Raw genomic sequence first — 288,358 nt, forward strand, 5'->3', positions numbered from 1 at the left:
TGTTTTTGTTTTTGTTTAATTTTCTTTGAGTAAATTGATTTATTTTGTAACAAGTCCCTAAGACATAAGCCTGTAATTTACATTTTATAGAGGCATAGTGCAATTATGAATGCTATAATCATTGTACATACATCTCTCTCTCTATATATATATGGCAGCATCTTTGTTGGCTTTGTAATCGTTACTTTTTTTTGGCAGATTGAATGTGCGGTATTGGAAATATGTATCTATGTAATTGTATTGTATGTCTAATGGCTAATTCATTTTTTGGAAGAAAAAATATGTTATTTACATCTTTGTTTTCGTTTCTTTTTTTGAGAGGAGAATGTAAATTTTGTGTTTTGCTGGTTTTATTTCCCTTCTGAGGATCCTGTTTCAGAACTCAAATACTATAAAAAGGAGCATTGGCGCCCAACAACAGATTGATGATGAGTATGCCAGTACTTACAGTAGCTGTTTTGTTAAATTAACTTTTGTATGAAAAACTGCAAACTAAATCCAAACTACAGGGCTAATTGTATTAGTGTAGTTCTTACCTAGCTTCAGGAATAGAGCACTTGTCATATATAGTCCTTTCCTCTGCATTTCATTTAAGCACATAATAGAGCTTCTCAGTAAGCATTCATTAACTTTGAGAGACAATATAAATGGGCCTAGCGCACACCTTCCAGCACGTCACTTCTCTCACAAAACCCCCTCGTACTTTGGACCGATACAGCCAGTAGGCAATATGTTCAAATATTACTAGGTGGTCAGGTAAATTGTTACATCTGAACATGAAACCTACAGTTAACAAAGGGATGTGATTAGTTTAAACATGAAATTATTTGCCCTAAATTGGGGATATGGCGTGATCCTCCATCGTTGCTTAAATTAACTTCCTCCTATGGTAGAGTAATGTATGGCTTTGTCATACCAGTATTTAAAGTGCTCTCCAAATTCAGTTCACCAGATTCAGTCAGAGTTAAGTGTTGCAGAATCAGTGATTAAGCAGTGCATGCGTGCACACAGGCTTGCAAAAAAATGTATCAAGTCAATCATGTTACCTACTGAGGACGGTACACCAACATCTGTGTTAACTCAGTTCTAACTTGATGGGCACAAATCATTACAATGTACAGGGTTATTTCAGATTTTGTTTATGAAAGTACAGCATAGGAAAAAAAAACAAAAAAAAAACAATTGACCTGTACATATTACCTTACTGAATAAGCTGTGCCTCTCGAGTCCCCACAGCAGGCACCTAACTTTATATGTGGAGGTTACCATACGATTTGGGCTGGTGGTCGCGCCTGGTTATGAAGTAATAGAACAAGCACTGTATGACATTGAAAGCACAATATGGGTGCATTGTAATGTAATAAGATCCTTTGGTTTCGGTTTAGACCTCAGTTAAAAAACACTTTCATATCAGACTCACAATATGTTAAAATGCATTATAATGACTTTGATTTTCTGATATGCATACGACTAAACAGTAGCATACATAAACTTGTTAAATGGTAATGTGCTTATGAGGTCTCATAATCTAGCTGCAAAATTATCTCCAGCCATCAAACCGAATCTCCATGCCAAACTTTGGCTGTGGCTGATGTGGTTGGTGGATGCCAGCCACTTTGACGGAAACCATTTTCTAGAACTCTAGCTGGTTCAGAAATTAGCAAAAGTACAGTAGATGGTGGATTTTGGGAAGCCCCAGTCACAGTTTCCGGTGTTCAAAAACCGGTGTCTGTTCTACCCATAAAAGCACTCGAAGTTAAATCTTTTCCCAACGCCAGGCTACATGCTGGTCTTACAATAACTACCTACCAACAGCAGGGCTAAACAATGTTATTTAGGGCTGACTCTTACTACATCTCACTGAACATCAGACAAGCTAGTTTTAAAGCAGGGCTACAGGCTCAAGTTATCAGGTTTACGATAATGGCATAGACAGGACAGCTTTGTCTCAGAGGGAAATTTGTACACACTGTAAGTGGTCTGGGTAAAAAATTATGGAGGTGCAAAATTGAGCTTGGCCTCATTGTAATCAGAGTGGTTATGAACCATAACCTGATGTAACAATTATATACCAGTCATGTCACTGAATCCTTATTTGCTGCCAGTGCAACAGCACTGAAATTTGTCTTAAGACACTCTTGACTCTTATTTCTGGCTTTGTAAAAGACTTGTCAGCTTCTGCAAAGCAAGATTTAAGTATGATCGTAGGAACAACCTGTGATTTTTCATCGGAGGTGGATTATCTGTTGTGGAGAATTTGTACAGATAAGAGCTGATTAACGGACACATTTTACTGGAAACCTCTACTCTTGTTTAACCCATAAGGAGTAATGTTCAAGAGCAGCGCAATGTTACAGAGTTGTTAGACACACATTTGTTGGGCAGAACTATGGGACCACGGTGGGAAGATTACTTCCTAAACCTGTTAACTGTTAAACGTCATCATCAGGAGCATAATCCGCTGTTAATCCTACACATAATCCACACAGAAATATAATCTAATTGCTTTCAAACAACCCACTTTTGGATTTCTTTGCCAACAAATCCCATTCAACATGTAGTTAAAAGACTTTGAAGTAGTTTATTCCAACTATAACCGTGTTACATGATGCTTGTGTTTGTAAAGGCATAGGTTCAAAGTCTTACTTCTTCAAACATGTTTCTGAATAATTCGAGCAAGTTTCCTTTGAAAAAATCTGGATTTTTTTTCTGTAACCTGTAACATTACATCTGCCAGTTATTTTTTCCTGTCACACTGAACCCTGGTGAGAGTCTGTGATTGTCATCACACCATGACAAGGACATAACTGAAACTGTAAATCAACTAATTTTTGGCCCATCTGTGCTACACCACCTCTGTCAAGCACTGAAAATGCACTTCTCTAAAAGTTGTTTGAAAAAGTTTAACCTGGTTTGTTTGTGAAGAGAGAGCATAAAATGTAAATCAATCTCAAACATTTTGTGGGTGCTTTACTTACTCAGCATGTCCCCAAGCACATTTCCATGTGATCGGAGTGGGTTTAAGTTGCACCTCAATTGTGCATTTGGGCGCACTCGTTCTATCTTATTTCAAATGAACGGCATTAAAGGAGGAACACAGCCTAAAACGGAATTCGGTAATGATTACATTAAGTACATGTAATAAGTGTTAGTAAAAAGGTAATAATGCCCTTATACGTCCTTATAAAATGCTTATTAACTAAGACTTATTACATTCACTTAATGTAAAGCGTTACCCAGAGTTCAAATGTATGCTCCTTCTTATCTTGAGTAGTCTGGTCTAGATGAGCAAGTCTCTGCCACAGGTTTGTATACATGAGCAAGTCTCTGCCACAGGGTTGTGTACATGAGCAAGTCTCTGCCACAACCGATAAAAAGAGACAAGACCCAGACCTCAGGTGACATTTTGGAGATGCTCAATTGATAGTGAATAAGATGATGACATTGTGGGCGCTTTGACAATGACCAGACTCATTTCGAGGTGATACAGATTTTTTTTTTCTCTTCCTGGTTCAGACCTGTATGCCACTGTCTGTAGTCGTCTTGTGCAAAAGTTTCCACAAACTTTTACTGAGTCCACACTGTCAGGTTGTCATCGATTTTGAGCGGGGCAGCTCCAAGTTTGATCTCTTGGTGACAGCACTGATCAGAGTCCTGCTTTCACCGGTTTGCTGCTTTGGGTGAGTTTTACCATATTTGCAAATATCCCTTGAAATATTCAGGATCATGAGAATCGCCGTGAACTTTGTTTTATGATGGAGAAGCTTGGCCATAACTTAGAAGGTCAACTTCCTGTTAGTGTATTAACTCGATCATAGCAGCCAACAGGTGACCCCCGATGAGCCCCATAGAAAACTGAGCTCATAATTCTTTGTACCCCCCCCCCAACGATAACCTGTTTAGTTCTGTTGTTGTAAATGTTCTTATTGCAAAGCAATCATGATGACGCTGAGTAGACTGGACTTCTCAAAAACGTACGTGTTGAGAGAACCCTGAACAAAAGGATGTCAGTGTGGATAAAACGAGACGAAACTGCACAAACAGCGCCAGGTCTGCTTGTGTTTATTTCATTAGATGATTAGTGCTCCTGTTTTTAATGTGGTTTGACACCCTCTTTCAAACACACACACACACACACACACACACACACACACACACACACACACACACACACACACACACACACACACACACACACACACACACACACACTTGCTTACTGGTTGTCCATCGTATCCGATCATCTTCTCCTATTTGTGAGCCCATTGGTGGCTGAATAGTCCAATCCTGGATGCACAGTTGCGGTTGCAGTGTTGTGGTTACACCGCCCCGAGCTGCCTCCCCGGCACGTTCAAGCCACTCCCCCAGCTCGGACGTGCCGGAAACATCCGAGCGCTCGGCTCGCGCTCTGAGGAGACGAGCGCTGCACTGCACCAGGTGTCTGCCATCACCCATCAGGCGCACCTGCGGCAATCAGGCAGCCCTCTACAAGAAGTCTCCCAGAACACCACTCCGTGCTTCGACGTACTGAACCCTGCGGTAAAGTTCTGACAAGCCCTCCAGCGGTCCTTGCATTCTGTTTATTCCCGTGTCTTATCTTCGTGTCTCTGTTTCCTCCCAAGACTCTCCCTCCGCGACTTCCACGGCTCCAGCGACCTTCACGTTTTTCCCCGGACCTCTCCTGCGATCACCCCCCTTGTCCCTCTACCTGGACCCCTCCTTTCGAACTCGACTTCCCGGATCTCGGACCCGGACTTTCTCGGACAACCCCTCTCCTCCATGACGGAGCACAGAGTGGGAGGATTGATGTTGTTTTTGATGTCTATCACCAGACTTCGATCAAAGATGCTGAACGACTGAACCGGGGTGGAGACATCACTCTCCAGTACAAGAATCTTGCAGGGGGACACCACGTCCAGCAGTGGAGAATTTCTGTGCAGTTCCTCCAACAAGACCAGTCTCATCAAGTTTCTGGTGGAAGAGTGGAAACTCCCACGATACAGAGCTATGCTGCATGGCAAGGTGTTGTACATGACCTGTTAGGAAACCTGCTACAAGTTGACAGAAGATGGGTGTGAGGAAGCAGCAGAACTGCACTCCACACATGAAGAAGCTGACACCCGTCTGCTCCTGCATGCAGCAAATGCGGGCTCAAAGTCAGTTATCACAGCTGAGGACACTGATGTCATGGTGCTTTGTCTTGGCTTCCAGAAGGACATCACCTGTCCCATCTACCAGAAGTGTGGGACTCAGAACCGCACACGGTTTGTCGACATCACCAAACTGGCAAGTTCACTTGGAGACAGCATCTGTGACAGCCTAATTGGCTTACATGCCTTCACAGGCTGCAACACTGTCGGTGCATTCGCTGGTCGAGGGAAGCTGAATGCCCTGAAGATAGTGAGAAAGCACACTTCCTGCCAAGAGACTTTTAGTCAATTGGGACAGACATGGAATGTGAGTGATGAGCTGTTCCAGAAAATTGAGCAGTTCACCTGTCGGATGTATGTTGCTAATAGCAGCACTGCTGAGGTGAACAAACTGCGTTACCAGCTCTTCTGCACCAAAAGGGGAGAGGTTGAGTCCAGCCAGCTGCCACCATGTAGAGACTGTCTCTTTATGCATGTTCAACGAGCCAACTATCAGGCAGCAATATGGAAGTGCTGTCTGCAGGCTAACCCTGTGGCGCCAAGCCCTACTGAGTATGGATGGACAGACGATGAAGGCAAGCTGGCCATTTACTGGATGCGCTCCCCACCCGCACCAGATGTGGTCTTGGAAATGCTAACATGCAAGTGTGTGCATTCATGCAAAATGCCAAGCTGCATGTGCCTGTCAAATGGACCTCCATGCACAGACATGTGCAGGTTACAGACCTGCAGTAACCAAAAACAGCAGGATGGTCCAGAACTGGACTTTGAACTTGGGGAGTCAGATGATGAGAGAAACGAGCAGTTTGATGAATGACAGTGTGATGATTCTGATGGTATTACTGTGGTAGTAGTCTATTGATGCACAGGATGTTGATTCTGGACTTGGTTACCCAGAGCTTGATAACAATAATGTAACCATATTCACATATACCCATTACCATTACATATACCCACTAATGATATGGGATTACATGTATCATTGACTAAGTATATGTAAATGTCAATGTTTAAAATAGTTCATTACCTCACTATGGTATTCCTTTTTATCATGTATTTTGATTGTGTATTTAAACAAATGTATAGAGACCAGTTTGTGACCTAACTGGCTTTGGTCTAGTTCTCATTTAAGGCTCACAATGAAATAGTATGGGTATATTATACATTTTCTGAATCTTTACAGTCCTGTGAGTATTCCAGTTTTTGTGTTTTGTGTCCCTGATATTCCTAGAGGCCACAGGGCTAAAAGAAAGTATATAGTTTAGGCAAAAATTGCAGAAAGATGTGTGTTATTGACGGGTTGAAGAGCTCAAGTGACCTCTATTTGTGAGAAATATCCACAACAGGGCTTGAATGAAAGCTAAGAAGGTCCCCTTTAAAATGATACCAAAGACAATATTATAGAACATTGAAAAATGTCCTGACCATGAGGCTAAACCAGGATATGCACCAGCGTCTAAAATGCAATTTAGTTTAGCGGGTGGTTAACTTCATGAGCTGATAACTGTGATACAGCTGCCACTCAGGAATGGTTATCATACCAAAATATCATCTACAGACATGGATCTTTTCAAAAATTATAAGTAAGTTTTGCCACCTTGAGTGTACCGAAATATCGTCTGGCCGATGGACTATAGTGAGGGGTGTCCTAGTGAGCCTGACGACCCTTCCTCAGCCCCAGCCCAAGAAGGAGCACAACCAGCTTTTTCCGGTCACTCACCTGGGGTAACGACTCACTGTCTATTGGTGCACTCCTGGATTCGGGGGCGGACGAGTGTTTGATGGACAGCTCGCTGGCCCGGCAGGCCGGCATTCCACTCGTCCCCGTAGACACACCCCTCACAGCCCAAGCCCTAGATGGTCGTTCACTTGGTAAGATCACACAGTGCACTTTCCCTCCCCCCTCACCGTCCCTATGATTGTGCCATAGATCTCTTTCCCGGGGCCGCCCTTCCCACCTGTCGGTTGTATAACCTCTCCGTCCCGGAGAAGGGGGCTATGCGCAATTATATCAGAGTCCCTGGCCTCAGGAATCATAAGGCCCTCGTCTTCCCCGGTGGCAGCGGGCTTTTTTGTGGCAAAGGAGGAGGGCAGCCTGAGGCCTTGCATAGATTATCGAATGCTAAATGACATCACGGTGAAAAATAAATATCCACTCCCCCTTATGAGTTCCACGTTCGAGCCACTCACTCACGCCACGGTGTTCACGAAGGTGGACCTGCGCAGCGCGTACCACCTGGTGCGCATCCGGGAAGGGGATGAATGGAAGACGGCCTTCAACACCCACCTAGGGCATTTCGAGTACCTCGTTATGCCCTTCGGCCTCACCAACGCCCCGGCCGTCTTCCAGGCGTTGGTCAACGACGTGCTCCGGGACATGCTGAACACGTTCGCGGGGGTGTACCTGGATGACATCCTCGTGTTCTCCAGGACTGAGGAGGAACACCACCAGCATGTCCGCCTGGTCCTCCAACGGCTGCTGGAGAACAGGCTCTTCGTGAAAGCCGAGAAGTGCGTATTCCACTCCGCCTCCGTGGAGTTCCTTGGCCACATCGTGGAGAAGGGGCTCGTCCGCACCGACCCCAGGAAGACCCGAGCGGTGGAGGAGTGGGCACGGCCCACTAACAGGACGCAACTCCAGCGCTTCCTGGGGTTTGCAAACTTCTACCGGCGCTTCATCAGGGGGTTCAGCCGTGTGGCCGCTCACCTCCAACCTCCGCCCCTTCTCCTGGACCTCGGAGGCAGAAGCCGCCTTCTTGGCCCTGAAGAGGCTGTTAACAACGGCTCCGGTGTTCGCCCACCCGGACCCGTGCAGGCAGTTCATCGTGGAGGTGGACGCATCGGACACGGGCATCGGAGCCGTCCTCCCCCGGCGGTCGGCGGAGGACCAGAAGATCCACCCGTGCGCCTTCTCCCGGCGTTTCAGTCCTGCGGAGAAGAACTACGACATCGGCAACAGGGAGTTGCTGGCCGCCCTAGAGGAGTGGAGACACTGGCTGGAGGGAGCAGGGCAGCCGTTCATCGTATGGTCCGATCACAAAAACCTGACCTACGTGCGGACGGCTAAGAGGCTCAACCCCAGGCAGGCGCGCTGGGCTCTCTTCTTCAGCCGGTTCGACTTCACCCTCACCTACCGCCCGGGCACCAAGAACATCAGGGCAGACGCCCTCTCCCGTCTGTTTCCCGAGGGGTCCCCTGACGCCCCAGACACCATCCTTCCCCTGGCCCGGGTGGTGGGTGTCGTCACCTGGGCCATCGAATCGGTGGTGAGAAGGGCCCAGCCCGACCCAGGCAATGGACCCCGGAACCGGCTATTTGTGCCTCCCTCTGTCCGGCCCCAGGTGCTGGAGTGGGGCCACTCCAGCCGTCTTGCCTGCCACCCCGGTGTCTACCGAACGGCGGCCTTCATCCGCAGGGGTTTCTGGTGGCCCACCATGGAGGCAGACACCAGAGAGTTCGTGGCGGCCTGCGCCCGCAGCAAGGCTCTCCATCGCCCTCCAGCAGGTCTCCTGCGCCCCCTTCCTGTCCCCGGCCGACCTTGGTCCCACATTGCCTTGGACTTTGTAACTGGCCTCCCCGTGTCCCAAGGCAATGACACCATTCTGACCATTGTCGACCGGTTTTCCAAGGCCGTCCACTTTGTTGCCCTCACCAAACTCCCCTCTGCAGCCGAGACGGCGGACCTTCTCGTTTCCCACGTCGTCCGACCCCATGGGATTCCCCTGGACATTGTCTCTGACCGTGGTCCCCAGTTAACTTCTAAGGTATGGCAGGCCTTCTGTAAGGGGATTGGGGCCACGGTCAGCCTCCTCCGGGTATCACCCCCAGACCAATGGGCAGGCAGAGCGGGCCAATCAAGCCCTGGAGGTGGCTTTGCGTTGCGTTACCACCAGCAACCCCGCATCCTGGAGCAAGTACCTGCCCTGGGTGGAGTACTCCCTCAACTCCATGGAGAGTTCGGCTACCGGTTTGTCCCCCTTCGAGTGTTCCCTTGGCTATCAACCCCCTCTGTTCCCCCATCAGGAGTTGGAGGTGGCGGTCCCGTCCACGAGGGCCGATGTCGGCGCGTTTGGAAGACTGCCCGGGCCGCTATGTTGCGAGCTACAGAGCGGGCCCGGCGCAGCGCCAACCGGCGGAGAGTGCCGGCCCCAGCTTATCGACCTGGCCAGAGGATATGGCTCCTGGCCCGGGACCTGCTCCCCGCTACGTCGGTCCCTACACCATCGACCGCATCGTCAACCCTTCGGCGGTGCGTCTCCATCTTCCTACCTCACTCAAGATCCATCCCGTCTTCCATGTCTCGCGCCTCAAACCGGTAGCCACCAGCCCCCTGTCCAAGCTCCTCCACCCCCCAGGGTCCTCGACGGTGGTGACACGGTCTGGGATGTCGACCGGCTGCTCGCCGGGGGCGTGGGTACCAATACCTGGTGGACTGGGTTGGCTATGGGCCCGAGGACCGCAGCTGGGTTCCCCGGTCCTACCTGGCCGACCCCGCACTCCTGGAGGAGTTCTATCGGGCCAACGCCATCGGACGGTCGCCCGGTGTCTCCCGTAGGAGGGGGGGGGGGTCCTGTTGTGGTTACACCGCCCCAAGCTGCCTCCCCGGCACGTTCAAGCCACTCCCCCAGCTCGGACGTGCCGGAAACATCCGAGCGCTCGGCTCGCGCTCTGAGGAGACGAGCGCTGCACTGCACCAGGTGTCTGCCATCACCTATCAGGCGCACCTGCGGCAATCAGGCAGCCCTCTACAAGAAGTCTCCCAGAACACCACTCCGTGCTTCGACGTACTGAACCCTGCGGTAAAGTTCTGACAAGCCCTCCAGCGTTCCTTGCATTCTGTTTATTCCCCAGTGTCTTATCTTCGTGTCTGTTTCCTCCCAAGACTCTCCCTCGTCCCCAGCGACCTTCACGTTTCTCTCCTGCGATTCCCCGCCCCCCTTGTCCCTCTACCTGGACCCCTGCTTTCGGACTCGACTTCTCGGACCCGGACTTTCTCGGACAACCCCTCTTGGATCACGGACTGGACTTTCTTGCCAGGTGCACGCACATTATTTCAACACATCCTGGTCATTTACATACCGCACCACACATAGGCTAAAAACACTCACACATAGTTATACACGCAAACCACGGGACACCACACATAGTTTATTCACACATCCCACTAACAGAACGTTTTTTGCACCATACATTCCCCTCCCACAATAAAACCACTCTTTGTGGATTTTGAAGTCATCCTGTGTCTGTCTGTCTTGGGTTTCGCCACACGGGTCGGGTTCTGGTGCGCGAGCATAACATGCAGACCGCGCATGTAAAAGTGGTGCTGGGGGGCGGGCGGGGGTGTAGCTTTGCGAGCATGCCTCTTCGCACGCTTTGCTACACGGTGCTGTGTGCGCTGGTTTTCCATATACTTCACTCCCTGTGAGACGTGAGAGCGCCAGATGGTGCGGCATGAGGCAAGTTCCTCCAAAGAAGAGGGGTTGATCTGGTATCTTTTCAGTGTGGTCTTCATTTGGCCTTTGAACCACCATGCAACAGGAGGAGGACCCGCGCGAGCCCGGTCGGGATTGAGGTCCAGACTAGAAAAGAGGCTTACATACACACCGCCTATGTTTGGGCTGATTAAGATCCCAGTATGTGGTTTTTTTCCCCATGTAAATCTGATGTATAGTATGTTCAGATCACTAAATAACGAGCTTGTTATCAATTTTCAATGGACAAATTCAAAGCATTAAAGTTGGGATTTGGGAATGATTGCGTGTCTCAAATATGACTGAATTTTGGTGGTGGGGCTACCTTTTTAATTAGCCTATATTTGGATTGAATAGTGTGTGAGAGGAGAGCTCTTTTGCCGTGCGCAAATGGAACAAGCGTTGTGCGCGCGTTTTGGCCAGTCAGCGATCTGTGCGCGATTGGGATGGGGGGGGGGGGGGCTTTGAAGAGCACCTTTGTTGCAAGTGTAGGTGCATATAAATAACAGACAGAGTCGGGCTGTGTCTCTTAGTAACGTGTATTCACCGGCTGTGCCCATAACGCAACTGAGGCATGTTACACAAGGCAAGTATACATCAATCAGTGCCCCCAGGGGAGCTGTTGGCTGCATAACATTACCCTACAACATCTCCCTTTCGTAGAATACAATACCAAATAATATAATGGATAGTATTAGCCATTAGAACATTAGTGCTCATATCCCAATATTAAAATAGTGCATCAAGAAGGAACAGCAAGTCAATATCAACCAAAACCTTTGCAGAACAATAACAAAATGGTAGCATCAGAACATCCACAAGACCACTAAGATAAGAACATTAGAAGTGAACGTCACAGTTTTGTTTCGTTTTTTTTTTTAATGTCCACAGTCCAGTGTGTGTGTGTGTGTGTGTGTGTGTGTGTGTGTGTGTGTGTGTGTGTGTGTGTGTCAATCTCAGTACAGTGTATGACCTAGAGGTCAAGTCTTTCTGGAGGCTTAATCTGCCTCCCGCTCCGGGAGAAGGCCCGGCCCTGTAACTCACGGCATGGCGTGGTCACAGCCTGTGGGGGAGATGGCGGCGACCTCGGGGCTGACGACCTTGGATACATTACAAGGCTGCTGACGATTTCCTCCATGCTGCCCCCGCTCACATGGCCCCCTTCAGCTGCACACGCGCCCACAGGCTGCTCCGGTGGCCGTTCTGTGTGGGCTGACGGCTGTGGAGGGGCAACCTCTGCTGGTCGGAGATCAACCCTGTTGCGACGGTACGTGGTTCCCTCCACGTTGACGAGATAGGACCGCGGTCCCACCTGCTGCAGGCATACACCTCTCCTCCATCGGCCTGTCCTGTCACCCGGGATTGGTTTGATCCTGACAGGCTGGCCGACGTTTAGCTCTGGCAGATCCCTCGCAGTTCTGTCATATGTCAGCTTCGCTGCCTGATGCTTCACCCTCAGCTTGTCTGTGACCCCAGCGATGATCTGAGGTGCTAGTAGCTGGTCGGCCACAGGGAGAAGAGTTCTCAGCCTCCGTGATATCAGCCGTTGTGCTGGGCTGCAGCACATGCCCTCAGTGGGCGTGTTTCTCCAGTGTAGAAAAGCCTTCCAGGGGTCCTCGTCAGCCCGGTCTGCTTTTCTGCATAGGCCTTTCACAATCTTCACTGCAGACTCTGCTTTGCCGTTAGCTTTTGGGTGTCTCGGGGAGGACATGACATGTTCGAAGCCCCACTCCCTCGCAAACGCCCGAAACTCTCCACAATCAAACTGACCTCCGCAGTCGGAAATGACCCGGTCAGGGATATCGTACCGTGCAAACTGCGCCTTGCACCTTCGAGTGGTCGTTTCTGCCGACAGGTCTGGGAGTAGATAAATCTCCCAGAAGTCTGAATAGTGATCCACCATGAGCAGGAAGTCCTGCCTTGTGTAGCTGAACAAGTCCATGCTCACCAGCTGCCAGGGACGTGTGGGGAGCGGGTGTGACATCATAGTCTCTTTCTGTTGCTCGTGTGCATACTCGTTAAACACTGAGCACTGCTGCACATAGTCTTTTATTTCCCCCTGCATATTTGGCCAGCAGAGAGTATCCCGGGCCTGTCTATAACAAGCCTCACCCCCCATGTGGTTGTAGTGGATCCGTTTCAGCATCTCAGGACGCATAGCTTTCGGAACGATGACACGCTGGCTCCTAAAAAGCACACTGTCCTGTGCACTTATTTCATCTCTGATGGCCCAGTATTCTCTGACGGCTATGGGGCTCTCCTCTTTGCGTTCTGGCCATCCCTCCAGCACGACCGACTTGAGTGTTTGAAGACACACATCCTCCTCTGTGTGTTTTCGAATCTGTGCGAGGCGTTGGCTGGTGACGTTTAGATAGTCTGCCTGCTGAATGGCTGCCGTGTCATACTGTACCTGCTGCATGCTGCAGACCATTTCACGTCTGTACTGAGTGTCCGTTCTCTGTGGCGGGGTGGTGGCTCTGCTGAGCGTGTCACTTATATACATTTCAGGGCCTGGCTTGTACATCACTGTGAGGCAGTAGTTCTGAAGTGTGAGGAGCATGCTTTGAAGGCACTTTGGTGCACTGAGAAGGGGCTTAGTGAAGATTGACACCAGCGGGCGGTGGTCGGTCTCTGCAGTCACATCACCCCTCCCATATAGGTAGTAGTGGAAGCGTTGACAAGCGAATACGATGCTCAGGCACTCCTTCTCAATCTGTGCGTAGTTTTGCTCCGTCTGGTTCAGCGCGCGGGACGCGAACGCGATCAGCTGTCCCCCCTGAAGCAAGCAGCAGCCCAAACCGGTCTGACTGGAGTCGCTCTGTATGGTGACTGGCTTGCTGACATCATAGTAACATAGTACTGGCACCGCCGTGACCAGCGTCTTGATTTCCTTCATAGCAGCATCATGTTTGGGCAACCAGTGCCACAGCACATCTTTGTCCAGCAACCTTCTCAGCGGTTCACACACCTCTGACAAGCGGGGCATGAACCTCGATAAATAGTTAACGAAGCCGACACACCGCTGAACGCCTTTTGCATCCGTGGGGTTTGGCATGTCCAGGACTGCCCTGACCTTCTCAGGATCAGGCCCTCTTTGAGGCCCTCCGCCGATAGTATGTGGCCGTGGAAGCGGACCTCCCTCACACGAAACTGTAGCTTTTTTATGCTCAGCCTCAGCTTCACTTCCCTGCATCTGTCCATCAGAGCAATGAGGTTTGCGTCGTGGTTGCGAACAGCCTCCTCCTCCGTGTCCCCACAGCCGACTATGAGGATGTCATCGGCTATGGGCTCAATTCCTTTCAAACCAGCCAGCAGCTCATGTTGTTTCCTCTGGTACAGCTCTGATGCGACTGACACGCCGAAAGGGAGCTTCAGCCATCGCTTTCTACCCCACAGTGTCCAGAACGTTGTCATCAGGCTGCTCTCCTCATCAAGGCGACACTGCAAGAATGCGTCGCGCGCATCCACCAGGGTGAAGATACGTGCCTTAGGCAGCTTGTACAGCACGTCATCTAAAGTGGGCATGAGGTAATGGGACCTTTTCAGGGCTCGGTTAAGTGGCTTGGGGTCGATGCAAAGCCTCAATTTGTCCGGCTTCTTCACTATGACCAGATTGCTAATCCAGTCTGTGGGCTGAGTGACTGTGGTTAAGTGTCCATCCTTTTCATATTGGTCCAGCTGCGCCTTAACAGCTGCCTTGAGGGCCACCGGGACATTTCTTGGTGGGCACTGGACAGGGGCCACAGTGCTATCCAACTCGAAGTGAACATCACCCAGCAGTGACTCGACTGGGCTGGTGAAAACGTCATTGTAAGTGTTAATGAGACAGCCTTTGGTTAGCTCACCTGTCTTGCAGTGCTCCACTTTATTCAGCTCTTCGGGAATGGTGAAGCGTATCAAGCCAAGTCTCTCGCATGTCTCTCCTGAAAGCAAGGGCTTCTGGCTGGTGCGCACGACCTCAAAGTCCAGTCTGTGCGTCTTGCCCCTGATGACACACTGTGTGCTGTACACGCCCATTGAGCTCATCCACTCACTGTTGTAGAGTCTCAGCCTGGTGAGACTTTTCTGAAGAGGCACTCTAGGCGCCAGTCTCATTTTGTCTTTCAAGCTCATCACGTTGCAGGTGGCTCCAGAGTCAAGCTGGCACCTTTGGACCCCTCTGTGCAGTGGCAGGTTTACAAACCACTTTTTCCTTTGAGTGTTCACAGCCCCCATGCTCTCAGCCGTGTACACATCCCTCTCATCGCGGTCGCTGTCCTCCGGGTCCCCTAGCGGCGGGTCATCCACAGCGTTCAACTGACGTGCTTGCTGGCCTCTTTTCATGCATACTTTGGCAAAGTGATTAGCAGTGCCACACAAGCGACATGACTTTCCAAATGCGGGGCACAGGTCTCGCCCCCGTCTGTGCGGTGTGCCACAGTACTTGCATTCACCTGTGCCTCTCTGTGGCTGTGCAGATGTGTTGGTGGGCTCGGATGGCATGCTGGTAGGTCTCCGTCCTGGTCGCTGTCCATGTGCTACATTGATGCTCTCCCCAGGCACAGAGCTGCTAAGTGACATGGATTTTAACTTATTGTCCAACACCTCCGCTGCACGGCAAATGTCAATAGCTCCCTCCAACTTAAGCTCCTTTTCTCTTAGCATGCGTCGTCTGGCGCCCTCATCAGTTGTTCCAAGAACAAGCCTGTCCCTTATAAGCTCGTCTCTTATAGCTCCATATTCACATGTGGCAGCCTTTTCTCTCAGTCTTGTGACAAAAGCATCCACAGGTTCTCCTTCCTCTTGTTTAAGGTTGCCAAAAACATACCTCTCAAAGATGACGTTTTTGGTAGGTGTGAAGTATTCCCCCAGTTTGTGGAGTATCGCTCCGCCGTCTTTCTGCTCTTCCGCTGTGAGTCCCAGGTTGTGCACGTAAACATGGAGGCATTCCTTCCCCATTAGCCTCCGGAGCGTCGCTGCCTGCACCGGCTTCTCTGCCTTGTCGATCCCGGTCGCAAGCAAATAATCCTCAAACTCTGATCGAAAGCTAGCCCAGTTGCTGTGAAGATCCCCAGTCATCTTCATGGGCTCCGGCGGCGGAATATTGGAAGCCATCGTCTTGGCTCGATGCTAATGCTAGCAGGCTAACTAAAACGTCTAGCTACGCTTAGTAAAAAACATAAACGCACGCTGTTCAAGCAACAGGCAACGTAAGACTCACTTTGGGTTCCAATACAGCTTCTGACACCATGTTGCAAGTGTAGGTGCATATAAATAACAGACAGAGTCGGGCTGTGTCTCTTAGTAACGTGTATTCACCGGCTGTGCCCATAACGCAACTGAGGCATGTTACACAAGGCAAGTTATACATCAATCAGTGCCCCCAGGGGGAGCTGTTGGCTGCATAACATTACCCTACAACAACCTTGTCCTGGGCGCGAGCAAGACACACTTGAACATAAGCACACAGCACACAACACACACACTACTGTGCGTAAACACATTGAACGTGCTCATGTTTTTGGTGAGCGGTAAACTGAACCTATCCGTTTGCAACTAATGAACATGAGCGACACCTCATGCACTGTATTGTAGCAAATTCGGGGGACAACGCAACCACAGGAACTGCCGCGGCCGGGGAGCGAACTCGTATCGCCCGCACCGCAGGTGACATTGCTAGCCGCTCGACTAAAGGGCCAGACCCACCAACCAGCGGCCAGCGTGTCTTCTTATCCATGCACGTTACAGTATTTTACGGCACGCGGCATGTACAACTGGCAATTCACACGCAACTTCCGGTACTGCTGAAGCCAGTTCATGTAAATATTTGAAGGAGTTTCATGAATAGATCAGTATAGATTCCAATGGAAAAAAAAGTCGCATTTTTATGCAAATTATGCCCGCCAGGTCTGGAAAAAAAGCCCGAACGTCAGCCACGTCGGCAGCGAATTTGAATGACACAGCAAGTTGAAGCATCCGACCATCAGAGTAGCTCATTTACAAAAAAAACAAAAAAAAACGTAGGAAATGAACGAGAACTAGTTCATTTTTTTGGCACTGTGAACTAGTTCAAAATTTATCCAAAGGAACCATGACCTGGATGAATGAGAACATTCACAGACAGTTCAAAATTTAAAATTGTTAACTATGAACGTGAACTACTTCATTTTGATTTGTGTGAATTGACCTTTGACCCAGCTTGCACAACACTGCACACACACTTGCTTGTTGGTTGTCTTCTCCTATTTGTGAGTCCTTTGGTACCTGAATAGTCAAAGCATGGATGCACAGTTGCGGTTGCAGACCGGGCATGTGAAAGTGGTGCTGGGAGGGGGTGGTTAGCTTTGCGAGCATGCCTTTTCGCACGCTTTGCTACACGGTGTTGTGTGCACTGGTTTTCCCTATACTTCACTCCCTGTGAGACGTGAGAGTGGCAGGTCGTGCGGCAGGAAGCAAGTTCCTCCAAAGAAGAGGGGTTGATCTGGTATCTTTTCAGTGTGGTCTTCATTTGGTCTTTGAACCGCTTCTTCTACCCACCAGCAGTGTGTTGACCAAGGTGTAGTTGGCCATAGAGGACTTTATGTGGGAGTCGTTGTTGTCTGGGCATGCGAATGACATGCCCAAGCCACCTGAGTTGATGATGGTTTAGGGTAGACTCCACGCTGCAGCTGCCTGCCCGCTCCAACACCTCTGTGTGTGGCACTCTGTCCTCCCAAGTAATGCCGAGGATCCTCTGGAGACATTTCACATGGATGGCCTCCAGGCTTCTGAGATGGTGGCTGTAGATGGTCCATGCCTCACATCCATAGAGTAGTGTGGAGATGCACACTGCTCTGTAAACAAGCACTTTGGTGTGGAGACTGAGGTTGCTGTTTTGGAAAATCTTTCTCCTTAGACGACCAAAAGATGTTGAGGCTTGTTTGAGGCGGTGCTGAATCTCACCGTCCATTGTGCAGGTGTCAGATAGTATGCTTCCCAGATATTTGAAGGCAGGAACAGTGGCCAGTTGTTGCCCTTCTGCTGTGTAGGTTGTTGGGTGGCTTGGGAGACCGGCAGTCATCTGACAGATTACCTCTGTCTTTTGGGTGTTGACAATCAGTCCCATTCTCCTGTATGCAGTTACAACTGCCGACAGAGTGTTTTGTAGGTCTTCTGGTGTGTGGGCTACCAGGGCACAATCATTGGCATACTGTAGCTCAATGATGTTCTCAGAGGTTAACTTGGTGGTTGCCTGAAACCTCCTGATGTTGAATAGGTTACCATCAAGCCTGAAGTCAATGGTGACTCCAGCCTGCTTCTCCATCCTCCTTCGTAACGGTGTTGTAACAGAGACTAAGAAGATATTGAACAGGACTGGGGAAGCACACAACCTTGTCTGACTCCAGTCTGCACACCAAAGGGCTCAGAACTGTGGTTCCCCACTACCACTCGGGCCATCATTCCTGAGTGAAACTGTCCAAGGATGGTGAGAAACTTGGGTGGACATCCAAATTTCTTCAGGACTTGCCAGAGCAGGGCCTGGTTAACTGTATCAAATGTCTTTGAGAGGTCTATGCATGCTATATATAAATCCTTGTGCTGTTCTCGGCATTTCTCCTGGAGCTGGTGTGTGACAAAGATCATGTCAACGGTCCCTCTACACTTTCGGAAGCCACATTGTTACTCTGGTATGACCCGTTTGGCTATTGCGAGTGTTAGTGTGCGGAGCATGATCTTGACTAGATCCTTTCCAGTAATGGCCAGTAGTGAAATACCCCTACTGTTGGAACGGATGGATTTGTCCCCTTTTTATAAATGGTCACAATGTTGGCGTCTTTCCACTGTTGGGGGGCACACACGCGACTCCACACCTCAAGGATATAGAGATACAGTGTCCTTGTACAGAGGTAGCCTCCTTCCTTGAGGAGTTCAGCTGGAATGTTATCAGGGCCAGGGGTTTTGTTGTTTTTTAGGGTCTTGACTGCATGTAGGATTTCTTTGAAAGATGGTGGGAGGTCTAGGTCTTGCAAGGTAGGCTGTTCAGGGAGCCCTGCCAGTACAGTTGAGTCCACTGGGGTGGACTGGTTGAGCAGGGTGTTAAAATGCTCGGCCCACCGCTCCACTAACAGAACGGGTGCCAGGGAGCAGTTTCTGGGGCCATAGATGGCCTTAACTGCATCATAGAAACCATGCATGTCGTTCCTGTCTGCATGAGCCTGGATTTCGTTGGCTTTCAAAATCCAGCACTCATTTTGCAGATTCCGCAGAGTTGCTTGGGCCTCAGAGGGGAGGTCTTGCCATTTTTCCTTGAGAAGTTGGGATAGTGAGTTGCTGAGGGCAGCTCTGTGTGCCTTATGCATGTTGTCCAGGAGGGTGGAGATCGTTCCAGCATTGTCATCAGACTAGTCCTGATGTTTCTTGGTTTTGAAGCCAATGGATTGGGCTGCATTGTCAAAGAGGGTGGTGTGATGTTCAGACTTTAACAGAGAATACCTCTTTAAGAGAAGCAAGGGGTTATGGGGCGAGTACAGAAGTAGGAAGGAGAACGAGCATGTATGCGGGACACACAACATGGATGTATGAACGACAGAACGAGAGTGATAAAATAAAGCCCCAGTTATTCGCTCACACAGTCGTCCCGTGTATTTGTGGACATTACAATGGCGACAAGGACTTTGTGGATTAAAAGGACCTACATTGCCACGGACCGAAATGATTGTTGAGTAGTCAATAGTGATCCGTGATCGCTGCTAACTTATGCTTAGCATCCCGGCGCGTAAACGGATTAGCTCACAGCTCAGATCAGAACGTAGACTACACCGCATCTAACCATCACCCACATGCTCTCTGCTACAGCTGATTCATTCTCCGTTTTTGACGTTCACGGTGGAGCACCTGGATCATTAGGATCAAGATGGGAAAGATGGATGGCTCGTTTTGAAAATTTCCTGCGCGCCATGGACATCAAGGAGGACACTCGAAAACGTGCCATGTTACTTCACTATGCTGTGAACAGGTATACGACATTTTTGTCACACTTCCTGATAGAGGAGAGGATAAGGACTTTAATAACGCCAAACAGGCTTTATTAAAGCTACTTATTTCTCACCAAAGAAAAATGAGGACTTCGAAGTTTACAAATTCAGACAATCTACTCAATCCGAAAATGAAACAGTTGGGGAATACTACGTTCGCCTATGCTCACTTGCTGCATCCTGTGAGTTCCCTGCTGTTGATGCAGAAATCAGACGTCACATCGTACAAAGCTGCAGATCACACAAGCTGAGAAGGCAAGCTCTCACCGATCCCACAATGACACTGTCAAAACTCCTTAAAATAGCCAGGCTGAATGAAACATCGGAACAACAAGCACTTGAAATGGAAAAACAAACTGACACAAGTTTAGATTGTGTTTTAGCATTGCGCCATCAAGAGCGAAAGAGCCAGCAGCGAGCCCGGCAACTGGCATCAACAGCCCGAAATGCACGCGCACGCGAGTGATTCAATTGCGGTGGACCATTCCCTCATTAAGGCGAGTGCCCAGCATATGGACATGCATTTCGCAACTGTGGTAAAAGAAATCCCTTTTCAAACGTGTGCCGGTCACAACCGAGACAAAATGTGAACTCTCTCTTGTCGGATGGCCCCTCAAACTCTGCCTACTCACCTCATCCCAATGAAGACGGGCCAGGCTCCTCCTCCGTTTACCTCTTCACACTGGGGGACCCAGCCGTCGCAGCGCCAAAACAAACCATTCAGGTAAATGGGTCCTCACTTGAAGTGCTTGTGGATACTGGAGCCTCTGTCAATGTAATGGGTTTTTGCACTTTTCAGTCACTACCAAACCCTCCCGTATTGCAGAGCACGTCAGTTAGGATTTTTGCATATGGTTCACACACACCTTTGCCAATGTGTGGGCAATTCCGCTCACAGCTCAGCTTCTGAGACAGGGTGATCTCAGAGACATTCTATGTGGTTGACAAGTCAGCGATTCCTGTTTTGAGTTGTCAGACTGCGATTGCCCTCGACCTAGTCCGCTTGGTCAACAGTGTAGACATGCCACTTAAGCCTCAGGAGAGGTACTCTGAAGTTTCCCAATGCATTGGGAAACTCAAGAACCACCAGGTAAAGATCCACATCGACACGACTGTACAACCAGTAGCTCAGCCACACAGACACATTCCGTTAACTAACTCTGATTGTAGACTACACACACTTGCCTATGCCAGCAAAACGTTGTCACTTGTGGAACAGAAATACTCACAGACTGAGAGGGAGGCCGGAGCTGTGATTTGGGGTTGCCTTCACTTCCAACTCTATCTACTTGGATGCACTTTCACAGTTGATACAGACCACAAGCTGCTCGTGCCCATGTTCAACAAGCCATCATCCTCCCCTCCTCCCAGAATCAAATGCTGGTTGCTGAAACTGCAAAACTTCAGCTTCTCTGTGGTCTACAGGGCAGGTGCCGGTAACCCAGCAGACTATTTCTCCAGGCACTCTGTTTCCACACCTGAGTCCGAGGACACACATGCCACTGAGCTGGCTGAAGCCCATGTGTGCTTCATTGTCAACCACAATGTGCCCCATGCCATGACACTACAGGAAATTCATGCTGCCACACAATCTGACCCGTGCCTCCAAAGGGTTATGACTGCTGTCAGGACTGGACAGTGGCACACTCTTCTGGAACAGACAGAGGACATGTCTCCAGCCCAGCAATCAGTTCTCCAGTGTTTTCATGCAAAGAAATCAGAGCTAATGGTGTCTGCATCTGATCTGCTGCTGAGAGGGAATAAACTTGTAATACCTTCCTCACTGGTGAAAACAAAGAAACTACTCTGGGAGAAAGTGTGGTTCCTAGGAATCGACCAAAAGGCAGAGGACTGCATCAAAACCTGTCTTGCCTGCTAGGCAGTAACAAACACGACACAGTCTCACACACCGCTTCAGATGACTCCTCTGTCAGCTGCACCTTGGACTGAAGTGAGTATTGACTTTTGCTCCTTGCCAAATGGAGAGTACCTACTTGTAGTGATGGATGATTACTCAACGTTCCCTGAGGTGGAGCCAGTATCCACCACATCTGCCAAAGCTGTAATGCCAAAGTTAGACAAAATCTTCTCAGCATATGGCATTCCAGAAGTCGTCAAGAACGACAATGGTCCACTGTTCAACTCTGAAGAGTTCTCCAGGTTTTCTACATACCTGGGATTCCACCACGGAAAGATAACTCCATACTGGCCCCAAGCAAATGGCGAAGTGGAAAGATTCATGAAGACCCTGAAAAAAACACTCAGGATTGCAACACCGGGGCACAAAAACACTCGACAAGAACTGAATCACTTCCTGAGAGCATATAGAACAACACCACACTGCTCGACTGGGACTCCCCCTGCCACAGCAATGTTCGGTAGGCAAGTGCGCACAACACTGCCCAGTGTGCAGTCCACAGTCCCGAACGAGCTCATGAGAGCCAAAGACACACAAGCAAAAGAGAAGTTGAAAGGGCACCACGACAAACGCTTCTGTCGTCCCTCCTCTGCTCTGAAAGTGGGAGATCATGTGTTGGTCAAAAGACTGTGACCAGACAACACGTTCCAATCCCCTTTCCATCCTGATCCGTTCCAAGTCACTGCAGTCAAAGGAACAATGGTCACTGCACAACGTGAGCAGCAAGTGGTGACAAGGAACACATCACATTTCATGCAAGTGCCCACCTCACTAGCTTGACCTACGCATCTGGTGACATAGTCACCATATGATGTTTTTGAGCCTAAAATGTTAAAGTAACCTTTATTTTGGGCACCCGGGTAGTGTAGCAGTCTATACCATTGCCTACCAACACAGGGATCCCGGTTCGAATCCCGGTGTTGCCTCCAGCTTGGTCGGGCGTCCCTAGAGACACTATTGGCTGTGTCTGCGGGTGGGAAGCCGGATGTGGGTATATGTGCCTTGGTTGCTTCACTAGCACCTCCTCTGGTCGGTCGAGGCGGGAATAGCGTGATCCTCCCATGTGCTACATCCTCCTGATGGAACTCCTCACTGTCAGGTGAAAAGAAGAGGCTGGCGACTCCACATGTATCGGAGGAGGCATGTGGTAGTCTGCAGCCCTCCTCAGGTAGGCAGAGGAGGTGGAGCAGCGACCAGGACAGCTCGGAAGAGTGGGGTAATTGGCCAAGTGCAATTGGGGAGAAAAAAAGGGGGTAACCTTTATTTAGTGATCCTTCTATCTTTTAGTAAAGATTGACTGTGCATGGCCATAGACGCATATCAATAGCTCCAATAACGACGGGCGCAGCCATAACATCGGTACACAAAAGAGCCACTCATATCCATAGACGCATATCAATAGCTCCAATAACGACGGGCGCAGCCATAACATCGGTACACAAAAGAGCCACTCATATCTATGGCTCAGTTAGCGACGGGCATTGGTAAACATCGGATCACAAAGAGCCACGCATATCAATAGCTCCGACAACGACTCCTAGAGGATAAATTCTGAGTCTCATCACCAGCCAGTCAGACTAGCTTGGTCTAGTCAGAAAGGCACGAACTGAGGAAGCCTCTTGGATGAGAGGTGAAACGTCTTCACGGATATATACCAAGTCCAGCTGCACTTGATTCAACTCCTTTGGATAACCATGACCTGGATGAATGAGAACATTCACAGACATGGCCATAGACGGCCAGTACGGGGGGGGGGGGTCCATGCCAAGACCCACCTCTGGAGATATCTTTTGGCTTGGGGCCAGAATTCTCCACCTCTGGACTCTATAGTTCTGCTGGGGGACTTCAACACTCACGTGGGCAACGATGGAGAAACCTGGAGGGGCATGATTGGGAGGTACGGCCTCCCCGATATGAACCCGAGTGATGCCTTGTTATTGGACTTCTGTGCGAGTCATGGATTGGCAATAACAAACACCATTTTCGAACATAAGGTAGTTCATAAGTGTATTTGGTACCAGAACAACTTAGGCCGAAGATCAATAATAGACTTTGTGGTCATATCATCAGATCTACGGCCGTATGTTTTGGACACTCGGGTAAAGAGAGGAGAAGAGCTGTCAACTGATCACCCCCTAGTGGTGAGTTGGATCAGATGGCGGGAAGGCTGCTGGACAGACCTGGCAAACCCAAACGTGTAGTGAGGGTGAACTGGGAATGTCTGGCGGAGGCCCCTGTCCGTGGGGTCTTCAACTCCCACCTCTGGAAGAAGTTTTCGTGTATCCCAAGGGAGGCTGGGGACATGGAGTCTGAGTGGGCCATGTTCAAAGCCTCTATTGTAGATGCGGCAGGCAGGAGATGTGGTCAAAAGGTCATCGGTGCCTGTCGAGGCGGCAACCTAAGAACCCGCTGATGGACACTGATGGTGAGGGAAGCCGTCAGGCTGAAGAAGGAGGCCTTTCGGACTTTGTTGGCCCAGGGGTCTCCTGAAGCAGAAGACAGGTACTGGGAGGCCAGAAGGGCTGCTGCTTCGGCGGTCGCAAAAGCAAAAACTCAGGTGTGGAAGGAGTTCACTGAGGCTATGGAGGAGGACTTTTGGTTGGCCTCAAGGAAGTTCTGGCAAATCATCCGGCGTCTCAGAAAGGGGAAGCAGGGCTTGGCTCAGGCTGTGTTCAGCCGGGGAGGGGAACTGTTGACTCGGACTGGGGATGTTGTCGAGCGGTGGAAAGAACACTTTGAGGAGCTCCTGAACCCGACTAACACGTCCTCAGTGGAGGAGGTAGAGTCTGAAGACTCAGGGGAAGTCCCACCCATATCCCTGGCAGAGGTCTATGAGGTAGTTAAAAAGTTCCTCGGTGGCAAGGTGCCGGGTGTGGATGAGATTCGCCCTGAGATGCTGAAGGCTCTGGACATTGTTGGGCTGTCTTGGTTGACAGGGCTCTTCAGTGTCGCGTGGAGGTCGGGGACAGTACCTGTGGAGTGGCAGACTGGGGTGGTGGTGCCCATATTCAAAAAGGGGGACCGGAGGGTGTGCTCCAATTATCGGGGCATCACATTGCTCAGCCTCCCTGGGAAAGTCTACTCTAGGGTGCTCGAAAAGAGGCTCTGACCGATTGTCAAACCTTAGATCCAGGAGGAACAATGCGGATTCCGTCCTGGCCGTGGAACAACAGACCAACTCTTTACCCTTGTGGAAGTGCTGAGGGGGGCATGGGAGTTTGACCAGCCAGTCTACGTGTATTTTGTGGACTTGGAGAACGCTTATGACCGTGTACGCTGGGGCACTCTGTGGGGGGTACTGCAGGAGTATGGGGTACCGGGGCAGTTGCTACAAGCCATCCGGTCCTTGTATAACCAAAGTGAGAGCTGTGTCCGCATTCTTGGCACAAAGTCAAACACGTTTTCAGTGGGTGTCGGACTCCGCCAAGGTTGTCCCTTGTCTCTGATCTGTTTGTGATATCCATGGACAGGATCTCAAGGCGCAGCCAAGGTGAGGAGTGTGTCCGTTTTGGGAACCTCAGAATTGCATCTCTGCTCTTCGCAGATGATGTGGTTTTGTTGGCTTCATCAGAATGCACACACTGGGGCGGTTTGCAGCTGAGTGTGAAATGGCTGGGATGAGAGTCAGCACCTCCAAGTGTGAGGCCATGGTTCTCTACTGGAAAATGGGGGATTGCTCCCTCCGGGTTGGGGATGAGTTGTTGCCTCAAGTGACGGAGTTCAAGTATCTCGGGGTCTTGTTCACAAGTGAGGGTAGGATGGAGCGGGAGATTGACAGGCAGATTGGTGCAGCATCAGCAGTAATGCGGATGTTGTACCGGACCGTTGTGGCGAAGAAGTAGCTGAGTCGGGAGGCAAAGCTCTCAATTTACCACTCAATCTTCGTTCCAATCCTCACTTATGGTCATGAGCTTTGGGTAGTGACCGAAAGTGTGAGATCGCGGATACAAGCGGCTGAAATGAGTGTCTTCCGTAGGGTGTCTGGGCTCAGCCTTAGAGATAGTGTGAAGAGCTCAGACATCCGGAGGGAGCTTGGAGTAGAGCCGCTGCTCTTTCCCCTTGAAAGGAGCCGGTTGAGATGGTTCGGGCATCTGATTAGGATGCCTCCTGGCCGCCTTTCTTTGGAGGTTTACCGGGCACGGCCAACTGGGAGGAGACCCCGGGGTAGACCCAGAACTCGCTGGAGGGGCTACATGTCCAGTCTGGCCTGGGAACGGCTTGGGATCCCCCAGGAGGAGCTGGAGGGCGTTGCTGGGGAGAGGGACGTCTGGAGTGCCCTACTTAGCTTGCTGCCACCGCGACCCGACCCCGGAAAAGCGTTTGAAGATGAGATGAGATGATGAGACTACTTTCGGCTGCTCCCGTTAGGGGTCGCCACAGCGGATCATCCGTTTCCATTTATGCCGCATATAATTCTGGCTTGGGGCCAGAATTCTGTGCGGTATAAAATAGGCGCTAAATTCTCTATCTGTAAAAAAAAGAAAAGAAAAAAGCGAGATAATTACCAATCCTAATCGATACTGTTCAGTGCTTATCAATGCAGAGGGGTCTGTCTGTTCCCCTTTTCATCAGACAGTCGAGGCACGTCAACACTGAAAAATATTTTAGTGACATTTTGGAATACAGTTTGGAACACATTCCATTGTTTTCGTGGACTTCGAAAATTATGAAATTAAATGTTTGTTTTCTTTCTTTTCACTCGAATAAAAAAACGTATATTTGATGAATAAAGCAGGAAATAAATGTTCCAATTTTTCTCTTGTTCTCCCACCTGGACCCCTGCCGCTTTTGGGGTAAGAAAAAAAGACAAAGAAACACCCGTTTGATTAGACTGACGAAAGCCCGGTCGTACACCCCCCCCATATATATATATATATATATATATATATATATATATATATATATATATATATATATATATATATATATACACTACTGTTCAAAAGTTTGGGATCACATTGAAATGTCCATATTTTTGAAGGAAAAGCACTGTACTTTTCAATGAAGATAACTTTAAACTAGTCTTAACTTTAAAGAAATACACTCTATACATTGCTAATCCGGTAAATGACTATTCTAGCTGCAAATGTCTGGTTTTTGGTGCAATATCTACATAGGTGTATAGAGGCCCATTTCAAGCAACTATCACTCCAGTGTTCTAATGGTACAATGTGTTTGCTCATTGGCTCAGAAGGCTAATTGATGATTAGAAAACCCTTGTGCAATCATGTTCACACATCTGAAAACAGTTTAGCTTGTTACAGAAGCTACAAAACTGACCTTCCTTTGAGCAGATTGAGTTTCTGGAGCATCACATTTGTGGGGTCAATTAAACGCTCAAAATGGCCAGAAAAAGAGAACTTTCATCTGAAACTCGACAGTCTATTCTTGTTCTTAGAAATGAAGGCTATTCCATGCGAGAAATTGCTAAGAAATTGAAGATTTCCTACACCGGTGTGTACTACTCCCTTCAGAGGACAGCACAAACAGGCTCTAACCAGAGTAGAAAAAGAAGTGGGAGGCCGCGTTGCACAACTGTGCAAGAAGATAAGTACATTAGAGTCTCTAGTTTGAGAAACAGACGCCTCACAGGTCCCCAACTGGCATCTTCATTAAATAGTACCCGCAAAACACCAGTGTCAACATCTACAGTGAAGAGGCGGCTGCGGGATTCTGGGCTTCAGGGCAGAGTGGCAAAGAAAAAGCCATATCTGAGACTGACCAATAAAAGAAAAAGATTAAGATGGGCAAAACAACACAGACATTGGACAGAGGAAGACTGGAAAAAAGTGTTGTGGACGGATGAATCCAAGTTTGAGGTGTTTGGATCACAAAGAAGAACGTTTGTGAGACGCAGAACAAATGAAAAGATGCTGGAAGAATGCCTGACGCCATCTGTTAAGCATGGTGGAGGTAATGTGATGGTCTGGGGTTGCTTTGGTGCTGGTAAGGTGGGAGATTTGTACAGGGTAAAAGGGATTCTGAATAAGGAAGGCTATCACTCCATTTTGCAACGCCATGCCATACCCAGTGGACAGCGCTTGATTGGAGCTAATTTCATCCTACAACAGGACAATGACCCTAAACACACCTCCAAATTGTGCAAGAACTATTTAGAGCAGAAGCAGGCAGCTGGTATTCTATCGGTAATGGAGTGGCCAGCGCAGTCACCAGATCTGAACCCCATTGAGCTGTTGTGGGAGCAGCTTGACCGTATGGTACGCAAGAAGTGCCCATCCAACCAATCCAACTTGTGGGAGCTGCTTCTGGAAGCGTGGGGTGCAATTTCTCCAGATTACCTCAACAAATTAACAGCTAGAATGCCAAAGGTCTGCAATGCTGTAATTGCTGCAAATGGAGGATTCTTTGACGAAAGCAAAGTTTGATGTAAAAAAAATCTTATTTCAAATACAAATCATTATTTCTAACCTTGTCAATGTCTTGACTCTATTTTCTATTCATTTCACAACATATGGTGGTGAATAAGTGTGACTTTTCATGGAAAACACAAAATTGTTTGGGTGATCCCAAACTTTTGAACGGTAGTATATATATATATATATATATATATATATATATATATATATATATATATATATATATATATATATATGACTTTTGAGGCGTCTACAGTGAGCGACATGTGAACTCCTCTTTTCCGTTTGTCGGTCTCTCTGCTGGTTGAGCTGCGCTCCGCCCCGCAGAGGCAGCGGCATAGATTTTATGAAGCGTCTTTAACGCGTCAAACCGGCAACTGACCGATGCCTTCACAGGTTCATTTCCCGGGCAAAAAAAAAAAGGAAAAGAAAAGAAAAGTTCATGCTGGGGGTTTTCTCTACTATTTAAGCCAAGGGTGGCGTCGATAAGTACGATTTAAACAACATCAACCACTCAACAATCACTTTCAAAGATGCGCAACCGTCACTCCGGTTGAGACGAAGGGACGAAGAACGGTGTCCACCACACCCCCTCCATTTTCTTGCTGAGAGACAGGAGGGAGCGCTGGATACGGAGATTCATTAGAAAGTTTTTTTTTCAACAAAAGATGGCTGGATGCTGTGTATCAGCCGAAGAGAAAGAGAACCAGAGGATCAACGAGGAGATTGAGAAACAGCTTCGCAAAGACAAGAAGGACTCGCGTAAGGAGCTGAAGCTGCTGCTGTTAGGTGAGCCCGACCGCCGGACACACCTCAACCACACAGGCGGGCAGGGGGCGAGGGAGCCTGACCTGGTAACCTAAAATACATTTGCATCTTATTCATTAACGCAGTGGGGTTACTTCACACCTCGTTGAGCAGTATTCCTGCGGAAGGTGTCAGGAAACACACGAGAGCTTATAATTAGATATGCTCTCAATCAGCTGGGCATGAAAGTTCCGCGCCACCATGCTTGCAATAGCTACAACTCTTGCAATAGCTACAACTCTCTCTCTCTCTCTCTCTCTCTCTCTCTCTCTCGTTTTGGTAACTTTGACGTTTGGAAAGATATGGAGGTTTTTACAAGAACCTTTTTGCCAATTACCAATTTTACAAGAACTTGGGGATTTTTTTCCTTTCCTTTTTTTTCGTTACCAATTTAGAATCGCTTCCTATGATGCCATCCATGCCTTAGCGCGCTGGTTTAAAACGTGACATTTTTCATATCTCATAAAAACAAGACGTTTCCTTTTTGTCTATTTTCCAGCACCATCTCCGGATGCATTGCAATGCACACTATACCCCTCCCCCCCGCATTTATACACCCATGTGTATAAATTTATACATCCAGCTATGGGTGTGCCATGGATTTTAAGCACTAAAAAAAAAAACTAGAGAATTTTGTGCAAATAAGATGAAATAAATGTCTGTGAATGTTCTCATTCATCCAGGTCATAGTTATCCAAAGGAATTGAATCAAGTGCAACTGGACATATATAACTGGATATACAGTGCATCCAGAAAGTATTCACACCCCTTCACTTTCCCCACATTTTGCTATGTTACAGCCTTATTCCAAAATGGATTAAATTCCTTTTTTCTCATCAATCTACACACAATACCCCATAATGACAAAGTGAAAAAGGTTGTGTAGAAATGTTTGCAAATTTATTAAAAATAAAAAACTGAAATATTGCATGTACATAAGTATTCACACCCTTTGCTATGACACTCAAAATTGAGCTCAGGTTCATCCTGTTTCCAATGATCATCCTTGAGATGTTTATACATCTTGGTTGGAGTCCACCTGTAGTTAATTCAATTGAGTGGACATGATTTGGAAAGGCACACACCTGTCTATATAAGGTCCCACTGTTGACAGTGCATGTCAGAGCAGAAACCAAGCCATGAAGTCAAAGGAATTGGCTGTGGACCTCCGAGACAGGATTGTATCGAGGCACAGATCTGGCGAAGGGTACAAAAAAAATGTCTACAGCTTTGAAGGTCCCGAAGAGCACAGTGGTCTCCATCATTCATAAATGGAAGAAGTTTGGATTCACCAGGACTCTTCCTAGAGCTGGCCGCCCAGCCAAACTGAGCAATCGGGGGAGAAGGGCCTTGGTCAGGGAGGTGACCAAGAACCCGATGGTCACTCTGACAGAGCTCCAGCGTTCCTCTGTGGGGATGGGAGAACCTTCCAGAAGGACAACCATCTCTGCAGCACTCCACCAATCAGGCCTTTATGGTAGAGTGGCCAGATGGAAGCCTCTGCTCAGTAAAAGGCACATGACAGCCTGCTTGGAGTTTGCCAGAAAGCACCTAAAGGACTCTCAGACCATGAGAAACAAGATTCTCTGGTCTGATGAAACCAAGATTGAACTCTTTGGCCTGAACGTCAAATGTCACATCTGGAGGAAACCAGGCACCTCTCATCACCTTGCTAATACCATCCCTACAGTGAAGCATGGTGGTGGCAGCATCATGCTGTAGGGATGTTTTTCAGCAGCAGGAACTGGGAGACTAGTCAGGATTGAGGGAAAGATGAATGGAGCAAAGTACAGAGAGATCCTTGATGAAAACCTGCTCCAGAGCACTCAGGACCTCAGACTGGGGCGAAGGTTTACCTTTCAACACGACCATGACCCTACGCACACAGCCAAGACAACGAAGGAGTGGCTTCGGGACAAGTCTGTGAATGTCCTTGAGTGGCCCAGCCAGAGCCCAGACTTGAACCCCATTGAACATCTCTGGAAAGACCTGAAAATAGCTGTGCAGCGACGCTCCCCATCTAACCTTACAGAGGTCGAGAGGATCTGCAGAGAAGAATGGGTTAAATACCCCAAATATAGGTGTGCCAAGCTTGTAGCTTCATACCCTAGAAGACTTGAGGTTGTAATCACTGCCAACGGTGCCTCAACCAAGTACTGAGTAAAGGGTATGAATACTTCTGTACATGCAATATTTCAGTTTTATTATTTTTAATAAATTTGCAAAAATTTCTACAAAACCTTTTCCGCTTTGTCATTATGGGGTATTGTGTGTAGATTGGTGAAAAAAAAAGGAATTTAATCCATTTTGGAATAAGGCTGTAACATAACAAAATGTGGGGAAAGTGAAGGGGTGTGAATACTTTCCGGATGCACTGTATATAACGAAGTCCAGTTGCACTTGATTAAATTCCTTCGGATAAGATGAAATAAAGTGACATTCTTTGATTTCTGCCCCCCCCCCAAAAAAGGTGGCTTTTCAGCAATGTCAAGTTGGACCAATAGACTCCTCTCTCTTGTCAGTTATTAATCAATATGGCACACATAGAATAGGATAAGTTAGAGAGTGCAGGGTGTGAAGATGCATGGTCAAATATTTTAACTAGATCTTAACTTGATTAACATGCATACACATTCATTTTCAAGTCAAGAAAATAATGCAATTTTCCATTTTAGTTTAAAGTCGTAGACAACATTTTTTTAAAAAGATATATTATCTATGAGCAGGTATTAACAGTTATTGGTGACTTTGGAAACAGTCCAGTAGCATGGAAACACCCCCACTGTGAGGACACAACACACTGTCAGCTCCCTGGTCAGCGGTGTGTTTGAAAAGCCACATTTCATGCAAAGCTCATGCAAATCCTGCACCAGAAGACTGTCAGCAGTGGCTCTCCTCGAAAGGGCTTCTTCCACACACAGACATGACATGGTTATAGTAGCTTCTGAGCCCTTTTACTATTCTAAAAAGAACAACTACAGCTAAGCAAACAAACAAACAAACAAACAAACAAACAAACAAACAGTCAGCTGGTTTAAAATTGCACTGTTGAGGTTGGTATAAGCCAACATCAAATAGCCATAAGCCTCAAAATTTATGTTACAAAAGCAAATGACCATAATCAGGAAGTGTATAATGAATTAAACATTTGGTCTTTGAAATTAGGCGATTACAGAGGAATGTGATTTTGACATTGTAAACACAAAGTAGCTGACATGACTTGAAGCGATGCCCAGTCATCATCACAGATGTCTTGAACTGAAATGTTGGAGTGTAATGGAGTATGATTTACAAGTGCAACACTTCACCCCCCAGTTTTGGCTTCAACTGGAAGTAAAGCTGGTTGTCAGAGTCCATAGCCCAATTGGGTGCAAATAATGGCTCACTGGTGTGGCTAAGTGATATGTAATCATTTAAAGATTGAAAGTACAACTGCAATGATAAGTAAGGAATCCAGCTGACCAAGAGGACATTACAACTAACCTTCTCAACCTTGGCAGTGAGGTCAACAGGTCCTAGTGGGTTTCATTAGGTTGGTCACTCTGAAACCCCAGAATCCCTGGGGGCAGAAAGTGGGAGGAGGAAAAGTCTCTGTCTCTGCTTACTGCTTCACGGCCTTAGACTTGACCTGGGATTGCTCTACTTTCCCTTTCAGGAACCATGCATTGATATCAGCTGTGCTCTATAAGACAGTACTCAGTTACAGGATATAATTTAAAACAATAATCCTTGGACAATGCAGATACAAAAGAAGAAAAAAAACTCCCAATAAATAAAAATAATAGGTTATGCCCCAAAAATAAATAAACAAATAAAAATCAACCATATATGTTGACATACAAACCAAATACATTATACAAGATAAAGCCACAAGTTATATAATGCATGCAAACTAAACAACAACCTAAATAGGTGTGTGTGGGGGGGGGGGTCAATTCATTGTAAAATGATATTAAGCATATTGATGTTATATAAATGTGTAAAACATGGGAGTTAAAATAAATACATTTTGTTGCTCATTTTCTTAGGATTATTGCAGTTTTTGCCTTTAAGTGTATATAAAAAGGGATGGCTCTTTAAAAATCACAACATCAATTTGATAATGTGATATTCAAAAAATCGCAACAATGTATGTCAAAATGTCGAATATAGTATGTGCCAATTCCTAGATAACATACTAGCAGAAAGACAGAGCAACTAACAATAAAGTTCCTGCACACAAGAAGGTTCAAAAACATGTATTTCTTTGTTGCAAAGAGCAACCTTTCATTGTCAAAGAATAACATTACAGCACTGCAGTTTGTCATTGGAATGCATCATGTATTGGCAATGATTTTCACTAAAAACGTACAGAATAGTATGGAAATGTGAGCTATCAGTGCTACGTTAGTTTGTGGAGGTGTGACTGAAGGTGGTGTAATCACTTAGCCAATTACTTCCATACAGGTTTCAGGGGTGGACAATCTTATCCAGAAAGGGCCAGTGTGGGTGTAGGTTTTTGTTCCAACTAAGCATTACACACCTGTGTCTCCTAATCAAGTTCCTCAGCAAAGACTCTACTGGTTGATTAGTGGGAGCAGGTGTGTAATTGCTTGGTTGGAACAAAAACCTGCACTCACACTGGCCCTTCTGGATAAGATTGCCCACCCCTGGGTTTGTTTGTTTGTGTGTGTGTGTGTTTTTACATTTCTACATGTGTGGATGCTTTAGCATGTACATATGGTCTGTGTGTGTGTGTGTGTGTGTGTGTGTGTGTGTGTGTGTGTGTGTGTGTGTGTATTAGTGTTGGGGTGGGGCACTTGATTCACTGCAAAATTGCAACTGTAATCCGTGACAGGTTTAATAATTAACCAGATGCTTTACAGAGTCAAGTCAAGTCAATTTATTTGTATAGCCCAATATCACAAATTACAACTTTGCCTCAAAGGGGCTTTATGAGGTTTGATGTAATGATTGCTACATCTCTAAATGTATGAATTTGAATTGTTTGAATGTTTATTTGGGGAAGCATGTTTTAAGCATGTTGTAACATGGGCCTTAAAACAAATGCATTTCATTGAATGTTGTCTGTGGATTATTGCAGTTTTTATATTTTACCGTAGATAAGAGGGGATGCCTCAAAACAATTAATAACAATAATAATAATAATGATAATAAATTAGACTTATATAGCGCTTTTGTAACCCTCAAAGTCACTTTACAATAAACAGGGTGAAACACGACAACAGATAAACATAACAGACATACAGGGGATGATGGGAAGGGGTGCAGCCACACGACGCCAGCAGTACTCTCCCACTTGAACAGACACAAATGGGCAAGAAAAACAAACATCTTAAATCACATAAATCACAGATGAAGTCTGAGGAGGTGAGTTCTGACTAATGACTTGGAGGTGGGCAGATTGCAGCAGTGTCTGATTTGCTTGGGGAGGGAGTTCCAAGAGGATGGAGCAGCAGGTCGAGTGCTCGGTCCACCTCAGACTAGGGGTGGATGAGAGGACGGGGGGCGAGGGCACGAGAAGGCATTGGGGAAGAGGTGTGTCTCAAGACGGGATTGGAAGAGTGGGAGGGATTCTGAGTCTCTAATGATTTGGGGGAGTGAGTTCCAGAGCCTGGGAGCTGCCCCGGAGAAGGCTCAGTCACCAAGCCGCGGAGGTTGGACCTGGGGGTGGAGAGAGGGAGGCTGAGGTGGATCTGAGGGACCGAGAGGGTTGGTAGGGGGAGAGGAGGTGGTTGAGATATGGAGGAGCCAGTTTGTGAAGGGCTTAATATGTAAGAACCAGGATTTTGTAATTGATCCGGTGGGAGATGGGTAGCCAGTGGATGTCTTTTAGGACCGGTGTTGATGTGGTGCCAGGATTTGGTGAAATTGTAATATTGCTTACCAACACGAGGATCGCCAGTTTGAATCCCCGTGTTACCTCCGGCTTGGTCGGGTGTCCCTACAGACACAAGTGGCTGTGTCTGCGGGTGGGACGCCGGATGTGTGTATGTGTCCTGCACTAGTGCTTCCTCTGGTCAGCCAGGGCACCTGTTCGGGGGGAGGGGGAACTGGGGAGAATAGCATGATCCTCCCACGCGCTACATCCCCCTGGCGAAACTCCTCACTGTCAGGTGAGAAGAAGAGGCTGGCGACTCCACATGAATCGGAGGAGGCATTTGGTAGTCTGCAGCTCTCCCCAGATCGGCAGAGGGGGCAGAGCGATGACCGGGACGGCTCGGAAGAGTGGGGTTATTGGCCAAGTACAATTGGGGAGAAAAGGGGAAAACAAAAAAAACAAAAAAAAACAAAACCCAACAATTGTTATATCAAATCCCAATATTGATCAATATTGATAACATTGTGATCTATAAAAAAGGACAATAGGTATCGAATCAGCACTAAAATATCAATGAAATGTTGAACTGGGTGGTACCTGCCAATTCCCGGCCCTAGTGTGTCTGCATGAGTGGTCAGCATTCATGCCCACAGCAACGGTACATATGTTAAAATGCGGTGATGTAACAACAACTCAGCAGTACCACCACACACACACACACGCACGCACACGGGTTTATAGAAACATGCATGCGTGCCCAGAATCAGACTCTAGATCAGTAGTTTATTAACTATAAGTCGGTACCCACACATTTTGTTTGGAGACAGGGGGGGGGGGCATTTCTCCTTTTTTTGTGATGTCTGTTATTTATTTAAGTGAAAAGAAAGGAAATGAAACTTGGTTCATATTTTCAGTGTCAATGAAAACAATGCAGTGATTTAATTGTATTCCAAATGATCACTAACATAATGGTTAATGTTGCCATGACATTAGATTATTAGCAGGCCATGACTAAAGAATGAATAAGGGGATTCTACACTGATATACACTGATCAGGATTCAAGAACTTTATTCAAGATAAAGCGCAACAAAATTGCATTTGTGTCAACCTCAAAATGGCGCATAGGGGTGGGACGATTCACAAATCTCACAGTCTGATACTTCTCATGATTCAGGGCTCACGATTTCGATCCAATACGATACAGTGGATGCCTTGGAAAGCGAGAGACAAAACACCACTGCAGTTCTCTATTTTTAATTTGTTTCAAGAATTAGGGCCAACATGTTGGCATTATCAAGGCACGTATTCAAACGTAATGCAAGTGCAAAAGTTCTAACAAAATTGTGTGCCATCTTTTCTTGTTGTGTAACAATTGCTTTACTTTAAAACGTTAAACTTTAAAAACTACTAGGCGACCAAGGCGGCCATTTTGATCGTTTTGGATTTTCAAAGGTTGATAACTTCGCGAAAAACATAAAAATAAAATACAGACCTGCCGCTCCCTGAATGCTCCTAAAATTGCATATATTTGCATTAAAACGAGTTTTAGATAAATTGCACAAAAAGTTATGAGATCTACTTGTTTCCATGAGCTGTGAAAATGACCGCGCATAATTTGCGCGTCATCGTGCGCGTCTCGTCACTATTTATGACGTATGTTGTTCGCGTTATTTCCTTCGTAACGTTTGTAATGATCTGTGCCCTCTGGCTATGTTAACTTATAACATTAATAAAGCAAGGACGACTTCTCTCGTGCTGGGTGTTTATTCACCGACCGGATTCCGACTGACGTTGTTACGTACATCACGTGACTTTGTTGTGGCGCTACGGAAAGCCGTAAGGGACATTAGCGAATCAAATATTACTAGCAAATAGTACATCTCCCTTTTACTGAAAAGTGCTGCTCTCTCTGCAGAGATACAGACCACGTTGAGCACGTTTATAAGCGAATACAAATTTAATAAGAAAGAATATGAAAGTGGAACTCTTATATAACTGGACTGCAACAAAGTAGTGTAAAACATTTCCTTCACTGTCTAAATGTGACACCGTAATAACATTTCATCTTTTTTTTTCATTTCATTACTGGTAACTGCAAACAGCAGGTAGGTACACAAGGTAAGTGAACGCTGTAAATATTTCTTTTCAAAACATAGCAGGTATAGTACAGGTTGGTGTACAATTCTCTCTTTTTCTTACATTCATAAGTCAAGGATTTGTCTTGGTTTGATCGTGCGACCTGACCTCGTGGTGTAACCAGGCTGTGTGTCTGGTTGTCGCTGATTGTTCGTGTCTGGAGGTTCAGCATGCTCTTGCTGATGGGCTTGTGTGTTGTTGTTAGCGCTGGTAACAGTCTGCTGTGAAGTGTGTGTAGTGTGAGTGTTCACTCTGCTTTGTCGCAGGTGTTGACGGTTGCGTTGGTAGATCTGACCTTCTTTGGTTTGAGTGTGGTAGCTCCTGTCTGTGTTCGCTGGTCTTTCCACAGTTGCAGGTCTCCAGGATCCATCCTCCTGCCGGAAGCGGATTGGTGTGCCTGCGGGCAGGTGGGGCAGAGGTTTGGCTGTTCGGTTGTAGTATGCCTGCTGGCGCTGTTGACATACCTCTCTCCTTTTGTGAACATCCTCCTGACTGGCGATCTGTGGCTGCAGGTGTTTTGCTGTTGATGGGAGAATGGACCACAGCCTCCGACTCATCAGTAGCTGTGCCGGTGATTTCAGGTTGTCCACCGGTGTGTTGCGATACTCCAGCAAGCTCATGTAGGGGTCTTTGTTCTCAGCGTTGGCTTTGTCCAGGATGCGTTTGGCCGTCTGGACAGTCTTCTCGGAGAGGCCGTTGCTCTGTGGGTAGTGGGGGCTTGTGGTGGTGTGTGAGAAACCCCATGTCTGTGAGAAGTTGCGGAACTCACCAGAGCTGTAGCACGGACCGTTGTCACTGATGATAGTCTCGGGGATTCCGTGTCGAGCCATTGCTGCTTTCAGCTTCATGATGACGGCAGATGAGGTGCAGCTGTAAAGTCTCTCTAGCTCGAAGAATCTGGAGTACTAGTCCACAGTGACTATGAAGTCCTGTGAGTTCCATGTGAATAGGTCTGTGCCTATCACTTGCCACGGCCGCTCGGGTATGGCGTGTGACATCATTGGTTCCTTTGCATTTGCGCTGCGCCGTTCTTGGCATATGCTGCAGTCTGCTACTGCATCCTCGATCTGTTTCCCCATGCCAGGCCAGAACAGTAAGTCTCTTGCTCGGCATTTGCTTTTTTCCACGCCAAGGTGGCTGGCATGGATGCGCTGTATCATGTCCTTGCGAAGCTTTTGGGGGACAATGATTCTCTCACCTTTGAACAGGATACCGTCCATTTCTGAGATTTCTGCTCTGTGGTTCCAGTATTCCTGGATGCTGGGCGGGCACTTTTTCTTTGTGTCTGGCCAGCCAGTGAGTGTGGCTCGTCTGAGTGCGGTGAGCTGTGGATCTTGCGCTGTTTCCTGCTTGATTTCTGTGAGTCTTGTGTCGCTCACAGGGATGTTGCTGAGGACTGTGTGCACTTGGGCCTCCATCCCTTCCTGTAGGTCACTGTCGTGGTGTTCTATTGACTTGCGTGACAGTGTGTCGGCCACCGGTATGTCCCTACTGGGGCGGTGGATGATTTGGATGTCGTATTTTTGGAGCGCCAGGATCATCCGTTGCAGCCGGGGTGGTGCTGCTGCCAGTGGCTTTTTTAGTATTGCCTCCAGAGGCTTGTGGTCTGACTCCACAATCACTTTTCGTCCGTACATGTACTCGTGGAACCTCTTGCAGCCGAAGACCACAGCGTAGAGCTCCTTCTCTATCTGTGCGTAGTTTTCTTCAGTGCTGTTGAGTGACTTGGACGCATAGGCAATTGGTTTGCCATCTTGGAGCATGACAGCCCCAAGGCCACTTTTGGATGCATCCACTTGGAGTCGCAGCTCTTTCTGCGGGTCGAAATATGAGAGTACTGGACCTGGGCGCTGTGTAATGAGAGTCTTCATCTCTTGGAACGCCTTGTCGTGGACTGCATCCCACACAAACTCACTGTCCTGTTTCAGAAGCTGTCTGAGGGGTGAGTTTATCTGTGAGAGGTGTGGAGCGAATCTGGCGAGGTAGTTGATCATGCCGAGGACTGTCTCCAGCTCTGCTTTGTTCTGTGGGGGTTGCATGTCCTTGACCGCCTTCACCTTGTGTGGGTCTGGTTTGATGACTTCGTGTGAGAGCGTGTGGCCGAAGTAGCGTACCTCGGACACGCATATGTGACACTTGTCGGGGTTGAGCCTCACCCCTCGCTCCCTTGTGCGCTTCAGCATCGCTCTGAGACGCTGGTCATGTTCCTCTTTAGTCTTGCCGAACACTAGTATGTTGTCCACTATGGCCGTCACACCGTCCAATCCTTCATATGTTTCATCCACGCGTCTCTGGAACTCGTCTTGAGCGGACACGATGTGTCAGTGTTAAATGTCGTCAACATTGAGGATTCAGTGCTCAGTTTGATGGCCCAATAGCCTGACCGCGCGTCTAACACGCTAAAGTACTCAGCTCCAGCGAGCTTTGTGGTGGCGTCCTCCAGCGTGGGGAGGGGGTAGTGAGGTCGTTGTATCACTTTGTGAAGAGCTCTGGGGTCTAAACACACTCTAAGTTTGCCTGTCTTTGGCTTCTCAACAATAACGAGTGCGTTCACCCATTCTGTGGGTTCTGTTACCTTACAGATTATGCCGCCTTTCTCCATGCTATCAAGCTCGTCCCTCAGTTTGCTGCGTAGGGCGATGGGGATTCTGTGTGGCGGGCAGACGACCGGCGTTGCATCTGGTGTGACGCGGAAGGTGCACTTGCCTGGGAACTCTCCTATTCCCTGGAAAACATCTGCATACTCATCCATTATGTTCTGTGATGTGACATTGTTTTCCTCGCTCACAGCCATCACTATTTTTACCAAGTTTAGGTCACGGCATGTTTTCATTGCCATGACTGGTGGGGCGTTTGTGTCAATGACGTAAAAGTCCAGCATCATTGCATTGTCTCTGTCCTTACATTTGAGTTTGCATGTGCCTTTCACGCTCAGCGCGCCTCCTCCATATTCAGTGAGTCTGTGTATTGCTGGTTTCAGTGTCACATTTTTGAACAGCGCCTGGAACAGGTTGGTGGGAATAGTATTGTCCTGTGCCCCAGTGTCTAGTTTAAACTTTACCTTCTGTGGAGGTGTGCCAATTCGAACCTCTACGTAAGCCTGCTCGTTGCTTTTTCCGTTGTTCTCTATTGAGATGCAGTCTATGTACAGCTCTGTCTGTTCTCCCACAGCGGTGCTCTCCACTGTAATGTTGTCGAAGTAAAGTTCTTCCTGCTCTCTGTCAGTGGTGTACTCTTCTGGGTTCTCTCCGACGGCATGTACTGTGCCGCGGTAGTACTTTGTCTGTCCCTGGGAGCTAGACTTGCATACTTTAGCAAAATGATTGAGCTTCTTGCATTTAATGCATTGTTTACCCTTAGCTGGGCAAGTGGCTTTAGCGCCGTGTAGCCCTCCACAATAGCCACACGCCCTGGCGGCGGTGCTAACGTTACCCTCCCTTTGTCTGAAGTTAGCGTTAGCTGCTTTGGGTGCGTTCGGTTTGTAAGTCTTTCTGCCTATTGCGTGCACCGTTTCATGTGTGCTGCCCTGGCCCATAGACTTTAGCTGTTGCTTTGTTAGCTCGTGTGAGCGGGCTACATCTATGGCTTTTTTAGCGTTAGCTCAGCTCCCTGGCTAAGTAGCTTTTCTCTCACTCTGGGTGAGTTGGTGGCAAACACGATGCGGTCCCTGACCATCTCGTCGGCATTTGGGTAGCCAGTCTTTGACTAGGAGCTTTAGCTCAGTTACAAATCGTTCGAAGGATTCACTCTCTCCCTGCATCTTTTCATAAAATTTATATCTGGCATAAATCGGGTTTGCTTTGGGGGTGATGTACTCAGTGTACTTATCGTAGTACGTTTCTAGCTTCTTGGCTTGTTCTCCGCTGAGTGTCCAAGTGTTGTGCACATCGCGCCCTTTTTCCCCTATCCAGAGCAGGAGGTAGCTGCATTTCTCCTCTTCGTTCTTCCCGCGCAGGGGGCCCTTGAACATTAGCTCCGTTGTTTGTCGAAATCGTCTCCATGCTTCAGGTAAGTTCGCCGATTCCCAGTCCATCCGTGGAGCTGGAACGCCGTACGAATCCATATTGGGTATTTAAACTCCGCTACTCTGACACCATGTAATGATCTGTGCCCTCTGGCTATGTTAACTTATAACATTAATAAAGCAATGACGACTTCTCTCGTGCTGGGTGTTTATTCACCGACCGGATTCCGACTGACGTTGTTACGTACATCACGTGACTTTGTTGTGGCGCTACGAAAAGCCGTAAGGGACATTAGCAAATCAAATATTACTAGCAAATATTACAACGTTCAGTTCTTTTTTTTACATTTTACATTTTATAGGCCTTGTTACGTTTGTTAGATTAGCAGTATGTGCTTTCTGTTTTGTTTTTTCAGGTATTATTGCCAACATGTCTGGTTACAGCTGCCGTTTCAGACGCACCATGACTACCACCGACGCGTTGCAGTATTTACAGGCGTTGGACAGCGGTGATTTTAAATTGTTTGAAAAATAGTATTGTAACTGTAATATTTGGTAAAGGTAAAGTAAAGGTAAAGTTTAAACTAGACACTGGGGCACAGGCCAATACTATTCCCACCAACCTGTTCCAGGCGCTGTTCAAAAATGTGACACTGAAACCAGCAATACACAGACTCACTGAATATGGAGGAGGCGCGCTGAGCGTGAAAGGCACATGCAAACTCAAATGTAAGGACAGAGACAATGCAATGATGCTGGACTTTAACGTCATTGACACAAACGCCCCACCTGTCATGGCAATGAAAACATGCCGTGACCTAAACTTGGTAAAAATAGAGATGGCTGTGAGCGAGGAAAACAATGTCACATCACAGAGCATAATGGATGAGTATGCAGATGTTTTCCAGGGAATAGGAGAGTTCCCAGGCAAGTGCACCTTCCGTGTGACACCAGATGCAACGCCGGTCGTCTGCCCGCCACGCAGAATCCCCATCGCCCTACGCAGCAAACTGAGGGACGAGCTTGACAGCATGGAGAAAGGCGGCATAATCTGTAAGGTAACAGAACCCACAGAATGGGTGAACGCACTCGTCATTGTTGAGAAGCCAAAGACAGGCAAACTTAGAGTGTGTTTAGACCCCAGAGCTCTTAACAAAGTGATACAACGACCTCACTACCCCCTCCCCACGCTGGAGGACGCCACCACAAAGCTCGCTGGAGCTGAGTGCTTTAGCGTGTTAGACGCGCGGTCAGGCTATTGGGCCATCAAACTGAGCACTGAATCCTCAATGTTGACGACATTTAACACAGTGTTTGGCAGGTATCTTTTCCTCAGACTGCCATTCGGAATCGTGTCCGCTCAAGACGAGTTCCAGAGACGCGTGGATGAAACATATGAAGGATTGGACGGTGTGACGGCCATAGTGGACGACATACTAGTGTTCGGCAAGACTAAAGAGGAACATGACCAGCGTCTCAGAGCGATGCTGAAGCGCACAAGGGAGCGAGGGGTGAGGCTCAACCCTGACAAGTGTCACATATGCGTGTCCGAGGTACGCTACTTCGGCCACACGCTCTCACATGAAGTCATCAAACCAGACCCACACAAGGTGAAGGCGGTCAAGGACATGCAACCCCCACAGAACAAAGCAGAGCTGGAGACAGTCCTCGGCATGATCAACTACCTCGCCAGATTCGCTCCACACCTCTCACAGATAAACTCACCCCTCAGACAGCTTCTGAAACAGGACAGTGAGTTTGTGTGGGATGCAGTCCACGACAAGGCGTTCCAAGAGATGAAGAATCTCATTACACAGCACCCAGGTCCAGTACTCTCATATTTCGACCCGCAGAAAGAGCTGCGACTCCAAGTGGATGCATCCAAAAGTGGCCTTGGGGCTGTCATGCTCCAAGATGGCAAACCAATTGCCTATGCGTCCAAGTCACTCAACAGCACTGAAGAAAACTACGCACAGATAGAGAAGGAGCTCTACGCTGTGGTCTTCAGCTGCAAGAGGTTCCACGAGTACATGTACGGACGAAAAGTGATTGTGGAGTCAGACCACAAGCCTCTGGAGGCAATACTAAAAAAGCCACTGGCAGCAGCACCACCCCGGCTGCAACGGATGATCCTGGCGCTCCAAAAATGCGACATCCAAATCATCCACCGCCCCGGTAAGGACATACCGGTGGCCGACACACTATCACGCAAGTCAATAGAACACCACGACAGTGACCTACAGGAAGGGATGGAGGCCCAAGTGCACACAGTCCTCAGCAACATCCCTGTGAGCGACACAAGACTCACAGAAATCAAGCAGGAAACAGCGCAAGATCCACAGCTCACCGCACTCAGACGAGCCACACTCACTGGCTGGCCAGACATTAAGAAAAAGTGCCCGCCCAGCATCCAGGAATACTGGAACCACAGAGCAGAAATCTCAGAAATGGACGGTATCCTGTTCAAAGGTGAGAGAATCATTGTCCCCCAAAAGCTTCGCAAGGACATGATACAGCGCATCCATGCCAGCCACCTTGGCGTGGAAAAAAGCAAATGCCGAGCAAGAGACTTACTGTTCTGGCCTGGCATGGGGAAACAGATCGAGGATGCGGTAGCAGACTGCAGCATATGCCAAGAACGGCGCAGCGCAAATGCAAAGGAACCAATGATGTCACACGCCATACCCGAGCGGCCGTGGCAAGTGATAGGCACAGATCTATTCACATGGAACTCACAGGACTTCATAGTCACTGTGGACTAGTACTCCAGATTCTTCGAGCTAGAGAGACTTTACAGCTGCACCTCATCTGCCATCATCATGAAGCTGAAAGCAGCAATGGCTCGACACGGAATCCCCGAGACTATCATCAGCGACAACGGTCCGTGCTACAGCTCTGGTGAGTTCCGCAACTTCTCACAGACATGGGGTTTCTCACACACCACCACAAGCCCCCACTACCCACAGAGCAACGGCCTCTCCGAGAAGACTGTCCAGACGGCCAAACGCATCCTGGACAAAGCCAACGCTGAGAACAAAGACCCCTACATGAGCTTGCTGGAGTATCGCAACACACCGGTGGACAACCTGAAATCACCGGCACAGCTACTGATGAGTCGGAGGCTGCGGTCCATTCTCCCATCAACAGCAAAACACCTGCAGCCACAGATCGCCAGTCAGGAGGATGTTCACAAAAGGAGAGAGGTATGTCAACAGCGCCAGCAGGCGTACTACAATCGAACAGCCAAACCTGCCCGCAGGCACACCAATCCGCTTCCGGCAGGAGGATGGATCCTGGAGACCTGCAACTGTGGAAAGACCAGCGAACACAGACAGGAGCTACCACATCCAAACCAAAGAAGGTCAGATCTACCAACGCAACCGTCAACACCTGCGACAAAGCAGAGTGAACACTCACACTACACACACACACACTTCACAGCAGACTGTTACCAGCGCTAACAACAACACACAAGCCCATCAGCAAGAGCATGCTGAACCTCCAGACACGAACAATCAGCGACAACCAGACACACAGCCTGGTTACGCCACGAGGTCAGGTCGCACGATCAAACCAAGACAAATCCTTGACTTATGAATGTAAAAAAAAGAGAGAATTGTACACCAACCTGTACTATACCTGCTATGTTTTGAAAAGAAATATTTACAGCGTTCACTTACCTTGTGTACCTACCTGCTGTTTGCAGTTACCAGTAATGAAATGAAAAAAAAAGATGAAATGTTATTACGGTGTCACATTTAGACAGTGAAGGAAATGTTTTACACTACTTTGTTGCAGTCCAGTTATATAAGAGTTCCACTTTCATATTCTTTCTTATTAAGATTGTATTCGCTTATAAACGTGCTCAACGTGGTCTGTATCTCTGCAGAGAGAGCAGCACTTTTCAGAAAAAGGGAGATGTACTATTTGCTAGTAACATTTGATTCGCTAATGTCCCTTACGGCTTTCCGTAGCGCCACAACAAAATCACGTGATGAACGTAACAATGTGAGTGGGAATCCGGTCGGTGAATAAACACCCAGCACGAGAGAAGTCGTCCTTGCTTTATTAATGTTATAAGTTAACATAGCCAGAGGGCACAGATCATTACAGTAACGATCACGAATGTGTAGATTCACTAGCCCGTTGGCGAATGGGTCGGATCTTTTAGTCGGCTGGTTAGCGCAGTCGCCCGTGGTACGGGAGACCCGGGTTCGCGTCCCGGCTGCCTCCTGAATTCGCTACCGTATTAAAGTTGTTAAAATGTTAATTTTGGTGTCAGTCGTTTCCTATCAGACACACTAACATATGCAATGCATTCATATCTCAGTTGGGTATTTATCTTGACAGAATAGGGAGTTTAAAAACCGGCGGTCATTTTGACCGCCCATGATCGTTTTAGGTAGGAGTGAAATCCCGGTCGTTAATAACACACGATCTCGCGAAATGGGGAGCGTCTCAAACCGTGAAGACCGTATCGAACGATTTGGAATTCGATCTAGCATCTTCCCACCCCTAGTGCGTGCATAAAAGAGATAAGAAAATATAAAATATCAGCAATAAAAAGTACAGCGTCTAAACAATATAAACAGTATAAGGTATAAAATACAATACAGTTAATGATAAAATACAACTTATGAGGTGCAATAACATCAGCAAAAATGCAGTAAAGGTGTGGTGGACAGCTATGAAGTGGCTTGAAGTGACATGTGAGTAAATATATGCAAATATATCGCGTGCCCAATGGTGGCAGCACATCAGTTACGTCGGACTGAGGAGATGTCTGAGGTCATTAGTGCCACAGCTTTTGCAAAGAAACTGTTTTTCAGTCTCTTTGTGCATGTGCGGATTGTTCTGAAGCGCCTACCTGATGGGAGGGAGTGAAACAGATGGTGTCCAGAGTGTGCAAATATCTTTTATGATGTTCTTAGCCCTCCTCACACAGCGAGTGCTGTGAAGATGTTCTAGTGAAGGCAGCTCAATGCCAAAAATGTCCTGTGCTGTTTCCACAACATGCTGGAGGGCTTTTTTTGTCAGCTTTGGTGCAGCTGCTGCGCCAGGCTGTCATGCAGTTTGTTAGGATGCTCTCGATGGAACATCTATAAAAGTTGACAAGCAGCTTTTGGGGGAGGTTGGCTGTTCTTAGTCGCAGAAAATAAAGGTGTTGTTGAGCCTTTCTCACCACTGCTGAGGTGTTGTCGGCCCAGGAGAGGTCCTCTGTGATGGTGACTCCCAGGAACCTGGAGCTGGGGACTCTTTCCACAGTTTCTGTGTTGGTGTGGACAGGACTGTGCGTGATCTTCTTAGAGGTCCTAAAGCCCATGATAATCACCTTGATGTTTAAGATCAGGTTGTTGTTAGCACACCATGTTGTCAGGTTGTGAACCTCCTCCCTGTATGTAACTTCGTCGTTGTCTGATTTGAGCCTGATGACTGTCATATCATCTGCAAATTTAACAATAATGTGAGTTGTGGATGGCAGTCATGTGTGAACAGTGCATAAAGGAGGGGGTTCAGCACACAACCCTGGGGTATGCTGGTGCTCAGGATGAGGGTGGAGGATGTACGCTTGCCCAGTGTTACAGTCTGGGGTCTGGGGGCAGTTGGTGAGGAAGTCCAGTATCCAATTGCATATGGAGGGAGTTAGTCCCAGTTTGTGGAGTTTGTTGACCAGCTTTTTTGGTATGATGGCGTTAAACGCCGAGCTGTAATCAACAAAGAGCATCCTGACATAGGTGTTGGGTCTTTCCAGGTGTGAGAGGGCTGTATTTAGAGCCACACAGATGGCGTCCTTAGTTGATCTGTTTGCCCGGTAGGCAAACTGGTGATGGTCTAGATCAGCTGAGACAGTGTCTTTGATGTGGGTGAGTACCAGTCGTTCAAAGCATTCTGAAATGACAGGGGTGAGAGTGACTGGCTGATAGTCATTGGAGCAGGTTACCACAGGTTTTTTGGGAACGGGCACGATGGTGCTGGATTTGAGGCATGTGGGAACTGTGCATAAGGACAGAGAGAGGTTGAAAATGTGTATGAATACCTCTGCTAGCTGGTCAGTAAAAGCCTAGAGCCCTTGTACACCACCAGGCCCTGCTGCTTTCCATGTGTTGATGCTGCGGAGGGTCCGCCGTACCTCTGGAGTGTGTAGAACAAGGGTCTGTGGGTCTCCCAACAGTTTGAAGCTGACTGGGGTTTGGTTATTGTCTTTGTCAAACCAAGCAAAGACGTTGTTAAGTTCCACAGCTAGGTTGGCAGCGTTGTTGGTTGGTGTATGCTGTGTGTTAATTACCCTTTTGTAATCTGTGATGGCCTGGGTGCCTTTCCACATCCTCCATGGGTTGGAGTTACTGTTGAAGCCCTCCTCTATTTGAAGTTTGTAGTTGTGTTTTGCAAATCTGATACCTCTCTTAAGGTTCGCTCCGGCGACGCTGTAGGCTGAAGTGTCTCCTGATTTTAAAAGCTATGTCTCTTGCCCTGAGCAGCCGTTTGACTTCGCTGTTCATCCATGGTTTCTCATTTGGGTACACTTGGATCTTTTTGCTAACAGTGACTTTGTCCATGCAGTAGTTAATGTATGACAATACAGATGAAGTGTACCCCTCCAGGTCTATCTGAAGGGCAAATATACTCCATTCAGGATTGTTAATTATCTTGCTTTTTGACAGGTAAAGAGAATTTATTGCTTATTTTAACATGCAAAATACTTGGTGGATCCCAATGTACAATGTGTCTCCACAGATGGGTCAAAACATGAAAAAGTTTTGGAACGCCTGCAGAAGGCAAAAATATAGAAGAATGTGGGTGCACATTTGTAGGTCAAATTAAAGTACTGTTCATAAGATTTGAATGATTATAAACAGTGTTTTTACAACATGGTTGTCTTCATCAGCTGCATCCACACAATGAACTAATAGCATAATGAACTAATAATGATATCTTTAATGATGAAATTATGTGTGTTATTGTCTAAATTTCTCCATAATTTTACTCTGGAGGTGTGTATGGGCACCTCTGTGTTTGCGCCACAGGCTGCATTTACACAGAAACCTTCATGGGGTTTCATTCTGTTTATGCAGCCATGAAAAAAAAATTGTGTCACAAAAAGATATAATAAAAACTGATTTTAAAGTGTTTACATACTATGTCATGTTAAAATACTACGCTCATTGACAGTTTTATATGAATAATCTTATGGAGACATTTTCTTAATTACTATAGTCGAATTCCAGTTCTATTTAAATTCATTGTGAAGTCTCATGAACAACAAACAGTATTATTCAGTCCACGAACATACTGTGCTGCCATGAGAGGTCCTTCTGATGGCTAAACACCACATCAGCGGCCAAGTAGATGAATAAGGAACAGGAATCAGGAACACTTCATTTGTCATTTCATTTCATGTATTTCCGCACATGAAATGAAACAAAATATCGTTTCCCCCAACCCACAGCAGTGCAACACAAAGACAAAAACACATATCCAAAAACTACAAGAACTTCAAGAACACACATATCCAAACTAACTCATATATCAAAAAAAAAAAAAAAATCACTGTCCAAGGGAGCAAACGCCAGCCAGGATGACTGTCGGAACTGCCAGTCTGCATGGGCTAGCAGTTAGCTTAGCCTGCCCTGCTTCCGTGTCCTGTTCAGACTGCCCTTGGTGCTTCCTCCTCGGTTGCAGCTCCAGGCAGGGGCCATGGTCCTCAGGCCCACCGGACCCAGCAGACCAGGCTCCCTCAGCCAATCCAATGCCAGCTCTCACAGCTAGACAACCTTGACACACCTCCTCGCACTCCACACGACGACACCAAAAACACCATAGTCAACGCCAGGCAAGGCCACCGCCAGACCAACCTCGGTGTTATCAGAACTGCCGGTCTGCATGAGCTAGTAGTTAGCTTAGCCTGCCCCGCTTCTGCATCCTGTCAGACCGCCCTCGGCATCACCTCTTCGGGCACAACTCCAGGCAGGGCTGTGGTCCCTGGGCCCACAGGACGCAGCAGACCAAGCTCTCCCAGCCAATCCAGCGCCAGCTCTCCCAGCCATCAAATGAAGACAAAACTTAAACGCAGATGTGGACAAAGACACGGCATGGATGGTATTGGGTGAGGTTGCTGCAAACGTGAATTTGTGCCGCCATCTTCCCACACCGGTACTGGGTGAGGCTGCTGCAAACGTGAATTCACACCACCATCATGAAAGAATTAGTCCTAGCATCCAGCCTAATAACACCAGTCTTAAAGAATAGTATATAACATATTTATGCTTTGCATAATGTTACATTGTTAAACCCACTTAGAGAGGGGTGGGCATCGTTTTAAGAGAGAAGTAGGAAGACCTATGTTTCTTCACACCCCAGCAGTTGGAGATAGCTCAGTTCAAGCTAAACTTACTTACCTCAAGGCCAAGTGAAATCGTCACCAAAGAACAGGGTGATGAGTTACCTCTTACACAATATTTACCTGTCCATCTTACCAACTCTCCTTTCATCTCCCAGAAACTTGACTTGTAAACAAGGTGCATTCAAATGAGGTTGCTTTGTCTAAAGTTTTTTTGTTTGCCAGGGATCAAGCCAAAGTATTCACAACAGCATGCAAAACTCTTGAGGAAATGGCAAAAAGTGATGGCATCACAAACAGGCTCAGACTCAAATTAATATGGCTAGGGTTTTACCCACTTTTACACAGAATACAAATAGATTTCCGAAAACATACAGAAATATACATGCAGGTATGTGTGCATTTGTTCACACACAGGCACACACACTCACACACACATACACATGCATGCACACATGCACACATCAACTTCTTCAAAAAAATACTGTAAGCAAACACCTTCATTTGTTAAACAAATGTCTTTAGTTGGCAATGCATGAGTTGTATCAGAAAATTAAGAGCTTTTTCCATCTGAACTCGGGATAGAATGAGCATGTGTGTATATCAGTACCCACCTCTGCCACTCTGAATAAGTAACAATTTGACTTTAGGATATGAAAAACACAAGTTAAGGCACACATTATCTGTTATTTCTGTCAGCAACTATAGTGCTGTAAAACTGGTGTGTACTTTGCAGTTGGCTTTGTGTGTAGCAGAGTAAATAGCTAATAAATGTGTCCAAACATGCAAACCACGGACACTCCACAGAGTCCTCAATCAAGTACACGCTCACAGACACTGAAATAGAAAAACATTGGCACCCTCCTTATTTTTGGTTTGTCACCTTGTTTCGCTCTGTTCAGTGTCCCATCTAATTCTGTGTGTATGAATGTGTGCATTCGTGTAGATGGGCGTGCACGGACACACCAACCCATGTAGGCACATACATGGTTTCACATACACATAAAAATAGAAATACCCTGGCCTTCCGTCCATTCCAGGTATGAAGGTTTTTGTAAATAGATGATGATGGAGGATATTTTGGTCCCACACAGTACCAGCCACATTAATCTCCTAGGCATGTTTTGGAAAAGCGTGGCTCTCTTGTTAGTTTCCTTGCAGCATGTCAGTGATAAGACCACCATGGGCCCTTTGCAAGTCAACACATAGAGAAGGTTATTGAGGATTGATTTGCGTCAGCACCAAAGATTTGATTTAAAATTTTGAGGCAGTCGTTTGGTATATTCTCATCTCAGTCATCAGAAAGATACCACGCTGACTCTTCACTTCAGTTTTCTTGTTTATCATTCTTGACAATACTTCATCAATGGAACAAAGAGTTGAATACACCAATCTGATGTTATATAAAGAAATGCAGGGGCGTCCGGGTAGCGTAGCGGTCTATTCTGTTGCCTACCAATGTGGGGCTCACCGGTTCGAATCCCCATGTTACCTCCGGCCTCGTCGGGCATCCCTACAGAAACAGTTGGTCATGTCTGTGTCCTGGTAGCTGCACTAGCGCCTCCTTTGGTAGGTCGGGGCGCCTGTTCAGGGGTGAGGGCAAACAGGGGAATAGCATGATCCTCCCACACGCTACATCCCCCTGGTGAAACTCCTCACTGTCAGGTGAAAGGAAACGGCTGGTGACTCCACATGTATCAGAGGAGGCATGTGGTAGTCTGCAGCCCTCTCCGGATCGGCAGAGGGGGTGGAACAATGACTGGGACAGCTCAGAAGAGTGGGGTAATTGGCCAAGTGCAATTGGGGAGAAAAGCGGAATAATATTAAAAATAATAATAATAAAAAAGAAATGCAGACCCTGGAAGGATGCCTCGGGGAAATCTGACTGTTGGGCAGCAATGAGCAGACTATATTTGCACAGTTGTCTTGACCCACAGTGGCTTACAATAGTAAGAAAGGCAAGGATTGTACCTTTATTGCCACAAAAACAGTATTTTGCAGCATGAAAACAACTGATTTAACAACTGAACATCTTTACCCACGTAACTGAAACCTGAATGCTGATTGTTAAATTTGAAAGTTTAACAACAACTTTGTTAATTTTTCCGTTCTGTTTTCTTTCAATGGAATCTAATATGTGATTCTAATGCGCTTTGCTAAAGAGCTGTTTTTGTCATTTATTAATATATCTATATGATGTCATCAGCATATCTCATACATAACATCTATTCAAAATCAAAATCAAATCAATTTGTATAGCCCCATATTTATTGTTTTACCAAAAATTTTCAATGAAAGGTTTTCCCAAATGCACATGACCGGATTTAATAAACAACTTGCTCCACCCTCAATCTGTGACATGTTCAGCTGCAGCAGCAGTTAGACAAACCAAAGTCACCTGATGCCCAAGAGAGGTTTAAGTGCCTCAGCTTTTCAAGCACAGCGAGATGACCAGAATGTTAGTCATTCGTTTTCCCCACCCAGTAATTGAAATACATAATTTTGGAAGTCAAATACACATTCAAATCTTTCAGAATTTGCATGCATATTCCAGCACCCATGTCAGCAAGCAGAGTTACCAGAGTTAGCAACGTGACTTATAATTAATTTGTTTATGAATCATTATGGTTAATTGACTCTCAACACAACTTAGATGCATGTAACTGAACAATTCACTCATGTGCACATATAGGGCAAGCCGTTTTATGATTTTATAATTTCTTACACAGTGCTCTTTCATACTTTGTCTGTCACAGAGTAGTATCTGCATAGACTCCAGGGTACCAACTTTTGTAACAAATCATCCGGACTGTGGTACACTGCTTTAGTCTTGGAGTATAATCATTTTCCCAAAAATGAAAAAAAAAGTAGAGCTGTCACCTTTTGATAGCGGTAAAAATGGAGACAGTTTCAAACGTGACCTTGACACACAGACAAAATGAATCCCATTTTGGTGTGAAAGCTTCATCATTCAGTGAGTCCACAATGTCAGAGGATAGTTACCATTGTGTCTCTAAGTCATTGTCAGTGGAGTGGCTTTAAATTTTAGCTCATTATGACAGATCAGATTAGTGCCGTCATAACCTGCAAATAATTACTGAAACCCTTCACCGTAGCACACTTGTTTGTTTTACAGTCCTTTTGATTCACATCTCTCAGCAGCCTTTGGGCACAGTAAAAGTACATTGTATAAACAGTCTATTAATCTTTTTTATTATTTTGTACATCTTCTCTTGTCTGTACGTCATTCAGGTACCGGGGAGAGTGGGAAAAGCACCTTCATCAAACAGATGAGAATTATCCATGGCGGCGGCTACACAGAGGAGGACAAGAAAGGTTACGCCAAACTGGTCTACCAGAACATCTTCACATCCATGCAGTCCATGAGCCGGGCCATGGAGACACTCAACATATTCTTTTCTGATTCTCAGAACCAGGTACACAGTTTGTTTACAACTCATTCAGTCTCAGAAGCAGTCTTGAAATCTATGCGTACCTCTACTTGAATCTTGAAGTCTATTGTCAAGCGTTGTGAATTCAAATAAAGCAAAACAATTCAAAGTAAGCAAGTCAAACAAATGCAAACAGAAAGGTAGTGGCTATACTGCACAGTTACTGACATCTGCCATTACCAAATGCCTTCAGATGAGATTTTTCACTATGATAGCCACATGGGTTGCCGAGGACTGCGAGTGAGAGCCAGGGCTGGACTCGGACAAAAAAATCGGCTCTGGCATTTTTAGCCTAGACCGCCCCCCCCACAATCAGTTGAACACCACCCACCAGTACACCATCCTTGTGGTCCCCTTATGTGTACTGTACTTTCCCCCCAAACCACTACAAAGCTGAATAGTAAGTGCTGTGGACAAGTATACTCACTCACTCATGGCTACATGTTGGCCTATGTTACCCTACAGATAGTAATAACAGCACCATACCATATATACCATAATGGTTACCACATAACTTAAAATAAACATGGGACAACTTTCATTTTTCTTCTCGTTACTAGGCTAACACATAAGCAGAAATACATGTTAACAGAGCAGAGCTACAGATGTAACCTGTTATACAGCCTTTTTGCACATCTTTATCAAGGGAACCCTTAGCCTAATAATTTTAATATTATGATACGATATGGACTTAGTCACTGACTGCTTACCCAATGCTAATGTTAGCTAGCTAATGTTAGAATAGTCAGCTGAAGTTGAATTAGGGAACTATGCTAGTCTACAAAAACAATGCCAAATAGCTTATGCTAAACTAGTTGGCATTAACTGACTGAGTGAACTCTAGCAGCAGCTGACACTCACTTTATGATATCATTATGATTAAGTTATCTCATTATCATCATCATTAATTGAATTAATCGTCATTCATCATCGTCATCGTGGCACACACACTACCTCCCTGGGCCCTCCCTGAGAATCCCTGTTTTCCTGCATGCTACTCCCTGCTTACCACTTCAGCTACACTCTCTTCCTGCTCACTCTGTTCCTTGGTTTCTCTGTCACATGGCTGCTCCTCTGCCTGCTCCTCTGTCTGGCAGTGGCCATGGCCAGCTACCTCTCCTCCTTCCCCCTGTTGCTGCATGGCAGGTGCTGCTGTCACCATAGATGTTGAAGCTACTGCTGCCGCCCCTGCAGAAATATACCTGTGATTTTTGCACATTTTGTGGCATTCATCTAGATTCTTCGTTTTTGGCCGGCAACTTCTCTATATCGGCCCCAAACTGTGTCGACCCACCAGGAAAATGCCCAGTATACCAGATTACCAGTCCAGCCATGGTGAGAGCTGAGGCTTATGGCAGCGTCAAACAACTACAAAAACAATTAAGTCAGACTGACTCCTATGTTTTCAAAAACCGAAATCTGGGAAGTGGGGGTTGGATGGGTGTGGAGGTGAGTCGTTCACTTTGTTTCAACCCCTGCTGATGTTTGCTAGCCTCTTTATGCTTCTGGTAAACCAAAATATTACACATGGCACCTTTATAAATAAAGTCAAAAATTGTGGGTAAGGTTATTCTACCTAATCCCAATGAAGTATCACATCTTTTAGTGACACTCTAGAGAACAAGGTAAAATAAATCAGATATCCCTAACAGTTAAGAAACAAAGCATTACATTTACAATGGGAACAAGGGAACTTATGTCACCGCATTAGCAAAGTGGTTTCAGGATTAAAGATGCAATACTTGATTAAATGATTGCTAGGTTTTTTTTACAGTGTATTATTAAATCTGATTTAGATCTGATAAACTGACTCCAATCTGTCCCAAATCCTGAAAAAAGTTTGCCTGAAATCAAACTGGGCCCCAAGTTAATACATTCTTTTGATCTTGAACAAGACCAAAGACAGATTTTGTGCTTTTAATGAAGTCTCTGCCAATGTTTTGAATTAAAACAATCAGGAGAGAACTCATGGATCAGAGCATGGATATAAAACTCTACTACAAATGAATGGCAGAACCCTGCCCCCATCTAGTCCCGGACTGCTGAATTATTCATTCAAAGCTAAGTGAAGCCATGAAATACCATGAGCTTCAGGAGACCTCTCTGCTGAACTGATATTGAGAAAAAATATGTAACATGTTCAGCACATATGCATCTAGATAAATACAGGGATAGTTGTCTTCCAATATTAGCAGCTCGGGCGAGTCAAACAGCACTAATGCATCTAGCTATAAATTCTGTGACTGAAATCAGACCAGGTTTGTTGAAAAGTAGTTCCTTGACACGGACAAAAAATATTACCTGCTTTATTCTTTTTTGAAGATTTAAAAAAAAAAGTAATTGAATGTTGGTGACAAAATGTCTTCAGCGGCTTGAGGTATAGAGGTATGTACACCAAAAAGATCAAAATGACCGACTAAAGTAAAATATTACTTGAGCTAAAACCTGGGTCCCTTTTGCCTTTTTATCGTTTTTTGGTTCGTATCTATCCAAAAAGTACTGGGCCAGGAGAGACAAGAGGTCGTTTTGGTTTTGGTGACCTTTCTACTCATTTCAATGAGGTGTGTGCGTGTGTGTGCGTGTATGTGTGTGCGTGTGCGTGTGTGTGTGTGTGTGTGTGCATTTTTCCGTAGACCTATGCAAACTTATTGCTGGAGGTGGAAGTGGATAAGGTGGATCAGTTAAAGGACAGCATGGTGATGGCCATCCGGAGTCTTTGGGATGACACAGGAATGCAGGAGTGTTATGATCGACGCAGAGAGTACCAGCTCTCAGACTCCACCAAATAGTGAGCCTCTGTGATTGCTACTGTGGAGCTACCACAATAGCTTTATCAAATACCAAATGCTTTAGCTTAATGAAACGCTAACTAGAGAATGATGGATGAACTTGGTTTTTCAGACAACCAAATAACAGTCATCTGTAAATAATGGCCAGTAGTCAAGTCAATTTTATTTGTATAGCCCAATATCACAAGTTACAAAATTGCCTCAAGGGGCTTTACAGCAATACAACATCCTGTCCCTAGACCCTCCCATCAGATAACGTACAACTCCCTAAAAAACAAAACAAAACCTTTAACAGGGACAAAAAATAGGAGGAAACCTCAGGGAGGACAACAGATGAGGGACTCCCACCCCCATCACTGACAGATAGGCAATTGATATTGTGTGTACACAATTTTACAGAATGCAAAGAGTTGATTGTAATGGTTTTATAAGATATATAAAGAATGGGATGAGGAGGACACCAAGCAGTGTCCAGATGCCAATGGGACAGCCTAGGACCTGAGCCATGCAACCACCATCACCATGTAGACTTGGCATAAGGGAAGACTACACATGCACATGGGGAAGACTTGCATCACACCATTCACATACATGGGAGAAGAGACAAGAAAAGACATTAGTCACACATAGAAGAGAAAGAAGGATACAACACTGAAACAGGATAACAAAATTGTAATGGATTTATAAGATATATAAAGAATGTGATGAGGAGGATGCCAAGCAGTGTCCAGGTGGCAACCACCATCACCATGGGAACCTGGCAGGAAGACAGACTACACGTGCACAAAGGGGAGACTCACATCACACCATTCACATATATGGAAGAAGAGAAAGGAAAAGACATTATTTACATAGGAGAGGGAGAAGGATAAAGACATCATTCAGAGAGTGAGACAGACTTGAGAGAGAAGAGAACAGCTGCAATAATCTATACTGTATATTCTCATCGGCAAGACAGTGCTGGGTAAATGAATGGAGACAGAAACCGACCGACCACAGGTTGTGAAGTACTCAATTTAAAGGCAACTAATTATAGGTTAAGACAAAAAGATGAATTTTAAGTTTGGATTTAAAGAACTCAACAGACTCCGATTGTCTGATGTCAACAGGGAGGTTATTCCTGTTGACTGATAGGAAAAGGTCCTGCTCCCTGCTGATTTCTTTTTAACTTTGGGTACAAATAGGAGGACTGTATTTTGAGAGTGGTGAGCTTGAGATGGAATATACGGTTTAAGGAGATCAGACAGGTATGATGGGGCAAGCCCATTTAGGAAGTCTGATCTAACATGGACAGGAAGTCAGTGAAGGGAGGCAAGAGTTGGTGTAATATGGTCAAATTGTCCTGTTTTAGTTAGGATTCTAGCTGCAGCATTTTGAACCATCGGAAGACTTTTAGTACTACCATGTGGCAGACCTGAAAACAGAACATTACAGTAATCAAGCGTGGATGAAACAAATGCATGTATTAGAGTCTCTGCGTCAGCTATTGACAGGAAAGAACAAAATTTAGCTGTTACGTAAATTTAAAAAAGGCAGTCTTGATGAATTCTTTAATGTGCTTATCAAAGGAAAGGCTGGGATGAAATGTCAATATTTTTGGATGTCACACTGTGAAATCACAGAGTTGTGAGCATTACTGTTACTTGATCAAATTGGTGTCTGTGTCTAGCAGGGCCAATGACCAGCATCTCATTTTTATCCAAGTTCAAATGCAGGAAATTTAGTGACATCCAATTTTTCACAGCAGCCAAACAGGCCTCTAAATTAATAATTTGAGTATGATCATCAGCCCAGCTGAGTATCATCCACATAGCAATAGAAATTTATTCCGTGACTGTGCTTAATTTGGTCAAGAGGCGAAATGTAAAGAGAGAAATATAGGGGGCCAATTATCAAGTACTGAGGTACGCCATATTTAACATCAGCGAATTTCGATGTAATATTACTATAGAAGAAACACTGTGTTCTTTCAGTTAAGTAGGTCTTAAGCCAAGAGAGAGCTTGGCCAGAGACACCAAAATTGCAATTTATTCTTTCTAATAGTATACTGTGATCAATGTTGTCAAAGGCTGCACTGGGGTCCAGTAATAGAATCACAGAGGTGGAATCGGAATCCATAACAAGTAGAAGATCATTTACCATTCTGGTTATTGCAGTTTCAGTAAAGTGACAGGCCCTGAAAGCAAATTGAAAAAGTTCATATTGATAGTTTTCTTCTATAAGGGTTGAAAGTTGTTGATACACAACTCTCTCTAGTACTTAGAAAAGAATGGAAGGCTCTATTTGTGACTCATTGTATAAACATGAATTTCTTAAGACAGGATCTGCAGGAATAGCTGGAGTTGAAGAACTAATTTTGTTTCTGATCTCATCAACCTTATTGCAGAATAAGGTTATGGCAAAAACTCTCCCGCCATTTTTGTGAGTACAGAGTGTAACCTCCAATGTCACTGTGCTAGTTACAGTATCGCAAATAGACATTTTGGTCAGCAACATGTTCTCCTCTAATATTTTCCTTTCCCGATTTTTTTATCTCCTTGATATAAATACTTCACAGGCAAATAATGTGATAGCAGTTTCCTTATTGATTAGATCCTTACTGATTTGCATCTAGAGGTATTCTGTCTAATATTAACTCCTATAAAGTGCACAATACACCTTTCTGTGGCTGTCTGATCTGAGAAAATAACCAAAACTTATCTAATTTTGGTTTTCATGTGGTTCTTTCATATTTACAGTCATGAGACCAAACTCTTCCTAATGATAGCTTTTCTTCCTTTTCTCTCTCTGCCTATCTTGTCTATATTTCTCAGTTATCTTACTGATCTGGACCGAATTGCAGATCCCTCCTATGTGCCCAACCTGCAGGATATCCTCAGAGTCCGAGTACCTACTACTGGTATCATAGAATATCCCTTTTACATGGAAAATGTTATTTTCAGGTGAGATAAAGGTTATTTATTCCATTCCATTCCATTATCCAAACCGTTTATCCTGCTCTCAGGGTCATGGGGATGCTGGAGCCTATCCCAGCAGTCACTGGGCGGCAGGCGGGGCGACACCCTGGACAGGCCGCCAGGCCATCACAGGTCCAACACACACACACACACACACACACACACACACACACACACACACACACACACACACACACACACACACACACACACACACATTCACACCTAGGGACAATTTAGTATGGCTGATTCACCTGACCTACATGTCTTTGGACTGTGGAAGGAAACTGGAGCACCTGGAGGGAATCCACGCAGGCATGGGGAGAACATGCAAACTCCACACAGAGGACATGATATAATTAATGCTATTTAGATACTTGAGCATAAAACATACTACTGTATATTAGTATCAGTTTTATACAGGCATCATAGAGAAAACCCTTTAGAATGAGCAAAGCCATTTTCAGGTGAACAGCACAGTACATCATTTATGTTAGTACTGTGCTGTAGATACTGTAGCATAAGCATGAAGATCACATGGACTCGGTGTCAAAGTCTGTTATTAACTTTTTTTTAAGAAATATGTACTATTTTACCCTATTATTACATATTAATAATCTAATATTACCCTATTTTCTGAGCTGTCCTGGTTGCTGCTCCACTCCCTCTGAAAAAGGGGCAGGCTGCAGACTACTACATGCCTCCTCTGATACATGTGGAGTCACCAGCCGCTTCTTTTCACTTGACAGTGAGGAGTTTGGCCAGGGGGACATAGCGTGTCCCAGCAGTAGCCTTGATACTCCCATTGCACACAGAAATAGGGGTATAATTTCTGTACCCAAAGGTACATTTGTCAGAAAAATACCCTCCAAGATATGGAATTGGTCCTTAAGGTGATAACTGTGGACCTTCGTTTAATTTTAAAGGTAACAAATTATTGCTGACAGCAAAAGGTACATAATTGTACATTTAACAAGCTTAAGGTACAGGCAAATGATGCAGCAAATCAGTGATCACAAAATCTTGATTTAGAGTTGGGTTTATTGAAATAAAATAGGCTTCTAGTACATTTCCATTCAATTCTTGGTCTGTGTGGCCTGGGGATCATTTTACAAGCTTTATTAATAACTTAGCTGGGTGTGCATCTTAATGGTTTCAGCTAGCCTTTACATTGCATTGTTACTATGCATATGATAATTGAATAGTTTTAAATAATGTTGAAATATTAGGGTGCCATGGTGCCGCAGTGGTTAGCACGGTCGCCTCAAAGCAGGAGGGTTCTGGGTCCAAGCCCTGGGGTAGTCCAACCTTGGGGGTCGTCCCAGGTCATCCTCTGTGTGGAGTTTGCACGTTCTCCCCGTGTCTGTGTGGGTTTCCTCCGGGTGCTCCGGTTTCCTCCCACAGTCCAAAGACATGTAGGTCAGGTGAATCGGTTGTATTAAACTGTCTCTAGGTGTGAATGTGTGTGTGTGTTGGCCCTGTGATGGACTGGGGGCCTCTACAGGGTGTCTCCCCGCCTGCTGCCCAGTGACTGCTGGGATAAACTCCAGCATGCCCGCGACCCTGAGTGGGGTAAGTGGTTTGGATAATGGATCAATATGTACTATTGTGAATGTAGCCTTAATGGGTTAAAATTAGATTCCATGTGGTTTGCTCAAATTTGGAAAGCCAGGAAAAAAATCAGGACTGTTTTTTCCAAAAGCCTGTTGGTATGGGCTGGGTCCTTGTTAAATGTTCAAAGATGACTTAAGAGGAAGATGCTCCATGGGAAACAATTCCTGATTAAACATTTATGCTGCATGAATGCAACCTAAGTAATATCAAATGAATGGTGTTTGAATGTGGCTGTTGTCGTGTCAGAATGGTGGATGTGGGGGGTCAGAGGTCAGAGAGAAGGAAATGGATCCACTGCTTTGAGAACGTCACCTCCATTATCTTCCTGGTGGCACTCAGTGAGTACGACCAAGTCCTGGCCGAGTGTGGCAACGAGGTGAGAATCAACACGTCATTGTCTGAGACCAGGAATGCAAATCAAAAAGGGCAAAATGTTTACACTGCCGTTTATCCAGTATATGCTTAATATATATGTGATAGTAATTGGACCTCCCGGTACTACATGTCCCCGACAGAACCGCATGGAGGAGAGCAAGGCCCTTTTCAAGACCATTATCACCTACCCCTGGTTCCAACGCTCCTCTGTCATCCTGTTCCTCAACAAGACTGACATCCTAGAGGAGAAGATTGTGTACTCCCACTTAGCCAACTACTTCCCCAATTTTACAGGTGTGTGTGTGTGTATGAGAGAGAGTGAGAGAGAGCAAGATGTGAAGACTATCTGTAAGTTTATGTTAATACATTTCTGATGCAGGAGAAGATCCCCTACTCACTCCTTGTCAATTATGCCCCTGAGTTCCAAGGTTTGTGTGCATATGTATGCGTGAGTGAGGCCTGGCCAATGGGTAAAGTAGGAGCTTTACCTTGCACTCATGTTAAAAGCCTCATGAGTGACAAAAGCAGTTGGCATCCATTCATTTTCTAAGCGTTTCGGTGACGAGGAGCAGCCTTCCTGTGGCAAAAAGAAGCAGTGTGATGCCTGCGCCAAGAGTGATGATTTGAAGTTGAGCTGAGGTTAACTTTATGCAGATGACCAAAAGCAGCAACCAACTGCAGACAGAGATTTCCTCTCACTTTAACATCCCTACTACATATCTGATAAGTGATTGGGCACAGCCAAACGTGGCATCTGCAGCTCAGATTGAACAACCTGCCCTCCTGGCGATGACTGCTAGAGAGCAGCTAGCCCCCAGAAAAACTGCTAAGATCATGATGCACTTTGGTGTGAGAACAGGTTATATTTTTATAATGTGTGTGATCAGCCTTTGGGAAAAATAGTGCACCATTTGAATATTAGCTGTACTAATCTCATCAGGTGATTTTCTTTTAAGATGTGTGTGGGTATATGCCAAAACAGATGTTGCTATTTGTGCGCATTCATTTGGATCCATTTTAAAAACTAGATTAATATTTGCATAAAAAATCGGATTCTTTATTTTGGGCATCAAATTTTTGACTGGGGTCTGATTTTTTTGGTACTATGATTTGTGTTAATAGTCCTCATTCACTGAAAAATTTCTTGCAATTCATCTTCAATTTCATCTTAAAAACTTTTCTGTGATTGTGGGTGTGCTTGGTCCTCATCCGTCTCAGGGACTCATGTCCTCCAGATCCTCAAGGATAATTTTCTGACTACATTGCTGCTGTCTTCAATTCCTACATCATCTGAAAGATCGGTCTATACTTATGGGACCATGCTACACAGTGTCTGGTTCAGGCCTTAGCTGGTCTCCGTGCATTCCAACCACTGCTAAGTATCCACAACAGTGCTGCATGCTTAGTTTTCAACCTGCCAAGATGCACTCACACACCACCTCTCTTTGTGTCCTTACACTGGCTCCCAGTTGCTACTGGCATATATTTCAAGACCCTGCTTTTGGCATTCCGGACAGTTCAGGGAACTGCACCTATTTAAATGTAATCCCATATTAACATTTACACGCCTGCTCACCCTCTTGGTTCTTCATCTGGAAGGCTACGGTCTACTGTATGCTCACTTATGAAGGGCTGAGCTCTAGGTCCAGACGTTTGTCTCACCTGGATCCAAAATGGTGGACTTAACTCCTGTCAGTAACAGCTATGGACTCACTCCCATTATTCGAGAAAAGACATAAAAACCTTCCTTTTCAAGGTCTAATTAATTGATAGATGGCCCTGAGGTATGAGTGTGATAGTGATTTTTTTTTTTTGGCCTTGTCCAGCTAATTTGTAATGGAATCTTCTTGTTCACCAAACTATTGATGATCTACCACTGTCCACTTATAGCCTACTAAATGCACTTGACATGACATGCATATCTGTAGGTTGACACAAATCTATCTGCTAAATGCTGACACTTGTGTAAGTTGCTTTGGGGTCTGGTAAATGAGAAAATTAAATGAAAATACTGTTGTCAAGACAAAAATCTGATCTGTGCTTCATGTAGAACAAGGTGTGCACAAGTGATTACAAATGATCAGAGGACTGACCTTTCTCACTTCACCTATATTTACACTGATTGAAAAAGAACAAAGTGATTTGATGCCAGCCTTATATTGCAGGACCACAGCAGGATGCTAAAGCAGCCCAAGAGTTCATCCTGAAGATGTACCAGGAACAAAACCCAGACAAGGAGAAGACGGTCTATCCCCACTTTACCTGTGCCACGGACACCGAAAACATCCGCTTCGTCTTTGTGGCCGTCAAAGATACCATTCTCAGGCACAACCTGAAAGAGTTCAACCTGGTGTAATGAGGAATGTGGAGATGAAGTGAGGACAATGTGAGAGGGGTGGAGAAGAGAGAGGAGACAGGCTGAGATAAGAGGAGAGGAAAAGGAGATGAGGAGAACAACCCAGAGAGCTTCATTTACACACAGAAACAAAACATGTTTTCACTCTTGATGGCAGTTTAAGTAGAAAAGATCCAGATTTCATCTGGTTCTCTCTATTTGGACAGCCATTGAAAAAGCAACTAATTTTTTCCAAGAAAGATGGGATTTTCAGTTTAGTATATTTATTGCTTTGAGAATGTAGAGGTCTTTTTAACACTAGAACGACCGGGATTTCACTCCTACCTAAAATGACCATAGGCGTTCAAAATGGCCACTGGTTTTTAAACTCTATATTCTGTCAAGATAAATACCCAGTTGAGATATTAATGCATTACATGTTAGTATGTCTGTTATGAAACTAACTGACCCCAAAATTAAAAATGTAACAACTATAATACTACTTTTAAACAATTTAAATTTCAAAGAGACATGGTCGAACTTGAATAGCAAAATTGAAAAAGTGAAAATATTACCTGAAAAACAAAATGGAAAACACATATTGCTAATCTAACAAACGTAATAAGGCCTATAAAACGTGAAATGTAAAAAAAAAAGAACTAAAAATAAATATTAAAACAGTCCCAAACAACGACCGGCTAAACGACTGCAGGTTTTAAACTCTATTCTGTCAAGATAAATCCCAATTGAGATATTAATGCATTACATATGTTAGTATGTCTTATGAAACTTACCAAAATTAACATTTTAACAACTTTTAATACTATTTTTAAACAATTTAAAAAAGCCGCTGTCCAACGCCTGTAGATACTGCAACGCGTCGGTGGTAATGATGGTGCATCTGTAACCAGACATGTTGGCAATAATCAAAAATCAAATTTAGACTATTTCTCTGCACAGGAGAACACTAGTGTTTTTCTAGGACAGAGCAATACACTTCACCAAGGAAACGATGCGACCAAAACACGTAATAAATAGTAACATACGCGCACGATCACGCGCAAACTACGAGACGGTCCTGTTGACCGTCCATGGTCGTTTTAGGTAGATCTTATCGTACCCCTCCAGTTTTTTTTTTTGTTGGTGCGATTGATCTACAACTCACTTCAATGCAAATATATGCAATTTTAGGAGAATTCAGGGACCGGCAGGTCTGTATCTTTTTTTTTCTTCCACTGTTATTAAACCTTGAAAATCCAAAACGGCCATAACGACCGTCTCGGTTGTAGCCCCCCCCCCCCAAAAAAGAAGAGTAAAATGTTATCGGTATGCCTTTGCCGTTGATTCTAAGTTGCTGTGTTTGATGACAGTGATACATCTTTATCATGCCATTTTGGAGTAGACGGAGTTAGTGACGAATGTTTCTTCCCATTCTTTCTAGAATATGCTGTATGAAAACGGTACTTCACTGGAAAGTGGCAGCTGTCAATTTTCACAATTACACTGTGTATTAATGTTAAAATTAGTCAGAATAATTTATTAGACCCCTATTGTGAATTTTGTATTTCGTCACATTTGCTCCCCCCCTAGTTTTCCCCCCAATTGTACCTGGCCAATTACCCCACTCTTCCGAGCTATCCCGGTCGCTGCGCCACCCCCTCTGCCGATTCGGGGAGGGCTGCAGACTACCATATGCCTCCTCCGATACATGTGGAGTCACCAGCCATTTTTTTCCCCACCTGACAGTGAAGAGTTTTACCACGGGGACGTAGCGCGTGGGAGGATCACGCTTTTCCCCCGACCGACCAGAGGAGGCGCTAGTACAGCGACCAGGACACATACCCACATCCGGCTTCCCACCCGCAGACACGGCCAATTGTGTCTGTAGAGACGCCTGACCAAGTCGAAGGTAACATGGGGATTCGTACTGGCGATCCCCGTGTTGGTAGGCAACGGCATAGAGCGCTATGCTACCCGGACACCCCGGGTTTATTTTTCGGAGATGGGATAGATATGCCACAAGTGCTTTAACCAATATTCAAGATAGCTTCACCCTTGTACCTCAGCACCTAAAATATAAAATTAATTGTACTGCAGTTTGTACTTTGTGATGCATTTTAACTTGCGTCGACTTGAGACTGGCACTGCATACCACGCTCCCCCCATTTCAAAACACGCAGACGAGCATGTCTGTTTTTGCCATACCTGCAAGTGCCTTTCTTTGCCAACCGTAAACAACTCCATTTTAGCCTTTTTCAGATGGGAATAAGATCTCCAAATGAGTTTTGCAACTGAAACAAATATTCTTCAGAATGTTTTCTCAGGTTACGCATGTCCTCTTCTATGTTGTGTTTCAGAAGTGAAATAAAATCGTATTTATGAAAGATTGCAATGAATAATTTGTTGGTGATGAATATGTTTGCATCTGTTTTCTGAAGTAAAGAAGAATGACAGGTCTACGATGAAGGTCTGTGACGAAACGTATAATTGAAATAGCTATTTTATTTTTCTAAAAATGGCAAATCAAGCTTCTGCGGTTATGTTGCTTCACATAATGATGGATTTAAAACAAAGGCATCAAATACATTTCGTTAGAATTACTGCAGTGCACAATAAATCAAAGCAACCTTTTAAAACAAGTCAGTAAATAGCAGCCAATGATGACAATAATTGCACTATTTTGTTTGTTTGTTTAAATACACCTTTTCTCCTACATAACTCTCAAATTTGGCATTGCATACTTGTAGTATAAAACTTAAAAATCACAAAATGACAATGTGCAATGCCATAACACAGATCACTGTGAGAATGGATATATACATATCTGGGATTATTCTAGATCAATATACAGCTTATTAATAAGTACGGTATAAAAATAGCATGCGTCTCAAAATCACACACTGAACAGTCTTAATGTTGTAGAGATCTGTAAAAAAACAGGAAGGATTTAATTAAACTAAATGCAAACACCTTTGTGACTAGCACTATATATATATATATATATATATATATATATATCTTATGGATTCTGAATGATATACCCTCACCCTTTCTTGATAAGTAGAACATTTTCCCTTTTAGATTATCCAGTGACATTACATTAAATTGAACCCAACTCTGTGCAACAACAAAACTATTTGTACACCCATAGCCATTTACAAGGCTTTGTCTTCCACTTTGTCGCTTATAGCTGCGTCTCTAGATGCCAAGTAATAAGAACAGACCAGTCTCAAGTGGGAATTATGAATTGGTATCTGGTCAAAGCAAATCCTTTGAAAACAGTGACTTAAGCAGGCTTGACATGGCAACCCAAGTAAAAAGAAAAGCCTCAAAAGTGTAAAATGCTAAAATACAGCATTTTGCACTCAAGCAGACAGTAGCACTTTGTCAAAGAAACTGAGGAAACGAGCCCATATGTCGTGTTGAGAACATGGTGCAAGGATAGGTGCAATCCGAGCAGTGTGAGTCTAACAATGCATTCAGTGTGTCTAATGGTAAGCAGATTGCATGACTGTCAACAATCCATGGAGAAGACAGACTGGGTCAAAGCAGACCCTCTCCACCTTTGTTCGATGTCAACAATCACTCAGTACTTCTGTAAGCATGCCCATGCACACGCACATGCACACACACACACACACACACATGCACAGAGAAACACACATGCACACACACACACTCAAATGCACGCACGCACTCACATTATCTCACACTTAAAAACTCTTAACAGTCAATGTACGACATGGTTTGTATCACTAGTTACTGACACAGGTTAACAAAACTAGCAGACTGCAAAGAACAAAAGGCACTGGCACAAAGGTGTGCATATGTGTGAGTTTTAAGTATGTTTGTGTTCAGTATTTAGTGTGCTGTATTAAGTACTTATGTTCAGTATTTAACAATTATGAGCTGATTTCTTGCTCCTCTGCATCAGCATTTAGGTAAGGTCTCCCTTGCGTCCTCTAACTTGGTCAGAACCCACTGCAGGCAAATGAAAAAAACAGAGATTAGGATTTGGTCAAGAAGGGAATAACGTTCACCAAAACACCAGATTCTAAAGCAAATATCGCTTGCTTTATAAACTAAAATAAGTACCAACATCCATCTTGGATGTGCCAAAGTCTGTTTTAGAAATCAGAGGGAAGGGGATATGTGGATGTGGGGCCATGTCATGACAAAAGTAAAGCTATAAATCATATAGTAATTCTTTAACGAATCCAAAAAAACAAAACAAAAACAGTGGAAATCCAAATATAATGAATGAAGGTATTTGGTGAAGCAGCTCATTGTACCTTTGCTATCTCAGGAGTTCTGAAGTTGATGATCTTTCCAAACTCCTTGGCGTGGAAAACAGACTTAACTCTCTCCTGGAAAACACAAGACAGGTGCATTTTAGCACAATGAGCATTTAGCCCAGAAAAGAGAATGGGAGAAGTTAAAATAGGAATACTAAATATCACAGTTCATGTGGAATTACTCCTACAACCCATTATTGATCTTCCAACATTTGCAAACATCAACAATTTTATGTCAAAGTTGGAAACAAGAAAAAATCGAGACTGCTATGGTAGAGCACAACCTACCGGTGCTCTGTTAACAACGATTGGCAGTCTACTTTTATTCTTTTTTTTGACTTTTCTCCCCAATTGCACTTGGCCAATTACCCCACTCTCTGAGCCGTCCCAGTCGCTGCTCCACCCCCCTCTGCCAATCCGGGGAGGGCTGCAGACTACCACATGCCTCCTCCGATACATGTGGAGTCGCCAGTTGCTTCTTTTCACCTGACAGTGAGGAGTTTCATCAGGGGGAATGTAGCGTGTGGGAGGATCATGCTATTCCCCCCAGTTTCCCCTACCCCCTGAACAGGCGCCCCGACTGATCAGAGGAGGCGCTAGTGCAGCAACCAGGACACATACCCACATCCAGCTTCCCACCCACAGACACGGTCAGTTGTATCTGTAGGGATGCCCCACCAAGCCGGAAGTAACAGGGGGATTCGAACCGGTGATCTCCATGTTGGTAGGCAACGGAATAGACCACCACGCCATCCACACGCCCTGGCAGTCTAATTTTACAGCATTTAAGCTTTTCTATACCTCAAATCAAACCAAACTGCTCATCATACTTAAGTTAAGTTTTAGGCATGCTATTTGCTCTGAAATAACCCTGATTACTCAATCTGTCACCATCCCTTTTTCAGTTAATCTTTATAGCAGAATATCCGTACAACATCACGGACTAGCGGGCCAGACATATCTAAATTCTGGCTATAGTAGACTATCAATGATGGTTCCCAATAAGGACTGAATTTCCCAAATTATTAGAAATGATACATAGCTGGGTTTCAGAAGGGATGGGGCTTAATCTGAATTCTAAAATTCAGTAGTATTTCCCTTTAAACTGTATTGACTTTGGATACCAGAGATATATGGTAAACAGCTATAAATGACTACCAGGGAATTTCCAGTGTGGGCGATTCCTAACAAACAATGGCCTGTGTGGTGCAGTCATTTATCTGTTGTGTTTTCATTGTGTACTGGCGGGATAGACTGAGGGGTTGACTCAGATCGTTTGTACCTCTCGGGGAATTTACTCAAACCAAATTGCCATTCATTACAAATGGCAATTTTGACTGTTTAAACAAAGCTGATGTGTCCAGAAATCATTTGATCATTGTATTAATCCCTCTTTTCAGCGAGAGGACTGCAGTGTGAAGTAACTCCGGATGGATTAAGTAAAATCAAACGTGACTTTCATTCTGATGAGACGCAACTGATACATTAATTGAAACGGCAGAATTATTTAGTCAAGTGTTTTTCAAAGAGTCATTTGGGACTTAAAAGCAGGCTAAACTAGGTCACTAAGATATATAAAATAAAGAGGAACTTTAAAGGTATTATCTGTAAATTTTGACTTTATTATAGTGAAAAAGGATCATAATGTATTGGAGTGTGTGTGTGTGTGTGGGGGGGGGGCATTGGAAATTGTTGCTAGTCTATTCCAATTAGAAAAATATAGCTTTGCCAGGTGTTGAGATTTCTAGTCTTCAAAACAAAGCAGAAGAGGCCCCCAGCCCTTCAGAAATCCAATGTCCTACCATTAAACTACACATTCATCTTGCTGCACATTTCAACTTTCCAATAAGGAGGAGCCAGCCTTTTAACACAACTCAAAAGAATCCAAAAAGCCTTGTCATCTGACAAAATAAATAAGTAAATAAATAAATAAATAAATAAATAAAAGCTGCTCCAAAAGTACAATAAATACAGTTACTGCTTTTGAGAGGGGGCAAAAACGGTGCGACTTTAAAGACATAAAAGCAGATGCCGAGCTGGCCATTGCTACTATTGGACAGGTAAGCAGCATTGCCATTAAATATACACTGATCAGCCAAAACATTAAAACCACTGACAGGTAAGTGAATAACACTGATTATCTTGTTACAATGCCACCTGTCAAGGGGTGGGATATATTAGGCATCAAGTGAACAGTCAATTCTTGAAGTTGATGTGTTAGAAGCAGGAAAAATAGGCAAGTGTAAGGATCTGAGCGACTTTGACAAGGGCCAAACTCTGATGGCGAGACGACTGGGTCAGATCAGCTCCAAAACAGCAGGACTTGTGGGATGTTCCCGGTATGCAGTGGTCAGTACCTACCAAAAGTCGTCCAAGGAAGGACAACCGGTGAACCGATGACAGGGTCATGGGCACCCAAGGCTCATTGATGCGCATAGGGAGTGAAGGCTAGCCCGTCTGGTCCAATCCCACAGAAGAGCTACTGCAGCTCAAATTCTGATTCTGAATTGCTGAAAAAGTTAATGCTGGCTATGATAGACAAGTGTCAGAACACACAGTGCATCGCAGCTTGCAGCGTATAGGGCTGCATAGCCACAGACCGGTCAGAATGCCCATGCTGACCCCTGTCCACCACCAAAAGCACCTACAGTGGGCACATGAGCATCAGAACTGGACCAAGCAGCAGTTGAGAAAGGTGGCCTGGTCTGATGAATCATGTTTTCTTTTACATCATGTGTATGGCCGGGTGCATATGCATCATTTTACCTGGGGAAGAGATGGCACCAGGATGCGCCATGAGAAGAAGGCAAACCATCAGAGGCAGTGTGATGATCTGGGCAATGTTCTGCTGGGAAACCTTGGGTCCTGGCATATTGATGTTACTTTGACACATGCCACCTACCGAAATATTGTTGCAGATCAGGTACACCCCCACATGGCAATGGTATTCCTTGGTATTGCCTTGGCCTCCAAATTCCCCAGATCTCAATCTGATTGAGCAACTGTGGGATGTGCTGGAAAAGGTCCGATCCATGGAGGCCTCACCTTGCAACTTACAGGATTTAAAGGATCTGCTGCTAAAGTCTTGGTGCCAGATACCAGAGGAGACCTTCAGAGATCTTGTGGAGTCCATGCCTCAACAGATCACAGCTGTTTTGGCAGCACAAGGGGGACCTACACAATATTAGGCAGGTGGTTTTAATGTTTTGCCTGATCAGTGTATAGCCATGTGTTTAAGTTATAAATATTGAAGAGTGTTTTATAACATGATTACCTCTTCACTTGACATTTCTGCAGGATCTCTGTGTTGGGTGGCTTGCAAAATTGTGAGATGACGTTAGTGTTAGTTGTGTCAATTGTGGGCCATCGCCACTCAAGAGGACTGGCCATAAATTAGATGTTGCTGCAATTCCTACTGGTCGCTGATAGTGGTCACTAGAGAATTTTTTTTAATGGATCATACCTTTAAAGCTGCAAGCTTTAGATAGTGATATTAGATATCCAATGGAAAGCTTCTGGCAATGCAATGATGCAAAGGCCTTTCACCATATAGATTAATAATTATTTTTCACAAGATAAAAAGATATTGGTCCCCAGAACCTGCTGCTTAAGCGCAAAAGGATGATACAAAAAAATGTTTGGCTACATTTTGTTTTCATATACCTTAGCTTCAATGCGAAGGCGCCGGTCCTCTACAATCATTGGGTCCTTGGTGAACTCATCAAACAGATATTGCCACTCACAAGTCAACTGGCCAAATGTACCTTTGGTCACAAAGAAAATGCCCCTGAAAAAGAGACCACAGAGGAAGGTTATACTCACCAAGGAATATACCCCAACAGAAGGATAACCTACCCTGGATATACAACAGAATAAGTACATACCAGACAGAGAAACTGGCATGTAAATGCGTTATCATTAGATTAACTGACAGATTGAACGAGAGGCAAATTCATGTCGCACAATCATATGTGAAAATGCCTGTGTGTTCAAATGAGTAAATCTGCTCAGGTAAAAGGAAGACATGATGCTATTACTCCCCTCAATTACCATCAAGATGCCCATGCACAAGGTACTCTATTCATTTCTGCTCTTGTTTGACTGCTTAATGGCTAATGGAAAAGAGCCTATACTGGAAATTTGCTGGGTGTAAATATGTATAACTATATAAAGTGTGATACAAGTGGTAAATACAAGCAATACAAGCTGGTAAAAAGATGTAAAGGATGAAAATGTGCACACGCAGACAGTTATGTTACCATATTGGATGCTCAGCTAATTATCATTTGGAGTGAAGTATGGAAGCATTACTCATTTACAACAAACCAGATTAGCATTAGCACTGAAACTGAGAAACACAAATAAGACACCCGGAGGCTCTTATACTCCTCTATCAAGGCTCTATGATGTGCAGAAGTTTACTCTTTATTCATGTATACATAACTGATTAAGAATGGGACAAGAGAATGAATATAAACTGGGTGTCTCATATTAACCCTTACATGGGACATGAGCTTTTACCAAGACTCTGCTCATTAACATTGATAAGATACCAAACCAATGATCTCACCTCTTTGTAATCATAAGGAAGTCAGATTCGTTCACCTTGGCATGAGCAAAGTATCTATACTTGGCAAAACGTCCATTTTCAATTTTCTGGAAGAAAAGGTAGAAGAATAAATGAATCATTTAACCCCTTCTTGAGAGGCAAGAACAACCCCTACTTCATGTGTACAGTAAACTTGAGTTAAACTGACATGGTCTATATTTTGTGCTCTTTGCTAAAATGATTTGAATGAAAACAGAGAGGTTTTGTTTTCTCTCCATCAAAAGTAATTACCCATATGTAACAGAAATCATATTCAAGCATGAAATTACATAACCTTCAATTCTCTGTAAAATAAAAGTCCGATCCTGAACTAAAATACAATTTCTACAAACCGAAGTGGGGGATGTTCATGTATGTTACTGAGGTGACAAGGAAAGGTTGGAATGAATCAAAGACAATGTGAGGTAGAACATTCTAATATGAAATCTTTATTGACAACAAGAGGGCAGTGATGGCTGGCAGTGATTGATTGACAGAATGCAGAGAAGGAAAATGTACGGAAGAGGTCAGAAAAGCCAAGATGGAGGACTGCAGCCCAATTCAATCTACTGTATCCACACATGATGATGAGCAGTCTTCCATTTTTCAGTGCGACTTAATTTAATTCTGCTTGTCTTGGCTATCTGACATCTTATAATATGGAAATCGTATGGGGGGGGCAGTTCTTTCAGGTGTATGAAGATGGTGAAGGATAAAAAAAAAAGCAGCATGCAGTACACCTGATTTAAATAAATAATAGGTTTCTTTCACTTGATAACATACACAAAACACTTCAAATTGATAAACAGCCAAAAAATGTAAAGAAATAAAAACTAATTACACAAACACTAAAACAATTACTCAGAGGGCCTTTCTTTGGTTTGTTCAAATTTCCCATCAGAGCCCTCACGACCGACAGACGTCAAGAGGAAAACAGACTCTAACATAAACTACTGACAATCAGAATACAGCATAAACTTTATGCTAGCGCTTGCACTGAGCAATTCGCGTCTAAATGCCTTCATCATCCACATCCTTCTCATCCTCCGTGTCACTCCTACTTGATTCAGTGTTGACCAAGCTTCTCTGTGAATATGACAAAAGAAAAGACAATGCCAAGGTCAGAGTAGGGATGAATAAAGTCTGTCTCTCGTCATTAATCTCTTCGCTTTGTTCATCCATTTCAGGGCTGCTCACATGGAGTACTGAGCTGCATCTGTTTGAATGACACCAACCTTTGGTTACAATACTGGTTCCATCAGAATCAAAGGAGTTTGGTCCCTGAGCAATAGGGCTAAAAAAATGTCAAAAAAATAAATAAAACAAAAACTTTTTTTGGGACCCCCCCTTCCCTCAATTGTATCCGTCCAATTACCCCATTCTTCTGTGCCATCCTGGTTGCTCCTCCACCCCCTCTGCCGATCCGAGGAGGGCTGCAGACTACCACATGCCTCCTCTGATACATGTGGAGTTGCCAGCCGCTTCTTTTCACCTGACAGTAAGGAGTTTCACCAGGGGGACGTAGCGTGTGGGAGGATCATACTATTCCCCCCAGTTCCCCCTGCCCCCCCGAACAGGTGCCCCGACTGACCAGAGGAGGTGCTAGTGCAGCGACCAGGACACATACCCGGACACCTGCATTTTCGTATTCAAATTCAACGCAGCCCTCTGTGAGCTTGATGGGAAAGAGGTCCAGTCATGTGAAATGAATACTGTGCCATCTCTCTCATACTCATGAGAAGAGGAGGGGTTGCAGAACTACTGCAACAAGCCCAGTCTTCAAGAAATGAAAACCGCTGCATAAAAAGCATATTAAGATCACTGCGATATTCACGATGTCGCCAACTTTTATATCTCCAACAAAACCTTTGTGAAGATATTTTAAACATTTGACATATCTCCCAGCCCTCTTGATCCAAAGATGACCTCTTTCTAAATTTACTTTGAAGTTATATTTAATTGCAGCTTGGAGAAATTTGTGAAATTTCTGAGCAATTATTAAGCATATTTTGTTTAAAATGTTGTTGGTGTGGCAAAGCATTTTAAAAACTACAGACACCCTGATGCAACTCAGTCAAAGCTCAGCGTTTTCGGTTTTTACAAATTTTCACCGAACAATACCCAGATTTTTTAAAAGGAGCAGGTCGGTTTAAACTGATTTTCACCCGGATTTTATGTTTCCATGGATCCAAAAGTTGTTCCTGTTCGTGTGAGGTTATGTACAGTTAAGGTCAAAATTATTAGCCCCTTTATGAAATCAAACAAAACCCTTAACTTTTCCATGGAAATGACCATAACCAAAATTGTTTATAGTTTAATTGCTTCCAAAAGAACAAAGACAAAATCTCCACCAAGCTTGATTAAGATATTTTACTGATGTGCTGAAGTGAAACACGAAAAAACTGAAATGACAGGGCAAAATTATTAGCCCTCTGACTATTAACAATCAATAATGTAACCTTTCTGACTCACAACTGACAACAATCTCTTATGGTAGTTCCTAACTAGGCTGGCACATGTCTCTTGAGGGATCTTAGCCCATTCTTCCATGGCAAATTGTTCCAGCTCATCCAAATTGCGTGGTTTTCCAGCATGGCCATTAACCTTGAGCTCCCGCCACAGATTCTCAATAGGATTGAGATCTGGGCTCTAAGAGGGCCACTCCAGGACCTTGATTGTCTTGCTGGGAGACCCAGCAGCGACCTAAAGTTACACTGGCAGCAGATTTCTTTACATTATCCTTCAAAATGTCAACATAATCTTCTTTCGTCATGATCCCATGCACCCAAACAAGGTTCCCTGCGCCTGAAGCAGCAAAACAGCCCCACAGCATTATGCTCCCACCACCATGTTTAACTGTGGCAACTGTGTTTTTAGGGTTGAAGGCCTCTCCCTTCCCTCGCCAAACAAAAGCAACACCCATGTGTCCAAACAGCTCAAGTTTAGTCTCATCAGACCAAAGAACAGACTTCCAAAACTCATGCCCATGTTTCAAATGTTCACGGGCAAACTTCAGTCTGGCTCTGATGTGCCGCTGTGTGAGCAATTGAGTTTTTCTTGGACGATGACCTCGAAGACCACCATGACGAAGACCCCTCACAACAGTCTTCCTTGAAACATCAAGTCCAGAAGAGGCCAGTTTAGCAACAATCATCTTGGCAGAGATCCGGGGATTGTTGTTGACATCTCTGACTATTTTCCTCTCCAAAGTTTTTGAAATCTTGCACTTTCGACCACGCCCAGGTTTGTTTCCAACAGAATTTGTCTCCTTGTGCTTTGCAATGATGCAATGTACAGCTGCTGTTCTAGACACTGTGAAACGCTTGGAAATGGCAGTATAGCCTCCCCCCTTAAGATGAGCATCCACTATCTTCTTTCTGAGTTCCAGACTGATTTCTTTACTTTTTGGCATGATGAAATTACTTCTTACAAAGAATTTAAGAGTAGTCCTTCTCAATCAAGTGTTCAAGTGCCACTAGCCCTGTTCATTGGAGTCCCTTAAGTAAAGTTCAATGCTGATTGATTGCTCAGGTATGGTTTGAAAGCTGATTGATTGCTCAGGTGTGGTTTGAAAGCAAAAAATCACATGGGGGGGGGCTAATAATTTTGACCACCTTAATTTTCACTACATTTGGTATAAAGCAAACCTGAAGATTTATTTTACATTCCAAAATGTACTAAATAGGGGCCTTAACATTGATGAATGTTTTACTATGTAAAGTTTTATGAATGATGCAAAAATTGGGCAGAATTTTAGGGAACTGTTCCATAGTTCCTTGGCGACTAATAATTTTAACCTTAACTGTAACAGTGTCCTCTTGTGGCGAAATTCGGCATGCTGGATGGCTTTGAAAAACAAAAACCGAAAACGCTGAGCCTTGAACTCAGTACAGGCCTGTCATCTTTATGTACTCGACCACAAGGGCAGATATCTAACTGTAATGGAGGACTCTGCAGGTGCAAACAACAACATACACCACTGAGCAATGTTTTTATATTTCCTCAAGTGGATATGGTTGAAAAATAAATAATTGTTGATCACAACCACAGTTTGCGAGATGTGGCTGATGATGACCATGTGGTTACTGCAGAGCCTAATCTCCACCCTGTTACAAGAGGTCTACTGTATATTATACCTAAACCAGGGCATTTACATCTAAAACATTGTTTACAGTGATGGACAGAGCTTATTTTCATGCCATGAGGTCCCATTTTCCACAAGGGTCCAATTAGTACCACAAAGACGCACACACATACACACACATTTATCAAAAGCAGAGGGACTACTGGCATTAGCACATGCGACCGCTCACATCTGGTAACCAAGAAAGATGTAGTTGGTGTGGATACTTTGGTAGGCGAGAATCCGGTTCTTATTGTAACTGTCACTCTACCACCATAAATGTGTTTAAGCTTACCTGTTGACTCTGCTATTTGATAAAGGAGACCGGGATCTTTGGAGAGAACTCTGAAGCTAGATGTGAGAGGACCCATTATTAATGTTATTAGCTGCAGCTATGTTTAACATGCAACGCCTACATCACAGAGAAGCAAGACCAGCCTGGCGTGTTTCTGACCTTTAGATGGTGTTTAACCTGTAAGTGTCAGCAAACCCACTAAATGGTCTAGGCCTAGGGTTTAGTTACTAATGACTACTAAGCGATTATAAGGGTAATTTGACTACTGATTACATCCTATATAGGTACATCAGTCGTACTATATGTAGGATTTTCTTAAAATACAACATAGCTGTCATATTACGTGTAAAGATGCATTCTCATGTTGGCATAAAACTGTGACCAAGAGAATACTTTTTTTTTGTTGATATCTGTTAAGTTTTCACAGAAGATTACAAGCTCCAAAAAACTACGGGAACCAATTTCCAAACATCTTAAACAGACATTCAACTTCACGCTTTGAAAGAAACACAACTGGTAAATAATTAAATCTGCTGGTAGAAACTGTCACCAAGAGGGACTTAAAGGTATTTATTAAATTGGTGAAATTTGTAAATGACTGTATAACTTTTTCTGCTATGAAGATCCTACACATAGTATCATAAGCCTTAAGGGCAGGCAGTAGTAACTACTAATAGTAGGACTGATTTCTACTCTGACCTGAGATGGAAAAAGAGCGTCTCCACCCAACTCCAACCAGTAGCATGGCTGAAGCAAATGTCACAAAAACAAATCATCCCACAGTTAAAAGCTCACAACTTAACAACAGATGGCCTTTATATTACCTACATGACAATACTATTATGGGAATAATAGTAAGATTTGCCTAAATTAATGAAATCTGGAATCACATCAACACCTGACCAGGACAGAATGATAAACTGGGTTTACGACTACAGAAGCCTAGTTCGGATGAAAAAAAAAAAAAAAAACCAACCATTAAAAAATCCTGATAAAATCTCTAAGACAGTGGTTTTCAAAGTGAGAGGGGAAAAGAGCTTCAGGAGAGGCATGGGAAAAAGGAAAAGGGAAATACCAGAAAATGTCTGAACCCAGCAGAAAGCACAGAAAGTATGACGATGTATATTTAAAGTTGGGATTCTCTTGGACGCAGACTCACTGCCCCCAGTAAGGTAGAGAAGGCTATGTAGGCTTTCCATGGCAGGGTTAAAAAGAGTGAACAATGTGTATTTTTTCCCAGAGCATTTTTTAAACTTTACTTTACAGGTCAGGTTAAGGCCTTACGCATGATGCCAGGAAGCAGCATTACACACCACATTTTCATGTTCTCTGTTCTGTTTTGTTAAAAGGTGACGGATATGTTTTAAAAAAATTTTTTTACTTTAGAAACATGCACAAATAGGCATTGACCTATATATAAATTCTTAACCACTTTCATTAAAACGTGGGAGATCGTATTAGAACTCAGACAGACAGACAGACAGACAGACAGACAGACAGACAGACAGACAGACAGACACACACACACACACCTAGGGACAATTTAGTATGGCCGATTCACCTGACCTATATGTCTTTGTACTGTGGGAGGAAACTGGAGCACCTGGAGGAAACCCACGCAGACACGGGGTGAACACGCAAACTCCGTACAGAGGACGAGCCGGGATGACCCACAAGGTTGGACTACCCCGGGGCTCAAACCCAGGACCTTCTTGCTGTGAGGCAACCATGCTAACCACTGCACCACCATGCCATCCTATTATTATTATTATTATTATTATTGTTATAATTGTTACCCAATTTCCCCTCAGGGACTAATAAAGTATTTCTGATTCTGATTCAGCCTTTTATTAAAATTGGGGAGGCCCCGGTGACTTGATGTTCTCTGAAAGCTGTCCTACATTGCATCCTTACAGCAAGCGAGTGTCCAACTTTCGCATCGCATCGGATGCTCTCTGTCCACACTGAAACCGTCATGTAAACAAACCACGTACCTATCAGCTGTGCCCCCGAGATCAGACTGGAGACATTCCTCATCCATGAACAGCGCTCTTCAATACGAGCGACAGGATATAAAAAGAAACAGGGCGTCCAACAAAAGTTCAGCTCAAAATGGCACGCCGCATCATGCTGCATTGCTTGTGGCCAGTTAGGACATTCCAACAGAAAATAAAACGATCAAACTGATTGGTCGCTGACACTCACGCACGTCACATTCAGTTAGGACACAGTGTTTAACTGTGTGCTCTCCCTCATGCCTCCCGGTGCTTGTATAACTTCAGTGAGATTGTCGGTCACCTGCTCCAGCGGCCCAATCATGTCAAACTGACCACTCAGTCACTGCATTAATTATCATAGTTGTACAATAATTTTGCCCTCCGTACGATGTATGATCATTTCTGCCAAAAGTCCCGTAATGTATGATTATCTGATCATTTTGTGACACATAATAAACCACTATAAACTGTCTAGACTATATCATTTTAATTCATTTCCCAACATGATCAGGATAGTAAAATATGGATCCTAAGTCTGTGTTAATGCAATTCCTCGTGCTTGTTGTGATGATGAACGTGACTCACGAGCACTGCTGTTGTAAACTAACCATTAATCAAATCTAAACCGTAGGCTATGTGAAACTTGCGCTAATAAGTTAGGCATGTTATTATTTAATTTCCATGTAGATGCTCAACAGGCTACAACTCGTATTGTTATACTTTCCTATTATAGCCTTTAGTTTATTGAACCGCTATGATTTTGTTTTCAGTGTTGGGATATTTTTATTTTAGTGATTCCCAAACGACTACCCCCTTCCACACATCATATAACTACATCAGCAATTTATTTATTTATTTTTCTAAAACAATGTGGCTAGATTTGTAGGCGGTGTCAAAAAGTCGTTCATCTCAATAAATATGTGTTTTCTGAAATTACACATTTACGCCCATTTGTTCTCTTGGTTATGACTCGCTATGATAACTTTCCTCAAAATATGATAATTTTAAGACTCTGGTATGCTATATTCCCCACCTGGCAACACTGCTGTAAATATGATCACTCAGTCAGTCAGGGACATTTGCGTTTGTTGGGCTGGCCCGCCAGCCGGTCCAGACAAAAACATTAGCTGAAAGATCACACTGAAATCATATCCTGTATACTGGTGAATGTATATTTAGAAAATACTTTAAAAATAGTCATTCTCAATTAGCCTGCAAGTGATTTTTCCCTCTCCTTGCAACTAAAAATACAGCTATGGAGGGAAGTGAATAACCAAACGCTTAGCTGAATCACTGAAGCTTGATCAACAGACATGAAAGCACTACAGCACAGAGCATAGAGTTCATTAGAGGCAATAAATATCAAGTAGAGTGAAAGAAAAGTGATGTTGGAAGCCTAGTAGGGGTGAGATGGGTCGGATATGAAGACGAAATGGAATCATCTTGTTAGACGTCAAAGTCTACATACAAAAGTAAAGTCGATATGTGCTAGCAGCAGACCTGGGCAAATTTAAGAGAGGTGTAAAGGACACAAAGAATACGTATTACATTGCCTCACAAATGGTCAAAAATGTTTTTGAGCCAAGGTAAGGAGAGCCATCCCCATTTCAGTTGAGTGTAAAATGAAAACTGGCTAAATATTCAAGGGCTACCATTTGCCCAGGTCTTATTAGTAGTTGCCAGCTAACCTTGGAGAAATCTCTGTCATACCTGGAGCATCTGACTGCCGATACCCTCCATCACTTTATATGGTCGAATGACGCCATCCTCATGGATAAAGCGAGGAGGACGTAGAGAAGCAATATCTTGCGATGTCTCTGCTGCCCTGATAAAGGGGAGATGCACGCAAAAGCACATAAGCTATAGCTAGGTATGTACTCATAATTAGACTGTATGCACGAGTATACACTCAAACATGAAAGTATTCACACACACACACACACACACACACACACACACACACACACACACACACACACACACACCAGAGTTGTGGACTCGAGTCACATGACTTGGACTCGAGTGCGACTCGAGTCACAAATTTGATGACTTGCGACTTGACTTGCCAAAATGAAAATTACTTGAGACTTGACTTGAGACTTGACTTGAGACTTGACATCTATGACTTGGACTTGGACTTGAGCTGGATGACTTGAGAGAATTGTTTGAGTGTTTTCTCAATGTTTACGCGGGATGCACCTCTCTCGTATTTTATTTATTTTATTTTGTAATCATTCTTCATTTCCAGCGCGCACACAATTACCTACGCACAGGCATCGCGTAGGGCCAATCAAACGTTTAGATGGGCGGGAAAACAAAAATACTCAAATCTAATTGGAAGTACCATCATGCTACTCAAAAACTAACGTCTGCTCTACTCAACATGAGCGCGGAGAGTTTGCAATCACGGCAAGTGCAGCTGCTGGAACGATTCCAAAAATAATTATTTACGGCTATAAGAACTTCAAAGTTGTTGGGAAGAAAAGGACTGCTGTTTGTAAAACATGTGCAGCAAAATTATCAGACGGGATTTCAACAATGTCAAACTTTGTGCGTCATCTGAAAAGCCACAAAGAGAAGTAAGTTTGTTTGCTTGCCTACAGGTACAGTAGCGTGTGAGTGGTCAGACACACACACACAGACACAATCAACCCGTTTTGAATACGCCAGGCTATATCGCCCAAACATCGTCCCAATCTCATCTCAAAAATAAAATTGAACGTACTATTCTTTTTCAGAACACCTAACAGCGAATATTCAATTATGTTGGCCCAGTAGGCAAATGATGTCTGGGCGATGTAGCAGTCACCGGAATGAATTAGCATACCCCCTGTTGCCCCCTGATAATTAGCCTATCAAACACTGTTTCAGTGCATGGTTTCACGTATCATACTATAATATAATATGATATAGTTTTAAATATGCATAATATAATGCGGTTCTCGAGAAAATCAGCCCATTCCGAATGGGCACTGAACTAGTGGTATTCAATTGTGATTATGTTTACACTGTTTTTAATTGAGCATTTAGACTTGATGCTCCGAATTATGTGCTACCGACGACTCCTGCCGAGGGACTACAGATGCAAATTAGCTTATAGCTAATTCTGGTGCAATATATTTATTGTGCATTGTCCATGTCAAATAAACAAATAAATAAAAAATATTAAAGTATCTCCATGATTCAAATTAATCTAGTTATATACTGTCTTTGGAAAGATTTTTCTTCATTGAATTATAAACATTTATAAATACATTTACTTGTTTCATGAAACCCCAATTAATACAATGGCAATTGAAATAATGCTCAGAGCATGACACACAGTGCACTGCACCCAATATGAAACATAGCCTACTAAGCATAGGCTTAGATTAGAGCCATGGGGTAGTAGGTTATTTCACAAAGCTGGCTAACTAAGTAAGCCTCACTTCTGCGCAGAGTGAACCCCGGAACAGCTCTTTTTACTTCAATCCATGTTCCAGATCTGAAAGGTTTCCAGGGTTTACTTTGCGCAGATGTCAGGCATACTCAGTTAGCCAGCTTTGTGAAATACTCCCTTGTGTCTAGTCCAGTGGTTCTAAAACCTCCATGGCTGTGACCAAAAACGCACCCCTATATATTTTAATGTACACTTATTAAGTACACATCGTCACGTACATCGGTACTTAATAAGCGTACATAAGTAGGGTGCGCCTTTTGTCACACACAGCCCATGTATTTATTGAATTACACCAACAGCACCCCTGATTCCACTAATCTAGGGAGTCAAATAATTAAAGGTAGGGAAGGCGATTTTTTTCAGAAGCACTTTTTGTTATATTTTTTGCAATTTTCTTTAGATCCCGAAAGCAATCAATAAATAAAATGCTCTGACACTAAATTAAAAAAATAAAAAGAATAATCTGTGGAAGGCGCAGGACCGTTATAAACTCATCCAATCATTTTAAGGTGTCCGGTTAAAATGATTGGATGGCCTACCTGCCTGTCAACCTATCTCCAGCAGTAGGCTAGTCAGGCAGTACGTGTTTGCGTGTTTTGGAGGAGTGGTTTTGGAGGGAGGCGATAAAGTCCTAGCCAACTTGATATTTTGCAAGTGCAATGAATTGTAGGTCGAACTAGACAAGCAGAGAGAGTGTTTGTTTATTGTGTATTGGAATGATCAATATGTTTTGTATTGTTATCAAGAGTTGTGCGCTCATTTGTGATTTAGTGTGCCTTTTATTATTTCTTAAATGTAAAACAAAATCCAACTGTTGTCCAAATTTGAACACAATAAAATAACAATTATTTCTAACATTATCTGTGGTTTATTTATGTACTATTGTAATGAAACAATTTAATATTACCTGAATTTAAAAAAAATGTGTTAAATTGGCATAAAACACCCTACATTTGAGACTTGATGACTTGACACATGAAATTAGGGACTTGTGACTTGACTTGACCTGAGCTCGGTGACTTGGGACTTGACTTGAGACTTGCCCTTCATGACTTGGGACTTGACTTGAGACTCGAAGGTTAAGACTTGAGACTTACTTATGACTTGCATAACAGTGACTTGGTCACAACTCTGACACACACACACACACACACACACACACACACACACACACACACACACATAGTATACCTGCATACACAATTCTGCTCACACATCACATACTGAATCAATGTCCTAAGACATCTCAGTAGCTTTAGTCACATGACAAACACAATACATGGCCTTTGAGAGACAAACCATGAACATGTATGCGTATGTAATGCGTATAAACTTAGTCATAGATACACAGAGAAACAAAGACACACGCGCATGCATACACAAATGTAAACACACCTCTTGATCCCTTGGAAGGTACTGCTGACCATGTCAATGAAACCTCCTGTGGGTCTGGCTACTGCTCCCACCAGACCTTTCCCTACACCCTTGAAGAAGCCAGCTGCACCTTCCTTTTGTGCACCTGTCAAATAAAAACACATTATGGTTACCACTTGGATTTACAGTTGATTTTAAGAATCCACTGATATGTTTAAAACATGGCTAGGTCCTGCCCTCTGGCTATAGAGTGCATTTTTTGTCCCCTATGAGCTTAAGTGCCAGCTTTAGCTCAAGCCAGCTAAAGTGACAGTCATTGTGACTGTCCCACAGTCTAAGCTGCAGACCCAAGGTGGATGGGTGGCTTTGTAATCAGTGCCAATTGTCACTCAAAATGCCCCCTCCACAAAGGTGATAAGAGCAAGCAAAGCGATTGATGGCATAACTCTTTAAATCTGTACAAGGTATAGACAATACGGACCTTTTATTGGTTTGGTGACGATCCCAGTGATGCCACTGACAAATCCCTGGAGGAGGAGAAAAGGTTCAGAGTTACAATGAGGCAGCCATTCGGTTCACTACAATGGCTTGCCCAGTGTCATTCAGACAAGAACAGTACAGACTTTTTCCCGTTTTAGCAAGTACATTACCCCTTGTTTAGAGAGGGCATTTTGGTTTTGGAAAATTACCATCAGTAATTTTCAAAACAACATTTGATAAGTGGGTTATTGCTTCTTCTTCTTTTGCCACTCATGCTGAAAAGTGACATTGAAAGGACCTATCACTCTCTTGACCTTTCTTACACTTCTGGGCTGTTTGGTTCTCAACTACTGGTACTTACATACTGACTTCATAGACTGGTAAACTAGTTCATGTTCCAATAGGATAGTACACTTGTCTCTGCCAGTCCTACGTACAGACACCAGTCCCTTGCCCCCTCTGGCCAGTCCCTCTTTCAGGCCGCTGGGTTGTTTGTTCATGGTCTCTCGTCTTTTCTGCTGGTATTCCTCATCCATAGTTATGGCGGCAACACCCTTTGCCATGGCACCTGTGATCCTGGACGCTGCACCTGCTAGACCCCCTGGGAGGCAGATACACAAATCTTTATAAATCTAACTATTCTTGGGTCATATTATTAGATTATTATTATTTCTATCATTATTATTGTTGTTTCAAATTAATCATTGTCATCATGATCACAATCATCCACTTAAGGTCTCCAGTCTATGCTGTATATAAATAAACACAATATTCTTAATACTGCCATTATTATTATTGCACATCATATAAGATAAAGTGAGTAAATTCATCTGTATCTAAGATAATATCAAAAAATGCCAGATTTCCCATTTTTGTTTGTCATTGGGAGAAGACCCTTTTCAGGGTGTTGGAAACAAGGTATGATTTTTTTACATGCAACAAATTAAAAATGCAATATAAATATTAGCAAGATACTGGTGAGCATGTAAAATCACTCATTGTATGGTACGCTAGGAGGAGGGACTACTTGAATTCTGAGTACTGACAGAGTCCAGTGCTTACCTACAGCTCCACCCACCAGAGCCTTCACCCCGAGAGCCATGCCTTCCACAAACTCTTCAGGCCCCTGGATGGCTCCCTTGAAAACCACAATGAGTGCGGTTACAGCAAGTGGCAACACTGCCACAAATGCTGCAGCGAATTTTGCAGTGGTAGAACTCTGTGGTCGTCTTTTTTTAGACTGCGCATCATGCATCTTAGAGATTACAATGAGTTTTTAAGTTTTTGATGTCATGAAACTCAGCACGTTGTCAATAAGATAACCTTCCAAGTAAAAAAAACCAAAACAAAACAAAACAAGAAAACTACCTACGTGGGAGTTCTAATTTCACACCATAGTAGCACGATTGTTTGTTACCCATGTGTTATGCACATGTACTGTATTCTTACCTGGTAGGGCTCGTAGAAAAAGGCCTCCACCCCCTCAGAAAGTCCTCTGATCAGCCCAAAGGGATTTCCCAGCACATCCAGGCCAAACACCAACACATACATCTGTTTAATGGCCTAAAATATGAAATACAGCTGTTATCATTGTTTTCTGTCAGTGTATGTATATGCATGGCTATATGTACCCTCTTGCGTGGGTTACCTGTTTGGAGTAATGTCTCATGACCTCCCATTGGAGCTGCTGGGTGGTACAGAACTGGTACGTCAACTCAAAGAAAGCCAGTCTAAATAAACAATAGGATGTGTAGAAATGATGTGAATGTAAACATGCATAAATTTACCTCTTCAGCCCTACTTGACTATCCTGTAACAAATCATAAATAAAAGAACTACGGAAGTCTTGTGTTACGTTTGCATACTTGAAGACAACATCCTGGACATCAGTAAGTGTGGCTCCTATGCTCTTCAGCAGCAGGTTGAGGGACTGGACAGGAATTAGTTCTGTTTCTCTCTTCTCCTTCAGGCCGTCCTCCCCACCCGTACTCAAAGAGAAACTCAGATGCAGCTGTAAATACAGTAGCAAGACTGAGTTTAGGGATGACTTGGATTTATGTTAGCTTTCTAACAGTACATTCTGACAAGTTTTTGATCAAGTGAAAGTTAAAGTAAAATTTTTTGGTGGAAATTTATCTTGATTTCATGCTTTTACAAGAACTTTTGCCATTCCTTTGCTTTTATTGCCAATTGCTGCTGTGTGACTATAAAAAGGACACTGCTTTGCACATTTGCCTTCCACCTGTCCACTTCATTGATTCTCTCTGCACAGAAATATGTAAGTTTCTGTAACTCGGTCCAGGAAACTTAAAAAAGATAAAATGAACAAAAAGCCATAAGGTGAGCTTCAAAATAACATGGATGTGACAACATGCATGCATGCACAGACACACACACGCACCTTGATAGGGGAGATGTGAAAGTACTCGTAGAGGCTGATTGGAGAGGTGTCGGCAGCAGAGACGTGATTTAGCTCTGTCATCAGGTACTCGATATCCTTCTCAAATAGTTCCACCTGGAAGAATATCACCAGCACACACATACACACAAAGTGATACAAACACAATGTCAACTTGGAACAGAGAGAGAAAGAAATTCAGATCCAGATGTTGAGTACATTCTTACAGTGAACATGTGGCAAGAAAGTAATTTTTGGCATTCTATCACAGAACCTCAGTTATACCTTCACTGTAACACAGCCTGTGTAGTTGTGTGTGTATGTGTGTGTCTGTGTGACCTCTTGTTCTGAATTCATGGTGCTGGCGTTCTCTGGTGTGAAGAGGTCCAGGATTGCATAGAGAAAACCCAAGTCTAGCTTCAGATCCATCTCTTGGATCAGCACCTTGAAGTACCTGAGGCATACAGACATGCCAATGACCATTATGAAGAGAGAGTGAGAGAAGATAGTAGGCGAGCGAACACATGTACATGTGAGAGAAAATGAGCGTGGGAGTATCTGTTAGCGGGTGCGTGTTTGAAAAAGAGCAAAAGAGAGATTGTGGTGATGGATTTACTTGATGCGAGAGATATCGGAGTGTCCTGCTGCCCTGGTAACAATGCTGATATCTGTTAAGGGTTTAGGTTCTGTAAGACAGTAGAAAGTGAATTAGAATTACAGAAGCACATAAATGGCACACAATGCCAAGTTGTGGTGGACAAACTTACCTGAGTCCATGGTGACAGATTTGGGCAGTTTAACAGGGTAGAAAACATATGGAAAGATGGCTCCCGACAGCTGATTCTGGATCTGCAGGAAAAGGTTAAATTAAAAACAAATAAGGATATAACAACAAAAGTCATTGTATTACCATGAATATAACATGTCTTAAGAATTTCTCAGACACCAACATATCCCATCAGATGATATTCTGTCCCAATTGATTTTGCTTTCTTCTTTTCACCTGTATGCGGTTGATTTGAACACGGTAGGCGCTCTGTCGCGGGGAAACACTGTACTCCACTTTCACTCCAGGCAGGAAGTTCCTCCTGAGAGGAGCATCATATGGCTGCAACATTCGCATATCGATGCCATTGGGAGTGAAGGACACCTGGAAGGAGAAATATTGAACTTTTCATATAAAACATTTGAACGCAAGTAAGAAAAAAAAAGGCTCTAGTAAATGCAAGAATTTTTTGTAATGGAACTGCCTAAATCATACACACAATGCGTTGATTAAACAGCCTTAACATTATTACTGTATCATTGCTGAAATAGGCCCATGTTAAGAGGTTTGATATAGAAGCACATCAACACCCACACCATTATTTCAAGTTTTACAGTGTATAATTTCACAACTTTCTCAATTTAAGTGCAGCAAAATAAACCCATCTAGGTGTATTGTGCAGCACTTAAAAATCTTGCCCAGACACTCTATTATACCTCTAAACAACTATCCATCCATCCATTCATTACCAAACCGCTTATCCTGCTCTCAGGGTCGCGGGGATGCTGGAGCCTATCTCAGCAGTCATTGGGCGGCAGGCGTGAGACACCCTGGACAGGCCGCCAGGCCATCACAGGGCCCTAAACAACTACTACAACAAAATATAATGCCATGTTGTGACAGATGCTAAAAATCCCATCCACTGACCCCAAACTTGTTTATCATGTCCAAGGATGTTCGTCTAAATGCACGTTCTTAATTTGCAAGGAACATTTTCTTAGTTTTGTGTTTTATACACACACACACACACACACACACACACACACACACACACACACACACACACACACACACACACACACACTATTGGGTGTAACCATAAAGCAGTTTTGTAAACTATGTTTTGAAAATCACTATATAGACAAAGTTTAACATTATTATGATCACCCAAGGTTTCTTTTATTTGGGCTTGTTTCATTTGTGTCTTAAATTGACTTAAACATTAATGTTATCATCTGGAAAAAAAGAGAATGACCAGCAGCAGGTCAGAGCAGTGAAATCAAATGAAAGAAAAGGACTGGGTGTGTAGTATATTTAACCTGACCTGGAAGTTGTTTTCCAGATCCATGATGCCATTGTCTATCGGCCCAGACTCTATGTACTCTCTAAATCTATTTTCCAGCATTTCCGCATCTTTCCTGGTTAGAGGCTTCCATCGATTCTTCTTCTTAGGCTTTGACTCCCACACTACGTCAGAGCTATGAAGAGTAGGGAAAAATGGAATGACGCCTGTGCAAATTAATAACAAATGTGTACAAGGCTTTAAATTCACCAGGGGTGGTCATGCATTAAGTTATTAAATAATATAAAGTTATTATGCAAATATGCACATGTCTGCTTATTTTTGCAAAAGTGCAAGGTTTGCTTTGGATTATAGCTCCATAATTCTGTTTTTACTGTACACTTACATTGCAACAAACTTCCCCATAGTTTAGCACAGCAACTTCATTTACTTCCACTGGGTAGATTCTTTACATTTACTGAACATTCACTGTTTAAGAGTAAAAAACTACCACCAATTACCTCTTTAAAGTATTAGTATTACATTTATCTTTGTAATGGGCTTGACTGATATAAATAAGTCTATATATGGTACATAGACGGTTTGTGTGTGTGTGTGTGTGTGTGTGTATGTGTGTGTGTGTATAGACACAGTTTGGTGTGTTTATGTATATCCATTCTTACTTACCTTGTGATCCCGATGAAGGAAACCTCTTGGCTGCTGCTGTTGTTAATCAGTGACACACCCACATCTTGTAGCGACAGGATGATTTCTTGTTCGGCAAGCTGCGCTTTCTCACTCTCACACAACAGCTTGTAGACTCGCCGCTCCTCTGTAAACAGCACCACACGCTGGAGACCTGTAAAAGAACGGTCACGCCAAATCATTTCACTGAATCAAATGACACAGGACTTTTCCATGGGTCATGGACCCTTTACAGAGTAAAGTTGCTGCAATACAAAATCAAAAAGAATAGAGTGACAGGGAGGCATAAACCAAAATAATAACAGCTATAAATATATTACAACAAATAGCATTCAAATGCCAAGTTAAAACAGTGCAGGTGACATAACACCAGTTGGATAGCATCAGTGAGACTTCAAGTCAATGGATGCTACTGAAGCACCTTTTTCCCCCCTCCCTTTTCCTCCTCAATTGTATCTGGCCAATTATCCCATTCTTCCGAGCTGTCCCGGTTGCTGCTCCGCCCCTTCTGCCAATCTGGGGAGGGCTGCAGACTACCACATGCCTCCTCTGATAGATGTGGAGTCGCCAGCTGCTTCTTTTCACCTGACAGTGAGAAGTTTCACCAGGGGAACGAAGCACGTGGGAGGATCACGCTATCGCCCCCAGTTCCCCCTACCCCCTGAACAGGCGTCACGACCGACCAGAGGAGGTGCTAGTGCAGGCACCAGGACACACAGCCACATCCGGCTTCCCACCCGCAGACACAGCCAATTGTGTCTGTAGGGATGCCCGACCAAGCCGGAGGTAACACAGGGATTCGAACCGACAATCCCTGTGTTGGTAGGCAACGGAATAGCCCATTACGCTACCCGGACGCCCTAGCCCTTTTTATGCAGAACATTTCAAAATACTTTTGAGTGATTATTTCAGATTCTGAAGCAAACATTCCAGTCTGGTGATTCCATGGTCAAGCTGCTCAGATATACAGTACCTGGCCAAAAGTATGTGGACACCCATTCTAATTAGTGGTTTCAGCTATTTCAGCCACACCCATTGCTACCAGATGCATAAAATCAAGCATACATTGAGTGCTGAAGACACTTAGTGCGGCACGGTGGCGCAGTAGATAGTGCGGTCATCTCACAGCAAGAAGGTCCTGGGTTCGAGCCCCAGGGTAGTCCAACCTTGGGGGGCATCCCTGGGTCGTCCTCTGTGTGGAGTTTGCATGTTCTCCTCGTGTCTACGTGGGTTTCCTCCGGGTGCTCCGGTTTCCTCCCAGAGTCCAAAGACATGTAAGTCAGGTGAATCAGCTGTACTAAATTGTCCCTAGGTGTGAATGTGTATGTATGTGTGTTGGCCCTGTGATGGTCTGGCGGCCTGTCCAGGGTGTCTCCCCACCTGCCGCCCAATGACTGCTGGGATAGACTCCAGCATCCCCGCGACCCTGTGTAAGGGTTGGATAATGAATGACTGAATGAGTGCTAGCGGCACAGTGGTGCAGTGGTTAGCACGGTCACCTCACAGCAAGAAGGTCCTGGGTTCAAGCCCTGGGGTAATCCAACCTTGGTGAGTCGTCCCGGGACGTCCTCTGTGTGGAGTTTGTATGTTCTCCCCGTGTCTGCGTGGGTTTCCTCCGGGGGCTCCGGTTTCCTCACACAGTCCAAAGACATGTAAGTCAGGTGAATCGGTCATACTAAATTGTCTCTAGGTATGAATGCGTGTCTGTGTGTGGGGGCCCTGTGATGGCCTGGCAGCCTGTCCAGTGTGTCTCCCCACCTGCTGCCCAATGACTGCTGGAATAGGCTCCAGCATCCCCACGACCCTGAGAGCAGGATAAGCAGTTCAGATAATGGATGGATGGATGAACGGATGAATGAGTGAAGTGCCTGAAAATCATCTCTTCAGTTGCAATAGTCATTACAGAGTTCCAAACTGCCTCTGGAACCAACGTCAACACAAGAACTGTTCGTCTGGAGGTTCATGAAATGAGTTTTCATGGCTCAGCACACAACTCTAAGATCACCATGTGCAATGCCAAACGTCGGCTGGTGTGGTATAAAGCACACCGCCATTGGACGCTGGAGCAGTGGAAACGCGTTCTCTGGAGTGATGAATCATGCTTCTTCACCAGGCAGTCAATCCAAACCAATCTGGGTTTGGCAGGTGCCATGAGAAGGCTACCTGCCCAAATACATAGTGCCAACTGTAAGGTTTAGTGGATGAGGAATAATGGTGTGGGACTGTTTTTCATAGTTTGGGACAGGCCCCTTAGTTCCAGTGAAGGGAAATGTTAATGCTAAAGCCTGCAATGACATTCTAGAGAAGTATGTGCTTCTAACTTTGTGGCAAAAGTTTAGGGAAGGCCCCTTTCCTGTTTCAGCATGACAATGTCCCTGTGCACAAAGTGAGGTCCATAAATACATGGTTTGCTGAACTTGGTGTGGAAGACCTTGACTGCCCTGCACAGAGCCCTGACCTCAACCCCATCCAACACCTTTGGGATGAATTGGAACGCCGACTGTGAGCCAGGCCTTCCCCCATCATCAGTGCCCGACCTCACTGATGCTCTTGTGCGAGAATGGGAGCGAATCCCCACAGCCATTTTCTAAAATCTAGTGGAAAATCTGGTGGAAAGCAGAGGTTATTAGAGCAGTAAGGGGGAGACCAACTCCATATTCATGCTCATGGGTTTGGAATGAGATGTTTAATAAGCACATATGGGTGTGATGTTTGAGTGTCCACATACTTTTGGCCATGCAGTGTATGTCCTAAATGTGGCCACAATTCTCTCAGTAAAGATTTACAGAAACCAAACAGGCACCGAAATAAAAGTGTACTGCAAGCTGTTAGAGCTTTTACTCAGCTTCATCTACTGTACCTTCATAGAACGAGATCAAGAATAGCTTGCCCTCATCATTCATATCTTCACGCAAGTCCTAAACAACATCCACACACACACACACACACACACACACACACACACATACACACACACACACACAATATATTGCATTAGTATACACGTAAATATACATGTACATATGTGTATGTGTTAGCATAGCATTGTACACACTTCACAAAAATCTTCTGAAGTGAGATTTATTCCTCATACGTAAGAGATGGCGGAATATGTCTATTTTTATAGCTATAAAACATTTTTCCCCCCCAGATTTCTATTTCCCAGATTACCCTACACATGCAACACACATATCAGGTGCTGAATAACTTGAAATGGGAATAATCTGAGATATCATAATCAATCTGAGTATTTGGACCAGATTATTCTTGCTCAGATAAAGTACCTCCTCACTCCTCAGCGTGCCATTGTAGCTGCCACACCTCCAGCACAGCTCTCGAGACCCAGTGGGCTCAGTCCATGTGTAGTAAACAGCTTTACCTGGCTCCAGCTCCTCCTTCTCTGTCTCCTTCTGGGAGCTGTATGTATGTACACGTACACATCCCAAAGACATATGCAGAATGCACCAATGTGTGTGTGTTTGTGCACATACATAAACAAATGAGTACACCCCCCCAGCCACACAGACACACAGAAAGAGACAAAAACACTAGGTTAGCACATGTACCAAGTTATTACTTCTACAAGCCAAGGATTTGCAGTTTGAATGACAGTGACCAGGAAACAAAAGCAACAACGAGATAATGATCAACATAAAACAGCCCAGCCACCGAGAATCTACTGCCATGACTGCTATGAAATCCAAAGAACCCATCTGACATTCCACAGAGTACACTGAAGATTCCCATAAACAGACAGAAACAGTTATGAATCATGACGACATATGACAGTACGATAACTTGGCAATCACAAGTCCCCAACACCTCTCCTTTATTGGAGAGAGAGAGCCACATATGCAGCACATTCATTCAGATTCCTATCTCAATTCTGATTCAGTCTCTAAGAAGAGGCAAACATGAGGAAATGAAAAAGAGAAAAGGAGGAACGGGGGAGGGGGGATGCCATGATCTACAGATGAAGATAAAGAAGCGCAAGCAGAGCTAGTTAAGCAGAGGCCTTGTCTCACTGGACGATCGGACGGAGCTACTGAAAGAAGCAGAGCAGCGATTCCACTGGCCATCCCATCAAAGAAGCAGCACCCAAACTACTAACTTTAAAAAGTGAACAAGTTTTGATGTAGTAAAACTTGATACGAGGTCAACGTGCAGTAGTAAACAAGTTTGGAAGTCTAAGTTGCTCCTTTTACTCTACAATAATGATTCTTAAGGAAACACTGGTCCTGTCTGATAATGTTTGGATTTGTAATGCGAGCTAATAAAAATAAAACTTAGTTAAGAGTCTTTCTTTTAGGACCGTTACTGCAAAGTGTTACATAATTAAAGTAATGGCACCCAACACTGCTGAGGACCAAGAGCCAAGTTTTCTCAATCATTCATTGTTTTAAGAGATTCATATAGCAACGGGAGCACTAAAGTGCTGTAATGTATAATTGTGCAGGTAAGGGCTAAAACACAAGGATGGTCACATTTAACACAACTTATCTGAATTTCTTAGTGGGGAGAAGGAGCACATTAGACAGACAAACTCAAATCAGAGCTGAGGCACGCCCTCTTGCTTACCTTCAGTCTAGATTGGACACAGTTTACCCTACTGTACTGCCACTATACTGGTTTCAGTAACTGTCTGTTTGGAATTTAAATCTATAGGACTTGCTCTCTGTATTCCATAGTCACCTCTTTAAATATCTCTTTCTCTTCTTGTTTCCTCTCTCACAATACATTCACCTGCATGTTATCCTGTATCAGAGCCATTTCTCCTGTACTCTAGTTCAGGGCTACTCAAAGTCCAGAACGAACGGCAAGTCAACCCGGCCCCGGCCCCTAACTCATGTTATGAATACATTATGAAGTGTAACGTTTCCTATTTTGAACGCTTTTTTTCGGGGGGGGGGGGGGGGGGTTCCTCCCTTCTTCTCCCCAATTGAACCCGGCCAATTACCCCACACTTCTGAGCCATCCCGGTCGCTGCTCCACCCCCTCTGCTGATCCGGGGAGGGCTGCAGACTACCACATGCCTCCTCCGATACATGAGGAGTCACCTGACACTTCTTTTCACCTGACAGTGAGGAGTTTCGCCAGGGGGATGTAACATATGGGAGGATCATGCTATTCCCCCCAGTTCCCCCTTCCCCCCAAACAGGCGCCCTGACCGAACAGAGGAGGTGCTAGTGTAGTGACCAGGACAAATACCCACATCCATCTTCCCACCTGCAGACACGGCCAACTGTGTCTGTAGGGACACCCGACCAAGACAGAGGTAACACGGGGATTCGAACCGGCGATCCCTGTGCTGGTAGTCAATGGAATAGACCGGCACTTTTTGCACTTACTGTAACATAAGTGTAGTTGTCATTAACTCAAGTAACGCCATCTTCACTTCATCTGGTTCACTGTCTCTCCTCTGCTCCACTCCCTCCGTGTGTGTGTGTGTGTGTGTGTGTGTGTGTGTGTGTGTGTAGAGGGGCTGAGCCTCGCCCTCATTGAAAATCAGAGAGCAGAGAAGAGAAATTAGCATGACTATAAATGACAGTAACGAGTAGCCTTCCGGTATGCGAGTTTTCGTTGGGGTTAGAGCCAATCAGAGGCAGAGCATGGCGGCGTCTTGGCTGGCAATCTCACCTTTTGTGCCTAGGTTCAAGCAACCGATTGTAGGCAAACAATGCAGTTTCTCCCACTAGGCTCGAATGTATTTTGACTATCTTGACTGTCTTGAACTTGAATGTACGTTGCTTAAAAATTATAAGTGAGTTGAGTAATGCTATCGCCAATCGTTCCGGACCTCTGACCTTGAATAAAAATCAGATGCGGGCCTTTGAGTAATAAGTCTGAGAACCCCTCCTTCTAGGTCATTGCGTTTCCCTTCTTTACTGACTCACTCTCCAGCTCGCTCTTTTTCTCCATCTCATCTAACCTCACTTCTTACAGCCCATGGTGCTATACTGTGCTGTGATAATGTACAGACTTCCTCCCTCTTGAATTCTCATTTTCCCGCTTTTCCCTCTCCTCGGTGGAGAAACAGAGACCAACCAGTTCTAGTGGTCATGGCTTCAGCAGACTTGTCTACATTTCTCCCTTATAATCGTTCAGCCTCTCCCTTTCTTCAATTCACTAGTCCTTAAATTTTTCTCATTCTCTCTATTTTTCTGTCTTTCTCTCTCTTTGGAGCTGTTTCCCTTTTGTCGTTATTCTACCTGTCCTCCTCCAGTGAGAAGGAGAGGTCAAGCAGCTCATCAGCCACCCAACTGGCGTTTCTCTGCTGGCTGCATGGCCCACAAGGAACAAACACACAAAAACAAACAAACAAACAAACAAACAAACAAACAAACAAACAAACAAACAAATAAAAACACATTGGCGTCAAAAAAAATCCTCACTCATCAATGACAAACCAAGCTCTGTTTAATAATTGCATGAATCAGAAAAAAAAACTGCCATTCAGCATTGATGTTCAAAAATCTAAAAAATCTCTTTAAGCTTTTGAATGAAAATAAATAGCAAACTTAAAATGGCAATGAAATGCATAAAATGAAAGAACAAGAAAAAAAACAACAGCAAGCTAATATTTATATTTTGATTAATCATAATTTTACACAAATACTTGAGAATTCATGTCTTCAAGCACAGAAAGCTGAATCAGTTCATCTTTCTGTGATTTCCTTACCTGGATAAAGATATGGACCATGCATAAAGACATCCTGTCTTCAACATTTCCTTCCCCATCACACCCTTCATTATTCCTCAACTTCTAGTAAAAATCTTGAACTTCAGCCTTCCCCACGTCTACTTTACAGAAACTGTCCTGTCTACTTCCATTTCAGAGAAGGTGGGACCTGATAAGCACTGTGCCCCTATGCCTTTGCCACATCCACATCTTAGTCCATGTATCTCAGCTGTCTTCAGTCCCTTCTGTCCCATTTGGATGCGGTCACAAAGGCAACAGTAGATTTTACAACATGCATACAAAGCAACATCCAGCAGCACACTAATTTCAAGATCTTTAGATTATTGTTGATAAATAATCACTCAACAAATAAACACCCTTCACTAATGTTTTCAGTCAGGTCTTTTGCAGCACTATGAGTGACTCATGGCTAGAGATCCCCTCTTGGCTGTAGTACACGTCAACAACCCACGTTAAATATTCTTTTTCATTTTAGCCAAGATGGTTGCATGTATCAAACTGGTAAGATGGGTGGATAACATGTTTTCAAGTGTTATATCTTATCAGGCATGAGAAGGATTACAAAATTAGTTGATTAATCTCTGACTCAAATAACTGCAAACCCCCTACCCACCCAGACAATCACTCAAAAACAGCTCTACATTGTTTCCCTCATCCTTCCCCACCTGCACAGTCATTCCATCCTCCTTATTTCCCACCCAAGGTTATCTCACCTTTGATGGAATTGAAGAATCTGGTCCTTGGTGTGGTTGATGATGAGGAAGGGGGAAGCACCTTCGTGGTAGTCAGAGAAGCGGATCACAACCGAGTGCTCTGACAGATTCACGTCTACGGCGATCCCACCCAGCTAGAAAACAGACACTAAAAACAGTTAGCCAGCCTGGCACTCCAGATGGATAAATGAAATGTTATCCTGGGCCAAAGACCTACTTAATCCTAATAGCACTCACCAAGAACAAGAAAGTGACATGTTTTAGGTCGATATGCACAGCTCAATACGCAAACACACACACACACTTATACCCACATAGATCGGAAGAACATGTATTTATTGGAAATGTGTGTGCGGGTATAAATAAAAGTGTGTTTATGTGTCTGCATCTCTGTGTATGCCTGATTATCTGTGTGCGTGTGTACGTGTACTCTTCCACTCACCGTGTTGTCCAGATTCAGCAATAAGCAGTTCTCTGGCCGTGTGAAATCAATGGTTCGAGGAGGTGATTCACAACCTTCAACTTTGATCTTTAGCTTCTTGGTGTCCTTTTCTGGCCAGAATGGAATGGCTGACTACACACGTAACAAAAGAAAGAACAAGACAAACTCTGTCTATTACCATTTCAAAAGTCAAAAAAATTCTCAAAACAGGCTGTTATTCTGCAACCAATAGCCATAGCTAAAAAATATAAAAATACTCTAATGAAATGAAGTCCATGAAAGTATGACATAGTTTCAAGATTCAGTTATTTGAGTACTGCAATAGTAGGTGTTTTTAGTTTTTAGAAGGTGCTTTTATTTTGATGATGGATTCATTCTAATTTATTCTCTATTCCTGCTGAATCTTAACCAGGCTCACAAGAAGCTGACGCCTACCCTTGAATGAATTTGACACAAGGTGGAAAGCTCCTGTACCGGACACTAGTCCAGTGCAGAACACAGACACATTCTCACTCAAACCTACAGGTAATTCAAGAGTCAGCAATTTACCTAATCTAATAATAATAATAATAATAATAATCTGCATGTTATCTGGGGAGAGACTGAAATCCAGAGACACAAGAGGAAGAACATGCAAACTGCATACAGAGGGGCTGGGATTGAACCCCAGACCCCTTGCTATAAGACAACAGTTCTAAGATGATGGATTCTGTTTTAAAATTTTGAAATTGGTCAAATGAGAAGCAGATATACTGTATGTTGATTTGCTTGTTTTGACACAAAACTGAAAAATGACAAATCTTGTTCTGTTGAATCTGATTGCTGTCTGGGTGACAAATAACCACTTAAGAGTGTCTTGATGCATGCTCAATAATCCAGGTAAGAAAATTACAGAAAGGTGAATCAGTTCATCTGGACACAATGTTTAGTGGGAGAAACGTTTCATCACTCATCCAAGTGACCTTGTCAGTCTCAACTGACTTGACTGCAGGTATCCCCCAACTTTATAAATAGCAAAGTAAAAAACAAAAACAAAACACAAAAAAACCCGCTTTATTTTGTCATTGTATTCTTACAACGAATTTGTCTTCTGCATTTAACCCATAGGAGCAGTGGGCAGCTGCAGCACCCAGGGACCAACTCCGGTTCTACTTTCCATTGCCTTGCTCAGGGGCACAGACAGGAGTATTAACCCTAACATGCATGTCTTTTTGATGGTGGGGGGAAACCGGAGCACCCAGAAGAAACCCACACAGACACAGGGAGAACATGCAAACTCCACACAGAATGGACAGCCTGGGGTTCCAACCCAGGACCTTCTTGCTGTGAGGCAACAGTGCTAACCACTGGGCCACCGTGCCACCAATTGGTTTCACTCTAGTTGGTGGTTACACCTAGTATTTGCATACGAAACCAATTGGTTTCGGTCGTTATGCAATTGTGCTGTTTATAAGGTTAGGGGATACCTGCAGTCAGTTGAGACTGACAAGGTTACTTGGATGAGTGATGAAACGTTTCTCCCACTAAACATTGTGTCCAGATGAACTGATTCACCTTTCTGTGAACCACTTAGAGTACATCTCTCCCTAGTCTGTGAACATAATCAAAACCCAATAACATTCATTTGAGTCATGACAATGATGTTATCAAATTTTTTCCTTCAAAAATAAAAACAGATAAAAGTATTGAACCGTTTTCTTAAACTTGCTAAACTTGGTCTTGACCTGTTCTGGCTGAGCCTCAGTCCAGTTCTCTTGTCCCTCCTCGCTGATCCAGATCACATGCTTGCTTCTGTTGACCAGCATGTAGAACGGCACAAAGGTCACGATGCGAGTCAGACTGAAACTACTGGCATCAATCTTCACCCCAACCTAGTGTCAAACAGATATCAGACAAAACCAAAAACACGGTTAAAAAAAAAAAAAAAAAAAAAAAACAGAAAACCAAAAACAAAAAAACGAACTCAATTACCTCAGTATCATCCATCACAATTATTGCACCTCATTTTTATTTAGACTATAACACATTCACAAAAACACCCCCATATCAGAATTACAGATTGTCAGTTGATTATTGCTTCTTCAATTTAAAAAGCAAAAACAAGATTTCAGCCACTACATAGGTCATAGTGCTGTTAAATCTGAAAGTTTAGAGTCCACTTACCAGGTAATCTTTGTGTCTGCCTTTGCATTTCACATCTCCGTAGCTGCCAACGGTATCTAGAGAGAAGTCGTCGGACAACTCACTGTCTGAGATCATCAGACGCACCTAACGAATGAAGAGAATGCAGTCACACGTCACTCACAAGGTGTAAATAATCAAGTTGCATCTCAGAGGGTTGCCAGCAAAATGTTTCCCCAATCCAAATTTCAATAGAAAATTGTACAACTTAAGACTCATCGAATTAAAGCCATTTTTTTTAAAATTGGGAGCATATTTTGTCTTTAACACTCATGTCCTCATGAGTTCCTGAAACATAAAATTGCAACATTGCATTTCCCTATTACCATTTCTTTTTCTTTGGATTTTCCTCCCTTTTTCTCCCTTATTGTACTTTGCCAATTACCCTTTTCCAAGCCGTCCCGATCACTGCTCCACCCCCTCTGCTGATCTAGAGAGGGCTGCAGACTACCACATACCTTCTCCGATACATGTGGCATCACCAGCCGCTTCTTTTCACACAGTGAGGAGTTTCACCATGGGGATGTAGCATGTGGGAGGATCACGCTCTTCCCCCCTGTTCTCCCCTCTCCCATGAACAAACGTCCCGACCGACCAGAGGAGGCACTAGTGCAGCGACCACAACATATACCCACATCTGGCTTCCCACATGCAGACACGGCCAATTGTGTCTGTAGGAATGCCTGACAAAGCCGGAGGTAACACAGGGATTCGAACCGGCGATTCCCGTGCTGGTAGGCAACGGAATAGACTGCCACACCACCCAGACGGCCACTCCTATTATCATTTCTGAGTTCGCTTGTGAACTTTCACCTGTTTTACTTGTTTGTTCAGTGTTTTGCATCATAGTTTTGAAGAGATTCATTTTTATATTCATAATAGAAGGCAAATTGATAAGAAAGGCTGTATTGAATTCAAAGCGTTGCTGGTTCATTCTTACAACTAAATGCCCCTAGCAAGGGCTCCATAACTTTAAAAATCTAAAAATGTAACCCCCTGTTCTATAGACAGGCTTTAATAAAGGCTAACATGACTAAAAACAGCACTACATAATAGCAGGTGCTTGCATGAAATATCTCTTTGCAGTTGCAATGTTCATAACATAAAGCACACCTATGCAAACATAAATAGTGAGAAGAATCTTCAATACAAACAGCAAAGACATACTCAAGGTAATATCAGGCCAAATCACCAAATTTCAACAACAAACAAAAACATTTCTGAAATTTAAACATACCAATGTGAAACGTTGGTCTAAATCAATAGGTCATTCAAACATAAAGCTTTAAACAAGCTTTAGTATGATATCCAGTGTTTGACCACCTTTACCTTGTTGTTTTGCAGGAGGTTCCGCGGTTTGAAGGAAAAGAGGAGAGGCATGTCGTAGTCCAGGGGGTGCTTACGGTGGACATCATCAGCCTTGTACTGCAGCAACCTGCTCGTCTTGTTCACCATCCAATAAGATGAATGGATAGCCACCACTGTCTGTCCAGGGTCGTATTTAACATGCACTGCTATGTCCAACTCTACTCTCTTCTGATTTATTCCATCACACTCTTCATCATCTTCTTCCAAAAGAGACTGGAACACAACGAAGGTGATCTCCTCCTGGTCACTGCGGAGACTGTATGGAGTAGGATAATTAATAAACTCTCAGAGAAACTTCATTACAGAAGGCAACGAAGGAAAAAGATTTGACTTTCACGGATATTTTACATTTTTCAAAGTTTTTTTTTAAACGGGAGACATTTTAAGGGTTTAGAATTGAATATATGACTAGAAGAGTGCATTCAGTACAGTGCAGGTCCTTGCCAAGCATATCTCCCCTTCTCCGGTGCTCGGATTTGGCGACAAACCACCACTTTTTTCGCCTAGCAGGAGAAGGGAAAATATGGAGGTACTGTGTGCATGGTGCGCTGTACTCAGACTTCGGTGAAAAACCAGCTGAGGAGTTACACTAAATTGTGGTATAAAACCGGCTTTTCAAGGATTTTGAATCACCGCAACCACGAGAGGTCCTTGATCAAATAGTCTTAACTGCAAAAAATAAAATAAAAAATTTAGGCTGACAGGTCAAGTTGTGTGAGATTAGCTGCAGACAGATACACAAACACACGCACGCACGCACGCACGCACGCACGCACGCACGCACGCACGCACGCACGCACACACACACACACTCCCCCATCCCCTTCAGGCGACTTACTGGCTGGGATAAAAATTATTCCTCTTTTACAAATATGTTATTAGTGAAAACTCATATCCCATGCCATATAAACCTCAGAAGTGGTTGATTATACCGCTCTAACTGGCTTGACTTTCATGATAATTTTTTTCTATCTTTTTGTGTATCAGGTACTACTTGCATTTTTTTATGAAGAAAAAAAAAACAATCTGCAAGTTGGATTTCAAATCAAAGACAAGGGGTAACAACAGATAGCAAGTAAGTAACAGAGATGACAAATTAAGACCAAAGGCAGACCTGTACTCTGCAGACCAATCCTGAGCCAGGTACTCAAGAAGGCGGAGAGCCAGACTTGATTGGTTGATGACTGCTGTATGAAGCTGGGCAGAGTGGCCTGGTTTCAGAGTGGCCTCTGGGGCCAAGTCTCCACTGTCCTGTTGCCAACACAGCGGGATACTGAATTAGACACATACACATAACAGCACATCTGGAACTGACATATGTATGCAAGCTCTTTGCCTTTCAGCTCAAAATGAATGGACACATAAAGAGGGTGATTTCCTCATAGTCTATCCTACCTTTAGCTTGTATGTGATGGGGTAAGGCAGCAGGTTGCGTAGCAGGATGGACGGCCACAGGTGAAGGATGAAGGGCTCATCAAAATTCTCCCCAACACCCCCAGTGTGTTTGAATGTCACGGTGTCCTTCAACGGCACAATGTTGACCATCAGCACACCAGCCTGGTCTCCACGACGACGGCACGTCTGCTGCAGCCGAGTCAGGCGTTCCTGGCCACTGATGTCATCATAGCTGAAGCCCTCAGAGCAGTAAAACTGCTCCTCACCATCAGCATCTTCTGCTGTTACTGGCTGTAGGGTCAGTTCAGACCTGCAGGGGGTAGCAGAGGATAGAGAGTGCTTAGAGGTGAGGGAGCACTTGTACAGGCAGATGGATGTCTTTGTGTGACAGACAGGGAGAGAGGAAGTGAGAAAGAGAGCAGGATTTAAGTGGCTGAGAGAAATGGAGAGAATTTTACTTATATTATCAATTTATTTGACAGTGACGATACATGTAGGCATTGTTACATTTAATACTAGAACGACTAGGACTTCACTCCTACCTAAAACAACCATGGACGGTCAACATGACCACAGGTTTTTAAACTACATTCTGTGAAGATATGTTTGTATGTCTGTTAGGAAATGACTGAAACCAAAATTAACATTTTAACAACTATAATACTATTTTTAAACAATTTAAATTTCAGAGAGACATGGTCGAACTTGAATAGCAAAATTGAAAAAGTGAAAATATTACCTGAAAAACAAAACAGAAAACACATATTGCTAATCTAACAAATGTAACAAGGCCTATAAAACGTGAAATGTAAAAAAAGAACTGAAAATAACCATTGAAACAGCCCCAAACCATGCCTGGAACTTAAAAACTACTAGAACGATCGTGGGCGGGCCCACGGTTTTTAAACTCTATATTCTGTCAAGATAAATACACGATTGAGATATTAATGCATTGCATATGTTAGGATGCCTGAGGAGTGGAGCAGAAGCATACTGGTACCAATTTTCAAGAACAAGGGTGATGTGCAGAACTGTAGCAACTACAGCGGTATAAAATTGATCAGCCACAGCATGAAGATATGAGAAAGAGTAACAGAAACTAGGTTGAGAGGAGAGGTGATGACTAGCGAGCAGCAGTGTGGTTTCATAACAGGAAAGAGCACCACAGATGCGATGTTTGCTTTGAGAATGTTGATTGAGAAGTATAGAGAAGGCCAGAAGGAGTTACATTGTGTCTTTGTAGATTTAGAGAAAGCATACGACAGGGTGCCGAGAGAGGAGGTGTGGTATTGTATGAGGAAGTCGGGAGCTGCAGAGGAGTATGTAAGAGTGGTGCAGGATATGTATGAGGGAAGTGTGACAATCGTGAGGTGTGCGGTTGGAATGACAGATGGGTTCAAGGTGGAGGTGGGATTACATCAAAGATTGGCTCTGAGCCCTTTCTTGTTTGCAATGTTGATGGACAGGTTGACAGACAAGATCAGGCCGGAGTCTCCGTGGACTATGATGTTTGCGAATGACATTGTGATCTGTAGCGAGAGTAGGGTGCAGGTTGAGGAGAACCTGGAGAAGTGGAGGTATGCACTGGAGAGAAGAGGAATGAAATTCAGTAGGAGCAAGATGGAATACACATGCATGAATGAGAGGGAGGACAGTGAGATGGTGAGGATGCAAGGAGTAGAGATGACGAAGGCGTATGAGTTTAAATACTTGGGGTCAACTGTCCAAAGTACCAGGAGTCCAGAGGAGAGGTGAAGAAGAGAGTGCAAGCAGGGTGGAGAAGAGTGTCAGGGGAGATTTGTGACAGAAGGGTACCAGCAAGAGTTAAAGGGAAGGTTTACAAGATTGTAGTGAGACCAGCTTTTTTTATAGGGTCTGGAGACAGTGGCACTGACGAAAAGACAAGAGGAGGAGCTGGAGGTTGCAGAGTTGAAGATGCTAAGATTTGCATTGGGAGTGATGAAGGACAGGATTAGGAACTATTATATTAGAGGGACTGCTCAGATTGGACGGTTTGGAGACAAAGCAAGAGAGGCAAGACTGAGATGGCTTGCACATGTGTGGAGGAGAGATGCTGGGTATATTGGGAGAAGGATGCTGAATATGGAGCTGCCAGGGAAGAGGAAAAGAGGAAGGCAAAAGAGGAGGTTCATGGATGTGGTGAGGGAAGACATGCAGGTGGCTGGTGTGACAGAGGAAGATGCAGAGGACAGGAAGAGATGGAAATGGATGATCCACTGTGGCGACCCCTAATGGGGGGAGGTGAAAGTAGTAGTAGTGGTAGATACGTTAGTATGTCTGTTAAGAAACGATGGACACCAAAATTAACATTTTAACAACTTTAATACTATTTTTCAAACAATTTAAAATGGCCACTGTCCAACACCTGTAAATACTGCAACGCCTTGGTGGTAGTCATGGTGCGTCTGAAATGGTGGCTGTAACCAGACATGTTGGCAATAATCAAAAATCAAGTTTAGATTATTACTCCGCACTGGAGAACACTAGTGTGTTTCGAGGACAGAGCAATGAACTTCTCGAAGGAAATGATGCGACCAACACATATCATAAATAGTGACATGACGCGCACGATCACGCGCAAATTAGTGCGGTCATTTTGACCGCTCATGGTCGTTTTAGGTAGAGCTTAACATAACTTTTTTTTGTGCAATTGATCTAAAACAAATTTTAAGCAAATACATGCATTTTTAGGACCATTCAGTGAGTGGAAGGTCTATATCTTTTTTTCCCCTCACAAACTTTATTAACTTTGAAAATCCAAAATGAGTGAAACGCTGCAATGTCTATAGGACTTCTAGCCATAGCTAATTTGCGCACCTTGTCCTTGGTTAGGCTTTTGAGAAATAAAACACATGATACAACACACTAATACAGGCAAAGAGACTCAATAAAACAGACATGGACAAACAACCACTACAAACAGTAACTGAAACATTGAAAGACCAGGGGTGTGTTTGCTTGCATGTGAATTAGCATGTGAAGGTAAAGAGATGTTTGTGGGTATTTTTAACCTGTATGAATCCAGAGGCACACAGAACTCCTCAGTGGGGATTGCTGTCCCCAGATATGTTGATCCCTCAAACACTTTAAATGGGATGGAGAAGTGGTTGATGATCTGCATGAAAAGAGAGAACACATGAAAAGGGGAGAAGCCTTTTAAGCAGTTTTGACTGAACTCGCATCTAATCGTAATCTTATTTGATCCTTAAAACACTAACTTACAGCAGGTGACCATTATGGTCACATTTTTGAAAAGTAAACATCTTACTCTGGGTTTGGTATTATATGTGTTGGTGTATAGGCAGCCCTACATCTATAACCTTATGTCCTAACAGCAAGTGAGCATCCGACTATCGCGTTGCATTGGACGCTCTCTGTCCTCACTGAAACCGTCATGTTAACAAACCACGTCGTCATCAGCTGTGCACTCGAGATCAGACTGGAGACGTTCCTCGTCCGTGACACAGTGCTTCTCAACACAAGCGACAGGAAGTAAATAGAAACAGGGCATCCGACAAAAGTTCAGCTCAAAATGGCACACCACATTGCGTAGCACCACCTGTGGCCAGTTAGAACATTCCAATAGAAAATGAAGCAATCAAACTGATTTTGTCGCTGATACTCGCTTGCGTCACATTCAGTTAGGACACAGTGTAAGACAGAAGGAGGCGGTTATCTAGGGGATTACAAGGGGATTAACATTCCTTGAGGGCAAACCTAGATCTACCGCACCTGTGACTTATTCCAAATTTTTGGACAGTTTCACTGTTCAGAAAGGTAAAGGGATAGCAGTAACTAGGAATGTATAAGGGAATTGATAACGCACCTGGAAGGGAGAGCGGATCTTGATGTACTTGCTGCCCTCCACGGAGTAGATTTGACAGACCAGGAAGCGAGTGACTCCTGAGTCCTTGTGCATAACACTGTACATCCCACGGCCCACCTTGATCAGAGGGATCACACTGGCAGATGTGTGGCCCACGGGAGCTGGGGGAGAAACAATAAGAGGTTATTGGATCATTTATTTGTACAAAGAAAGAAAACTGTTAGTCATTCATATTTTGCCACTTAAATAAAGAGAATTTAACGGGCAACTGTTCTGAAAATTAGATCTCCATTATTTGACAATGTTACATCTTCCATCAACATATCAGATGATGTCAAGCAGAACTAATAAGAATTAGCTCTAAAGCCCATTATTTAGAACAGTCACATTTTAGAGAATAACACTAAATGAATCTTTTATGAATATTTAGTAATTTAATGATCATTCAGGGTACAGTTTTTTGTATGAGGAATATTAAAAGGTCCAATATTTTTCACAGAAAGTTTAATCAGTTCATCTGGACACGTTTATTGAGAGAAACGTTTCATCACTCATCTAAGTGACCTCTTCATTCTAAACTGATTGCAGGTATCCCCACCCTTATAAACAATACAGTGGCACAACGACTGAAAACAACGATCAGTTTCATATGTAAATTGCCGTGACTTTTCTATGGCCATGTGTACTATTCACAGAGGATTTGGGAATAGTTGCAATCACAGCGTTGTAAGATGGTGACAGATGTACTCTTAGGTACCTGCTTCGGTTCAGGGATGGTCGTTCCCTCTTCACATAAATGGCCTCTTTGTCTCCCCGTTCAAACCAGCATTCCCACCTATCAAGGATGTGCACATCCGCATCCCTGAAAGAGTGGCAACTGGCCTGTAGAAGGGTGTAGACTGTGGAGTCCTGGCCTGAGGTGTTAGTTCTCCTGTGTTGTGCCATTCTTTTGGCCAGCGTCTGTTTTGTTTCCCCAATGTACAAGTCACGGCAATCCTCTTGGCACTTAACAGCATACACTATATTGCTGTTTGTGCTGGGGGACCCGATCCTTGGGGTGGACCAATTTCTGGCACAGCGTGTTTTGGGGTTTGAAAGCAACTGAGATGTGGTGTTTGGAAAATAAGGCGTCTAAACTTTTCCAACATTCCCGCCACATACGGAATCACCACTGGTTTACACTTAGGCAGCTGTTGTCCTTCTCCTCTCTTTGATTGGCTGGTACACTGTTTGGGCGTCTTCCTGGCTTTGACAAACATCCAGTTAGGATAACAACACTTAACCAGGGCGTGTTTAATGTGGGATTTCTCCCCTTCCCCAGCCGCTGTGAATAGCACACATTGCTATCGAAAAGTCACAGCAATTTACATACGAAAGTGATCATTGGTTTCGGTTGTTAGCCAACTGTATGGTTTATAAGGGTAGGAATACCTGCAGTCAGTTGAGACTGAAGAGGTCAATTAGTTGAGTGATGAAACGTTTCTCTCAATAAACTTTGTGTCCAGATGAGCCGATTAAATTTTCTGTGATTTTCTTACCTGGATTATTGAGGATGCATAAAAACGTCCTATATTTTTCCTTCTTTCAGCAATTTTATTTATTTTCTAAGCATCTATGCAACACGTTGGCGTTTTATAAATTGAAATCTTATTTTATTAATTAATTTTTGCACCTCTCGTTCCCCTTAATTGAAACAGGCTGTTTTCAATGGGTGAGGCACAGCTTTCACACAAAAACTATTCACTAATCCAACTGGTTCCATGGTCAAGGAAGGACAAAGTGCACCTGGCTTACAAATCAGAATTAGTCCAGGGGTGGGCTGATGCAAATAATAGAGGAAAAATTATTAGTTGTTTTCCTGGAAGCTCATAAGTGTCACCACCAATGTTGTTATTTGTGACTGGCTCACTCAATCCAGTGTGCTCTTCCTGACACAAAGCTTGGCCAAATGGCAAGTAGTAATAATAACATGTTTTACCATAACATAGATAACATTTAAAGCTGCAATGATGTTTCTTGCTACTTTATCCACTTGAAACATGATGATGATGTGGTAATTCTGTTGGAAAGACAATCAATGCTACAGTAGAACAGTGTTTCAATATAGTTCGATGGAGGAGGCAGAGAGAAATAGACCTGCTGCAACTGATTTATTCGGACTACAAACAAGGTGTAGCAGCAATTGCTGCTTGTGTGCCATCAGCTCACTAGTAAATACTCCACATTGTAAAAATGGCACCCTCTGACCAAAGCTAACGCAGGCAGTCTGATGTATTACAAACATCATGAAAACATATCGTAACACTGTTCTACGGTAACATTAACTGTATGTCCAACAGAAGCATCACGTTTCCATCTTTTTTCCTGCTGGAATTATTTTCCAACATGTACGTGTTTGCCACTGCACCAGAATATTTCAATAGCGTTATACAGAGACTGGAGCGTGTCTCCAACCATGATAAGGATGGCGGTTAGTATTATGTAACCTCAGTCTATGATCCAGATGGATAAAATGATGATATTTGTAATTTGTGATATTGGGCTATACAAATAAAATTGACTTATTAAGGGAGAAAAGTTATGGATTCCAGTTTTAATACTGCTCCATTCATGCCAAAATTTGGCACGTTCCATTCTCTAAAACAGAACCCCTTTAGGGCAACAATCATACATATTCTGCCCTTAAGTATGATGCTAAAAAGGCTACATAAGGTGTACACTATGTAATCAACAGGACTGAGTTGGCAATGGTGTTTAGTTAATAGCATATCAACACATAAGCTGTTTGTCTCTTTGAATTCCCATGTAGATGTGTATGTGCTTCAACCTACTTGGCTGTATGTAGTAGTCCTTGGCACTTAGGGAGGTCATAGCAGAAAACTGGTCAGAGTCCATTGTGGTTCTCAAATAGTCCATATTGAGGCTTTCGCCATCCTGAAGCTCTACAACGCGGTTGATGCTCTGTAGCCCAATGGGGTTGAACATCTCACTGTGGAGGACAGACACCGGCAGACCCAGACGGTTCTTCACCACGAAGGGAGCCTCGTCCTTCTGGAACACCTCTGCCGTCTGCTTGGCAGCCTCTGCAAATGCCTGGGGAAGAACAGACACATATATACAGGTGCACACATATATAGACATATACAGACAGAGAGACAGACAGATAGAAAGACAGACACATAAGCATTCAAAATTGATGACAATCCATATAGCAAAACAACATTTCTTGTAAAGAAGTGCACTCTACAACAAACTCACATCAATGCACTGCTTCATTTAGTTCTCCACAGGGACTTTTTGGAAAAATAAATGGGGAATATCACACCATTTTAAACTTAAATTCACCCTAATGGTCTAAGACAATCCATTCATGATTGTTAACATGACCAATTCCAAATGGGTGATCAATGATTACTCAATGGAGTCAGTCAAAGGACACACCACCTTTAATTTTGTATTTAGACAGGGATTTAATGAAAGTAACAACTTACTGTTTACTTGGTAATTTTGTTTTAATCAAAATAGGAACTGTATCATATCATTAGGTTAAGAAATATTGCTGTTACATGCTAATGAGTAACTAGCTACCATCCAATACAACAGGTCAGTACAGAGTTTGATTTGTCTAATAGAGGGATTCATTATAGTACATGCAGTATCCATGAGTTTTTAAATGAAGTAATTAAGGAATGTTCCCCTTGCAGTTGGTGATGACCATTTCCTTACCGTGCCTAGGTTGCTGAGCATGCCCAGTCCACACTTGGAGAGTGTGATATTTAGCTGGTCCTTGCTGCTGACGCTAATGACAGTTTTATAATCTGGTACATTATAATCTACTTCATCTGAAATGCCTTGGTAATGGTACTTCACTGGCTTCTTCTTCATCTGGAGAGGTAGCAAGTAAGTGGGTTAGCAACAGTTTGTGAGAGTGTGTTTTGCTAGTTTATATGTGGGTATGTGTTTCTGCATGCATTTTTGTGTGAATGTACCTTCAGTCCTAGTGTCCAAGGTCTGAAGCCATCTCCAGTCTCATCCTCCAGTGGTTCCAGCAACGGTTCCCATACTCCCAACACCTCATTGTAGTAATGAACCTACAGAAACAGCAGAACAAAAAAATGCCCCTATTTAACCAGTTTAATGACTTGTAATATTTTATTGTAGTAAGTACTCAATACTGTTAGCAGCATAGACAGAAGATGAAAAAACTCTTCTGTTGCTATTTTCTTAGCTATCAGCAGGCAAAGTGAAAATGTCTATTTTCAAGTATGTGGCATAAAGGCAGCCACTACCTTTCACACCTGTCAGCTATTGTACAATAACTTTGAATGGCCGGCACTGCACATCTTATACATGCTCAAATGAGATTATCTGCAGAAAGTTGAGTAGGCAATTGGCATAAAAGACCATAAGTGCTTAAATATTTTGCAATATAACTGCTGCTTTGTGGCTGTATCGTTCAGCCTGAACATCAGTAAGTGGTATGATGGGTACAAGTTATAGGGAAGAGCTTTCTTGTAACCAAGAAAAAAATATTGCTAATTTGAGTTGAACATGCATATGTAATGGATGCACATATTGGATTCAAAATGTGTATGCATTTGTGTGTTGGACTGTGTATGTATGTGTATGAGGGGGATTTAAGAGTGTGTGTGTGCATATGGATGCTACCTCAAGGTTGAGCTGGCTATGTAAGTTAATGAGTGTTGTCCAGTTCTTGACGTCTCCATGAAAAGAGGATTTGGCCAAAAGCATGGGAACAGTGCGGTGCCCAACACCTGCCTCCAGGGTCACACAGAGGGAGTTGATGGCTACCTGCAGGGACACAGGGAGGGAGGAATTATACACCATTCCTTTTTAGACCAAAATCGAACAAGTTTTTGTCTCTGTGGAATCCAAAACATTGCTGTAAAAAATAAATCAACAATTCATTGAATAAATGTCAATAAATCTAACAAAAATACTAAGTCATATCAGTGAGGTTGAAGAATTATGCCTCCCCGAAGCTTGCAATCTGATGCTGCAGCCAAATGATCATTCAACAAAAGACTTTATTTAATCAACAGGATCATTATCATGCTCTGAAAACAATGCTGGTTTACCTGTAGGGACTCTCCCTGTGGTATTAATGGAGTCTGTGACTGAGCATCCTCATCCCCCTCCTCCTCCAGGAACCACAGTTTGAGCTCCTTCCAGCATCGCCTCTCCCATAGATCTGGGGGTATGGGGCTGTCCAGCTCCTGGGGTGTCTCCGCTGCAGGTGTCAGCACTGACTGGATGGTGATCACAGTGTTGATGATGATGGGAGACACCTGCATGTAAATGAATGTTGAAATGCGGAAAAAAAAACATTTATTACATTTTCTTCAACAAAAAATGCAAAGGTACTTATAAAACTACACAGGGCAGCTAAAGCTACTGTAGGCTGTAAGCAACACTTTTTTTTCTTTGATTTTCTTCCCTTTCATCCCAATTTGACATTTCCACTTCCTTTGTCCTTCTGTGGTTTCACCATTGCAATTGATGAAAATCAACTATGTAAATTGACTGAACAGAGGGGAAATGAACAAACAAGACTCACCTTCAGTGTGAGAGCCTTGATGCAGACCTCCATAGCCTGGGGGGAAGTGGGAGACTGTTTGCTTTGGAAGAACACCTGACAGGGCTGTAGCACTGTGGTCACATTGTTTCTCCTCATTTCTCTCAAGAAGGGACATGCGACTACCTAAATCAGCATCAATGATAAATGTGATGATTAGCCTCTGCACATTAACAGGTACAGCCATTTCCAGAGAATGACATCTCATTCATTAGCACAGTGCTTTTCAATATTATACAAGAATGTGAGAGAAAAAAAACCTTGAGGTCCTTGATGACAGCAGTCACAAGTGATCCCTCCGCCGCACTCTTCATCACCAGCTCACACTGTGTGGTCATCACCAAGGCAGGGGCGTTGGCACGCGTCAGGTCTGCCACAAACAGAATCTCCGGGTTTCGCACCAGAACATTTATCTCAGTCTTCAACACCACTGCTGAAGCTACAGCTAAGGGTTGCAGAGGAGAGAAAACAGATTAGACCTTGTCATGCATGCGAAACGGCGGGGGGTGGAGGATGGAAGACATACAAATATGGAAAGTCATATCAGCAACAGAGAGGCAAGATTGAGATGGTTTGGACGTGTGTGGAGGAGAGATGTTGGGTATATTGGGAGAAGGATGCTGAATATGGAGCTGCCAGGGAAGAGGAAAAGAGGAAGGCCAAAGAGGAGGTTTATGGATGTGGTGAAGGAGGACATGCAGGTGGCTGGTGTGACAGAGGAAGATACAGAGGAGAGGAAGAGATGGAAACGGATGAGCCGCTGTGGCAACCCCTAATGGGAGCAGCTGAAAGTAGTAGTAGTAGTAGTAGTAGTAGTAGTAGTAGTAGTAGTAGAAAGTCATATCAGCAACACCTGGATAAATTGTTTTTAGAGCATTAACTTCTGATTTTTTTTTACAATTTGCTTCACAGTTACAGTGAGCACACTGACAGGAGGGTGAGTGGGAGAATGAAATAAAGCTCCTGAACTGAGTGCATGGTATGCATCCATGATGTAAGGGATACTTTCTATGTACCTCAATCAAACAAAACATGAAACTCCAATTATAACAATTTAACTTGCAAAAAAAAAATACACAGACAAAAACCTCTGAAAACTGTATCACAGTGAAAAACATCTCGAACAACTCTAACATTCCTGACTCAATAAATTTCATCCTTGAATAATTTTATCCAGTCGTGATATTTGGAAATAAACAAAGACACAGTGTCATAGATGCAAAGCATTACTGTTAATAAGTCCAAGAAAGTGAGGACTTGGTGAATTTATGTCAATTAGACTGAAGCTGTGTATCTACCAGAGGCCAAGTGCTCCTCTTTCCAAAGTTGAAACAATTTCAACATTTGCTAGAGCAGTGATGACAGCTAATCACTGTCCCTTTAGTACGACCAACTAATAAGGATGAAGGAAGAGAGGGACCAATCCATCTCCTCTGTCAAATTGTGGCGGAGAAACGAAAACGAAATAATGAAAATGAACCAATATATAGATCTGATAACAGAAAACCCTGCATTAAGAAAACTATGATTATTTAAAGGCTTACCTTCACTCGATGCTGCATCTGAGACAGCTGTTAGCTAATCGTAGAATTAAAAAGATACTTGGGGGGAACCCCCGAAACCCCCCCTCCCCCCAATAATGCCTTCTCTTATTAAATTCATTCTTGAGTGAAATGTCAAAAAGACAAAGAAAAATATAACATGACTTAGTGGTTAGTGAAACCTTTGATTCAGTCCTAAATTCCAACTTGAGATAAAAGTAGCTGTTTTAGAGAACATTTCTTCTTAAGTATATTTTTGTGAATCCAGCCACCGTTGAATGGATTGCTTCACATCTAAACAACACAAGAACTATATTCCTGCTATAGTTTTTTGTTTATAAAAACGGTTTAGTCTTCTCCATTTTTTAATTCTTTTAGGCTGTATTTGATTAGATAACTCAATGTTAACCTGTTCTCCTAATAAACTTCATGTTGCTTTTGCGGCAAGTATCAGTTATAACTTAATAGTAACTTGAACTGTCAACCAACCAGACTCCTTAGATGCAGCAGCGGAGGCAGTGCTCTTTTTGTCTCCACCTCCAGCACTGCCCTTGGGTTGTGGGGTTGGAGCAAAACCCTGTTGGGATGCCTTGAGGAAGATGTCTGCCACAGTGAGCAGAAACTCCATGCTGGCACACAGGTAAATGTCCTGCACCACAGTGTCCAGAATAGTGCCTTCACGGCCCTGTCGATAGTTCACTTCAACCATCATGTTCTGCTCAGCGCCGGGATGCATTGCCATCATCCTGGGGTAGAAAGGAAGGAAAGGTGGGTTAAAAGAGTGAGTTGGCGGTGAGGAGAAGAGGAGCTGGGAATGAAAATAGGGTACTGACAATGGAAGACGGAATAATAGAATGGGAGATGTTGAAGAAGAGTAGTTTGATTAATTCAGAAAAATAAGGGGGAAAATTATCGGAACTGCCAGTCTGCATGGGCTAGCAGTTAGCTTAGCCTGCCCTGCTCTCCCAGCCAATCAGGCATGGACAAAGACACTGCATGGATGATACTGGGTGAAGCCGCTGCAAATGTGAATTCGCGCCACCATCGGCATGCACCACTGAACCACAATATGACACATAATGAAAAGTTGTATCATCAGTATAAGGCGAAGTGAGTTGGAGGTGAGGAGAAGAGGAGCTGGGAATGAAAATAGGGTACTGACAATGGAAGACGGAATAATAGAATGGGAGATGTTGAAGAAGAGTAGTTTGATTAATTCAGAAAAATAAGGGGGAAAATTATCGGAACTGCCAGTCTGCATGGGCTAGCAGTTAGCTTAGCCTGCCCCACTCTCCCAGCCAATCAGACATGGACAAAGACACTGCATAGACGATACTGGGTGAAGCCGCCGCAAATGTGAATTCGCACCACCATCGGCATGCACCACTGAACCACAATATGACACATAATGAAAAGTTGTATCATCGGTCTAAGGCGAAGTGGAGAGTATGTTTCATGGTAGTTTTATCAGCATTAGGATTTGTGAACCTATAAACCCAGGAGAATTTTGTAGCTTTGCAAGTGATCAATTGGCGATCACAAAAGAGGTTTGATCAAGATGCACTTATTGATTAATTAATAACTTAAATTATTATTCATTGAAGTTCATATACATGTGACGTGTATAACTAGTGTTTATATATAAATAGGCAAGTATAAAAAGTGTGTCTGTCTGCATGCATGTGAAAATGTATGTTGAACTGTATGTGTGTGTTTATTTTTCATGCTTGATGTGTTAAATGTAGAAGACATTTTTTTGGATACGTGTGATACCTGGGTGTGACCATCTTGACTCGGGGCCTCTTGTCATCCAGCAGGCAGTTGGCCAGTTTGACTGAAGCCTTCATGGAGCTGTCAGAGAACATTTGGACAGAGGTAGAGATGGTACCAAGGGTAAATTCCGCCAGCATCAGCTGCTCATCACGAGAATCCCAAAGCTGCACCTGGATAGTAACAAAAACAGAAAGAAACTGGCTAAGGTAAGGGGTAAAGGCATGGTAAAAATAATACACACACACACACACACACACACACACAATGAATGTCTTTGTGTGCATACAATTATGTGTGTTTGTGTATGTTTAATACCTCATTCCCACTAGGGCTATAAATGGTCAGCGTCATAGAATCAAACTTAAAGTCCAGTTTGAGTGTATTCTTCAGCTTGCTGGTCCTCTGTGTCTCCACAACAGCAGCTGTCACCACAGTGTTACCTACATATCCAGTTAACGCAACACACAAACACGCACACACACAAACATTACATACGTCAATTTTCTGTCACTTCATTCATTCAACCAATGGAACTATACTGTTGCACTTTGAGCAACTGCTCAGCAATAAAATTATGTATTGACCAAATGATCTACAGTGTCAGCCTCCTTACTGCTGGTTGGTCCTGTAGTTCCAGAGCCCTGGGACTCTTTGTTGGATACAGTGTCAGCAGAGGGGTCAGAGATGGCCAACTGAGCAGGGGGGGGAACGGCGTCAGATGTTTCTGATAAGTTCTCACTCAGAGTCCTTAGGACCACTATCATGTCATCCTGGCTCAGGATCAGCTGTTGGACACAGACAGGTGTTAGTATAGTACAATTCAAATTACAATGCAAAGAGACACAAAAGTACATGGACTTGCATTCATTACCTAATCCTGTACTCTAATCTTCGGACCAGCTGTCAGAAAAGACTAACAGGAATACAAGACCCAAGTGAGGCAGCCTCAAGTTATGCAGGTTTCACAAGGATTGAGACACATTTGAGCTGGTCCTATTAAGCCTCAGTCTATTCGATGTAAGAATTGTGGGTTATGGGTCTGCCTCTTTATACAAATAGGTTTACCTAAAATCTCAGCTCCTTTATACATTTCTATGGTGGAGAATTGGGCCAAGGGTTTTTTGTCTCTTAATAACTTTCTATTGAGCCATTACTCTACATGGACGGATTGAAGCTATTCTTCTGCTCTACATGGGCTGATTGAAGCTATTCTTCATTTTTGGTTTTAAAATAATTACTGAAACATTTTTAGCATAAAAGTATCACATCAAAAGATACGTTTCTTGATGGAAAATGATTCCTATTTAACAAGTTGTCAAGTCATTCTCCTAATGCACTATTTTCTCAAACGCTGATGTAAATGGTTACACATATGTCTGCCTGACACACTAGTTAAATGTACATGAAATGTTCTCTTTTCTTACCCATTTAAAGTTGGTCTTGCACTTTTGGAATACATCTCATCACACCTAATGATGTTCACAAGTCCTATAACATTATGGAATCTGTGCTTGGTTGTGCAGACTTGTGTATTGGTGTCTACCAAATACATTCATTAAGTCTGGTAGATCTTCCTATTCCCATTACAAAGCTATATCAGGTCTTTCTCACCAGCATCACTGTTCACATTCCTAGTTATACACAAACACACATACCAAATACCTGGGAGATATAACTGATGTTGTCTTCTATTGGCCACTGAGCAGCTCAACAGGAATAAGTAGGCTTAAATGTTGTGCTCAAAAGCAGCCTGACAGACAGGTGTTGAGGAAGGGAGAAGACTTATTGTTTCTCTACCTACCCAGATTTTCCCAGACAGTCAATGGAAATTTAAGTTTAAAGTTTTCCAAGGTTTCTTGCACGACACAAACATAAACAATTGTACAAGTTCTTTCTCTCGTTAATGTTAGCACATAACTCAACACATGACTAAAGCTCTACTCACATTCATGGGTTTGAGGTGTGCGGCGATCTCGATATCAGGTATGCTATGGTACCATGTGGAGGACAGGTTTCTCTGAATAGACAAGTCCAGGTTGACTGGCTTCAACAGCTGGGTCTCTCCCTGAAACCGTCCTGCTTCATATGTGGTTCTGAAAACACAAAAACCATCACAAAATTATACACAGACGAAATCTAGATAATTTAAAAACTTTTTTCTGAGGAATATATTTTTAAAGAAATAAGCGATAAATAAGTAAATGGTTTTCATTCCAAAAAAGTTTCACTGTAGGGGTGTCCGGGTAGGAAAGCGGTCTATTCCGTTCTCTACCAACATGGGGATCTCAAGTTCGAAGCCCCATGTTACCTCTAGCTTGGTCAGGCGTCCCTACAGACACAACTGGCAGTGTTTGTGGGTGGGAAGCTAGATGTGGGTATGTGTCCTGGTCGCTGCACTAGCACCTCCTCTGGTCAGTCGGGGCGCCTGTTCAGGGGGGAATAGTGTGATCCTACGTACCCCTGGTGAAACTTCTCATTGTCAGGTGAAAAGAAGCGACTGGCGACTCCACATGTATCGGAGGAGGCATGTGGTAGTCTGCAGCCCCACCTGGATTGGCAGAGGGGGTGGAGCAGTGACTGGGATTGCTTGGAAGAGTTGGGTAATTGGCCAGGTACAATTGGGGAGAAAAACAGGGAAAAAAAAAATCACTGCTAACAAACAAGTCTGTAAGTAATGGCAATATCAAAAATAAATTCCCAATTAGAGTGAAAGAGTGAAAGCAATGGCAGTTTTAGTTCACTGAAATGGTTTGAATGCCACATTAAAAAGTAAGAGCTAATTTAAAAATCCTTATTTATGTTCTTGTTTTAGAACTTCAAAACAACTAGCTACATATACAGTGGTGCTTGAAAGTTTGTGAACCCTTTAGAATTTTCTATATTTCTGCATAAATGACCTAAAACATCATCAGATTTTCCCACAAGTACTAAAAGTAGATAAAGAGAACCCAATTAAACAAATGAGACAAAAATATTATACTTGGTCATTTATCGAGGAAAATGATCCAATATTACATATCTGTGAGTGGCAAAAGTATGTGAACCTCTAGGATTAGCAGTTAATTTGAAGGTGAAATTAGAGTCAGGTGTTTTCAATCAATGGGATGACAATCAGGTGTGAGTGGGCTCCCTGTTTTATTTAAAGCAGTGTTTCCCAACCCAGTCCTCAAGGAACCCCTATCCTGCAGATTTTATTTGCAACCCTGAATAGGTACCTGTTTGTAGTTATTCAACCAATCAGCAATTAATTATGTCAGATGTTGCACACCTTGCATAATTAAGTGCTGTGAGATTATTGGTTGAGTAAGTACAAGCAGGGCTACCTATGCAGGGTTACAATGAAAATCTGCAGGATAGGGGTTCTTGAGGACTGGGTTGGGAAATGCTGATTTAAAGAACAGGGATCTATCAAAGTCTGATTTTCACAACACATGTTTGTGGAAGGGTATCATGGCAAGAACAAAGGAGATTTCTGAGGACCTCAGAGAAAGCATTGTTAATGCTCATCAGGCTGGAAAAGGTTACAAAACCATCTGTAAAGAGTTTGGACTCCACCAATCCACAGTCAGACAGATTGTGTACAAATGGAGGAAATTCAAGACTATTGTTACCCTCCCCAGGAGTGGTCGACCATCAAAGATCACTCCAAGAGCAAGGCGTGTAATAGTCAGCCAGGTCACAAAGGAACCCAGGGTAACTTCTAAGCCTCTCTCACATTGGCTAATGTTAATGTTCATGAGTGCACCATCAGGAGAACACTGAACAACAATGGTGTGCATGGCAGTGTTGCAAGGAGAAAGTCACTGCTCTCCAAAAAGAACATTGCTGCCCGTCTGCAGTTTGCTAAAGATCACGTGGACAAGCCAGAAGGCTATTGGAAAAATGTTCTGTGGACGGATGAGACCAAAATAGAACTTTTTGGTTTAAATGACAAGCGTGTCTAGAGAAAGGAAAACACTGCATTCCAGCATAAGAACCTTATCCCATCTGTGAAACATGGTGGTGGTAGTATCATGGTTTGGGCCTGTTTTGCTGCATCTGGGCCAAGAATTATACCAGCGAATTCTTAAGAAAAATGTCAGGACATCTGTCAGTGAACTGAATCTCAAGAGAACATGGGTCATACAGCAAGACAACGACCCTAAGCACACAAGTCATTCTACCAAAGAATCGTTAAAGAATAACGTTTTGGAATGGCCAAGTCAAAGTCCTGACCTTAATCCAACTGAAATGTTTTGGAAGGACCTGAAGTGAAAAGTTCATGTGAGGAAACCCACCAATATCCCAGAGTTGAAGCTGTTTTGTATGGAGGAATGGGCTAAAATTCCTCCAAGCCGATGTGCAGGACTGATCAAGTTACCAGAAACATTTAGTTGCACTTAATGCCGCGGGGGGCGGGGGGTCACACCAGATACTGAAAGCAAAGGTTCACATACTTTTGCCACTCACATATTGGAACATTTTCCTCAATAAATAAATGACCAAGTATGATATTTTTGTCTTATTTGTTTAATTAGGTTCTCTTTATCTACTTTTAGGACTTGTGTGAAAATCTGATGATTTTTAGCTCACATTTATGCAGAAATATAGAAAATTCTAAAGGGTTCACAAACTTGCAAGCACCACTGTACATCCAGAAAGGAAGTATAATTTTGGCTATTATGGCTTTGCAAATAAATAAATAAATAAATATGTCCCAGAAAGTAAATATGTAATCACTGGATGTTCATACAGTTCTCAGTCCCTTAATGTTACAAATGCTTAAGACATTTCTACTCTCACCTGTACATCTTGAGGTCGCTCAGTCCCACTGTCATGCTATCCACAATGGGTGGGATCTTGACATGGGTTTTGGACGGCACCTTGGCAAAGTGATTCTTGACTGACAGCAGGCCCAGGTCAGCTACAATGACATTGGAGGAGGAGGAAGATTGAGGGAGGAAGATGATAGGTGCGTTGAAGTGAACATCCAGAGAGATCCGTGTGCTGCGCTCTGCAAGTACCATCACGCCTGAAGCTGCCTTCTCTGCAGCCTGGACTGTCACCTCAGCCAGGGCATCTTTAGCTTCCTGGAAGTTATTGACGAATGACTGGGGGTAGGTGGAATAAAGGGCCAGGAAGGAAACATAGGACAGAAATAAGGAGGGAGGGAAAAGTGGGTGTGAGAGTCTCAAAATGGCAAAACACTAACATTCAGTAGAAGCGTTAGAATAGTTCTAGACCAACTGATGTGACACTAGCTCTCTTGCCAGACACTTCTAAAACATCATATTTAAATCACCATTCACACACACACACACACACACACACACACACACACACACACACACACACACTTTATGCATCCTGTGAGTATCTCTCCACGCCATCCTAGAATAGACTTGATAGTATGTCTATACCCACACACAAAACACATGAGAGTTTCTCAAAAAGACATCATTAACCTATAGCAGTGAAATAGTATCCAATTACTGGGGACTCTGGGGATCTGAAATAAATGTCAATCCTGAAAATTAATGTTATCATGGGATCTCATTGATAATGATATGCGAGGATTTTTTGTGTGTGATAGGTTGTTGTTGCTCAATTAGTCATCACTATATCACTATACCAAATGATCAAATTCTAATGATGTCCAGAAATTATGAATAACTATAAAATTAAAAACATTAATATGGTGAAAAAAATTCATATCTTTGAGTGTTAAATTTATCAGTGCATTAGTAAATGCTAATATTGACATCTATGAAAAGTTAAGTTTTGCCAGACTACAAAGCAAAAAGCCGAAGGTCAGGCAGCTAAATTATAGGACTTTGGCGTTAACATATGTATGTATGGATTCTTACCAGTATGGAGGAGACAAACTTGTTGAGGAAGATGACTTGGATGCATCCTACAGTCAATGTAACAGAAGTATCAACTTTACACATATCTAGGTAGGCATCTCCCTCTGTGGCATCTGTGTAGTTCACCATATGAAAGGCAAACACTTCCTTATCCGCTATGGACACCGCCTGTAATATAAAAGATAATATAGCTAATATACAAAATGAGAGTGTACAAAGCCATCATTATGTGTTTGGTGAGTGTGTGTGTGTGTGTGTGTGTATCTAGTCACGGCTAATCTCACAAACTACTGGACCTATCAGCCAAACTTTTTTTTGTGCAGTTATGATTGTATGATGAGAACTTCTTGTGCTTGCAGTGATTCAAAACCTTAGAAAACTTAGAAACATTTTGTTTTCGCTGTCACTGCCCCCTCTCCATTCAGAGTCTAGCTCACTCGATCAATGCGGCTTTCCGTCGCTGCCCACTCTAAGTCAACTGTGCGAATGCGGGACTCACATCTACGGTTGATCAGGCAGTGACAGTGACAAAACATGTATTTGGGTATGAGTCATGAAAGTAAATGAGAAGTTGATTGTGTTCGCAAGTCAGCGAATCATTCACGGCTGATCTCAGCACAGAACAACTGGAGGAACACTGGATGAACCAAAAAAAATCTCTGTCTTCATTTTCCCAGCGTTAGGGTCAGACCAAAATGCCGCATAGCAAAAATTTTCTTTTTGGAAAGTGCAAGTTCATATTAGACTTGGTCACAATCGTACGAGGGTCCGCCTAGGAGGCTGCACATCCACAGACTGACAGGCAAAACGTTTTTATTAGGTAGATTTTTTTAGCTTGAGTGCTGCATATTGAAAACTTTTTTTTTTTTAATATATATTTCCCGTTCAATCGACTTGGGCACTGTGCAGAAGTCCTATAATGACAGGAAAAACACTTATTTTTCTGTCCGTGTGTGCATGTATCACTCTGCTGATAATCTCGCATACTATTGGGCCTGTCAGCCAACTAATTTTTGTGCAAAGTTATGACTGTATGATCAAGGACATCATGATTGCAGTGATTCAAAGCCTTTGAAAAACCTGTTTTATACCGCAATTATTATTTATTCCGCTTCTGGGGTGGGAAGATGGTTGCACGAATTCACGTTAGCAGTGGCCTCACCCAATACCGCCCATGCAGTATCTTTGTCCACGTCTAAGTTTGTGTCTTCATTTGATGGCTGGGAGAGCTGGTGTTGGACCGGCTGGGAGAGCTTGGTCTGCTCTTTCCTATGGACCCAGGGACCACGGCCCTGCCTGGAGCTGCACCCGAAGAGAAAACACCGAGGGCAGTCTGACAGGACGTGGAAGCGGGGCACGCTAAGCTAACTGCTAGCTCATGCAGACCGACAGTTCCGATAACACCGAGGGCAGCCTGACAGCGGCCTCGCCTAGCGCTGACTGTGTTTTTGGTGTTGTCATGTGGAGTGCGGGGAGGTGTGTCGAAGGTGTCTGGCTGGGACAGCTGGCGTTGGATCGGCTGGGGAAACCTGGTCTGCTGCATCCGGTGGGCCCAGGGACCACAGCCCCTGCCTGGAGCTGCACCCAAGGAAGAAACACCGAGGGCGGTCTGACAGGACACGAAAGCAGGGTAGGCTAAGCTAACTGATAGCCCATGCAGACCCGCAGTTCCGACAGTCATCTTGGCATTCACTCTCTTGGACAGTGGGGGAAAAAAACATCTTTTTTTTTTGTTGATATGTTGGGTACATGTGTTTTTGTAGGTTTTTTTTTGTAGTTTGTATATATGTATTCTTGTAGTTTAGATATGTGTTTTTGTCTTTGTGTTGCACTACTGTGGACTGGGGGAAACGACATTTCGTTTCATTTCATGTACTATACAAGTGCATGAAATGAAATGACAAATAAATGTTCCCGATTCCTGAATTGAGTGCCAACTCCTCAGCTGGTTTGTCACACCACAGATGGAAAGATACACCTGGCAGGGATCTGCACTCTACTGAGTGCACTCTTCTATGGTCAGTTGGAGGGCACACTGAACATTTAAAAAAACGTTAAAATATCTTGGTAAGAATTTTCAGTCGAGAATTTAGACAATGTTTACTATCACAGAAGTATTTATCTGTGGTTCTTATGTAAATCATGTCAAGTACAGCAACAAAATAGTTTATCTTAAATGAAATCCAAAATCAAGAGGTAAAATTCATTGCAGACTTCTCTGCACTGCATTCTATGTACCTATCTATTACTCACTGTACCTTCTTGTACAGGGCCTCTTTATCACAGTCCAGGATGATAATGTTCCTCAAGTTGGCCAGAACTTCCATCTCTTTTTTCCTCATAAGAACCTCAGACACCAAACCTAGACAGTAGCAAAGTAAAAATTTTTTGACTTCTTTATTGATAAAGTATTCATTTTGGATTCTCACCTTGAGCGCATGCATAAAAATAGGGACGCACACTGAATCCATTCAAAAATAGTATTCAAACAGTAGTATAGAGCCATTATATTTGGACAACTTTTGAGCAAGTGGACCACATTTTTTAAGCGCTTTTCTAGCTGAAACAGCCACTCAAAGCACTTTAGTCAATGACATTAAGCAAGAATTTTACTGATCATTTTTGAAGCATATTTAGCTATGGCTCCAAGCTACATTGCAGACCTAAAGTCTAGATCTAAGGCTAAAGGTGACCAGCAATATCATGGCCATGCAGCTTTGGAGTGACCCGCAGCTTAAACTTTTGGAATCAGCAAGATATTGTCAAACACTGCTTAAAATTTTCAGTTCGCTTACTTTTATGTGATGTATTTTTTCCCTGTTATTTACACTATATTGTCTTAACTTTTTATTCATATTTAATATATTTTTTGCTTTCTTGTCTTTTTTTTTATGACTTAGTATTATTGTTGGTTTTGATTGCATTCACTGAGGTTAGCAGACCATGTAGCAGTGAAGGATGCTTGTACCTTCAATGCTGATCTCTGAGATCCTGGCTTTTTGCCCTCGGATGAAAACCTTCAGACAGTTGAGATCTGCTCTTATATGTAGATTTACTACATCTTCAAACTTTGACTTCTTAGAGGCTAAGGAAAAGAAGAAAAGGGAGACACTAATGAGTGAAGAGAGAGGGAAGATGAACAAAAACTAGAAAGAAAGGTACTAAGATCAAAAGAAAGCAATGTTTAGCTCAGCTGTTCTTTTCTATATTCTCAATAGAATGAACTGAAGTCATTTGAGATGGCGATTTCTGAAAAAACATTATCATATGTTAGACATCCCATGAAACAACAACAGGTATCTGTATTAGCATATTAATACAGTTTAAAAAAATCATATGACAGCAGACTACAACACTCTTAGTTACTTTGTTTCTTGATCATTGTGGACTCCTTCTTCCCCTCCTCCTCTTCCTCTCCCTCCTCCTCCTCCTCATGGATGGTGGGCAGCTCCTCCTGCCCTCCTTCCTTTTTGGCAGATGGAGGGAGAAGGCTGTTGAGGAAGTTCATGGCATTGAGAAGAGCCTCTGTATGGAGATGCACATCCAGTGACGAGAAGTTTACCTGGTAGAAGAATTTAAAGTTGGAACGCTGAAAAAAACTTATCATAAAGTTGAGTCTGGCTCAGTTTAAAAAGAGCAGAGTGGAACAGAGTCTTGAACTTGAGAAGCTGAGAAGCTCACATGATGGCAAAACAAAACTGCAAAAATTCAGTTAAGTTCAGTTTCAACATCTGAGATTTATTCTTTCTGAAACTCAAGTGTAGTAATCATCAGGCTGGTAATTTTTAAATAACTTATAAATGCATGGTTGCCCAAAATTTCTGGGAACTGTGACTTAAAGTAAGTGCCAAGCAATACCTGGCATTTAGGCTTTAGGTGAGGGTTCTGTGTCATGTCAATTTCATAACAAGCTGCAATCAAATTGGCAATGACTGCCATTTCAAATCAGTTAACCACCAAAACTGTGGCAATATTTAAATTAATGCACAGTATAAAAACGTCTACAGGTCTGTGCATCACTGAATTAAAAAAAAAAAAAAACAACAACAAATAGAAATATATTTAAAAAAAAAACAGGTTAGAAGATGCTCACCTATAGCTATATCTATACCCCAGTATTCTAAATGACAGGGTAAAAAAAATCTTAGAAACAATGTAACCACTGAAAGTGACCTGATAAAAAGTTTCTCCCACCTTGATGAGCTGTTCTGTATTTTTGTGTTGAGACTTGAACTCAGGACCATTCTTATCAGCCTGGAAATGAGACATAATGCTCAGTTAGCCAATTATTCAACATAATTGGTGAATGGAAGTTGTTTTGATGGCTTCACGTTCCATATATCAAGATAATGACTCATTACTAGGAATATATATTTTGTTTGCTTGATTTTTAAATGAAGGAAATGAGAAGTCCACCCATTCTAAGGACTTAGAGTTAGATTAAATGCTGACAGTAGGATAGCAGAAAGGGAGAGGGCAGGGTAGAGAGGTCTCTTGGCAGTTCTGTGTCGCAGGACGGTGATACGGAGACAAGGGACCTAACTGCTCAATTACATATATTATATATACATGCATACATACATAGTCCTATTAGTAGGAGAATCTACCTTAATGTATTCCAGGGTGAGCAGGTCATCCTCTGTGTTGTCTAAAGTGGTTATTAGATGAACCTCCTTCTCTTCCGAGTCTTCACAGTGCCCCGTGGAGAAATACATAACATTGAAAAACAATCTAAAGCAACTGTGATTGATATTCCTTTGATTCATTCTCCGTTTAATAAAACTATCATGTCTAATGCCTGTTGGACATAAAATAGTTAATTCAAATCAGACTTATTAGTTACTGACCCATGTACTCGGGACACTTGAGGCAAATCTCTCTAATAAAGGTATATGATGTCATGTCAAAGGTGCGGAGTTTTAGCTCGGTGCCCAGGCCCTCTATGTCCAGGTGGAGCACGGTGACCTCCTGAACCCCAGATAGACGACACAGCTGCACAGACAACTGGACAGATAGAGGAGAATACAATTAAAAGAGAAAGAGTAGAAGAAGTAGAACAGAGGCAGGAGAAGAAAGAGCAGTGAATGAAGGAAAAGAAAGATCAAAACAGAAGCAAATTGGTTTGAGAGAAAAGGAAAAAAAAGGCACTCAAGACAGATGGGGAGGTGTATGGGGGATTGTTAAGAAACCTATGTAGACTGTTAATGCTATCAGATATTTTGACTTGAATAAATAACATCAAAGTATCCCTACTTTTTTCCTTTTCTTTAACAGGTGTGACTGACATAAATGAAGTAAAATGAAATGAATAGCAGTAGAGAGTAGAAAGCAGGAACCCCACTTGATTAGGGCTGCTTTGTCCCTAAAGAACTGAACTTAGGACTTGACCAGTTTTGAGAGAGCTCCCTGCTAGACATTGAATGTAAAATATTCTGGTCCGTCATTGCTAAAAGACTAACATCTTATTTACTCGCCAATGAAAATACTGACACAAGTGTTCAGAAAGGAGGAGTCCCGGGGTATTCAGGATGTCTGGAGCATACATTAGTGATTAGCCAGATCATAAAGGAAGCAAAGAGCAACAACAATATACCCTCAGTCATATGGTTAGATCTTGCCAAAGTCTACCTAAGCGTACCTCACCAGCTGATCCAAAATGCATTGGAGCACTACCAAGTACCATCAGAAGTAGTCAAGCTTGTGATGTCACACATGAATTTAGTGAGAATGAGGTTCACCGTGGGAAATTTCACCACCAAATGGCAGAGGCTTGAGAAGGGCATCATGGCAGGATGCACAATATCGGTGGTCCTGTTTGTGGCTGCCATGAACCTACTACTAAAGGCAAGAAGAATACAATGTAGAGGGCCAAAGCGGATGATGGAATAAGGCATCTGGCCTGCAGAGCATTCATGGATGATATAACTGTGATGACTCCATCGATCCAAGGAACATGGATAAGATGGCTACATGGTCTCACATCCAATTCAACCCAGGAAATCTAGGAGCCTAAGTATCCTGAAAGGAAAGCTGACAAAAAGCATCTTCATTATTCAAAGGGCTGAGATTCCAACAATTCAAGAACAAGAGAATCCGATGTGTTGGAAAGAATTATGACAGCACCCTGAAGAACAGTGGCAACCTCAAAGACAGACACCTTGGCTCAACTAAACATCTGGCTCAAGGTAACTGACAACAACCAACTAGTTTGAAGGTTTAAGGTGTGGTGCTTCCAGTATGGCATCATACCCAGAATGCAATGACTTCCCCATGACTCAAGTGGAAGCAATGGAGAGACTGTGCAGCAAATTCTTGCAAAGATGGCTGGGTGCCCCTCAAACTTAACTCGGTCGCCAGTCTCATTGGTGGTGGAAGAATTCAAAGCCACCAAGGCAGGAGCAGTCAGTACACTGCTACTGTCTGAGGACGAGAAAGTCAGACATGCTAATAAGACCATTAAGTGTGGCAGGAAGTGTAAGCCTCAGGAAGCAGTGAGGGAAGTAGAAGCATACTGGGAACATCAGAAGATCATTGGAGTAGCCTGTCAAGGACAGCTAGGACTTGGAAACTACAATGCCAAGAGATGGAGTAAGGCCAACGCCAAAGGCAAGAGAGGACTCGTGGTGAAGAGGGCCCAAGGAGCAGCAGAGAAGACCACCACGTAAAAGCAGTAGGGCTTGCCTGCCAGGGACAGTGGATGCAGTGGGACAAGGCACTTGAATGATCATTGTCCTGGAAGGAACTCTGGAGTACCAACCAGGGTAAGTTGACCTTCCTCCTGCGTGCTGTGGCTGACCTCTTGCCAACTCCAAACAATCTAAAGATCTGGGGCAAAGAAGACGACCCATCCTGCAAGCAGTGTTGAGCAACCCTTTACACCCAGAATCACATCTTGACTGGATATCCTAAAGCACTGGGAGAAGGCCAATCATGTGAAGGCACAACAAAGTCCTTGCAAAAATTGCCAAATGGATGGACATGCAGAGGGTCAAAGCCAATAAACACCAGGCATTACCACCTGAAGTTGTCAATTTCTAAAGGGAAGGGGATAAGGCTCCTTGGGCAAGAACAACTGCCAAGGCCCAAGCTCTATTTTGCATCAAGCTTCCAAACTGGGAGATGCAAATGGACCTGAAGAAGAGACTTGTCTTTCTCAAAGAGTTCTACCCAGGAGCACAAACACTATCTTAGTAGCTGAACTCACAGTGTCCTGGGAGGACAGGCTAGCCTTCTCTCACCAACAGAAGAAAGCCAAGTACCAGGATTTGATTGATGAGGCTCTTGTCAAAGGATGGTACGCAACCTTATTTCCCATCGAAGTTGGCAACCGTTGTTTCCCAGCAACATCAGTGCACTACTTCCTACAGAAGATGGGTCTGGAACCCAAACAACTGAAGCAAGTCATTGAGGAGATAGCCATGGCAGCTGAGACCAGCTCAAGATGGTTGTGGTTGATGAGAACCCGCAGTTGGAAACTTTCTGCAGGTGAAGGCTAATTTGGTCTTTGCTGCCCCACTCAGGCGAGGCATACAGAATAAAGGGCGAAATGCTTGTGACCCTGAGATACCTGCAGAAGATGCAGAAGGGTTCATCGCAATGTAAATGCTCTGACCACCCCTGCCACCAAGAAATACCATCAAGAGGAGTAACTTGCAACATCTTAAGTAAGTAGCTCCTGCAGTTTCTGCTTGTAGCAAAGCATCGCTGATGTTTATTTCACATGTAAGGAACGAGTTGTTAAAATGCAAATATCTGCACTGATGCCAGCTGAAACTAAGACAAGAGGGATCACAGGATCTCCATATGATCCTGACGTAGCAAGTTCAATTTTCCCATTATGGCTGTATTGCTAATGTGCTGCTGCTTCACCCCAAACTGAAACTATATGGAATATATCGAAGAAATATTGGTAGATGGATTTCTGCATTATCTTTATGGTCTGTCAATTTTGTCATCATAGGTGAGCGTTCGAACCTCAACAGGGTGCTTCCCATTAATGCTACATGAACACACATATCAAATATCCACATCTACCATAAAATTTTACTCAAGTTACTGTTTTAATCCATCCATCCATCCATTATCCAAGCTGCTTATCCTGCTCTCAGGGTTGCAGAGCTGGAGCCTACCCCAGCAGTCATTGGGCAGCAAGTGGTGAGACACCCTGCACGGAGCGCCAGGCCATCACAGCCCCCCCACACACCACACCACACACACACACACACACACACACACACACACACACACATACTCACACACCTAGGGACAATTTAGTATGCTGAGTCACCTGACCGTCTTTGGACTGTGGGAGGAAACCGGAACACCCGGAGGAAACCCACGTAGACATGGGGAGAACATGCAAACTCAACACAGAGGACAACCTGGCAAGACACCAAGGTTGGACTACCCCAGGGTTCAAACCCAGGATCTTCTTGCTGTGACCACACTAACCACTGCCCCACCGTGCCACCTAATATACAGGGTGTTTGACAGTACTACCTTTTCTTTGCACACTGAGGTTACACATGAAAAGTGGTGAGGAGTGGATTTAACGAACTACATCTATATAGGCAGTATATCAATGATCAAAGGTCATTGTAGCAAACTGAATTAAATGATGTATTTAAATAAAATACATCATTTAAATTCATTAAGTTAAATTCATTTAAATTAAACACAAAATAGTACATACAGTAGGATAATCCTAGCTCTATTTTGGGTCTGCATTGTAAGACCACTGAGCGTTTTGTACCTCGCTGATCTCAAATCTCATCAGGAACTCAGTCATGTTCTTCTGAGGGTCCTTTTTGACCAAGCCTCTTCTTTTAAGTGAGTCTGAGCGCTGCAGGCTACTGGGCATGTCTGGGAAGAATGGCCGGTCATCAATGGGAGAGCTGGGAGCATCAAAGAACAACTCCTCTTCTGAACCTGGGTTAGGCAGCCACATCGACAGACACACACAGAGAAAGAAAGTCATCTAGTTAAACAGTGCATCCAATCACACACACACACACACACACACACGAAAGACAGACAGACAGACAGACAATCACACACTTTCAATATTAATTTCTTGTGTATGCTGTATATTTGGTAGACTGCAAATTCATATTCTTTGCAGATTTCTATAAAGGACCATGCAGGGTGTAATTCATTCTGGACCTCTCACATATATATATATATACTTTACTCACACATATTTTCATATTCATATATTGTCACTTTCAAATACATATTTACTTTCATCTCACATGCACCTTATTCTCACATACATATACTTTGCCTCACAAGGAGAGAACTAGGAGATTAACACACAGGTGAGCCAGACAGTGTAACAAAACCCCACAATGCAAGAAATGGGCTGGACCCATCTCATCTGCACTGTCGGAGATGTGGAGCCAGAGTGTGTGTCACAGGACCTAAAGATGGGGAACTATGCTTTGGAGGGGCAACGCCAGAGCAAACTCTGGTGGAAGCCTGAAGTGTAAATCGGTCCTTAGACCAATCAAACCATCTACTAGCTGGTTCCCTCTGAAGTTTCCCTCACAGAAGCTGGTGCTCAAACTGTCACAATTTTATCAGGTTAAACTAATGATTACCGGTATTTGAACCAAAACAATCTCAACCTATTTTCAAACTTTAAATGGGCTAGAAGCCCGACTCACTACCTTACACCCAGGCGAACGCCTAGTGGGCCACTTTTGATTAAGCAAAGCTGGTGAAGTGGGATAAACTGAATGCTGGGTTATGGCACCCAATGCCAAAGTTCATCAGACCACCTCAGACAAGGAGTTGGTTGATACGGAGAGCAGGACAGTGGTAATGGAAGTCAGAGCATAAAAAATCTTTCCCACCAAACCAACTAGCCATGAAATTGGATGTAGCTGGAGCACCAGGCCCCTACCTGGCCATTGTCACCAGATAATAAAGGTGCTTGTATCTTGTGATGAGTAGAAGGACCAACCATGGTGTGCATGGAAAGGTGTGAGCCAAGGTGGAGCTGCCTGGACTATGGGTGACAGTACAATTTGATGTGGTTTCCAATTCAAGATGCGAGAAGTAGAATACTGTATACTTGCAGAGGAGATCGTTTTGTGTGTGACAGCACAATCAGTCAGGACCCAAGCCTCAGTAGTGCAGTGATGAGACATGCACACTCCTGGTATGTCTCAGCAAAGTGATGGAAGTGCTATTGCAACACTCGCCCTAGATGGGTTTGGTCTTGGGGCTGGGCTTCAGCCATATCGGGTCTGATACCATTGAAGTGCACTCCAATACAGTCAGTAACTGGGCACAAGTTAATTTCATGCATTCTTTGTATGGGACAGTAGAACATATATCCATGTGACAGTAGATAACATTTGTTTGTGAGAGGTCAAAAATAAATGAAAGCCCTAACAGATTCCTTCTTCCATGTACGTACACAGTATATATAGCACCATCTCATTTTACATGCATGTATAGATACACACATACGTATAACCCCTCCCAAACAGACACACACACACACACACACACACACACACACACACACACGCACACACAGACACACAGATAGAGAAGGAGAGTGTGTTAGTAGTTGTCCTTGCATCTCACCTAATGAAGAAATGCTGATGGTCTCACATGAATGAAACACAACTGAAGAGCGTAGGTCAGCCACATTGGGAGGTCTCCTGGGGGTCAGCTGGGGGGTGAACGATGACTTTGGCTGTAGAGGACAGAATATACACCAATGAGTCACAAAAATAAAGTTCAATTCATAAAGTCAATGAATTAAATTCAAAAAAAAAAATCAATCAATTTTATTTTATTTTTTTTCTCATTCAGTCCTACTTTATTTTCATTAATTATATACAAGTTAGATTCGATTTCATTAAACTATATTCCATTCCATTATCCAAACTGCTTATCCTGCTCTCAGGTAGCAGGGATGCTGGAGCCTAGCCCAGCAATCATTGGGCAGCAGGCAGGGGGACACCCTAGACAGGCCAACAGGCCAGGGCCTAAACTAAATAATAATAAGTAATTTTAAAAAAAATCTTTAAAAATTTAAATTTAAATAAACTATATTTAGCTCATCAAAATTAAAAAGTCAAAAGAAAATTGTATCCCATGACTGTTGTATTTGGAAACATTTGTGTCACACTTGTCTCTTACATGGTAATTTTGGAGGGAAATGAGCCCAGATGGTGAATTATAATTGTTTTAAAATTATTGTAGCAGTGGGGGCAATTATGTAACATTAGGTGACTGGAGGGGAAACACTGCTGCAACCTGTCTGTCTGTGACCTTCTAATGTGTCTCACCTGCCTCTGCTCTATCCCTATGACTCCATCCAGCATTCTCTATGAAAAGCAGTGACAGATGTTTCGACAGTATGGCGTAATCGAATCCATTTCTCGTTCATCTTCGTGGCTGTATACCTTTGAATTGCATCTTTAACGTGCAATGTGTCGATGATGAATTTCTAGCTTTTGGTGAGTGAGCTTGCACTGACTAGTGAATCTCATAAATAAAAAATGAATACAGGGCCCGCTAAAATATCAGTTCAGAACGCAACCCAAATAGCATACATTGTAAAAATACATCACCCTAATGTATTTTTACCGATCCAGCAGTACCAAGTACAAACAAACCACCATGGAGTAATGGTCACAGACAGTGCTGCTGGAGGCGAGGTAAACGAGTTGGCGCCCCAGTGAGGCTACAGCAGTGTCCTACCCAGCCCCCGATTCCCAGCATACTGCTTTCTAACATCGAGTCCCTCGACAACAAGCTGGGCGAAGTTCATTGCCGAATCAGCTCTCAAAGGGACATGAAGGATTGTTGTGTGTTCTGCTTTACAGAGACTTAGCTGGGCCCTAATACACCTGATAGGGCTATACCACCGGAGGGTTTTTCTGTACACCGCATGGACTGTTCCATGACGATTACTGACAAGGTAAAGAAGGAAGGTGGTGTATGTTTACTTGTTAACAATTCATGGTACACTGACGTGGAAATAGTCCCCCTGTCCTGTTTGCCAGTGTTGGAACAACTAACAATAAGGTGCAGACCATTCTATCTCCCAAGGGAATTCCCCTGTGTGTTGTTAACTGCCATCTACATACCATCGCAAGCTACTGCTGCAGCGGTGCTAGACACGCTGTATGGAGCCATTAGCAGGGAAGAGAACTTGCACCCTGAGGCCATTTCAAGTGTGACAGGGGACTTTAACCACTGTAACCTGAAATCTATGCTTATGAAAATTTACCAACATGTCACCTGCCTAACTAGAGGCAGTAAGACTCTCTACCACTGTTACCCCATGATCAAGGCAGCTTACAGGTCTATCCCACGACCTCACTTTGGGAAATCCGACCACCTGTCAGTGTACTTGCTTGCTGCCTACAAGCAGAAAGTGAAGTACATGCAGCCCACTGTGAGGATAGTACAGTGCTGGACTAAAGGACATGAATCCAAACTTCAGGGATGTTTTGAATCAACAGACTAGTCAATCTTTAAGGATTCAGCCTCAAGTTTGGATGAGTACGCTGAATCGTTCACTGGCTAAGTTAGATTCTGTGTGGATAACTGTATCCCAGTATGAACTACTTGCTCCTACCCCAACCAGATTAACAGATACATTTCCCTGAGGTAATATGCATTTGCATTTAATTGCATTTGAAGGTACATGGTACTTCTTATATGCATATGAGAATAAAGTGAAATTTGAACTTGAGGGTGAAGGAGTGTACCACTGCCTGTAAATCCGGGGACAAGAAATGCTACAAAAAATCCAGGTATGACACAAGGAGAGGCATCAAAGCTGCTAAAAGAAAACACAGGGAAAAACTGGAAAATGACTGCAGTGGCCGTGACTTGCGGCGCATGTGGACAGGGCTGCAGGGACTATAAATCTAAGCAGGAAAAATGGGCAAGCGTAAGAATCTGAGCTACTTTGACAAGGGCCAAATTGTGATGGCTAGATGACTGGGTCAGCACATCTCCAAAATGACAGGTCTTGTGGGGTGTTCCCGGTATGGAGTGGTCAGTACCTATCAAAAGTGTTCTAAGGAAGGACAACCGGGGAACCAATGTGTGTGGGGAACAAAGGCTAGCCCCTCTGGTCTGATCCCACAGAAGAGCTACCATAGCTCAAATTGATGAAAAAGTTAATGCTGGCTATGACAGACAAGTGTCAGAACACATAATATATCAAAGCTTGCTACGTATGGTGCTGTGTAGCTGCAGGCTGGTCAGAGTGCCCATAATGATCCCTGTTCACTGCCGAAAACACCTACAATGGGCACGTGAGCATCGGAACTGGACCATGGAGCAGTAAAGGAAGGTGGCCTGGTCTGATGACTCACATTTTCTTTTACATCATGTGGACGGCCGAATGCGTGTGTCATTTACCCGAGGAAGAGATGGCACCAGGATGCACTATGGGAAGAAGGCAAGTTGGTGAAGGCAGTGTGATGCTCTGGGCAATGTTCTGCTGGGAAACCTTGAGCCCTGGCATTCATATGGATGTTACTTTGACATGTGCCACATACCTAAACATTGTTGCAGACCAAGTATATCCCTTCATGTCAACTGTATTCCCTGATAGCAGTGGCCTCTTTCAGCAGGATAATGTGCCCAGCCACACTGCAAAAACTGTTCAGGAATGGTTGGAGGAACATGACAAATAGTTCAAGATGTTGCCTTGGCCTCCAAATTTCCCAGATCTCAATTCGATCATGGATCTGTGGGATGTGCTGGAAAAACAATTCCAATACATGGAGGCCGCATCTCACAACTTACAGGACTTAAAGGATCTGCTGCTAATATCTTCAATAGACCCCAGCTGCAGCAGCTCTGTCTGGAGACCTCCGTCCCCAGACAGCTCTGTGCTCAAGACAAGCCAATGATGTGCTGAAAACTCATTGCTATGTAACACAATAAGGAGGTCTCCAGACAGAGCTGCTGAAGCTGGAGGTTTCTCAATATCTTGGTGCCAGATACCAGAGGACATCTTCAGAGGTCTTTTGGAGTCCATGCCTCGTTGGGTCAGAGCTGTTTTGGCAGCACGAAGGGGCTCCAGAGTGTGACAATTTAGTCATATTTTGTGCCTAGTTTTGGTGTCAGTGCGAGTAAATTTTAAACCTAGGTGCACTGGTGCAACTTGCAATATAGCCGTGTTTTTTTTTTAATCATGTGAAAACCAGTAAGAGCGAGAACTTGTGTGTGAATGAGTGGGCTTGGCGTATGTGTGTGTGTACACACGTGTGAGAGAGAAGCGTTACCACGAGGCTCTCGTGACACGACCAAAACAAAGCAGCATTGTGCAGGGAAAAAATCGCGCGCGGGACGTCAGTCGCCACTCAGTAGGACTTGCTCTTGCTGTGAAACGAACAATGAAACGAACGATTGATTAATTTTTTTAAAAGAAAAGACCCTCCTCCTGTTCCACTGACCCAAACTGATGACAGTTCAGACGAAGAAGCAGCAGGTGATGTGAAAAATGCAAAGACGTATTCCAACATATTGCCTATGACCAAGGCTCAGCGTTTTCGGTTTTTACCGATTTTCACCAAAAAATACTCAGATTTTTTAAAAGAAGCAGATCGGTTTAAACTGATTTTCACCCGGATTTTATGTTTCCACAGAGCCAAAAGTTGTTCCTGTTTGTGTGAGGTTATATAAGTGTCCTCTTGTGGCGAAATTCGGCATGCTGATGACTGAAAAATAAAAACCGAAAATGTTGAGCCTTGCCTATGACAAATAGTGTTCCTGATTCCTGATTCCTCCTGACAGGAATGGCTTATGCAATATCCATGGCTACGATTTAGCAAAGAAAAAGGCACCATGTACTGCATGTATTGTTCTCAGTGTGGGCCAACTTTTGTGGGGAAAACCAAGTTTGCTGACCCCTCGACCAGCACCACTGTGTTCATGCATGACACTAACTTTAAGCACAACAACAGCCTGAAGCACAAACTGTACAGGGACAGGTCCATGGCCGGAAGTTCAGTGTCTCTGCAAATGGCATTTGAAAGGCAGACATCTGCAAATTGTTCTGCAGAAGAGGCCGAAATGGAAATAAAATTCAATAAAGCGTACTACATTGCCAAAGAAGAGCTACCATTCACAAAATTCAAGGGTCACATAGACTTATTAAAAAAGAACGGAGTTAAAGTTAACCCCACACACAGCAACGACATGGCATGTGCCCAGTTTACTGGAGTGATAGCTGATACACTTAAAAAGAAGACAGGCAAAAAAATAGCAGACTCCATGTATCTCTTATTCATGACTGATGGCGACATGGATGTGTCAACCAAGGAATGCGGGATTGTGTATGCACGGATCCTGCAGCAAGGGAGCCCAGTGAGTGTTTTGATTTGCCACGTGGGAAGTCCAGCACGCAAATGCTCAAGGTATGTAAGGAATTTGACTCTGGTTTGGCTCATTGTACTCGCACACAGAACACACAATCTTCAAAAATATACACTAGGAATGACTATATACAGGTGAAGCTGTTTATGTGAAATGTAAACAGGACATATTGCAAAGAAGTGATGCTAAATAATGTAAAAAAGTGTTACTTTATAGTAAGTATGTAGGTGGTTATGTACAGTATAATACAGCTTGTTCAGATATGTGAGTGACATATTTATTGCACTTTATTACTAAAACATTTATTTGTAGGTACAGTATTTTACTGTTCCGGGGTTATTGCAGAGCCACAGTGAGTTTGATGCCAAGGAGGCTGTACAGATGTGGTTCAGTCAGGGTAAAAGAGCTAGAAAGCCCAATTACAACGGTTGGCCCTTAGAGCCTCCTAGTGGCCCTCAGGGGGATGTGCTCTAAACTAAAGGGAAGGGAAGGAGAGGCATACTGTATGAGTTCAGTGTTTACTTATTTTGTTGTGGTTCTTGTGCTGTAATGACAGTAATGTTACTGACCACATACCTTATGTTTACATTTATAAATGTATTATTTGGTGCCTATGTTTACAAAAAGCACTTTAAAGTTTACATTTTATTTAACTTATTGTTGTTTTTTTTTGCTCTTAAGCACTACCTCACTTTGTGACATTTAAAATAAATAGCATATTCTTATTTCTGTAAGTGGTCTATTTATTACCAAAGCATTTATCAGTAATACAGTTAAGATGGAAAAAATATCAATGTGTTGCGTTGCGTGTCAATTTAAGTGGTGCTCCTACATTTTGTGCTGGTGCTCATGGAAAAAGTTAGTCTGGAGCCCTGGGACCTACAAAATATTACACAGGTGGTTTTAATGTTTTTGCTGATTGGTGTACAGGTGACAGGAGGTTGATGTGAGTAAAACTTTTAAAAGGGTTAAGGCTTGTAAAGCTGCTGGCACAGACGGCATCCCTTCCCATGTCCTTGAGAATGTTACACTCAGCTACCTCAGGTTTTTACTGACATTTTTAACCTGTCCCTGTCATTGTATGTGGTTTCACTGTGTTTTAAGAAAACCACTATTGTGCCTGTACCTAAGAAAACACCTGTCTCTGGCCTTAATGATTACCGACCCCATTGCTTTGACCTATGTTAACTGTGAGAATAGGTAAAACGTACTCATCCACATTAGTTCTTGGGACCAGCGCAGCACAGGGCTGCGGTTTCAGTCCCTTATTGTACAGTCTGTTTACACATAACTGTGTTGCCAAATATGACAACAGCAGCATCATTAAATTCACAGATGACACCACAGTGATCGGACTAATAAGCGACCGTGATGAGATGGTCTATAGGAGTAAAGCGGAAGATTTAACCATATGGTGCCAAGATAACAACCTCTCTAAATGTCAACAGGACAAAAGAAATCATTGTTGATTTTAGACAGATCAGTGGGAATCACATTCCTATTTCCAGCAATCATCTGTTGAAATTGTGGACAGCTTTAGATTTCTCAGTTCACACATAACAGACACCCTCACATCTCTTAATGATGGTCTCTCAACACCAATTGTATCCTCAAGACGGCACAGCACAGACTGTATTTTCTTATTGGACCCCCCCCCCCAACTGTACCTGGCCAATCACCCTGCACTCTGAGCTGTCCTGGTTGCTGCTCCACCCCCTCTGCCGATCCGGGGAGGGCTGGAGACTACCACATGCTTCCTCCGATACATGTGGAATCACCAGGCACTTCTTTTCACCCGACAGTGAAGAGGATCACGCTATTCCTCCCAGTTCCCCGTCCCCCCCGAACAGGCGCCCTGACCAACCAGAGGATGCGATAGTGCAGCGACCAGGACACATACCCACATCCGGCTTCCCATCCGCCGACATGGCCAATTGTGTCTATAGGGACGCCCGACCAAGCCAGAGGTAACACAGGGATTCGAATGGCGATTCCCATGTTGGTAGGCAATGGAATAGAGCACTATGCTACCCGGATGCCCGAGACTGTATTTTCTAAGACGTCTCAAGAGTTTTGGTATGAGTAACAAAACGCTTATGAACAGTACCATCGAGAGTGTCTTGACAGGCTGCATCACAATGTGGTTTGGCAACCTGACTGCTCAGGACTGCAGACTGCTTTAAAGGACTGCAAAGACAGCAGCAAAAATCATTGGCATTGAACTACCACAACTTCATAATATTTACACTACTCGCTGCAAAACAAAAGCCAAAAACATCATTAAGAACACCAGCCACTCCACTCATGTTCTGTCCTCGCTCCTTACATCTAAAAACATTACCAGAGCATCAAATCACACACTACCCATAATAGTTTCTTTCCACAGGCAGTCAGGTTGCTGAACAACTGACACACCCATATCCACTCATATGCATTGTTGCATTATCGTATACTTTTCTATATTGTGTGTATGTATATATATATCAATTCATGCATACATAGTCTACATAGGCCTGTAGTGGGTTTTTTTTTTTTGAGATGGTGTGTTCTTGTGTCCTTTGTCCTTGTGTCCTTTGTGTTAAGGCAGAGAGAGCCAGAGCTCAAGAATTTCATTGTATTCTAATACATATGATAATAAAGTTGAAGTTCCATTTGAGTTCAATTCATATCATCTATGTCACTGTGGACTATGTTTTTGATAATATTATATACAGCTTGCCACCACCACTACTAAACTAAGAGCCAACCAGCCATCCTAACCTTAGGAGTGGAATGTGGGGCAGTGCTTCGTTGTGCTGGTCTGCTCTCAGGCAATGGGATGCTTTCTACCAGCTCCAGAATGCCTCGAACCTTATCATCAGAGATACGAAGGGACAGTAGGGGAAGCTCCCCAGAGATCTTAAACCTGTAACACACAAACAAATACATTCACAGATGCACATGCACAGCTGACAACTCCAGGTGTGAATGCATGTGGAAACACACATGCATATAAATCTTCTCTTTGAAATTAAACCTAGAGTGGCCAAACCAGTTATTCTTAATAACATATGCTTTCTCTGGGCAATACTTCTCATCCTCTTGTCTATGTAAAGAAATCTGATTCTTACAAGGGTAGAGTTGTGTGGGGTAGAAGTGGGGGTGGGAGGCTTCTAACTGTATTGTGAAGCTCAGTATAGCTGCCATTTTTACCTTTTTATGCATGCTCAATAATCTAGGTAAGAAAATCACAGAAAAGTTGAATCAGTTCATCTGGACACAACGTTTATTGAGAGAAACATTTCATCACTCACCTAAGTGACCTCAGAGGTTACTTAGATGAGTGATTCAACTTTCTGTGAATTATTGCTTTAATTAGATTCAAAATGGTGTGACAATGGCCTGGTTTTGTGTGTCAGCTGGAGAGCTGGGAGTATTCCGGGGTCTACCTGGGTGCTTTTGCTAGGCGGAGAGACCTGGATCTGATGTCAACAGGTGCACAAAGCAGGGGCGATGCACTGAGCTGCCCAGCCCAAGTAGAAATACTATGAAGCTTAAAAAGAAGATATTTTTTTCATAAAGTTCAAATATTGATGGCTGGGGGCTCCTGGAATATATTGGTCACACAGTAAACACTGCACACTTACTTTGCCATGCGTGAGTCTGTGACGACCATGGCCCTGCTAAACAACACCTTCAGATCCATTGGTTCAAGGATGTGAAGGGATGACCGTTTCTCCTTACGTGCCTTCTTCCAGTCACCATCTGAGAGACAAAGGAAATAATGGTTGTGTTACTGATATAAAATTTGCATGTATGGGGCTGAGAGGTTGTACATGTATGTATGTATGTATGTATGTATGTATGTATGTATGTATGTATGTATGTATGTATGTATGTATGCATGTATGTATGTATGTTAGATAGATAGATAAGATAGATAGATATGGAAAAGCGTGTTGATACAGTGATATATGTGTAAAATTGTGTAATTAAATACGCTTTAATAATTTTCACATCAAGCTTTCATGCATGTGATATGTGTGTGTGTGTGTGTGTGTGTGTGTGTGTGTGTGTGTGTGTGTGTGTGTGTGTGTGTGTGTGTGTGTGTACCTGGTTTGCTATAGAGGAATTGTAGGCTGCTGAGTTGTACATCAAAGCTGTCATATGCTCTAGACATGATGTCTTCAATGGTACTGTTGACCAATGAGAGCTGGGGCAGATCTTTCCTGCTTTGACTGGACATCTGTCAACACAAGATCAACAAGGTTTCTACACACTGAAATACCATACTTTTAAGTGCTTAATTTGAGGCGGTCAAGTGAAGCTTATGGAAAACACAGGTGTGGCGGTACCCTTCAAACTGATCCTTTGCTTGACAGCTGGTTCAGGTTGAAGATCATTAAGAGTAAAATTGAGTACAGTGCAGACAGTAAAGGTATGGTACAGTATGGTAGTAAAATTCAAATTTTTTTAAAAATGTCTTTCTTCAAGATTTATTTGTCTTTGAGCACATTTATTCAGGCTTTAGGCTCTTCTCTTACCTTGAAGTGCCCCAGATCCAACAAAATTATGTTCTGTGTGGAGTCGTAAAAGCCCGTTTGTGGAACGATGACATAGGACGCCATCAGGTTCACGTTAAGATCTAGAACCTTCTGTGTCTCAATCACATACATCAAACCTGAAAAAAATTACATAAACAATAATTAAAACAAGCAAAACAACAACAAAAATAATAGTTCACAGTTGTAGACTTCTACAATTAATGTACTATAGATTAGTACTAGACTATAAACAATAAGTGATAGCATTTATTGTGAATTATCTGGTTTTTAATCACACACAGCAGACCTAGCTTGCCCAAGAAACTTCAACAGGAAATTCTGATGATAAAAATTGTTACAGTATTGTTAGTTTTGTCTGCCCTGGGTTAGATAAAACAGATGTCTTCAAAGAAAATCTACCTTGAAGGTACACTGCACAACTTTTCCAACTCATTAGCCTTAAAAAAAAATTGGGGAGGCTTGAGGAGCTGGAGGATAAAGACTAAGATCTGTTTGTGTGTGCATGCATCTGACTGACCAGTGGAAGTACGGTCTCTAAACTGTTCCAGTTTCATCAGGGTAGCGTTGGTCAACTCATCCAACTGCAAATCTTCAGGGGGCATAAAGAATGCCGACATACTGTTTACTGTCACCTGCAAGAATGCCATGCATGCGTGTGTGAGCACACACACACACACACACACACACACACACACACACACAGACAGGACAAAAACATGCAAATATGTAGCCTCTCATATTTGGTCATGTCATACAAGCACATGTGCAAACTCACATCCAGACATAAATGCTTACAGCATCGTAGATGATTTCCAGGGGCTGTGACTCTACATAGAGTCGCTGGTTAGCACTCTCGTCTAACGGGTTTGTTTCAAACAGAATACTAAGCAGTGGGGTTCCTGCAGTCCCAGCCTTCCTGGACGACAGCAGGGTGGGTGCAGCCTTTTTATTGGCCAGGCCAGTCACCTCGAACAAAGTGAGCTGAGCTGTGAGTCTGGAAGAGGAAGTGGAAAACATCAGATGAGTATTCCTCTCATAACCCTGGAACAACCAGATGAAGACATTTGAGGAGGGAGTATTAGTACCAGTATTTTGGGGCACTGTGGTTGTGTAGTGGTTGGAGAAGTCACCCTTGAATAACAGTACCCAGGGCAGGGTTGCACCAGTCATTTGTAAATTTGTTTCAAAGTTTTTGTGTAAAGTTGTTACTAAGTTCTTAGTATTAAAAAATACGTTGTAAACTGGTGATTTACTAATTTTAGTTCCATTGTTCAAATGCAAATAAAGTTGTATCCAGTAAAGATCTAGTAATGTGTAAATTGGTTACCAGGCAAATATCACAGCAGCCAGTCAACCAAAAACCACTTACACATACATGTAAACGTGGAACTTCACAAGCTGATGTCGGACAAAGACACCCACATCATCGTATAAATCAAGGGGATGCAGCCTATCATATTAATTGCATTGACAATAAATATTTTCTACATTTTCAAATAATAGCTCCGAATGGTCTAGCCAGTCATTGTTGTTTGCTGTTGTTTAAATTGGGTTAAATGGTATTATTGCTGGTCTGTGAATGTTCTCATTGTCATTATTGCTGCTGTTTTGTTAAAAAGTTAAAATTCTCTGTTAGGTTATCATAACCACTACAACTTCCCATTTGTATGTGATATTGATCTATTTGCTAATTATGTGACAACTGGACTTAGTACAGACTTAGACATCACATAACTGGTGCAATCAGGCCAGGTTCCCAGCTAAAGTTTTTTTTTTTTTGCCCTTTTCTCCCCAATTGTACTTGGCCAATTACCCTACTCTTCACATCCGGCTTCCCACCTACAGACACAGCCAATTGTGTCTGTAGAGATGCCCGACCAAGCCGGAGGTAAGACGGGGATTCGAACCACCGACCCCCGTGTTGGTAGGCAATGGAATAGACCGCTACGCTACCTGGGTGGTAACGTTTTTTTTTTTTAATAACATATTTAATTCCTCTCAGCTCTCGGGGCTTTACTATTAACCTAACCCTGTGCTTTCTTTGAAAAGAGTATTTCCTAATCAGGATCAAGAAATAATCAATTAGCCAGAATATTTGAGCCTGGCCCTAATCTCTGATGAACACAAACAGAAACAAAAACTTATGGCCTGGAAAGTAAACGTTGGTCTGAACAAGAGCCATCTGACATACAGGACGATTACAGTGCTGGCAAAATTACTGAAGCTCCAAAAGCATTTTAGTGAAACTCTAACTAAACTAAAGTCACAAGGTAACGTGAGGCTAAGTTGATTCACATAATATTGCATGACTACAAAGATTTCAAGGATTCAAAAGCAGGTAAGCAAGGGTTAATAATACGCTACACTCCCAGTCTTGTCATTGTTCTGAAAATTATTCAATGAGATGCAATCCTTATTTGCATGTCTCCAGTAATGATGGGTGATTGATATAAGAAATATGAGGCTGAATGGGATCACTAATAAGTGATCTGATTGCCTGCAATTGATCAGATCACTGCTCAAAAAATTAACATGTTTCCAAAGCCAATGCACATGAGAAGTTTCAGCATTGTTTTAGAGACTAGGTTCTTCACAACACACTAGTACTATGGTGAGGTTATGTGGTGGCCCATCAGGAAAAAAAAATCAATTGATGCATGAAAATGAATGAGGACATACTTAATAGCTTGTGCGCCGGATCTCTGAGTGAGCATGGAGTTAAGCTCTCCAACAGTCAGCCTGATGATCTCATTCTTGTCCTTATCATCTTTAATGGACATCGACAGTTTCTCCATGTGGAAGTTGACCTTCATGTCCTCAAACTGCAACACAGACGAGACCAGCAAGTTTGTGATCAGGAAGTGTTTTTGTGTATGTGTACTTCAGAGATACATAGCATCCAATATGCATGGTGTGATGTTAGTAATAATGTCTGAATGTGTTCAAAAGCGAAAAGGCAACATGATATCAGTTTCCAGGGGTGTGACTTACATCTTTTGGAAGATTAGGATTGACAGCAGTTTCACTGTATCCAATGGCAGTGTACATTTTGGCCTTCTCAGCCGGGGTCATCAGCTCATCAAATCCCGAGGCTGAACAGCAGGTTAATGGAATTGCAAAAACGTGAGACTTGACAGAAAACAAGATTTTTTTTTCAACTAATGTTTCCACGTTAAGTGTTAATATCATCTACAGATTGTTATTACAAAATATATTCAAAAACCAATTGCTTTTGTCCTATTTTCCAAGATACGTATACAATTTCTTCCCTTGTGTTGGGCTGTCTTTCTGAATCCAAGTCTATACTGTCCTGCAGCGTACCTCCACTTTTGACTTCTTTGGTTTCTGTATCCATTGTTCCCCCAAAGCTCCATATCCAGCTCATCCAGCCCTGGGACTCCTCTTCCTCCATCTTAATGCCTGGACGGTAAATACGCAGCCCTGCCTTACTTGCCTGAGGAAGAAAAACAATCAATATTTATTTAAAAAGATTTAAAGAAGAAAAAAGTAAAAGCATGCACAAGATTAACATCAGGGTTCTCCAGCGTGTTTGTTTTAACATCTCACAAAAATTAGAACTTAAAGTAAATTACAATCTAGCGTCTTACACGGCCAACCTGATTTATAAAACAAATATAGCTTACTTAGTCATAACAGCTATCAACAGACAAGACCTGTCCATCAATAGGATCTCAACCCACAGCCAAGGAAACCACATTTAAAGGAATTACTCACTGTTGTTTCATTCTTCTAACCCAAAATTTTGTTAATTGGTTTTGAGGTGTAAGGATGTACTTGCTGCTAATATCTGCTTCAGAACTATTATAGCACAAAAAAGAAACATACTGCAATGTTTCCCCTAGAAATTTTCTTATTGGTGGGCGAGGGTTGTGATGTGTAGGTGTGTTGACAATGGGGGAGGGGCGCTCAGCATTTTTTCCTATCTTGACTTCCTTACTCCATTTTGTCATCATACCAAGGCAACCATTAAACTTTCCAAAACCTTCTGCTATACCCCGTTTTCCAAGTCACAAGAAAACCAAAGTTCTTGGCACTTAAGTCAAGCCTTCAGTCAATACTGGCAAGTTCCCAAGTCCTAAACTTTTGAGTTTCAAGTCCTAAATGAGTCAAAGGGTAGTAACAAAGTGACAGTTAAAATACTAAATTTATGCAAATGATGAATGCCTTTTAAATCATGAATGCTTTTCACTGAGGAGATTGGTGGGCAGCTCTTCACCATTAAGTGGTGGAAGGCATGCCCATGAATGGCTATGGTAGGGGATATGCTGTACTTATGCTAGTCAAATAGACTATACTGTATGTTGGTGAGCAAGTTTAATCCATTAAAAAAGCAGCATTTAGATAAGACTTTCTGGCCACCTGTCAAAGACAGTACTACTTACAGTTACGGACAGTAGTCAGCCTTTGTATCAACTTGGCACCATTAGATGAGGTGTCTTGGCAGGAGCAAAGCATGTTCCATTATACTATTTGATTTTGAAAGAGGTAGTTATTGTGCATATGCTATGTGCATATTTGTGTGTATGTTTATGGCTGTTACCAACAGCATGTGATACAGACAACTACAGAAGATGGGAGAAACACAGATAAGAGAGCGAAAGATACCGATCTAAATTATGTATTTCTGAGAAGCAAGCTTTACCTCCATCTCTGCCTGCTGTCTGGCCAACGTGATGTTAAAAATATCCAGTGTTTTCTCAGGTTCCTTAGGACAGAGATAGAAGACACATTGATTAGAGCTTTTCGCAGGTCCTGGTCAATGCCTGTGGGAACAAACCAATAACTTAATGTCCATCATTTAATCACATCAAGAAAAGACTCCTTGCAGAAAAGAGGACAAACTGGAAGACTGGGGTGACTAACAAAGAACAGGTCTCAGCTAAAAGGCAAGTCGTTTCTGAACTAATATATTCTGGAGAAGTAATCAGTTCCTTGGCATATGTTTTGCCCCCACAGAGTTCAGGTTTTTAGCTTTGTGAAACCACACCTCAATTTATGGAGGTTCTAGTTTAGTTTGCAATTCTAGCTTAATTTCCACACGTATATTTCCTGAAATAATTTTACTACTGCAGGAGACAAATATAAAAACCTAGTCCTCCCTTGTAATGTCAGAAAAAATGGTTTACATCACAAGAAATTAGACTGAACTCTAACAAAGGAACAAAACAAACAGGCCAAGAGCTTTGACACTCTGAATCTATTTACAAACATCAAAGAGAGAAAACTATTTAAATTCCAATTCAACCTCCTCCTTCTGAGCCAATATATACAAACAGATCTTTGAACATCCCCACGACCCAATCTCCTTTCTTCTTCCTCACATCCATCCCTTCCAGCATTCAGCCCAACCTGCAGCCCTGTTGAAACTGCTGCACCACCTACTCAAAACACACTATACCCACCCTTCTTTTCTATCCATTTTTCTTTCCTCTGATGAACTCTCTGAATGAAGTCTCATTTTCTCTCTCAGCCCTCTTCCTCCTTCCTCTTGCTCTCATCCACCTAATCATCTTACAGCCTTCCTTGTTCACCTACATCCATCCATTCCTGTGACCAACTCCCGAGTACTGCTGACTAACTCCCTCCTTCTTCCTCCTGTCATTCATTCTGTATCTCCCTCTTCTGCTGCTTCCTCCTACAAAAGTCCATCCTCCCACCATCTCACCTCCTTCCTTCTCCAACCAACTTCTTGCCACTGCTTCCTTTTCCATCCTCATCATCCTTGTTACCCAGCTGAACTTTCCCCTCCTCTACCCTATCTGTCCTCTTGTCTCAGTCCCACCCCCCCTCTTCCTCCTTTTTTCATCCCAACTCCTGCCCCCCCCCCCCTTCTCCCTCTGACTCGCCCACCTCTAGCTCTTTAAGCAGCTCCTCGCTGGGATTCTTGCTGGTTATCTTGGTCTTATAGAGCTCCCGGTAGCGTTTCACAGTCGCCCGGTGCTGGAAGATGTGCTTTGATGACCACATATGGAGACGAGGCTTCACGTCCACCTCCAGGATGCCTGTGATTACATACTGCCACCTTGAAGGAGTTCACACACACACACACACACACACACACACACACACACACACACACACACAGAGTGACAATCAACAGCATGAATTAAGAATCAATCAAATTATCAAACAGGCCATTAGCAATATTTAAGCCTGCTCGCAAGGTATAATACCACTGCCTGAATGGCAAGAATAGCATACAATGTGATAGCTGGCATGTAAGAACAATATTATCAGTAAGCATTGTCAACCATAATCTCTACCACGTATTGCATCAGATAAAATGGCAACTCACAGTGAAATGTGATGCTGCTAATGACAACTAACAACAGTGAGCTATAACATACTAACACAGTGGTTACCTATTGAAAGCGGATGTCACATAATTATTACTTGAGCTATATTATAATCAATTTGGACGGTAAGCAATGTTGTTTACTGGTGTTGTCTGTTCTCAACATTGAAGAGTAAGCAGTCAAAATGTAATGCAGTGTTTTCTGACCAGATTGGGGCATTGCTGTGAATGGGGACCTCCGGCCTGTACTTCCTGTATGGCAGGTTCCGTGACATCATATCCACTGAGCACAGAAGCTCCAGAATGCTTTTGTACTGGGAAGGCAGAGGCAAACAATAATTTTTATCAAACAGTTAAAGAGGTACTGTTAGTAAAAACTCTTTTTTGAATTATTTCTCTCTAAATATTATAGTTTCATTTTCTGCTATTTTGCCTTTCCACCTTTTTTCTACCTACTCTCCCTCTCTCACACAATGTTTTCACTCATTCAATGGCCTTAAAAGTGTTCAAAATAAGTATTCACCCACCATTGATTTTTTGTTTTGCTGTGTTGCAAAGTGAAGTTAAAACATATTTACATGGGATTTTTCTATATCTATACTGCTAATTCTCTATAATGACTAAATGAAATGAGTCTCCACAAATATATCAAAAATAAATACCTGAAAATGACTTCATTGGCAATTATTCACCCTTTTGTGTTAACAATTTATATTGAGCCAAGTATATTCAACTTTCTTGAAAGATCACAAAATACATTAACAGGGTCCGGGTCCACCTATATTGATTTTGAATCCACCAGTGTTCAGCTGTGTGATTGCACAATCAGACTTCATGAGGTCTCAAAACTAAAAAAGCAGATCAGATCAGTCTTGCTGCCATGAAGACTAGGGGATTGCCTGTGTAATTTTATGATGATGATGTTAAGAGGCAAAAATCTGGCAAATTGTATAATAACATTAGCCAAGCTTTAAACCTTATATGTCCACCATAGAGTTCAGCGTAACAAGGCGGGAAAAAAAGGGCAGAACGCAGACACTCCCAAGATTAGGATATCTTATCAAAATGAGCAACAAGACAAAGACACCCGCTACAATGCTCAATGATGAGCTGCACTACTTATTGGCTGAAATGGGAGAAACTGTCCAGAGACCAATTCAGTTCTTCTCAGATTTAGCCTTTTGAGAGTTTGCTGTGAGCTATATGATAAAATCTGAGACTCTCTAGAATATGACTTTGTGGTCTGATGAGACTGAAATTGAGCTTTTTTGGCCTGAAAGCTGAGCGACGTGTTAGGCACACAAGCCAAACACGACCAAATACCCAGGTAAAACCATCCCTACTGTCAAGCACAGTGGTGGCAGCGTCAAGCTATGAGGTTGCTTTTCAGTAGGAGGAATGGGTGAGCTTGTTGCCATCAAGGGAAGACAGATGGACCTAAATACAGGCAAAAAATTAAGAACCTGTTTTGGTCAACAAGAGATCTGTATTTCTGGCGAAGATTCATGGTCCAACAGGATAACGACCCAAAGCACAAAGCAAAAACTACTAAGTAATGGCTTATAAAAAGAAGGATAATATTCTGGATTGGTCCAGTTGGAACCCAAACTCTAATCCCGCTGACAATCTGCGGTATGACCAGAAAATTGATTTCCAGCAATGCTCTCCATCTCATTTGGCAGAGATGGAACAAATATGCACAGAGGAATGGGCAAATAATCCAAAATCTAATTGCGTAAATGTCACACAAACATGCCAAAGAAGGATCACAGCTGTAATTGCTGCTGAAGGCCCATCTACAAAGTGCGGACCCTAGGAGGATTAATACTTTTACACATAGGAAATTCAGGTCTATCCCTTTTGAATAACAAATGTTATTTAATAAAAAATGTACTTCGTTTCATAAATTTTTTGATTTTTTTTGGTTATGCATTAAAACTTGCAGATATAACAAAATATGAAAAAGTTTGGAGGAGGTGAATACTTCCTGAAGGCACTGTACATGCATGCACAAAAAAACCTACCTGAGATCTATTAAGTTCAATGGCCACCTCTCTGAGATTGACCACAAGGTCAACTTTAGGAGATGAGAAGTCTACATCTGACCTCGGATTCATGCGCAACTTCGCATCTGCTGTGATGGGACGAAAAACTGTGGAGCAGCAACAGTAAAATATTTTGTTTAGAACAAAGTAAAATCCTGGTGAATGGAAAACAGAATGTACACTCACAGACAAATGCAATCTTAATGCATTTTGATGGTATAAATGTTTGACTTGGTTTTTTTTTAAAATTTTATTTTCCCCCTTTTTCCCCCCAACTGTATGCGGTCAATTACCCAACTCTTTCGAGCCATCCCGGTCACTGCTCCACCCCCTCTGCTGATCTGGGGAGGGCTGCAGACTACCACATGCCTCCTCCGATACATGTGGAGTCGCCAGCCACTTCTTTTCACCTGACAGTGAGGAGTTTCACCAGGGGGATGTAGCATGTGGGAGGATCCCGCTATTCACCCCAGTTCCCCCTCCCCCCGGAACAGGAGCCCCGACCGACCAGAGGAGGCGCTAGTGCAGAGACCAGGACACATACCCACATCTGGCTTCCCACCCGCAGACACGGCCAACTGTATTTGTAGGGACGCCCAACCAAGCCAGACATAACATAGGGATTCAAACTGGCGATCCCCATGTTGGTAGGCAACGGAATCAACCGCTATGCTACCCGCATGCCCGATTTGTTTTAAAATGCTTCCCTAAGAACATGGAAAAAACATTTTCATTTAAAGTGTGATCAGACAGTTGTAAAAAGATTTCACCAGCTTTGTGGCTAATTCCATTTCTATATGAATATGTTAATAGTCGATATATTCAAAACAATGCGGATAGTGTATTAGAATATGTTAGTGATAGTTCATACGCACTGCATGATTTGCACATGGGTCAGACATTGTACTATGTGAGCACAAATGGTCAAATAAGCATGTGAAGTTGTCATCATGACTCAAGTCATCCCAGATTACAGTTCACACCAATGGAAAACCTTTATATACAGTTAGGTCCATAAGTATTTGGACAGTTACACAATATTTGTAATTTTGCCCCTGTACACCAACACAGTGGATTTGACATCAAGTATTTGAGATTTGATTGAAGAGTAGACTTTCAGCTTTAATGTAAGGGGTTGGATAAAAATGTGGCATTAACTGTTCAGGAATTACAGCCATGGATATACAGGGTCACCCCATTTTCAGAGGCTCAAAAGTAATTGGACAAACAAACATAACTATGATTATAACAATTATATTTAATGTTTGGAGGAAAATCCTTTGCAGTCAATGACTGCCTGAAGTCTGGAACCCATCGACATCTTCAAATTCTGAGTTTCCTCCTTTGAAATGCATGGCCAAGACTTAACGGCAGCTGCCTTCAGTTGCTGGTTGTTTGTGGGTCTTTTGGTTATTAGTCTGGTCTTCAGCAAGTGAAAAGCATGCTCAACTGGGTTGAGGTCAGGTGACTGACTTGATCACTGATGAATATTCTACTTTTTTGCCTTGAGAGACTCTTGGGTTGCTTTCTCAGCTTGTTTTGTGTCATTATCCATCTGCAGTGTGAAGTGCCGTCCTCTCAGTTTTGTGACATTTGGCTAAATCTGAGCAAATGGTATATCCTTATAGACATCACAATCCATCCTGCTACTTCTGTCAGTAGTCACATCATCAATAAACACCAATGACCAAGTTCCATTGGCAACCACATATGCCCATTTCATAACACTACCTCCACCATGTTTGACAGATGATATGGTATGCTGAGAATCATGAGCTGTTCCTTTTGTTCTCCACACTTTTCCTCTTCCCATCCTTCTGGTACAAGTTAATCATTGCTTCATCTGTCCAAAGAACCTTGTTCCAGAACTGGGTAGGTTTTACATGTTTTTAAACACAGTCTAATCTGGCCTTCCTGTTCTTAAGTGACACCAGTGGTTTTCACCTTGTCGTAAACCCTCTGTATTTATTTTCATGCAGGCGTCTCTCGATTGTATACTTGGACAATGATACCCCTACCTCTCAAGAGTGTTTTTGACTTCAGTGGATGTTGTGAATGTGTTTGTCTTCACTAGGGAAAGAATTCTGCGATCATCCACTGTAGATGTGTTCCGTGGTCTTCCAAGCCTTTTGGTGTTGCTGAGCTTGCCAGTGCATTCTTTCTTTTTAAGAATGTACCAAAATGTTGATCTGGCCACTCCTGAAGTGTTTACTATCCATCTAATAGATTTCTTTTGCTTTTTCAGCCTAATGATGGCCTCCATCACTTGCATTGACAACTCTATGGATTTAATGTTGAGAGTTACGATGAACAGCTACCAAATGCAAATGTAAATACTTAAAATGAACTCCAGACTTTTTATCTGCTTAATTTGTCATGGCATAATGATGGAAAAGGTCTTACTTGCCCATGAAACCACTTGTTAGTCAAGTGTCCAATTACTTTTGATCCTCTGAAAATGGAGTGACCATGTATAAAACTAGCTGTAATTCCTGAATGGTTAATGCAATATTTTTGTCCAACCCCTTAAATTAAAGCTGAAAGTCTACACTTCAATCACATGTTGCTTACTTCATTTCAAATCCACTGTGGTGGTGTACAGGGGCAAAATTACAAATATTGTGTCACTGTCCAAATACTTATGGACCTAACTGTACGTGTGTTAAATAAATAATGATGTCATATAACTGCATTTAACGCAAGGCTGTGGGTGGGTTTCATTGGTCATCCTATGCAGGCTTCTTGGTATAAACAGGATGAAGAGTAATGTCAAAATCCTAATAATCCTGCCAAACAGATCCACAGTTCTCATTAAATGCATTCAAAAAAAGTCACTGTTAAAAGATTATTGGACTGTAAGTGCATCAGTTCTACCTGAAGCCTTGTTTGTAAAGGCACATAGTAATTTACTGCTACTACTACTACTACTTTCGGCTGCTCCTGTTAGGGGTCGCCACAGCGGATCATCCATTTCCATTTCTTCCTGTCCTCTGCATCTTCCTCTGTCACACCAGCCACCTGCATGTCCTCCCTCACCACATCCATAAACCTCCTCTTTGGCCTTCCTCTTTTCCTCTTCCCTGGCAGCTCCATATTAGCATCCTTCTCCCAATATACACCCAGCATCTGTTTTTACCCTTTTTAATTAAAAAGGGTAAAAATTGAAATTTGTAAAACATTTTAAATTACTTTTATTTTTAATTCAGCAACAACTTAATTTTTACCCTGTCGGGTATTTGTTTGTGCTGTTTGTTTCATGCTGCAGTTATACAGTATAGATAGGGTGTTATATGCTGGAGCATGGTGCACATATGTTTATATATCTTATTCTTATTCTTATTTCTTATTTTATCTTCTATTTCTATTTGTTTCTGTTTTTCTTATTTCTATTTTCTTGCTATTTTGTTAGTTTTTCTCTACTAGAGCGTGAGTGTCTGTAATAGGATCCAATTTCCCCTTGAGGATGAATAAAGTATTTCTGAATTCTGATTCTGATCTCTCCTCCGCACATGTCTAAACCATCACAATCGTGCCTCTCTTGCTTTGTCTCCAAACCATCCAACCTGAGCTGTCCCTCTGATATACTCGTTCCTAATCCTGTCCTTCTTCGTCACTCCAAATGAAAATCTTAGCATCTTCAACTCTAACACCTCCAGCTCCGCCTCCTGTCTTTTCGTCAGTGCTACTGTCTCCAAACCATATAACATCGCTGGGCTCACAACCATCTTGTAAACCTTCCCTTTAACTCTTGCTGGTACCCTTCTGTCACAAATCACACCTGACACCCTTCTCCACCCTGCCTGCACTCTCTTCTGCACCTCTCTTCCACATTCCCTGTTACTTTGAACAGTTGACCCCAAGTATTTAAACTCATACAACGTCGGCACCTCTACTCCTTGCATCCTCACCCGCTGTCCTCCCTCTCGTTCACGCATAGGTATTCCATTTTGTTCCTATTGACTTTCATTCCTCTCCTCTCCAGGGCATACCTCCACCTCTCCAGGCTCTCCTCAACCTGCACCCTACGGTCACTACAGATCACAATGTCATCCATGAAATCGTAGTCCATGGAGACTCCTGCCTGATCTCGTCCATCAACCTGTCCATCACCATTGCAAACAAGGGCTCAGAGCCAATCCTTGATGTAATCCCACCTCCACCTTGAACCTATCTGTCATTCCAACTGCACACCTCACCACTGTCAAATTTCCCTCATACATATCCTGCACCACTCCAACATACTTCTCTGCCACTCCCGACTTCCTCATACAATACCACACCTCCTCTCTCTGCACCCTGTCATATTCTTTCTCTAAAGACACGGTGTAACTCTTTCTGACCTTCTCTATACTTCTCCATCAACATTCTCAAAGCAAACATCGTCTCTGTAGTTCTCTTTCGTGGCATGAAACTATACTACTGCTCGCTGATCATCACCTCTCCTCTTAACCTAGCTTCCACCACTCTTTCCCATAGCTTCATGCTATGGCTGATCAACTTGTATAATGTAAAAGGCACATATTAAAAATGATAATAATTCTGGTAACTTCTTGTTGGGATATTTTTAAGCATCAATTAATTCTTAATTCTTGGGAGCAAATTGTGTCACTCGGAAAATTTGCCAAAAATGATCTTTCTGGGAATGAAGGAAATGATGTGTGTTACCTTGCGACACTGACCTATTGAGCTTTGGGAATTATTAGGATAATGCTGATCTCAATGACCTTATCAATTATCTTAAAGCAGTTCTTCCAGAAATGATTACTATAATTCCAATTTATTGAGGACAGCGAGACACTCACCAAAGTCATGGCTGATGAGAAATGAGTTTTGGACATCCATGGTGCTCTGGAGACATTGCTATAGAAACAATAAAAAACAGGGAGAGAGGATTAATTTTTCGCTCAAACAGGTACAAACATTCTTTGTCTTTTGCTTGTATTTGATATTATTCTTTCTTAATACATTTCCATTCTTTATTGATAGCATTTTTAAAATTCAGTGGGAGAAAGGATTGAAGGATCCCATAATGGAAACATATTAATCCACTATGTCTAGCAAAGTGCTTGAAATGAAATGAAATTTACATTGACCTTACTATGCATTAGTCTCTTCCCAGCATTCACAAGCAATTTCAGAGAAGACTGAAACAGTACAACGATCTGAGAAAAGACTTCTGATCCAGTGTCTCTGTCACTTTAACTTCTTCCAGCTATCCCATTACATTACATTACATTACATGACGAGTCACCCACATTGATAACATGCTGACTAATAACTTGTCTCCATAAGCATTTTCCAACTTGAATAAAAGACATCTTGTGCATGCTGACATTTAGTTTCCATACTATGGGGAAAAAAAGTATTTGATCATTTCCTTTTACCAACTATTTTTTTGCAAATACAATTTTAATATTGTTCACAATTAAAAGTCAAAAGCACAATGCTGTGCAAAACCTTGCCATCATATACAGTGGACATTCCATTTACAATCAAAAAACAATTAACTATACTATATTAACTAACTACTATAAAGGACCCAGAGCTTGTGGTCAACTTTGGCCTGGTGGTGAAACATGGTTGTCAAGCCATTATCCAGCAAGTTTTGGTTAGCTTCTAAAAACAGGGAAGATAATGGCTTTGAGCCAAACAGACCACGACACAGCCAACCCCAGGCCAAATGAGACAACGTTCTGTACTACCCTAACAGTGAGCAGACTCACCAGGGCCTCATCTGGAAGGTGATTGGAGAAGAGCACTGAGTTGACATTCCAGTAGGCAAACAAGCTGTCCAGCTGAACTAGCTGAGAAAAGGAAAACACACAATAACTCAAGCAGCCACTTACAGGATGGCTGATTTTAAAAGCTCTGTCTGGGTCAGGGCCCAAAATTGGATAATACAAACTTTATAATGGGACCCCACATTTTGGTTAAGAGAGGTAATGTATGACCTGATTTTTATTTGATTATTCTAAATTTGTATAAAGCTAAACCTACAATAAATGTTAATTCTACCATTTTGTATGACGTTAATTTGTGTTTTCAAATCTCAGAAATAATTTTGGCTGTATGAAGTGCTGTACTTCCATGGATTCATTGCATAAATAAGAAGGAACATGTCATATGATTCAATTTCCAACAAATATCATCAGTTTAGCTTTAAGAATCAGAATACATGGAATTTGACTCTGGTTTAGTGGCTCTCAATGTACAATCATAGAAGAACAGCACAACAATCTACAGGAATATAAACAAGGAGTTACTATATACAGTTGAAACAGAAAGGCAATAGTGAAATGGTGCAGAATGCAAAGATGCTGGAATAAATATGTTAGCAGGTTACTTACATACATGAGGTAGGTGGTCATGACAGAATATGCATGTATATTACAATATACAGTATATACAGTGTCCTTAGATTTATTATGACAATGTAAGTGTTCATCAGAGTGACAGCCTGTGGAAAGAAACTGTTCTTGTGTCTGGTTGTTTTGGCATCAATAACATTTATTTAGAAAAATCTAAGGCCTTAGACAAAACTGGTATGCAGAATGACTTGCCCTTGAGCTGAAGGGACAAACCACATAATGAAACACAAAAGACTCTGGCTACGTCCTGTGTGAGATAAATTTGTACAGCAATTTGCTGTAAAAAATATGTCAATAAAAGGTTAGGAAGTAAAACCAATGTGTTGCTGACAGCAGCGTTGTATCAACTCCTACCTTGAAGAAAAGCTTGGACTTCTCATCCAAAAGACAGGGCTTCCAGTTCTCATCACACGTCTGTGGGACCATAGAGGAGTAAGCTCTTCCATATACTGCATTTTATTTTTTGAATTGTAGATCATAAAACCCATTATCCAAATGTGTAAATACAACAATGTGTTACCTGGAGGCTGAGGTTTTTAAGTGATACTCCAAAGGACAAAGGACAATTGGGATTGGTAACCTAAAAGAGAAAAAAAAATGCAAGAAAGATCTAAGGCTATAAAAAGATCATTTATAAACTCAGGGCTACATTTTTTAAAGTCTTCTTGATTCATGATATTATGAATGGAAACACTATGTGTGAACATGCAGGGTTCTCTTTAATGCTTCTTTTTTCATTCTGTGTCTTAAAATTTTGGGTCCTTCCCAAACCCAAATTATCATATATTAATTTTAAATAGAGTAACTTGACTTGGATACTCACATCATCCTCATAGCGGACATGGATGTTTGAAATTTTGACCTGCAGGTTTTTGATAACCTGCGTAACTAGCTTCTCGACAAAAGTGTCCTGCTTTTCTGGGTTAGGGTTCTCTGTCAAAACAGGCAAATAGAATATTAGAATGTCAGATTATTGCAATTCAAACTATACCGAGTTATTTAATAGCATCTACTGCACACTGCTATGCTATCTTCTCAGTTGTTTTACTTTCAGGCTACTCAACATGGTGGTAAAAACGCTCAAAGCAACAGCCCGTTCCATTTTACAATTTAATAAAATGTTCCTAAACATGGGGGAAAAATAATCACAACTACCCACTTATGGGTCCATATGCATGTAGGCACACTCAAACATAAACACAAACATGAACAAACACACCAACTGAACCCAATTATGCAGAGGCAAAACACAGACCTATCTCAGCAGCCTTCTGCATGGTCTCCTCGATCCTCTGCAACTCTCTCTGACGAGCCTCCTGCAGCTGCTTCTCCTCCTTTTCTGCATCATACTTTACACCTACAAAGAGGAGGATTGAATGCAAGCAATGATTACATTTTAATAAACTTGCACAAAAAGAACAGAGCACATACATACACATGGTTGTTTATTATTTCATAGAAGCGTTTATGCAAAATAAGGTACCGAATATTTAGGTCAGGCTATATGGTTTGTCATATGATATGAATGACTAAAATGCTAAGTATAGGACACAGGTAGCTGAAGTTTTGAAAAAAACTTTTTGAAAAAAACCACGAGTGAGTGAGTGTGTTGAAGTTGTTAAGTACCATGCTGCTATTTTTCAGAGCACAACATGCACTTAGAAGAACAGTAGGTATATACAAAGGTTGGGATGGATGTTGACTGTGTGTGTGCTTGGCATTGTCAGTGATCTTACTGGCTGTGGGCACTATAAGCAGGTAGACACCATCTAGAGTTGCCTCCACTGATTGTGTGTACAGGTTCTTCCATGGAATCTTCAGTTCCAGCCGTCCTGTTGAAAGAAACACATTGTCAATGTCTTCTTAAGTAAAAATGAAGTGTGGCTGAGATGTATGGTGAGAGTCTCACCTATGTGCCCTGCCTTAACTTTGAAAGGAATGTCCAGTTGACTCTTTATAAAAGAGAGAGAAAATAATTGGTATAAAGCCATCATATCAGGCATACAATGTAACAATAGAACTGCATTATTGCGCTTAATAAAGCATTTATATCAAACTGACTTACCAAAGCATTTTCCTTGATTTCAAGATTTCTGAGAACTGCATCACCTGGGATAAAAAGAATATTTATTGCGCGTATATTAACTCTGAAGACTGTACCAATCACCACAAAGCCAACAGATCAGTATTGGGTTGCAAGGAACCTAGAAGTGTAGCAACATCAAGAGTTTACCTCTGACCAGAAGCTTTTGATTTTTATCTATTGGATTAACTGACAGGCCTCTCTAACTCATCAATTACAAAGGTGACTCAAGAAATGCAAGTCATTCTTGCCAGCCACTAGAGAGGTAAAGATTGTGTGTTTGATTGAATGCATGTGGAAAAAGTGCAAAAAGGGAAAAAGGAAGAAAAAGACATTTATGAAATAAACTTGGAAAAAATGTTACTTCAAAAGTCATGATGTCAATGTCTTTCAGTATTGCCTATTAAGACCTTTTATGACTTTATGACACTACAACCAGCTGAACTGTCTGCAGCCTAAAACTCAAACAGCCAGAGTGATTATAGAAGCCAAAGTTGTTTTCCGTCATTTAGTCAAACAAACAATAACACTAGATTTGACTTGAATTTCTCTTTCACATGCATATCATATTATGGCCTTGTGAGCTGTAACATTCATCCATAGATGAGCCCATTAAAACACACCGCTTTAAAAAAACAACAACAAAGCATTACTGTACCAACTAAAATAGTGACCGGGAATTATTCCTATTCTTGGACTTGTACCATTTCACGTTCACTGTGAACAAGGAATGCATAATGCCTGGCATCAACACTATATCAATTGAGTTATAAATGCAACCTAGTGTAAATATCACACTGTAAAATTGGAATAGGTTTATAACTGATAATACAAAAGCCTCTTTTTAATTATAGGCCAGTAGGTCAGCAACAGAATACATGCTCTGAACTTAAGTTCTCACAATAAAAAAAAAAATAATCACGAGTCCAATTTGTGATTTAAGTCCATCATCGTTGCGCTCTTAAAACTTTTTAAATTTCCAAATTAATCAAAATAAACTCTGCTTGCCTCTAGTGTCTAAACACCATAATCACGCGTTCACGTCAGGCTGGTAAATGACCAGTGTACTGTAACTTTGTGGTGCAAGTATAAAACGCTATAGCAAGTCATAACTTGCCAGAACAGAAAAGGGTGTTGCCCCCTCGTACTGTTGAGCCTTTTTGAGCGTCGTGTATGAATGACACCAGTGCTCTAAACAAGTAGCCTTGCAGTAGCCTCTCAGGCTAGTAGCTTTTCCATTTGCAAACCAACAAATCCCACTGATCTAAACTGATGATGACAATCAAGTGAGCCGGCCAGGTCACACGGGACAGCTGAAGTCAGTTTTGCAGATACAATATGATACCGACAGCTGCAGGACATTCTCGCACGCCTGTTAGCTTACGAGGGTTAGCATTAGCTAACACTGGCTAGCTCGCAGAGCAGGAAAGTGCGCTATAAAAGGTTGTCTTTTTAATTTAGATGTTTGTATACCTCCCCAAATGCCGAGCTTGAGTTGAGAGCTGTCAAGGTTGACAACGTAGTCGCCTAAAAACCTATTGAGGACATCTACAACCACACTTTCGAAGACCATGTTGCCGATTCTTTCACCTCTCTGTCTACATGTTTACATTTGGTGAACTAATGACAGCCGCTTCGGTTTCCTGAAATAACCACGTCCAACATCATGACGTCAGCTTTGGTGGGCGGTCCCTGAAGGTGACACTATATTCTCATCTACTCACTCACGTCCCTCGATATTAGATTTTTTTAATTCTTTTTTTTTAACAACACAGTAATATTACAATACAAATAACAGTACAGGGAGTGTCGGGGAAAATAAATAAAATAAACTAATCACAAAAACAAGCAGAAATAAAATTGTACAATGTAAAAAGATACATAATACAGAGAGAAAAAATAAATACAACTTAAAAAAGTTAATAAGAAATATTTCAAACTAACTTAAATCATCAAGCAATGTTGTCCACAACGTTTCTCAAGAGATGAGATGTCTTTAAAGCTTTTTTTTTAAATACTGTACAGACAGATCCCTGGAATGTTTTAAGTTCAAGATAAAACGAGTCTTTGTTAGGAAGAAATTGAAGAAATCTGGCCTTGTGAACACGATGTTTGCCCAAAAGACACAGCAATTTTATTAAGTTATCAACTTCATTGTTGTTCTTCTTCATTCAAAAATAAGACGATACTTTCTGTAATGTGGACCAAGACTGAGTCTCCCAGATTATTAAGAAAATTTGAGCCCAAGAGTTACCTGAATGAGTACAAACACAAAACAAATTAGAAAATTACTACTACTACTACTACTACTACTTTCGACTGCTCCCGTTAGGGGTCGCCACAGCGGATCATCCGTTTCCATCTCTTCCTGTCCTCTGCATCTTCCTCTGTCACACCAGCCACCTGCATGTCCTCCCTCACTACATCCATAAACCTCTTTGGCCGTCCTCTTTTCCTCTTCGCTGGAAGCTCCATATTCAGCATCCTTCTCCCAATATACCCAGCGTCTCTCCTCCACACATGTCCAAGCCATCTCACTCTTGCCTCTCTTGCTTTGTCTCCAACCGTCCTACTTGAGCTGTCCCTCTAATATACTCGTTCCTAATCCTGTCCCTCTTCGTCATTCCCAATGAAGATGCCTCTTCAACTCTGCCACCTCCAGCTCCACCTCCTGTCTTTTCGACAATGCCACTGTCTCCAAACCATATAACATAGCTGGTCTCACAACCATCTTGTAAAATTTCCCTTTAACTCTTGTTGGTATGAAAAATGAGAAATGAGAAAATGATTAAACATCCTATTTGTCTATATTAGGGTAGATGGTGGCACTTTGGTTTGTTACTTCAGTTTTTTGTTGTTGTTTGTTTGTTTGTTTGTTTGTTTTTTAGAATCCACTGAGCTGACTACGTTCAGTGTAGCGCATGGGAAAATGTGACTGTGTTTAAAATGGGAAAATAATTTCCAAGGCCTGAAGGAACCCTTTTATCTACATCGCCTCCAAAAGGGACATAAGCAACAGTTAGTTTGCAAAACTCGGGGAAAAAATACAATTTTTGCTCATGTCCCTTTATCCGTCTCTTACCACCCTCACAGTGTTTTGCTCAAAGCACAGTGAAACAGATGGACAGATGGCCTTTGCAAATATTTTATACAAACACAAGAGTATTTTCTTTAGTAACTGGTTTGATAGAAATCTTTTATTGGTAAGACAGCAGCTGAACTCTCAAGGTTATCTCATGACATATGTATGCCAAGTTTCTTGTACATTTTAATTTTCCTGTAACACCCAAATAATTTGCTGTATGAATGGCAGCTATCCCCAGTGGTTCAATTTCCTTATTGCAAGGTACTCAATTAGTACATCCAAATGAAACAACGTGTGGAAGGAATTGCTTCACTGAAGCCATAAAAAACAATAAGGCTTTCCATACTCTTTTGCATAGGGAGTCAACCACTTCTCCATATGTTGTAGCTTACTGGTCCCAGTTTGATCAGAATATTCCATGGGAAAAAAGTTGGACATTATCTCATAGATATCTTCTCATAAACAAACTAAAGGAAGTTTCCTTTAACATGATTCACAGGTGTTATCCAGTTAAGCAATGTCTTTCTAAATATGTGAGAGATATAGCTCGTTTTGTTCTCTCCATCCAGAAACAATGTCACATATCTTTTGATACTGCCGGTATACGAAAAAAAAACCATGGCAAGACATACCAATATTCATTAGAGAGAAGCTATTGGACAACTTTGAGTTATTTTATAAATATATTTTGCTTGGTTTTTATACTCAGGATAAGAATTTGGAAAAAAGTGCTTTTGTGATTAACCTCATTCTCTTTCTGGCAAAATTTCACATTCATTGATGCAAGTTTTCTAAAAGGACTCCTCTTTACTGTATTTTCACCAAGGACTTGGAACATTACTACTACTACTACTACTACTACTACTACTTCTGCTACTACTACTACTACTGTAGCGGTCTCAGAAAGTGAGACACTTTTTTTGTTTTGGTTTTTATTTTATGTTCTGTTAAAAAAATACTGATTATTTTAGTTCACAAATCGAGTCCAAAGAATCAGACAAACAACTGACCCAAAACAATGGTATTATATCGACACTAGTCAAAATCTGTCAGATCACGCCTCCAGATGCCTAAAGGTGACCGAGTTGATTCGCTCAAACTGGCTCATTGGACCCAAGTTCACATGGGAAAGGGAGATGATCACACCAAAAGTAACTCCAGAACTTCTGATGGGCGACCCTGAAGTCAAATCGACACAAGTACTACAAACTGAAGTAGTAGGAGAGGACCATTTCTTGGAGAGATTTGAACGGTTCTCAAAATGGCACACAGCACTGAATGTTGTTGTCCGGATCCAGCATCTAGCAAAAAGAGACAAAACAGCAGAGCCCATAAATGTGGAAGACAGAAGAAACGCCAGTCTTGTGCTTGTGAAATTAGCACAAAGGGTTGCCTTCAAAGAAGAAATACGGGCACTGAGACATGGCAAACTACCACACAGCCATCAATGGCACCAGATTGATCCAATATTGAAAGATGGTGTTCTCAGGGTGGGAGGGCGTTTAAAGAATGCTTCCTTACCCCTCAACTTGAAGCACCCAGTAATCCTGCCACGGGATGGTGTAGTCACATGTCTGATCCTAGAGCACTACCATGGCAAAACTCAGCACCAAGGCAGAGGACAAACATTAAATGAACTAAGAGCAAATGGTTATTGGATTGTTGGTGGGAGCAAAGCTGTGGCAAACCACATTAAACAATGTGTTACATGCAGGAAAGTTCGCAGGCCGACAGAAGAGCAAAAAATGGCAAATCTACCCACTGACCGTGTCGATCCTTCACCACCATTCACTTACTGTGGAATGGATTGTTTTGGACTGTTTCACACAAAGCAAGGTCGTAAAGAGCATAAGAGATATGGTCTCATACTCACCTGTCTATCCTCAAGGGCAATTCACATAGAAATGTTGGAGGATCTAACAGCTGATGCTTTCCTGAATGCCTTGCGGTGTTTTATAGCCATCCGTGGAGCTGTAAGACAAATCAGATCAGATCAAGGAACAAATTTTGTTGGGGCAAAGAATGAACTAACAAAGGCGTTAAAGGAAGTGGACAAAGACAGACTGGCTGCTTACCTGGCTGAAAATCAGTGTGACTTTACTATGAACATACCTGATGCCAGTCACATGGGAGGTGTTTGGGAACGGCAGATTAGGACAGTAAGGAGCGTGCTGAGATCGGTCCTCTCAGAGAGTGCTGGAAGATTAGACGATGCTTCTTTGAGAACATTATTCTATGATGCCATGTCAGTTGTAAATGGCCGCCCACTCACCACTGACAGTATCAATGACCCCCAAAAGCCTAGAGCCACTTACCCCAAATCATCTAGTTACCATGAAGGCCTCGGTCCCGCTGCCTCCATCAGGAAAGTTTGTGGCGGAAGATCTGTATGCCAGAAAAAGGTGGCGCAGAGTACAATACTTAACAGAGCAATTCTGGAGCAGATGGAGGGAGGAATACTCAGACAACGCTGGCAATCACCAAGATGAAATGTGAAGATTGGAGTTGTTGTCATTGTCAAAAATGAGCTCTCCCGCAATGAGTGGAAACTAGGAAGAGTGCTTGATGTTTGCAAAGATGACGACGGACTGGTGAGAAAAGCCACCATACGAATAGGAAATAGAAAGCTAGGGAAAGAAGGTCAACACCTCATTAATCCATCCATTCTTGAACGTCCTATACATAAGTTGGTGGTACTTGTAGAAAACAGCCAAGTCTAGTTCCAATTGAACTAGACTCTAAACACTTCATACACTTTACACAACCGCACAATAGTACCTGTGTCTCCAATTAAGTAAGCAGAAAGGTGTTGAGTTCATATAGTGTGGTTTAACAAGAGTTGAACAAGAGTTGTTATAAACAGCAAGTTGGTTCTGGAAATTACTAAATTTAGTTAATAGTGGCATCATAAATCAGTAATTTGGTGGGAGTGTAGCAGTCTCAGAAAGTGAGACACTTTTTTTTGTTGTGATTTTTATTTTATGTTCTGTTAAAGAATATACATGATTGTTTTAGTTTAAGTCTTTTCGAACGTGATGACAATAATATTGATTAAAAAAGTATAGGTCACATGATTTCACAGTGAGTTCAGAGTTCATCTACACAACACATTATGGTTAATTTTGGGTCAAGGAAACAAGAGGGACCCACATTCTACACATGTCTAAGGCACACGTTTTCACGGTATCGACTGAGAAAGAAAATAAACGGTCAAAGACATCTGTATGAAGCATGGCCTTTATTGAACTTGTGTAGCCACAACTACTACTACTACTTTTGGCTGCTCCCGTTAGGGGTCGCCACAGCAGATCATCCGTTTCCATTTCTTCCTGTCCTCTGCATCTTCCTCTGTCACACCAGCCTTCCCTCACCACATCCATAAACCTCCTCTTTGGCCTTCCTCTTTTCCTCTTCCCTGACAGCTCCATATTCAGCATCCTTCTCCCAATATACCCAGCATCCCTCCTCCACACATGTCCAAGCCATCTCAATCGTGCCTGTCTTGCTTTGTCTCCAAACCGTCCAACCTGAGCTGTCCCTCTAATATAATTGTTCCTAATCCTGTCCTTCTTCGTCACTCCCAATGAAAATCTTAGCATCTTCAACTCTACCACCTCCAGCTCCACCTCCTGTCTTTTCGTCAGTGCCACTGTCTCACAGCCATTTTGTAAACCTTCCCTTTAACTCTTGCTGGTACCCTTCTGTCACAAATCCCTCCTGACACTCTTCTCCACCCACTCCACCCTGCCTGCACTCTCTTCTTCACCTCTCTCCTGCACTCCCCGTTACTTTGGACAGTTGACCCCAAGTATTTAAACTCATATACCTTCGTCACCTCCACTCCTTGCATCCTGACCATTCCACTGTCCTCCCTCTCATTCACACATAGGTATTCTGTATTCTGTTTTGCTCCTACTGACTTTCATTCCTCTTCTCTCCAGTGCATACCTCCACCTCTCCAGGCTCTCCTCAACCTGCACCCTACTCTCGCTGCAGATCACAAACATCATAGTCCACGGAGACTCCTGCCTGATGTCGTCCATCAACCTGTCCATCACCATTGCAAACAAGAAAGGGCTCAGAGCCGATCCTTGATGTAATCCCACCTCCACCTTGAACCCATCCGTCATTCCAACCGCACACCTCACCGTTGTCACACTTCCCTCATACATATCCTGGACTTGGAACTTGAAACATTACATGGACACAAAAAAAATTAAGTTAAAATAAGAAGGCTGTAAAAACAGTGACTTTATTTAATACTTTTTGTTATGGGAACAGGATTGATTGCCTTGCTGAGTATATTACGGTTATATTTATTTTCTTTAAATATTTTATTGTATCTATTTTTCACCCCCTGGCATTTATGTTCTTGATTGTTCTTATAATGTTTGTAAGTTCAGAAATGTCTCTATTAGAATAAAATAAAATAAAAAAGATTGCATTTGCACAGGGATTTTCATTTGTTATGTTATAGTTATGTTATAGTCCCGAATAGTTATGAACGAATTAAACTGCGTATCTGTTTACATTCAAACACAAGCATCTTCATTAATTGTTATGAAAAACAAATTAGTCTAATCACAACCTCATTTTGTTCATAAAACATAACCCTATCAATTCATAAATGACTTTTTCTATCATGTCCATGTCAACAATTGCTCATGAAAAATTATATTGTTTGGGAATTGAAAGAATAATAAATAAATGGAGATTTTCTCACGAATGAACACAACCACAGCAGAAGAAGGTTGACATTTTCCTTCCCCAGAGGCTATCTTCATCTTCTTCTTTCAGTTTATTCCCTGTTTCCCAGGGGTCACCACAGTGGATTTGATATTTCCATTGGTATCCTGTGAGGGCACAGCACCGATGGCGGTCTTGTCAATCCGCATAATGATTTGGCAACATTTTACATCAGATGCCTTTCCTGACACAACCACCAACCCTATGGACGGGGGCACAGGTAAAGCACTGGATAAACTCATGAAAACGTATGAGGTCTCTCTAAATGGTGCAGTGTGCATCTGGAAATGCAAAGAGATGTAAATGACATGGTTTACTTTTAAAAAATATATATATTCACACAGTTTACTCAAGGCCTACAACATAATGCCACACTCTTTATACACCAGTATGTAGGTAACCAAAATGCTTTGAATATATTTTGCATGTATTCAACAAATAGCAGTTTGAATTAGAAAAAAAGGGTGCATGTGTAACAATGAAATATCTGTCATTTGATTAACAGATTTCAGAGCTCAGTGTAGATAACTACAGTGCATTTGCATGGTTCTTTCCAGGAACAAGGCCATTTCACATGAATTACTCGCATACATGCCCGCATGCTGCAAATGCCTGACAGTGTTTTTCCGACGCAGTAAGAAGAGTGTGTCAGGTGGATAGGGTACTGAGAGATTTGGGTAATTATTCTGAAGAAATTAGCTCACAAACTGTAACTACTGGTTATAGAATATTGTCAAATCCTTGGTGCAAAATTTGGGCATTATAACCAAAACTGGAATACTAGGCTTTCACACAGTAGTTGCAATATGTACATTTGTGTTGTGCATACTTTTCCATTTTTCTTTTTTTGTCACTCTCGAGGTTCCACTCACAGATGCAATACCTAAGCCAGAGTCCCTCACTTCAGTGGTAAATGTCTAAATTTGTCCATAGTTTTATCACAAACCTACTATACCACAAGATTACTTGCTGCCTTATGATGGTATGGCGGGAATTTGGAGGTCAAGTTGATAAAATGGTGACAAATACTTCAGAAGGGGAATAAATGAGACAATGGTTTAGTGATTACTCCAATTACTGCCCCTGAGCCAGGTCTCTCCATCACCTTTAGCCTGAGCTCCAACACTAACAGATTCTCCTGAGTCAGGTCTGTGAAGTAGATGAAGTAGAAGTCCTCGTTAAACACAGGGCTCCGACAGTCCCTGATGGTGGCACTTTCCTGCCACTGCAGTTTCCCCGGTGTCAGGCAGAGACTCAGCCCACAGATCAGAGGTTGCGGGTTGACATTGTCTCTTATGTCCTTCACAGATATGACCCGGACTCTGAGGTTGGACAGGGTTGAAGCTGTGGAAAAGGATGTGGTGTGCTCAGCCGAAAGATGGACTTTACCACAGCCTGACAAGGGGATGATGTGCTCACGCTGATGTCGCTCCTGACAGCGGAGAACATCCATAGGAAAGATAATGGGTGGGCTAAGGGTGAATGAACTGTCCTCAGAGCTAGATAAGTAATTTCTCCTCTCCCTCCTCCTCCTCCTCTTTTTCTCTCTGGCATTGTTTTGCAAAGAACTGGATGCTTTCCCTTCAGCAGGACCACTGTTGTCTGATAAGATGGAGAGGGAAATATTACTATTGTAAGGACAACTGAGAGGGCAGGAGTAATTGGAGAAAAATGTTTCACTCTCAGTTTTTCCTGTCACTGACAGGATCTTACCTGAGGGGAGCCCAGATAAAGTGGTGGTGGTCTTGGTCAGGTTTTTCTCATATGATAATTTAGTTGCAGTTGCAGGAAGACTTCTATGAAGCAAGTAACTGGGACAGTATGAGTGAAACAGAGATTCTCTCCGCTGAGTATTGGGGCTTTCATACATCCCTGCCAGACGATATCCTTCTGCAGAGAATGGCTTCATTTTAGTTTTCAAGGCCACTAACTTTATATGTCAGTTGTGTGAGGGAGCATGGCTCCTGTGTATATGGTTTGGACTGTACAAGTAAGCAGGAGTCCTTAAAGTGTCCAAAACAGGACTCGTCCTGCAGAGGCATGGGGGCAAAAACAAAAAACAAAAAACAAAAACAAAAAGTCTGGGATTTTGTCTGGGGTGAGGATGTTTTTATGACGATGTTTTGAAAAGCTGGCTTAAGCAGAAGGGCAGAGACCCTCCTCCTTTTTCTCCAAATCAGGACTCGGCTCTAGCTCAACGCTCTCAATGCCTTCTCTTATCTTCCCCAGGAGTCACATTGTTGTTTCTCAACGAGATCACCCCTGTGGTTAGCAGTCACCTCAAGGTCAGGACAAAATCCCTATTGATAAAATATGCATATGAATAAATATTCCATCTTCAAATGGGCAAAATAAATGGTATACGAAAATGAATATTTTGATCAACCAAGATCAACAAATCACAAAAGAGCCCCAATTCAGTCAGAGCATAACTGGTCCTGACACATATCGAAAAAGAAATCAGGAATTTCATGTATGTTTCTCAATCCTAGAATGGCTGTAATATTTACCCCAAATCATGAAAGGACAGGACAGGAATTTTTCACCCACCTGGTGGGTACCGCTCACAGAGGTACACAGCACCTCTGGAATAAGCTGTCTTTCCATGTGATGGATGACCGTTGACGTGTTTTTAAAGGTTGGTGTCAGCTGGTGCGTCAGTGGTCCACCACTCCCGTCTGTAAACCAGAGAAAAGGCTACACACATCTCACACATACTGATGGGCTACACACACACACACACACACACACACACACACACACACACACACACACACACACACACACATACACACACAAAACCTGTCTAGAAGCTGTTTGGGTGGCATTCATAATCACTGATGTGCTTGATGTTGTGTATATCGATGGTCCTGCTGGATTTTCACTTATGGGCTTTGTGAAGGGAACCAGTAGCGACAGAGTCCTGAACTTTTAAATTGTATTCTTGAATAAATACTGAACGTTGGGGTATTGTCTACTATCTAGCACAGTGGCCCAGTGGTTAGCGTTGTTGCCTCACAGCAAGAAGGTCCTGGGTTCAAACCTTGGGGTTGTCCAACCTTTGGGGGGGGGGGTCCTCCCAGGTTGTCCTCTGTGTGGAGTTTGCATGTTCTCCCTGTGTCTGCGGTGGGTTTTCTCCGGGTGCTTCGGTTTCCCCCACCATCAAAAGAAACATGCATGTTAGGGTTTATACTCCTGTCTCTGCCCCTGACCAAGGTAATGGGAAAAGAACTGGAGTTGGTCCCCGGGCGCAGCATGAAGGCTGCAGCCCACCGCTCCTAGCCACACAGATCACAGCTAGGATGGGTTAGTTTGCAGTCACTGAATTTCCCCAAGGGGATTAATAAAGGAAACTTAATCTTCTGCCAGCGTGCCTGAACTTTGTCACAAGCTTTCTAGTCCTACAGTATGTATCTTGATGCCCCATCCACCCTCCACATACAGCCAACTGCCCTGTACTGGCAAGCTGTTTCCTATCTCAGCAGTTTCTCAGCTCAAATGTGGTTGAGTTTAGCGAAACCCCAGAGGAAGATGCAAAATCTCAGGTGTAAAATCAAGACATAGCTATGGTAGCAGATCGCCTTGTGAATGATGAGCTCATCTGTGTTGCTTTCAGTGAACCAGGGGCGATTCTAGGATCAGAGCTTTAGGGGTGCTGAGCACCCAGAGTGCTGGCCGGTCAGGCAAGATAAATTTGGGGGGGTGGGTGGATCAAACCATTTTCGAAGCATGGGGGGGTGCTGTATTTTTGTTGTTAAAATATTACATTTAAACCATATACTGGATATGTTTTTGACATTTCTTCAGCTTATTAAACATGGACATACAGCAAAAATAAAAAATAAAAAATCTCTTCAATTTTAGGGGTGCTGGGGTTCAATTTAGGGGTGCTGCAGCACCCCCAAATATGGGCTAGAAACGCCTATGCAGTGAACCATATACTTTTCCAAAGTAACATATGGGCAAACTGTTCACTCAAGTTTTGGGGAGTTATGTAACAGTTTCCTATTATTGAATTGTCAACCATCTGAAAAGATGCAGGGAGGAAGCCAATCTTGCATCAAATATTTCGGTTTTATAATATGGAGATTTTAAATGTTATATTTTTACCTTTTTTCCAGAGAGATTTAGTGTGTGTATGTGCGTGTGTGTATGCATGCACTCTTGTGTGTGTGTGCACATGCATGCGTGTGTGTGTGTGTATGTGTGTGTGTGTATAGCCCATCAGTATGTGTGAGATTTAGTCAATTAAACCGGGTCTTGATAACACTCACATTCAATATCAAAAGAGTACTGTTTAATATGGTGGGTAGGATAAATACATTTCTTAACAGTGGTCATGCAGATAATGTATGACACAAGGAGGCCATCAGTTAACAAAGATGTCTTTTTCCAAGGACCACCACCCAATTTACATTTCAGTCGTCTATGCCCTAACGTTTAGGCAACTGCTGGTCTAGCTGCAATTTCATGTTACATAAGGTAAAGAAAGAAAACATTTAGTGTAACATACTGATGTGTTTTGTAGAACACCAATACAAATAATAATAGTAATAATAATAATCATAATTTTATTTTATTTATATAGCACCTTTCTAAAACAATGTTACGAAGTACTTCACAATAAATAAATAAATAAATAAATAAATAATAATAAAAAAAACATAAAACCAGACAAGGCAGGAATAAGAGTAAGATCAAATAAGAGTAAAAATAAAAGCAGTAAAAATAAAAACAAATATCGAACATTTGTAAAAGCTTTCATAAAAAGAAAAGTTTTGAGACGAGGTTTATAAGAAGCTAGAGACTTGTTTTGTCTTAGCTCAGCAGGAAGAGTGTTCCATAGTGTGGGGGCTCTAACAGCAAAAGCCCGGTCACCTTTGTAACCAACCGAGTCCTGGGAAGAACTAGCAGGGCTCCATCTGCAGACCTTAATGGTCGAGGGGGGACATACCAAGTCAATAAATCACAAATGTATAAAGGAGCAATACCATTTAAAGCCTTAAAAGTGAGCAGTGAAATTTTAAAAACGGTTCGAAATATAAGACGGAGCCAGTGTAGGGGGGCAAGCACAGGAGTGATATGGTCATGCCTCCTTCCTTGTCCCAGTAATGAGCCGAGCAGCAGCATTTTGTACCAGCTGCAGACGGTGGAGTGAGCCCTTGCTGATACCAGAATAAAGTGCATTACAGTAGTCGAGTTGAGAAAAGATAAAAGCATGTACAACTTTTTGCAAATCGGCAATTGATAAAAATGACCTAATTTTGGAGATTGGCTTGAGTTGGAAAAGGCATGACTGAACAACACGTTTAATTTGATTGTCAAAACTGAGGTTAGCATCAAATATTACCCCATGATTCCTAGCATCCTGTTTAAGACTACCTGACAGACCACCAAGATTAGTAGCAAACGGACTGATGGAATTTTCGGGACCGAACAGAATAACCTCAGACTTATCATCATTAAATTTAAGAACATTTTTGGACATCCAGGATTTCATGTCGGTGAGGCAAGCTGTAAGAATTAATAGGGCGCTAGGATCAGAGGGATTTAGTGGCATGTATAACTGAGTGTCGTCAGCATAAAAATAGTAGAGCACATCGTGATTTTGAATGACCTGGCCAAGGGGCAGCATGTATATAGAGAAGAGAAGGGGGCCAATACAGATAAAGCAAAAGAGAACAGCCATCGCATCTTTTAATATGATTTCACAAGTCATTCAACCAAAGCCAAGAAAAATACTTTGGACAAGAAATAAAAGTGGCCTTTCAAACATCTGTTATTTGACATCTGTAGGTGGGGCTGTAATGACATCAGCCATCAGTATAAGCTGTATTAAGATAGATGACCTCTGGTTGAAAGAGTGTTCAAAAAAAGAGCAGCACCCTGAATCCACCGGTACCCCCACCACTTCATATACACATTGACCTTTACACAGCAGGCGGTCCATAACAGGTAGTGGGTGTGCATGCATACACAACCACTAAATGCATACACATCCACTACATGCATACACATCCACATACCCTGATATATCCTGGACAACTCTGAGTCTGAATTGGGACTCATCTAGATCAAATTAGCTGAAGCCCCTCTTAAGGTAGCTATATGATGGCGGATAAGGTATGAACAATGATAATTCTCTATTGTTTTGTCCCATCGTCCCTCTCCAGCCTTGATGAAAGTAATACGTTCCACTGCTAAAACTCTCATGATCTTGCCCAAGTATTATTTTTCCAGCAAAACATTATTTTAAGTTTGACCCCTCTCGATGTGCACGTGTATTTGATATTAACATGAACGTCTTGGCTGAAGACAGCTCTCTTTGTATTTAATTTCCGATTGCTTACTGGTCAAAAATATAACATTTATCAAAATGAAGGAACAAGGATTACAAATGAACCTGAGATAATCAGATTACATTACTGAGTCAAAGTATTAAAGTGGATTACATTACAGCTTATCCATCCATCCATCCATTATCTTAACTGCTTATCCTGCTCAGGGTCACAGGGATGCTGGAGCCTATTCCAGCAGTCATTAGGCGGCAGGCGGGGAGACACCCGGGACAGACTGCCAGGCCATCACAGAGCCCACACACACACACACACACACACACACACACACACACACACACACACACACACACACACACACACACACACACACACACACACACACACACACACACACACACACACACTCATTCCTAAGGACAATTTAGTATGGCTAATTCACCTGATTTACATGTCTTTGGACTGTGGGAGGAAACCGGAGCCCCCGGAGGAAACCCACGCAGACATGGGGAGAACATGCAAACTCCATGCAGAGGACAACCTGGGATGACCCACCAAGGTTGGACTACCCCGGGGCTCGAACCCAGGACCTTCTTGCTATGAGGTGACCACGCTAACCACTGTGTCACCATGCCGCACATAACAGCTTACTCTTTTTAAAATGTATTCAGTGACTTTCCAACCTTATTCTCAGTTATAACACTGTAACTGTATTGTTATAATCAATGAGTTTATTTTTCTATTTTGACTCCCAAGAAGTGAATGGATATTTTTGCCTGTTTTTCTCCACAAGAAGGTCAAAGCACAGCATCAGTCACAGAGCAACGTCACAGGAGCTGCCTTGCTCAAGGACAGTTTTGCAGGGCAGACACATGGGGTCATGGGGATTATAACCTGGGCCCTCCGATCACAGACCAGTCTGTCTGAACACTAGTCACCTTGCTGAGCACCTGGAAGACAGTGGAAAATGCAGGAGCAGTACTGTGTGTTACCGCTGAGGGCATTCCCCCTCAAGCTTGCACTACACAAGTGAGACCACAAGAGAGAAGCACTAGCACAGATTTACCATAAGACAACCTTAAACTTTCCCTCAGTCACAGTGAGGACGCTGATGGGATATAGCCTATTTATAAAGAGGTTTTAATATCAAATATGTTTGTAATAATACAGAGTTGCTCTTTTTGAACGAGTGTCCATATAGGCAAACACACTCAAAGGTAGACCCATTCTGAGGGTAGTGGTCCTTTGTTTCATGGAATTGAACCACAAGCGTGCCTGTATGTATGTATGTGTGTGCGTGCATGCGTATCTGTGTTTGTGTGTGTGTGTGTGTGTGTGTGTGTGTGTGTGTGTGTGTGTGTGTGTGTGTGTGTGTGTGTGTGTGTGTGTGTGTGTGTGTGTGTGTGTGTGTGTGTGAGAGAGAGAGAGAGGGGGGGGGGGGGAGGAGGAGTATGAATATGATGAATGAATACGTAGAGGGAGACAGGAGCCCCTGGAGTTTTTAGGGGTCGAGTGGCTTTTTGTGGGAATGAAGATACTCTTTATTACAGCTATAAAAACCCAGAGTGCTCTCTATAATGGAGAGATAAATGATTGGAAGTCAGAGGAGGACCTTGCCTTTAACTACTGTCACAGTTGCAATTAAAGCTAACGAGAGAAGTGCATTGTTGCCAAATGTTCAACCATTCTGTAGTGAGTTAGCGTTAAAACCTTTTCATTTTCAAAATAAGCTCTCTCACTTTGCTGAATTTCTGGACTCCTTTGTGGGCTAATCCTGCAAAGTGTTTGAAGACCATTAAGCTATAAATACACTGTTTTTAATAAAAGTTTCAGAAGGATTTCAGGGCTCTCTTTAAACTTGTCCAAGACTGGGTCTGATCCCTTAAGGCCTAGAATAGGTCTAAAATGAGGACTGGGAAAACACAGGTTTGCTAGTTTGATGTCTCTTGATAGAGACCGTGCTGTGAGGTTAGTGCCCTGCTATTTCAACTCTTTCATTCATAGGCCAACAATGCAAAACACAATTCTCTTTCTTTTCTATTTCTCTGTCTCTCAACTTTCAAACACTAAGGAAGGAGAAAATGACTTGTACCGATTGGCTAGACAGAGGGACTGAGCTGGGAAGGATGTGCAGCAGGCTAGAATGAAGGATAGAGATGGAAATGTGCTGACAAGCGAGGAAAGTGTATTGAGAAGGTGGAAGGAGTACTTTGAGGGGTTGATGAAGGAAGAAAAGGAGAGAGAGAGAGAGAAGGCTGGATGATGTGGGTTCGCTTCCTCAGTTCGTTCGAAAGGCACGAACTGAGGAAGCCTCTTGGATGAGAGGCGAAACGTCTTCACGGATATATATCAGTCCAGTTGCACTTGATTCAACTCCTTTGGATAACCCTGACCTGGATGAATGAGAACATTCACAGGCATGTTTCTGGGGACCAGTGAACGGAGATCATACGAGGCAGTCAGTGGTTGTGACCTCGTTGTGACTGTCATTTCCTGAAAGGATTTCACCGTCACCCACCGTCAAGCTGGCTGTTGGTTTCTTCATTGAGAGTGTGTCATCTGCAACTCTCCATGTGCCTTTGTCATCCCTCTTTTTCATGAGCCACCTGTTTAAATCTTTTTTTGTTGTTGTTGTTGTTTTTTTTTTTGAATACCTAAAAGAAAATGGTCAACAGTGAAGAATGGCAAAGAATGTGATCAAACAATTGAACAACCAAACAATGCTAACTGTGCCTCATCAACTTTTTAGTCAGGGTTTAGACCCTGTTTGGGGTCAGAAGAAGATTAAAATACACTTCTACATGAATCTTTTTAAAAAATAACACTAATAACTACTATTTTGTGTCCCTGAAGCTTTCCCGAGCCCCACCGATGTAAGGCTGGCTGAACAGATGCTGGTATAAAGCGAACAGTAAAGACTAAGATTAACATTAAGTTTCCTTTGTTAATCTCCTTGGGGAAATTCAGTTTCTGCAAATTAACCCATCCTAGCTGTGATCTGTGTAGCAAAGAGCAGTGGGCTGCCACCTTCATGCAGCACCCGGGGACCAACTCCAGGTCTTCTTTCCATTGCCTTGGTCAGGGGCACAGACAGGAGTATATACCCTAACATGCATGTCTTTTTGATGGTGGGGGAAACCGGACCACCTGGAGAAAACCCACCACAGACACGGGGAGAACATGCAAACTCCACACAGAGGACGACCTGGGATGACCCCCACAAGGTTGGACAACCCCGAGGTTCGAATCCAGAACCCATCACCACTGCCCAGAAGATTATCGGATGCCCACTCCCCTCCCTGGAAGACCTACAGTTCCTGCTGCCTCAAAAAAGCCCATAGCATCCTCAAGGACCCATCCCACCCAGGACACCATCTGTTTGAACTGCTGCGCTCAGGCAGACGTTACAGGACAATAACAGCTCGGACAAACAGACTAAAGAACAGCTTCTATCCCCGAGCCATAACCGCAATAAATGCTGCCAAGTCTTGATTCCTGACTTTTTGTGCAATATGCTGGTCTCCCGTAGAATGTAGAAATGAATGTGTGTGTGTGTGTTTTATGTTTTTAATTCTTTTTGCACTGATCTTTGCACTGATAAGAACTGCACTTTAAATTTTGTTGTACTTGTACAATGACAAATAAAGTTCTATTCTATTCCATTCTAACCACTGGGCCACCGTACCACCCAAGACACACAAAGACACACATGACATGACCAGAAACATAACGACAAAACAGCACAGACTCACCAAAAGGAAAATAAACGAATAAATAAATGAGAAAATAATAAAACAGCTAAAGTGAGGGAGGCTGGACCACCTACCCACTGTATAGAAAAACATAGTATGGTAATTCAGCGATGGCTGGAAAGTTGAGTTTCTGGATATATTTCAGGAAAGGGTCCCACATTTGATAAGATGTCGCAGTCTTTTCAACTTTGGCAGGATTGAAAATATCTTTAATCCATGAGGTGTGAGATGGAGGGGAGGGAGCTGCTTTCCATCTCATTAGAAGTTCATCTCCATAGTGGAAAGCTGCAATGTGGAAGGGACAACTCCAGATAGTGCTTGACTGATTTCCCCAGTATCTCTGAAAAGGTTTCAAAGATTTCAACTCAGTTAGGTTTGTGAGGAAGAGGAAGAGGAAGAGCAGAAGATGTGCGTGAGGTTTGTGGGTGCTTGGTTGTGTCTGTCAGATCATGTATCATTGACATCTTTATAGATTTTGGATAGCCTGCTTTAATTGTGAAATGGATACAATGTCCATCCATCCATCCATTATCCGAACCGCTTATCCTGCTCTCAGGGTCGCGGGGATGCTGGAGCCTATCCCAGCAGTCATTGGGCGGCGGGCGGGGAATGGATACAATGTAAGATTTAAAATTGAATCGGATAAAATAATTTTTGTTCCTGAATAATATTGGAAAAGTTGGTCTAATTCAAATGATTAGCACCTGCCATGCATGATGAGAGCTTGACAGTGATGACATAAGTTATTGATGGATATAATAAAGGACCATGATGTGTTGTTAGATCGCTAACTACAGTGCTGCCATGCATGTGGTGTCATTAGCTAACGTGTAGCTTATGTTACAAAAAAGTCGGGCATAAATTGGTCTAATTTTTTTAACCTCACATATTACTTTACAGTTCTTCTCAAATGTTCAAACGTAAATTCCTGCAACATTGTCCGCATTTTCAATTCTCACCTCACACTTTAAGCATTTTGTGCAATGCCACACTTTACCTGCAAACAGTGATGTGTAGTCAGGGGAGGCAGGGTAGGCAGTGCCTCGCCCAGACTAATAAGAGGGGGAAAAAAAGAAATATCATGATAGTTAAAAAAACAAAAAAACAAACCCCATTTATTTATTTATTTTGTAACTTTAATTTGTTAAGATTGTTGTAAAAATAGTAATAATAATAAAAATCATGTAAAACTTGTTGTGCTATCATTAAAAGGCATGCCCTATTCAGGATGGCTTGCTCCCAAAGCTAGCATTCATGAATGCAGGCTGCTGAGGCAAAGTCTGCTTGTGCCTCTCTCTGGCACAAATAAATATAGTTCACTGCCTACCTAGCCATGGACCTCACTGCACGTTACTGCCTGCAAAAACCCCAAAACATCAAAATTGCTTCAAAACTAAATACATTTTCAACGAGTACAACAACGGTACCAAATGGAAATACATCTATCATTGCATACAGACAGGCAATATGCTAAGTATCAGCATCAATATAACGTGGTCAACCCTGAACGCATCTTCTTTACATTATTTACCATCACCATATTATTGAAATAGGTCTATAGACTGTTGCGTCTAGTGTTGTCGTCCTTAAAGGCTGTTAAACACACTAAAATAATCTACAAAAATGTTTATTAGGCGTCCGGGTAGCGTAGTGGTCTATTCCATTGCCTTCCAACATGGGGATCACTGGTTCGAATTCCTGTGTTACCTCTGGCTTGGTTGGGCGTCCCTACATTGACCGTGTCTGCGGGTAGGAAGCCCGATGTGGGTATGTGTCTTGGTTGCTGCACTAGCGCCTCTCCTGGTCGGTCGGGGTGCCTGTTCAGGGTGAGGGGGAACAGGGGGATAGCATAATCCTCCCATGTGCTACATCTCCCCGGCGACACTCCTCACTGTCAGGTGACAAGAAGCGGCTGGCGACTCCACATGTATCGGAGGAGACATGTGGTAGTCTGCAGCCCTCCCCGGATTGGCAGAGGGGGTGGATCAGTGACTAGGACAGCTCGGAAGAGTGGAGTAATTGGCCGGATACAGTTGGGGAGAAAAAGGGGGAAAAAGGTTTATTACAGTTATCCAAACTACTGTAAAAGGAAATACTAAAAAGTTACTGTAAAAGTTGATGCAGCTACTCGCTGGTCAATCCAGGGTCTCCTCTGTCTGGCCACAACATTTTATCCACCTCAGGGGGTCAGTGTGTTTTGCATGTATGTAACTATTCATGCAATAAACACATGTAGTACAGTACATGCATGTGTGAACAATAAAAATCAGCTGACAACAATATCATCCATTTTTATCGGCAAGACTTAGTTGAATGATTTTAGTCGTTTACAATTAGTAGAAATATCGCTAAATGTTTATTGTGCTGTCTTCAAGGTTTTAAACGTGAAAAGTTAAATGTGATTGTTGATCTCAACCTGACTTGAATGGCTAACTCAGTTTAAATGATCTTGGGCAGGCCTACAGGTCCTGACGGAAAAGGTCTGATCACCTTTTGGTTTTTAGGTCCAGGCTTTGGACTGGGCAAAGAATCCGCTTTATCAGGCCAAACCTTTACTATGAGGTTTTTCTGTAACACTGCCAATTGTTATGTTTTGACATCGTGATGGGATTTGTGCAAGTCCATGTGCAAACTCTGAGCAGTGGGAATGTCGGTGTCACACTTTTCTTCCCTCCATCGCACTTAAATCTCTATTGCTAAGGTCATAAATAAGCCTATATACGCTCTCATTCTATCAATGAGCACTTAACCCCCATGTAAAAGTTCAAGAAGTTTTTGATCAACAAAACTTTTTTTCTCACCCCTGGACATTGTTCTTCCAAGACAAAGTGAGATCAGGGGGATTAAAAGGAGAAATGGTGGGAAGTTAGCCAGAATGGCTGAACCACTGACCTGCTTTGAATCCATGATAAAGTGCAATAATGGCTAATAAGGTAGAACAATTTGGCCAATTAAAAATGGATGGCAGGCTGGAGATGATATGAGCTGTGTCAGAAGACCTTATGCAGAGGACAGAGCAGAGACAATTCACTTTGGCCAGTGGGGCCAACAGAGTTTGACCCCAGAACACTGAATCACCGCCTGGAAGGAAGGGGGGACAGAGAGAAAGGAGAGGAGAGAGAGAGGGGGGGGGAGAGAGAGAGAGAGAGAGAGAGAGAGAGAGAGAGAGAGAGAGAGAGAGAGAGAGAGAGAGAGAGAGAGAGAGAGAGAGAGAGAGAGAGAGAGAGAGAGAGAGAGAGAGAGGGAGAGGGGACATAGAGACTCAGCAATGGGAGGAAACGTTCCAAGGAAGGACTGAAGGGAGATGAAACAATTTGTTGGGGGGGGGGGGGTGAAAACAAAGACGAGTAAAAGAGAGTGAGAAAAGTGGCAAGGGAGAGAAAGAGTCTGTTCCCGTGTGTGGGATGGAAGATCAATTTAGCAAGACTTAGTGAGGGAGACAAACTGACTGACAGTTGCAAAGACTTAGTGAAAGAGACAAACTGACTGACAGTTGTGAGATACAGAGAATTAAAGAAAGAAATATATATATAGAGAGAGACAGAGAGTAAGAGGAATAGGGAGAGGGAACGTAAGAGAATTATAGTATTGTGCAGTGGTCTGTGTTTGACCTGTCATTACAGTGCTCTTTTACAACAGCTTCTCCCTGTCTCCAGGCCTGATGCCAATATGCTAATATGCCTCGGGTAACTGTTTCATTGGCTGATGCTGACGCCTGCCGACACGTGCCAGCTAACTGTCTCCTCATCCCACTGCTAAAGACCTGCTGCCGTGAATATAGTGAGATGGCCATTACCAAGATAGGAACAGATGTAGCCGTATGCCCGCTGCCCAACTAGCAGTGAATCACATATACTGCTACAATAAGTTATCACATGTACTGCAACTCTACTCGAGCACAGTTACTGCATTGCAGTAAGTTGTAACATGTATGTATGCTAACTGTAGCAGGTGTAACGGAAAATGTCACACAGTTCCTGTGATTTGATTAAGGCAGAAGTTGGTTTACTTATTGATAACACAGAGAATGAATTTATGTACAAACATGGTCATAAATGGTGATTCAAGTCACAACTCAAGTAAAGTCAAGTCAAAAATCAAATCATTAGGTCACAAGTCAAGTCAAGTCAAGTCACAAGTCAAATCACAAGTCAAGTCAAGTCACATGTCAAGTCAAGTCAAGCTCTAAACCACGTTTGCAGTCTCAGAGTGATTTACATTCATTCAGTGAAAAACCGTTTTCAGTTAATCGCCTGTAAAAAGTAACCTGGAAGTGGCAGTACGTTGTCTATCCCACATTGAGAAATTTCTTTATCAGTGGAATACAGTAGGTACATAAGTGAACTGTGAATATATACTCATCATGGCACTATGAAATGAGCCAGCTGTTAGATATTATCAAGCGTACTGTAAAAAATATTAACATTTAAAAATTTCTTCAGTTCATTGATAAAAAACGAAGTTGTTACTTTGACCCTGTTATGTGAAGTGGTTTTGTCTTAGCTCCTCAACTAGTGTGCTGATTTGTTGTTTCACTGGTGTTGGCGGGCAGGTGTTTGAATTAGGCCTTTGGGTTTTTTAGGTCATTTGCACAAACTATTAACTAAACCTCCTCTTTCATATTTCTTTCTCATCATATCAATGTGTGTTTTTTGTTACTCTACTTTATGCATTGTCACTATGCAAATTAACTGAAACATGACTGAAGCCAGCTGTTTGTTTTAATAGGAGTGCTGTAATGTGCTTTAAAATCAAGGGGTCTTCCTTGTTGCATCAAAAGAAACGCTCAGGGACCACAGCATATTTAAGATGTTGCAAAAATTAATTTCAGGGTCCCCCCCTGCATGCTTAAAATACATGTTGAAATTGAACACATTTGAATGATAGTACCTGGAGTGAGGGTACACATTGTACTCTTAATTTCTTTTTTATATCGCTCTTTTTTCATTTGTCATCACTCTCTCTATCTGTCTTCCTCTCAAGGTCCTCAGGTTCAGATTCCTTGCAGACTGCATTAAGAGGTCAAGGGTCCCATGTAATCTGTGACAGATCTGCAGCGGGAGGAAACCTCTTAAGAATATTAGAATTTCATTAGTTCTGTAAAAGGATGGCACACGCTGTAGCCTTGTATTGCTCTCTGCATTCTGTGTCTCCCCTTTCTTCCATGCGCTCTTTTTTGTCATTAACTTTCTTTCTCTCCGTCTTTTATCTTTCTCAGAAAAGAGCTCTATTATTTTCTGTTGCTAACCCTCTCCTCTAGTATGTCCCATTTTTTCTCTTTTGTTGTCACATGGTGTAAAGCAGTGATAAACAATGCTTTCATTAATTCCCCCATAGAGAAGGTTTGCCTTATATCCTCCACCCACCACATTTGGGCTCTGTGAATTGTGGGAGCATGTGATGCATTGTAACTTTTAATTATGGGGGCATTATGAAGATAATTTAACTGTTATCTGCTAATGTTGCTAAATTTTTACAGTAAAGAGTTGATAAAATGTAGCCTTATGCCTACATTGATTGTTCATAGTAGAGAGACTGATAATTCTAATTGTCATTTAAAATGTATGACATAACTAGGAATCTATCAACTCAATCTGAGTTTATACAAATTAGAACAATTTTGTGTCTTCTGATGTTACCAATATAGGGAAATAAAGTGTCTTGAACAAAGATTAATATTTCAAAGAGTACTTACGAGCATCTGTGTGTGTGTGTGTGTGTGTGTGTGTGTGTGTGTGTGTGTGTGTGTGTGTGTGTGTGTGTGTGTGTGTGGGTGTGGGTGTGTGTGTGTGTGCAGGCGTGAGTGTGTGTGCATGTATGTGCACATGCATGTTTGTGAGTTTCTTTGAATGTGTCCATCTGTGCACGTGCATCTCTTTGAGTGTGTGTGTGTGTGTGTGTGTGTGTGTGTGTGTGTGTGTGTGTGTGTGTGTGTGTGTGTGTGTGTGTGTGTGCTGGTGTGTTGGGTGGGTGTGAACGATAAAGAACATTAATGAATTAAGCTGCTCATTATGATGGCCTACTCTTTGTTGGTCATTAAGAAAAACGCATGTAGAATTTGCCACCCTGGCCCCAATGAAGTGTGGGTAATTATCACTAATGTATCATCGTCTATTCAAGACTGTAACGTTTCACTTCTGAGGGTCGACAGTAAAACGCCCTCTGACCTAGATGTTTTATTCATCCATAAGAGTCCCATTACTCATTTTAAACTCAAATTATTCATGTTAAACAGTCTTCCCCGGAAGATCTTTCAAAAGTTCTTTCATATTCATGTCCCTTACACTTTCGTCGGCTCTCGCAGTTTGTCATGGGCCGTGGTGGCATATTTACCTTGCTCAAATGAAACATCATCTTGTGGCTTTCAGGCCTGCTTGGCTGATGAGATCTGTACGGTTCCCATAGACGGATGGGTCCGTGCAAACTCAAGGTTCTTTTCCAAAAAGCACAGGAATATTTTGTTCTTGAAATCAGAAATAATTTCATGGCCTTTTGTTCAGACTATCATATTTGCATACCAACTATTAACTTAATATCCCTAACAGTTACATGGAAACAAAGCCAAACGAAAGTCTTTTTAAACAATCCTGCAGTTTTGTTTTCTCACTGTTTTCACAAAAATTGCAGATTAAAATGTCAAATGAAGCTCATTTCATAAAACCATTGTGTTTCTCCCAGTCCGTGGATTACAATTCATCATACCAGTCCTCAAGATGAAAACTCTTTGGCTTAATTGTCAAGTCAAGTCAAGTCAGTTTTATTTGTATAGCCCGTTATCATGAATCATCTTTTTGGGATGAACAAAAAGGCCCTAAGTGACTTTGGGGGCTCTCCAACAACAAATGGGGGAAATTACCTCCTATTCACATGTTAAGAAGTAAATTTGACTTTGATTTCAACTTTTCTTTTTTTGGGGGGGGGGGGTCCCCCTCCTTTTCTCCCCAACTGTACCCGGCCAATTACCCCACTCTTCCAGCCATCCTGGTCGGTCGCTGCTCCACCCCATCTGTTGATCCAAGGAGGGCTGCAGACTACCACATGCCTCCTCCAATACATGTGGAATCGCCAGTCCCCTACTTTTCACCTGACAGTGAGGAGTTTCGCCAGGGGGACATAGCACGTGGGAGGATCACGCTATTCCCCCCAGTTACCCCTCCCCCCTGAACAGGCACCCCAACCGACCAGAGGAGGCGCTAGTGCAGCGACCAGGACACATACCCACATCCGACTTCCCACCCGCAGACGCGGCCAGCTGTGTCTGTTGGGATGCTCGACCAAGCCGGAGGTAACACAGGGATTCGAACCGGGATTCCCGTGTTGGAAGACAACGGAATAGACCTCTACGCTGCCCAGACGCCACTTTGATTTCAACGTTAACCATGTTTTTAGTCATTCCTCTGCTTGTCTCAACTTGCTGGCAAAATGGTAAATCACAGTATTGTTGCTTGGCTTATGTAGAGGTCAGCAGCCCCGTTGCTTTGAACTGCAGCATGCATAGAGATAGGCTGTTTTAAGGAAGTATATAGCCCATTCATTCAGCACTCATATTGTGTTTTGTTTTTGTTTTTTTATTGATCTCCATGGTTTTTGAAATGGTTATTTAAGAAAATCAAGCAGCCTTATTCCTAAAAAGTTCTTCTGCACATTTTCTTCTCTCTCACACACCCTTGGAATTTTTTGGCATTCAACTTTGTCTAGCAAACAGATACAAAGCCTGGCTGGTGTCTGCAACTCCTTCCTCCTGACATCTATTGTCTACCTCCTCCTCTATGCCACGGTTAGCAAAGACATCAGTGTTAGCCATCTGCTGGGTATATGTAGGTGTTAGCCCGGCTCTATAGCTTATTGTGTATGTTTGGGTGCGTGTGCGTGTATGCGTGCGCACATTAAGATATCTCATAAAGGAGACCCAAGGAATCTGATGGTTTTCTTTTCCATCTTACAGTGTAATTAAGATAGAGTATATGGCATGTTTCTGGAGTACTTTTCATTTGGTCTAAATCTAAGGCCCTGTGTGGGTGTTTACTGCAGTAGTTATGTTAGTAATGTCAAATTTGAAGAAATGTGAATTTACAGTTCTGCAAAATTTGAAGTCGGATTTGTGCTTTTTGTGCACATGCATTCACTTACAGAAACACTTTCATACAAACAAGGTCAAAGGCCCACAGTTTTGCATTTGTCATACATGTTGTTACTTGCTGAAGCAGTCCCGGTCTGCTGGACAGAGCAGACCATTCCCAATGTGGGCGGTGGGCTGTCACCACCCAGCTCCTGCTGTGCAAATCAGAAGTTCAGTTTAAATTGTGACTAATCCAACCAAGGTAGGGAGACCCTCCTTGTTTTCATTATGACATGAGGAGTAAAATAGTTAGAGGGGCCTCGGTGATTTGGAATTAAATTGTAATAACTGATTTGTGAATTTTGTTTTCCAGTTATTCTTATAGTTATAACCATACTCAGTTATCTTGTATAATGGGTGTAATCATTGCATATTGTTCAGTTCTTAATTATATATTTTTTGTGTTATAAAATATTTTGTGACAAATTAATGTTGATTATATGTGTGTGACTCTCTTGGTAACACCATTGACAAGCTAGGAACTTAAATGAGAACAAGGAATTTATTGTTATTCCATTCACCCCCCCCCTTTCTCTCTCTCTGCCTTAATATAGTAGGTAAAACAATTAACTCTCATGTCTATGGCTGTCAGCCTAGTCCAAGGACTGTGACTGAAAATTAACAAACCAGTAAAATAATGCTTTACCCTTATACAAATAAACCACACACACACACACACACACACACACACACACACACACACACACACACACACACACACACACACACACACACACACACACTGACATGTACAAGTTAAGCGCGTCTCATATGATATTATCATTCCAGTGGCATCTACCTCAGCGTTGTGAAGACAGAGGATCATGGGGAGTAATGATGGCTGTATTATTACGCCTCTTATTGTGTGTTAATTAGTAGCATTTAATTATCCACTAATGCAGTGACTATTAAAGATGTTGGGGCCCACTGATTGGGGAATTAACCCAAGCACACAGTTGAATTGACATACACACACTCATACGCACGCACCCATGCACGGGCACACACACACACACACACACACACACACACACACACACACACACACACACACACACACACACACACACACACACACAGGCATGCATGCATGCACACACGCACACGCATGCACACAAAGACATGTCCTTCTGCAGTAGCAGTCACAGCTCTTAAACAAGGAATCTGTCAAAAAATGTGTGTGTGTGTGCGTGTGTGTGTGCGTGTGTTTGTGCGTGTGTTTACTGAATATATATGAAGGTATAGACATGGAGCAGCACCTGTCAAAAGAAATCGAACACTTCTCTGACAGACAGTTTACTTGAGACAGGACTCACTACCAGAGGTGTGTGAGTGGGTTCGGTTCACACAGGAGAAACAAAGAGAAAGACAGAGTCAGCTGAGTTGTCAGCAGGAAGGCACCGAAAACCCAACTGCGGTTTGGGTTTGACTGCTGTGTGTGAGGAGCGAGCGGAAGAGAAAAGACAGCCAAACTGTGAACTATAAGAGAACGAAAATAGAGTGGGGAAGAGGCATAGAAAGCAAACTGGGTCTCGGATGTGTCCTGCTCGTCAGTAAGGACACCCACACCGATTTTAATTCCTCACTCCCACGCCTCTTCTCCACCGGTGCATCTCAATTATTGGTTCAGAGGCTGACGTGACAATAGTAAGGGCTACGGGAGCCTTTAAGATGCTAAACAGAGGAAAGGATCGGGAATATATGTCATTTCTCGTGGGCCGGACCTGGCGCTTTGAGCCCATGAGAAGGGCCATCTTCAAAGCAAGGCTATGTTAAAAAAGAGAGCAAGAAAAAAAAAAGGACAACTTGATCCCGTAGACCTACCCGCTTTTGAAGTTATGGAGATATAGAGCGTCCTATCCATCTCACGAAGATCACACACTTGTCTGTGGCACACGATGCACGAGCACATGGGGCATATGAACTAATATGCCCCATGTGCTCGTGCATACTTGTTTCTCGTGAAGTCCCTTACAGACTTGCATTGGTGCCTGAACGTTCACAGACGTACACGCGACTCCTTAACACACACACACACACACACACACACACACACACACACACACACACACACACACACACACACACACACACACACACACACACACACACACACGCACAAAGAAAAAAACCCCACTTAGTTCATGTCTCAGTTGTGGAGACAACTTCCACAGATAAATAAATGCGATTGGTTCAGGTGATTCGTTTGCAAAAAACAAAACAAAAAACCCCAAAACAAAACAAAAAACAAAAAAACCCCTGCTTTTACGGCGTGTTTCTATTCTTTTCTGTCAAACATGTGTTTGACGTTGAGTGAGACTGGAACACGATCTGGCGAAGCATCAGCGATGAAACTCGTAATTTGGAAAAGGCACCTGTGTTTTATGGAGCAGATCACCGGGTGTGGATGTCAGTCCCTGTGAACCGATGACTGCAAATAAACAAGTTTGGTGTTGGACTTGTCACCGTCTCCAATAAACGCCGCGCAGCCGCGCAGTGCTGATGGAGACCCCAGCCACAGGTGCACTGCGTAACGCTGCATCCAAAATGGGCCAAAATGTGAAATACTCAACGCGATGATTTATAACGCCGTACAGCTCATCACAATGTACTGATACTAAGCAACAATAAAGAACAAATGCGAACAGTGGCTTGACTTTAATTGCACGAGTCAGTTTTAATGTCAGGTATGCCAGCTTGCCTCGGTGTGTGATGGAATTTGTCCCAGCGTGCGTTATCCTTCCCCCTCTCTCGTAATAGAAGAGCAAATTCTGCCATGCACGTGGCGACGAGGAGGATGACCAAAAAAACAAAACACACAACAACAAAAAAAAAACGTTGAGAAAATACAAACAGGCATTCAAGTAACTTGGACTCCAAAGAAGATTTTAAGTTCTTTATAAATATCTTCAGATAAATATTGTCGGTATATATACAAGCATAACATTTTCCATTTTCGATGCACTGCACATTTTGCTAAGCAACACAAAAAAGGTGCCACAGGCCTCATTCATAAACACGTAGGCCTAGCCTATAATATGTGTATCGAGCCTGTGAGACAAAATCAATTATAAACAGTCATCAACAGCCTGAACGTGTAGGACAGACCTGCAAACAATACAAGCAGAGGTGGTACAATCGGATCCGCAAACAAATGTAGATTGTATAAACACTCTCTTTGGGTTTAGCCTATATCCTTACTTGATTGTTTGTTAGTGCCACATTATAATATATGTAGTAAATGCCCGGCAAATTTGTGCAAATAAATTATAATTGTGTATGGCCCGATGCAAACCTCCTATATAGTGTCCCAAAGACGCACGACGGAAACGCTTCTCCCGAGTCAAAGGAATCAAAACGGATCAGAGAAAGAGGACTGTACCGGCGCAGCGGTGCGGGGATGCATCTGGTTTTGGGGGATTTAATGTCATGCGCCAGCCGTATTTCTCTGATCCAATTTAAATTTCACAACACAACTAAATGTTTGTTTGTTTTTTGTTTCTGTTTTTTTTTTCCCCAGCTCCCGCGGTGCTCACCGTAAACTACGTACATGGTCATACAGTAAATATTTCGCGCCATTAGAAAGATACTTAATTCTCCTGCAGTTTCCCGGGTTAAGACAGGAGGAGAGCCGGATGCAAAGGGTTGCCTTTTCCATCCAGAGGCTCGCTTTTCTCCAGCATTGAGGCCGGTGCGCACAGCGGGTGGGCAGCGCCGGACTGCAGCCCAGTCAGGCCGGGCACGACCCCCAGGGACGGAGTGGCCTTGATGGGCACGGGAACAGCGGGCAGACTTTGCCCGTTGGCATTGTGGTAAAGGCCCTTCATGGACACACCGAAGGGTGCATACTCGGAGGAGCTGGGCACCGGGACACCGCCCATGGTGTCCGACAACATGCCGACGTGCGGCCACACTGAGCTGACCACCGGGTAGCCTAGGTGGTGCATGACGGAGCTGAGGGGCAGCCCGCTGGCCATTACACCCTTATAGTCCCTACCTATGATATTCTCGATGGCGAACGGGTGTTTAAACCCCCCGGCCTGGGTGCAGGGGATGCCGCTGTAACCCTGGAAGTGCGGCAGCCGGCTCATGGTGTTGGCCGGCCCTGATGCTGCGTGGTCGTGGTGCCCGGACGCCGCGCCCAGTTTGCCCCCCGGGTGGTGGTGGTGGTGGTGCTGTTGGTGGTGGTGATGGTGAAAGTAGTGCATCATCGGGGAACTCTTGCAAGTCATGTGCTCGGTGCGCAGGAGCTTGAAACGCTTTCTCCTCCTCAGGAAACTGCCGTTCTCAAACATGTCTCCGCAGTCCGGGTGCAGGGCCCAGAAGCTGCCCTTCCCCGGTTGGTCGGGTCGCCGAGGGATTTTGATGAAGCAGTCGTTAAACGAGAGGTTGTGTCTCAAAGAGTTCTGCCACCGCTGCGTGTTGTCACGGTAGTAAGGAAAACGATCCATGATAAATTTGTAGATGTCACTCAGAGGGAGCATCTTGTCAGCTGAGTTCTGGATAGCCATGGCCGTTAGAGATATATAGGAGTAAGGAGGCTTCTGGTCACTGTAAGAGTTCTTACCAGGACGAGGCATGGTTGGATTACCGTTTCCGTATCACGTTATACACAGTTCAGTCACACTGATTTTTAATCTAAATCCCAATATACATGTATATTCTACAAATATAAATCGATTAGCTTCAAACTAGTCAGCATCTGACGCATCTTTTCCAAAGTTCTGAGCCATCCGATAAAACACGCGGCTATTCAGCTGCTTTACCTATTGTGCATATCGATTAACACGTCGTCCACACGCCCGGTGCCGTCAAACGACTTCCACAAGAAGCCTCTGCATCACAGGGAACTTTCTCAAAGTCCTTTTCTCTGCCTTTGCTCCAGCTGGCGCGCTTGGCGCTTTGCGTAAAAGTCGGCGCCTGTGCGTAAAAGTTGGAGGGGAATAGTCCTCTTCGCGGGATTAGTAGTCAAATGATTTCGAGTTTAGCTATAGAAGAATAGGACGTAAGGGGAAAAGACAGGGCACGGGCAGTGCTATTCCTCCTCCTCGTTTCCTCGTTTGCGCCTTTGTAAGTTTGGTGAGCAGGCGAAAGGAGTCCTGCAAGACACTGGCTCAGTTATCACGCAGCATGGAGACACTTAGAGGACACGTCAGGAGAGAGAAGAGGGCGATGTGTGTGTGTGTGTGTGTGTGTGTGTGTGTGTGTGTGTGTGTGTGTGTGTGTGTGTGTGTGTGTGTGTGTGTGTGTGTGTGTGTGTGGAGTGGGTGGGTCGGAGGGTTGGTGATGAGGGGAGGGGTGCGGTGAGGATAAAAAGGAGGGGGGCTGTGCTCATCCGTGCGTTCGCCTCTGATCGTTCCGCGTGTTTGCCAATCAAGGAGCCACGCATCAACCAAGAGCAGATTGAATTGGCCTGACTAGTATTAAGCTTGTAAACAGATGTCTCATCTTGATAATGACAACATCAGTCGATGGTCATGGTGAAAACAAGAAGGAGAGAGAGAGAGAGAAGGAGAGAGAGAGAGAGAGAGAGAGAGAGAGAGAGAGAGAGAGAGAGAGAGAGAGAGAGAGAGAGAGAGAGAGAGAGAGAGAGAGAGAAGGTGTTTATAAAGCTATCGGCTTCCACGTGAGACAGCTATCAGAGTGAATAAGAACAGACACTGAGTTAAGATGTTTGATTTTCGGCAGTGTAACTTTAGTGTAGGTCCTGTGAAAAAAAATTAGTATGTATATTGTTCCTCGTCCAGAAAATGAGTACTGCTTTATGCCCATATATATATAAAAGTTACAAACATTTGCTTGAGACTTGATATAGACATCTATCACACGAATTCATACAGCACTTTTTAATTCTGCAATTCGTCATCAGGAACAATCAGAATACCCGATGAGACAAAATTACATTTGGTCAGGTGAAACGCCGGCCATGTAAAGGGCAACTTTACACACAGCTTACTCGCCTATTGCCAACCGGATAAACATAACTGGATTACCTTCAGTGAAAAGCATCAATTTAAACTACAGCCGTATGCAAAGTGAGAATGAATGCAACGCGGCGACGCCCACAAACGCAGTATGTTTTGATATGAAGTCCGCTCGACCGCACTTTCAGTTTGCAAACAATACACCAAGTCTTCCTTTTTTGTGCAAAATCATCACACGCACGCGTGCGCGCGCACACACACAAATGCTGTTGTTGATTAATTGCAGAGAGGGGAGTCCGGCGGCCGGCTGTCTGTTCAAACACTCTCTGGTGAATCCTACAAGGATGTAAACAAACTTCATCCCCGGAATGGAGTGCGATCGGCGGAGAACAACAAAAGCTGCTCCTCTTGCGCTCCTCTCACTGGCCAGGTGTCATGACTCGGTCCTTGACGGCGCCCGTCTCCTCCGGTGCCCCGGCGGGCCCCGGAATACATTACAATAATTAAGCCTTGCGTGATTTAGCCTCATAGGAGAGAAGTCCAACAATGTAATTAAGGGCAAGCGCACTAGATCAGATATGAATATTCAAAACTGTGTCAATTAATTAGCCGGTATATCTCTTGTTATGTCTCAGTCCTTCAGGCCCACTCCAAAGGTCAATCACATCGACAGAGAGCATATTTTAAAAACGTAGTGCGTTTGCCAGAGAGGCAAAAATCTACTTTTGGGTGTAGTCCTTCCACATTTATACATCCACTCCTAAATAAAGACGTTTGCTGTGTTTGTGTTTTGTTTTCTTGTGCAATTGTTTTCCTGGCGTCTGAAAAATTAGTTTTGAAATTTTTAGGTCCTCAGAGGCTAAGGCGGGTAAAGGATCCTCTTTAAACGCCCAGGAAAGATCAATATTAAATCTGTTTTCACAAAGGGGGCCGTTAAGTAGACACCGTGGCTAATCTGCATAACAAAATTAATTAGGTAGTCTAAGGCAGTCTTCGCCTGCACACAACTCCTGGACAAATAAGTAGTTGTAAAGCACACCTTCTGGGCATACGGAACATATGCTGGAATTATCCTTAATTGACTAATTACATAAATTACTCATTAAGTTTACAGCACATCAATTATAAGAGATGTATCAATTAATTTTGCATAAATTACAAGCGGCACGCTGCAGAAACAGGGTGGCGGGGGAAAATGACGGTCCCCAGGAGGGGGTCTACTCTACGGTGGTGTGAGTGTGAGTGTGAGTGTGTGTGTGTGTGCGTGTGTGTGTGTGTGTGTGTGTGTGTGTGTGTGCTGAGGGTCGTCTGTTTGTTCCTGACTCTAATAATTATTTGTTCAGCTTTAGGGCAGAGATATTCTTTCTCTGTCTACCATTTGGAAAGGCAAAATGTGGGGGATTATCATTATTAGTCTAACGACAATTAGACTAATAATGATAATCTTCAAGACCCCTCTCGAACTCATAAGGGGTGCGTTGTGGCAGAGAGAGCCATTTAAATCAATTAGAGGAGCCTATTGTTTTCAGTGCACACTGAACCAGTTTGGGACTTCATCGTGTCAATGCTGTAAGCTAGGCTGCCATCGGTCGGTGTATAATGGGAAGTGATTTAGAGGCAACAACTTCCCTTTGCACAACACCTCTCTGGTTTCTCATTAGACAGCAGGATAGCATACGTAGGTGTGGGTGGATTGTCAGGGAGGGGTCTGTAAACCAATTTTCTCCCAAAAGCTAGGATAATTGCCATAATCTATGTCTATATGTGTTTAGATAATGCATGTATGTCTTTAATTTCATGTTTTGAAATGACACACAAGGAACTGCACGTTATGCAGCAAGGGAGGAGGATGCAAATCAATGAGAGGTTGGGTGATTTTTCTTGTTATCAAATGTTACACACACAGACACACACACACACACCAACTTAGAGTAGCCCCCTTCCTGAAGACCGTCCTGGGAACCATATGCGATGGACTGGCGGCCTGTCCAGGATGTCTCCCTGCCTGCTGCCCAAGGACTGCTGGGATAGCTTCCTGCCTCCCACGACCCTGAGTTGGATAAGCAGTTTGGATAATGGATGGATGGAGATATATATATATATATATATATATATATATATATACACATACACTACCGTTCAAAAGTTTGGGATCACCCAAACAATTTTGTGTTTTCCATGAAAAGTCACACTTATTCACCACCATATGTTGTGAAATGAATAGAAAATAGAGTCAAGACATTGACAAGGTTAGAAATAATGATTTGTATTTGAAATAAGATTTTTTTTACATCAAACTTTGCTTTCGTCAAAGAATCCTCCATTTGCAGCAATTACAGCATTGCAGACCTTTGGCATTCTAGCTGTTAATTTGTTGAGGTAATCTGGAGAAAGTGCACCCCACGCTTCCAGAAGCAGCTCCCACAAGTTGGATTGGTTGGATGGGCACTTCTTGCGTACCATACGGTCAAGCTGCTCCCACAACAGCTCAATGGGGTTCAGATCTGGTGACTGCGCTGGCCACTCCATTACCGATAGAATACCAGCTGCCTGCTTCTGCTCTAAATAGTTCTTGCACAATTTGGAGGTGTGTTTAGGGTCATTGTCCTGTTGTAGGATGAAATTGGCTCCAATCAAGCGCTGTCCACTGGGTATGGCATGGCGTTGCAAAATGGAGTGATAGCCTTCCTTATTCAGAATCCCTTTTACCCTGTACAAATCTCCCACCTTACCAGCACCAAAGCAACCCCAGACCATCACATTACCTCCACCATGCTTAACAGATGGCGTCAGGCATTCTTCCAGCATCTTTTCATTTGTTCTGCGTCTCACAAACGTTCTTCTTTGTGATCCAAACACCTCAAACTTGGATTCATCCGTCCACAACACTTTTTTCCAGTCTTCCTCTGTCCAATGTCTGTGTTCTTTTGCCCATCTTAATCTTTTTCTTTTATTGGTCAGTCTCAGATATGGCTTTTTCTTTGCCACTCTGCCCTGAAGCCCAGAATCCCGCAGCCGCCTCTTCACTGTAGATGTTGACACTGGTGTTTTGCGGGTACTATTTAATGAAGATGCCAGTTGGGGACCTGTGAGGCGTCTGTTTCTCAAACTAGAGACTCTAATGTACTTATCTTCTTGCTCAGTTGTGCAACGCGGCCTCCCACTTCTTTTTCTACTCTGGTTAGAGCCTGTTTGTGCTGTCCTCTGAAGGGAGTAGTACACACCGGTGTAGGAAATCTTCAATTTCTTAGCAATTTCTCGCATGGAATAGCCTTCATTTCTAAGAACAAGAATAGACTGTCGAGTTTCAGATGAAAGTTCTCTTTTTCTGGCCATTTTGAGCGTTTAATTGACCCCACAAATGTGATGCTCCAGAAACTCAATCTGCTCAAAGGAAGGTCAGTTTTGTAGCTTCTGTAACGAGCTAAACTGTTTTCAGATGTGTGAACATGATTGCACAAGGGTTTTCTAATCATCAATTAGCCTTCTGAGCCAATGAGCAAACACATTGTACCATTAGAACACTGGAGTGATAGTTGCTTGAAATGGGCCTCTATACACCTATGTAGATATTGCACCAAAAACCAGACATTTGCAGCTAGAATAGTCATTTACCACATTAGCAATGTATAGAGTGTATTTCTTTAAAGTTAAGACTAGTTTAAAGTTATCTTCATTGAAAAGTACAGTAATTTTCCTTCAAAAATATGGACATTTCAATGTGATCCCAAACTTTTGAACGGTAGTGCATATATATGTGTGTGTGTGTGTGTGTGTGTGTGTGTGTGTGTGTGTGTGTGTGTGTGTGTATAGATAGATAGATAGATAGATAGATAGATAGATAGATAGATAGATAGATAGATAGATAGATAGATAGATAGATAGATAGATAGATATTGCTTGCTGGTTGTCCATCGTATCTGATGATGGTCATCTTCTCCTATTTGTGAGTCCTTTGGTGCCTGAATAGTCCGATCCTGGAAGCACAGTTGTGGTTGCAGACCGGGCATGTAAAAGTGGTGCTGGGGGGGGGCAGGGGTAGCTTTGCGAGCATGCCTCTTCACATGTTTTGCTACACGGTGTTGTGTGTGCTGTTTTTCCATAGACTTCACTCCCTGTGAGACGTGAGAGCGCCAGATGGTGCAGCAGGGGGCAATTTCCTCCAAAGAAGAGAGTTGATCTGGCATCTTTTCAGTGTGGTCTTCATTTGGTCTTTGAACCGCTTCTTCTGCCCACCAGCAGTGCATTGACCAAGGTGTAGTTGGCTGTAGAGGACTTTACGTGGGAGTCGTTGTTGTCTGGGCGTGCGAATGACATGCCCAAGCCACCTGAGTTGATGGTGGTTTAGGGTAGACTCCACGCTATACCTGCCTGCCCGCTCCAACACCTCTGTGTGTGGCACTCTGTCCCCCCAAGTAATGCCGAGGATCCTCTGGAGACATCTCACATGGAAGGCCTCCAGGCTTCTGAGATGGTGGCTGTAGATGGCCCGTGCCTCACATCCATAGAGTAGTGTGGAGATGCACACTGCTCCATAAACAAGCACTTTGGTGTGGAGACTGAGGTTGCTGTTCTGAAAAACCTTTCTGCTCAGACGACCAAAAGATGTTGAGGCTTGTTTGAGGCGGTGTTGGACCTCATCATCCATTGTGCGGGTGTCAGATAGTATGCTTCCCAGATATTTGAAGGCAGGAACAGTGGCCAGTTGTTGCCCTTCTGCTGTGAAGGTTGTTGGGTGGCTTGGGAGGCCGGTACTCATCTGACAGATTACCTGTCTTTTGGGTGTTAATGATCAGTCCCATTCTCCTGTATGCAGTTACAACTGCCGACAGAGTGTTTTGTAGGGCTTCTGGTGTGTGGGCTACCAGGGCACAATCATCGGCATACTGTAGCTCAATGATGTTCTCAGATGTCAATTTGGTGGTTGCCTGAAACCTCCTGATGTTGAACAGGTTACCATCAAGCCTGAAGTCAATGGTGACTCCAGCTTGCTTCTCTATCCTCATTCGTAACAGAGCTGTAACAGAGACTAAGAAGATATTGAACAGGACTGGGGCTAGCACACAGCCTTGCCTGACTCCAGTCTGCACACCAAAGGGCTCAGAACTGTGGTCCCCCACTACCACTCGGGCCATCATTCCTGAGTGAAACTGTCCAAGGATGGTGATAAACTTGGGTGAAATCCAAATTCCTTCAGGACTTGCCACAGCAGGGCCCGTTTAACTGTATCAAATGCCTTTCAAGGGTCTATGAATGCTATGTATAAATCCTTGTGCTATTCTCGGCATTTCTCCTGGAGCTGGCGTGTGACAAAGATCATGTCAACGGTCTCTCTATCCTTTCTCTAGGGTTTACAGAGAATGGTCCGAAAAAGAGAAAATATCCAGTGAGCGGCAGTTCTGTGGGCGAAAATGCCTTGTTGATGCCAGAGGTCAGAGGAGAATGGCCAGACTGGTTCGAGCTGATAGAAAGGCAACAGTAACTCAAATAACCACTCATTACAACCGAGGTATGCAGAAGAGCATCTCTGAACGCACAACCCGTCGAACCTTGAGGCAGATGGGCTACAGCAGCAGAAGACCACACCGGGTGCCACTCCTGTCAGCTAAGAACAGGAAACTGAGGCTACAATTCGCACAGGCTCACCAAAATTGGGCAATAGAAGATTGGAAAAACGTTGCCTGGTCTGATGAGTCTCGATTTCTGCTGCGACATTCGGATGGTAGGGTCAGAATTTGGCGTCAACAACATGAAAGCATGGATCCATCCTGCCTTGTATCAACGGTTCAGGCTGGTGGTGGTGGTGTAATGGTGTGGGGGATATTTTCTTGGCACACTTTGGGCCCCTTAGTACCAATTGAGCATCGTGTCAACGCCACAGCCTACCTGAGTATTGTTGCTGACCATGTCCATCCCTTTATGACCACAGTGTTCCCATCTTCTGATGGCTACTTCCAGCAGGATAACGCGCCGTGTCATAAAGCTCGAATCATCTCAGACTGGTTTCTTGAACATGACAATGAGTTCACTGTACTCAAATGGCCTCCACAGTCACCAGATCTCAATCCGATAGAGCACCTTTGGGATGTGGTGGACCGGGAGATTCGCATCATGAATGTGCAGCCGACAAATCTGCAGCAACTGCGTGATGCTATCATGTCAATATGGACCAAACTCTCTGAGGAATGTTTGCAGTACCTTGTTGAATCTATGCCACGAAGGATTAAGGCAGTTCTGAAGGCAAAAGGGGGTCCAACCCAGTACTAGCAAGGTGTACCTAATAAAGTGGCCAGTGAGTGTATATACACACATGTATAGTGGAAATCTGTGCAACATATCAGTTATATGGTAGTACAGATATATGCATATATATATATATATATATATATATATATATATATATATATATATATATTACATACACTACCGTTCAAAAGTTTGGGATCACCCAAACAATTTTGTGTTTTCCATGAAAAGTCACACTTATTCACCACCATATGTTGTGAAATGAATAGAAAATAGAGTCAAGACATTGACAAGGTTAGAAATAATGATTTGTATTTGAAATAAGATTTTTTTTACATCAAACTTTGCTTTCGTCAAAGAATCCTCCATTTGCAGCAATTACAGCATTGCAGACCTTTGGCATTCTAGCTGTTAATTTGTTGAGGTAATCTGGAGAAATTGCACCCCACGCTTCCAGAAGCAGCTCCCACAAGTTGGATTGGTTGGATGGGCACTTCTTTGAGCAGATTGAGTTTCTGGAGCATCACATTTGTGGGGTCAATTAAACGCTCAAAATGGCCAGAAAAAGAGAACTTTCATCTGAAACTCGACAGTCTATTCTTGTTCTTAGAAATGAAGGCTATTCCATGCGAGAAATTGCTAAGAAATTGAAGATTTCCTACACCGGTGTGTACTACTCCCTTCAGAGGACAGCACAAACAGGCTCTAACCAGAGTAGAAAAAGAAGTGGGAGGCCGCGTTGCACAACTGAGCAAGAAGATAAGTACATTAGAGTCTCTAGTTTGAGAAACAGACGCCTCACAGGTCCCCAACTGGCATCTTCATTGAATAGTACCTGTTAGAGCCTGCTTGTGCTGTCCTCTGAAGGGAGTAGTACACACCGGTGTAGGAAATCTTCAATTTCTTAGCAATTTCTCGCATGGAATAGCCTTCATTTCTAAGAACAAGAATAGACTGTCGAGTTTCAGATGAAAGTTCTCTTTTTCTGGCCATTTTGAGCGTTTAATTGACCCCACAAATGTGATGCTCCAGAAACTCAATCTGCTCAAAGAAGTGCCCATCCAACCAATCCAACTTGTGGGAGCTGCTTCTGGAAGCGTGGGGTGCAATTTCTCCAGATTACCTCAACAAATTAACAGCTAGAATGCCAAAGGTCTGCAATGCTGTAATTGCTGCAAATGGAGGATTCTTTGACGAAAGCAAAGTTTGATGTAAAAAAAATCTTATTTCAAATACAAATTATTATTTCTAACCTTGTCAATGTCTTGACTCTATTTTCTATTCATTTCACAACATATGGTGGTGAATAAGTGTGACTTTTCATGGAAAACACAAAATTGTTTGGGTGATCCCAAACTTTTGAACGGTAGTGTATATATGTATGTGTGTGTGTGTGTGTTTATGTATGTGTGTGTGTGTGTGTGTGTGTGTGTATATATATGTATATAACTTCGTTAAAAGAAACACTCAATGGTAGGGAAAGTGCTCAACAAATAAGGAGCAAAATAACCCAGTGATTCAAGTAGTAAATTGTTTATGAGACAGTACAAGCCTGTTTCATCCCATAAGCAATCATCAGCTGTCAATAAAGTTACACGGGAAAGAACATATTAATTGCCTCGTCATGCACATCACGTGCACAACGCCCAATGGGGAAGGGGGGGTGCCCACATTCAAAAATTCAAAAACATGTAATCGCTAACTGTCCGGTAAGGGGGGTAGGTCGCATACGAGGTGACATAATTTATTCATATTTACAAAATAGATGCTTATATCTATGTCTGCAACTGCTGGCCAATTCATTCCTGTTATTCAGTGTGGACTTTTCTGGTTTGCAAATGATAAAATACTTTTCAGTTAGACATCGATTGCACCTTTTACCACTGGTTGAATATGCTTTGTTCTTTGAGAGGATTTTCCAGATGATTGAATAATTAATGTTTCTGTCCACCAATGACCAAATATAAAGGCTTAAAGATTTTACATTCTTTAAACGGTTGTTTCTAAAGCTATATGTGTGCATTAAACCTCTTTTTGAATGTTCCCTCTGTATGACCGACGTATGTCTCTATTTTACCATTGTCATTTCTCGTCACCGTAGCTTGGTAGATAGCTCCCTTCATCTGGCATTTTCTTTCTAGGGGGCATGCGTCGTTCACATGGCAGTTGCAGTTGGGGGTGCCTGTTTGTGATGAAGGCGTCATTGATTTGTTCATGATTCTTGTGTTGTGGGACGATATTATTTGGTGAATGTTAGGCGTGCAGCTGTAACTAATTTTGATTGTGTTCTTATTGAATATCTTCCTCAGTTGGTGGTCCGGGTGAAGCACTTATGCAAAAGTTCAAAAAACTGCTTACCGATTGTAGATATTCGTTCTGTTGTGTGTGTGAGTCAATGATCACACTGTACCAAAACCGTTGGTTTATTAACACCAAATAGCGTGTTCACATGAGACCAGTAAGCTTGCTTAGTCTGCCTGGTAAGGCTGAACTAGTAGATCACAGAGCACATCAATACACACACACACACACACACACACACACACACACACACACACACACACACACACACACACACGGTGGCTCGTGGTGGACAAACAGTACAATCATTTAGTCAAATGATCTACACCGATTTTTGTGGCCACAGTTTCAAGAATCATGAACAAATCACTGAAACCTTAATCACAAACGGACACCCCCCACTGTAACTGTCGTGTGAACGATTCATGCCCCCACCGAAAGAAAATGCCAGATGAGAAGAGTTATCTACGAGTCAGTCTTACAGAGGGAACATTAAAAAAGAGGTTTATGCACACATGTGTAGCTTTAGAAACAACCGTTTAAAGAATGTAACATCTTTAAGCCGTTATAGTTGGTCATTGGTAGAAACATTAATTATTCAACCACCTGGAAAATTCTCTCAAAACACAACTTCTAACAACTTCTAATTTCTTATACATTGGCAGTCAAACGTCCGTTTAAATCGGGACAACTTTGGCCCGCCCTATTGTCCGCAGGCCCACCCCAAAACGCAATCCTGGCTATGCCACTGTCTCGCCGGTGAGCGTCTGGTGGCCGGGGTGGTCGGGCCTTGGCCCATGGGGCCCGGTCGGGCCCAGCTCGAAAAAACAACATGGAGCCACCACCCCGTGGACCCACCACACGCGGGCATGAGCATTGGGGTAGGGTGCAATGCAGGCCGGGCAGCAGGCAAAGGTGGGGACCGAGGCGTGCCAACTTCTGGAATCGCAGATTGGTCATCGGGACGTGGAATGTCACCTCTCTGGCAGGGAAGGAGCCTGAGCTGGTGTGGGGGGTGGAGCAGTACCAACTAGATATAGTTGAACTCACCTCCACATATAGCATGGTCTCTGGTACTAAACACCTGGAGAGGGGCTGGACTTATTACTTTTCCGGAGTTGGCCACGGTGACAGGCGCCGGGCGGGTGTGGGGATACTCACAAGTCCCCGGTTGAGCGCCGCCGTGTTGGAATTCTCCCCGGGGAATGAGAGGGTTGTCTCCATATGACTGCGAGTCGCTGGGTGAAAGGCTCTGACTGTTGTGTGTGCTTATGCAGTGAATAGCAGTTCGGAGTATCCGGCCTTTTTGGAGTCTCTGGGTGGTGTCCTGGATAGGGCTCCGCCTCGGGACTCTATAGTTCTGCTGGGGGACTTCAACGCTCACATGGGCAACGATGGAGAAACCTGGAGGGGCGTGATTGGGAGGAACGGCCTCCCCGATCTGAACCCGAGCGGCGCCTTCTATGCGAGTCATTGATTGGCAATAATAAACACCATGTTCGAACATAAGGTAGTTCATAAGTGTACTTGGTACCAGAACACCTTAGGCCGAAGACTGATGATAAACTTTGTGGTCGTATCATCAGATCTGCGGCCGTATGTTTTGGACACTCGGGTGAAGAGAGGAGCAGAGCTGTCAACTGATTACCACCTGGTGGTGAGTTGAATCAGATGGTGGGGAAGGCTGCCGGACAGACCTGGCAAACCCAAACGTGTAATGAGGGTGAACTGGGAACGTACTGCGGGAGTATGGGGTACCGGGGCAGTTGCTACAAGCCATCCAGTCCTTGTATAACCAAAGTGAGAGCTGTGTCCGCATTCTTAGCACAAAGTCATACACGTTTTTGGTGGGTGTCGGACTCTGCCAAAGTTGTCACTTTTCTCCGATTCTGTTTGTGATATTCATGGACAGGATCTCAAGGCGCAGCCAATGTGAGGAGTGTGTCCGTTTTGGAAACCTCAGAATTGCATCTCTGCTCATCGCAGATGATGTGGTTGTGTTGGCTTCACCAGAACGTGACCTCCGGCACGCACTGGGGCGGTTTGCAGCTGAGTGTGAAATGGCTGGGATGAGAGTCAGCACCTCCAGGTCTGAGGCCATGGTTCTCTGCCGGAAAATGGTGGATTGCTCCCTCCGGGTTGGGGATGAGTTGTTGCCTCAAGTGAAGGAGTTCAAGTATCTTGGGGTCTTGTTCACGAGTGAGGGTAGGATGGAGCAGGAGATTGACAGACGGATTGGTGCAGCATTAGAAGTAATGCGGACGTTGTACCGGACCGTTGTGGTGAAGAAGTAGCTGAGCCAGGAGGCAAAGCTCTCAATTTACCAGTCAATCTTTGTTCCAACCCTAACCTATGGTCATAAGCTTTGGGTAGTGACCAAAGGGGGGGGGGTCGCGGATACAAGCGGCTGAAATGAGTTTCCTCTGTAGGGTGTCTGGGTTCAGCCTTAGAGATTAGGGTGAGGCGCTCGGACATCTGGAGGGAGCTTGGAGTAGACCCGCTGCTCCTTCGCATCGAAAGGAGCCAGTTGAGATGGTTCAGGCATCTGATTAGGATGTCTCCTGGGTGCCTTCCTTTGGAGGAGACCCCGGGGTAGACCTAGAACGCGCTGGAGGGACTACATGTCCAATCTGGCCTGGGAACGCAAGGATCCCCCCGGAGGAGCTGGAGGGCGTTGCTGGGGAGAGGGATGTCTGGAGTGCCCTACTTAGCTTGCTGCCACCGCGACTCGACCCCGGAAAAGCGGCTGAAGATGAGATGAGATGAGGAAAAATGGAGAGCGTTCTTCTTTCTAAACCCAGACGAAAAAACCGATTGACAAGCAGAATTGTGGATTCAAGTTTACCAAATCACGGCCGCCCATCCCCGAATTGAAACGCTTTGAAGATGGTATGCTCGAAATGATTAAAATCATCAAATTTAAACCACCAATTAAAACATCCCAGAAGAAATTGCACAACGACTCAAAAAAGATAAAAGAAGATGATATGCTCTTCACTGCGGCCGACAAAACCACTAACTTTTACAAATTAAAACCAGAGAAATAACACACTAACAAAATCGAACACGAGGTCGCAGAGATCGCTGAAAGAGAAGTAATGATGAAAGACAAAAAATCGCCTCGGACCTTAAGCTAGACAACAGCATTGATTTCACTGCCCGGAACCAAGCCTTTATCACCCTGAAGGGGCACAAACCGAACTTTTTAAACAAGCCAACATGCAGACTGATAAACCCCACTGTGGAAATCGGAAAGAAGTTAAAAAAAGAAAGGCGAAAACATGAATAAATCTTGGAAAAAAGTCCCCTTAAAATGGAAAAACGCGGGCCAAGTATCAGAATGGTTTAAGAACATAAATGACAAGAAGAACTGAAAATTTATGTTTTGATATCTGCGAGTTCTACCCCTCCATAAGCAAAGAGTTACTATCCAAAGCCATTGATTTTGCCGCAAAACACAGTGATATCCGAGCAAGACAGAGACATTATATACCAGGCGAAGGAATCACGTCTGTACCACAGTGGAAACTCATGGCAGAAAAAAAGGTGATAGCAAATTTGATGTAACCATGGGCAGCTTCGACGGAGCGGAAACGTGTGAACTAATTGGAATATATTTCTTATCTCAACTACAAGACCTAGACATCAATGTCGGACTCTATAGGGATGATGGGCTAGCAATTTGTAGCAAAACACCGAGAGGTCGAGCAAATTAAGAAAACAATATGCAAAATATTCTCAAACAATGGGCTAAAAATCACAGTTGAAGTAACAAATTGACTTTCTGGACATCTCAGTGGACCTTAGGAACGGCACATACAAGCCGCGCAATAAGCCCAACAACACGCTGCAGTATGTCCATAGAGAAAGCAACCACCCACCCTCCATCTTGAAGAACATCCCAGAAAGCATCAATAGTAGACTCTCAAAATTATCATCTAATGAGTCCATCCTCAATGAAGCTACACCCCCATACCAAGATGCTTTACAAAATAGCGGCTGCAATTTTAAGCTAATGTACAGCTCACAATTAAATACTGACTGCAAGCAAATCAACAAATGTAGCAGAAGACGAAACATCGCTTGGTACAACCCACCCTACAGTGATACCGTGGCCACAAACTTCGGTATGCAGTTTTTTTTTAACTTTTGGATAAGTGTGTAACCGCTTATTTTCTTGCCCGGTGCGGGACTCGATACGAGGTGTACTGCACCACAAGGCGACATCACTAACCGCTCGACTAAAGGGTCAGACGCGTTGGCTAGGGACTAACGTGTCTTATTAGTAGTTTACAGTCGTCACCCTCTCCCGGAAGCGCGCCCTCGCGGTTTTGTTATTCCCGCGCTCTGCAGAGACTCCTGAGGAACTGCACACTTCCGGATCCCATCGCTGCCACCAATGTAATCGGTTATTTTCTTGCCCGGTGCGGGAGTCGATACGAGGTGTGTACTGCACCACAAGGCGACATCACTAACCGCTCGACTAAAGTAAAGGGTCAGACCTGTTAACTAGCGACTAACGTGTCTTATTAGTAGTTTACAAGTGCTTTACCCGGACCACCAACTGAGGAAGATATTCAATGGGAGCACCATCAAAATTAGTTACAGCTGCACGCCTAACATTCAACAAATAATATCGTCCCACAACACAAGAATCATGAACAAATCAATGACGCCTTCATCACAAACAGGCACCCCCAACTGAAACTGCCGTGTGAACGACTCATGCCCCCTAAAAAGAAAATGCCAGATGAAGGGAGCTATCTACCAAGCTACGGTGACGAGAAATGACAATGGCAAAATAGAGACATATGTCGGTCTAACAGAGGGAACATTCAAAAAGAGGTTTAATGCACACGTGTAGCTTTAGAAACAACCGTTTGAAGAATGTAACATCTTTAAGCCGTTATATTTGGTCATTGGCGGACAGAAACATTAATTATCCAATCATCTGGAAAATCCTCTCAAAGAACAAAGCATATTCAACCAGTAGTAAAATGTGCAATCTATGTCTGTGTAACCAGGTTAAAATTAATGTTTTTATTTTATTTTGTTTGAGTATGAAATATCACCAAATCCTGTCTGTGTGCTGTTATTTGTGTTTACTACATTTTATTTTATGTCATTATTTACTTTTATGTATGTTTTACAACGACCGTCATATACGTGTACTGTCGCTTTAAGAGAGAGGTCTTATGGGTACACGGAAGAGGGAACACGGGAGAGGCCATTTTTGTTTTGTGGGAGGAGTCTCAAGCAGCAATCGAGCCGAGCCACACGTGTTTCTTACCGTGGGACAGTTTTGCTGGTTGAGGAGAACGTAACCTTGAGTATCCCTGTAAGAAGATACTGCAAGCTGTGGGATAAAATACTTGTTTATCCTTTCTTACATCGGAGTCCCGTGGACGGTTTCTACTTCTAACGCACACGAGTGGAGTCCGGGCAGTGGTTGAACTTCGACCCCCACGTCCGTAAGAAACACCGCTCCCGCTGGAGGACTGGAAGGTTGTCGAAGGGTTTGAAACCAAAATAAATGGCAAGGTGGGCCAAATAGAGTCCTGTGTGTCCCCGCTCCTTCCTTGATCATCATGATGATGATGAGAGACTGAGGGCCCCCCACAACACCTGGGGCCCCACCCAACTAGAACACAACGCAGAGCTAATGATGAGAGTGACGGGCATGCAGCAGGCTGACCAGCATAGGACTGCCCCCGTTACATTGGTGCCGTGACCCTCCTGGATTCTGAGAGTGACATCAGTTGCTCGCCGCGGGAGGCTGCTGTCGTCATCAAGCCCCAGACGTCCTCAGGTATTTCTACAGACTGTACACTCATGTTACAGTGGACTGGAGTTGAGCTGTGTGGACACTGGACAGTCATAGCTGTGGTTACCATGGACTGGGCTTGTGAACAGGACATTTGTATATACTGAAGGAAGAAAAACACACGAAAAAAAAAGGAAAAAAAGGTTAATGTTGATGTGATTGAAGGACTCGTGTGAATAATCTATTGATCTAAACTACTGGATATGTGCATATGTGATTAATCTATTGGTGAATTTGTTGATTGTGTGTGATTGTTTCAATCTCTTAGTGATTTCTAGATTCAATTATTTAAATGAATTGAGCTTTTCACTTTTTTATTTTATTTTTTATTTTATCTGAGTGTTAGAGGTAGGAACATGGCAGAGGGTGGTTTGTACGTAGGTGGGGGTAACATTGCTGATCAGGATTTTTTTGGATCGCCAGTGTGCTATGGAGAGGGGGTACCAGTTAGATGTGGGTGGGGGTTTACGGCTAGGTGTAGGTAGGAGTTTCGGGCAGCTCTTAGAGGGCGGGGAACCAGACACCAGAGCACCAGGACCTAGAGACCCGACCACATTTGGCACTCCTCAGTTCACCTCCACACGCTACGTAGAACGGGCCAGGCCAGGTGTAAGCGAAGGGGCTGTGCTGGGTAACAGCGAGCAGCCAGTGGGTGAGTTAGCCATGCTCATTACTCGGTTAGCAGAGAAGATAGGAGAGTCAATCACTGCTAAGCTGCAGGAAACACAAATGCTTAGAAACACACACACAGACAGTGCTAGGTCTGCTGAACAGTGTTCGGAGACAGTGCCTAGTGTTAGAGTAGTAATGCAGACAGACGCTAGGGAGCCCTACCCGGCCCTTGTTCAGGAAGCCGACGGGGTTGAGGGGGACTCTGTGCAGGATGTTTTCAGACTCAGTTGCCAGTCCCAAACACTGAGTAGTGCGCGATCTGGGTTTGCTTGTGATGCAGCTGAGGTCAGGGCTTTTTGTCAAGCCAAATGTGACTGGCCTGATGCATCAGTATTCACAGCACTCAGTTTGGTCCAGCACGTTCAGCATCTGTCGGGTGGTCAGGATACACTGCCAATGTTATCCACCGAGGAGCTCAGGTTGAGTCAGGAGCAGGACCCCTGCATCTCCAAGGTGTTGCCCTTTGTCGCTGTTCGGAAGCGGCCATCGAGGCGTGAGAGGCATGGTGCTGACCAGAAGGTCCTCAGGCTGTTGAAACAGTGGGAGAAGTTGGAAGTCAATGATGGTGTCTTGTACAGGGTGACAAAGGACCCAGTGTCCAAGCAGAGGAGGTCTCAGTATGTTTTACCTCTGAGTCTGAAAGACAAGGCACTGTCTGGCATCCACGATCACGCTGGTCATCAGGGCCAGGACCGTACTCTCTCTCTTGCAAGGCAGCGTTTTTATTGGCCTGACATGGAGAGGGATATCAGAGCATATGTCAGATGCTGTCGGGGATGTGTGTTTGGGAAGACCCCAGAGCCAGCTGCTTGCGCGCCCCTGGAGAGCATTAAAACTTCCGCACCGATGCAGCTTGTGTGTATGGATTTCTGGTCCGCTGAGGACAGTAAGCAGCGGTCAGTTGATGTCTTAGTGGTTACTGACCACTTCACTAAGCTTGCTCACGCGTTCCCCTGCACCAATCAGACAGCGAAGCAGGTCGCCAAGAAACTCTGGGATCATGTATTCTGTGTTTACGGGTTTCCGGAAAGAATACATTCTGACCAGGGCACAAACTTTGAGAGCAACCTGATTGCAGAGCTTCTCAGGTTGGCGGGTGTAGCGAAGTCCCACACGACGGCCTACCATCCTATGGGTAATGGCGGGACAGAGCGGTTTAATCGCACGATGGGGAATATGCTCCGTTCCCTTCCGCTTCAACAGAAGCAACAGCGGCCTCAGCAGATCCATTCTCTCACGCTCGCGTACAATGCCACTGTTCACGAGACCACGGGTTACGCGCCTTTCTTCCTGATGTATGGGCGTGTCCCAAGACTGCCGGTGGATGTTATGTTCAGGCAGGTTTTGCATGACCCTCACGTTGTTGATTATGACTCTTATGCTCAGTCTCTGCTTTCCTGTCTAAGGAGTGCAATGGAGATCGCTCAGAAGCACTCCACGGCTGAGCAGCAGCATCAGGCGCGACAGTACAACAGACATGCCAAGGGCACTGTCCTGTCTGTCGGGGTTCGTGTTTTGGTTGCGAACCAGAGTGAGCGAGGGAAGAGAAAGTTGGCTGACAAATGGGAGAACGGAGTGTACACGGTTGTCGGTGTCAACCCCAATATCCACGTCTACAAGATTCAGGATGCAGAGGGGCACACCAGGGTGGTGCACAGGAACCGTTTGTTGGAGGTCAACTTCTTGCCCCTTCCTGAGTTAGATCAGGGTGAGGAGTCCAGTACAACCAGTCAGTTGCTTGACTGCGCAGGGTCCGATGAGGAGGACAGTGCAGATGGCCTGACGGTCTCAGGGGATGCAGTGGGGCTAGCAGTCTCATCACTTGGAGACTCACCTAGATCTGAGTGGGCAGAAGCGGAAGAGTTCATTCCGTCTAGTCTGGTAGTCAGTCCTGTGGGGGCCACTGCTCAGTCTCCACCCAACACACACGCACCACACAACACACATGCACCACACATAGAGGCATCACACTCACTCGATGTAGGTGTTATATCTCACACTGATTCGCACACAGGGGCACCACCCTCACTCGATGCAGATGTTGCAGCTCGCACTGTCTCACGCACACACGTAGAGAGCGATGGTCGGGTTAGGACACGCACAGGGAGGGTGGTGAGGTCAGTGAACAGGTTAATAGAATCTATGGCTCAGATGCCATTTCTACGGAGTGTGAGGGTTTGAACTTTGATGGAGGTTGGAGTCATTCAACCTAGTTTAATGTGAGTTATTAGGTGTCTATCAGACAGGGTTGTTTTGGGCCAAGTGCATGGTGTGGCGTATCAGGCGTCACATTGATCAAAGGGAATTCTGAGACTTGATCAACCTCATTATTTTCTGGACCTCGTAACCGAGGTAGCTCCTAAGTTGACTGGAGGACTAGGTCCTTCTTTTCACTTGTGCCAGTAGTCAGTGATGGGCTTTTCCTTTCCTCTTTCTCTTTTTATCCTGCTGTCAGGATGTTGGTGAATTTCAGGAGGGGTGAATGTAACCAGGTTAAAATTAATGTTTTTATTTCATTTTGTTTGAGTATGAAATATCACCAAATCCTGTCTGTGTGCTGTTATTTGTGTTTACTACATTTTATTTTATGTCATTATTTACTTTTATGTATGTTTTACAACGACCGTCATATACGTGTACTGTCGCTTTAAGAGAGAGGTCTTGTGGGTACACGGAAGAGGGAACGCGGGAGAGGCCATTTTTGTTTTGTGGGAGGAGTCTCAAGCAGCAATCGAGCCGAGCCACACGTGTTTCTTACCGTGGGACAGTTTTGCTGGTTGAGGAGAACGTAACCTTGAGTATCCCTGTAAGAAGATACTGCAAGCTGTGGGATAAAATACTTGTTTATCCTTTCTAACATCGGAGTCCCGTGGACGGTTTCTACTTCTAACGCACACGAGTGGAGTCCGGGCAGTGGTTGAACTTCGACCCCCACGTCCGTAAGAAACACCGCTCCCGCTGGAGGACTGGACGGTTGTCGAAGGGTTTGAAACCAAAATAAATGGCAAGGTGAGCCAAATAGAGTCCTGTGTGTCCCCGCTCCTTCCTTGATCATCATGATGATGATGAGAGACTGAGGGCCCCCACAACACCTGGGGCCCCACCCAACTAGAACACAACGCAGAGCTAATGATGAGAGTGACGGGCATGCAGCAGGCTGACCAGCATAGAACAGCATAGGACTGCCCCCGTTACATCTGACTGAAAAGTGTTTTATCATTTGCAAACCAGAAAAGTCCACATTGAATGACAGGAATGAATTGGCCAGCAGTTGCAGACATAAGCATCTATTTTGTAATTATAAATAAATCATGTCAACAGACAAATACCAACACCCCCCCCCCCCATTGGACCATTAGCGACCACGTGTTTTTGAATCTTTTAATGTCGCACCTCTCCCTTCCCCATTGGACGTTGTGCAAGTGTTGTGCATTCTGATTCTGAAGCAGTAAACGGTATCACCCGAGTAGCTTTATTGACAGCTGATGATTGCTTGAAACGAAATAAGCAATCATCAGTTGGTATATCCATCCATTATCCTGACTGCTTATCCTGCTCTCAGAGTCGCGGGGATGCTGGGGCCTATTCCAGCAGTCATTGGGTGGCAGGCGGGGAGACACCCTGGACAGGCTGCCACAGGGCTGCCCCACACACACACACACACACATAAATTATATATATAATCATCAATCAACCTGGGCCTCGACCGATCTGGCATTTTATATATATAAACTTAGCACAAAAAGTAAGGAAATTTGTGTTTGGTAGATTATTTCTTTGTTGTAACAATGCTTCTTGGCAATAAATCTTATATCAGGCACCTGATTGTCAGCACCTGGGGTACCAGAAGCTCAAAACAAGAGTCAATAGCAACAGCAAAATAAGATGTTTGGCATTGGCAGAGAAGATTTGGCACATTTTTCATGGGCACAACCCACATACTCAGCTCTGCTGCTCAACCCACAAATGCATGTTCCTTACAAATGTGGCACCATTTAAAAGAGAAATAAACAGGCTTTCCAACGGTATAAGATTTATTGCCAAGAAGCATTGTTACAAAAAAGACATAATCTACCAAAAACAAATGTCCTTACTTTTTGTGCTAAGTGTATGTAGGTGTATATATATATATATATATATATATATATATATATATATATATATATATATATATATATATGTAGCCCGTGGAATTAGATACCACACAGGACACAATTACTTCCGGGGTTCTTGTAGCTTTAATTTTATTGTTTGAACCTTCGAATGCAGATCGTTTTACTGAGTGCATACATTCCTGTGTCTTTCGAGCAAACAGCTCATAAATGTTCACAGATGTGGCAAGTTTAACAGAAAAGATTTTAAAAAGGGAAATAATAAATACAAAATACGGTGCAAAATACGGCAGTGGACTATGTACGTTAAACAGGGTTTAACAAAGACATGTGGAACTTCCTGAAGATCGCGCAACTTCTCACTCTGTCAGTTACCTTTAAACAGAATTAAAATGCATATAAAACCTTTACATCCCAAATACAATGGCATGGTGTGGCTTTATTCACGCCAACATTACCTTGTCATGCCTGCAATGGCGAACAGCGGTCGACGGCTCGCGCCCAAAATCACCGAACATCAACTCCTGTAGCGTCTAAATCAAACCATCTTGTCAAATTACCGACATACAATATTGTTTGGAATAATGTTACAGGTATATTTCACAAGATATTTACCCTTACTTACTACGGAGTCAGAGCACTGTCACACCGCAATCTTCAGGCGCTCCACACAAGAAAAAAAAGAAAGAATACCCAAGATGCACTTGGATAACTTGCACGGAGTTACAATAAAAGTCCGCCACTGCCACTTACTGGTCAGAACATGCAATGACAACCAAAACTATCAAAATACACTCACAATCTGCCTCACAATTTAAATACATCAAATGACATTTTACATGGCTTGACAGTGTAACAATTACATATATTAACAGTTAAACTATACTAAATTTAAGTGGAAAATCATTAAACATATTTAACAGATTTACCACCCGGCTACATACTCCCCTGCAAATATAGTCAACGTCCTCGGTGACTACGAAACATGAACTGACTCAAATACTCCCTGCAAGGCCTTTTCAAAGAGAGCAGCACCCAGGCTTGTCAAAACCTTAGAGACCATGTCTGTGCTGACTGAGACTGCATTACAGGCTGACTTTGGCAGATGAAATGGGTTTGAATGAGATCCAGCCATTTCCCGCTTGCTTTTCCTAATGGCAGGTTTAGGTGCATAGGTTCTACGTCCTGCTCCACCAGCATCCTCTGTTAGTGCGGGCCTGTCCCTGTTTTCAATAATGGGCAAGTCACTGTCGCTAACGTTTTGATGCACATCATTAACACATTCTGTTTCTGTGCCACAATTTCTCATATCTGAATAACCTTCCTCAGGTCCTTCACCGTCACTCTCATCTGTGGGTGCTGTCACAGGTAAACTAACACTTTCTGCTGCAAGAGGCAGGTTAGGTACTTGCACAAGCCGGCGAGGGATGACTTCCTCAACAATAACAAAATCAGCCTCAGGTGACTCAGGCTCATCCTCAGCTACAGGCTGTGTAGTGGTCTGTAACCTAGTTCTAGTTCTTGGTTTGGGAACTGGTTTCGCACAAGGTCGCAACTCTGACCTATGAACTCTTTTAATGGGACCTCCCTCAAAAGGTTCAACAGTGTGTGTGGTACCCTGGATGTCAACTACCTTGTAGACTGTTGAGGTCCATGTGTCCTGAATCTTATGTCTACCTGGGGGTCTGTGACGTAGGAAAACCAACTGACCAATGTCCACAGGAGGACAATACACCTTCTCATTTTGCAGTGAGATCCTCTCAGCTGCCTTCTGCTCTGAGTACTCTCTGGCTCTCTCATGTGCCTGTCGGAGTCTCTCCTGATGAACAGACAACCAATCCTGTTTCCTGTCTGACACACACTCACGCCCTAATAAAGCATCTACTGGGAGATGTGGCTGTACCCCGAAAAGCAAATAATAAGGCGAGTACCCTGTGGTGGAATGAGGAGTGACATTATAGGCATATACTACTTCAGACAGATGCTCTGGCCAACGCTTTTTTTCTCTGGTGGGAGTGTCCTTAACAAGTCATGGAGTGTGCGATTGTATCTTTCACACTGACCGTTTCCCTGTGGCCTGTAGGGAGTTGTCCGTGTCTTTTTAACCCCATAGAGTTTGCACAGCTCTGCTATAATTTCACTCTCGAAATTTCGACCTTGGTCTGAGTGCAGTCTCTCTGGGACCCCATATTTCATGAACCACTCCCTGAGCAAAACTTTAGCTGTAGTGTCAGCCTTCTGGTCTTTGGTAGCATACGCTTGTGTGAACTTTGTAAACACATCGGTCACAACAAGGACATTTTCACGGCCATCTGAAGCTGCCTCCAACACTGTAAAATCAACAGCCACCACTTCTAGAGGTCGGGAGGCCAGGAATGCCTGAACTGGAGCATGGATTTTTGGCTGAGGCATCTTGGTCAAAATGCACCGCTCGCAGTTTTTAACCCAGCTTTCCACATCCTCGCATAGCCCTACCCAAAAACACCTCCCTCTTAGCAAGTTTACAGTGCGCTCTATGCCCTGATGTCCCATGTTGTTATGTACATTTTCTAGAACTTGGTCCCTCAAACAACTAGGCACGAGTAACTGCCACACTTCTCCATGACGCGGGTCTGTGATAACCCTGTACAACAACCCTTCTCGTTGTTGTATGCATCTCCATTGTTTCAACAATCTTTTCACTTGACTAGACAGGGCTGCTCTCTCTCTGGGACATGGCCTCCTCCCCCGATCCCAAAATGCCCTAAACTCTTTTAGGGTGGGGTCACCGGCCTGAAAACCTACCAGCTCCTCTCTGGTATAACCTGGCAGTGTGGGGGTGTTGCCCTGTTTAGTACCTGTCTCACCAGACCTCGACTCCCCAGCACGGATCTGTCTCACTTTGTAACACTCCAGACCTCTAGAGACAAGACCAGGATCCAGAACTGTTCCTCGCTCAATCAGGTTACACACAGTGATACAGTCGTCAAAATCCGAGTCAGGGTCTGTTTCAGGCTCCCCTGCAAACTCCTGCCTAGAGAGAGCATCTGCGGCGGCATTACTGCAACCAGGACGGTACTTAACCTTGAAATCAAAAACAGACAGTTGCGCTACCCACCTCTGCTCTATAGCACCTAACTTGGCTGTCTTGAGGTGGCAGAGGGGATTGTTATCAGTCAGGACAACAAACTTTGAACCAAGCAAGTAACCCCTGAATTTTTCAGCAACTGCCCATTTTAAGGCAAGCAACTCCAACTTCATGCTACTATAATTTCGGTCATTCTTCTCAGCCTGGCGTAGTCTGCGGCTAGCATATGCTAGGACACGTCTGGTGTCACCTTGCTGCTGACACAATACAGCGCCTAATCCATGCTGACTAGCATCTGTCTCAACTACAAATGGTTGTGTGAAATCGGCAAAACCCAAAATGGGAGCAGAGGTAAGTTTTTCCTTTAACTGCTCAAAGGAAGAGTCACACTCTGGTGTCCACATATTACAAAACTGGTGACCTACTTTCCCTGTTTTTTTCACACCTGAACATTTGTTGACTAGGTCATGCAGTGGCCCGGCAATCTGTGAGAAGCCTCGAATGAATCTCCTGTAGTAACTACAGAAACCTAAGAACGACTGCAGCTCTTTGGCAGTGGTTGGGACCTTCCAGTTCTTAACAGCAGAGACCTTGGAGGGGTCAGTTCCTATACCTTCTGCTGACACCTGATGACCCAAAAACTTTACTGACTGTTGTAGAAAAGCACACTTCTGCAACTTCACCTTAAGGCCCGTCTCTGCCAGTCTCTTAAACACAGTCTCAAGTCTCTCCAAATGCTGCTCAAATGTCTCTGAAAAAACCAAGATGTCATCTAGGTAGACCAGGAGTATCTGAAAAATGAGATCATTCATAGTAACTTGCATAAGTCTCTGAAATGTAGCTGGACCGTTACAAACACCAAAAGGCCTTCTCACGTACTCATACAGACCAAACGGTGTAGTAAATGCAGTCTTAGTCCGATCTCTCTCATGCATAGCTACCTGGTGGTATCCGCTCGCCAGATCTATGGTCGAAAAGAACTTTGCCCCTCTCAGCGCATCAAAACTCTCATCAATTCTCGGGAGCGGGAATGCATCACGTCTTGTCTTTGAGTTGAGTTTCCTGTAATCGACACATAGCCTCAGACTACCATCTGCCTTTCTCACTAGTACTATGGGCGAAGCATAAGCACTAGAGCTTTCTTGAATGACCCCTTTTTTAAGCAGCTTGCCAATATGTTCCCTGACTTCACTGTACTGTGTGGGTGGGATTCGTCTGTATGGCTGTGTTACAGGTATGTCATCTGTCAGATGGATCTCATGTTGTACTTTGTCAGTGTGGCCTAGATCTTCATCTTCTGTTGCAAACACAAAAGAGTACTTCTCCAGTAACAAAGTCAGCTGTGCTTGCTGTTCTGGGCTACCACAAAAATTGAGCTTGCCGAGAATTTCCTGCACATCTGTCGGTGTTTCGGGGTGTTCACTGATACTCACTTGTTCAGTGTCTGCTGAGATTCTCTGGAACTGTACCTCACAAAGCTCATCACTTTTCACACAGTCTACCTGAGTCAAAACCCCTAGCCTAGTCCGTGGCCCTAGCCAGATATCTTCATCAGACATGTTCATGACTCGGACTGGAAAAATGTGATTGCCCGATGAAACCAAAGTAGGCACAACAACCAAACCTCCAGGAACGGGGACACCCACAGACTCCAGCAACAAAAAAGAACCATCCTCACTCACAGTCCTGAGTCCCCTAGCCATAACTGTAGCAGCAGATGAAGCAGGTATATGGACTACATCCTTACCAGCTACCCTAGCGAAAGAGAGTCTGTCTGTTGCATGTACTGCATGAAGATGATTAAAAGCCTCTCTCCAGTTTGAGTCAAACCTCTCCTGCAGTGTGGTGTCAAACTCAGTGTGTACTAGCTCTCTGCATTTTTTGACAATGTTCATCCCTATTAGACCTGGAACAGAGGAAGAGTGTTCAGAATCTTTAACTATCAGAAAACCTCGCTCTGGGATAGTCAGACCCATGGCTTCTACATCAAGCTCCACATAGCCCATATAGGGTATGTCTAATCCATTAGCTGCAGTGATCTTTAACCACTCAAATGCCGGGTGAATGTCTTCGCCTTTCACTGACAGGTGTTTCCTGAAAAAACTCTCAGAAATTGTACTGACCTGGCTACCAGTGTCAAGTAAGCAGGACACTGTAACACCTCGTAGTTTCACCTCAACAGTTTTACATTCTCCGACTGCACGCTCTAAGATCCTGCTTCTGTCTGGAGTCTCTTTTGGTGAGCCAGCTTCCTCCCCTCGAGTTGTGTGGCTCGTGACAACTGAGGGTGCGAGTTTTCCTGCACTACATAAGAACTAGGTGTTGCGTCCCCTTGACCCCCTCTGGCCTGTGAGCATTTTCTTGCAATGTGACCTATGCCTCTACACTTGAAACAGATAGGCTGACCATCTGGTGTGAACTTTGGCTGGGGTCTAGGTCGTGGCTTGGGCTCTAGGAATGTCTGTTGAGTGCGGCGCTTACTCAGTTCACCTACAGCAAAGGCTAGATCAGCGAGTGTTTTGCCTAACTCTGCTAGCTGTTTTTCTTGATGGGCTACTGCTCTCCGAACATCATTTAATGCAATACCTTGGTCATTGTTTGTTTTAATAATAGAGCACTGGGTTTCCGGAACCTCTGATGTAACTTGGTTGCTCTTTATGACCCTGGGACGATGAGACCTGCTGTCCTCCATCTCCCACAGGAGGGCCTCGTTCCTCACATCTAGAAGACTGCTCTCTGGTTTGTCCCTAACCATTTTCCTGAGTTCACGCCTGAGTGCTGCTTCTCTTAAACCCTCAATAAACCGGTCTCTGAGCACAGTTTTCTCATTAGGTATTACATCTGTGGACTGTTTCACTACAGAGCTCAAAATCTGGGATAGTGCATGGGAGTAGTCACGGAGGTCTTCTCCATCAGTTTGGTTACGGTTGTAAAAGGTCTGCAAAAGCTGTGTGGAACTGCGCTTTTCCCCAAATGCATTGCTCAGGTAAGAGTATAAATCACTGGGCCCCACTGACTGACCCCTCATGCATAGTCGCACCTCTTCCAATGCAGGGCCATGCAATAGAGATAGTATATAGTCACATTGTTCTTCTGTTGTTTGCTCTCTGTATCTTAAAACCCTTTCAACCTCTTCAATAAACTCTTCGACAGATCTCCTGTCTGTACCACCCTCCCCACTAAATGCTAGGATCTGGCGTTCTCTTGGAACGTAGATGTATGAACGTGTGGGTGCACTGTTATCACTTGCTCTCTGAGCCCTTGCTTCACCATTTAACCTGGTGAGCTCATCTCGCAGTCTGGCAAGCTCTTGCATGGTGGTCTGCATTTCTTTTGTAGCACCTTCACCTATACCCATTATGCCACCTGAGGTGTAGCCATTATCATTACGTGAACTCCCTTCATCACCAGAATCACTAGACATAATGATATATTAATCTTTACTCAGTCCAGTATAAATGAGGATATTTAGTTCAAAACCTGGTTCAAGGATACTACAAGGACAGTCTTTAACTTGGAGCCTTGCTGGATCTTGGTCTTTGTAGCTGAAGTTAGCGCTGGAGTCCTCTGCGCTGGTACGGCTGAGTCGTGTGAAACAGGAAGCACCAGAATCTCTTAGATGCCCTCACGTCGTCTCTCGCTGGTCACCACCTCCACAGCAGGATGGCTTCAGACTCAACACCAACGGACGTCACCAGCAATCTTCACCACTGCCGTATTTTTTTTTTTTAAGTAAAAATAAGCCACTCTGTTGCCAATTTAAAAAAAATGTTTTAGCTACACCCCACTCCTGGTACCAAAATTATGTAGCCCGTGGAATTAGATACCACACAGGACACAATTACTTCCGGGGTTCTTGTAGCTTTAATTTTATTGTTTGAACCTTCGAATGCAGCTCGTTTTACTGAGTGCATACATTCCTGTGTCTTTCGAGCAAACAGCTCATAAATGTTCACAGATGTGGCAAGTTTAACAGAAAAGATTTTAAAAAGGGAAATAATAAATACAAAATACGGTGCAAAATACGGCAGTGGACTATGTACGTTAAACAGGGTTTAACAAAGACATGTGGAACTTCCTGAAGATCGCGCAACTTCTCACTCTGTCAGTTACCTTTAAACAGAATTAAAATGCATATAAAACCTTTACATCCCAAATGCAATGGCATGGTGTGGCTTTATTCACGCCAACATTACCTTGTCATGCCTGCAATGGCGAACAGCGGTCGACGGCTCGCGCCCAAAATCACCGAACATCAACTCCAGTAGCGTCTAAATCAAACCATCTTGTCAAATTACCGACATACAATATTGTTTGGAATAATGTTACAGGTATATTTCACAAGATATTTACCCTTACTTACTACGGAGTCAGAGCACTGTCACACCGCAATCTTCAGGCGCTCCACACAAGAAAAAAAAGAAAGAATACCCAAGATGCACTTGGATAACTTGCACGGAGTTACAATAAAAGTCCGCCACTGCCACTTACTGGTCAAAACATGCACTGACAACCAAAACTATCAAAATACACTCACAATCTGCCTCACAATTTAAATACATCAAATGACATTTTACATGGCTTGACAGTGTAACAATTACATATATTAACAGTTAAACTATACTAAATTTAAGTGGAAAATCATTAAACATATTTAACAGATTTACCACCCGGCTACATATATGTGTATGTGTGTGTGTGTGTGTGTGTGTGTGTGTGTGTGTGTGTGTGTGTGTGTGTGTGTGTGTGTGTGTGTGTGTGTGTATGTGTATGTGTGTATATACAGTGCATCCGGAAAGTATTCACACCCCTTCACTTTCGCCACATTTTGTTATGCTACAGCCTTATTCCAAAATGGATTAAATTCCTTTTTTTCCTCATCAATCTACATACAATACCCCATAATGACAAAGTGAAAAAGGTTTTGTAGAAATTTGTGCAAATTTATTAAAAATATCCAAAGGAGTTGAATCAAGTGCAACTGGACTTGGTATATATCTTTATTAAAAATAAAAAACTGAAATATTGCATGTACATAAGTATTCACACCCTTTACTCAGTACTTGGTTGAGGCACCCTTGGCAGTGATTACAGCCTCAAGTCTTCTTGGGTACGAAGCTACAAGCTTGGCACACCTATATTTGGGGTATTTCTCCCATTCTTCTCTGGAGATCCTCTCGAGCTCTGTAAGGTTAGATGGGGAGCGTCGCTGCACAGCTATTTTCAGGTCTTTCCAGAGATGTTCAATGGGGTTCAAGTCTGGGCTCTGGCTGGGCCATTCAAGGACATTCACAGACTTTTCCTGAAGCCACTCCTTCGTTGTCTTGGCTGTGTGCTTAGGGTCGTTGTCGTGTTGAAAGGTAAACCTTCGCCCCAGTCTGAGGTCCTGAGCGCTCTGGAGCAGGTTTTCATCAAGGATCTCTCTGTACTTTGCTCCATTCATCTTTCTCTCCATCCTGACTAGTCTCCCAGTTCCTGCCGCTGAAAAAAATCCTCACAGCATGACGCTGCCACCACCATGCTTCACTGTAGAGATGGTATTAGCAAGGTGATGAGAGGTGCCTGGTTTCCTCCAGACGTGACGTTTGGCATTCAGGCCAAAGAGTTCAATCCTGGTTTCATCAGACCAGAGAATCATGTTTCTCATGGTCTGAGAGTCCTTTATGTGCTTTCTGGCAAACTCCAAGCAGGCTGTGCCTTTTACTGAGCAGAGGCTTCCGTCTGGCCACTCTACCATAAAGGCCTGATTGGTGGAGTGCTGCAGAGATGGTTGTCCTTCTGGAAGGTTCTCCCATCTCCACAGAGGAACGCTGGAGCTGTCAGAGTGACAATCGGGTTCTTGGTCACCTCCCTGACCAAGGCCCTTCTCCCCCGATTGCTCAGTTTGGCTGGGCGGCCAGCTCTAGCAAGAATCCTGGTGGATCCAAACTTCTTCCATTTACGAATGATGGAGACCACTGTGCTCTTTGGGACCTTCAAAGCTGTAGAAATTTTTTTGTATCCTTCCCCAGAACTGTGCCTCGATACAATCCTGTCTCGGAGGTCCACAGAAAATTCCTTTGACTTCATGGCTTGGTTTCTTCTCTGACGTGCACTGTCAACAGTGGGACCTTATATAGACAGGTGTGTGCCTTTCCAAATCATGTCCGATCAATTGAATTTACTACAGGTGGACTCCAATCAAGATGTAGAAACATCTCAAGGATGATCAGTGGAAACAGGATGAACCTGAGCTCAATTTTGAGTGTCATAGCAAGGGGTGTGAATGCTTATGTACATGCAATATTTCAGTTTTTTATTTTTAATAAATTTGCAAAAATTTCTACAAAACCTTTTTCACTTTGTTATTATGGGGTATTGTGTGTATATTGATGAGAAAAAAGGAATTTAATCCATTTTGGGATAAGGCTGTAACATAAAAAAATGTGTGGAAAGTGAAGGGGTGTGAATACTTTCCGGATGCACTGTGTATATATATATATATATATACCAACCGAAATTAGGGGCGTGACGCTGGGCAAACTAAGCTGTAGGATTCATTGTTGAACCACATTAGCAGCTGATGAGTGGGCGGCGCACGAAACAGGCCTGTACTGCAATGCATTAAGACTTTTTTTTCCTGTATCTGTGTTGATATTCTGCTCCTCATTAGTTGAGCACTTACAACACCATTGACGGTTCCGGGAAAAGAAAAAAAACGCCATGCGGCACGGTGGCGCAGTGGTTAGCGCGGTCGCCTCCCAGCAAGAAAGTCCTGGGTTCGAGCCCCAGGGTAGTCCAACCTTGGTGGGTCATCCCAGGTCGTCCTCTGTGTGGAGTATGCACGTTCTCCCCATGTCTGCATGGGTTTCCTCTGGGGGCTCCGGTTTCCTCCCACAGTCCAAAGACATGTGAGTCAGGTGAATTGGCCATACTAAATTGTCCCCAAAAACATGAATGAATGTGTGTGTGTCCCTGTCCAGGGTGTCTTCCCACCTGCCGCCCAATGACTTCTGGAATAGGCTCCAGCATCCCCGCGACCTTGAAAGTAGGATAAGATAATGGATCTATGTAGCGTTTTTTTTCCCCGAAACCGTCAATGGTGTTGAGTGCTGGACTAATGAGGAGCGGGATATCAACACGGATACCGGAAAAAAGATTTCAATGCATAGCAGTACAGGCCTGTTTCCTGCGTCTCACACTCATCAGCTGCTAATGTTTTATTCACAAAGAATCATACAGTTACGTTGCCCAGCGTCACGCCCCTAATTTCGGTTGGACAGCGACCAATCAGATGGGGAAACATTCAAATTATAACAGCCAATGGGGTAGGTACTTATGATGCACAGCAACCAATGGAGGGGTAGAAAACATTACAACCAATGGGACTGGGACTTGTTTTGAAAAGCATTTAGGGGCCAGGGCACTGTTGAAATGGCGTGAATTAAAAACATAACAAGGTAACATGTGAATTATATATTGGGGTGATGTTGGGGCACAGTTGGGAGGACAGGTAGTTAAAAAAACATATTTAAAAAAACATAAATGTCACATGTGTATCATCTAATGGGGGGGGGGTAATAAAGATGTTTTACTTATAGTTACAAAGGAGATATTTTTTTCAGTGTCTACAGCTGTTGGCCAATTCGTTTCTATTATTCAAGGTGGACATATCAGGTCTGCAAATAATAAAATATTTTTCTGCCAAGCACAGAATACATCTTTTGCCCCTAACAGAGTATGCACTACTCTTAGTAAGGATTTTCCACGAGACGGAATAACTGATACTCTTGTCCACCAATGACCAAATGTGGCGGCTTAAGGCCGCTGCATTTTTCGCGTGCTCATTTCTGAAGCTACTCATATGGGCGTTAAACCTAATTTTAAAAGGGCCCTCGCTGTCCAACCGAAATTAGGGGCGTGACGCTGGGCAACGTAACTGTATGATTCTTTGTGAAAAAACATTAGCAGCTGATGAGTGCGAGACGCAGGAAACAGGCCTGTACTGCTATGCATTCAAATCTTTTTTCCTGTATCCATGTTGATATATACACACACACACACACACACACACACACACACACACACACACACACATATATATATTTAAACAAAAATATATGACCATATGGTATGGTCATATACAGTGAGAAAAGCACAACTAGCATAAAGATGATAAGTTTATGTCTGTCCATCTGCATGTTATTCACTATTCTTTTGAGCAAGTAATTAAATCTTAACAGTTTCAGGGTTGGGGCGTGTGTGCTTGAAACGCGTACCCAGGTGGGTACTAAACTGACATTCATATTCAGTGTGATGTTGTCAGTTTTGAACTGGAGAGCCTCCATCAGCTTCCTGCTTACTTTCTGGGGACCCTTCTTCATCTTCTCTACATCCCTCTCTTTTCATCCCCGTGACAGAATAGATTTCAGGGAGACGGCAATGAAGGCAGACAGAATGCTAAAAGTGGGTACATGGTTTCTCTTTCTGTTTTCAAGCAGTCTTAAATGCCCATCCAAAGCAGAGTATCTGTTATGGCTCGCTCACCCCGCGCCGGCAGCCAATCGGCTCTACAGGGCCGGCTTAGTCATCAGGGCTGGGCTTAAGTTTGGTGGCCTCCCACGTGCCCGTTGTCAATTCGTGTTGTAACCTCCCCGCACCCGCAGTAGCGGCTACTCTCCTCCCACGGTCCTTTTCTCTACGAACTCATCCCAGCCCTTGGTTCATGTTTTTCCCTTGCAAAGTTTCCCCCTGGAAGTATCCTGCCGTGTTCCCGTTTGGATTACCCCCGAGTTTTTTTCCCCCTTGGACTTTCCGTTTTTTCCTTGTCGCTCATTGCCTTCCGATGTTTAACTATTTGTACGGGTAAGGAATAAAGTACGCCAGTTTTCGGCTAAGCCCGTCTCTGTCTGGTGTCGTGCGCTTGGGGTCTTCCACAAACCCTAACAGTACGAACTGACCATGACGACCCCAGCCGACACAGAGAGCGTACTGGCCAGCCCGCTTCGAGCGGCTCTCATCGAACAGATCCAACTGACTAACTCCCACACCCAGCAGCTAGAGGCGGCCTCCGACGCGGTGAGAGATCTTCAGACTCGGGTCCCGCCCCTCCAGGCCTGTGTGGGTAACCTAACGAGGCAGCAGGCGGCGTTGGCGAGCCAACAAGCAGAGATCCTGCGGCAGTTGCAAACCATCACGGCGGCTCTCACCATCCAGCCGCCGGGCCAGCCTGCCCCTGGAGTCTTGGGTAACCCGCCCCCTGGGCCCGCTGCCCCGGTTAACCCTGTGGGGCTCAACCTAGTTCCCCGGGAGCCCTGCCTCTCCAGCCCACGACCGTTTGATGGCGACTTTGAGACCTGTGCCACGTTCATCATGCAGTGTGAGCTGGTCTTCCTGCACAAACCCAGCATGTTCACGTCTGATGCTGCCCGGGTCGCTTACGTGACCAACCTGCTCACAGGCCGAGCAGCTCAGTGGGCCACTGCTTCCTGGTCCATGAAGGCCAGTTTCTGCCTCACCTACGAGGCCTTTGAGGCGGAACTACGGAAGGTTTTCCACCATCCAGTCGGTGGCCAGGACCCTGATGCTCGGCTGAGCAGTATCCAGCAGGGCAGTGGCAGTGTCACAGACTACTCGGTGGAGTTCAGGCTGGCCGCAGCTGAGAGCAGCTGGAACGACCAGTCACTTCGGGTCACCTTCCGGAGAGGTCTCAGTGAGGCTGTCAAGGACCAGCTAGCCACCCGGGAGGAGCCCACCTCCCTCGAGGACCTGATCAAGCGCGCCATCCGCATCGATGGACACCGCCGGGAGAGGAGGCGCGAGCGAGCCCTGTGTGGATCCCCGTCCATTCCCCAGTCGTCCAGCACTCCTAACAGGATCCCTACTCCTGTTTGCCCCACTTTCCCTGTGGCCATTTCTCCCCCCGCGCCCCAGACCACGACGGAGGAGGAACCTATGCAGCTGGGGCGCACGCGCCTTAGCCCGGCCGAACGGGAGGCCCGGTTCAAGGCGGGTCAGTGCCTCTACTGTGGCCAGAAGGGACATCTGATCAGCGGCTGCCCCACTCGGCCAAAAGACTAGGCTCACTGGGGCCCCGGGAAATCCTAGTGAGCCAACTTTCCTGTTCCCGCCGTCCTGCCCCACAGAACCATCTAGTTAGCGTTACCCTGGCCTGGGGTGACCAGCGGCTCACGGTGGGTGCACTCCTCGACTCGGGGGCTGATGAGTGTTTCCTGGACTCAGAGTTTGCTGCCCAGGCTAACATCCCGCTGGAGACGCTGGAGAAGCCCATGGAGGCCTTCGCGCTGGACGAGCGCTGCCTGCCCAGCGTCACCCAACGCACCCACCCTGTCTCTCTCACCATAGCAGGTAACCATGTGGAGAGACTTCGGTTCTACATCATCCAGTCCCCGTTAGTCCCTGTGATCCTAGGGCACCCCTGGTTTGTGCAGCATGAGCCACACATTGCCTGGGCCTCCGGTACCATCATGGAGTAGAGCTCCTCCTGTCATGCCCAATGTCTCCAGGCTGCCCGCTCTGCGTTCCAGTCCCTCAAGGAGAGGTTCACCAGCACCCCGGTCCTGCTCCACCCCGACCCCAAGAGGCAGTTCATCGTAGAGGTGGATGCTTCGGACACCGGGTTGGGGGCTGTCCTCTCCCAGCGGTCAGCATCTGACCAGAAGGTCCACCCATGCGCCTTCTTCTCTCGCCGGTTCCTCCCCGCCGAGGAGAACTACGATGTCGGGAACCGGGAGCTGCTGGCAGTGGTGGCTGCTCTGGAGGAGTGGCGCCATTGGCTGGTGGGGGTGGAACAGCCGTTCACCATCTGGACGGATCATAAGAACTTGACGTTCATCCGGGCAACCAAGCGCCTCAATGGTCGGCAGGCACGGTGGGCCAGCTTCCTCAGTCGGTTTGACTTCACGCGGACTTATCGCCCCGGGTCCTGCAACACGAAGGCAGACTGCCTGTCCCGACAACACCCGAGGAGGGAGCCAGCTACAGAGGAGCCGACTCCCATCCTTCCTGAGGCCAGGGTGGTTGGCGTGGTTACCTGGGGCATCGAGACCGTGGTCAGGCAGGCGTTGTGCTCCCATCCCGCCCCGAGCCACGTCCCTCCACGCCGCCTATTCGTCCCGGATGCAGTCTGGCCCCGGGTTCTCCAGTGGGGCCATGCCAGTCAGTTTGCTTGCCACCCGGGTGTCCACCGGACCTTCACCTTTCTGGCTCGGCGTTTCTGGTGGCCCACCATGAGGAATGACGTCAGGAACTTCGTAGGGGCCTGCTCCGTCTGTGCTCGCAGCAAGGCCTCTCACCAGGCACCCGCGGGTCTGCTGCAGCCCCTCCCAACTCCAAGCCGGCCCTGGTCCCATGTGGCATTGGATTTTGTCTCCGGACTGCCTCCCTCCCAGGGTAACACTGTGATCCTGACAGTGGTGGACCGCTTCAGTAAGGGAGTGCACCTGGTGGCCCTCCCCAGACTCCCATCAGCTTCTGAGACGGCGGACCTCCTGACGAGCCACGTGTTCTGTCTCCACGGCCTTCCCCTGGACGTCGTCTCGGACCGAGGGCCCCAGTTCGTCTCCCAGGTATGGCGGGCCTTTTGTAAGGGGTTGGGTGCCTCTGTTAGTCTCTCCTCTGGCTATCACCCACAGACTAACGGACAGACAGAGAGGATGAACCAGAGCGTAGAGTCTGCCCTCCGGTGCGTGGCCACCAAGAAGCCCAGCTCCGAGAGCCGGTTCCTCCCCTGGGTCGAGTATGCCATCAACTCCCTGGTCAGCTCTGCCACCGGCCTGTCACCTTTTGAGGTGTCCCAGGGCTACCAGCCGCCTCTCTTTGTTGTGCAGGAGTCGGAAGTGGCGGTTCCCTCCGTGCAGGCCCATCTGAACCGGTGTTGTCGCGTCTGGGCGGTGACCAGAGCTGCTCTGCTCTGGGCAGCTGAGTGCGTCAGTCGGGGAGCCAACCGACGCCGGTCCCCAGCACCTATGTACCAACCAGGCCAAAGGGTGTGGCTGTCCTCGAAGGATCTCCCGCTTCAGTCCACCGCGAAGAAGCTGAACCCCCGGTTTGTCGGGCCCTTTGAGATCAGGAAGGTTGTCAACCCCGCGGCGGTGAGTCTTAAGCTTCCGGCTTCCTTGAAGACCCATCCCGTGTTTCATGTGTCTCGGGTTAAGCCTGTCTCCCACAGTCCTCTGATGCCTCCGGCCCCGGCTCCGCCTCCCCCTGAGATCGTGGATGGGCACCCCCAGTGGAAGGTCCGCCGGCTGCTGGACATCCGGCGCCGAGGACGGGGGTTCCAGTATTTGGTGGACTGGGAGGGCTATGGTCTGGAGGAACGTAGCTGGGTCCCCCACCAGCTCATCCTGGACCCTGGGCTGCTCACTGAGTTCCATCATTCCCATCCCGACAAGCCGGGCAAGTCACCTGGTGGCTCCCGTGGAGGGGGGGGGTACTGTTATGGCTCGCCCACCCCGCGCCGGCAGCCAATTGGCTCGTCAGGGCCGGGCTTAGTCATCAGGGCTGGGCTTAAGTTTGGTGGCCTCCCACATGCCCGTTGTCAGTTCGTGTTGTAACCTCCCCGCACCCGCAGTAGCAGCTACTCTCCTCCCACCGTCCTTTTCTCTACGAACTCATCCCAGCCCTTGGTTCACGTTTTTCCCTTGCAAAATTTCCCCGTGGAAGTATCCTGCCGTGTTCCCGTTTGGATTACCCGCGAGTTTTTTTCCCCCTTGGACTTTCCGTTTTTTCCTTGTCGCTCATTGCCTTCCGATGTTTAACTATTTGTACGCGTAAGGAATAAAGTACGCCAGTTTTCGGCTAACCCCATCTCTGTCTGGTGTTGTGCGCTTGGGGTCTTCCACAAACCCTAACAGTATCTGCATAGCCGAAATGTCCACTTTACCATCTTTCCTTACTCAGTCCAATAGGACTGTAATGACCTCAAGGCCGCGGCTCACTCAAATGACGACCACAGCATAAAAGCAAGCGACCTACGTTCAAATTGCAAAAACAGTAAATTTACCTAACCCCCCCCCCCAAAAAAAACATTAAAAAAAAACAAACAAACAAAAGAGGGGGACACACTTGGGCAAACCATAAGGGTCACCAAGAATGAATCAAGCTAACAAATAAAGCAGGAAAATTAAATCCCCTTTACTAAACAGTCCAAAGGAAACATAAGGAAAGAGGAACAGACAAACTGCAAATGAACAATGAACGGAGAGAGTCACATGGCGGGGATGAATGTCACAGGTGACCAGTCACAGTTTTCACACTGACTTTATTGCAAGACAGTCTCGGTGTGTGCTTCTGCATGCTTTTCATAGTGCAGGCAGCACAAGCAGGGGTCTGAGCAGCATGGCCTTGCTTTACGATGCTTTAAACACTGGGCGGCGATGGACACCTCCCTCACCACCTCCCTCTCTTGTTCTTTTTCCACCTCTTCTCTCCGCTCCCTCTTCGCCTTTCTCTTGCACACCTCTCTCTCTCTCTTTCTCTCTCTCTCTCTCTCTCTCTCTCTCTCTCTCTCTCTCTCTCACACACACACATACACACACACACACACACACACACACAGTGAGTCTGGGAAACTGTCCAGTCTTGAAATTGTAAAATGGAGCAGGTATTTATCATCGGGTCCAGGTTTCACAGATTTTGGTTTTTAAAGTTCTGATGTTGCTCTCCCATGTGACATTGAAGAGCGGTAAATTACATGCAAGTACAAATTAGTATTACAATGAGGTCATTATCAAATACATATTTTTTTGGCCAATGAAAAGTCATTTTGCCTCGCAGCGTGGTGTACGGGGGGTTATGGTGAACATGCTGGAGTGTTACTTCCCTCTCCCAAAGAAAGGCCATTCATTTTTATCCCCATCCCCATCCCCATTACATTACCACTGTAATGGGGATGAGTATTGTTTTATGACTCGAATTTCATAAGATATTTCCAAGGTTTTCTATAAATTTTCTTCCAAGTGTAATATGCCAATCCTGGGCACATAAAAACTATTTCTCATGTTCCTCAAACCCACTACCAAAATGCAACTATCGTGTTTACTTTGAAAAAGGCAAAGCATCCATTTTGAATGTGTTCAGTGTAATTCAGTGGTTTAAACCTTATCTGCTACTAATTGTAGCGCTTCATATAGTTGCTGTCCCCATTTCAGCCTATCATATACTGTTACTAGGTGGTGCTGTGATAATCTGGATTAATGCATCTCTCTCTCTCCCTCTGTGTGTGTGTGTGTGTGTGTGTGTGAGAGAGAGAGAGAGAGAGAGAGGGGGGGGGGTTCGTGTATGAGAGAGAGAAAGAGAAGGGGGGAGATACCGAGAATATATGAATCATAGGCATCCTCGTGATAATATCATCTTTATTGATTTTCATTCTCTCATGTAATGTGGCTCACATGGCGATCTCTCGGTTTTAAGGGTCCCCAATCATGGCTTCACACTTACTTAAACATGCCTCATAACTAGGGCCCTACCAAATTCACGGTACATTTCGCTCAATTTCACGGACCTAGTTTCTCGAAAATCACAGATTTCACGGATTCTATAAGAAAAATGCGACATTTCACGGCAATGATTAAATTACACTTTTTATTCACACAGGGCCTTAATAGCCCAGCCTACTGTACACAGCATAACCGTACTAGTGGTTGAATGTAAGCATTGAGCATCCTGCGACGGTGCTTGGCTTCATGCTCTGTCTCTGCGAGGAAAATACTTGTCCATGTTTTGACATGGCCCTCTCCGCGTCCACAGAGTTCGTCGGGATTGACAGACAGCGCCACGCTACTTTAGCAAGATGTGGTAGCCTAGATTCGGAGGATTTCCAAAAAGCTAGCACTGGTAAAGTTGTGTCCACCTCTTGTGCGATGTGTTTGTAGTTCGGCAATTCCAGCCTACAGTTTTTGTCAAATCCAGGAATGTCCGTGCTGAGTGAATTTAAATCCACCGTCAAAATAAGTATTTGTGCAGGGTCAAAAATGCGCACTGCTTTCAGGAATTCGGCCGCTGGTTGTTTAAATCTACTTTGCGTAATGTTCTCGTTTGACTCGTCTCCATAGCAGTAATACTGCCTGATCTTTTGTATCATGCCAGAAAACAAGTGATGAGCACTGGCATTTAAATCTGCACACTCGGAGTGAATTTCATTCGCCTGTGCTTCTGCCCAAAAGAGCAAATCCATGACCCTGTTGTACGCCTTGTGAATTAATACATGTCGAGATTCAAACCAAGTGATCAAGTCCATTAGCTTAGTGGCATTTTTGGAAATGAATTTGACCTCCTCATTCAGGTGAGGATCGTGTAAAAGATTTAACAGTTCGGTCAATGCCTGTGTTCGGGGTGTCAGTGCGAGCTCCTGTTCCACAAAATCTGCGTGAAACTCCAGATGAGCTGCGTGATACTGTACAGCCCGAAACCACGAGTTCCATCTCGTAATCACTGGTTCAGGTGGAAGGGCAATTTTCCCCACCGTTTCCCCTGACTTCTCTGCAATGCTTTCCCGATAGTGTAGTTTGCGACTGGGACAATGCTTAAACACTTTTTTGACGTAGCTCACTAACTTATCTACTCTAGGAAACTCAGCTCTCCACAACTCACTCACCAGAGAAATAATGTGGGCATTGCAAGTGATATGCACCGAGATGGCATGAGACCCTGGAGAACAGATTTGTATGACTTCGTCATGTAGGTTGCATTGTCACTAATGAAAGCAGATACTTTGTTAAAGTCTGCACCATATTTTGTGAGGGTTTTAATTATGGCTTGTGAAACAGTGGTATAGTTTACAGCATCCAAGTAAGCACAGTTGGCCAGCACTGCTGTTAGAGTTCCAGTCTCAACATCTTCGGCCTTGTCCGACATGAAATCGAAAATAACATGCAAAACATAATTGTCCTGCTCGTCGGTGGACTCATCCGAAATAATTGAAAACGATTCACATGAATTTATGATAGATTTTACCTCTTCAAATTGTGAGTCAAACAGCTTAGGAAGGTAGTCTTGTCGGAGCTTATTTGCACTGGGTAAACCGCCCGCATTTCTCACATTACGTTGAAGGTAGTCCCTCAGTTTCGGGTGATCAAGCTTCTCCAGCGGTATGTTAGCACTAGCAAACGCCTCAACAAGCTCCATGGTCGCCAAATGTCGAGACTCAGTGCTCTCGGTTGTTTTCTTAAACATCGATGAAATTGTTTTTGCTTCTTGTTGGTGCCACCTTGTGGTTCTTTTTCGGCAGCCCTCTTTTTGTTGAGACGAGTTTCACTTTCCAAGTGACGCTGAATCGTTGCTCGTCGACTGTGATCTAAGGAGATATTACAACTCGTACAAAATAATTTCCCGCCATCAGCGTGTAAAATATGTTTTCCAAACTCAATTACTCTGTCGTCTGCAGTCGTGTTTTTTGAGGTTTTAGATTTCGACATCTTCAATACGTTAGGGCCTAAGCTAACATGCTGACGACAGCTAACTCAAACTATGCTAGTAACAAAAATGATCATTGCGACCACCCCGGATGCTCATTTAACGAATCAATGTCTTAGACACGTGAATGCTTTTATTCGCGCATCCAAAATGTCAATCATGTCAGCACAGTATTTCCTCAAACTAGTTGCGCACTTAAATTCTGCATTTCACTGCATTTCACGGCAAATGGTCAATTACACGGGAAGAGGCTGATTTCACGGTCCGTGACGCGATTTTCACGGCCGTGAATTTGGTAGGGCCCTACTCATAACACACACGCATTCTCTCGCTCCCTTCCTACATTTCTGCTTTACGGGCAGAATCACACAGAAACACACTGCGGGTATAGCATGTGCGAAAATTGCAAATCTCTGTCAATTCAATCGAGGGTTTAATTCGGATTACCTTTGTTGCATACGCTCCTCACACGTATTTCAGTCATTTCGACCACAAACCATAAATGAACCTGCAGAGTGTGTGTGGTCGTTCTGCAGGTGTCCACTGCAGCGGCAAACCTCCCTGCGTGGGATTCACTACTCACGATCCGTCGAGAGACGTTTACTTCGTCTCGGTGGCTACTTGCTCGTGGTTATGTGTGTTGCGTGTGGGTGGAGACTCTGACCGCGAAGGGCGCCCCTGCTGGATGTGGCGTGTCTCCAGCCACGGTGTCGTGGTTTATGGAAGGCTTCGCCCCTTTGGAGAAAAGGGGGAGGACCGTCAGCACAGTCAACCGCGAGTGCTGCAGTCACTGTCAGCGCAGCGGGGGAGCCGAGAGACGGGGGGGGGGAACACCCATCAGCAGCGTTTTACACGACACTTGGTTCATGGAGACATCGACGTAGACTAACATGGAAGACTATTTGCGGAGGGTGAAGAGCACGCCAGGGGTGAGTTGTGCGCCAAAAAACAGCGCCTCGGTGGCATTCATACAGGGTCTATGGCAATGAATGAAACAATGACGTACTGCTGCTGCTGCTGCTGCTGCTGCTGCTGCTGCTGCGATGCTACAGGCTGCGTTCCTGTTGCTGAAAAAGCGCACGGCAGAAAGCCTCGCTGTTGTTGTGTTTTATTTTGTCCCCCCAAGCACCTCTAGATTGACAAATTGCTACCACAGTTACGAAGAAATTCCTGTTGTGTCGTCCCCAGACAACAAGCTGCCTGTATTTACATGAACAGCAGTCTGTAAATTTGAATGAGGGGATTACAGAGAGGTGTGACATCAACAAGTTCAGCCAGAGGCTCTTTCCCCGTTATTTGGCTGCTCTGCAGATACTGGCTCATTTGCATTTCATGCAGAACCAGGGCGATAGCTCAGATATCAGAAAGACTATTGCAAATAGTTAAGCATGCTAGAAAGAATAAAACATGTACATAATTTAACATCCTGAAAACTTATTCACCCTGACGCCTCTGTGTAACAGTATTTTACGGCTCACATATTTGTTCCCTATCGTCTGTACGATTCATTCATTCTCCCTATTCAGACTCAGGAATATACTGAGGTAGAGACTTCATTTACAATATAGCCGAGCAACCACGCAAAAAACAAATCCTAGGCGTCAAGAAACACAGATAAGATACTCGGATAAAAAAAACGGTGGTAAAGAAGTAGAATTTAAAAAATCAAATTAGTTAAATTCTAACACATTAAAACATTAATAATAAATAAAGCCATTGAAATTTACAGCAAATAAGCCACCTAAAAACAAGAGCACCTGGAAGTGAAATAAGATGGAATTAAAAATTTAGATTGCCCTAAGGATAAAAGTCAGATATGTTTTAAAATGTTCTGCATGTTATTCCAGGTTGAAGGTGCAGTGTGAAAAACTGGATTTTCCAAGCTCAGTAAAAACAGCCGGCACCTGCAATGTAATCCAGTCATTTGAGAGTGTTCGATAGGAACCCACATTAAAAGACAACAACACAATAATGTGAGGGGGTAAAAAGTCAGTAAGGGCCTTGTAAATAAATAAAACCTTGTGTTTATCAACCCTTACATAGAGAGAGAGAATCACCCAACCTTAGCATACAGCTCACAATGATGAGTATTATAATTATCACCGGTAATAAATCTTAGTGATAAACCTAGGGGTTCAGAGTCACGCTGAAGTATGCATGTATAAAATGCCACCATAATCCAATACGGATAGAAAAATTGCCTCAGTAAGCATCCTTCTGCAATGCATTCCTATAAAAGAAACCTATTTTTCCTTAATTTGCTCACCAGATTAGTCACATAATATTTAAAATGTACCTTCCCATCAATCCAAATTCCAATTTACTTGTATTCTGTGACTCTTTCAATATTTGTCTTTATGCATGCTCAAAAATCCAGGTCCATGCATGCTCAATAATCCAAGAAAATCATAGAAAGTTGATTCAGTTCATCTGGACACAACGTTGTGTCCAGATTGATTCAACTTTCTGTGTCTTTCAATATTTATACAATTTTTAGTACAGCTAATGAGATTATCATAACCAGTATTTTTGGCTCTGCTGAAAAGCATGAATTTATTTTTTATCAGCATTAAGAACTAATTTATGGTGATCAGTAAAGCAAGCAGTGCTGAAGGGATTTAATAGCAGCATGTACAGTATTGGCATTGCAGTGCAAAATAGTATCGTCAGCATAAAGATGACTATCATCTATGTACAGAATGAACAGAACACTTCCCAGGATTGAGCCTTGAGGTACACCTTTTGTAATATGCACAAACGTAGATTTGACATTTCCAGTAGCTGCACACTGTTGTCTGTCCATGAGGTAACTGAAACCATTTACAAGAAATTTCATCAAATCCGATATTATGAAGTCTTTTTAAAAGCAATGTGTCCAGGGTGTCTCCCCGTCTGCTGCCCAAAGACTGCTGGAATAGGCTCCAGCATCCCTGCGACCCTGAGAGCAGGATAAGCGGTTCAGATAATGGGTGGATGGGTGGTGTGATCAACTGTATTGAATGCCTTTGAAAGATCAATAAAAACAACTGCACAGTGTTTCTTTCTATCCAAAGCCAACATTATGTCATTTAAAACAAGAGTGATGGCAGTAACAGTGCTGTGCTTTTCTCTAAAACCCGACTGGTGTATGCTTAGAATAGAATGTGCTGAGAGAAATGATTTAAGCTGATTATTTACTAGGGATTCCGAGTGGCAGAGTGGGTGGCAGAGTTGAAGATGCTAAGATATTCATTGGAAGTGACGAAGGACAGGATTAGGAATGAGTATATTAGAGGGACAGCTCAGGTTGGACAGTTTGTAGACAAAGCAAGAGAGACAAGATTGAGATGGTTTGGACGTGTGGAGGAGACATGCTGAGTATATTGGGAGAAGGAGGCTGAATACGGAGCTACCAGGGAAGAGGAAAAGAGGAAGGACAAAGAGGAGGTGTATGGATGTGATGAGAGAGGACATGCAGGTGGCTGGTGTCACAGAGAAAGATGCAGAGGACAGGAAGAGATGGAAATGGATGAGCCGCTGTGGCGACCAGCTGAAAGTAGTAGTAGTAGTAGTAGTAGATTTACTGGGGATTCTAGTATTTTTGCTAGTTTAGAGATAGGCCTATAATTAAGTTCAGTTGCGCCACCGCCCTAATGTAAAGGAGATACATAAGTACCCTTCCAGACCTTAGGAACTGTACCAGTTAAAACTGAAAGGTTAAAAATATATGTTATATTTGTATATAACACATCTTTTACTACTACTACTACTACTTTTGGCTTGCATCCTCACCATTCCACTGTCCTCCCTCTCATTCAAGCATTTGTATTCCGTCTTGCTCCTACTGACTTTCATTCCTCTTCTCTCCAGTGCATGCCTCCACCTCTCCAGGCTCTCCTCCACCTGCAACCTTCTCTCGCTATAGATCACAATGTCATTCACAAACATCATAATCCATGGAGACTCCTGCCTGATCTCGCCCGTCAACCTGTCCATCACCATTGCAAAAAAGAAAGGGCTCAGAGCCGATCCTTGATGTAATCCCACCTCCACCTTGAACCCATCTGTCTTTCCAACCGCACACCTCACCACTGTCACACTTCCCTCATACATATCCTGCACCACTCCCACATACTTCTCTGCAACTCCTTCTCCTCATACAATACCATACCACCTCTCTTGGCACCCTGTCGTATGCTTTCTCTAAATCCACAAAGACACAATGTAACTCCTCCTGGCCTTCTCTATACTTCTCAATCAACATTCTCAAACCAAACATTGCATCTGTAGTGCTCTTTCGTGGCATCATCCATTTCCATTTCTTCCTGTCTCCTGCATCTTCCTCTGTCACACCAGCCACCTGCATGTCTTCCCTCACCACATCCATAAACCTCCTCTTTGGCCTTCCTCTTTTCCGCTTCCCTGGCAGCTCCATATTCAGCATCCTTCTCCCAATATACTCAGCATCTCTCCTCCACACATGTCCAAGCCATCTCAATCTTGCCTCTCTTGCTTTGTCTCCAAACCGTTCAACCTGAGCGGTCCCTCTAATATAATCGTTCCTAATCCTGTCCTTCTTCGTCACTCCCAGTGAAAATCTTAGCATCTTCAACTCTGCCATCTCCAGCTCCGCCTCCTGTCTTTTCGTCAGTGCCACTGTCTCCAAACCATATAACATAGCTAGTCTCACAACCATCTTGTAAACCTTCCCTTTAACTCTTGCTGATACCCTTCTGTCGCAAATCACTCCTGACACTCTTCTCCACCCACTCCACCCTGCCTGCACTCTCTTCTTCATCTCTCTCCTGCACGCCCAGTTACTTTGGACAGTTGACCCCAAGTGTTCAAACTCATATGCCTTCGTCACCTCCACTCCTTGCATCCTGACCATTCCACTGTCCTCCCTCTCATTCATGCATAGGTATTCCATCTTGCTCCTACTGACTTTCATTCCTCTTCTCTCCAGTGCATACCTCCATCTCTCCAGGCTCTCCTCCACCTGCACCCTAATCAAATCAAATCAAATCAATTTTATTTGTATAGCCCAATATCACAAATTACAAATTTGCCTCAGTGGGCTTAACAGCAACACAACATCCTGTCCTTAGACCCTCTCATCGGATAAGGAAAAACTCCCTAAAAAACCCCTTTAACAGGGAGAAAAAATAGGAAGAAACCTCAGGGAGAGCAACAGAGGAGGGATCTCTCTCCCAAGACGGACAGCGTGCAATGGATGTTGTGTTCACGCAATTTACATAATACAACATTGAAAGAGGATAACAGAATTATAATGGACATAAAATTTATGAAGAACATGATGCACAGGATGCCAAGCAGTGTCCACGTGCCAACGGAGCAGTCCAGGACCCAAGCCACGCGACCAGCATCATCATGTAATAAGAAAAACTTAGGTGAGGAGTGGAAGGGCAGGCAGCAACCAAATGGCGGCCACCATCACCACGGAGACCTGGGAGGAGAACCGACTGCACATGCATGCAAGAGAGACTCACATGACACCATTCAAACACAGAAAAAGAGAAAGGAGAAGACATCATTCAGAGAGAGAGAAAAGACATGTTAGAGAAGAGAACAGTTTGCAATAGTCATTAGCCATAATCAATTAAGTCATCAATTCGTCATAATCTATACTCGATAATCTCGTCGGCAGAAGAGTGGTTGGTAAATTCATTGAGACAGAAAACCCTGCTGACCACAATGTCATCCACGAACATCATCATCCATGGAGACTCCTGCCTGATGTCGTCCATCAACCTGTCCGTCACCATTGCAAACAAGAAAGGGCTCAGAGCCGATCCTTGATGTAATCCCACCTCCACCTTGAACCCGTCTGTCATTCTAACCGCACACCTCACCACTGTGTCACTTCTGTCATAGATATCCTTCACCACTCCTACATACTTCTCTGCAACTCCTTCACCTCATACAATACTATACCACCTCTCTCGGCACCCTGTCGTATGCTTTCGCTAAATCCACAAAGACACAATGTAACTCCTTCTGGCCTTCTCTATACTTCTCAGTCAACATTCTCAAACCAAACATTGCATCTGTGGTGCTCTTTCGTGGCATAAAACCATACTGCTGCTTGCTGATCATCACCTCTTCTCTTAACCCAGCTTCTATGACTCTTTCCCATATCTTCATACTGTGGCTGATCAACTTTATACCTCTGTAGTTGCTACAGTTCTGCACATCACCCTTATTCTTGAAAATCGGTACCAGTATGCTTCTTCTCCACTCCTCAAGCATCTTCTCACTTTCCAAGCTCGTGCTAAACAATCTAGTTAAAAACTCCATTGCCATCTCTCTTAAACATCTCCATGCCTCCACAGGTATGTCATCTGGATCACTGCCTTTCCACTCTTCATCCTCTTCATAGCTGCCCTCACTTCCTCCTTGCTAATCCACCGCACTTCCAGATTCACTATCCCTACATCATCCAACCTTCTCTCTCTCTCATTTTCTTCATTCATCAGCCCCTCAAAGTACTTCTTCCACTTTCTCAGCACACTCTCCTCACTTGTCAGCACATTTCCATCTCTATCTTTGATCGCACTTGCTTGCTGCACACCCTTCCCAGCTCAGTCTCTCTGTCTAGCCAATCGGTACAAGTCCTTTTCTTCTTCCTTAGTGTTTAACCTCTCATACAACTCGTCATATGCCTTTTCCTTTGCCTTTGCCACCTCTTGCTTTGTTTTATGCTGCATTTCCTTGTACTCCTGTCTACTTTCTTCATCTCTCTCCTCATCCCACTTCTTCTTTGCCAACCTCTTCCTCTGTACAATTTGCTGTACTTCCTCATTCCACCACCAAGTCTCATTGTATTCCTTCCTCTGTCCTGATAACACACCAAGTACCTTCCTAGCCATCTGATAACCTTTGATTTCCATTACTTTTCATCACTCTGTCTGACACTCTCTTCACCTCCAGCATGCTCTTGACATACTCTTCCTTCAGAATTACCCTTACCCCATTTCTCTTCCCATTCTCACCGTGGTAGAAGAGTTTGAACCCATCTCTGATGCTCCTGGCTTTACTCCCCTTCCACATGGTCTCTTGCATACACAGTACACCTATGTTTCTTCTTTCCATCATATCAGCCAGCTCTGTCCCTTTACTAGTCATAGTGCCAACATTCAAGGTTCTGACTCTCACTTCCACACTCCTACCTTTCCTCCTCTCCCGCTGCCTCTGGACATGCCTTCCCCCTCTTCTTCTCCTTCACCCAAGAGTATCATAGTTTCCACCGGAACCCTGCTGGCCAACAGTACCGGTAGTGGTCGTTGGTAACCCGGGCCTCCACTGATCTGGTATGGAAATCTGACTTTTGATCCGGATATTTGATTTGGCAAAGATTTTATGCTGGATGCCCTTCCTGACGCAACCATCCCCATTTATCCGGGCTTGGAACCAGCACTAAGAATGCACTGGCTTGTGCAGCCTCAGTGGCTGGTTTGTATGTATATCTAGTATATGTCTATATGTCTATGTATATGTGTGTGTGTGTGTGTGTGTGTGTGTGTGTGTGTGTGTGTGTGTGTGTGTGTGTGTGTAGGCTGGGGCTCTCTATAAATGTGACAAAGACTGAAGTAGTATGCCAGTGGGCATCTACTCCTCCATCTCATTCACCAACATTCAACATCTCCGACAAACCACTTGCAACAGTGGAATCCTTCAAATACCTGGGCAGCTTCCTCTCTGACGACTGCAGCATCGACAGGGAGATGCAAAACCGGATTAAACAAGCGTCATCCTCTTTTGGCAGACTTAGGAGAAGGGTCTTTCAAAACAAAGACCTCAACCTCCACACCAAAATATCTGTCTACTTGGCAGTTGTCATCACGACTCTCCTCTACAGCTGTGAGGCGTGGACCCTGTACAGCCACCACCTCAGGATGCTTGAGGCCTTCCACATCAGATGCCTACAATGCATCCTGAGGATAACCTGGCGTGACCGAGTGCCCCATACTGAAATACTCCGCAAGACCAACTGCATCAGCATGGAGGCTACCGTCACCCAGCACCAACTTCGATGGCTCGGTCACGTCATCAGGATGCCAAAGGAGCGCTTACCGCGTAAAGTGCTGTATGGCCAGCTACATCTTGGCCGCCGCTTGGCAGGGGGCCAGAAAAACGGTACAAAGACCAGCTGAAGACCATCATAAAGAAGTGCGGCCTGAACCTGAGCCAGCTGGAAGACACTGCCGCCCAACGCTCCATCTGGCGGCAGTTCTGTCAACAAGGGGTGCAAAACCTCGAGAAGGACCGCGGTGATCGACGGACCAGAAGACGTCTGAAGAGACATGAAGCCAGTACCACACCTACACCCCCAGTCAGTGATTTCACCTGTTCTGTCTGTGGCAGACATTGTGGATCGCGGATAGGGCTTTACAGCCATAAGAAGACTCACAAGTGACAGAGGCAGGATTGTCATCATCGGACACGACGGACAACCTAAAGCAAAGCAAGTGTGTGTGTGTGTGTGTGTGTGTGTGTGTGTGTGTGTGTGTGTGTGTGTGTGTGTGTGTGTGTGTGTGTACATATACATATACACATATACATATATAGATAGATAGATAGATAGATAGATAGATAGATAGATAGATAGATAGATAGATAGATAGATAGATAGATAACATTTGTATATAACATATACAAATGTTATATATTTAAAAATATATGTTATGCATTGGAACGGCAAGCTTTAAAAATATTGGTCAAGTTTATCTTCACCAACCAATTTCTTTATGTCTACAGCTAGTAATGCATTGGCCACGTCATCAGGAGAGAACAGCTGTAGTGTAAAACGAGGCCTTGGCATTACCTGGGTGTCAGGATTAATAGCGGACAGAGGGGTCCTGTATAAGTTTCATCCAATAGGTTACTAGCGGATGCAAAATGTTAATTAAAAGCTACACAAATCTCTTTATGGTTTGAAATTGAACACCCATCAGCTGTGGCGAGAGTAGGAAATGATGATGGAATCTATCTGTCTGTCTGTCTATCGATCTATCTATCGATCTATCGATCGATCTATCTATCTATCTATCTATCTATCTATCTATCTATCTATCTATCTATCTATCTATCTATCTATCTATCTATCTATCTATCTATCTATCTATCTATCTATCTATCTATCTATCTATCTATCTATCTATCTATCTATCTATCTATCTATCTATCTATCTATCTATCTATCTATCTATCTATCTATCTATATTTGATAAGCATTTTTAACTTACATGAAGTTGGTTGAATCAACACATTGACTCTTCTCAAGATTTACACAGGTGTGCACACCTGCGAGCCACATAGGAATAATAAACCCTGCAGTTTGCTTTATGGGTCCTAGACTATAAAGCCAAGCCTTGTAAAACAGGTTTAGCCATTTTTATACATAGATAGATAAATAATCCCTTTTCAGGTTCATTTGGAATATATGCTTGTGTAATACTGGGACCTTGGACCACTCGTGCTCCTATCACGAGTGTGGAAGTTTGTGTTGATTTCATATTTAGCTGATATTGCTGCTGGTCCTCTGTAGTCACCCTCAAATTTAAAGGGAGTACTATGCATTCACTTACCTATTTTATCTGGATTTTCCTAAATATTCAAGTGGCTGAGGCCAGTAACTTCCCAGTTACAATCCTATTTTTCTAACTATAAGGCTATTACGCAATTTAATTTGTATATATTCTACATTTGCAACAGTCTATTCTCAGTACACTGAATTGCTGGAGGGTGTAGTTTGGGGTGAACCACTTAGGGTGTAATGTTGAAGTTGAGTGATATCACACCTTAAGCATTTCAAGTCACTTCACTGATTTTGCAAAATCAGATGGTGTAGTGTAGGGTTAGAATGAACACCATCATACACATGACCCTCCATGGCACATGGTTGACTACCACTGCTACCAGTTGTATTGTGTAACAGTAGACTATGTGGTTTCGAAAATCAAATTGGCTGGCATGAAGGTCATTCCCTCCATGTATTTAGGGTGGCAATTAGTCCTTCAAAATAACCATGCTGCTTCCTCTCTTTATACAAGGAGCGTGGTCAGGTGAGGTACTTCACCCGTGCTATCAGAGAATCGGCGTTACACTAACCTAAGGCTCAGTATGTCACTATTGAGATATATGGACTCCCATGTTGCCAGATAAGCTTATCTTGAAGGCGGACTGCCAAGCACTTAGGCTGACAGGCTTTGGCTCTGATCTGAGTCTATGTTCAAAACTGCAACCGGGGTTAAAATTATAACCAGGGCTGCATGATTAATCAAATTAAAATATAAATTGCGATTGACCACACACACACACACACACACACACACACACATATATATATATATATATATATCCATTCCATCCATCCATTATCCAAACCACTTATCCTACTCTCAGGGTCGTGGGAATGCTGGAACCTATCCCAGCAGTCACTGGGTGGCAGGTGGGGAGACACCCTGGACAGGCCGCCAGGCCATCACAGGGCCCCCCCACACACACACACACAACTAGGAACAATTTAGTACAACCGATTTGGACTGTGGGAGGAAACCGGGGCACCCGGAGGATACCAACACAGACTCGGGGAGAACATGCAAACTCCACACAGAGGATGACCCCCAAGGTTGGACTACCCCGGGGCTTGAATTCAGGACCTTCTTGCTGTGAGGCGGCCATGCTAACCACTGCGCCACCGTGCCGGTATAAAATGCTGCCACCAACCATCGGCGTCGCCAGGTCATTTTGCCGGGGCTTAAGCCCCAAACGTTTTCTATGTAGCCCCAATATGATTTTAAGTTTAAGCCTATGTGAAGCCTGGTAAAAAAAACTTAACATTTGTGAATGTCCGATAGTCTTCGTGATACAACAGCCTGTCAAAATAAATGCAGGTCTCTAAACTACCTCCGTGCACGTGTGTGTGTGTGTGTGTGTGTGTGTGTGTGTGTGTGTGTGAGTGAAAGAAAATGTAATATTCCAATAAACTAATGTTAACATAAATATATTTAACTTTTTTTCCTCTAGTCTGGTACTGTAGCATGTCAATAAATGTTAGTCACAAATGATAGCATTTGTGACTAATTACTAACAACTACTAATATTCTTAACATCACAATTCATAATTAATCTGGAGAGTAAACAACAGTTTTTGAGGTACACATTTAAATTTTTCAATGATTAAGACATGTACTTTTCATGTAAATAAGGTGCCAGAGTGCATTAAAAAAAGCATCGAAATAGAGCTTGTTTATACAAAAAAGATTTCTGGGAGAGGATCCCTTCGCACCCCCCTGTAGAACTGTGGGCTAAGTCCCGGATGTCCTCAAATCCTGGAAATGCCCCTGTTGCTAACCATACATTTGGACAGATACATCAGAGGAGCCATGCAGCCTGCAGTACACATTTACAATGCATGTGGGGCCAGGTTTGGGTTTTTCCCAGAGGCTTTCGTTTGTGGCTTGAAAGAGACAAAAAAATAATAATCAAGGAACACGTTCTCTTTGAATTGCTGGTGGAAAAAGGCCTCTAAGGCATCTAAACTAAAACCAGGCAATATTTAGGTGAAAAGGGAACATTTGCCAGATGACAATGGCAACAGGTTTTATGATACAGAGCTATCAACATACAACTCTCTTGTCTTGTCATTGACTGAATTATGCCTTATGCACTTAGATATAGAGAACAGAATCTCCTCATTTAATAGCCTGTGTCAGACTTTGTCCTTCAATAGTTTAGCTATTAGAAGGCCAAGTAGATAAAAAATTGAAGATGAGTGTAACTGTGGAGGAGGAGGTTGTCAATTATATTTTGGTGTTAGCCAAACTGGTATCAAACAAGTACAGGTACTGTGCAAAACTTGCAAGACAGTAGTTGCAATATCACACGGTAACACAACTAATTCATATCAGCTTCTTAGTCAATGCCACAAAGGTTGACATGATTAACATGTGGAGAAAAAATTATTTATTTTGTTCAGTGTGACTAGTTTACCGTTAGGCCAACCAGCGGCTGGGCACTAATTCATTATTATCGTCTATTGTCTTTCAGTGGTATTGCTTTTGGATGAGATTCAGATGTTGTCATATCATGATAGACAATTTTATTATCTAAATTAACGATAATGAAAATCTATGGCCTAAAATCTCTCAAAATGAAATCTGAAATAGTTGAGTAGGCTATTATTTGAAAAATAGCTTTGGTTTGATACTATACTTTACATTACCAAGCTCGTCAATGTGATGAACCAGCTGCACTCCTAAATATGGCATTTTTGGGCGTCCGGGTTATGGTCTATGCCATTATCTACCAACACGGGGATCCCAGTTCGAATCCCCGCGTTACCTCTGGCTTGGTCGGGCGTCCCTACAGACACAATTGGCCGTGTCTGCGGGTGGGAAGCCGGATGTGGGTATGTGTCCTGGTCGCTGCACTAGCGCCTCCTCTGGTCGGTCGGGGCGCCTCTTCAGGGGGGAGGGGAACTGGGGGGGTGGGAATAGCAAAAGCATGATCCTCCCACGAGCTACATCCCCCTGGTGAAACTCCTGTCAGGTGAAAAGTAGCGGCTGGTGACTCCACATGTATCGGAGGAGGCATGTAGTAGTCTGCAGTCCTCCCTGGTTCGGCAGAGGGGGCGGAGCAGCGGTGGGGTAATTGGCCGTATACAATTGGGGCGAAAAGGGGGGGGGCATTTTTACATATCCAAGCAGATATCATGATACATACCGACAGCATTACGTAAAATTCCTTACGATCATGATAATCATAATTTCCATATCCCCCAGCCCTACGACAACATGCACTTATAGCCTTGCTAAAAAGTAATATGAAATGTTAACTTAAATGTGTATCATTTTGCAGTTTAAATTGCAATTGAAATATGGGGCAAAATAATTGTGGTATAATTGTTCTTTTTTCTTTTTTGTACAGTTCATGCAACCTAAATTGTAAACTAAATTTCCAAATCAGGCTTTGGGAGAATTTTTTTATATGGCCACAATTTCTATAAGTATGGTTTCGCATATGTTTTACAAGTGTGCATTCAGAGAGAATGCAAGCCTCTTTTTTTTTAACATGGTGATGCTGGTCGCATGGCTTGGGTCCTGGGCTGTCCCGGTGGCGTATAGACACTGCTTGGCATCCTCCTCATCATATTCTTCATAAATTTTATAATTCCATTAAAATTCTGTTTATCCTCTGTCAATGTTGTATTGTGTAAATTGTGTAAACACAACATCCATTGCACATTGTCCGTCTTGGGAGAGAGAGCCCTCCTTTGCTGCTCTCCCTGGGGTTTCTTCCTATTTTTTCTCCCTGTTAAAGTTTTTTTTTTTTTTTTTTAGGATGTTGTTCCTTATCCGATGTGAGGGTGTAAGGACAGGATGCTGTGTTGCTGCAAAGCCCACTGAAGCAAATTTGTGATTTTTGATTTTTGGGTTATACAACTAAAAATGACTTGATTTGACTTAATCTTGAATGTACTGTGTCTAAATGCCACGAGTGTGGAAGGAGAGACTAAATCAAAGTAGGGAATCCAGAGAGAAAATTGGAGGACAGCAGGATAATTGGATGATAAGGATGACAACTGTCATAGACTTTTCAGATAAGACATGCTATGTTTGTCGACTTCTGGGGCTGCTGTCTCTCTGTAACACTTTGTCTGCAATGCTTTCTCTGCCCTTTTCTTTCTCATTTCAACTCCCAATTTCTTGCTTACTCCAGCTCATTCTGTCCCATGCCTTGGCTCTGTAGTTTTTAGAGCAGTACTTTGATGGCCCTCCTCCATCCTCTCTGTGTCCACTGATTGTGTTCATATGCACATTAAAGTTCTAATATTCACTTGATTACACTCTTGTTCTTGTTCTTGTTCTTGTTCTTGTTCTTGTTCTTGTTCTTGTTCTTGTTCTTGTTCTTGTTCTTGTTCTTGTTCTTGTTCTTGTTCTTCCTTCTCCTCCTCCTATTTTGGCTGCTCCCATTAGGGGTCACCACAGCAGATCATTTGTTTCCATCGCTTCCTGTCCTCTGCATCTTCCTCTGTCACACCAGCCACCTGCATGTCCTGTCTCACCACATCCATAAACCTCCTCTTTGGCCTTCCTCTTTATCTCTTCCCTGGCAGCTCCATTTTCAGCACCCTTCTCCCAATATACCCAGCATCTCTCCTCCGCACATGTCCAAACCATCGCAATCTTGCCTCTCTTGCTTTGTCTCCAAACCATCCAACCCGAGCTGTCCCTCTAATATAATCGTTCCTAATCCTGTGCTTCTTCGTTACTCCCAACGAAAATCTTAGCATCTTCCACTCTGCCACCTCCATCTGCCTCCTGTTTTTGTCAGTGTCACCGTCTCCAGACCATATAGCATAGCTAGTCTCACTACCATCTTGTAAACCTTTCCTTAAACTCTTGCTGGTACCCTTCTATCGTAAATCACTCCTGACACTCTTCTCCACCCACTCCCCCCTGCCTGCACTCTCTTCTTCACCTCTCTTCTGCACTCTCCGTTACTTTGAACAGTTGACCACAAGTATTTAAACTCATCCACCTTCATCACCTCTACTCCTTGCATCCGCACCATTCCACTGTCCTCCCTCTCGTTCACACATATGTATCCTGTCTTGCTCTTAGTTTCATTCCTCTTCTCTTCAGTACATAACTCCACCTCTCCAGGCTCTCCTCAACCCGCTCCCTACTCTCACTATAGATCACAGTGTCATCTGTGAACATCATAGTCTATGGAGATTCCTGCCTGATCACATCTGTCAACGTGTCCATCACCCTGATTACAGCAACAGTCCGAATAACAAGTTTTGGTTGATCAGCACAGCCTGAATATTGATATATTAGTCTGTTTATATTAGTCTGGTTATTTGAAGACTGTTTTGACTTTAATCGCACCATTGTTCTCAGTTGAGGTTTTTGTGACACTTGCCACAGTTAGACTACAGTTATACCTTGCACCATGGTCACAAAAAGACTGCTGGGCATGAACAGCTCATACAGAATGATGTAGCCAGAGTCCTCACCGGCACCCAAAACACAGTTTACATTACTCCTGTTTTAAAGTCCTTGCAATAGTTACCTGTCAGTTTGAGAGAAGACTGATAAATAAATCCTTTAATGTAAATCGTTTAATGGACTTGCTCTTGAATATATTGATGAGATGCTATGAAAGTGTGTTCTCAGTGGAGCCCTCCAGATTTATGGACTAGCTTCTCTCAACTAGTCCTGGAGACTCATGATGATTCTGCATCCGGTCTGTTGCATCAGCTTTACAGTAGTCTCACTCTTGTCTTGAGGGGATCTAACTCAGTTGAAATTTTCAAGTGCTCACTTACCTTTCCATCCTTGTTTTTTACTTTGTGACAATGTTTATCTTAATACTTTCTAATTCTGCCACCTTTGACTAGACACATACACACACACAATCCCACTTTCTTCCTGTAGTTGAACCAGGGTTTGTTTTCAGCCTCTTAATAAATATAGATATATTTCTTGTTTTGTATGCAAGCTGTTTTGTATATAATATGCATCTTTCTTGTTATGTGTATATTTTTACCTATCTGTTTTCATATAAAGCCCATTGCATTGCATTTTTATGTACGGCAAACTATATGAGTAGAATTTGATTGATTGGATCTGGCAAGTGATAACAGCCAGGCAGATGACATTCATCTAGTATCTGGTCTTAGTGAAGTTCACAGAAAATGAACGAGACAATGGATACTTAGCATTTTTGGGACAAGTCTGTAACTGTCATTACACTCAATATTCAGCCTGAAATCCTGATGGATGCAACTGAAATACTGGCCATGGATTTATTTAAAAACAGAAGTGAAAGTCGTACCTAAGGGCCCGTTGAGGGTGTGCTGAGCACGCGCTGGTACTCTGGTCCAGCATGTGTAAAATGGATCAGGAAAAGAAAATGCTTTTATTTACACATTTCATGCAAATGGTTTGATCAGGCTATTGTCTTAATCTGAATAACAACTTAAATAAGGTTATTGAGTGCATGGAAACTTAGTCATTCTTTCTGTCTGTCTGTCCATCCGTCCATCCACCCGCTCGCCTGCCCATCCGTCTGTCTGTCTGTCTGTCCATCCGTCTGCCTGCCTGCCTGTCTGTCTGTCTGTCGTACTCTCTTATTTTCTTTATTCTCTTTATGGCCAACATCCAGAACATCCATACTAGTAATTGGCTGGGCTCTTAGTGCTTACTGGACCCATCTTTCTCTCTTGCCCTGCTTTTATCTATACAGCTATGCAACTCTCCCACCCTCACTTGTTCCCTCTTTGGCATAGAGCTGAAACAGTGTGCTGAGTGGACTGCCAGTTCTTGTTCTTCTCTGCCCACACCCACCCACCCACCCACCCACACACACACACACAAGAACAAACACACACACAGACAAGGGGGTCTTAAAAAAGTCCACTGATTCTGTTTTTGGCATGGGGGAGCAGGTCAGCATACCTCAATATCCTTCTCCTCAGTCACGAGCTGTATTTCAATGTCACCTCATGCTCCTTATCAAAATTAGCCATGAACACTTGGTTTATTTACAACATGACACAGTGCAACAGATGTTACCATGATCTCGAAATGTAACCCAAATGAGACGCCGTTGTGTTTGAAATGACACATGACTTTAGCCATTACCATTGTATACTGTATACGGGGTAACCTTTGCCCTGTGCAGATCCAACCATCTTCATTCAGTTCTGCTGTTGTATGAGTGAGTGAGCGGGTAGAAAAGGACATCCTGTTCAATTATTTACATTTTCTATTATACACACACCGTATATCACACCGAAACAATGGGTGGGACATGAACAGAGTGTGTTTGATGTAGCGTGATATTGAGGTGTAGCATCGTAAACAGTAATATAGTATGCTATGTCCTTAGAGATGTGTGTGATAAGGGGCTATATAAATGGACTTGAGAACTTGACATGTAACTCGTTGAGCAGTTGCCAAACTTTTTTTCATGCTGATAGGCTGGCCAACTTGTCTCAGGTGGTCAGAGTCCATTTTTGAGCCAATGGAGGGCCAAAGCATTTAGTGCTTTTATGAATCCCAGTGTGGCACAGTAGGGCACAGCAACAGCAGTGAAGGGATCATGTAAGGGAGTGGTTCAGTTTGACTCCAGCGTGAGCCTTTAATGACTGTGAGGCAGAAATTAGCTGCGTTCATCAAAGCATCCAGTGCTCGAGGGTTTATTCGGGCCAAATTAACATTACTGGTCGAATCAGCATCTTACAGATGAACCAGGAGCGGAGGGGAGGGATGTAAGCGAACTGAAGGCAAGGGTGGTGAGGGGGGAAGAATAGAGGTCTAAGCAAGAGAGAGCGAGACAGAGACAGAGAGGGCGAGAGAGAGGGATGGGGAGTAAAGGAAGTATGGTTTTGCTTCAGCCATGACAAATCTCTCTTAAACAAACACACACACACACACACACACACACACACACACACACACACACACACACACACACACACACACACACACACACACACACACACACACATACAGACACACGTAGATATTCTCTCACAGCAGTGGAACAGACAGTGAGTGGTCTTTTCTCCCTCTAATGCATCTCTTCCCTACTCTGGCCATTTACTATCGACCCACCCCTGTGAAAGGTCCAATCTGCTGACCTCCATGTCAATCTACCTCTCTCTCTGTTTTTCTCCTTCCTCTGCCACCCTTTTGCATGCCGTTCACTTTTCCTCCTCCCCCTCCATCTATAGCTCTCTTGCTCTTTTTCCACATTTCATCCTGTCCACCCTCCTCTTAGGAAATCTCACTCTCTCTCTCTCTCTCCCCCTCTCTCTCTGCTGGCTCTGTTCCCTCTTCATCTAATCTATCCATCTGGCATTCACCACCTTCCTACATCGTTCCCATTTCCCCTCCTTTTTTCATCCTATCTGCCCCGAGTTGTATATGCTCCCCTCCCTCTCAGTGCATCAGTTGCTCTTTTCCTTTTCCTCCTTTTTCACTCTCCTTCTTCCATATTGGAAGAAGGAGAGTGTGTTTGCATAATCCATAATCAACCCCAGAGATGGCCTGAGCAAGATTGGTTTCTTTAAATTGGAGTGGTGAAATGATGCTGTATTCGTTGCTATTTCTCATGAATGTTTTTCATCATAACAGCCGTTCATATCTGAACAGTATTTGAATATTCAAAGTTTAATGGCAAACTGAATAGTCTCTCGCTTCATATGCCCACCTGGAGAATCTGCGTGCATTAGGTTTGGAAGAACAGTTTTTATTCACACCATTTATAATTGGACTTTATCGGGTTTCATGCATCCACAAAATTCATGGACTCACACAAACCCGTGTAAACCCTCCAGGAGGTCAGAGGGCCACCTACACTAAAGTACTCCTGCAGTGGTGTTTGGGTCCATCGTGCCATCAGTGTACTCTGTAGATGTAGCTCTCTGTTTTTGCATGGTCAACATTCCTCATTGTCATCTACTACCTGGAATTGAACCAACAGTTTGTCTGGCTTGGTTGTCTGGCTTTCTACCAGCAGGCCATCATGCCAGCCCATTTCCATAAATGTAATTCTACCATATTTGTGCCAGGTATACCTGGGTGGACAGTGGCCTATAGTTTACACAAGCGGAAGTGAAGGTCAGTTTGAATTCAGCATGGGCGAGGAATAATCTCCAAACCCTTTGGTGCAGCTGCTCAAAGGCCAACAGGGACCATGGCCCCTGCCTGGGGCTGTGCCTGAGGAGGAAATGCCGAGGGTGGTCTGACAGGATGTGGAAGCGGGGCGGGCTAAACTAACTGCTAGCCCATGCAGACCGGCAGTTCCGACAATCATCCTGGCTGGCATTCGTCCCCTTGGACAGTGATTTTTTTTTTGTTTAATTTTGATATACACTCACTGGCCACTTTATTAGGCACACCCATCCAACTGCTCGTTAACGCAAATTTCTAATCAGCCAATCACATGGCAGCAACTCAATGCATTTAGGCATGTAGACATGGTCAAGACGATCTGCTGCAGTTCAAACCGAGCATCAGAATGGGGAAGAAAGGTGATTTAAGTGACTTTGAACGTGGCATGGTTGTTGGTGCCAGACGGGCTGGTCTGAGTATTTCAGAAACTGCTGATCTACTGGGATTTTCACGCACAACCATCTCTAGGATTTACAGAGAATGGTCCGAAAAAGAGAAAATATCCAGTGAGCGGCAGTTCTGTGGGCGAAAATGCCTTGTTGATGCCAGAGGTCAGAGGAGAATGGCCAGACTGGTTCGAGCTGATAGAAAGGCAACAGTAACTCAAATAACCACTCATAACAACCGAGGTATGCAGAAGAGCATCTCTGAATGCACAACACGTCGAACCTTGAGGCAGATGGGCTACAGCAGCAGAAGACCACACCGGGTGCCACTCCTGTCAGCTAAGAACAGGAAACCGAGGCTACAATTCGCACAGGCTCACCAAAATTGGGCAATAGAAGATTGGAAAAACGTTGCCTGGTCTGATGAGTCTCGATTTCTGCTGCGACATTCGGATGGTAGGGTCAGAATTTGGCGTCAACAACATGAAAGCATGGATCCATCCTGCCATGTATCAACGGTTCAGGCTGGTGGTGGTGGTGTAATGGTGTGGGGGATATTTTCTTGGCACACTTTGGGCCCCTTAGTACCAATTGAGCATCGTGTCAACGCCACAGCCTACCTGAGTATTGTTGCTGACCATGTCCATCCCCTTATGACCACAGTGTTCCCATCTTCTGATGGCTACTTCCAGCAGGATAACGCGCCATGTCATAAAGCTCGAATCATCTCAGACTGGTTTCTTGAACATGACAATGAGTTCACTGTACTCAAATGGCCTCCACAGTCACCAGATCTCAATCCAATACAGCACCTTTGGGATGTGGTGGACTGGGAGATTCGCATCATGGATGTGCAGCCGACAAATCTGCAGCAACTGCGTGATGCTATCATGTCAATATGGACCAAACTCTCTGAGGAATGTTTGCAGTACCTTGTTGAATCTATGCCACGAAGGATTAAGGCAGTTCTGAAGGCAAAAGGGGGTCCAACCCGGTACTAGCAAAGTGTACCTAATAAAGTGGCCAGTGAGTGTATGTATTAGTTTGGAAATGTGTGTTCTTGTTGTTTTTGGATGTGGTTTTTGTCATTGTGTTGCACTGCTGGGTGCTGGGGGAAATGGCATTTAATGTAATTTCATGTACGCAAGTACATGAAATGAAATTACAAATAAAGTGTTCCTGATTCCTGATTCCTGAGGGGACTTCGAGGTGCAACTGAATGTAACAAGAAACAGAGAACAACTGCAAAAGAGCCAACATACTTGGTCAGCTTTCCTTGGATATACTATAATAGCAGCACAATTCACCAATCCACTTTTAATTTGCCGGTCCAAAAGTCTAATCAGCAGTGAGCTTGATCTTCATTTGCCATAGGGAACCTAAGCAGCATACTTTGACTAATCCTCATCATGTTGACTTTGATTATTCCACAAATCTGAATTTGAAAAAGCCCATAGTCTATGAAGATCCCAAAGTCACAGCCACATAAAGTGGCCATATTTTGCTTTAAATCCTTACTTCGTTTGCACCTTCTTTTCCTCCCTCATATTATCTCTCTGTATAACCAGTGCCTCTCCAAATCCCAACACCTCTTTCCTTCTATACCAAGCTCTCCCTGTCTCTCTCTCTCTTTCCCTCACCGAGTCATACATCTTCTTACCCGCTCTTATCCCTCTCCCTGCCTATCAATCCACCCCCACCCCCGCTCCCCTTCACTCTCCACACCCCCTCGCCCCAGCTAAAGCCCTCTATTGGCCTTCAGGCTTGTTAACATCAGCGTGAAGATAAACATGATATTATTCAATGCATCCACATTTTCCGTTCTGCTTAACGGCAATGGCTGCAGTCCAGGGCTGTACTGTCGACGACTTGTCTTATCCGGGGCTTGATAAGGCGATGCAGATTGACACATAACACTAAGTGCTGCATGTGGTGCAGAGATTGCTTTCGTTCAGATTCAACGTGGATGCATAGTGTGTTTGAGAGTCTGACAGTGAGAAGCGGTTATTTAGTAAGTGGAATGCATTTGTTGATTTGGGGGAAAAATGCTTAGTTGTTTTGAATTTTAATAGATCTTCTTTTTTAATCAGAGAAAAAGTTCCGACGCTTGCTTTCAGCTGATGAAGAGTATAGCTTGTGAACACTGCATTTGTAAAATCAAAATGAAATTTCATTTTCCTTTGCCACAGTCACTTCTATGAAAAAGCATTTATCTGTGAGCAGTCCCAGGGCTGAAAAGGTTAATATAATCATCCTTCTCCCACACCCCGCTTAAATCTGAAAATGGCTGTGTGTTACACTGTGTCACTCAAACACACCAACATAGAGGAATTATTTCAATTAACCTTAACAGAATAGAAAAAAAACGAGGCTAATTACAGTCTCCTCATATTACATCATAGTTTTATTATTGCATACATAATTTTTTCCTTGAGACAATTTTCTGTGTAATCACACAAGTAGCTTATTTGATCTCATTTACTGTTTAATCAGTAACTGTAAGAGAGTAGTGACCAGTGTTTTGTAATCAGAATACTGCAACCTTGTTAAATTTCACTTTATTCAAACCTTATGATCACAAGCACTCTGTCACAGTCAATAAATCTTGTGTCCAGATGAACTGATTCAACTTTCCATGATTTCCATACCTGGATTACTGAGCATGCATCAAGAAAAAAACTCTGTCCTTTAATTACACACAGGTCATTCTCTGCCTCGGTGTATGATATTGGGCAGATGTCAGGGTGTAATGCAAAGCAATGGTTGGACAGAATTTCCCTGGAACTAAAATCCTATACCCAGATCCATGTGCAATATGTTAGACACAGTTTGATTATCGGCCTTTTTCATGCAGAGAAGGATGTTTGATCTATCTAATGGAGCAACCATTACTGTCAAATTACTCCATGCTAATGGTCTATGTCGGCATTGTTGAGCAAAATGAATGGAGAAAATCCATACTAATATTTATAAATTATTCCTCGAGTTTATTATTATTGTAACTATCTGTCAGAAGTGGAAAAGCTGCGCATCTCCAATTGAGATCCAATCCTTCACCATTATAATGAATATCAGATCTCAGCGGAGCTTCTCGTGTTGCATACACTGAATATGTCTGTGAATGTTCTCATTCATCCAGGTCATGGTTATCCAAAGGAGTTGAATCAAGTGCAACTGGACTTGGTATATATCCGGTATATAGCCGTGCACTTGATTCAACTCCTTTGGACATACACTGAATAGGATTTTTTTTCCTCCGACATGCCTTCAAACCTTGTAACAATGTGATTTAATTATTAATTCATGGTGTTGGTATCAGAGTACTGCAGTCATCCAACACAGTTATGCTGGCTCTGGGACTTTGCGGTTACACAGTGATATCAGGGTTGACAACTTTTGGCTTCAGCTTGGAGTGAGACTTGTTCCCATGTGTGTACGTGTGTGCCTGTGTGTGTGTGTGTGTGGGGGGGGGGTAGTTGGTAGTACTTATTTTTGTTCAGTAATAAAATGAGCATTACATGGTAAATTCACACACACAACCTCTGTCTACGGCCTTGTGAACCAACACCTTTTTCATAAGACTTTTTCTTTTTGCTGATTTGTGTTTATCGGGAAGCGTTTTTGATGTACACTCCTGTTATATTTCGGAACTTCTTCCTTTACCTTAATTCTTTTAACTAGGTTTTTCGGACTCAAATCACGGACACCTGTTTTGAACTCCAACTCGTTTACTGATGTCTCAACTGCGGATGAATGTTACATAAAATGTCTTCCCCTAGTTACCTATCTCTATCAAGTGTTCCTCTTAAAGGTACAGTACACCATTCAGTACATGACATCCTGCTTTTACTTGGATAGAAACTCTTATCTTATAACCAAATTTTCTCAACTGTGTAAAATTTCCAATTACAAATACAACCAAAATAATAACCACCAGAATCTTCTTCCACTTCAAATTTTCTACAATCAAAACATTTGACTCAAGTTAGGACATAGTCCTTCAGTCTTTCGGGTGGGTTCCTCGGCCACAGAGGCCTTAGAGGAGGTGTTAAAGGTCTGCTATGTTCAGCTTGCATGGCAGGACATCTGGAAGAGTCTATAGCTGATTGTTGCCCTGGGTTCAAACAAGCATTCCCATCTTCCAATTTTTCTGTCCCGTGTTGGTCTCCTCTTCTTTCTGTGATGTACTTCATCACACAGGTTGAGTTTCTGCTGTACTGAGTTCCAGTAGGTGATTCAGTGGTTACTTTGTTTCCATTTTTACTGACTACTTTATGTGGTATCTTGCCCAAAGTTGTAGTGAACTTATCAACCTTCTCTTGTCTCACCGGGACGTGATCTCCAACATCCACATCTGAATATTCTGCTTTTCGCTGCTCATCAGCATACAGCTTGTATTTCCCTTTCTGTTTCGCATCTTTATCACATACATCCAAATCATGTGTGCAGTAACTTGCCTCTATTTTCCTGTTGAACAAGAGTTCTGCTGAGTTTTTGCCTGTTGTGTTATGTGTAATTCCTCTGTACACTGTGACATATCACCTAAGCTCTTTCTGCCAGTCCAGTCCATCTGACTGTGCAATCCAAATGCGTTTCATAATTGAAGCACTCTGGCGCTCCACTTCACCATTAACTTGAACCCACTTTGGAGTTGTTTTCACACGTGTGATTCCATTTTGAGCACAATAGTTTCTGAACTCATCTGATTTGAACTGTGGCCCATTATCAGATTTCAATGTGACAGGTAATCCGTGTCGACTGAATATTGACTCAAGACTGTCAATCACTTTTTCAGTTATTGTGGAGGTAAGCACAACATACTCGTAATATCTGCTGTAGTAGTCTACCACAACTAGAATTGAGGTTTTTGAAGGTAAAGGTCCGAGTAGGTCTATGGCTAAATCTTGCCATGGTCCATCTGGCAATGGTGTCGGACTTAATGGTTCTGGTGTGTCCGGTCGTGATGTAATTTGACACCTATCCATGCCTGGCCACCATACTTTGCTTCTCAGATGTTGCTTGGTTCCTACAATCCCTAAATGTCCCTCATGTGCTAGTATGAGTGCTCTCGGCCGTAAGGCATTTGGTAGCACTATGTGTACCTTGTAGGATAATATAGCCAGTTACACACAGCTCATTATTTACATGTGCATATGCCATACATTTTTCAAAATGTCCAGTTTCTATAGCTTTTCTCACCTCAATCAACTCTGGATCAGTCTTTGATGCTTCCTCCACCTCCCTTGTATTCAGAGTTTTAGGGTTGGCATTCATGGCAACAAATATCACATATTCATCTGAGCCATGTGCATGCTGTTCTTTCATAGCCGTCTTCCCCAGCAGGCGTGACAATGAGTCAGCTATGTTTACTTTTCCCGGCACATGGACAACTTTGAAGTCATAAGGCTGTAAACGCAAGACCCATCTTTCTATGCGGGCAGAGGGTTTGGATCATGAGCTGTATATTGACTCCAAAGGCTTGTGGTCAGTGGCCAGGTCAAACTGTCTGCCATATACCCATTGGTGAAGTCTTTCACAGGCTCACTCCAGAGCTAGAGCCTCCCTCTCCGTTTGAGAATATCTCCTTCACAATTGCTCAAGCTTTTGCTCACATAGCATATAGGAACCATCTCTCCCTGCTGGCGTTGAATGCGCACAGCGTGTCAGCGCCTAGTCCCACTGGGCTTGCAACTGCAATCACTTGTGTTGGGGCGTTTTTATCAAAGTATGCTATAGTTCCAGCTTTCACCAGTCCATCTTTGAGTGCATTGAATGCTCTTCTTTGCTCTGGATCGAAGGTAAATTCAATGTCTCTTCTGGATGGTGTCTTAACGGTTCTGTCTGAGTTGCAAATTGTGAAATGAATCTGCTGCTATAGCAAGCAAGACCTAAAAAGCTTCTCACTTCTGAGGCATTTTCTGGCTCTCTGGCTTCCACTTTTGCTCTAACTCTGTCTTCTGTAGGTCCAATGCCTTTGTTTGTCAGCACAATTCCCATGAAGATCAAGCGATCCATATTGAATTCACATTTTGCGTGATTCAAGGTAAGTCCACACTGCTGCAGACGTTTCATGACAGCGTGTAGCCTGTTGGACTGCAGCTCACTCTACCAACTCATTTTCATCTATGTGAGAGTGTAGTCCTGCATGTTTGTTTATAAAGCAATAGGAGAAGATGTTCGGTCTCAAAACCATCCATTTTATTTAGCAGTAAAGGGATAAAGCATACAGAGCTCTGGGTCTAGATCTTCCTATCCCTGACAAACAACAGATTGTGTCAGTTCACGAAGTCTGACTCTCTCTCCTTTCCCTGACCCAGTCTTTATACTATACAAAGTGTTGACTAAACATGAATGTGTGGTCTTCTTTGTGATTGGTCCGTTGATCTGACTCCATTTCCGCCTCAATGATATCCGGACTCCAAGTGACCTCCTTCGGCAGCTGCTGTGACCTCCTGCTCCTATTTCTGAAACCACAGATCACAGCACATCTTGTATCTACTCCCCCAAGGCCACAGCACCCTTATTGTTCCCTTTTACTATTCAGAGCCGCTAACCTTATCTAAGGTCAGCGACCCTCACTCTTCTACCTTCTATGGAGATAGACACAATCTTCCTCTTGGGACATCTTCTCCTTTTATTGTCCCCCACTTCTCTTCCTATAACTTACTCTGCATTCCTCTGTCTGCTGACATACTCAATACTTTTCCACTGCCACTTATAGCCCTTCATGTCCTTGTAACAAGCCTTGTTCCTTATGCATATGATTTCCCAATGATTAATCTATCCTTATATCCCTTATTCCAATCAATACGTTGTAATCATCATTACTAAACATCACACCGTTGCATTTATCCACAAGTAATCATCATTATTCAACATCACACCATTGCATTTATTCACAAGCCGTTGGTCATGTGTCTTTTGGTCTGGTGCATGAACAATGACATCGTCTGAAATGTTTTCAACTCCCTCTATTCCAGCTAGTGCAGAGGCTATTTCATGTTGATATTGCTCGCTGGCTGAAGATCAACCATTTGTATCTATAGACTCAGTTGTCCATGGCAAATGTTGTGATCTGGTGTGATGACGGTGTCAACTCCAGTTGGTGGTAATGTGGGAGTGCAGGAATGAGGAGACGGAGAGATTGAGTCAACTCAATTCCGTTTACTCGCCACACAAAACAACACCGATACAGCACAATCTCTCGTGGCAACCAGATAACCGCTAGGCTGCAAACATGGCTCCTATTGTATTTAGAAATCACGTCAGGACACAGCGCTGTCGCTCGACACAACCTCTCCGTGGCATTCTTTATTTAGACTGACACAGCATCAAAGGCAGACCCGATCAAACAACCCAGAGCCCGCAGGCATCACCAATCGATCCCAGCACAATAGAACAGCACCAAATCAAATGCAGCACTGTCGATGTGTGCAGACATAACATCCCCCCCCCCCCCGGCAGGATTTCAAACATGAAAGGTTGACACAAAGTCCTCTAGGTGGCCCGGGCATAAACGTGTGCGAACAGGTCGCGGGGCGGCCTGAGGCTGGGCAGGCCGAGGTGGGGAGGGAGAAGGCAGGGGAAGCTGAGGCCCAGGAATGTCTGGGGCCCGTGTAGGAGCTGCATGAAGCCCCGGGGCGTCTCGCCATGCTGAGGGAATGGCTAAGGTTGTGTCACCAGCTGTGTGTGGCGGAGCTGACACCTTCCGTAGACGACTGGAGTGCCACCGAGTGCCATCGCTGAGGAGGTAAGTGGCTGGGCCCAGCTGACGGGTGACTTGGAGAGGAGAGGACCAGTATGAAGCCATTTTATTGTCCCTGTGGGGCCTGCGGACCCTGACCCAGTCTGACACATTGATGTCTGGCACCCTGGTTCGTTTTGACTGGTCAAACCGTTGCTTCATCCGCATCTGCTGACGAGTGACTGAGGCTCTGACCCCAGAAGGAGGTGCCTGAGGTGTGGAGGGGCGGAGCCTGTCAAGGGGCATGCACAGTTCCCGGCCTAGCATGAGAGAGGCTGGGAAGACGCCTGTGGTCGAGTGCTGTGGGGCCCGATAGTGCAGCAGAGTGTGACGGATGGCCTGCGTGAAAGAGCACCCTTGGGCCATGTGTGCTCTGAGGCCGTTCTTCAGTGACTGGTGAAAACGTTCAACGCCGCCATTGGCCTGGGGGTGGTAGTACGCAGTGCATATATGACGGATGCCCTTGCTTTCGAGATAAGCAGTGAACTCAGCAGAGACCAGCTAAGGGCCGTTGTCAGTGGTGATGGTCTTTGGGAGGCCCCAGCGAGAGAAAAGAGAGTCCAGGAAGTCGATGATGATCTGTGAGGTCACAGTGCCGGAAGTGGTGAGTTCAGGCCATTTTGCGTGTAGATCGTAGGTGACCACCATGAAGCGTTGGTGGTGGGGAACTCCATGGATCTCACCACAAATGTCCAACTGCAGGTGTTCCCAGGGCTGAGAGGGCCAGGCGAGAGGTTGCAGGGGTGGGGGAGCCTGGTGGCCAGTCTTGCCACTCACAAGGCAGGCAGAACAGTCCTTCACCAGAGCCTCAATATCTCTGTCTATCCCCGGCCACCACACCAGGTCTCGGCAGCGCTGTTTCAGTTTCACAATGCCCAGGTGGCCTTCATGCGCCGTATTCAAAACACGTGCACGGAGAGCAGCTGGGACCACTGTGCAAAACCCACGTGCCACACAGGTGTCGTTCCAGCAGGAGAGCTCCTGTCTGACTCGGGCGAACGCAGCCAGCTCCTCTGGGAACCTTGTGAGGCCAGCCGTTCTGGATGTAGGTGCGGAGCTGGGAGAGGACAGGGTCCTGTTCGGAGGCTGCCCTCAGCTCCTGCAGAGAGACAGTGGCCTGGAGGGGTGTGTGTAGCATTTGGACAATGTCCTTTTCCACACAGTCAGTGTCCGTCTGTGGAGCTGGGGTGGAGACAGAGCGAGAGAGCAGGTCGGCGACAACATTGTCTCTGCCTGGGGTGAACTGCAGGCTGAAGTTGTACTGGCGGAGGCAGTCAGACCAGCGGTGCAGCCTCAGGGGTTTGTGGCCTGTCCCAGATGTGGACAGCAGCGCTGTCAGGGCCTGGTGATCTGTCCTGAGGGTGAAGGAGCGGCCATAGAGGTAGAGGTGCCACCTTTCACAAGCCCAGATACAGGCTAACGCCTCACGCTCACCCACGGAGTACCGCTGCTCGGTCAGGTTGAGGGCACGGGAGGCGAAGGCGATGGGCTTCTCCACACCGTTCTGGGTTTGAGACAGCACAGCTCCTATCGCTGTGGCTGATGCGTCACAGGTCACAAAGGTGGAGCTGGAGATGTCGAAGTGAGCCAACACTGGTGGTGAAGTCAGTTGAGTCTTGAGATCATGCACAGCGTCACTGCATGCCTTTGACCACACCCATGACTCGTCCTTACGCAGCAGCTGGCGCAGGGGGGCTGTGGTCGCAGAGTACTGGGGAAGAAACCTCAGGTAGTAACTTGTCATACCCAGGAAGGAGGCGACCTGGGCGGCCGAGCTGGGCTCAGGGATGGCCTGAATGGCGTCCACGTTGGATTGTAGTGGAGTTACACCGCTCGCTGACAGCTGGAACCCCACGAAGTCGATGGCTGGCACAGAGAGGACACATTTCTCAGCATTGAGAGTTAGCTTGTGCTTGGACAGGGCTGCGAAGACCATGTTGAGGCGCTTGTCGTGGATTTCACTGGTGGGCCCGTGTACCACTATATTGTCCAGATAAATGGCCACGCCCAGTATGCCAGCCAGCACGGAGACCATGATTTTCTGGAAGCAGCTAGGGGCGGAGCTGAGACCGAAAGGCATCCTGGTGTAGTGAAACACTCCTGCATGTGTCACAAAGGCTGTGAGGTTTCGGCTGCTGGGGTGGAGGGACACCTGTAAGTACCCCTGTCTGAGGTCGAGCTTGGAGAACACCTCAGAGCCATAGAACTGAGCAGTGAGTTCTTCTGAGGTGGGCAGTGGATACTTATCAGGGACCACTGCCTTATTTACTGCACGTATAGATCGACGCAGACACGCAGGCCCCCCGACTTCTTTTTAGCCACCACGAGGTTTGAGACCCAAGGTGACGCGTCCACCGGTTCAATGATGCCAGCTTCCAGCAGTTGTTGCAGCTCGGCGGAGACCCCATCACGGAGAGCCCACGGGATGCGGCGCTGTGGTTGGATGACAGATTTCACAGCAGGGTTGAGGAGAGGTTGATGGGCGAAGGCGGAGAGGCAGCCCAGCCCCATAAACAGCGATGGCCACTTCTGCTGCCAAGGTGTGGCAACAGTCAGGATTGCTGCCCCCCTTGTGTCTAAGAGGGAGAACAGGTCCAGGCCCATCAGGTTTGCCCCACGGCGTGCCACATGAAAAACTGCATCGGGCACCAGCTTGGTTCCATAGCGGACAGTCACTTGGAGAGAGCCAACCAGATCGATTTTGGAGTCACCATACCCACAGAGGACAGCTGAGGGTGCGGACAGTGGCAGTGAACCGAAAAATTGACTGTAGGTATCAACATTCAGGAGAGACACACCTGCACCGGTGTCCAACAGCAGGGGGATGCACACATCATTAATGTTGACTGTGCATGATTTGAATGACACTGGCCCAGAGCTCACCTTGTGAATGACGGCGGTTGAAGACTGGGGGGTGTGGCCCTCTGACCCAGCCGGAGAAGATCGACAGACGTTGGCAAAGTCATTGTGCTTAACGCAGCTACGGCATGTCTGGCCACGGGCAGGGCAGTTCTGAGCCCTTGAAACATGAGACCGAGACCCACAGTTACCACAGGACTGTTGAGGGCGGGGCCGAGAACGCCGTCGTTGCAGTTGCAAGACGTCCCCAGTGGAGTCGGCGCCCGCCTCGCTCTGGCTGGGTTGCGTCCCGAGGGGCTGCCGTGAGTAGAGGGAGGAGTCGTTGGCAGCTTGACTGGAGGTGGCCACTTGCTGTGTATTTAGCATAGCAGCACACTCAGCTGCTCCCTCAACCTGTAGTGCGATGGTAATTGCTCTGGACAGCAGCAGATCGTCTTTTTCCAGCAGGAGAGTCTCACGCACCTTTGCGTTGTTGGTGTGTTCGATGAGCTGGTCGCGAACCATCTCGTCCTGAAGCGCGCCAAACTTGCATGAGCTAGCTAGCCCTCGCAAATTAGCTACGTACTGCCGCACAGACTCACCAGGCAGTTGGTGTCGCTGACGGAATATAAATCGCCGAAGGAGGGCACGCTGTGGAGCAGCGAAATGGGTGCTCATAAGTCCCACAGCTTCGTCAAAGCTTGTGACGTTCCCCAGAGTCCCGAGCACACGATGACCCTCTGCTCCCAAGCAGTGTAGCAACAGAGCCGTCTTCCTAGCCTGGCTCACGTCGTCGAGCCCTGAGGCGATGATGTAATTTTCAAAACTATGTAGCCAGCGAGTCCATGGTAGCGGAGGCTCGCCAGGTAATGCCAGGAAGGGGGCAGGTGGTGGGAGAGAGATATCAGCCATCCTCGTCGCCAATATTGTATTTAGAAATCACGTCAGGACACAGCGCTGTTGCTCGACACAACCTCTCCGTGGCATTCTTTATTTAGACTGACACAGCATCAAAGGCAGACCCGATGAAACAACCCAGAGCCCGCAGGAATCACCAATCGATCCCAGCACAATAGAGCAGCACCAAATCAAATGCAGCATTGTCGATGTGTGCAGACATAACAGCTCCACCTCGGAAACTCTAAGCAGTGCCTACGTCAGCACTCTGAACGTCTGCCTTAAAGGAGCAGCAGCCCCTGGTGAATCTACCCTCAATTGTGTATCATCACAGTAACCCCATTTATGCCATGATATCATTCTACACAGTTAATTGAGACTTCCACATCAGGGATGCATGCAATGCAAGCTGTATTTTCATAGAATACATGCAGCCTATTGTGGTATATTATTCCTTTCTTATTTGCATTATTATGTGCGTTAATCTACTGCATATGTTGTGTTAATTTTTTAATCATCATCTTACCCTCCGTAACCTTCAATAAGAGGAATGGAGTGGGGCTACAAGCCCAGCCAATTCTGGCCATTACAAGGACATTGGTATTGAATTTGTCAAGCAATGAACTGATCAAATGGTGCAAAATAAATCATTATATCAGATGAATCGGCCGTACTAAATTGTCCCTAGGTGTGAGTGTGTGTGTGTGTGTGTGGGGGGGGGGGGGGGCTGTGATGGCCTGGCGGCCTGTCCATGGTGTCTCCCCGCCTGCCGCCCAGTGACTGCTGGGATAGGCTCCAGCAACCCCGCGACCCTGAGAGCAGGATAATCGGTTTGGATAATGGATAGAATGGAAAGATCTCTGAACCTCCCGTTTAATGTGAGGTTTAATGCATGAATTGCTATCATTGCACAGTAGACATCATTATACAGGTCTTTGAAAACAAATACAAAATATCTGTTCAAAAGAAACAGGCTTTGCCTTACCCTTTTTGATGATGGATTCATCTTTGGTCCACAACGTCTTGAATTTTGGCAGCAAGATGGCGGCTGCAATCAGTTCTGGAGCTTCCAAGATTTCGCTGATGCGGTTCTTCAGACCCAGCTGAATGGCATCAGCAAGTTGCTTGGAAATGCCACGTGTTGTTGGGAGCCTATCCCAGCAGTCTCCAGCGTCCCGCGACCCCGATTGGCATAGATGGCTTGGATAATGGCTTGATGGATGGAGGTGTCCATTATCAGGAATTAGTGGACGACGAAGAGGCCATTCATTTCGGATTATGGACACCTCGTCAGGTGTCATCCCTTACTTAATCCACTTATCAATACTGTTTATTGTGAATTAACCTGACCATCAACAGTGGCTAGTCAGTGATGTTTTCCTTATCAATATCACACATTTCGCTTCAGTTTCGCGCGTTCGATGTTGTGACTTCTCTTATGTACACTATTGTAGTGTTACTATTCGTGGGTTACTAACTTAATCACTATTATATATAAGTACACGGAGACGAGGATGCGGCACAAGTCTGATCTTTACTGACGGAGACATCACACACTACTAGGCTCGAGCAGTGTATTACAGAACTCAGTAGTGGTGACAGTCCAACACAATCGAGCACCGAGTGCTCGATCCAATACACCACATCCCTCTTTTCCAACTGAGATGTGGCCTACTCATCGGTTGCTTCAACAGTAGACCCTTTACCGAACCATTAACACTATGGCATCAACACTGAACAAGTCTTTTCTACTTGCATACTTCAATGATTAATAAAGCATGTTTTTTAAATGACAGATGACTCTCATGAAACAACATAAACCATTTCCTTTTCACATTCTGGTGGTTAGCATGTAAACATTTTGAACATTCAGCAATCTTGCAACATTTCAGGTTAAACACACCTTGTACTCTTTGTTTCACCTTCTTTTTTTTAATTTTTTTTAATAAACACTTGAATGATCACACAAAAGAACCCTGAGGTTAGTCATTGTATCTGGCAGGGCGCCTAACTGCTCTGCCGCACTTTGTGTAGCATGTGGGTGTACTGCCTGTAGTCACCGGAGGAGGGTCGTGTGGTGGCAGGTCATGTGGTGGTGAGTCGACTGGCACAGGCGCTTGTGAGGGTGAGGGTTGTACCTCTGGGTCAAAATGTTCCTCACTGTCCGTGTCTCTGAATAGGCTCGGATGTATCTTCCTCAGATGTCGCCTGTTCCTTCTTCGCATCCTCCCAGCCGGTGTCTGCACAGTGTGGGACCGTGGTTCATCTCGCTGTCGGATGACAACGGCAGGCTCCCAGCCGCGCCGCGTTTGCATGTGTACGGTGTCTCCTGGGGTCAACACTGGCAAGGGCTTTGCACACTGGTCGTAACGTTGTTTTTGGCGGAACTGCAGGTTCCGGATTTTGCTGTGAATGTGTTGTGGGACTGATTGTGTCAGCACAGCACTGGAGCACGGATGTGTACTTCGTAGAACTCTCCCCATCAACATTTGTGCAGGTGATACGTCCAGTCCTGTCACCGGTGTGTTCCTCAGTGACAGCAGCACCAGATGTGGGTCAGTGCCGGTCTGCATTGCCTTCTTCAGCGCATGTTTCACTGTCTTTATGGCTCTCTCAGCCATGCCATTTGAAGAGGGAAAACCTGGGCTGGAGTGTGTGAGCTTGAACTCCCATGAAGCTGCAAATGACTTCATCTCATAGCTGGCAAATGGGACATGGTCACTCACTATCTCCCTAGGAATCCCGTGTCTGGCAAACACAGACTTCATCTTCTGGATTACTGTGTATGCTGTTTTGTCAGATATGTTGAGCACTTCAGGATATTTGGTTAGGTAATCAACTAACAACAGGTTTGACTGACCATGTAAGTCGAAGATGTCAGCTCCGACTTTCATCCATGGCAGTTCTGGGACCTGATGCGGCATAAGTGGCTCAGCCTGCTGTTTGGGCTGTAGCTGCTGGCATTGCACGTACTTTTCCACCATTGCCTCTATATCTCGTGCCATGCCAGGCCAGTAGAGAGACTTTCTTGCTCTGGCTTTTGTGCGCTGCACTCCTTGGTGTGCAAGATGCAGCTTCTCCAAAATCGTGCTCCTGAAGCTCTGGGGTATGATGATTTTGTCTCCGACCAAGACAATGTCATCTTCCATGCTTATAATGTCCTTTACTGCCCAGTAGGCGTGTAGTTTTCTGTCCAAACTTTTCTTTTTCATGGGCCAGCCTTTCTTGTGTTTCTCACACACAGCTTGCAGCACGCTATCTGCTGCCGTTGCTTTCTTTAATTGACTGAGTGTTTCCTCGCTCAAGGCATCTGTGGCATCCAAGGCATACACAACTCTCTCATCACAAGGGTTTTCATCAATATGGTCACCTTCTCTGCTAGCTGTAGCGCGTGAGAGTGTGTCGGCAATGTACATGTGCTTGCCTGGTGTGTATGTTACACTCAGATCATACCTCTGCAGTTGTAAAAGCATACCTTGCAGCCGCGCAGGTGCTTTGCTCAGCGGCTTGCGCATGATGACCTCCAGAGGCTTATGATCGGACTGGACAGTTACTGGTCTGCCGTAGACATACTGGTGGAATCTCTTAGCGGCAAACACTATAGCGAGCAACTCTTTCTCTATCTGTGCGTACCTCTTTTCTGTGTCGGTGAGCGCTCGTGAGGCATAGCACACTGGGCGGTCGTCCTGCATCAGACGGGCTCCCAGTCCATCCTTTGAGGAGTCTTCTTGTAGAGTGAGAGGCTGCTTGTGATCATAGTATCTCAGCACAGGGGCTTGTGTGAGGATGGTCTTTAGTGCCTTTAGCGCTGAGCTGTGGTGCGGGCACCATTGCCACGCTACATCCTTCTTGAACAGCTGTCTGAGGGGTGCCGTGAGTGAGGCTTCGTTTGGTATGTATTGCGCTAGGAATTTTGTCATTCCCAGCAGACGTTGGAGACTTTGTTTGTCTTCCGGGGTTGGCATGTCGAAAATCGCTTTGATCTTTGTGTCGTCAGCTCTCTGTCCTGCTGCCGTGATGACGTGTCCCATGTACTTTACAGTATCAACTTTAAACTGGATCTTGTCCCTGTTAAATTTCACATGTGCGGTCTTGGCTCTCTCCATTACTTTCTGCAGGATTTCATCGTGTTCCCGCTCTGATGACGCTGCGATGATCATGTCGTCTGCTATAATGTACACACCTGGGATATCGCCGAAGGTCTCACAGTTCCTTTGTTGAAACACTTCGCTGGCCGATTTGATCCCGAATGGGAGTCTGAGGAAGCGGAACCGGCCCCACGGCGTGTTGAAGGTGCATAGCTTAGACGACGGCTCATCTAGCTTGATCTGCCAGTATCCATCCTTTTCATCTAGGATGGAGAAGATGGATTTTCCTGTTAGCCTGCTGCGCACGTCTTCCGGTGTAGGAATGGAGTAGTGTTGACGCTTGACTGCCTCATTCAGGTTGCAAGGATCCAAACATACCCTTAGCGCACCAATTTTTTTCTTTGTGGCAACAAGACTGTTCACCCATTCTGTAGGTTCATTGACAGGAGTTATGACTTTCCTGTTCTGCAAGTCTGTGAGTGTCTCTCTTAGTGAGTCCATGATGGAGAGTGGTACGTTCCTGCACGCGTGAATCACAGGCGTGACGCTGGGGTCAATGTGTATGTGATGAACTCCAGGAAATTCGCCTAATCCTGTGAAGACCTCCGCATACCTCTGCAGCAGCTCCTCTTTGGTGGCCGGAGGTTTTGCTGGTTGTGGGGACTCCACTGCAAGCGCCTCGACTCTTCTCACCAGCTGCAGCTCTTCACACGCATCTCCACCCAGGATTGGCTTGTCAGCTCGGCTAGACACATGGAAGTCCAATATAGCCGTATGCTTAGATGTGCGGCAATCTAGAGATGCAACACCATCTGAGGGTAGTCGTGCACCACCAAAAGCAATCAGCACAGTCTTTGTGGGCCGTAACTGAACGGGACCTGGTAGCTGCCGGAATACGCGCATAGGAAGCACATTTGCATCGGCGCCTGTGTCCAACTTGAAGTTAATTGCTACGCCTCTGACCGTGGCTGTTTCACGCCATACAGTGCCTTTAGCTTGGTGGGCTGCTTTGTTTTTGTATTTTCCAATCATGCCTGTAATATTTGCTAGTAATATTTGATTTGCTAATGTCCCTTACGGCTTTCCGTAGCGCCACAACAAAGTCACGTGATGTACGTAACAACGTCAGTCGGAATCCGTTCGGTGAATAAACACCCAGCACGAGAGAAGTCGTCCTTGCTTTATTAATGTTATAAGTTAACATAGCCAGAGGGCACAGATCATTACATGCTGTCAGAGTAGCGGAGTTTAAATAACCAATATGGATTCGTACGGCGTTCCAGCTCCACGGATGGACTGGGAATCGGCGAACTTACCTGAAGCATGGACACGATTTCGACAAACAACGGAGCTAATGTTCAAGGGCCCCCTGCGCGGGAAGAACGAAGAGGAGAAATGCAGCTACCTCCTGCTCTGGATAGGGGAAAAAGGGCGCGATATGCACAACACTTGGACACTCAGCGGAGAACAAGCCAAGAAGCTAGAAACGTACTACGATAAGTACACTGAGTACATCACCCCCAAAGCAAACCCGATTTATGCCAGATATAAATTTCATGAAAAGATGCAGGGAGAGAGTGAATCCTTCGAACAATTTGTAACTGAGCTAAAGCTCCTAGTCAAAGACTGTGGCTACCCAAATGCCGACGAGATGGTCAGGGACCGCATCGTGTTTGCCACCAACTCACCCAGAGTGAGAGAAAAGCTACTTAGCCAGGGAGCTGAGCTAACGCTAGAAAAAGCCATAGATGTAGCCCGCTCACACGAGCTAGCAAAGCAACAGCTAAAGTCTATGGGCCAGGGCAGCACGCATGAAACGGTGCACGCAATAGGCAGAAAGACTTACAAACCGAACGCACCCAAAGCAGCTAACGCTAACTTCAGACAAAGGGAGGGTAACGTTAGCACCGCCGCTAGGGCGTGTAGCTATTGTGGAGGGCTACACGGCGCTAAAGCCACTTGCCCAGCTAAGGGTAAACAATGCATTAAATGCAAGAAGCTCAATCATTTTGCTAAAGTATGCAAGTCTAGCTCCCAGGGACAGACAAAGTACTACCGCGGCACAGTACATGCCGTCGGAGAGAACCCAGAAGAGTACACCACTGACAGAGAGCAGGAAGAACTGTACTTCGACAACATTACAGTGGAGAGCACCGCTGTGGGAGAACAGACAGAGCTGTACATAGACTGCATCTCAATAGAGAACAACGGAAAAAGCAACGAGCAGGCTTACGTAGAGGTTGGAATTGGCACACCTCCACAGAAGGTAAAGTTTAAACTAGACACTGGGGCACAGGCCAATACTATTCCCACCAACCTGTTCCAGGCGCTGTTCAAAAATGTGACACTGAAACCAGCAATACACAGACTCACTGAATATGGAGGAGGCGCGCTGAGCGTGAAAGGCACATGCAAACTCAAATGTAAGTACAGAGACAATGCAATGATGCTGGACTTTTACGTCATTGACACAAACGCCCCACCAGTCATGGCAATGAAAACATGCCGTGACCTAAACTTGGTAAAAATAGTGATGGCTGTGAGCGAGGAAAACAATGTCACATCACAGAGCATAATGGATGAGTATGCAGATGTTTTCCAGGGAATAGGAGAGTTCCCAGGTGAGTGCACCTTCCGCGTCACACCAGATGCAACGCCGGTCGTCTGCCCGCCACGCAGAATCCCCATCGCCCTACGCAGCAAACTGAGGGACGAGCTTGACAGCATGGAGAAAGGCGGCATAATCTGTAAGGTAACAGAACCCACAGAATGGGTGAACGCACTCGTCATTGTTGAGAAGCCAAAGACAGGCAAACTTAGAGTGTGTTTAGACCCCAGAGCTCTTAACAAAGTGATACAACGACCTCACTACCCCCTCCCCACGCTGGAGGATGCCACCACAAAGCTCGCTGGAGCTGAGTACTTTAGCGTGTTAGACACGCGGTCAGGCTATTGGGCCATCAAACTGAGCACTGAATCCTCAATGTTGACGACATTTAACACAGTGTTTGGCAGGTATCGTTTCCTCAGACTGCCATTCGGAATCGTGTCCGCTCAAGACGAGTTCCAGAGACGCGTGGATGAAACATATGAAGGATTGGACGGTGTGACGGCCATAGTGGACGACATACTAGTGTTCGGCAAGACTAAAGAGGAACATGACCAGCGTCTCAGAGCGATGCTGAAGCGCACAAGGGAGCGAGGGGTGAGGCTCAACCCCGACAAGTGTCACATATGCGAGTCCGAGGTAAGCTACTTCGGCCACACGCTCTCACACGAAGGCATCAAACCAGACCCACACAAGGTGAAGGCGGTCAAGGACATGCAACCCCCACAGAACAAAGCAGAGCTGGAGACAGTCCTCGGCATGATCAACTACCTCGCCAGATTCGCTCCACACCTCTCACAGATAAACTCACCCCTCAGACAGCTTCTGAAACAGGACAGTGAGTTTGTGTGGGATGCAGTCCACAACAAGGCGTTCCAAGAGATGAAGAATCTCATTACACAGCATCCAGGTCCAGTACTCTCATATTTCGACCCGCAGAAAGAGCTGCGACTCCAAGTGGATGCATCCAAAAGTGGCCTTGGGGCTGTCATGCTCCAAGATGGCAAACCAATTGCCTATGCGTCCAAGTCACTCAACAGCACTGAAGAAAACTACGCACAGATAGAGAAGGAGCTCTACGCTGTGGTCTTCGGCTGCAAGAGGTTCCACGAGTACATGTACGGACGAAAAGTGATTGTGGAGTCAGACCACAAGCCTCTGGAGGCAATACTAAAAAAGCCACTGGCAGCAGCACCACCCCGGCGGCAACGGATGATCCTAGCGCTCCAAAAATACGACATCCAAATCATCCACCGCCCCGGTAAGGACATACCGGTGGCCGACACACTGTCACGCAAGTCAATAGAACACCACGACAGTGACCTACAGGAAGGGATGGAGGCCCAAGTGCACACAGTCCTCAGCAACATCCCTGTGAGCGACACAAGACTCACAGAAATCAAGCAGGAAACAGCGCAAGATCCACAGCTCACCGCACTCAGACGAGCCACACTCACTGGCTGGCCAGACACAAAGAAAAAGTGCCCGCCCAGCATCCAGGAATACTGGAACCACAGAGCAGAAATCTCAGAAATGGACGGTATCCTGTTCAAAGGTGAGAGAATCATTGTCCCCCAAAAGCTTCGCAAGGACATGATACAGCGCATCCATGCCAGCCACCTTGGCGTGGAAAAAAGCAAATGCCGAGCAAGAGACTTACTGTTCTGGCCTGGCATGGGGAAACAGATCGAGGATGCGGTAGCAGACTGCAGCATATGCCAAGAACGGCGCAGCGCAAATGCAAAGGAACCAATGATGTCACACGCCATACCCGAGCGGCCGTGGCAAGTGATAGGCACAGACCTATTCACATGGAACTCACAGGACTTCATAGTCACTGTGGACTACTACTCCAGATTCTTCGAGCTAGAGAGACTTTACAGCTGCACCTCATCTGCCATCATCATGAAGCTGAAAGCAGCAATGGCTCGACACGGAATCCCCGAGACTATCATCAGAGACAACGGTCCGTGCTACAGCTCTGGTGAGTTCCGCAACTTCTCACAGACATGGGGTTTCTCACACACCACCACAAGCCCCCACTACCCACAGAGCAACGGCCTCTCCGAGAAGACTGTCCAGACGGCCAAACGCATCCTGGACAAAGCCAACGCTGAGAACAAAGACCCCTACATGAGCTTGCTGGAGTATCGCAACACACCGGTGGACAACCTGAAATCACCGGCACAGCTACTGATGAGTCGGAGGCTGCGGTCCATTCTCCCATCAACAGCAAAACACCTGCAGCCACAAATCGCCAGTCAGGAGGATGTTCACAAAAGGAGAGAGGTATGTCAACAGCGCCAGCAGGCATACTACAACCGAACAGCCAAACCTCTGCCCCACCTGCCCGCAGGCACACCAATCCGCTTCCGGCAGAAGGATGGATCCTGGAGACCTGCAACTGTGGAAAGACCAGTGAACACAGACAGGAGCTACCACATCCAAACCAAAGAAGGTCAGATCTACCAACGCAACCGTCAACACCTGCGACAAAGCAGAGTGAACACTCACACTACACACACACACACTTCACAGCAGACTGTTACCAGCGCTAACAACAACACACAAGCCCATCAGCAAGAGCATGCTGAACCTCCAGACACGAACAATCAGCGACAACCAGACACACAGCCTGGTTACACCACGAGGTCAGGTCGCACGATCAAACCAAGACAAATCCTTGACTTATGAACGTTAAAAAAGAGAGAATTTTACACCAAGCTGTACTATACCTGCTATGTTTTGAAAAGAAATATTTACTGCGTTCACTTACCTTGTGTACCTACCTGCTGTTTGCAGTTGCCAGTAATGAAATGGAAAAAAAAAGATGAAATGTTATTACGGTGTCACATTTAGACAGTGAAGGAAATGTTTTACTCTACTTTGTTGCAGTCCAGTTATATAAGAGTTCCACTTTCATATTCTTTCTTATTAAGATTGTATTCGCTTATAAACGTGCTCAACGTGGTCTGTATCTCTGCAGAGAAAGTAGCACTTTTCAGAAAAAGGGAGATGTAATATTTGCTAGTAATATTTGATTTGCTAATGTCCCTTACGGCTTTCCGTAGCGCCACAACAAAGTCACGTGATGTACGTAACAACGTCAGTCGGAATCCGTTCGGTGAATAAACACCCAGCACGAGAGAAGTCGTCCTTGCTTTATTAATGTTATAAGTTAACATAGCCAGAGGGCACAGATCATTACAATGCCTATATATAAGGAATCAATTTCACTTTCTAGATTATGCACTGTCTTTGTCTTGTAATTGCCGCTTTTTTCAGTGCTTGATTTACACACCTTGGAAAAATGATTGTTCTTACCACATTTGTGGCACACTGCACCATAAGCTGGGCATTGACGGGGCTCATGTTTATTTCCACACTTGTGGCAGAGAGTTGTTGCTACATGCCTCTTGCTGCTCGTTTTGTTCTTGTTCCAGCTGCCCGTGCGCGTTTGCCCTGTTGCCTTCTTCAATGCCTCCACTGAGGCGTCTTGGACAACATGTGACGTCTGCATCGCTTGTATTTGTGACTTAGCGACCAACTCAAATAATCAATTGTTTACTAAACTAAGATAGTGATTGCTCATGTCAAGGTGTGGGCTAAAAAATGTGACTGTACTGAAATTAAGTGAAATATGTTTCAATCTATCTAAGGTTTGTGTTGTGGTGACCCACATCTATATAACTAGAGACATTCACCTAAGAGGACAGTGTACCTTTAAGGGAAGAGGCGAGGGGTCAGATAATGTACTTCCGCTTCCGGTACACAGTTCAGTGTCGTTGTCGAACGTATGACATGCAAAGTTGGAGCTAGTAAACTACCTCGACTACGTCTACTCTCACGTCTCCTGTCTCGTTGTTTTCTAACTCCACATTGGTGACCCCGACGTGATCGAACTACTAATACGAGTATGTCTGACAACGAGGACGCCGGTGCTAACAACATGGCTATTGCTAACGCTAGCATTTACACCGCTACTGTGAAGCTACCCGACTTTTGGCAGCATAATCCACGGCCGTGGTTTCAACATGTGGAAGCCCAGTTCCAGCTGAGAGGGATAACGCAGGATGCAACGCAGTACTTCCACGTAGTGGCGGCGTTAGACGCATTGACAACGGCGCGAGCAATGACACTGTTGGAAGCTCCGCCGGCTGCTGGCAAGTACGATGCTATAAAGACATTCCTCCTGAAACTATTTGAACTGTCGGAGCTGGAGAAGGCAGACCGTTTACTGTCCCCGAATGTCCTCGGCGACGGCAAACCGTCTGAGTTAATGGAAAAAATGCTGTCTGTGCTGGGATCGGCTGATCCGGCCTTTCTTTTCACACACATTTTTCTGAGGCAGCTCCCCGCACCTGTACGCACAGCACTGGCCAGTTCTCCTCTCGCCGCCTCCAAGGACTACCGTTCTCTGGCTGCTGAAGCAGACAGGGTTTTCCTGGCCAGCCGGCAACAGTTTGTGCATGCCCTGCTACCCCACCAGACCGCCCCACCACCACCTGTGTACGACTATATGGACACCGCGGCTGCGGTGACAGCCCGCCGCCGACCTGACGACGGGCTCTGTTATTACCATGCCAGGTTTGGGGCAAAAGCAAAACGGTGTCGCAAACCCTGCAGTTACAGGGTTCAGGGAAACGCCAAGGCCGGCGCTCGTTAACGGCTATGGGCGCCGGCCGTGACTGCAAGCTGTTGTTCATCAGAGACTCCTTGTCGGGCCGGCGGCTGCTGGTTGACTCTGGCGCTCAACGCAGCATACTACCAGCACAAGCTGTGGACACGATGACCGACAGTCACGGCCCCCAGATGGACGCCGCCAACGGCACGTCCATTCGGACGTACGGTATCAGACATGTGGACGTGTGTTTTGGCGGCCGACGTTTCGGCTGGGACTTTGTGATGGTTGCTCTATCCACCCCGCTCCTAGGTGCGGATTTCCTCTGTGCTTTCAACCTGCTGGTGGATGTTAAAAACTGTCGCGTGATTGATGCCGTCTCTTTTACGTCATACCCCTGCACGCTTGGGGGGGCTGGAGCGCTGTGCCTCGCTAACACACTCTCCACCGGGGATCCATACCAACGCCTGCTCGCAAATTTCCCCGAGCTCACCACACCCACCTTCTCCTTGGCGGTGGCCAAGCACGGCGTGGAACATCATATCACCACAGTGGGCCCCCCAGTTTACGCCCGGGCCCGACGCCTCGACTCGGCCAAGCTCGCAATAGCCAGGGAGGAGTTTTCGACTATGGAGCGCCTCGGCATTGTCCGCCGTTCTGACAGCCCGTGGGCTTCCCCTCTTCACATGGTTACTAAGGCCAACGGGGGTTGGCGCCCGTGCGGGGACTACCGTCGCCTAAACAATGCCACGACCCCCGACCGGTACCCCATACCACACATACAAGATTTCTCTACCCACCTGGCGGGCGCTGCCATCTATTCCAAAATCGACTTAGTGCGGGGGTATCACCAAGTGCCGGTCCACCCACTGGATGTCCCAAAAACGGCTGTCATCACACCCTTTGGGCTCTTTGAGTTTTTACGTATGCCTTTCGGCCTTAAAGGGGCGGCGCAGACGTTTCAGCGCCTTATGGATTCTGTGCTCCACGACATGCCATTTTTGTTTGTGTACTTAGACGACATCCTCGTGGCCAGCGCGTCGGCGGAGGAACACATGACGCACCTCAGACAGCTGTTTGACAGGCTCAGCGGACACGGCCTCATCATCAACCCAGCTAAGTGTCAGTTCGGGGAGTCGTCCATCACCTTCCTCGGGCACCACATCACTCCACAGGGGGCCGTTCCCCTCCCTGCCAGGGTTGAGGCTGTCACCATGTTCCCCCGCCCCCGCACTGTACAGTCGCTGCAGGAATTCCTGGGCATGGTGAACTTTTATAACCGTTTCCTGTCCCGTGCCGCCCACATCATGCGTCCCCTGTATGAGGCCCTGCGGGGTAAGAAGTCTAAGGACGAGCTGGACTGGTCTTCGGGGATGGACGAGGCTTTTGTGGCCGCCAAGACCGCGCTGGCCAACGCTGCGCTGCTAGCTCACCCGTCGCCTGCCGCCCCATAGCCCTTACAACGGATGCCTCCGACTACGCCATGGGGGCCGTGTGTGAGCAGTGGGTGGGGGGGGGGGCTGGCAGCCGTTGGCGTTCTTCAGTAAACAACTCCGTGAGAGCGAGCGCAAATACAGCACCTTTGATAGGGAACTACTGGGTCTCTTCCTCGCAACCAGACACTTTAGGTTCCTATTGGAGGGCCGACAGTTCACCGCTTTCGTGGACCACAAACCGCTGACGTTCTGTATGGCCAAAACCTCAGAACCGTGGTCTGGGGGTCAGCAGCGCCATCTCGCGGCGGTTTCCGAGTTTACCACGGACATACAACACGTGTCGGGCAAGGATAACTTCGTCGCCGACTGCCTTTCACGGGCGGTTGTTAACGCCGGTTACTTGGGACTCGACTACGCCGCTATGGCAGCGGACCAAGCCAAGGACGCGACCGTTCCAAGACTACCGGTCGACCCCTACGGCGCTACGGCTGGAGGACGTGACGTTCGACGCGGCCAACACCACCCTCCTCTGTGACATCTCCACCGGTCAACCGCGCCCCCTGGTGCCTACTTCCTGGCGGCGCCGAGTTTTCGACACCGTCCATGGCCTTTCCCACCCGGGAGTGAAGGCCTCGACCAAGCTGGTGAGCGTCAAGTTTGTTTGGCCTGGGCTCCGTAAGGATGTTAGAGCCTGGGCCGGCTCGTGTGTGGCGTGCCAACACGCCAAGGTGCACCGCCATACCAAGGCCCCTTTGGCACCGTTTGTGGTTCCAGAGAGGCGGTTTGACCACGTCAATGTTGACCTGGTGGGTCCCCTGCCCCCCTCCCGTGGTTATACGTTCCTCCTCACTATTGTGGACAGGGCCACCAGGTGGCCAGAGGCTATTCCCTTGCCCTCCACGACGGCAGCAGAGGTAGCACGGGCGTTCATCGGCTGCTGGGTGGCCCGTTTCGGCACGCTGGGTGACATCACGAGTGACCGGGGCTCCCAGTTTACCTCGGAGCTCTGGACGGCGGTCGCTGAGCACCTGGGGATGAAGATCCACCGCACTACAGCGTACAACCCGCAGAGCAACGGACTTTGTGAGCGGTTCCATCGGGACATGAAAGCCACTCTGCGGGCAAGCCTCACTGGCTGCGACTGGATGGACCGGCTCCCATGGGTCATGCTCGGCCTGCGTTCGGCCCCGAAGGAAGACCTCCAGACCTCCTCCGCTGAGCTGGTGTATGGCCAGCCCCTGCGAGTTCCGGGGGAGTTTCTTCCGGATGCTACGGCTCCCTGGTCGGCCGCGTCTCACCTCAGTGCGTCCCGGAGCACTGCCGGTGCCTTCGCTCCCGTTCCGATGTCTCAACACTGCCTCCCCCGGTCCTACGTCCCCAAGGATCTGCCATCGGCGAGGTACGTCTTCATTAGGCACGACAGCCATCGGTCCCCGCTGCAGCCCCCATACGACGGGCCCTTCCGCGTCCTGGAGGCGGGGGATAAGAACTTTGTGGTGGACATGGGGGGCAGGCCGGAGCGGGTCGCTATAGACCGTCTCAAGCCCGCTCACTTGGACATTGGGGAGCCAATGCAATTGGCCCTACCCCCGCGGCGGGGACGCCCTCCTAGGTCGGCCCCGGCACCTGCCTCTGTTCTTGCTTCGGCCCCGCCTATGGCCCGGGTTTCGGCCCCATCTGTTTCCCCTCCTGTGAAGCGCAGCCGTTATGGCCGCAGGGTCCGCCCCCCGACTCGTCACTTGTTTTCCCCGTGACTTTGCACTATGTCATTGACTGTTCTGTTGTGGAGTCTATTTTTATGTTCATGACTTACGCTTTTGCTGTTTTGCATTGTTTTGTGTAGGTGAATTCTGGGGGGGCCTGTGTGGTGACCCACATCTATATAACTAGAGACATTCACCTAAGAGGACAGTGTACCTTTAAGGGGAGAGGCGAGGGGTCAGATAATGCACTTCCGCTTCCGGTACACAGTTCAGTGTCGTTGTCGAACGTATGACATGCAAAGTTGGAGCTAGTAAACTACCTCGACTACGTCTACTCTCACGTCTCCTGTTTCGTTGTTTTCTAACTCCACAGTGTGCACTATTTTCTTGTCAGCTGAATTTAACAAAGGTTTAAAACAGTGGTCCCTGAAAATTTGTTAGGAGAGCACACACAGTCCACAGTTGATTGACTGTTCCACCTAGTGAAAGGGGTATGACTCCATCAAAAATATGGTACTCCTTTATGCGTCTTATTGACCGTTCGACGTGTATTCTCAAGCCAGCAATACGCTGTGAGTCTGTGAGCTCATTACAGCTAAACTGTCCACTTGGGCCTAAAAATGCAGGGGTGACAAGTTTTACAACTATTTCATCGAGCAGGTCTTTGATAAGGAAGCCCTTATCGGTCATGACCTCATCACCTGACTCTAAGAGGTCCAGAACACCTGACCTCTTAGTTATCTCCTTATCAGAAATACATCCTGTGTATAGAATACTTACCAGGCTAACTGACCCTGAGGGAGTGATCCCAATTAGGGATTTCAGTGTAGTGTTACTTTAATTAGGGGAGTATGTCATAGTGTTCAAAACCTTCGAACTAGCTGTCTCGATGCGGATCTCTGTGCAGTCTAGTATCACCCTTGTGTTTGGGTAGAATTCCCTGAATACTGGTGGCATTAGCTCGTCTACTGCTGCTCTACTAGGCCATATTGGGAGGGTCCCTAACATAAAGAGCAAATAGTTGGCCCACGTCGTACAGTTCCTGCTGACTGTGGCCGGCGACACATTGAATCGTACAGATAAATCCAGAGCAAAAAAGCCCTGCCTCACATGGCACAAGAACAGGAAAAACTGATCAATCAGCGATAAATGCTCTGCATGGAAGCCAGACACAGAAATGTGTTCTAGGTTATGGCTGTTCCTTTGCATTTGAGTCCATCGCACCATGGACTCTGCTTAGGCTGTAAAGCTAGGAAGAGTGCTTTGAGGGTGTGGTAATCCTTAAAACCAGTGTAAAACCTGATCAGATTGGGCGCACACTGGAAGCGTTCTAGACCAAAATGCTCACTTTTCAGCTTTTTATTTTCGTCCTCCAGGAAAGCGATGCGTTTCTTTACTGCGTCAAACTGGTCTACAGAAAGGGGCTTCACGTCGTAGTCATGACCAGGTAGAGTTGCCCAAACCTCACTGGACACATGAGGATATGTCATACATGTGGGAAGCAATATAAATCCACACATTTTCCTGTTATCAATATGATGTGTCAGAACAGAGCTATCCACTACTGAAAGATTAGTGAATATATATATATATATATATATATATATATATATACGTACATACATACATGTATATATATATATACATATTATACAATGCAGTAATCTACATGTTTGAAAAATTGTATTGTACTGACAGTAACAACTCACCTATCTCCCTCATGTTCCTCTTCATGTTCCTCTTCATCTTCTTCCGCTATTAAGTCACCAATGCGACTACAAACAGGAGCAAACATTTTTCAACGTCAAACTTCTGTCTCCCTTCCAATGTTTTAGTCACAGTGAAACTGGTCACCCCAATATTATTTAACTGGCTGTACATGGTGCAACCTCTGCAGCTCAATGCATACAGTAGGCTTACATGCACATAATGTCTGTTGCAATAATAGCAGGACGAGTAAACATTTAGCCATATGGCATCTTAATGTGTCAGTTGAATTTAGGATGGTACACAGCAGTACGGCATGTTGCTTCCAGCAGTGTTTTCAATGAAGTAAGAAGGGGGCGTGGCTAAATTCCCACCGCTTGGTTCTTTTTAAATCCAAGATGGCCACGGCGTGAAATGGGCGTATAGATACAGTCGGCATTTATGGAACGCCCACAAAACGTCACTTCCGTTTCTGCCGGGGGGGGGCACAAATCATTCGAGTTAAGGCGGGTAGACCTTTTGAGATGGTTGATCTTTGCCATTACTATTACCATTATTATTACTATTGATCTTTGTTCGCTACCATGCCGAAAAGTTGTTGCGTAGCGTTCTGCACATCAAATACATTTTAAAATCCCGAACTAAAATTTTATATACTGCCGAATAAACTCACGGAACCGGCTAGGAGAACAAAGTGGCTACAGGCTATCAGGCGGCAGGCTATGTCAGGACATTTATGGGATCCTATATCTCGACATTTGTATGTGTGTAGTCGGCACTTCATAACAGGTAACTTTGCTTTATCCAAATGTTATATTATTTCAGAAGTGGCATGAATGTTGGGTTAGTTTTGTTGTGGGTTGTGTTGCGGGGCAGGACCCTGTCCCCTCATTCCGCCGGTGTTGGATGAGGCAGCACACCTGTGTTTTATTTCGTCAGTTGGGGAAGGGATATATTAGGGCTTTCTTTGTTGATCAGCAGAGAGAGGGACAGAGAGGATGGCTGCTGAGCTCTGAACCAAGGGCTTTACTCGCATCACGTTTTACAACAACTAAAGGGAATGTTAGCTTCACAGTTCTTTCCAGTCAAAATGTACTGCCGTCTTGCTGCAGGCTTAAAAAATGAAAACGAGGCTCACCCGGACTACGTACCATCGTTGTTCCCCCCGAAAGACACAATATAACCATCACATGAGACTCCCGTGTATGGCATGGCCTGGCAAATTCGGAAGCCAGCCTTCCTGATGACCAGGTTCATGTGTGGTGCTTGGTCGGTGATATGTTGGCTGTGAGACTTCCAACTCCAAGAGCATAGCGGTATGTGTTGATGGCATCTTGCTCATGGTGTCTCCCCCACTGGATCCATGGCTTCATAACTGGCCTGTGTCTTTGTTGGCATATGCCATTGATTAACGACCTGCCTGGATTGGCAGCAGTCAGAGCACGGTGCGCTATGGAGCCTGTAATGCGACCCACTCGCTCCTGATGCAACTGCACACAAGATGCCTGGCTGATGGTTGCTCTCTCCACCTTGTCCACCTCCTCTTCGGTCACTTCATACAGGCTGAAATACCATGGCTTCTTGGATGGTGTGGCGAAAGATTTGCAACTGTTCAGAAACACTGCATGTGATGATCTGTCAGCGAGCATGGTCAGAAATTGCAGCTGCTCTGAAGTAGAGGCTTTTGGGGATTGGGGCTTTTCTTTTCCTTTTTCCTCTTGCTGATGTTTGCTCAGAGTAAAAGGTTGTTTCTCCTACAAATGCAGGCTCAATTTGTTTTTTACACAGACCTGATTCCATGCACAGGCTTTGTTTTTTTGCAAATTTTTATTTCTAACTAATTAGTGTCATAACTTCAGTTAAAATAGACTCAATACATCGGTTGAGGGACTTAAAGAAAATAGTGGAGACTCTGTGAGGCCCCTCTCACCCCTTACAAAAGGTGCAAAATGGTTTAGTCCGCCCCTCACGAGCATTTCTTAATGCAGCTCATCTAGTCCTGTCGCGAGTGACTGCTGATACAGGCACAAGTACAGTCATGTCTTTCCCAAAGAAAGCAAAATCTGGGTTCCAGAAAAGAAAAAAAGGCTAGGGAGAGAAGGCAAAACGAGGGAAAAAATCTGCTGAGTAATTTCTTCCAAAAGAAAGGTGAGCTAGGAGCTTTTAAAAGAAAGGTGGCTGTCTAACTCCTGCTACCAAAGCTTGGTAGCAACTAGCTAGCTAACGCTTAGCTCCTACTACCTGAACACAATAGGAGTTAGCTAGCTAGCTAGTACTGTAACACACACAGTAGCATACATTTTTCAGCATCATATCTACAATGTCATATGAAATTATATCTATGAACATTACCTAGCTTAACATGAAATACATGGCCCTCAGTTTCATAAACAGCCACAGGGAGTGGAGCAGCAGCAGGTCCCTCATCTGATGATCATGTTACTAAGGATGTAAGACAAGGTGAACTCGTATAGTGGCATTGACAACTAAAAGTCATTCCAAGCAATTATCTGTAGCAGTTTCAACTGAAAGGAGCTTCGCAACGCCAACATCAAGTAGTATGTTTTATTGTATGTTAGTTTGGCTATGAGCAGGTCAAGAGACTAATATCAATCCTGTATGTTTCATGCTTGTAGAGGGGGCTGTAGCAGACAGTGTACTCAAAAAGTGATGTGTGAGAGACAAAAGAGGAAAGGGGCCCACAGAGACTGCTTGTGTATAGGGCCCAGAATTTTGTGCTACACCCCTGAGTTTAATGGAAGCAGTGATGGAGTTTCATTCCTATGCGACTTCCAAAGGGGACGTTATACTGCTCTTGAACTCCGTCACCAGCACCCCGAACCCCAAAAAAGAGAAAAGTGAGCCTCGGCAGTAAGCAAGAAGGAAAGACCCGTCCAGTGCTGACACGGTTCATATCAAGATCAACAAAAGAGAAGATTTGGAAAAATGCCAGGAATTCTGAGTTTCTGAAGTCCAAGAAACTGCACTTCACCGATTATTTGACAACAAAGGACACGGAAATACGAAATAAACTGGCCCCAGATAGAAGCGGCAAGGAAGGAAGGAAAAAAGGCATTCTTCGTGGGTGTAAAAGTCATAATTGACGGTAAAGATCTCAAGTTGTAAGATGTTTCAGTTGCAAAATACAGTCTTAAAGGACGACAAAAAACATCTTGGTCAGGTTTTTGATTAACCCAGTTAATGTGTTGTTTAATTTAGAATAGTTAACAGGTGGCTGAAAATCAGTTTTCGGTAACACTTTAGTATGGGAAACGTAGTCACCATTAATTAGGTGCTTATTAGCATGCAAATTAGCAACACATTGGCTCTTAATTGGTCATTATTATGTACTCATTAATGCCTTATTCTGCATGGCCTTATTATACAACCAGTAAGCCATTAACTATGAGTTTTCCCTCTATAACCTCAGAATTATTGCTTATTAGTAGTACCATCTCAATATGCTTTGCTTCGTATGGACTTTATAAGGTGGTAGTACCACAAGAAGAGTTATTCTCCCTTACTAACACTTAATGAATATGGTCTGTTCTTACATAACAAAACACAAAACTACAAGTGTTAATAGTGTTAAATTACTGTAAATTAAGTTTTTGTTACTTAGAATATGTTCCCCATACTAAAGTGACATCTTGATCATTACTAATTCACTGGTAATTAAGTTTTTTTATGTCCCCATACTAAAGTGTTACCCAGTTTTCTATTTAGCTGTTTGTGAGGAAGTAATTTTTTTCCCCTCATTTAATAGCTTATCTGTTCACTGTTCAAAATATCACTTTCAATTTGTTCTATTAACATGAGGGGTATACGAGGTCTGTTAAAAAGGAAAGCTGTTTTTTTTTTTGCAAGAAATTCAAGGCAGATTTTTTCTTTATGCAAGAAAGGTCCAAATGCAAGATGCAAGACCTCAGCATCAGCAGAGATCCCACCCACCCCAACCCTGGACTTTTTTCCCCCCTGCGCTCTGGGAGGTGCTACAGGAGCCTCAGAGCCCGCACTACCAGGTTCAAAAACAGCTTCTTTCCCCAAGCTGTTGCCCACCTGAACCCTGGCTACCCACTGAATGTCTGTGGATATTTTTAAATATTTTGTACTCGTGCTCCTTTTTAACTTATTTTTAGCTTTTGGTCTTCATCTGTGTATATCTTATACTGTGTTTGTTGTGTTTGTCTATGTCTGTCTTGCACTGTTTGGCGAAGCCGCAGCCCTTATTTCATTTTTAACATGTGCCTTCACATTGTTTTTAATGACATTGAATTGAATTGAGTTGAATAGTAGTAGTGTTGCAAGCCAAATGTTGAAGAAGAAGGTGGATAACAGCAAATTTGAAGAGGAAGCGACATTGTTGTGTCTTGCTAGTAGATATTGAAGAACATGCTTGTAGAAGAGCAGATACTACCACACCAATAGTGAAAACTTAGATTCAGCCAATCTTGTTTGCTAGTGGGGAGGGTTCTGTCATTACAGCGCTTGTGACTCTGTTTCATCTCAAATGGATCTCTGCGATTTGGGGATCAAACCCTACAGTAATTACTCCCTATCACCATGGGTAGTAAGTCAAATAAAACCATTTTAAGAATTATGACTAAATTTGTCACTGCCTTGCTCATTGATCCTTAACAGCACAGTCTGAGCAAACCATCTGTCATTGGCATTTAAAAACTTTTCTGCTGGTACTTTTTTTTCCAAAGCCCTGGAGGTACTTGTTGATTGAAAACAAAGGGTTCAGATATCACTCTATAACAAATTTCATACAGTTAAAGTCACATTATTCTTATATATCAACTTTTTGCTGTGTGTGTGTGTTTATTTTCCAGCTGAGGGAAGCAGACGCAGGCTGTCCCAGAATCCATGCTGTTTTAGGAGGGCCAGATGCAGATGTTGACAGTGTGGCCTCAACACTAAGCCTCGCTCTTCATCTCAGCCAGGTAAAAAAAAATCAACTGTTTGTGAGAATCAGTTTTTTCACAAGTGTTAATAGCAAAGGGGAATATGATGACATGAGCACATTTTAACTAAATAGTAATTTGCAAATAGTAATTTTTCAAAAAAGTTGGGCTGGGTTTATGCATCTTCATCATTGCATGTACAATCTGATTCCAAATGTCTGTTCAGTTGCTTTAATTTCCTTTGCTTTGCTGTATCACCAATAATTCTAAATGTGCACCTGATGTTTTTCAGAAAGAGCTGTCAGGTGGAGTATGTTTGCCAGTGCTTTGCATCCATCGATATGATGACATGTTGCCCGATGAGACAGTGAAATACCTGCAGAGGGTAAAAGTTAATGAGAGCTCGTTGCTTTGGAGAGATGATGTAAACTTGCTGAAGCTCCATGAGTCAGGGAAACTCTCACTCACACTGCTGAGAGATGGACTACTAGATAGGTGAACACATACACACACACACACACATTTGCCTTCCTAAATCACATGTTAAACACTACACATGCCAAAACTGGTTCAAACATTTGTAAATATATTAATATCGATCTAAATTTTTTGTTTGTAATTTATTCTATTTTTTTCTATCCTAAGTTCCAGAAGGAAGGGGTCGCTAACATATAAGAGAGGTTAAGTAGTGCTAGAAAGCATAGACGGTCAAGGAAAAATATTATAATAATAATAAAATTTTATATCACACCTTTCTGAACAACATTACAAGGTGCCTTACACAACAGGATAGAATAATGCATATAGTCAAGATAAAACAACAAAATACAATAAAAATGTAGAACATAATGCCAGATCTGCTGCACAGAACAAGGTAAAACATGGTCAGGGTAAAGTCACAAGAGCATAATTAAAACGAAGAGAATTAGAGCCGATAAAACAAGGATTATGATGAAAAAACAATTAAAATAAGGTAATGAAGGAAAAATATAAAAATATAAAGAATTAAAATGTGAAATTATAAAAGTATACGATGTAAACAATATAAAAATTGAAAATTAATAAAAATTGATCAACGATGGATTTACTATAAAAAAGCCTTCCTTTAAAAGTAAGTTTTAAGAAGTGATTATAAAGAAAGCCTTCCTGTAAAAGTAAGTTTTAAGAAGTGATTTAAAAGAAGGCAGTGAAGTGAGTTTGCTAGCCTAATTTCTTCAGTTAGGGAGTTCCAGAGCTCTGGGGCTTTTAAAGAAAACGCCCGATTGCCTTTAGTAATGAGGCTGGCTGAGGGAACAGTTAAAAAGGACCTGCCTGGGGAGCACAGACAGCGACCAGGCCGATGTGGTGTGAGTAAATCAGTGATATATGTAGGAGCGCGGCCATATAGGGCATTAAAAGTAATTAGTGAAAGTTTAAGCTCAATCCTATACCTAAAAGGTAGCCAGTGAAACATTGCAAGAATGGGAGTGATGTCTTCATGTTTCTTGGAATTTGTTAACAGTCTGGCAGCTGAGTTTTGGATGAGCTGGAGGAGGGAGATGGACTTTTGACTTAGCCCTGAATACACAGCGTTACAGTAATCCAGATGTGATGTGATGAATGCATGGCTGACTTTATCAAGGTCCATTTGAGATAGAAATTTTTTAAGTTTTGTGATGTTCCTAATTTGGAGAAAGCAAGACTGTACTGCCTTGGTGATTTGTGTGTCAGAACGGAGCTTGGAGTCAAAAAAGATGCTGAAATTGTGGGCAGAGTGCTTAACATTGGAGGACAGGTTCCCTAGACTCTTTTCCAGATTGCCAGTTAGGTTAGGGGGGCCGAATAAAAGGACCTCAGATTAGGACTCATTGAGCCGGAGGAAGTTTTGTGACATCCAGCACTTAATATCGGAGGGTCAAGTCATACACAAGAAAGATTGTGTGTGTTATTACCAGTAAGCAGGACATAAAGCTGGGTGTCATCCACATAACAGTGAAAATTAATATTATGATAATGGATGATCTGACCCAGGGGGAGCATGTAAATATAACATAACAATGGACCAAGAATTGACCCCTGGGGGATACCACATGCAAGGGGGGCTGGGGATAAGGAGAATTCTCCCATTGTAACAGAAAAAGATCTGTCAGATAGGTAGGATTGGAACCAGCCAAGAGCAATATCCTTAATGCCAACAAAGTTTTCCAGGCAATTTAAAAAGATGCTGTGGTTGACCCTATCAAAAGTGGAACTCAGGTCAAGCAGAATTAAAATTGAGCAAGCACCAGAGTCAGCGGTGAGCAATAAGTTGTTGGTAACTTTAATGAGAGTTTTAAGTTCATATGGCGAGACGAACTGTGAGAATTTACTGCACTTCACAATAAATTAGGTGCTGAATTATCCTGAGACTGTAGTGTACTCCACCAATCTGGCAGTCTAAAAAGGTATATAAAGTCTATAAAGATATAAATTATTACAAATTGCTACTTGACATAGATCTCTATGTCTCTCTGCCTCTGCCTGTCTGTCTGTCTCTCTGTCTCTCGCTCTCTCTCTCTCTCTCAATTAAATTTCAGTTCCGTTCAATGATGCTTTATTCGCATGACTGCATTAATTACAGTGTTAGCAAAGCAGGTGACCGCAAACAGGTCAACAGAGTACCAAACCAAAAAAAAGAAAGAAAAAGGAATAGATAGAACTGGCAGAAACATAGAACAGCAACTGACAATAATTGAGTGTTTTGGTCACTCACTGACCCTTAGGCTATGGCATTCTGACACGTATTGTGCTGCAAGGTGTGCACTTGGCCCTCTCCTAAAATAAGTGGCCATTGTTTTTTCTCATCCAGGAGTAGAAAATTTTGAATCTGATTCTCTCTCTCTCTCTCTCTCTCTCTCTCTCTCTCTCTCTCTCTCTCTCTCTCTCTCTCTCTCTCTCTCTCTCTCTCTCTCTCTCTCTCTCTCTCACTCGCTCAACTCAGTTCAGTTGAATTGAGTCTATTCTATTTCAGGATGCTTTATTTGTCAAAAACAACAAGTGTGCCAAAGTCGATACAAATAAAACATCACAAATATAATAATAGAACAGTGCAATAACCTAAAGACCATAGCAAACAACACAGTAAAGAAATGATTGAAGTACTGATGTAACATCTAATGAATGAAAAATACTTGTTGAATTGTTTGGAACAGTACTTGTTGATTGTGTTCTCTCTCTCTCTCTCTCTCTCTCTCTCTCTCTCTCTCTCTCTCTCTCTCTCTCTCTCTCTCTCTCTCTCTCTCTCTCTCTCTCTCTCTCTCTGTCTGTCTCTCACTTACTCTGTCTCTGTCTCTGTCTCTTGTCTCTCGCTCTCTGTCTCTCACACACGCACACACACACACACACACACACACACACACACTGAGACATAACTTAGTCTTTGGTTTGATGCTTATACCCATTTGGGTTCCAGTCTAATTATTGTGTGAAATAAAATGCTGACACAGTTATTATCAGAAATAAAGTTTAAATTGTAAATATTAGGTCTTTGTTGTTGTTTTTTGGGATTTGTTTTAAGGGTTATTTTCTGTTATTTATTTATTTTTAATTTGTATTTTCTTTTAATTTTGCCATTTTTGTAAGGATGTTTTGTTGTTGCTTTTTATTTTTTGTTTCCAAATGTTTGTGTGGTATGTGTGTAGGGATAAGACTGTCTCTCTCTCTCACCCACTCACCCACCGCACAAAAAGAAATACACACACACACACATATATGCACAGACACGCATTACGTAATTGGTGTGGAAGTTGGCATTTGTTGATGGGGGGAAAAATAATGTGAGAGTGAGAGTGTTTCCATGCTGCCCAGAGAGAGTATGTTTGGTTGTGTTCTACAAGCATGTGTGAATTCTTCCCTTGTGACCCCTAGAGGAGTTGTATTTATGCAAATGCCTAAAAAACCATCTCTCCTTTCCTCACTGCCCTCCATTTCTCTCTCTCTCTCTCTCTCTCTCTCTCTCTCTCTCTCTCTCTCTCTCTCTCTCTCTCTCTCTCTCTCTCTCTCTCTCTCTCTCTCTCTCTCTCTCTCTCTCTCTCTCTCTCTCTCTCTCTCTGTCTCTCTCTCTCTGTCTCCCTCTCTCTCATCATCCTAGCTCTGACTACCACACATTGGCGTCCAGCATCCTGCGAGTGGTCCATCGCCATGAACAGCAGGATGCCAGTAAGGAGGTGGTATCATCTGCAGCAGTTGCCGTCGCCAGGGAGATTCTTCAAGAGGCAGCCATGCAAGTCCTGCCGGTCCTGGGGGAGACTCTCAGAGGTGAGGGAGGCGCAGGCATCCCCCGTGGGGAGTAATGGGGCGATTCAGGAGGACACTCGCAAATCCCCTGACATGACTCGCTTAACACCCACCAGGAGAGGTGGGGAAAGAGAGAAATGAGAGGAGGAGGTGTAGCAAGTCACAGCAAGGAAGGGTGCAGAGGACGCACTGAAACCCCTTGATGTGACTGCATTTATTATACAGATATATACCAAGTCCAGTTGCACTCGATTCAATTCCTTTGGATAACCATGACCTGGATGAATGAGAACATTCACAGACATTTATTATTATGTATTTCTAAGTGTTTTCATTTTATGATATAGTGTAAGAGTATTATACTATGGTATACTACAGTATAATAGTATAATACAGTGTATTATACTATAGTATAATAGTGATAACAGTGATGACAAGGAAAAGAAAATGAAGGACAATGTGAGAGAAAGGTGTGAAAAATGAAGAGAAACAGATCAAGGCAACAGAAAAGAGTGAGGCAGATGATAATAGAAATCTACTACTGCTACTACTTTCGGCTGCTCCTGTTAGGGGTCGCCACAGCAGATCATCCGTTTCCATTTCTTCCTGTCTTCTGCGTCTCCCTCTGTCACACCAGCCACCTGCATGTCTTCCCTCACCCCATCCATAAACCTCCTCTTTGGCCTTCCTCTTTTCCTGTTCCCTGGCAGCTCCATATTCAGTATCCTTCTCCCAATATACCCAGCATCTCTCCTCCACAGATATCCAAACCATCTCAATCTTGCCTCTCTTGCTTTGTCTCCAAACCGTCCAACCTGAGCGGTCCCTCTAATATAATCGTTCCTAATCCTGTCCTTCTTCATTACACCCAGTAAAAATCGTAGCATCTTCAACTCTGCCACCTCCAGCTCCGCCTCCTGTCTTTTCGTCAGTGCCACTGTCTCCAAACCATATAACATAGCTGGTCTCACAACCATCTTGTAAACCTTCCCTTTAACTCTTGCTGGTACCCTTCTGTCGCAAATCACTCCTGACACTCTTCTCCACCCACTCCACCCTGCCTGCACTCTCTTCTTCACCTCTCTTCTGCACTCCCTGTTACTTTGGACAGTTGACCCCAAGTATTTAAACTCAAATGCCTTTGTCACCTTCACTCCTTGCATCCTGACCATTCCACCGTCCTCCCTCTCATTCACGCATAGGTATTCCATCTTGCTCCTACTGACTTTCATTCCTCTTCTCTCCAGTGCATACCTCCACCTCTCCAGGCTCTCCTCAACCTGCACCCTACTCTCGCTACAGATCACAATGTCATCCGCGAACATCATCCTCCATGGAGACTCATGCCTGATCTTGTCCGTCACCCTGTCCATCACCATTGCAAACAAGAAAGGGCTCAGAGCCGATCCTTGATGTAATCCCACCTCCACCTTGAACCCATCTGTAATTCCAACCACACACCTCTCCATTGTCACACTTCCCTCATACATATGCTGCACCACTCCTACAATACTTCTCGGCAACTCCCGACTTCCTCATACAATACCACACCTCCTCTCCCAGCACCCTGTCATATGCTTTCTCTAAATCTACAAAGACACAATGCAACTCTTTCTGACCTTCTCTATACTTCTCAATCAACATTCTCAAAGCAAACATCGCATCTGTGGTACTCTTTCGTGGCATGAAACCATACTGCTGCTCGCTGATCATCACCTCTCCTCTTAACCTAGCTTCTATTACTCTTTCCCAAATCTTCATGCTGTGGCTGATCAACTTTATACCTCTGTAGTTGTTACAGTTCTGCACATCGCCCTTGTTCTTGAAAATTGGTACCAGTATGCTTCTTTTCCACTCCTCAGGCATCTTCTCACTTTCCAAGATTGTGTTAAACAATCTTGTTAAAAACTCCACTGCCATCTCTCCTAAACATCTCCATGCCTCCACGGGTATGTCATCAGGACCAACTGCCTTTCCACTCTTCATCCTCTTCATAGCTGCCCTCACTTCCTCCTTGCTAATTCACCGCACTTCCTGTTTCACTATCCCTACATCATCCAACCTTCTCTCTCTCTCATTTTCTTCATTCATCAGCCCCTCAAAGTATTCCTTCCACCTTCTTAGCACACTCTCCTCGCTTGTCAGCACATTTCCATCTTTATCCTTGATTGCCCTAATTTGCTGCACATCCTTTGCAGCTCGGTCCCTCTGTCTAGCCAATCGGTACAAGTCCTTTTCTCCTTCCTTAGTGTCTAACCTGTCATACAACTCACCATACGCCTTTTCCTTTGCCTTTGCCACCTCTCTCTTTGCTTTACGATGCATCTCCTTGTACTCCTGTCTACTTTCTTCATCTCTCTGACTATCCCACTTCTTCTTTGCCAACCTTTTCCTCTGTATACTTTGCTGTACTTCCTCATCCCACCACCAAGTCTCCTTGTCTTCCTTCCTCTGTCCTGATGACACACCAAGTACCTTCCTAGCTGTCTCCCTCACTATTTCTGCAGTGGTTGCCCAGCCCTCTGGCAACTCTTCACTACCACCCAGTGCCTGTCTTAACTCCTGCCTGAACTCCACACAACAGTCTTCCTTCTTCAACTTCCACCATTTGATCTTCGGCTGTGTCTTCACTCGCTTCCTCTTCTTGGTCTCCAAAGTCATCCTACAGACCACCATCCGATGCTGCCTAGCTACGTTCTCCCCTGTCACCACCTTGCAGTCTCCAATCCCTTTTAGATCCCGCCTTCTACATAGGATATAGTCCACCTGTGTGCACTTTCCTCCACTCTTGTACGTCACCACGTGTTCCTCCCTCTTCTTGAAATATGTATTCACCACAGCCATTTCCAGCCTTTTCGCAAAATCGACCACCATCTGTCCTTCCACATTTTTCTCCTTGACTCCATACCTTCCCATCAGCTCTTCATCACCTCTGTTCCCTTCACCAACATGTCCATTGAAGTCCGCTCCAATCACCACTCTCTCCTCCTTGGGTACCCTCTCCACCACGTTGTCCAACTCACTCCAGAATTCTTCTTTTATGTCCATCTCACACCCAACTTGCGGGGCATATGCGCTGATAACATTCAGCAATACACCTTCAATTTCCAGCTTCATACTTATCACTCTGTCTGACACTCTCTTCACCTCCAGCACGCTCTTGACATACTCTTCCTTCAGAATTACCCCTACCCCATTTCTCCTCCCATTCACACCATGGTAGAAGAGTTTGAACCCACCTCCGATACTCCTGGCCTTACTCCCCTTCCACCTGGTCTCTTGCACACACAGTATGCCTACCTTTCTTCTTTCCATCATATGAGCCAGCTCTCTCCCTTTACCAGTCATAGTGCCAACATTCAAAGTTCCAACTCTCACCTCCACACACCTACCCTTCCTCCTCTCCAGCTGCCTCTGGACATGCCTTCCCCCTCTCCTTCTCCTTCGCCCAACAGTAGCATAGTTTCCACCGGCACCCTGCTGTTTAACAGTACCGGTGGTGGTCGTTGGTAACCCGGGCCTCGACCGATCCGGTATGGAAATCTTATTTATGATCCGCATATTTGATTTGGCAAAGATTTTACGCTGGATGCCCTTCCTGACGCAACCCTCCCCATTTGTCCGGGCTTGGGACCAGCACTAAGAATGCACTGGCTTGTGCATCCTCAGTGGCTGGGTTGCAGATGATAATAGAAATGCCAGTCAAAAAAATCCTGGAAGGATGTTGTGAGAGTGTATTATTCTATGACGTATCTGTGTACATGCTTGCACGTGTGTGTGTGTGTTTGTGTGTGTGTGTGTGTGTGTGTGTGTGTGTGTGTGTGTGTGTGTGTGTGTTTGGGTAAGACAGTCAAGCTGCCAGCCAAGCATTTAATCCAGTTGTCAATGTTAAATGGTTGTGTAATGTCTGGCCAGCAGACATGAATGATCTCTGCCTCTTCCTCTCAACCGTCTTTCACCAGATAGTCAGTGAGAGAACAGAGACAGATTACAAAAAAGAAAACACAAGAAAGATAAACGGAAGAGCTAGAGGTGGCACCAGAGAACAATTTTGGGGAGAGAGACTGACATAGAGACAGAGAGCGCAAAAAAGGATGGACACACTGACAAAGAGGATGATGCATTTAGTGCTGATGGGTCTTTTGATAAATACCAACCTCTTTTGGACCTTGACTCCTAACCTGAGTTGTGAACTTCTTAACTAAGTTTTTATGCAGTAACCATTGAAAAAAGTTAAATGTTTCTGATAGCTATGAAGTGAGGAAAGCATCCTACGGTGCTGTCCGTGCCTTGCTCTACACCAGGGGTGGCTAACCATGTGCCATGGAGAGCCATGTGTATGCAGATTTTCATTCCAACCCGACTGCACACCAGGAGCCTCATGTATCAATCGTTACTATGGGCAAATTTGTGTGTACACACCTATAGAATTCTTTAGCCCTCAAGATTGTCTGACAGTCAGCAGCAAAGCATGATGATTATTTGTAATTCCTTCCTCCTAACATTTATTGTCTACCTCTTGCAACGAGCATTCACCCGGGCTTGCAAAGACACCGGTGTTAGCCAATCGGTGTCTAAATTCAGGGGTTACCCAGGTTCTACACTGGTCTCTGAGACAAATTTCAGGGCTAAAAAAAAAATCCCATGGGTGTGTATGCACAAATTTGCCCATAGTAACGATTGATACATGAGGCCCCAGGTGATTTCCCTGATACGTTCTTCCTCTTTGGTTGAAGTGTTGCTAATCAGTGAAATCACCTGGTGTAGAGTCCGGCTGGAATGAAAACCTGCATACACATGGCTCTCCATGGCACATGGTTAGCCACTGCTGCTCTACACTTTTGATAAGTTTGTATTTATTTTCCCAAATTCAATGCGAGGGCACTGGCATTGTCAAGCAGATTAAAAAGGCCCGAGATACAATGTCCAAGTAATCAGAGCATTTACCTCATTGCAAATCAAACACTGCTCCCTTGAACCTGAAACAATGTCTACAAAACGGCATATATTGTCTTCATTAAAACAAGTCTTGAATATTGAGGGGCATAACTGCTTTATGGAAGAACACAGCAGTTTTATTTTTAATTGTTCTAATGGTTGGGCTTCGCCATAGGCTAACTACAGTGCCTCTAGCTATGCAGATGACTACACCATAGCATATGTTCACCTCCTCAGAAAATGCAACTGCACATGAGGGCTTGCAGGCTACACGGACACGGCAAAAGCTGTGATTGGTTTGCTTCCATCTCTCGGTTTTGGCGAACAAACATAAATCAGGCATTCAGAATCTCTGGATAACAGCATTTACCATTATATTTGTGTGTGTGTGTGTGTGTGTGTGTGTGTGTGTGTGTGTGTGTGTGTGTGTGTGTGTGTGTGTGTGTGTGTGTGTGTTTTTGTGTGTCCAGAGGCCTTGCAGCTGCAAAGGGAGCATCTGTGGACCAAACATGGCCGTCAGTCAGCACAATTGGAGGGGCTCATGAGGTCACTGGAGGAACTGCGTGAAGTCACTGCAGGTCACAGCGAAGCAAAGCTGCAAGGTGTGCACCTGATCGGCAA

The 288,358-nt window shown here is 44.3% G+C and overlaps 4 protein-coding genes across 4 annotated transcripts; 1 reads left to right on the plus strand and 3 right to left on the minus strand.

Annotated features, from left to right (window-relative positions):
• The first annotated feature begins 27,091 nt into the window (after window positions 1-27,091).
• LOC130120211 (guanine nucleotide-binding protein subunit alpha-14-like) lies at window positions 27,092-62,519 on the plus strand. Its single transcript, XM_056288830.1, has 8 exons — window positions 27,092-27,100; window positions 28,578-28,698; window positions 52,229-52,413; window positions 55,062-55,216; window positions 58,031-58,159; window positions 60,035-60,164; window positions 60,304-60,457; window positions 62,329-62,519. The coding sequence occupies exons 2-8, from the start codon at window positions 28,578-28,580 to the stop codon at window positions 62,517-62,519; spliced, it is 1,065 nt and encodes a 354-aa protein (XP_056144805.1). The 5' UTR covers window positions 27,092-27,100.
• A 2,461-nt stretch (window positions 62,520-64,980) lies between these two features.
• vps13a (vacuolar protein sorting 13 homolog A) lies at window positions 64,981-157,940 on the minus strand. Its single transcript, XM_056301733.1, has 75 exons — window positions 157,835-157,940; window positions 156,344-156,387; window positions 156,188-156,230; window positions 156,015-156,110; window positions 155,534-155,635; window positions 155,102-155,211; window positions 154,799-154,858; window positions 154,633-154,692; window positions 153,634-153,714; window positions 152,713-152,770; window positions 147,890-148,017; window positions 146,073-146,179; window positions 145,421-145,592; window positions 144,213-144,275; window positions 142,871-143,003; window positions 142,541-142,641; window positions 142,229-142,371; window positions 140,345-140,543; window positions 140,067-140,181; window positions 139,529-139,665; window positions 139,098-139,230; window positions 138,632-138,749; window positions 137,766-137,910; window positions 130,239-130,350; window positions 128,395-128,570; window positions 124,490-124,646; window positions 124,250-124,329; window positions 123,837-123,896; window positions 123,009-123,204; window positions 122,611-122,727; window positions 121,901-122,004; window positions 119,643-119,810; window positions 118,579-118,886; window positions 115,742-115,889; window positions 114,410-114,581; window positions 114,112-114,236; window positions 113,797-113,966; window positions 112,513-112,769; window positions 110,743-110,927; window positions 110,465-110,608; window positions 109,986-110,195; window positions 109,555-109,698; window positions 108,876-108,977; window positions 108,613-108,771; window positions 107,718-107,979; window positions 104,887-105,047; window positions 104,072-104,175; window positions 101,040-101,349; window positions 100,759-100,895; window positions 99,606-99,900; window positions 98,259-98,363; window positions 97,820-97,966; window positions 96,096-96,227; window positions 95,654-95,787; window positions 91,525-91,657; window positions 91,101-91,158; window positions 88,223-88,394; window positions 87,578-87,731; window positions 86,491-86,637; window positions 86,255-86,336; window positions 86,104-86,173; window positions 85,827-85,941; window positions 85,491-85,604; window positions 84,955-85,100; window positions 84,738-84,819; window positions 84,539-84,652; window positions 84,152-84,227; window positions 83,527-83,690; window positions 83,091-83,136; window positions 82,631-82,754; window positions 79,507-79,621; window positions 71,364-71,449; window positions 70,457-70,580; window positions 66,791-66,865; window positions 64,981-66,479 (listed from the first exon to the last, which is right to left on the minus strand). The coding sequence occupies exons 1-75, from the start codon at window positions 157,932-157,934 to the stop codon at window positions 66,429-66,431; spliced, it is 9,777 nt and encodes a 3,258-aa protein (XP_056157708.1). The 5' UTR covers window positions 157,935-157,940; the 3' UTR covers window positions 64,981-66,428.
• A 7,282-nt stretch (window positions 157,941-165,222) lies between these two features.
• LOC130111986 (C2 calcium-dependent domain-containing protein 4C) lies at window positions 165,223-166,430 on the minus strand. The gene is given in 3 exon segments (XM_056279299.1): window positions 165,223-165,794; window positions 165,906-166,118; window positions 166,349-166,430. Coding segments are annotated over 3 exon segments (867 nt in total).
• Window positions 166,431-185,973: 19,543 nt separating this feature from the next.
• Window positions 185,974-186,939, minus strand: foxb2 (forkhead box B2). The gene has a single exon (XM_056294957.1). It carries the CDS (start codon window positions 186,937-186,939, stop codon window positions 185,974-185,976), a length of 966 nt encoding a protein of 321 aa, XP_056150932.1.
• Between the last annotated feature and the right edge of the window lie 101,419 nt (window positions 186,940-288,358).

Source organism: Lampris incognitus, chromosome 1 (genome assembly GCF_029633865.1).
Source record: "Lampris incognitus isolate fLamInc1 chromosome 1, fLamInc1.hap2, whole genome shotgun sequence".
Classification (NCBI taxonomy): domain Eukaryota; kingdom Metazoa; phylum Chordata; class Actinopteri; order Lampriformes; family Lampridae; genus Lampris; species Lampris incognitus.

Coding starts and splice junctions, on each gene's coding strand:
- LOC130120211 (XM_056288830.1), top strand. CDS start 28,578: ATGGCTGGATGCTGTGTATCAGCCGAAGAGAAAGAGAACCAGAGGATC. Junction 60,165..60,303: donor TGGCCGAGTGTGGCAACGAG/GTGAGAATCAAC, acceptor TGTCCCCGACAG/AACCGCATGGAGGAGAGCAA. Junction 60,458..62,328: donor CTACTTCCCCAATTTTACAG/GTGTGTGTGTGT, acceptor CTTATATTGCAG/GACCACAGCAGGATGCTAAA.
- vps13a (XM_056301733.1), bottom strand. CDS start 157,934: ATGGTCTTCGAAAGTGTGGTTGTAGATGTCCTCAATAGGTTTTTAGGC. Junction 108,978..109,554: donor ATAGCCAGCTCAACCTTGAG/GTAGCATCCATA, acceptor CTGTTTCTGTAG/GTTCATTACTACAATGAGGT. Junction 88,395..91,100: donor CTTGATCTCGTTCTATGAAG/GTACAGTAGATG, acceptor GTTCTTTTACAG/GTCTCCAGCGTGTGGTGCTG.
- foxb2 (XM_056294957.1), bottom strand. CDS start 186,939: ATGCCTCGTCCTGGTAAGAACTCTTACAGTGACCAGAAGCCTCCTTAC.